General features: G+C 47.5%; 2 protein-coding genes and 1 long non-coding RNA gene across 6 annotated transcripts in view; 2 read left to right on the top strand and 1 right to left on the bottom strand.

The window, feature by feature from the left end:
* LOC129785186 (uncharacterized) overlaps window positions 1-3,683 on the top strand; it is a 15,423-nt gene extending 11,740 nt beyond the window's left edge. For both annotated transcript variants that reach the window (XR_008748836.1, XR_008748835.1), the window contains one exon: window positions 1-3,683. This exon is cut by the window's left edge and continues 4,210 nt beyond it. This is a non-coding gene — a long non-coding RNA (uncharacterized LOC129785186).
* Window positions 3,684-34,101: 30,418 nt separating this feature from the next.
* On the top strand, window positions 34,102-45,551 carry EIF2S2 (eukaryotic translation initiation factor 2 subunit beta). Its single transcript, XM_055814335.1, has 9 exons — window positions 34,102-34,255; window positions 38,883-39,063; window positions 39,992-40,095; window positions 41,140-41,275; window positions 41,582-41,682; window positions 42,118-42,266; window positions 43,159-43,215; window positions 44,259-44,344; window positions 45,079-45,551. The coding sequence occupies exons 1-9, from the start codon at window positions 34,241-34,243 to the stop codon at window positions 45,252-45,254; spliced, it is 1,005 nt and encodes a 334-aa protein (XP_055670310.1). The 5' UTR covers window positions 34,102-34,240; the 3' UTR covers window positions 45,255-45,551.
* A 10,515-nt stretch (window positions 45,552-56,066) lies between these two features.
* On the bottom strand, window positions 56,067-180,365 carry RALY (RALY heterogeneous nuclear ribonucleoprotein). 3 transcript variants are annotated; one of them, XM_055814522.1, is made up of 10 exons: window positions 180,191-180,365; window positions 135,072-135,162; window positions 73,491-73,755; window positions 70,133-70,205; window positions 63,489-63,536; window positions 63,069-63,229; window positions 62,354-62,467; window positions 61,673-61,818; window positions 56,537-56,585; window positions 56,067-56,281 (listed from the first exon to the last, which is right to left on the bottom strand). In XM_055814522.1, exons 3-9 carry the CDS (start codon window positions 73,744-73,746, stop codon window positions 56,541-56,543), a joined length of 843 nt encoding a protein of 280 aa, XP_055670497.1. In that variant the 5' UTR covers window positions 73,747-73,755; window positions 135,072-135,162; window positions 180,191-180,365; the 3' UTR covers window positions 56,067-56,281; window positions 56,537-56,540. The 3 variants fall into 3 exon arrangements, with proteins under 3 accessions (XP_055670497.1, XP_055670496.1, XP_005229340.1); XM_055814521.1 differs by lacking the exon at window positions 180,191-180,365 and adding an exon at window positions 179,488-179,617; XM_005229283.4 differs by lacking the exon at window positions 180,191-180,365 and adding an exon at window positions 178,560-178,693.
* Between the last annotated feature and the right edge of the window lie 95,260 nt (window positions 180,366-275,625).

Here is a 275,625-nt window from a genome sequence, read left to right as displayed (position 1 = left end):
CATGATAGGCTCCAGACTTCTTGTGAGTGTAATATCCTCCATGAGGCTGTAGCTGCTAGCAGCCGCTGAAATGTTACAGGCTCAGAAATCTGTAAAATATATTAGCTGGCAATATGTCCTTGATATCCTCAGAAGTACTTGCCAGAAGCTTATTTCAGATCTAAGTCTGTTTCAAGCATTTTAAAAGCTAATTCACCTTTTGAGCATAGGCTACATGTAAATTTCCACTACGAACCTGCAATGCCGAAGAGCCAATTTCGTATCGATTCAGATACATGTGGCAGTTCAAGCCTTCCAATTTAATTCTCATTTTATTGGTGTTTTATTCCTCATTCATTCCTGAGTTACCTTACCACAGAAGTTTTATTTGTGTTTGTTCAAGTAGGTTTTTTCCCGTGCCAGAAGTCTAAGATGGATAGGTATGCCACTTTGTTTTCTTTAGGAAAATATCTGGAGCTTCCGCACTTGTACTCGGCACGTTTAGCAGTCAGTGTTTGGATCAACGCTTGGATTGCATCCCTGACTCTTGTCTTGGACAACCAAGCAAGCTATTGATGTCCTTTGATTTTCACTACTAAGCAATTTTGTCCAGTGGGTGACATAACTTCTGTGGTATTTCTGGAAAGAAGCTTTCTTCAGAAATCACTCTTTTTAAAGGAATTACTTTGTCCTTTCCTAAATATTTCTTGTGTTATACTTCCATTAATCAGCTAACAATCTTCAAATTCAGAATACAAAGCAATCTCTATTTTCTCTCATCTGTTGTGAGGCCATATTATGGCATAAATAGCATCCAATTACATTAGTGCTGGGAAACACGTTATAGCTTAATTACAAAAATAACATGGGAATCATGTCATTGATAAGGCATATGGAAATGGAATTGTTAAATGTCATCTTGGGAGGTTTTCTAGGAACAGTGGAAATAGCTGGCTTTATTAACTGGCATACAGAAAAAGAAGAACTAGCCCGCTTAAAACCATAAGGATGCAGTTATCCATCCTCCCCTCCCTCCGTCACTGCTTCCTAGCAAAATGGATCCCATTTTATACAAAAGCACACAAAACACTGCCGACTGGGATTTATTTAGGAATTGCTGATTCATATTCACTTACTGAGGTGTGGGATCTAATACTTGAAAAAAGCCACCCATCCTCCAGTTTTGTTATGTGCAGTAAGGATTTTACTTTTCTCACGTAACTTGCTTTGCTAAGGGCGATGCACAACGCCTGTTTATGCAATGCAGTCTCAGATAATTTGTACATTTGTGAGGAGCTCATTTTGGCTTAAGACAAACAACCTCTTCCATGGATGTCAACAGCAAGAAGCAACAAGTGATGGGGAGCTCAGGGTAAGGAACTGTCATGGGAAGGCTGTAACTGGAGGACTTGTAGGTTATACTGGTGTCACCACCAGCATCCTCACCTAAGAAGTTACCTGCTCCTATGCTAGGCAAGCTATTAAAATGGAGAGCATATATTTCAGCTCTGAAATGTTAGAGTGAGCTAAACACAAGCCAAACAGAGCACTTGGAACCAAAGCAAGGAATGTGCATAGGACAGCAACTGTTTTCAGCAGGAGACCAGCAGGCACTGGCACCCTGTAAAGTAGGATTGCTGGAGCTCTGTGAGGTCGTGCTCAAACTTTGAATTTCACCCTAAGTAGCATTTAAATATTTCTTCCTGTGCCTCCCACCCCCTCCTCATTGCACGCCAATAGGTCTCAAAATTCTCTCCTGGAGTGCTATTGTCAGCACCTTTTTTTTTTTTCCTGTTTCTCTCCCTCTCTTGCTTTTCTTTATTTTTAAATAAAAATTCATCAATGTTTTCTGTGGACCCTGTGCCCTCTTCTTCCTTGCTTCCCCAAGAAAGCAAACAACCCCCCAAAATGCTAGTCTCAGCTATGCCTGCAGAGTCTACCTGGGAACTGGATTACAGCCAGTCTCATCACTGGTCCCCCCGCTGGAGGAGGGGGATCCTGGGCTGTCCTCTTACAGCAGCTGTATGTTCCTGTTGTGTACGCTATGAGCAAAGGGAGTAGGGGAGTCTGCAGGTCTAGCGCTAATCATGTGAATTTGACCATGGCCCAGCAATCCTCTCTCACTACTCTTTCGGTAGCTCTGGAGCCAGGTGGTCCCACAGCCCCAGCTAACCCAAGTTAGCCTGGAGGACCCCTGAGCACGTGCCTGGGCTGAGAGAATCTGCAGCAGTGAGCTGCCAGCAGTGGGCATGGCTCAGTGACATTAGTGCCCCCGAGCGCACTAATAGGGCTTAATGGCCCTGACCAGGCTCACCTGGGACTCCCACCCCCAGGTCCCATTTCAGCTTCAGCCTGGTGGTTCGGTCCTTCCTTGAGCTGTTCCGGAGCAGTACCCGTCTCCTGCATTGACCCTGGACATGTGCTACAGGCAGCTGGTCTCCTTGACACCTCCCCTTGAAGGTGGGTTCCCATCTCCTGGATGAGCTTTAGGTGCATGTTACAGTCCTTCCTTCTGCTCCCTGCTGGGCTCCCTGGGTGGAGCCTGGGCCTGGGTCATTGCTCTCCTTCTCCTGGGCTGTTGATGGATCCCGTCAGCAGCCCCTGGTTCTGGCTGCGCCGCTGAGACCCCGTGGGACCGTGCTTTGCTGCTGAAGGCATGGTGTGCACTGGGGTCACCGCTGGCTTCTAGCTTGTCCACCTCCTGCAGAAACCCCAGTTTTGCTGTTTCCTGATGCATCCTGTGGCAAAGTCCTGATTTTGGAGTTCCATTTAATCATGGCTGGCTTTGCATTCCCATGGTGTTACAAGCTGCCTTCTGGCTTGTGTTTGAATGGAGCATGAGCCTGGAACAGCTGTTTTGGGATGGGAAACAGAAAACCAAGGATAAAATAGATGTTTTCTAAACATTCACTCTAGCCTTGGCAGTGAGTTGTGACATGGAACTAAATTGCAGGATGGCAGCCATAGCAGAAGACATCTCAGATGTTTTGTATTTCAGTTGTTTTGAAGTTCATTCTCTCTAAAGCACGCTTGGTTTATCTCCAGTTCATGCTGCTACTGTAAATGGAGCAAGGGTTCAAACAACATGCCTCCTCAGCTACAACGGCAGAGCTCAGAAGCAGCAGCTGGTCAGACTGTTGCTGCAGCAGCAGCTGTAGCGAGGTCAGGTGCTGTGGGCTCTGAGCTCCCTGACCCTCTGCTAGATAGTACCCGTGGAGCTGAGCTTGCAGGATGTAGCGCTTGATTGCTAACAAGTTGGCTGAGTTAGTCCAAACCATCTCCCCCAGTGGTTTCAAGCAATGCGATTACCTGGTGTAGCTGAGGAGTGCTGGCAGGGTCACGCAGCCTGCCCCAGCTGCCGTGGGGAGGAAGGAGGGGATGCCTGAGGTAAAGAGGCATCGCACCTCAAGCTCTACATGTCTGTATGCAGTGTGTAGCTGCAGCACTTGACTAAAGTTGATGAAGTAAAACATATTAAAAATGTTTTTCCAAATGATGAAAGATCAGTCGATTATGTAAACTGGAAGAGGTGAAGGAAGGAAAGCAATGGTATTAAAGAAATACAGAAGGTAACTTGGATGTGCCCTGAGAACTGAACTGATACTTGCAGTTTTCAGTGTTGTTGATAAGCAAAGGCAGGTATGATAAAGGGATTGAAGTATGGAAAAGGCTTAAACCCCCCCCAACAATAATAATAATAATAATAATAATAATAATAATAATAATAAATAAACCCAACAAAACCAAATGAAGGAAGAAAGCAAAACTGAATGGCAAGAGGAGCAATGCTCAGACACAGAGTATAGAGTAGAATTGCAACCCAGGCAGATAGCGTCCTAAATAAGGAGGCATTAAGTTGTCTGGGCAGATAATGGTCAATTGGTCTAGCTTAAAATTTATGAAGGGAAATGGTTGTGATAATTAGAGACCAGTAGGGTAAAATGCAGTCTAAATCTGAAAAAGACAGTCTTTTCATAAAATAACTCTTTTGACTGTGAAATGATTAAGCTCAGCTCTACCCAGTTACATTTCTAGTCTTAAAACATTCTTCTGTTATGATATTTAGTTGTTTGCTATGTAATTAAGAATGCACATGTTTTTCTACTCAGCTTTTTAAAATGAGTATTTTATAGCACATTCTGTATGTTTTCAGCTAGAATATAATATAAATATCAGTGTGTTCTACAACTCGAACCAAGTTTGTAGGAAATCAATGTAATACTTATTCAAATTAAGACAGTATTCAATGTATTGCCTGTCTGCTAGCGATAGAAGCAGCAGATGCCCCAGTTTAATTCTTAGTGACTAGGAAAGAAATATTCATAGTGCAGAATAGCATGCTGTGGGAAAGTTAAAACAGAGACAGTCATTGCTTCCTGATGCTATGAATGTGACTTAGCAGCCTCAGCGTCTCTCTGACATTCACCCCTGCTGCAGTGCCCCTCGAAGGGCATGTGATGTTTGGAATTCACTAATATCTTCTACCCTGCGTGCCAGTAACTCAAACCCAGATGAAACCTTGTGTTCTTACAACAATGTAAGGGAGGGCAATATAAAGTCTCTTTGTTAGGCTTATTATTTTCCTCAGTTTGGTATATTTTAAAAGCAGTGGAGATTTTTCTGGGAGAAAACTAATGAGAATCTGTTTCCTCTTAACTCATTGCAAGTGTTATTTAAAATAACCTTGACTGTACACAAACCATTCCTTTGTGTGCAATGCAAATCCCAGAATCGCAGTTCTCATCTCTGGCTTTTCAGTGCCATAGTTAAAAAGAAGCAGCCAATTTAGAGGACTCATCTGAAAGACTCTAAGTCTCCTTTACTGGGAAGACTTGTGAAAATAAGACACTTTTCCAGAATGTTATTTTAACCTTCTGCATTTTGGAGAGCGTGAGCATGTCAAAACAGCAGCACTGCCTTTCTTTTCAAAGCTCATTTGGGCATACTAGTTCACCTGGTGCTATTTTGTTTTGCTTATACTGTGGGGTATGTAAGAGGAATTCAGAAATTTGGTTGAGGAAGAGGACTTGAATGACATGAAGTTGCTTTTGGATGCTTGTAACTGATGTAGGAATGAGGACTGAGGACTTAAGATATATCTGGGCAATCTGCAACAGTTTGTCTGGTGCCTGATACCCATCTGAGCTCGCCGTGGGTGCGCATCCCTGCTCTGCATGATGCACACGGCTCTGTGCTGCGTTCCACCAAGGATGGGGCTGCAGTGCCCTCCGCTCTGTGGAAGGCTGGTGTTGGAGCAGGGTCCAGCAAAGTCAAAATTCTTCCTTGGTGGCTGCTGCAAAAAAACTTGTCAAGGGACTTGCTGAGACTAGACCATAAAGAAAACAATATCTGCAGCTATACAAAAAGAGGGAGGGAAAGACAAATTTATTAACATAGGAATGTGATTCTGTCCAGAACACAAGTGTCAAGCTAATTTTAAGAAATTACAGACTTTCCAAGATTACATGCCCAAATCTTAGTCTAAAATTATTGAGAAGAGACTATGACTACTGGAAAACTTGTGTTTTGACTTCTAGCTGCTCTAGAATGAGCTAAACCTCTCAATACTGAGGAAGAATGGTGAAAGAAATATAAAAGCATTTAATAAAAGTTCAGTTTAATTCCTATTTAGTATCCATTCCTGCTGATTTGCTTTTGTGAATCAGAGCATTGATGAAGGAAAAAGTACACACCAGAAAGTGTTACCTACTGGTATTTTATAGAATTGGTAACGGCAAAAATTACAAGTACAATCTATATTCTCGATGGGAATCTGTTTTTACCTTTTCAAGTAAGATAAGGATAAACTATTATCCTTTCCTCTGGAGTAAAAGTTCTTAATATGTGGTTTGAAGGTCCAAACTTTTGATCAGTCCTACGTAATGGCAGGATCTCCACTGAGTAAAATTCAACCTTTTCCAGAGGGAAGGGATAAAGCTGCTTATCATGCCAAATGCTGCCAAATAAATTTATTCCATAAATATTCAGTATTCCATGGAGAAGTTTTGAGACTTTTCAGCTCTGTGTTGTTAATATTTTGCTACTAGCCCAGATGGTTTTCTGCTGTCCATTTCAAAGGAAAATGTGAGTATTGATGGTGGTAGGTAACTGTTCTGAGACATTTGTACCAGATAATGTAGTTAAAGGAGCATAAAGAAAGATGAAATAGAGTTATTTTGGGCCAGGGATAAAACCCCAAAACTTTTTAAAGTAACTTTTGATACATTTAGTTGGAAGGAGCCTATTTTTTTGGTAACGAGATTTGTCTGAAGTCCAAAGCTTTCAGGTCTGATTAGATGCAGCTTAGACACGTCTAAATAGAAAGTAGATGTCTTGAAATGTCCATTTTCCTGAACAATGTTTAAAAAACAAAATCTGTTTTTTACTTCAGCATGAGAAGAAACATTCTAAAGTTGTTTAAAAAATTATTATTTTTTATTTTATTTCCTGGCTGTTGCTCTTGGAGCATTCTAACCAATGCTCTTGGCAGCATGATGAGGGGCAATGCAATCAGTGTGCCTACAAGGAGGGAGGGGAGCAGCCCTAATTTAGTACTAACATCATTTTTCTTGGTTCTAATTTTAAATATAACTGGAGCAAAATGCCAGTTCTTATGACAAAGTATTAACTGCATGTGCAGTAGTGGATGCATTGGCAAGGTGCACAAGTTTCCAGAGTGCTTCATGACTGAAGCTGTGTCTGTATTAGGCAAACAGAAAATGGGATAAATTGTACAGAAAGCATCCTTTGGAAAAGATGGCAAGTCTCACTTTGGTAGGGCTAGGATTCTGTTCTGAGCCTGCCTTTGTATTTAATTGCCTTTTGCTGTAGCATGAAGGATGGCAACCTTAAAAAAAATATATTGCATAATTCAGGACTTGTGCTTTCACTCTGTTCTTCCAAGCAACGGAAGAGCAGCTCTCTGGGCTGCAGAGAAGCAGCGCATTCTCCAAGGGTTCAAGACTCCACAAGCAGTGCAAGGATATGGGAACCAGCTGGCCCCCAAGCACAGCCCTTCGCTGTGGCACTGCCTGCTCTAGCCATGATACTCGGTTACTCTCAGCTGCACAGCTGCCTGGGCTCCAGCTGGATAGCATTATAGCTTTTTATATATGTCTCTTTCCATATGTCATAATGCCATAAGTCTTTTGGTATTGTCTCGCAGCTTGATGAGCTACAGCCCCTTGTGCTCCTGAGGGACAGCTCTGAGCAATGTGCAAGCAGGAATGTATCCCTAATTTCTGCTCAGAGAAGGCAAGATTATGCCTTTTTTCTTCTGGCAGGAAAAGGCTTTAGATGTACCTCCTTTTTTACTAAAGCCAAACACAAAATAGCTTCAGGGCTCAATTCCATGTACTGTGTTCAAAAGATTTCTTCTTCACTGGCTAGATACAGTCCTTGATCACACAGCTTGACTTGACTAATTCAAAGAACAGGAACGGGGGGGTCAGCTTTTGGACCAAGACCATTAGCCATGTGAACCGAAGTTAACAGTTGAGAGAAACCATCTTGGCATCCTGACAAGGATGATTCTTTGGCTTGAGCGCTGGAATAGCGATCCTGCACTTAGGTCACAACTTTGCATCAAGGCTACAAAAAAGATGAGCCAGTCTCCCAGCACACAGGGGGAGTGAGACAGTAGAGGGGAAATGAAGTTGAGAGAAACCAATGTGTTTCACCCATCGTTGTATAGCTTTCTCCAGGGACTGTTAAATATTCGGGGAATGTGTTCCTACTGGGGATTGGCAGGAGTGCAAGAGGCAACTTGAATTGACGTGGTAAAGTAACGCTTAGATCTGACAGTAGAGTCCAGCATGGCAGCCTGGGGCTTCTTGGCAGGGTGTTGTATTTTCTGCTCAAACTGGGTGTTCTTCAGTAGTGAACGATCTGAAGTGTCCCTTGGGTTATGCTGACATTTCCCCGGGCACTGGGCTTTACTCTGCCCACAAGCTCCGTGCAGCTCACCAGGCCCTCCTGCAAAGGCAAACGCTGAAGGAAACAGAAGTGTGTCACAAATCAGGCTTGCCTGGTAATCTCTGCCCCTTCAGCTAATAAGTCTGACTTATAAAAAAACCAAACACAAACCTGCACATCTGAAAAGAAAGCATGCAGGCCATACCTAGAGCAGGCAACGGGGAAGCAGCAGCCGTACCTAGGGTCTAGCACCTGAGCAGGAGCGGGTGAGCAGTGCCCCAAGGTCTCCAGTTCAGGTAGCGCAGGTAACTTCATTTGATGTTTGTGAATGCTCTTTAGAATTGCATCAGAGACAAAAGTTGTATTAGGTTTGATAAAGAGAATGCTTTTCCTTGCACGGCTTTGATTTCTAGAGGCAGCAGAAGCCTGGGTTGCCCAGACCAGCAGAGCAGCAGCTACACACGGAGGTGGTGCTGCTGGAGGCTGGCCAGGGTGCCTAGAGCCACCCCTGCCCGCAGCAGTGCCGTGTCTGGGGGCCTCAGCACCTGCGTCCTCCACCAGCCCCTGCACTGGTGACTGTTTGCTCTTCCCACACACCTGCATTGAGCAACAAGTTTGACTCCTCAGGGGTCTGCAATTGCTCTGCATTACTACAGTTCCTGCAGTTTACCACGTCTAGATGTAGCTGTTCACCATGGCTTACTTGCTGGTCTCCAAAGTACTGAGGTATTTTCATCTTCTATCTGTAGGTGGGTTGTCTGCAGTCCTTAAAGTGGAAAACATCTCATCCTTGCTTTTAAGCACAGGGCTTTCCCCAGTGCTACTATTCAGGAGAATTTAAATGCTCTTGAGCCCACATTTCCTTCCAGGATCAAGGGTATATAGATTGGGCAAATATCCTTGCAGTCAGCAAGGCTGATATTTGGTTTTTACAATTAAAGCAATGAGAACCAGAAAACTAGGAGGTATGATTGGAAGGGAGGTAACAGGAGATGTGTTCAGTCCAGGCCTCTCTGTGAAGCAACCAGCGCCTGCATTTGTCATTAACAAGGCTCCTAATTGAGCTCTGAAACTCTCCCTGGAGAAGCTGCTCTCAGCTGACTGCACAGGGAGCCTGGTCTTGGAATAATGGAAGCATCTAAGGTGGAATGCTGGTGTTGGGTCTACGCTAGTGACTGTTAGATAGGCTGAATTACAGTGACTTGTTACCTTCTTTGACTCCTTTTGATGGCTTTAAAAAAATCCCCAACAAACTCACAGGGTGCAGCTGTTCTCTTAGGACAGCACAGCACAGCCCTGGTACATGTATGTGCAGACAACCAGTCCTACTGATCACCTTACAGATCCATACAGGTCAGTTAGTGCTGACACAGTCTGCCCTGCTTTGCTGTTCTTCTGAGAATGAAGCTGTTTCAAATAAAAGGTGCAAATGGCACTTCTGTAAGGCTGACTTTGAACTAGGGAGAAGCAAGAGCTCTAGCTGTAGGTGCAGATGCAGCTCTGTCCAGCTGTGCAGCAGATGTGGACAAGAGGATACCAGAGGTTGAACTGCCATCTTGAGGTTATTGGCACCAACTGTATTCACCACTTGTGGATTTAGGTGTCCCTGCTTGGGACTTGTTTCCACCACAGAAGAAAAAGGTGGCTTTCCAAGTCTGAGTGGATATAGCCCTCCCTGGGCTGGAACTGGTATGAAATCAAGCTCTGGTTTTGTTCGAATTCATGCCGTACTTGCTTGTTCTTGGTTGATCCAGACATTCGGCCCCAGTGTATTGTGGAAGAGCTTGGCTGTCCCTTCTCAGCTTCTGTGGGAACGTACCTGTAACCCCCATCTTGGCTAAAGCAGTTGCCAGCAGCGTGGCCTGCTGGCTGTTATGCAGACCACGTTATGGAGCAAGGGGACAGATCCAGGTCATCAGGCGGAGTGGAAGCAGTGCCGACAGCAGGGAGCTTTGTCAGTGAGACAAGGCTGAATGCCTGCATGGCAGAGGACACCATTCGGAATGGAATAGTTGGGTGCTGGTGCTGGAGCAGTCCTGCAGCACCAGGTGCAGGGACTGCATTAGCATGTAACTGTGGCACAACCAGCACGTAGTCTGTCCTGGTTTCAGAATTCCTGTCAGAAAAGGCAACCTGCCCTCAGATCTGCATTAGATCTCCAACATCAGGGCTGTGGAGGTCAAGGTCAGCCAGTGGCTGAGCCTGGAACTGGCAGACCCCTTGCTGGGGCCAGGGTGGTGGTGCAGTTAGATGGTGATGCTCAAGCACACTGTGGTATTTAGGTGCGGAAGGTTGCTGCTATTCTGGGGACCTGTCAGTGGACCCCTGAAATGTGTGGGGGTTGTCAGTGGCTCATCTGGGCTGAGGACTGCCATCCCCTGCTGATGCACATGAGTGTGTACAACAGAGTTCGATATTAAAACGTGCCTGCATTTCTAAATGTTGTTGACTAGTCAAGAGTCCTTTCCAGCTGCTCATGTTTCGTGAGTTTTAATCGCTGTTTTGATACTGTTCCCCACTTCTCTGGTCCAGGAAGCCTTCCCTAGAGCTGGAAACGGGGCAGGGAAAGGTTTGTGTTGCGCTGGATGAGCACAGAGTGGCAGTGGAACAGGCATTTGGCTGTCATAAGGCCCTGTGTGCATGCCTTACTATATATATACACTATATATATATACGCTATGTGTAGGGCTACAGCTTGATACATCCTCACTACATAAAGAGGAGGGGGGAATTCATGATCCTTGGAATGGATAGTGGAAGAACAGGGAGAGGGGGAAAAACACATAATAAACCTCCAAGAACTCAAGGAACTGAGAGCCTCAGAAGGCAAAGGGAAGAACATGCAACATGGATTTACCATTTCTTAATGAAGCAATATTAAAGACAGCAATTAAAATTAGTTCAATGCTCAGGAAAGTATAGTAAGGGGTCAGCTTGTCAGATTTGTGGTCTCTTAGCTCAGATGGAGGGGATATTATGACAACTTACAAAACATAATATGAAAGAATAGCATGAATGTGCACAGAGAAAATTGGAAAGGCTAAAGTGGGATATAGCTAATAAGGGACAAAAAGAAAGGATCTCAAAGAACGTTATTATAAAGACCAAGTCCAAGGACAACGCTGATCTCCTACTTAAAACTGTTAAATTGAAGAATTTAGTGACTATTGCTTCAGTTCTCATGACAATACCTAGCTGTAATTAGGCCGCTTACAATATAATGATGGCTGATATCTTGGGCTAGGATATGAACAGGCCAGAGAAAAGTTAACCCAACTCAAGACTTCCACATCAGGTGGGCTTTTGATGTATTTCATCTCAATGTAAATTTGAGGAGATGGAGAAGGCTGAGTGTGACCAGCCAGTAACCAGCCCTAACCATCAAGGAGTGGAGGGAGAGATCAGCAGGGGAGTCACGTTTCTACCAGTGTTCCCCAAGATGTCACCAAACAAGCTGCTGGCAGATAAAAAGCCCTTGTGGCTCTGGATAAGCAGCACTGTCGCATGTCCTGGCTTTGTAAGACTTCAGATACGTGACACTTTTGTAAGCATGGAGAAACTTGTTCTGAATGAAACTTCTAAGACAGCTTAAAACTGCTGGAAAAACATGGAAGGTCTGTCAACAGCTCCCTGTCAAAGAGGAAAGATGCATGGAGTGTACTTAATGTGGAACAGGAATAATCTATTTCTCAAATATGGATCAGAGAACCAATGGACATGTAATAGTTCTGCAGGAAAAATCTGGCAGCAGAGTCGGCAGATGCTGTGGGTTCAGATCCAGCTTGCGAACCATTGCAGTGACTGTTCACAAGCTGTCTCTGAGCCCACTGCATCATGCTAGAGTGGAAAGGCAGGCGTTGCACCAGAAAGTGTGAGCAGCTGGATGGTGTAAACCAAATGTGGAATAGACCTTCCCCTCCATACAGTGCTCAGGCCTTTGCTGCAGTGACATACCCAGTGCTGGGCAGTGAAAGACGAAAAGCAGGGTGCATGAAAGAGTGCAGGAAAGTTTAGTAAGTGTTCTTTACAAACAAGGAACTGGGACCTAAAGAGCTGCATTCCTGTCTTTGGGGAGCCGAAAGCATTTGAATGAATGAATCCTGGAACACTGGTTATTATTGAGCTACTGCAAAAGCAGAAAGGGGATGAACAAGCAGAAATGTGAAACCTATAGTATTTTCCTATATGTTGAAATGTCAGATTGTCAGACTTTGAGAAAACAGACAAGCTGCTGCTGAGCTGATCCCAAAACAATGAAAAGCTTTGCCTCAGCAGTTAACTCCTTTAAGCAAAAACACATGCTTTTTTTCTATAACAAAAACTCCGTTAGGTGAGGAAGGCAGCCTAACTGTGAGTGACCCAGAGCGCCCTGCCAAGGTGATGTTACCGCTTCTGACCTAGCGGCTGTAAAAACCAAATTAAATGCAGTTCCTCCAGTAGCAAATGTTCAGTGTACTATGTGAGTTTCAAAAGGAAGGGAAGAAATAGAAGAAGAAAGAACAACAACAACAAAATCATCTAGAGTAGCACGAGTCCTGTGAGAGCACAAATATATTTGAGGTTGAAAACTTCTGCCTGTGGTCTTTTAAAAAAAGAGCTAGACAGGCTCAAATTATAACCAGGTGGCATTTAAAACAACTTTACTAGATGGCCTGACCCCAGGAATGTGTCCATGTGTCTAGCCTTAGGGTATGTAGATGTGGGAACAGCATGGGATGTGTTAGAAGCTTCAAGGCAGACAGGAATAGGCTGTGAAATAAATACAGCTGAAAAAAATGTAACTGTAGTGAAAAGGAATGGCCTTTGCTACTAGAACTCCCTGACACCTTTCCTTGGGGAAGGACAGGCAAGGAAGGTGACTGGGTAAGAAGGAGGGACAGAATAATGTAACTCTTTAGGGAGCTTTAGATAAATACTGCAGCAATGGATCTGCAACAGGAGCAAATGAGCTCATGTATGGAAATGGCCTCAGGGGTTTGGGGAGGATATTAGACAAGTTTTCAGGATGTGTCCTACTCGATCCTTTGACAGAAATCAGGATGAAAAAACAGGGAAGGTGAGCCCAGGGACTCCATCATACCAGTTCTGGAGTAGGGATGCCCATCACCTGCTTTACCAGTGCCTGTGGACTAGCGAGAGTGCCCTGCAGGTGCAGTGAATTCAGAAGGTGACGGGACAATAAAGAGCCCAGGATGCTGCTGGTGTGCCCATCAGCATCATTCTGGGCACCTGACTACCAACCTCCATTAAGTGGGGCTACAAGAAGAACTATTAAGCTTGAATCTGTTACCGAGTGCACAGCAAAATCCAAAGAAATCGAACCTATGGAAGTACATACTGGCTTTGGGCAAGGAACCAGAACATTTTGTGCACAGCCTAATGCTAACAGCCTGCCAGAAGAGTAAGAGCAAGACCTTCTGCCTCTAGCCTTTTTGTGGGAAGATGAATTAATAGTGGATTTAGCAACTCAACATCCTGATCCTCTGTCACAGAGAAAGTCAGAATGTCCTGGGCCCCAGTGGAAAGCTGGGAGCCCACCCACAGAGGCATATTAGAGCAAGGAGTGCAATGCCACATGCCTGCAGGGATCCCGTCTGGCATGTCCTGAATGCAGATGGCAAGGCTCACCAGCTAACATCTTTTTGTTTGTTTATCAATAACTCTAATTTAATTTCTAATGTAGAAATTTATATCAACAACAGTTTTATTAGTTATTTTTAGGATTATATGCTATTATGCACCAAACAACACGTGTTGTAGCAAAAAAAAAAAAAAAAAAGCTAGTAGCCCTAAACGTCATAGCAGCTGGGTCGAAGTTGTTCAGTGTAATAAAGTTAACAAATGCATGACTTGCTCTACTACTAAGCAGTGCTCATACAAGCTTTTTCGCAATCACAGGTTCACCAAGGAGTTCAAAGTACCCAGCTATGTTATCCTTGCATCATCTGAAGGAAAAATTATCATAAGCTGATAAAGCCCTTGTTTCATATGTAGATGTAATATTTCATGGTCACTCAAATAGAAGTTAAAAATGTGAATTAAACAAATGTTAGCTAGAGTTATGGAAACAGGATTCAAAGTAAGTAGGGAAAAGACCTGCCTGGTACAGAACAAAGTAAAATGCCTGGGAACAGATTTGGATGGGAAGGGTGTCTTTGTAGGGGCTCTTCTAGAAACATGCTTGCAACTTCAGCCCAGCAATGGTGCGTGAGCCCTACTGGAACCAGGATGGTCTGTCCTGCACAAACCCTTGAACCCCCAAACTTGGAATTCTTTGCAGAAACATCCCCACTGGTATTTCAGCAATGACTGGTGCTGACTCCCACCCAAGAGGCAGTGCTGGCCATGCCAGCGTGGACAGTGCCTATGCTAACGTGGTAAATGGGGGTAAAGGTCTTGTGTCGGCAAGAAGGCTGTGGGTGAGGTTGGTTACTGGGGTGCTATTGTCCAGCTCTCCAGCTGTACTCATGGGGAAGAGCAGCATTCAGGGGAAGGGCATAAGCAGAAAGAAATTATTGTGGATGTGCTTTGCTTAGATAACCCAAACCCCTCATGGAAGGATGAAATCCAAGACTGTTGCCCTGGCCCTTGCAACATGAATAAGAAGGATGGGGGTGTATGTATGTGTAGTTTGTGCCATACCTTAAGTTTATGATGTTTGTTTCTCCTTTAAAAAAAAACAACAACAACTCCAAACCGCCACAAAACTATAGTCCCAAGCTGGCAAATAGTAAAATCTGACCTGTTCCCAGGCATAGTCCAAGCTATTGTCATTAACTCCTGCCCCAGAAGGCTCCCCTGGGGAACTGATCCTTGTTTTGTTTCTGTTGGCTGCAAAACTAAGTAGAATTACATCGATGCAAAAGACATTGAGAATATGAAATTAAAGCCTTCAGTTTTAGAACTGCACAATAAGGTCCTTGAAAGAGCAAATAGTCCTGCCAGTCTCAGGAGTCACCTGAGAAAGAACTAAAGTTGTCATTTTAAACAGGGTAGCTAGACTGCCTTAGACCCTGCATAGATCTGAAATTAAATGGGTTAAAATCAGTTTAGCTTGATGAATTCTCACAGGCTGAACTATAAAGCTATGTACATAACTTTCCTCCCTCTTCTCAAATACATATAATTAAAGGCACATTTGCTAGATTTAAATTTTTTGTTGTAGTTCCTCTCCTGCACCTCAGGCAAGAAATCCTTCTTAGATAAAATCTCAGCAAAGGCGGGCAAAAATTTTACCCAGCTAGTATTTTGTTTTCAGTCTAATCAAAACTATTAAAGGTAGACCACACAAGCCATACCAGTCAGGACTGCAACCGACAGAGCCGCAATGCCTGAACAGCCTCAGCCCTGGCTGAGCCCTCGAGCAGCTGCGGGGGGTCCCCTCCTGCCGCCCACCAGCAGCACCCCAGTGCCATGCTGCGTGTCAAGGTGTGCTCTTGCCCTAGATCTACGTTGAAGCATGGTGAGGAAGTTGGTTATTTGTACTGCAGCCCTTTGCGGAGAGTGGGCAATTGTTTATGAGATTCGAATCTCCCCTGGCTCTGTCCTGGATGAAGCACGTGGGGAGCAGGACCAGCACCGCTGAACCATGGTGCCAAGATGCGTCTATTAAACTTTAATGAGCTAAGAGTGCACGGGTCCAATTTTAGATGTTGCTTTTCAGTTTTGTAACACGACCACAATTAGGTGGGAATTAATGTAAATTGGAAACAAATGTCATATTCATTCACCTCTCTCACATATGAAGGGGCTGAAGCAGAAAAGGGACCAGATGGCAGGCTTTGAAAATTAGTGTAGAGGTGGGTAAATCAGTAGGGGCTCAAGGGAGAAGAGAAATCTTTGCAGCTGGATTCCCTTTCCCCCTGTCTTTGTTTCTGAGGTTCCAGAAATTTTCTCTCTTCCCCTTCCTGGCTAACAATTCATTAGAATACCTAATCTGCTATGCTTTACATCCATTACAGAAAAATGTGTCGGGTCTTTCCTTGTTCTTTCTTTTTCTTTCTTTCTCTTTTTCACTCTCCATTTCTTTCTTCATTTCCGCTTCCATTCCTTCTCGCTAGTTTTCTTCTCTTTTTTTCTGTACAGATCTGGGTTTCAAAAACCTGTACTGCTGTAACATGGCAATATAGCTGTGCACAGATCATCTATCCATACAGCTTGTAGGCTCCTTGTCTTCCCCAGAGGGTCTCATGGTGGGGAGACAACAGTCTGAGTAACTGGAGTCGTTTGCACTAGATCACTTACCAAGATTAGTTATTTTTCGGATATGATTGTTGTGATTACTGAAACTTTTGCTGTAGACCCATTCCACGCTGCAGCCAGCAAATGAGAATGAACTGTATTGCAGATTTATTGCTGGTCAGTTAATATTGATGTTTTCATCGCCTCCTGTGTTTTCCCCCCATACATGGCAAGAATAAAAATGCAAGCATTTTTGGCTCAAACTTATTCAAGCTCTGTAAATTGCATTTAAAAAATCAAGAAGGAGGAGTATTGCATCATAAAATATTTTATAAACACAGATAAGGTTGCTACATTCTTTGTAAAAAACGTGTAAGGTATATAATATGCTTAATTTCCTTGCTTAAGCTAGAAAACCCACGCCCCCCCCCCCATCTGTTGAAATGCAAGATTTAAAGGTCACTGTGTGGAGAAACATGACATGTTTAAGAATGAGTGGGCAGTTAACAGCAAAGGACTCCCATGTAATGTTTGGGGTAACCTTCGGTGGTGCACGGGTCTTTTTTTATGTAGGTGTGTGGTATTTTTCTTACATGCTTCTGTTCTCAATTCTCTCATCTCTGCATCAGGAACAGAAAATTCACTCTTTTCTCTGCAATACCTAGAACAAATTTACAGGAGTCAGTTTTATATATCACCCATTTTGCTTTGAATAACTTGACTGGACCTGAGTGCACCCAATGAAGCACGCAACTACAGCATCTCTTGAAAATTCCAGACTGTACCTTAATACTTCTGCAACTGCAAAATCAGTCATGCAGGAGATACTACAGACAGTGAGGCAATGCTGTTCCCTTATCCAAAGAAACGGAAAAATACGTCTGGGTCAGCAGGCACATCATTTGTGCATACCTCAGCTAGGCTGCCCTGCCCGGCTGTGCCTGCCCCAGCTGAGGCGCTCGCTGGGGCAGAGAAGCTTCGTGCTGATGCCCTGGGAGGGCTCAGCTGGGGGGGCCAGAGCAGCTCAGCCTCGTCTGGAGTCCTGTCCTCTTTCTGGTGAATATAAATATTCTTGTTAGTCTTGTGAGTCTCTAGCCCTTCTCTGGATCCTGTTAAGCTCTTGGCTACAATTTTATTTCATGAATATGAATTTCAGATTTATTTCATCAAGGTAATGAAACGTTCTTTACTCGTTTCAAACCTGTTGCCTTTCACTTTCTTGCATCCTCCCTCACTCTTCCATCAAACAGACACTCTGCCTTTCTCAACAATAGGCCCAATCATCTGTAAGCCTGTCATATTTACACCTGTTCTCTTACTTAATTTCTTACTGGAATTCACTAATTGATTAGCATAGCTGTACCTTTACAATTTATGTAACAAATGTGAAAGGCATTTCAGTACTAAGAACTTCAGGAAATTGCTGTTTTCGTCTTTTTCATGATATGTTAGGCTCAACATTTACATTTTCTTTGAAAACAAAGAAAGTATTTCCAGTCAGAATTATTTTTTTTGCAGATGGCTCTATTTCCATGACATCTTAATAAATCAGGCTTTGTTTAGGATTACATTGAAGGAAACAGCATGGTTGAAATTGCAGAGAATAGAATGCAGTTAAAGGAGGAATGAAAATTGAAGCTGTTTAGCTTTGGCTCAACTTGAAAATTAAGTCTCGGATTTGGGACCATTCTGTCAATAAATCAGAATTCTTTCATTGTTATAGAAACCTCATGCAGACTTTTTCATATCCTTATAAAGTCTGTCCATTAGAAGAAAAGATTTCACTGTCTGAAGAACCATTTTGAAATCTTTCATTACAAGGAAATGAAATGTTTCTTCAAATCCAAAAGAACGATGTGAGCATACTTTTGATCACAAAAGAGAAACTGTCCAGAAACTCAACAGTTTCCTATGATTTTTACAGAGAAGAAACCCAACGTCTAGAGTTTCTAACACCATATGAAACGGTGGGATGTGCAGATGCTTTTTGTTAGAACCGTATCATTGGTCACAAATACTACATTTGCACACAAAAATATTGGGAGGAAATGTATATTGCCCAGTTGATTCATATTTGTTTCTTTCCTCCTTGATAGAAAATCAGAAACTTTTTGAGTTTCCTGAATGTAAAAGCCTCAAGGTTGTGAACTTGTTTTCAGCCTGGAGTGTCAGACAGTGTTTTCTCAGCCCTTTGCTTTGGAGAGCTGTTGAGAAGCATTTGAAAAACAGCACAAGGCAATTAACAGGACAAAACTTCACAAGAAATAACAAGGTAATCCCAAGAAAAGCATTTTGCACGAGTGCTTATTTTCAAAATGTTCCCATTTTCCCTAGTACCCAACCAACTGCAAGATTTCTACTCTGTTGGGGGATAAAGAAGAGATCTCTTAGAGCTAGGGCAAAATACGTGATTCTCACAGGCAGATGACCGTTGCTGAATATTCTTCTAATGAACTGTAGTGGTCCTGTTTATGAAGATACAGACTTTATTGGGCTATAATAGAATGATATAAATGAGTAATTTCTAAAAGTTGAGTTCAGTTTTGCTACCTTAAATGCTCGCGACAGCAGAGATCCTATGATAAGTAAGATGTTTGTTCTTGCAGGGGTCACATTCTTCCTGGGAGAGGTTCCACATCAACCTGAGAAATATTTGCCAAAGAGCTAAAGCTCACGAGGAAAAAGGGACTGTTTTGGCTCCCTCCTTTTGAGCTTTAGATTATCCCAGCCCCCCGAAAGCAGAGCAGTTCCATCTGTTTTCCTTTGGGAAGCACAAATGCTGCAGCCGCGCTCAGCCGTTGCAGCAGGCTGCTGGGGTGGGATGCTTTCTGGGTCTGCTGCTCTGCAGCCAGGCGAGGGACCAGCTCGGCAGCCTCTGTGGAGGAGATGGCTTAAGATGATTAACTCAGCTGTGAACTATTGTGACTAATGTGCAAGGCTCTGACTGCTCGTAGCTCACTTATAAAGCGGGTAAACCACAACATCCCTTTAAAACTCAAAAAGCTGCTCTGTGTGTGTGTGTCCCTCCATGTGTCCCTTTTCTGTCCCACAGTCCAGGGGCCTGCTGGGGAGGGAGAGATTGAGAAATCAGGCCCTCTTGAGTTTTAGTTTTGATTTGCTTTGAGGTTAAGGTTAAAGCTGACACCCTGTGACAGTCCCTTTGTTTAGTGGGTGTTGAAAGGTATTGTTCTGCACTCGGGTGAGTTTTTGGGAAAAATATTACTAGTGTTTGTTTTGCTGTCTTAACTGCCCCTTGGTAAAAGTTGAAGCAGATAAAATTGGTGTCAAGGATTGTATTGGGTTGGTGTGGGAAGGTTTTGGTAGTGGGGAGGGCTACTGGGGGTGGCTGCTGTGAGAAGCTGGTCCAAGATGGACCCGCCACTGCCCAAGGCTGAGCCCATCAGTGATGGTGGCAGCACCCCGGGATAGCACATTTAAGAAGGGGAAAAAACTGCTACGTGACAGCAGCCAGAGGAGATGAATGGGAATATGTGAGAGCAAGAGCCCTGCAGACCCCCAGGTCAGTGCAGAAGGAGGCAGCAGGTTCTCCAGGCGCCGGACAGAGATTCCCTGGCAGCCCGTGGTGAAGACCACGGTGAGGCAGGCTGTGCCCCTCGGCCCGTGGAGGCCCACGGTGGAGCAGATCTCCACCTGCAGCCCAGGGAGGACCCCACGCCAGAGCAGAGGGATGCACCTGAAGGATGCTGTGACCCCGTGGAAAGCTCCTGCTGGAGCAGTCCGTTCCTGAAGGACTGCACCCCATGGAAAGGATCCATGTTGGAGCAGTTAGTGAAGAACTGCAGCCCATGGGAAGGACTAACATCAGAGAAATTCATGGAGGACTGTCTCCTGTGGGAGGCATCACATGCCAGATCAGGGGAAGAGTGTGATGAGGAAGGAGTGGCAGAAACAATGTGTGATGAACTCTCTGCAACCCCCAGTCCCCATTCCCCTGTGCTACTTGGGGCTGGGGGAGGGACACACGTAGAGAAATTAGGAGTGAAGTTGAACCTGGGAAGAAGGTAGGCATGGGGAGAAGGTATTTTAAGATTTGGCTTTATTTTTCAATACCCTACACTCATTTGATCGGTAATAAATTAATTTCCATGAGTCAAATCTGTTTTGCCTGTGATGGTAATTGCTGAGTGACCTCCCTGTCCTTGTCTCAAGCCATAAGCCTTGTGTCATATGCTTTCTCCCCCTGTCCAGTTGAGGAGGGGAATAGTAAAGTGTCTTGGTGGGCACCGGTGTCCAGCCAGAGTCAATGCACCACAAAGATAGAAATATAAAATGAGAAAAGAGATTAAATGGCTATATGTGGCAATATGTATGGTTTCCAGCAAAGAGATTTGGCAATATATACTGAAGGTTGACTGTTGTTCCTGCACAACTTCCACAGAAGATACATCTCTGCAGTGGTCTGTATTTCTGTAACTGCCTGGGAAAAAAGTGTCATTTCCGTGCTTAACATCTTGATCTTTTCACAAGGATCTGGTGAAGTACAATATAAAAACACAGCAGAGCTTCTGAAAATGTTTAGTTGCTCCCGCAGCATCAGAGGAATACAACATGAGTTTCATCTCAAAACAAACTTGAAGAAAGTGAGTTTAAAGCAGCAGCTTCTTGCTGGTGTTCTCTTTTTTTTCTCAATTTGTGAAAGTGCCGTTTGGTTTTGAGTGGAATTCTTAGCGAAAAGCTGTTGGATAGTCTGTAAATCTGCCAGCTTGAAGGGGATCAGCTCCTGAGTAAACAGAAATATAGATGAAACCGTCAAAGAGAATGGTGTTTCCCAAACTATATTTCTTCCAAAATAACTTCCTGAAATGACAAGCTGCCTATTTAGATTTAAAATATTATGATTTGTGGTATTTAGAAGGGACCTGGATCTAATGCTGCAGGGAATGAAAGCACTTGCCATATCTAATAACTCAGTAACACGCTAATAAGTGAGAGAAAGTCTTAAAAACAACAAAAAAACCCCCAACACAGAAATTTAAATAGTTTGGAAAGACTCTCTTAACAACAGTAAGCATCCGTTTTTTATTTTTCCCCTCTCAGAACTTATTTTCCCTGAAGCATTAGTTTAAGCAATTAAGTCTGGCAAGCAGGCTACCTCAAACTGTGCATCACCAGGTCGCAGTGACTCATGTGCATGCTCTTTACACCTGACAGGTGATGATTTTCTTCATCCCTCATTGAAGAGTGTTCAGCTGAAGCGCATCACTTTTGCACCTGCTGTTGGCTAAACTTTTAAATACCGTTACTGCTGTTTAGTGGATGTCGTCTAGTGAACAGTAGCTTAGCAGATGTGGGAGCTTGCTACCATACCCTAAATTACTTGTGTGCCTTATTTCCCAGTTTAAGTGTATGTCTTTGTTATTCACAAAAGCACCCTCTGAAATGTCTATATATTGCAATACATAAATGATAAAGCAGGCAAAAAGATAAAATTTTGAGACAGAAGTAGGCAATGCTCCATTAGTGGCCAAGGACTGCACGGATGGTTATTGATCTTTGTGGATCCCTAGTGTAATAGTTGTTATGGATCTTCAAAAGAACGTGTTATTGCAGGTACCTTGTTTGAATTGACCTGTTTATAAGAAAACATACAACAGGGAATATTGTGCTGATGTGATCTTATTACTGACAGAAATACTGCTCTGGAAATAGGCCAAGCCTCTGCCCCTCAGAGTGTTAGCAGTTCCAGAATATGGAAAGTGTACCGGCTGAGATCAAAGTGTCTCCAATTTTCCTTGAACAGTTATGGCTTTCTTTTTTCTGTAAGGACTCAGAGCTGCACATAAATCTCATTAAAATTGCACAATATAAGTATTAAAGATATAGCAAGAAGTTATCTTGTGAGGCCAAAGATGATAACAAAAGGAGTGAAAAATATTCCTTTGAAAAAGCTTTGGGTATCAATTTCATTACCAGGTGATGAGTACCACTTGCTGGGAATTCTCAGATCTCCTGTAAAACTGCATTGAGCTGCAGTTTTTCATACTGAGGTTTAAAAATTAATATTGCTGGCAAGTGTGTGGGAAGGAGCGAAATTTTTAAGAAAACCTGCTATCCGTTTAAATTGTAGAAAGTCTTTGTTTCCTGCCTGCAAGTTAAAGTTCTCCAGGGAAGCATGTGATCACAATGTTATTTCTGCTTTCATTTCAGGTTCAAGTTTCTTGCAACAAGATGGCTTCAATTATACCCGTACAAGAGGATTCTTATTTTCTGATGTCAGAAGGCTTTGTTCTAGGTGCTCCGGGAAGAATCTCTCTGTTGTTGCCTGTTCAGAAAGTATATAACTCTCGATCTGCAGTTTCTTAACTTCACCATATAAAACACAGCCAGCATCTGAACTCTTTTCCTTTTCACGCCACTTCAGGCAGAGCAGACAGATTGCAGGACAGTACCTGGACTGAACAGAGACTGAATGAGCTGCGCTCAGAGCCTTGGGGACCGTGAGGGCTGCGTTAGCGGAACGACTGTCCTGGTTTCTGAGAAGCTGTGCTGATGTGAGCTCTGGCCAAAGCCCTGCGGTACACCCGTCGCCACAGGTTCAAAGCAACTGCCACGCTCCAGGATTTATGCCTGCGGATCAGACCTGAATGCAACACGTGTCTGAAAGCACAGAATGCATCCCCAAAGAGAAGATTGTTGGAATGACTCTACAGCTTTGTTCCTGCATCTCTCAGGGCAGGAATCACTTCCTACATGTTTGCAGCAGCCATGCTGTGAAAAAGCCATGAACATGAGGGAATCAAGCTAATGCATGACCCTATGGGTCGCTGCACATGGATACAGCCTTGGGGCACTTCCAAGCAGCTTGGTGGGCATCTGGTGTCCAAGCCACCACATGCTTGTTCATCTCTGCAGGTGGGGCAAAGGTCCAGATTGTGTTCAAAAGAGAGAGATGTGCAAGGGAAAGGCAAGAGTCAGAGACAAAAGAAATATACTTCTCAGAAGTTACCAGTGATCTGATGAGCTAAACATGACTTTTGTATGTGGGCTGTATTTATCTTTGTCATTGGTTACTAATCCTTACCGTTTGCTGTGGTTTGGTTTATTCACTGCTGCAGCAATAATAGAAGTCGTAAATTGGGTCATGAAGCAGAGTACTATTTCTTCTAGAAAGAGGGAGTAATAACAATAGACAGTAAACTGAATTTTCTCCGCTCCTGGCAACAAACTTAAGCAACTTTGGGATGCCAGACTGCTTACAGCAAGAGACTCAAGTCAATTTATGGTAAAATTTTTCAACAAATGAAGGATTCCCAGCTTCTCCTGTACAGAATGGACACCAGGAGCTTCTGTCCCTCTCAGATACCTCTTTCAAAATGGCTCCCTGCTGTGCACTTGCTCTGCTGTGTTGTCTGTTATCTTCTGCCCAGTGTTCTGTTAACCTCATCCACTTGGACTGCGGTAGCCACTGCTCCCAAGAGAAAATCATCCACGTTGTCTCTGGAAGCACGGCAGGATTCACTGCGTGTTGGAGGCTCAAAGGGACTGTGGGCAAGCAGCAGGGAAACACTGAACATCAGGATCCCTGGGCTCTCCAGCCTGTGGTTTGGGAGCAATGTGTAATCAAGAGCAGAACATAGCCACAAAAACAGTGTCAGTGGGGGCAAAGCTGTGGAACATATGTGCTGAAAGGTAATGGAATCAAAGGGAAATGGCCCAAGATGCTTTAGAGCATGGGGTTCCCAACTCTTGGTAAGCTTTTCAGGGGAAATAGGTATGTGGAAAGGGATTTTATTCCTTCTCCAGTGCTGCTGGCAAAGATGTGCTGCTGACAAAGAGGTGCTGCTTGCAGTTCAGGGAGAAAATGGCTAAAATGGTAATATGGACACACCTGCTGGAATTCCTGAAAGCCAGGCTGTCCACTAAGGGGTTTCTCTGTGGAGAAAAGGTTTCATCACAGACAGCTGCTCCACTAAGCCAAAAACTGTCCCTTCACCAGGGGATGATTCAAACCAGCCACCTGGACCAAATAATTTCAGAGTGGTTCAAATAAACACCCGCTTTCTGCAGAGCTTTGCTCCAGCCTTGGTTGTGACTGCTGCACCATAACCTGGGAACCCAGCAAACATGAAACATGCTCCCAAGGGTGTTTAAAGAGTCAGGTGGCTGCAAAGCACCCTGCCTTCTAGCAGTACAAACCTCATAGCCTCTTAGAGCAGATTTTATTAGCTAAAAAGCTTCATCATTTTGAAGATACAGATGGGGATGGATAAGTTTTCCTGATACTCAAATTTTTACACTAACATGCAACCGAAAGTCAACATCTATTGTGTGGAGTAGAAAATACAGCACTATGAGGCTGCTAGTGCAGCTGGGTGTGAGTCAGAGCTTTGTAAATCTCCAGGACCGTCTCAGCTGCTTTGTCTACATCTTCAGATGACTATGGATCAGGATCAGGGTGTTCAGAGGAAAAAATATGTTTTTCTCTCCTGAAACTTGGGCTCCTGATTTGTTTTCTTTTTCACTTGGCTCAATATAAACAAAAGTATTCAATACTAAGGCAGAAGCTTACTTGTTAAGAATTTAGTGGCTTTTTTTACCATGAAAGAAACACTTGTGGGAAACCTCAACCTATTTGTGGGGAGTCCACGGTTTTCCAGATGGGTTCACTGTGAAGATTGTGGTGCTGCTGGCAGATGCAGAAAAATTTCCACCTAATGTGTTTCTTTTCTGGACCGGCATCCCTATGTTCAAACCCAGAGAGAGCTGGGAACTAACTTGTATTTAGTTTTGTGCTTGTAGTTCAAACACAAAAATCATTAGATGGCTGGTCAGAAAGCCTGGGCTATCTAAAGGCTTAGCCTTTCCCTTTGCAGAGTACCCCATAGCCACTAATGAGACTATTTCCTCCTCTGGTCAAGTCCCCACAAGGATGTTGCTCATTTCTTTCTTTCTTTTGTTTTAGAGTGGTGTCATTTGTGCCTTTCTTAATTTTTTTCTTTGTGACTGGTAATCTGTTTTCTGTTTGGCTTATTGATGTAATACAGAGTATTTTGTCAGCAACTGTATTAGGCACATGTCCATCATCTGCAGAGACTGAAGAGAGAAGCAGTGACCAGAGCCACACTTACTTGTCGTGTCCCTTGCTGAAAGGGGAGGTCAGCTTCTGCAGTTAAATAGGGTGAGTTCTGGACTTACACACATACTACAGGTGAGGGAAAGGGAGCACTGATACTTCCTTTACATGGATTTGGGTTCCCTTTGAACACTGAGCGGGGCAATAGTTTCCCTTCTGTAAAACCACCAGGCACTGAGCTGGCTGCACAGAACCTGCTGCTGAGAGAGCATGTCAAGATGAGGGAGGAGACATGAGGTTGCCTTTGGTGTTCCCTCTTCCACCAAGCTGCAGCCGGTCACACCTACAGTCAGTGCTACCTGGATGCCATGATTACAGCTGTAGGAGCAGCCCACCACATGGTGGGTTGGAGGTCCCTTGCCCCCCCGGGTCAAGCCGAACGTACGTGTGCTTACACAGCTGGAACACTCCATGAGAGAAAGCTCAGCCAAGCTCACCTACTTCCCAGGTGTGTTAGGTGCTGAAATTTTGTTCTGCCAAATGTAGGCTTCGCAAAGTAAACACAGCCGTGATTGGCCTTACGGAGAGTGTTCTGGGAAATCATTCTTTGCTGTCATGCAAAAGTATAGGCTTGTGTATAAATCCCAAGATTTTTAGCTCCTGCAGACTTTTGTCTCTCTGGTGATAATAGGCAATGAAATCGCTGTCAGTTCCCAAAGATTAGTATGTTGTTAAAGCACTAGGTTTAGCAATTTGGCTGTGCCTGGATCAAATCAAGTGTTATTTCTCTTATGTCAGATTATAACCATAGCTATGCCCTGTGTACTCAGGCTGTAAACAGTCTTCTTTGTGCATTTCTTTTCATGCTGCTTCTAAGAAACAGAAGCCACATTCTGGGACCAACATATCTTTTTAATTTTTTGAGCATCTTGAAGACAGGTTGGCCTGAAATTAGGGTTCGTAAGGCAATTTTGTGCAGCTAACAATCTAAACATACTATTGTTTGTAAAGAAAGCCATGCCTGATCTTCATCTGAGACACATTTATCCTGTTTCACTGTATCTGGCTGTTCTACAAAGCTATTTTTCATATTTTCAGCACCTTCCACCCCTCAGATCCATCTGAATTCTTGGATAACTAAAAACATGATTACTTCCATTTTTTTTTAAACAACTGCCCATTTGTCAGAGTTTATTCTCAAGGAAGGCTGACCATTTTGGTGTATCTGCTGCAGGGGCTGTACACAATGTCAGGTCCTGCAGTGATAAGTGCAACCTACACATGTGCTTAGGAACAGGCTCTCTTCCAACACCTTCATAACTCCTACAGACAGAAAAGGTGATAAAGAAAAAGCACAGAAGCAAAGGTCTGAGTTACCAATGATATCTGAATATCTGAAATTAATGGGAATTGGGCACTTCATACCTTTTTATAGCTTGGGGCAAAATGAAATGTCAGCAGTCCTGAGATCCTTCAAACCTTGCTTAAGCCCTGCCCAAGTTTCCACTAGTGAACTTCCCCATACCACCTGTATTTCTGCAGCAGGTGCAAGCACAGCCACAGGGGGTCTGTGCACTTGCTGAGCCAGAGGGAATGAGAGAAATGGCCTCCGGTAAAAGCATTTTCCTTGGAGATCTGAGAACAACCACCTCTGCTTGGATGGTTTCAGTGTTTTATGCAACATAGAGCAGCTTTGAAGGAAGCCACTGAAGACCCTGCTGTCCACTTGCCCCGTTACTAGGGTGTGCACTGAGGAAATGGGTGTTGAGATCAGCCCAGTGCTCTGGAGGAAGAAAGGAATCAGAGACCATTTGCTTTCCCCCAGCCTGAGTGCCCTGGTTCTACGTCTGTGGGCAGCAGAGCTGCTGCCTTCTGGTCATATCATGTTGGCTGGGTTGCAAGGATCCTGCTCTTCTTGTGCACTGTGATGGGAGACTGGGAACCTAACTGGGGGCTGAGGATCCCACCAGGTCCAGCCCAAGGCCATTTCCATTGTACTGTACAGAAAGGCAAGGCCAAGTTGGGATACAAAACCCAGAAAGCAATGTGCTGCTTCCTCTTCTGCAAGGTTTCTGAAGGCTTTTCCTTCTGGCTCCATGTTTCTGCAGGCCAAAAAGCAAGGCAAGGAAGGATTTAGACCCAGGAACTGTCACAACAGTTGTGCAGCCCCATCCTCACACACTGATAGAATCTTTCCTTGACTTTCCATAGGCATCAGAGCCTCACAGTGGCAGCATTACTTGCTCCCAGGACCAGTTAAGTTATTGCGTGAAGCAACGGGTCTGTACCACTGTCTGTCTGCAGCAGCATGATGCTATGTGCAGTCACACAGGCAGTCTTGAACGGCTTTTTTTGATCACCCATGACAGTGACTGCCAAAGCACTGGAGTCTATCAAAACGTGTGACTAATGAACCCATTCCCACGTTACCCACATCAGCTCCTTTCTAATTTACTGAATGGCTCTGATCCTCACTGTGGATTTGCTGTCATCATTAAGGCATTTGATTTTAAAGGAATGCCTGTCCAGGTATACTGATCTTTATTGATTGAACAGTCTTTCTCACCTTGTGAAGGAAGGGTATTTGCAGCTTGCTTCTGTTATATCAGCATTTGAAAATAAGTTCAAGGAATGAAGTACTATTTTGCACTTTTTGATTCTTAAATAATTCACAGACTGATGAAAAATAACTTCAGGCCAGCAACGGGACTTCAGCCTGTTGGTGGCAACAGCAACTTTGTAACTTCTCTGTAACAAACACCATGATATGTTTAGAATAGCACTTCTGTTTGTTTTTTTTTCCCAGGGTGGTTGTTTTGGGTTTTTTTTGTTACTGTGTAGCAAATCAGAAAACTATGAAAAACAAAACCACTGGGCCTGCATTTTTCAACCATGCTGGTACAGAAACCCTATTTCAGAATGTGACGATGAGCTGCACAGTGTAACTTAACCCAGCTGACCGCTCCAGTGTTTGAAAACCTCTACTAGCTTGTACAATGTGCTAATTAAAAAACAGGCTGAACAGCACTTTTACTAATCCCTCTGATTTTTCTACTACAGCCTACTGCACGCTTCTGTTTGTAGAGCTTATGCTGATATTAGTTACCTTCTGTAACTGGTGCATTTGTCCCTGCAGAGCTGCTATTGCAGGTGCAGTTACGCTGGCAAGCCTGCACATCCAACGGAGGACCTTTGGGCTGTGTGAGATGGTGGATTGCTTGAAATGGGTTTTTAAAGCCCACTCAACATTTGTCTTTTCCTTTATGAGAGATTTATTTTGACTGGGCTCAAGTCAATCATTTATAAATGTAGGTAGTAGAGAGATGAGCTTCAGTGAAAGATACGCACACACAAGATCTACGCCTATGTGACCGTTTAGAAGTGGATCTAGTTGCTTTCTGTTTTTTCCTGGGACTTTCTTTGAATTCCAGAACTGAGATGCAATTCGGTTCTGTCAACACTTATAAAACTGTGTTGATTATTCTTGTCAATTATCACTGATAGGTATGTGTCAACTACCAGTTAAGAGGCTATGATGATAACCTAAAACATACGCTCATATCAATTTTCTTCCTGTATTTGCCTGATCAAAACTTGTGACAGAAGGTGGCATTTCCATCAAAGCTGGAAAAGGTTGTTTATGGACTTGTATCGTTTCTAGACATATCTTTGACATTTTTATCCACATACAACTTTTTGAAAATAGACATGAAACAGTGTTTTCTGGCAATTAAGTTAGGACTTATTCCTTGTTTAAATGGATGCAATTAAAATCTTGCATACACATGGTGGTGTTGTTGACCAAACCTACTGACGATTTTTCCTGAGTGAGATGCTACTCAAGAATAGCAATGGTGCTTTAAATGCCTTTAATCTCAATTAACCCTCAAGTGCAGGAAAGTCTTAAGTGAAAAATGTGACACCTCTGCAAATGTGACGGTCTTGTGGGTGGTTTCTGCACCTCTGTAAAAGAAAAAAAGGCTGATGGACACAGGTACTATTGATGCAATTTTGCTTATGTACAAACAAAGGCACAAGGTCTGCTGTTCCTATGTATTCAGGAGGAATTGAACTTGAGCAGTGGTCTTGGCTTTGAGGACCAAGCCTTGCTTCACCTGCTCTTTCTCAACCATTAAGAACTTGTCCAGGCTGTGCATTCAGTTTTCTGACTTTTTTAATGACAAAAGGTGTTTCTGCTCTTTCTCCTCCTGTTTTCCATCTGTATTGAAAACAGTACCTAGCAAAACCTCTGCCTGCATATTACTTCATTCCCAAATGGATTTGTCTGTAATTTTTGTCATGCAAAGCAATAGAAGGGACAGCAACAGCATGTGCTTTAGATTTCCAGGAGCTCCTAGACAGGCTCTGGGCTACGGCTACCAAAGCTACCAAATCAGGTAAGCAAAAATCTGACAACAAAAGCTACGTTATGGGGCTATGGCTCCCAACCTGGGAATTTCTCACATGCTGAACAAAATGTTTATTTTAAAGGAGACACCGTGCAGTTATCCAAGCAGAAAGTTTAGAAAACTGAGCTGTGACACAGGAGTTAGGCTCTCCACGGTTTTCGGTGGGTTTTGAGTATCTGAATTGTTTCGCACGCGTTGAAGATGCCTGCAAATGCCATGCTCAAAACAGCGGAGAGTCGGGGACAGGAGAGCAAGACGCTGCTTGGCCCCTTCCCGTAGCGGCGTTTGAACCTCCCCCTCGCAGGCAAGCAGCAAGCACACACCTGGCTGTTTCTGGCAGGTGAGCCCCGAGAGCTGGCTGACCTCCAGCGCCCGGAGAAGGGCTGCGAGCTCCCTGCGCGCTCCCCGCGGCGAGGGGCAGCCGTGCCCCGCCCGGCCCCCGCCCGGCCCCCGCCCGCCGCTCGCCACCCCACGGCGGCGGCCCCCGCCCGAGCAGCCCGGCCGCGGCCTCCACCCCGGGGCCGCTCCCGCCGCCCGGCCGCCTTCTGCCTTTCGGAGTGTTTCGGTAAACCCTGCCGGCACTGCCGCCGCCAGCCCTTCCACCCGCGCGGGGCCTGCTGCCCCGCTGCTCCGCGGGGCTCTGCGCAGGGCGCGGGCAGCGCCGCCGGGGCACCCTCAGGCCCAGGGCCCGCCCGCCGCGCGCCCGGACGCCTTTGCAACGGCGCCCCCTGGCGGCCGCCGCGGGGCTCCCCTCCTCCCGCGCGGCCCCGGGCTGAAGGGGAGGGAACGGGGAGCAGCGGCACGGCCGGGGCGTCTGGTGCGCTGGGCCCGCGGTGTGCCCCGGTCGTGCTGTGCTCAGGCCTCGCTCGGCACAGGTTGCGAAGGTGATGAGGGGACCAGAGCGTCTCCCCTGTGAGGAAAGGCTGAGACAGCTGGGCCTGTCCAGCCTGGAGAAGACATCACTGAAAGGAGACCTTATCAATGCCTACAGATCCCTTCAGGGCGAGTGCCAAGAGGACGGGGCCAGGCTCTTCTCAGCGGTGCCCAGCGACAGGACACGGGGCAACGGGCACAAGCTGCAGGACAGGAGGTTCCATCCGAATACGAGGAAAAACGTCTTGATGTGCGGGTGCCAGAGCGCTGGGACAGGCTGCCCGGAGGGGCTGCGGAGTCTCCTTCCCTGGGACATTCCAAACGCGCCTGGACGCGCCTGTGCAGCCAGCCCGAGGTGACCCTGCTTCAGCAGGGCTTGGGCTGGGTGCTCTCCAGGGGTCCCTTCCCACCCCGACCCCTCTGGGGTTTTGTCAGTGAGTTAAAGCCCAGCTGCTAACACCACTTATTCCACAGCAACCTTTAGACTAGATATGTAAAAATGAAATTAGTCACTGAGAGCAAAATTCAGTGCTATATAAAGACAGTAAAAACTGACTTACATAAAACTTCAAGCAAAATCCACTTTAAAACTCAGTGCTTGTGTAAGCTTTTAATTGTGCCTAGACTTACACCAACACCACGGAAGAGTGACCCTCACTCTGTATAGAAAGAGGTGTTTGGCCATCACCCAGCAGTGGCCAGGAAATCATACAAACACAGCTAAGACAGAAACAGTCATGCACAATTCTATAATCTCAGTTTATGTGCGTAATACCTGCTTAAAAGAGGTATCTGATGTCTTCAGTTTTTGGCACTGTGTGAAAATATGGCACCAGCATCACAGGCAGCTCTAGAATTCAGTAGGCAAATTCACAAACTCCCCCTCTTTTTCTGGAGGGCTGGGTAATGCCCAGACAGAAGACATACTCACAGCTCCACAAGCGTATTTCACATGATAGTAATTTTTCATTGTGTGATCCCTCCAATTCAGGATTGCATCTGAAGTTTATTCATCCCAGACTGTGATTGCTCATCGCTTTCAGACTGTAACTTGCGTAATTGCATAATATGTCCAGTGCACCCAATTTCTGAGCTTTGAGTATCTGAATTTTAGTTAAAATTCTACTTGCTGCATCAGATGCCTCTTTCTAAATATGTCATGACTGTTGTTCATCAACAAAATAAGGAAAAAGAAACAACAACAAATCCTTTTTATCTGTGTGTGTCTGCAAACTCTTTAACCCAGACTGCTTTCCTTACCAAAACTCATGTAGGATTTTTTCCCCCCCAAGTATCAGATCAAAGATACTAGTTCCAGCTGTTCTTCACCAACAGCTGTAATTGGTAACAACTAATTAACAACTAATGTAGAAGCACTCTGGTGCTGCTAGTTTCTGGAACTTATTTAATTCACAAGGAAAGCAAAGAAGAAAACAGAACAGCAAAATCCTGCATCCTGCATAGTCTGGCAGCAGAGGAGGGGAAAAAATCAATATAAGGTGGTCTCCCAGGCATGCCTTTGGTGTTGCAGTGCCTGCAGCCAAGAGCTTCAAAGAGTGTTTTGGTTTCTATCTGAAGATCTGGTCATAACTCCAGCATAGCACTTCCAGCAGCTCCTGCTAGCTTTTCCTCTGACGTTTTCCAAATATTGTGTATTACATATGTGCACAACATTATGTTATGTATTATTCATTAGGCAGACAACTGGAGGGAGCAAATCTCAGGATTTTTGATCACCAAGCATCTTGGGGTGTTTGTCACTAATAATACTTGGTCCCCAAGTATTACTGACAAAGATTAACAGATATGTTACAGGTGAGACACTGGGGGGAATTATGCTGCTCTATATGGTACTGCCAAGGCATCTGATGAAAGTACTATGCCCTTTATTGGGCACTGCACTTAAGAAATATGTACGTAAGTAAGTGAGGTGCAGAAGAGAGTAGTGGAAATAAGAACAAAAAGTTACGATGTTGTGAAAAAGGTTGGAGGGGCTGGATTTGCATCTTTTGAAAAAGAAGGTTATGGGGTCAAGACAAGGAAGGGCACAGTGATATTCCAAAGGCCCATGGGTTTTGTGGTGAACTTGTGTCCTCAAGGGGACACTACAACTGGCATTGGATTAAGTCACAGCAAGGAAGATGACAAAATTTTTTGTCAGGCACTTGAACCAGCTGCAGAGAGAATCTCTGTCCATGGTGATATTTAAGAACAGCTTAGACATGTAATTTGTGATATGGTGATATAAAAATACAGTTATCGCATCCCAGGACAGGAGGTTGGTCTAGGTGAGCTCTGGGAAGTGAGGTGGGGTGTTGCTCTGTGGGTAGGCCAGTGCAGGCATAGTCATTTGCAATCCGTGTGCCCTAGTTTCATGCCAGTGAAAAGTGATTCAGTGTGAACAGTCTCATATGAAAGTGATGTTGAAGCAAACGCTTGCAGCAAAAGAAAGAAGAGGAATTTTGGGGAGACCATCTCCAGTGTTACAGCAACACCGAATCTGTCTACTCAGTTTATCAATGGCATTAAATAACAGCTGCCTGCGGTAGCAGAAAATCCATGGTATCCCTGTGGCTTAATGGCAAGTGACAAAGACACAAATGCTGCAAATAACCAGGGAAATGTGGCGGTATTGAAGCAAGAAAGAAAAATCTTTTGAAGTTGGGTTTCAGAGATTTAAGAGAAAACATCGTGGTCCTACTGAGAAAAGCTAAAACTGATCCTGTCCTGGTGCCTACTATGCATCCAAACTGATGGCTTTGCAGACAGAGTGTGCTGGATGTCCTCGTCCGTGACTGAGGCAAGCAAGAAGGGTAGATGAAAGGAAGACCAAGGGTAATGAGATGGACAGTCTTTTCTTGTAGGTGATTAAAAAAACTTAAATGATGAAGTGTCCATAGTCTCCCATTAGTGTAAAAAGAATAGTACAGGTTTACACCATATAATGGGAAGTTATGGGACTCCAAGAAAGCAAATGGTCTGGAAATGAAATGTAAAACACCCTGTAACAATGTTTGGGCTGATGCCTCTGTTTGCTTTAACACTAAGTCTTGCATTTAATTTCAGAGTTGGTTGGGAAGCAGAATTTTAACACATACTTCATGGTAAGTAATTCTGTTGTGTATTGGTGCCATATTATTTTATTAGCTAGCATTAGGGAAATGGAATGAGGAAGAAGGACTAAGGGATTGGAGCATCTGACATATGAGGAGAAGCCAAGAGATTCCAAATTGTTGAGCTTGTAAAAGAGAAGGTTTGGGGGGACCTTGTCAGTGTCTGTAGAGGGGGTAAATGGGGCAGAGCCAGACCCTTCTGGGTGACAAGTGGCAGCAGGTGCAGTCTGGAATACAGGATATTCTACTTAAAAAATAGAAAAATCGTTTTTGCCGTGCGGGTGGTGAAGCAGGCTGCCCAGAGCGGTGCCGGTGTTCCCATCCTCGGGGATACCCCGAGCCCAGCAGGCTGCGCTAGGCCCGGCCCGGGCCTGCCCTGCCCATGGCGGACACAGCGCTGTGGCGCCCCGCGAGCGGCCAGCCCCCGCCGAGCACACCGCCCCGGGGCGCCCGGGTCCCGCCGCCGGCCCTCGCACCGGCAGTGGCGCCCCGCGGCCCCTCAGGGCACCGACCCAGGCAGGGCCCGCGGCACGGCCAGCCCCGCGCTCCGCTCCGCGCAGGCGCGGCCGGGGAACGACAACTCCCGGCAGGCGGCGGGGCGGCGCAGGCGCGGGCGGCGCGGCGGGGGAGGGGAACGCTGATGCAAGAGGCGAGCGCGGCGGTCGTGGGCATCGGCTGGCCGCGTCCCTGAGCGCCCGCCGCTCCGCCCGTCTCCCGCACCGCGTCCGGCCGCAGCCATGTCGGGCGATGAGGTGAGACCCGGCGGCCGCCACCCTCCGGGGGGCCGCGCCCGAGGCCTGTGCTGCGGCCGGGGCTGCCGCCATGTGAGCGGCTGGGCCTGAGGCCTGCGGCGGGCGGCGAGCGCGGCCTCCGCCCCGGGCCGCAGCCGGCGCCTCGCTGCTGGGGCGGGCGGCGCGGCGTGGCTCCCGCCGCCCCGGTCCCGCTCGCCGCCGTCCCGGAGCTGCCGGTGCGGCGGGCGGAGGCCGGTCTAAGGGCCGGGAGCTTCCCCGGTCTCCGCGCGCCGCCGGGGCCCACCGGGCCGGTGTGCGGCCTGGCTCCCGGTACCGTGGGCAGGCAGCGGCCGCCGGGCCGGTGTGCGGCCTGGCTCCCGGTACCGTGGGCAGGCAGCGTCCCCCGTGCTGCCACCGCCCGCTCCGCCGAGGGAGGGCCGGCCGAGGGGCAGGTCTCCCCGCCGCCGCCCCTCCATCGCCATTCGAGCCTCTCCGGCGGTGCGAAGGGTTCAGCCGCTGCCCGAGCCCGAGCCCGAGCGGCAGGCTTCCCGCAGCCGGCGGCGGCTGCTTAGGCACACTTTCCGGAAAGTACATACGTCTGTCTCTGAGACATTTTTGAAGTGTTATAGGTGTGTGGCGTCTTTACTAACCTCATTGCAGCTGTTCTCGCGGGGAGAAGGAAAGCTTTACACGTAGGAGGCTGTATGCACCCTGATGCATGACTGCATCGCCTGTGGGAAACTGCCCTGGCTGAGTCCGTGAGGTGGCTGCTTTTGGTCTTGTATCTTCTTTCTGCTGATGTTTAAAATACCAGTGTGGCTTGTTTCCTTCTGAGCAAAGTGATCAATCTGGCCTTGGAGACAGGCAAGTCATAATTTGGCCTATGTAATAAAGGAGAGCCAGTATAATTACTAACTATTTTAATGGAGGCTGAGACTGACTTATTTAGCTGCTTTAACATCTTAGAATGAATGTACTGCATTTTTATGCCTAATCGTGTCCTTGGAACTGCAGTTCTAATGTCTAGGTTTTACTCTGGTTCCAGAAATTTGGACATGGGAATCCTTGCATTAGATGCTTTCTGTCCCAGGTGATCGTAAGACCATGGAGTGTTCATCTGGATTTTCCTGGTTCAGGTTTAGCTGAAGTGTCAGTAAAATTGTTTTTTTTTTTGCCTAATGTGTTTTTGGTTTTTTTTCTGACATTGAGGCAGATACCAGGAATATCTAGTTCAGTAAAGTTACACCTCTGGATTGCTTTATGTAGCAGACTGACTGAGAATGAAAATGGTAGCAGATATCACAACTAAACTGTTAACTAAACTGTTGCTGTTAGATCTTCTGGCTAGTGTGTCTGTGAGAGTGGGTGAGTGTGCATGCCTGCCAGAATTTCTGTATATCTGGTTGTTAGGAGCCAAGTAGTTCGTTATTGACGTTAAGTTGGTGAAACTTTTTAAAGCCAGTGATCCTCTAAGGTTGAGGGGAGTGAAGACGCATGAAGACAAATGTGCACTTTAAACTGGTGTAGATGTTGGAAAACTGTTTTCTGGTATTGGACTGTAGCTTCAATTTTTTTAGGGCTGTATACAAAACAAAATGCCCCGGTAGAAACATCTATTGTCCAAGTGCTGCCCAGAAGTGTGGCACGGCAGAGGCAACACAGGCCCTATTTGCAAGAAGCAGCAGTCTGTTAACATCTATTCGGTTTATTTAAAATCCTACTATAGATATCAAATCCTACTAGATACCCAAGAGTTATTCCGGCCCTGTAGTTTTATGAAGCTCCAGGAAATAATAATAGAGGATGCTATATTTTGAGCTGCCTGAGGGTTTAGGTGCAGATTGGTCTTAATAATTTTGCACTCTATCAGAGGCTTCAGCTCAGTGTAGTATAAGGATATCTGAACTAACTTTTATCAGTGCAGAGTTGCTATCTGCTTTGTAGACATGCCTGCATTTATTCAAGCTAATGAAATGGGATTTATTTGCAACTTCTATTTGAATCCCCAGCATTTGTCACTGTCACAGCACTTTAATGCTGGCTTCTGTCTGGAGAATTGCGTTTGGACTACGAAGCATTGATGCTTTCTGTTTTTTTTCCCCTCTGTTCTTTCACTTGCTAATTTTCTGTAAGTTGGGATTTTGACTGGCTAGGCATTTGAAATAAGGAGTAGGTATATGGAACTGGATGTGAGAAGGAACTGTGTGGCCTACAGAAGAGGAAACCCCATAAGGGAATTTGGCTCTGAGAGCAGAAACAGAATGGAAATCTATAACTGTTTCTACACAGGGAAGGCATGGGATTTGGTATATTTGGGCTGGGGCCTCTAATCTCTTCCGTAGAGGGTCTGCAACTTTGTACGGTTTTTCAGTGCTTAAATGGTATGATAATGCTTTGACTAATCAAATGTGCTGAATACAGAAAAGGAACAAAAACTTCTGAAACATCTAGCTCAGAAAGTCAAAACACAGAATAGCCTAGTTATGAGGCTGGTCAGTTTACATCATGACTTGTTGAAGCATGTGTGACCTTGACTCCTTAGTTTTCATTGAAGCCCTTAATGAAAAAAAATATTTCAGGCATAGATCTTCTGAGGTTGTGGAACTCTTCCATTAGTTTCCTGAGAGCACTTAGCATGTTATGACTAGGTCTTAGGTTTGCAAAAGCTTGGTTTGACTGGACTGGATGGAGCCGACCTTCAGAGCAGTGCTGTGTTCCAGGCCAGCTACATAGTTTTAATGCTGAAAAAACAATCTCCTGGATCCAGAAGTTGTCCTTGTGTGTTAACTGCAGTTTAATGTGGTGCTACCTTCAGACACGTTCTGTCTCTGGTAGACACAAGATGTGCTTTATGGTGGTCCAGGATGAAAGATGTATTTTTCTTCACAAAGAGAAGAGTGCTTTGGAGTGGGTGGGCTGGTTCCTTCTTAGAAATTACTATGCCCCATCTAAGCATAACCTTATGTTTGCTTAATCGTGTGAGAAGATACAAGACTCTTTGGAGTCTTGTGAAGCTTGTTCATTGAAGTGAGTCATGATTTTGAAAAGGTGTTCATGTGCTTGTTCCCAAAGCTGTGAACTCCTGCTAGTGCAGGCAGCTTTCCTGCTGTTTCACCAGACTGTAGAAGTTACAAGAGGAAGCCAGCAGATAGCGTAACAGGTGCATATTCTTTGATTACTGTGCATTACAAAAGCATGAGTCATACATGTGTCTAAGCATTAGAGCAAAGCCCTCTAGGAGAACTTTTTTGAAAATATAGTGCATTGTGTACAACTAAAGACACGCTTCAGCAGTTTGGAAGCTGCAAGCTTAAGTGTCCCATATATGTGGACACTTTGGGATACTCTGCTGCGAACACCCATATGTGGAGTTCACTGCCTTCAATAGAGCCTTTATGAAGCATAAGTTTCAGAAAAATGGAAGAATATCACATGAATATTGTGTGTAGGAGAATGAGAAGTGTGAGGAAAAGGTTGCGTTGTGGAGAGAGGGAAACCGCCAAACTTGCAGGGTGTAACAAATCGAGAAGTTGGAGAAGTGCTGCTTTGATGAAGTGTTATTTTCATAAGTAAGGGAGTTTCAGATGGTGAATTTTAACTATCTGTGAGAACACTCTTCAATCACTGCATAAGAAAAACTGGAGAGTCTCATTGGCGTTTAAAATTTTGATGTATTAGAGATATACTACTGTGTGAAAATACGGCCAGATGGATGTAACAAAACTGACCAGAAGCTATGATGTCAAACTTGCATCTTAAGTGAAAAAAGTACAAAGCATTCCTGTGTTGGAAAACTGAAGAGCTTGTGTGTTAAATATCTCAGATCTGCAGATGATGAATAGGTTAAAAATTAGTCTTGGGGTAGTGCCTTCTTCAGTCAGATCAGGTGAATTAAGCTTCTTTGTTGGTTAAAAAAGTCATTAACAGCTTTTTACCACTTGGTCTCTGAGGTTCAGTTTCCCACCTGCTGGGGAAAAGGATGAGACCTGTGCTACTTCATAGTGTTGAGAGCTGATACAGATCTTGCTGTATCACCAGCCCCCTTCTAGGTTTTTCCCTAGTCCAGAGCATTCTTGTCAAGAGTGCTGGTAAATCTTGCCTTTTAATAAATTTGGAAATTAATGTGTCTTGGACATGGAAGTACAAAGTGTAGCTGATATGTGGTATAAGCTGTATGGTATAGGTGTGCTTAATTTTTTTTTCTGTTGCTGAGTGGTTCAGTGATAGTTTCACATGGTCTTACTGACATTATGGACTCAAGTTCTGAAGTAAAATGGAGAAGCAGCTGGTAGCTAGTCTGTCTAAGATTCACAGCTTTAATGTATTTTCAGCTAATAAATAGTTGGCAGGAAGCTTGGACTATTATAGGCCAAGTAGCAGAAGCTAAGTGTCAAGCAATATTCTCTTGTAATTGGTCACATGGGTTTTTCCTTGGGACAAGATCCCTGTTTAAAGAAGCCTGTGTTATCACTGTTTTGAGTCAGCTAATTTGTATTACATTGTTACAGATCTAGAAAAATCCCTAATTGAGATTGAAACAGAAGAACAGTTTGGGTAACTGAGGGAATGTTGAGAGAAGCTTGAAGGTGTTACAAATATTAAATGTTAGGTGATTATTATGCTGCTAAGGAACTCTTGGCTTTTACAGATGATTTTCGATCCCACTATGAGCAAGAAGAAGAAGAAGAAAAAGAAGCCCTTTATGTTGGATGAGGAAGGGGGAGATACACAAGCGGAAGAGACTCAACAATCTGAAACAAAAGAAGTTGAACCAGAGCCAACAGAAGACAAAGATGTTGAAGCAGATGAAGAAGACAGCAGGAAGAAAGGTAAAGTGAATCAGCAGATAGGCTCCTAAAAGTAGTCCTTCTGTATCTTGAAACTACAAGCCCCGTTTCAAGAATTTCGCATCGCAGTGTATAATGCTGTGGCCCTAGTCTGTTTAGAGGCTTGAGACTAATACTCTACTTACTTGAAGGGCATATTTGCCTCCTGCTTGAAATCACATTCACAAACATTCAGCAAGCTACCGGTGGCTTATGTAATTCCACTTTCCTGACTCAGAGTCTTTTGTGTGAGGCAGTGAAAAGAGAATCCCTAAAATAGTTAGCAAGAACTTTTAAATCTTCACATGCAGTTATTGCAGTAATTCCACAACTATAGCTGTTTTTCATTCGAACAATTAAACAATAGTGTGAATAACAGAAATATGTTTAAAAGGTTTTCTAGTTTTTGGAGAGCTGTGAATGTGAGAACTGGAGTGTTCTTCAGAATCTTTCAGGAAATAAGCTTGTGATTGTGTATATAACCTTGCTTTTTAAATTGAGGCCAGTGTCATTTCAAGATGACCTGATTTGGGAATGCTGTTAACTTAAATCAGTTTTTTTGACTGCTATAAATTGGCTGCTGCAGTAGACCAGAGAAACTACACCTTTGTCCTACAGTTTTAGTTTTTTTCAAGCATCTCTACTGTAATGACAAAAGTAGCTAGTTTCTCTTGCACAGCAGAAAGAAAGATTAAGCACTTAAAAAAATTATAAAATGCATTTAGAAGATGCAGAAACTGTAAAATGGTACTGCGGTATTTGGGGGTAGGAGGGGAATGACCTCTTTAAAACCTGAAGGATATCTGTAGGGGCTACAGATCGTTGATTATGTCTTACTGTAATGTTTTGAAGATTTGGATGTAAATTAGAAACCTTAATGTCTAAACTGTTTCTACAGTTATGCTTCTTTTGGCAATCCTTTGTTTTTTAGATGCAACAGATGACCTGGATGACTTAAACTTCTTCAATCAAAAAAAAAAGAAGAAAAAACCAAAAAAGATATTCGATATAGATGAAGCAGAAGAAGGTGTAAAGGTTTGTTTACGTAACTAGGCTATCTTGCTATGGCTGAAAATTTTTTTGCTTTCATTTTCTTGGGATTGGCAGCACAGGAGTTGTTTTGAGTCTGTCATTGTGTCTTTGTGCAGATAATAATGAAAGTTATGTTTCACTGTGTTTTTCATACATAGTAGGTTCTGCTGAACATTTGCTCCTGCAGGGCTTTTTGCCCAGAAGTGAAAAAATTGTAACAGATTTGCACAATGAGCAAGTAATTCTGCAGTCTGTAGTAAGGGTTGACTAGCATCAAGACTAATTGTCTTTTGCGGTGAAACAACTAAATGGATGTCAGAAGTCATGCACAGAGTAGTCCTCAAAAGGCCAGCCCTTCAAATAAAGAAATCTTGTTTTACTCTGGTATTTTCTTTAGAAATGATTGGCTACTGTTCTGTGTTCCAGAAGGTGTGTGAGGTATTTCTACTGTTCTCAAGTTTTATACCAAGTTGTGGTTTTGTATCACGTCAGCGTAGCTGGCAAGCTCAGAGACCTAGAGAACTGAGAAATAAATTATGTGTAAACCATCATCTTTCGATTTTGCCTTTTGGGGAAGAAAATGTCCTTCTGATCTGCTGCAGATAGGTGGAATACTTGATCTGTGTTCTCTGCATGTGCAGGGTTGTGATAGTTTGGACTAGCTGCAGGTAGCATGGCTTTTCCCTTACCTTATGGCCTGGCATGGGGAGTGTTTTGTTCCCTTATGCTGTAAAGTGGGTGAGGCCTTTAGGTCAATGTAGTGTGACCTTGTTCTTGACAAGCCAGAAGTTAGACCAGAAGATAAAAATCTAGCTCTGCTTCATGGTAGTAGTGCAGTGCTCTCTTCAGTGTGCTTTAGTTCCGTTCTTATCTGTTACGTTTCAAGACTGTGGTATATATCATCTAGTATTACTAGTACGAGTAATATATATACTATATATACTAGTATTCATCTAGTATAGTGTGCTACAAGTATTATTTCTCATGCTGTGCAATGGAGATTTGTGTTCAATACTGTAAACTATAGTCTTTTTTATTTCTTTTCAGGACTTGAAAATTGAAGGAGATGTGCCAGAGGCAGTAGAACCTGAAGATGACCTTGATATCATGCTGGGCAATAAAAAGAAGAAAAAGAAGAATGTGAAGTTTCCAGATGAAGATGAGATAATGGAGAAGGATGAAGGTAAAACTATAACCTAGCTCAGTGAGGTGTTGAAAGTGAAATGTTGTAGGTGAATAAGTTCTGTTCAGGTGCCTTTTTTGTTTCAAAATTGATGTTGTTACCTTTACTACTAATTATTTATCAGAAAAATGTTCTAAAAAAGCACTGTATAAATTTTCCGTAAGTGCTGATACCCTTGTAGGCAGGCAAGCAGAGACTTGTGTCCACATTGGAACCTTCTTCGATGTACTTTTAGAAATGGTGTAAGCATGAGGTTAAATAACGTTTCTTTTCTTCTTAATGAATCCAAAACAACTTTCTTTGCAGCTTTTGAGGATGAAGACAGCAAAAAAGACGATGGAATTTCTTTTAGCCTTCAGTCAGGACCTGCGTGGGCAGGCTCAGAAAGGGACTACACATATGATGAGGTACTGTTTAAAATACTTTAAAAATATTTTCCGTATTGACATGCATCAGTAGAGCAGGGCCTTATGCTCCTGTGTCCTGTTTCCAACTTAAAATTAAGACTTGTAGTCAGAAGCTCATGAACAGAAAAATAACAAAGCGCATCTTCTATCACAGTTAATTTTCATATAGGGCAATATTAGTGATAGTTAAAAGACCTCTGCAAATAGGCTGAGGTGCTTGTAGATGATGAAGTAAACCCTTGGGGAAACAGCTTTTATATTTTGCATTTATCAGAATGATTTTTTTTAAGGGTGTGTTCAAAAACATATGGGGAAATGCTAAAGGGCAAAGACAATCTACAATTCACTGTGAACGGTATTTGAAGGTGTTTTAGAATTGATGTACTTTATTTGAGAAATGCAAGATATGTTGATGTGAATTCTTGTTTTTTGTAGCTGCTCAATAGAGTATTTAACATCATGCGGGAAAAAAACCCAGATATGGTAGCTGGAGAAAAACGAAAATTTGTCATGAAGCCTCCGCAGGTTGTAAGAGTAGGGACCAAGAAAACATCTTTTGTCAACTTTACAGATATCTGCAAATTGTAAGTTTCCTCTTTAGATTTCCCAGGAATAGCAGATGAATGTGCTTACCTGTGCTGTTAGCTGTTGTGTTGAATGCATGTTTCTGGCAAAGGGCTATAGCAAACCAGAAGTAAACTGAAAGCTGTTTCAGTCATACCGCTCACTTCCTCTACATTTCTCTGAGAAGGTATTTATGAAGATGACTTATTGAGATAATTCCTTATTTTATACTTAAATTATGAAAATGATAGGCTTGCTATCTCGCCTTCATGGACTGAAACTAAACTATTGTTTTTGTGAGTTCACTGGCTTCTGTCAAGTCTGTAGCTTGGTCACCAGTGTGATTTATTTGCAGGTCTTGGGTAGGGAAAGTTCTTTCTAATTTGAACTGACTAGAAATACTATTCTCTTGGTAAACGATGTGGAGTTCAGTAATTTTTTTCCCACGGTTTTCTGCAGTGCTTTCTATGTCTTAATTATTTCTTGTCAGGGCAGTTCTTTGTGGGTGATTCTGGGAATGTATATCTGATTTGTTTCAAAAGTGTGCCAGAAAACAGTTATGATGAAATCATGCTGAGGATCTGGGTAGTATACTAAAGTGAATTTTTAATGGTCACTAGTAACACTTTTCAGGAAATGGCAGAGGGATGGGAGAGTATGAATGGAAAATCTCAATAAACAACTTATTTTTAATAGTTACTGTAATTGTGAGTTTGGGGGGGGCAGATGTGGTGCAGGGTTTTTTTGTGGACTGCTCAGCTTTCTGGTGTCCTCAGTCATTGTCTGTGCTCTTTGGTGCAGATACTATGGCACTGCCCCCTTTTAAATGTGGTAATTTAAGATCATTTTAGCTTGCCAGTCCTGTATAAATATACTGGGGGAAGGTTAAACATATCCTTACTTTATTTTTAGATTACATCGTCAGCCAAAACATCTTCTGGCATTTTTGTTGGCAGAATTGGGTACAAGGTAAGGCTATTGGGCTGTGTATATGCTTATGCATGTAAGACGCAACGCCAACGTAGTTGACGTTATCTGACAAAAAATAGAACTCTTGGGTTTAGATCTGTGTGTATGTGCGCGAACATCGGCCTTTTCTTCCCTGGACTTGGGTGCTGTGCTGGGTGGTTGGAGAGATACCATCTTAGGGAAGAGGTACAGAGGCAAACTATAACTCCCAGAGAACAGTCTGGATAAGGATTTCAGTTCCCTATTTGGGACCTTTCTCAAAGATGCTCTGATAGCAGAGCCATTTGTCGCAGTTGGTGAGGGTGGCTCTGTGGCTCATATCAGCCTAAGGCAGATGATAAATAGCTAGGGAAGAGAGAATGCCTCTGTGCCTAATGGCAGGTCTTGTGGGCCTGTAGCTAGTTATTCTGTCTAATGCTGCAGTTAAACCCACCTGTCAGCATAAAAAAGTGTTGATTTCATATGCCTTTTATTGAAGATCTCGTGCTGTGGTAGTGTACTACTTGTTGTCTGTTCATTTCTCTGTTCTAGACTGCAGTGTTGTTATATGTAGGCAGAGAATCAAGGAGCCTAATTGCAATGTTTGTGCAACAGATGCCCGTTTGATTGGGCTTTGGAGTCCCTTCAGCTCCAGACAACTTAAACAAGAACTTGGAAATCATAATGTGAAAAAACATTCAACATGCTACATTAGAATGGTTAGAAGAGGATCGTATCACTCATTGCATCTTACTAGGGAGTTGTTTGGTCACTTCTATGAGATAAGCAGGTGTCAATTCTCAATTCTGTAAAGTTCTTCTGACTGGGAAGCTTGACTGTGAGGCTGATCTCTGCTGGAGTTTGCTTTTACTGCAGTGAGGGCTATACTTGGGCAAATCTTCCTGTAGGTTTTTTAAGTGCCTTCAGAATTTTGTATTTTTATCCACAAAGTAATGCTGGCTTACTCCTGAAGCATGCATCGTTATCTTGCTTCATGTTCCTGAGTAGTTTTAATGCTTGACATCTTCTGCAAACCAAATAATTATTTTTTTCTTTTAAATTAGTGGCTCAATAGATGGTAACAACCAACTTGTAATCAAAGGAAGATTCCAGCAAAAACAGATAGAAAATGTCTTGAGAAGATATATCAGTAAGTATAACTGCCTTTGCGCTCCAGATTTCTCTCAGGCCCCTTTTGATGACCAGTGACCCATGTATGGCCCATATGTATGTGCATGCTGTGGAGAGTCTGCTAAGACGCTACAACTTTGCTGCAGCTTTATAATGAAATAATGCAAGTAACAGGTGGTTCTGCCACGTTTATAAGCACAGAGGTCGTACTCTGTCCTGCACTAAAACATACCAAGGAAAACAGTAAGAGCGTTTGAGAATTGCTTGTTTTCATCTGACTTTCATTTCTTGGCTTTGAGGGCTATAGAAAATAACAGTAATTGTTAATTTTAGTCTTTTGTACACATTAACACATATGGTGTGTGTGTCACTGCTGGTCAAAGCACTCTGAGATTATATGTAACAAAAAAGTCCTGCTTTAGTGCTGTGCTGTACAATGACATAGGGGAATGCTGTTTCAGCAGAGGAAGTTGCGGAACACCAGCGGGAAGTCTTAACTGGTGGTTGCTGTTTTTAAAATGGCAGTGTCGGTGCATAATGTACCATGTGAAACCTAGTCTTTATGAACCTGGGAACTAGGAGGAATTGTTAGGTTGCCTCAGCCTCTGTGTTTTTCTTAGTAAGCCACTTCTAAGTCAGTAGATGCATTTGAGCACCCTTTCAAGACAACTGTTAAATTAAGGCTGAAGAAGTGGTGACTTGTCCGCTGATCATGCGTTATCGTTTAACTGCAACTTAATTCCTTTTCTGCAGAGGAGTATGTCACCTGTCATACATGTCGGTCACCAGACACAATCCTACAGAAGGACACCAGATTATATTTCTTGCAGTGTGAGACCTGCCACTCTCGCTGCTCCGTCGCCAGCATCAAAACTGGTTTCCAGGCTGTCACAGGCAAGAGAGCACAGCTCCGTGCCAAAGCTAACTAGTTTGCTAATCAACACTGGATTTTGCAAAGTGTTCTGGGGAGATATGACTGGACAGGTTTACAGTTGGAGTGGATTTACCATTGTATTAAAACAAGATTGTAAAACTACAAGAAATTTGGCTTTTGATTGATTGGTCTGTGAAATCCTTGCAAGATGCAGATCCTCAAGCTGTTCACATACATTTGCTCATTGAATATATTTTACCAACTGTAAGGAACGTGATGGGAAAGGAGGTGCTTTTTAATCCATTCAGACTTCTGTAAAACACAAGATAAATTAAAGATATTGTAACAGTGAGTGTCTTCGATTTTGGATTTTTCCTTCAGTTTTCCTTTAGACAGCTCATGGGAATGGTTGATGTGGTGTTGTGCTGATTATGACACTGAACTATGTCCAAGACCCAGAATAAAGTTCAAGATAATGGTTGTTTTGCTTTTACATTACAAGCTTACTTTTGGTTAGGCTGTCATTAAACAGAGAAAGCAGTCACAGAAAGACGGGGGGGATGATATATCAACATGAGACCTGCTCATGCTTTTATAGCCACATTTGTATGGGAATGCACTTTGCACAGAAAGTGACATCAGGACATTTTGATACTGCTTAATTTGGCAGAATGTAGCTCTGAGATAGATCAGACAGCATATTGATGCTGAATCTTAACATAGAATTGATAAACTGTATTGTAAGTTTTCATAGTGTCATAGTACTAAATTTTGCAATTTCTAATAGAGAAATGTTTATATTTCTTAAGTCCTGCACTCTTCATCACTTTAAAAATAATCTAACTAAATGCAGAAAAAAATGGATATAGTAACATCATTATATGATGGCTGCAATACATGTCTTTACATAAATCTTGAATTTACAGAAGATACTGCCAAGTAGTTTTGAGTTCCAAATTAACACATTATGCTTCTTGATCATAGTGTGCACTTCTGTCCACTAGCAGTCAGTATCAGTAATCTCTGGGGGACATGCATAGTGCTGTCCTAACTAGTGTTTCTAGTGCTGTAGAAATTTTGTTACAGCTGCCAAGTACAAAGATGCAAACGGGGAGTGAAGTCCCTGTTGAGTACTGTAAGGGGGGACAATTTTCATTTGATGCCAAAATGGCATAGGGTCAGGATAAGATGCAGTAGCTCAGGACCCCGGGCACCCATCCCTGCAGGTAAGCAGAGTAGCCACCTCCTCAGGGAAAACGGTGGTCATTCTGAATGCAATTCATCAATATAAGAAACTGAAGGGTTTCTACCAAGTTTTAATCTTTGTATGTATGTTAATACAGAACACAGTCTTGCTGGGAAGTCACTTGCTATTTGAAAACCTGACAGCACTCACTGTAAGGCAAAAATCAAGGTTTTATGGTTGGTTTCTTAAAAGCATTTTGAATTTCAAGTGAGCTATAACAATGTTGGATGTGTCTTTAAGTGAATAAAGCCAGGATCAGTGCCTCTTGTAACATTGTTGTATTCTTGGTTTTTTCTCTAGCAAATAGGCATTCTGTTGGAGGTAAAACTTTCTGGAGAAGTGCTTGTTGTCTTTTTGTTTCAGACACTGAAGTAGCTAAACAATGATACTTTCTATTTTTAAATGCTTGCTTTGTCCTGGGTCACATACCTTTAACGTACTTAAAATACAGTATGGCCTTGAATTGGTGCTGTTGTTATAGTGTATTAAATACAAAGTTTTACTTCAGCATATTTGGGTCAAAAAGGCCAAACTAATAAAGGAATAAATGATTGTTTGAATCAATCACCTGTGAGCTCTCCTGGCTCACAGGTGAGCTTTATATTTCATAGATGTATTCTGGGTCTGTACGTGAAATCCTGAAGGCATTGGTTTTGATGACTAGTATTTGAGTGAAACATCTTGAGCTGTACTCTTGGCTGTGGAACAACCTCATTGATGCATGAAGTCTTCTGTGTCTACAAGCAGATACTGCTTGATTCTTATTTAAAAAAAAACCCAACGCCTTCCAGTGTACATTCAAAAAGGAGTATGGTTACTAGAAGTGTATGAACACAAATGCCTCTTGCTTCTGGTAAGATTGATGTAAGTTTGAAGTGCAGTTGTGTTCAGAGGCAAAAAAAGTTTTGTACTTAAGCTGAATCTAAGTAAGCAGCTTAAGGATGGAGTTTGTAACAGACTGCGGTGGTAGCTTGGCCTTGGGTCTGCGTGCAGGCATGTGTTTGGAGGCAGACAGAACTCTTTCTCCATGCTTTTTTCTCTGAGCTGAACGTTGGCTGCATAGTGCCGTGGAGATGTGGGAGCCAGATTTGTTTAGGTACTGGAAGACTGCAGAGCGGCTCGGGATCCCTGTTTGAGTGGGCTGGGGAGGAGCCTGGGAGGTGACAAAAAGCACAGTGATGCAGCTGCGTTGCTTCTCTCCGAGGCTCCTGCCATGCCTGGAGTTCTCATACACCTTATCTCAGTAATCTGAGCTGTTGCAGATCTGTTCCTTTCTGGCAGTAAAGATGCAATACATCTTTCAGCCCAGAGTGTGCAAATGAAAATCTCCTGAGACTTGTCACTGGAGGTCCTGGGGGAGCTTTACAGAAGAAGCCGTGTTGCGGTCAGTCCATTTGGAATTTACCGATACCCTTGTAAGAAGAATACTCTCTTTATAACCCACTTTTGCCAGGAAAGTGCTTTCGTTTCTGTTGCCTAGTGAGGGGTGGAACTCTAAGGGTTAGGTGACCTTGCATGGGTCACCAAAGTAACCAGCAACATGAAAACAGATCTAGTTCCCTGGTCAGTGCAGATGCAGCGGGATCAGCTGCCTTCGGGGTGGGGTGGTTGTGTTGTGCTGAAATAACCGGTTACTATTACGAAAATAAGTGAGACCAAACTTCACAGAAGCTTCTAGCCAAGGCAAGGATTGAATCAAAGCAGTGATATTTTTATAACCAGAAATGGTATAAAGGAGGAGAAGTGTGTATTACAAGTTCCCACTGAGAGTGGGGGATGTCTGGTTAGTGCTGTGCACGGTCGTAGTGCATTGTGTCCTCCAGACGGGTACACCACATCCTGAGGTCCCTGGCTTGTGTCAGCTGTGGGCCTGCAAACTTGGTCACCTAAGATTGTAAGCGAGGAGAAGAAAAAGCACATTTTCAAAGCTGCTGCTGAAAACAGGACAAGGTTTGTAACAATTTGCATGGGATGTTCTGCTGCAGTCAGGTGGAAGTGCGTATGATGGTATTTAGTGGAGGAGGTACAGAAATAGAAACAGCAGGAAAGCTCTGAAAGTCAAGCGAATGTGAAGTTGAGTGTGGTGCTGACAGCTAAGATTCATTAGAACTTCTCTGTTAATATTTTAAATAATGTTTCTCCAGCTATCTCTTCTGCCCCTCTGCTCAGTTTTTTCCTAGAGTTTTATTCCAGATTACCAGACTAACAGAAGAGTATCCAAGCAAGTGAGATGCCAAGCTTTGGAAAGAGTTGAAGGCAGATACTTAGCAGAAAACCAGAGCTGCACAAGAATTGCCAGTTCTGCTTCAGCCTGTATGGGCAACAAACTGCAAAGCCACACCGGCTTCCAGAATAATTGCTTGGGTTTCTGTTTTCAAGTTGGTTTTGCCATAGTAAAGGTTAGTCCTACATTGCCTGAGTAGCAGAATGTCATTTTCTGTAGCTTTCCATTTGACAAGTGGTTGCCCTCACAATACGTGGGTTTGAACCCTGGCTGCTCCAGTGCAAGCTCTTCCCTGAGCATCCTGTTCCTGGCCCCTGCCGGAGACAGGACATCAGGCTGGATGTGCTGGGCTGTGACCCCGGGTGGTAAGTCTGGGTTGACTTATCCTGCTTCTGAACTGTCTTGTTAACTGGTGTTTTTTTTCAGCCACTAACCTCACTCTTCCCCAGAAACATGAAGGACTCAAATGATGGGAAAACAGGCAGTTTGGTGTCCCTGGAGGGAAACAGCCAGAAACGCTGAGGTTAGTGGTGGTGGTCGGCGTACCAGGACAAGCCTGTCCTGATGAAAGCCTCTCCTGGTCTTTTTCAGCAGTGCAAAGGGGACCTGCAGCTCAGCTCTGCAGGTGTTGGATTCCCTCAGTGTTCGTGGGGATCGGCCAGGGGTAGGTTGGACCTACGTGGCTCTGCCTCGCGTTCTGCTTTCTGCGTGTATAGGGCATTTTGGCAGTTAGCCCAAGTCATGGATATGACTTCTTGCTATTACGGTTCTGAAGAATCTGACTTTTGGTGTTGGTTTGGCAGTGTCGGCACCGTTCATCTCAGCTGTGGTGGGGCCAGTGGTGCTGGTGTCCCCGCAAGGGCAGCACTGCCCCGATCCCCACGCTCCTGTGCCAGCCAGCGCTGAGCCCCGCAGCCTGCGGGACGCTCCCGGTGCTGCAGGGAAGGAAGAGAAACGTGTGGTGGCCTTGTTGGGAGAACTGTGTCACCCGTGCAGGTATGTGACAGGTAAGCGGCGAGGCTGGAGCAAGGGCGTGTTGCTCAATCAACCACTTGTTTTTGGGACAGGAGGGGAAACATCAGATGAAAGACCAGCCACTGTGTGCCCCAGGGATGGAGCTGCTGCCTGGCAGGAGATGCTGCCCAGCCTGGGCTTCCCACTGGCATGGCGGGCACGGCCCCGGGAGCTGCGTCCCCTCGCCAGGGCGCTGAGCTTTGCCCCCTGCCAGGGGCGCCCAGGCCACGGCGCTGGGTACCAGCTGCTGGGTACCAGCCGCTGGGCTGCCCCGGCGTCAGGTGAGCAGATCGCTGTGGTGGGGTTTAAGGCCAGGCTCGTTAGCAATAGATGGAGGGCAAATGACTACAAGTAAAAGCGATATGAATTACATTTTTACTTCACCATAACCCCTGGATACCTTTCAAGTTGCTGTGCTGCTTTTTTCCTAGGATGCCCTGCGTGTCCAAGCTGTGAGAACGGGAAGACTTCCTGATGACACCTGTCTGCCGGGTGGCACTTCGGGCTGTAGGTATCCTGGAGGGCCGAGTGCCTGTGCTGTTACTTCTCTTAATTTCTTCCTGCTTTTTTTTTTCCTTTCCTTTTAGTTTAAATCCACCTTCCCACATTGCTCTTAATGCATCTTTGTTTCTCCTTTTATCTCTAGTGTTTCTTGAACTTTAAGCTTTTGAATGCAAATGCACGTCCCAGGAGGCTGTATCAGCCAGAAGTGCTCTGGGTGCGTGAGAATGATTTCTGATTCCTCTTCATACCCAATATCCAGGTGTACGTAAATTACTTTAGAAGAGCTTTTAGGTATAGTTCATTATGGTATGTTTAAGATTACTCTTCTTTTGCCCCTGTTCCTCCTGCTGGCTGCCTGCTGCCTGCCGAGCCTCCCTTCCTTTCACATGAAGCTCTTTGACTGAAATTCACTTTTATTTTTGAATTTACTGAAATATTATATTAGATGCTGATATACAAACAAGTTACTAATTGCTTGTGTTTACAGCATGCGCACGCACTCTCTCCCTCAGTGACACAGGATGAATAGCCAGCTCTGGTGGCACTTGCCCATCGCCGCTTTGGCCTCTGGCGTTGTGGTGCTGCCGCACTCCGGCTGCTCCTGCAGCTCTGCGGACCCGTGGCTGGGGCTGGACCTGCCTGTGAGGGTGAGTCTGCTGTGCTGCCGGGCTCCCGCAGTGTGATGGGGCAGGATGCTGCATCCCTAGGCCCCGCAGCCAGGCTGGTCTTCGAGCAGTTTAAATGGATATATGTAAAGTGTCACCACCCTGTGGCACCCACAGCAGTTTTATTGAAGGAGATATGCAGATTAAATTTGCCAAAGCCTCCCAGGTCTCAGGTGTGGTCCGAATGCAGGTGGGTTTCACCTGGGCGTCAAGGGGCTGCTTACGCTGTGCTGGCTGTGGTCTGAAAGCATCCCCGGCCGGCTGCTCGTGCCCACCCACAGCCAAGCGGGGCCGTCGCTGGCTGCCCGGCGCAGTGAATGCAGCTGCGGGGGCTGAGGAGGAGCTGCAGGAGCTGCCCACCGGCGGGGCAGGAGGGGTGAAGAAGTGGTCGGTGAGCAGATGGGGCAGGCTGCAGCGTCAGTCCATGCTTCACCCCCGGTGATATCTGCTTGCAAATGGAGTAAAGGCAGCAGCAAGGAGGCTCATGTGCTGGGGGCCCTCATTCCCGCCCCTGCCTGTATCTCTCACCCTTATCCTTCCCTTTTCCCCCTCTTGCATCTTGTCTATCTCAGTCATGCTTTTTGTGGGTCGTCTTTGCAACTAGTTTGGGCTACTCCCTGGGGCTGTGAGTCCAGGGAAGGGGTGACAGCTGGGGCCTGTAGGAAATTGGGTTTGAGGAGCCCTCTCAAACCTGTCAGAGCAAATAATCCACCAGCTAGGAAGTCTGGGCAATGAGAGGGTGCTGAACTTGAGGATTTTCTTGCTAAATTGATACAGTGTGTCTGTTCTGAGGCTGTGTGGCCACACGCCGTTGCGATGGGTCTGTGAGCAGTGCTGGTGCGTGGGGCTCAGTGCAGGCAGGAACGGCTGCTCCAGCCACTGCCGGGCGCGCACAGCGGGTCTGGAGGTGGCCGGCTCCTTTGGCATCGCGCTGTCCCTGGCCAAGGCTTGAGAGGCTTTTCCTGGCAGAGGATGGAAAGACTCCACCAGGAGCCCTTGGGGTTCTCGACCACATCTCCAAATGTTTCCACAACTTTCTTGAGAAGAGTCAAAATATGGAATTAAATCTTCTGCGGATATTGGGAAGACAGTGCAGGAGGGATATGACAACTCTCACAGAGGCAGTCACTAGCTTTTACAAATTTGCCAAAGAACGGGCCCTATTACAGCTGCAATAACTGAAGTATTTCCAAAGTGCTGCGTGGATTTTAACTGTGATGCTCGTTAAAGTTAATAGGATTTATTAAAGCCTGGGGGGGCTTTTGTTGCATCTCCTGACTCAAACTGAATGCAAGATTACAGGTGTTTTGGGCCAACAGATTGTCTTTCCATGCCCAGAAGCACAATAAAAGGAGGATTTGGGACTGGGGTAACCCTGCTCTATTGCTCTAATGACTACCGAGGCACATGAAAAAGCAGAGCACCAAAAGTTCCTATACATCTGCTATTCCCACCCAGAGCAGCACACCAGTGTGTTGGCAACCTCATACATTTCATGTTTCCTTTGCAGGGGAGCAGGCAAGGCAGTGGGGATTGAGACCTTCGGTTTTGTTTCCAACAAAGACCATGCTGCTGTTGCCTCCAAGCGCAGATGGGATGGCAACAAGCAGAGCAGCAAATGTGACAAGCCAGGTGAGGTCCAGGACACTTGGTAATGAGAACTTGTCTTTGTGGGTGGTGGGGAAAGCCTTTAACAAAAGCATTTTTTTTTTTTCAATTCACAAGACGGAAACTGTTTATGTTCAGATGAGTTGCTCCGTTTATGTTGGTCCTTTTTCTTCAGAATGTGCAGATGTTGCCCTGGGGGAAATGCTGGGGAGAATGGACTGACCCAGCCCTTGTCTTCCCACATCCCAGCAGGGCAGGGACAATTACAGGAAATGACTCTGGAGGGACTCTGGACCATGGAAAAGGAGGTTGGGTGCACATAGGGTGGGACCCCTTTATATTCATTCAAGAGCTAATGAGGTCTGACAGATTTGTGTCACGGATGTTTAAAATGCCTTGGAGAGGACCACACATCTTTCTGTTAAGCTGGACAAGCTCAGTAATAGGGCTTCTGCTCTTCACTGTGGTCTGCTTCCCTGTGACAGCAGAGTGTGGTTTGGGCTGGGATTGAGGATGAGGATGGATGGGCTGTGGTTAAAGCACTCCGTTGTGCTCTGAGCATGCAGCACCCCACACAGTAGCTCACGTGTGTGTTAGTGTCTGGAAAGGTGGGATGGGGAAGCTGGGGAACAGGAGCTCAGGTGCACACTTAAATAGCGCTGGTGGCTTTGCCTGCACTCTGCACGTTCACTATGAAATGGTGAGCGGTTTATGCTCTGTGCCCCTGCAGTGGGCATCTGCCCTTCCCCCTGCCCTCCCTCTCTGTCCCTGGGAAAGCAGTGCTCGGAGGGAGGGGGTGACACCTCCTCTCCTGGTGGACCCAGCAAAGTCAGCAGGAAACTTGGCAGCTGCTTTGTGGCCTTAAGGGGTGAGAGGGGCGGTGTGCAGCCCCTTGCCCACCCCACTGCTGTGCCCTCGCCTCTTCATGCGCAGGTTTTCTGGATGGTCCCGTACAGAACTTGGTAAGCTCAAACCCCCAGAACTCACTTTGTTGAAGCCCCATCTACAGCCAAGAGCAAAGTTAATGACTGTACGGGGGCCTGTGTAAGAGCTCACAAAGTCCCTCACTCTCTCCCCCAAATAACCAAATCAAACCAGTTGTTTGCTAGGAGACCCGCAAATAACCAAATCAAACCATTGTTTGCTAGAGACCTTGACTGTGCTCTGGTGGCCTGAGGCTGATGAGCTGCATGGTCCAGCCCAGCCAGGCTGACGTGTGGCCGGTGAGGCAGGGGCTCGGGGTGGGACGGAGCCAGGGTGCGCTCTGCCCTCTCCGAGGCACCGAGCCATGGCTGGTCTTGCAGCCCAGGCACCTGGCTCAACAGACCTAAGGGTGGGCTGATTTTGATAGCTAATCTTTTTTACTTGCTTTTTTTCTTCCCTCCCTCCCCTCCATCTTTCCTTCTCTTTCCCAGCTGCAGACGCCCAGCCATCAGCCTGACGGTGCTGCTCTCCTCACCTTGGAGTGATCTGGTGACTGATGGCAGGATGGATGGACACAGCTCAGGTGCCACACGTGCCAGGGTTTGGATGATTACTCCAGTGAACACGTGCACAGCTGGCAACTTGGTATGAGCTTTGCTGGGGAAGGGGCTGGGGAGATGGCCAGAAGACATTGTGCCTAAGGAGCATCTGTGAGCACCAGTGGCTTCTGCAAACTGGCACAGCAGCCTCATTTTTCCAGTCCGTTATACAGAGCTGGACCAGTGCAAAGTCCAGAGATTAAAAGGCCTGGATTTGTCCCCTGCTCTCCTGCATCAGATGAGTTTCGAGGCCTCCAGAGGAGAAGTCTTAGAACCCCAGAGATTTTGCTCAGCCTGCTGGGATATACCTTGTGTAAGGGAAAGCAAATCCCCTGGGCAGAGCTGAAGCTTAGAAAGGAAAAGAAGACTTACTTGTCTGAAATGGAGGAAAAAATGTGTGTGTGTACGTATGACAGAGAGAGAAGAGAGCAAAAGCAAATTAATTAATTTCTTTCTTTTATTATACAGGATTGTATGTACAAGGTTACCTTTCTCCCAAACATCAGCAACACAGTCATAGCAAAAACTGCAGCTCATCTCTCAAAGCCTAGAAAACAGCTCTACAACGGCTCAGTACAACACAAAGGGTAAATTGTACAGGAACCGGAAAAAGGTAGGGGAAAGCACGGTTATCCCTTTAATCCCTCATGAATTATTTGAAAATAAGAGATGCAAACAAAACATTGTGCTTCAAGAGCCATGCTTGCTCCAGGACGGCCCTTGGGGAGGGAAGTGTTGCCCCCAGGACCTGTTTTCCCCTTCACCCTTCAAGGACAGATACCGTAGATGAGGTCTGGCTTTGAGTGCTCGAGCGCTCTGCTCGACCTGGGAGGCCGCGCATTTTGTGGGAGGGTTTGACCAAGGAGAAGGTGTGGACACTGTTCTGGAGTCAAAACACTGATGTGTGTGTGTGTGTGTGTGTTTTGGAAGGGAAGAGGGAAGACGGGCAGGATGCATCTGATCTGAATAAAGTGCTGCATGAGTATCAGTCCCATTTACCCCTGAACTCAGAAAAACTGGCTAAGCCCACAAAGGAGGAACAAACAGGAAGAGAAAGGCTGAGAGATCTCTTGGGTGTTGTGGCGTGAGGGAGTTCCCACAACGAGCCGCATGCTGGCTGCTGCAGCCCTCTGCTCGCAGGACGTGGCACGGGCCAAAAGCAGCCTGCGTCTGGGTGGGTGGGGAGGTGCCTGCACGCCCACATGCATCGTGCTCGGGGTGTTCGCCATTACCAGTCTCGCTGTGCTCAGGCCAGTCGTCACGCTGCGCAGGCCTGTCGGACTGGTGATGGAGCAGAGCCTAGCCTCGGCAGTCGGGAGCAGGAGCTGTGGCGCCACTCTCCTGGCATGCCAGGTCAGTGTGAAGAGCCAGCGAGGCTGGGGCAGGAGATGTGAGCACCCCTGGGGATGGGCTGATGCCTCTGGCACTGGGCTGGAGAAGTGGGTGGATCACATCCCTTCCAGGGAGTAGCTGGTCCAAGAAAAGGGTCTCATCCATACGTGCTTGCACCCCCTCCCTCTGCAGAGACTTGCTCAGCCTTTATGTAGTGATTTACCAGTGGAGAACAAGGAGACCAAGCCACTGAAGATGAAGTATGCTTTGTTTGTCCTGCTTGAGATCATTTGCTTTCCTGTGGGCAGCTTTCTTTCCCTTTCCCTCTCTTTAAGCAGCTGCACAGAGCACAGCACATGCACCAGCACCAACTCCTTTCCACCCGGAAGTGATGGTGTACCCACGGCAGCTCACGGGGCAAGAGAGACATGACAGGAGGTGACCATTCTGGGAGGACAACTCACCCCACACCCTCTTCCTCAACATGACCTTTAGCGTGAGAACACAAATTGTCCAAACTGAGACAGTACTTTTCCCCAGTTAGCAAATGCTCTGGCTCTCACCCAGCATGGGGAAAACAAAAATAAAAGTCTTTATTGGGTTAGGCTTAGTTCTCCCTCCTCCCCTACAAAAAGCTCTATAACATCTCTGACTCATTTGGTGACACAACTGCTCTCCCGTTATCCAGTCAGTGATAGTTATGGACTGAGCAGGGTCTGGTTCCTGCCTCTGCCGGCTGCAGAGCTCTGAATCCATTGCACAGGGCAGTGGGGGTTCACTGGGATGATGAGTTTTCTTTGTCTTTGCTTTACAGATGGATGGAAGATGTCAGGCCGTGTTTCTCCTTTTGAATGCCAGGTAGAGATGACAGCAGCACTTCGATTCAGCTTGCCTTGCTCAGCGTGCCAGGACAGGGTTTAGCCTCGTGCTTTCCTCACGCTGTTGCTCACTGCTGTTCTGAATGGGCTGCAAGGAGAGCGGAGAGAGGGGCGCACAGGGAAAAGGTAAATACTTTTCCTTGGACCTCAAAGATTTGTGATTTTGGGAAGGGAGTGAGGGGCTGATCAGTGACCCAGCTGAGCAGCCAGGTTCAGTGCTAGGAAAACACAGAGGATCAGCAGAAAAGACACCTTCTGAAGCAGCAGCTCCCCTGCCCCAGCATGCACGGAACCAAAGCTTTTGCTCAGAACCAGTCTCTAAAAAGCAGTGTGTGAGCTGTACCTGGTTACTGTAGTCTGGCATCCTCCACATCTGTGTAATGGCTGTTCTCCTGGAGGGAAAAGGGAACCAGAAACAGTAAATCACCACGTGTCCCTCCTGCCCTGCCTGGAACACTGTGACACCTCACATGTGGTGGCCAGCTGGTACCACGGCTGATGTGGACACCGGGAGCCGTTGCTGTGGTTTCTGGCAGACACAGTCCCAGGCAAACCCCAAAATTTCCTCTGGCTCCTTATTACGGAAGGGCTTTTCCAAACAGACCTGGGATGTGTGATTCCCTCTTGGATTTTGAAGTCTGGCTCCTGCTGAACCTCAAAGGGACTGGGATGAAATGAAATCCCACCTTCCCTTGTGTAAAGTCAGGTGTCTGATCTGGGCTACACCAGAGTCAGCACCTCCAGCAGGCATGTCCCCTGGAAGGTCTTGAGCCTGTGGCACGAGTTGCCATGTTACACTGGATGTGTAATTTCTGCATGGGCAGGTTAAGTCCATGCTCAGCACTTTCATCAAGTTTACCGTGTGTGCTTGCACAGCTCATGCCTTGTAGCACTGACAGAAGTTAATCTGGGACTTGGTCCACACCAGGGAACAGGCATTCCTGCATGACTGGAACTGCCCAAGGATGCTAAGGTGCAGTCAGTCTGCAGTGGCAAATCGTGCATGATGTAATGACTCTGCTGTTGAACATGGAAACTGGTCCCAGTTTGCAGCAGAACTCATCATCCAGAATGGTAAAAGCCATAATATTCATCACTCCAAAGGCCACAACGATAGTGCTGGTGTGCTGAACCACTCCCCAAGCAACAGTGGTTTTGAAAGCACAGCATGGGAAAGTCTCCCTCCTAGAGCCATCCTGCAATGCAGTATCATTAAAAGAATTAGGTGCTCAGGGTAGTATTTTATTTCCTGCACAGGCCAAATCTTGCAATGACTAGTTTAGAGATGGAAATGGATCCAGGAGATGTCTGCAGGGATGCTAGGTAATCTGAAAGGAAGGGCAAGGTCCCAACCTTGTTAGCAGCCGGCTGGTTTACAGGGAACTGGGGGAGGTAAATAGATTTTTACAATCGGAGATCAACAGGGTCTTTGCAGAGACCCCACAGGGGAAAAGGCTCAGGAGTGCAATGCATGATGAAGGGACACCTGGAGACTATGCTCGAAGGATGTCTGTGCTTGGAGACTCCCAAGAGCGCCAAGTCTGGAGGCTTGTGACTTCTGGCAACAGAACAAAGGCTCTGTCTCTGCAATTGCTGGGCAGGTAGCACCCTGGAAACAGGCTCTTCAGGAAAGCCAGGTGAGGTGGCATGTGCTCTGGGCAAAGGAATAGCCCAGATGCACAGGGATTTGCCTTGGAACAGGTGATGAGTCAGCTGAGAGCTTGTGGGTGAGAATCAGGGGACAGACCAAGGTGGGTGACATGGCAGGCATCTGCTACAGACTGCCTGATATGAAGTCTCTCCTGGATGGCTGGTGGAAGCCTCCTGCTCGCAGGCCCGTGTACTGCTGAGGGACTTGGACCACCCTGGCGTCTGGCGGGTGGGCAGCAGAGCTGGGTGCCAGCAACCCAGGAGATTTCTGGGGTGCATCACAAATAACTTCTTGACACAACTGACCAACCAGCTGACTAGGGGAGACTTTCTTCTGGACTGTTACTGACGACCAAGGAGGAACTGGTTAAAGATGTGAAGATGGGATGGAGAGAGGTCTTGGCTGCAGTGACCATGAGACTGACGCTGATTATCCTGGGAGAAGGGACCAAGATAAAAGAGCAGAATAAAATCCCTGAACTTAAAGCAGATTTTGGGTTATGCAGGGATCTGCTTGGCAAAATCCCATGGGAGACTACTCCGGAGCGTCTGGGTCATCTTCAAGGACACCTGCCTTGACGCACAAGAATGGCCCGTTCTGATGACAGGGCAGGTATGGCAGGAGGCCAGCATGGATGAACAACAAGCTCCCAGCTGAGCTTCTTCCTACACCAAAAGGCAGAAACTAGAAGATGGAAAGCACAGCTGAGCCACCCACGAACAACAGAGAGCCACCCCTCCAGTGGACAGTGATGGAGTTAGAATAGCATCTGTCAGCACAGCAGCAGCAAAAGGAGGGTGAAGGCAAGTGTAAGCTCACTGCCCCCTGGGGCAGGGGACCAAGGGACCTGGTGACAAAGCACATTGAGTACCTTGGCCTTCTCCATGCTGCTTTTTTAGCTACTTTATCCTTCTTCTGCAGAGCTCCTTTCCTGCCCGCCCTCTATGGAAAGGGCACAAACTCACGCTGGGAGGGGGGGGCTCCCTTCATCCTTCTCCCTGTGGGCTGCAGCATCTGTTTTGAACTTGATTCCCCCAGGTGATGTTGGAAACTTCACCAAGGCCAAGCAGAGATTTGTGCACAAAACCAGGGCGGTCAACTTTGCACTGGGAGTGGGGCTGAAAGGAAGTATTTGCCCAGCTCCCACTGACACTCAGAGGAAACTGTGTGCCTGGCTGCCGTGGGGTCTAAAATGCTGCCCCTCGCCCAGCTGGGGCTAACACCACTGTGAAGCACCACTGTGCCAAGCTGTAGTATTTTCACGTGAGCTCTGGCTCAGTGAAGCCCCCTACAAAGAGGGATGCTCAGGCCTGCTGGTCCCCAGGAGACATCCTCCCCTTGTCTATAGGCGGACACAGACCCGAGTCTGGCTGGACTTTTCCCACTTGTCACCGTGGGGAAGGGGTTCACGGCAGGGACCTGGGTACTGCCCAGTGTGGGCAGGTCTGGTTCCTGCCTTGCACAAACTGTGTCTTACTTGTGCCAGATGCACTTCTCCTGTTTGAACTAAGTGGACGCTGGTCCAGGCAGATGCTCAGCCAGAAAGTCTAAACAAAGTTAATCCTGTGGTTGAGGTGATCAGTGAGAAGCCAGCACCAAACCCCCTCAAAACCAGTTTGGGTTGGAGATTGGGCTGATAAGCAACCGAAACCGCATGAACACATCAGAAAAGCTGGCGGTGCAGCAGGGACCTCCCCGTGAGGAGGGACCTCTCGAGGCCAAGAGATCCCTTACTTGACACACCAGCATTGATGGGTTGGTAAGTGATATTTTTTGCATGCATGTGACCTTTAAGATATGTAAAGTAAGCTTACATGGTAATCTTTGTACCCCATACTAGCTTTATGTGTAGTAAATAGTAGAGTACTGACTGCCAGTCCAACTGTACTTATTAAATATTTTACATACCTAATTTATTGATTAGAACTCAATAAACTAACTACTAGATCAGCCCTGTCCGAGTGACCTCTGACCCTTCTCCTGTGATGCCACTGCCCCCCCAGAGCCAAGGGTAGGTGCTGGTTTTCGGGACTGGTGCGGGCACCATGCCCACGGACAGACAGCAGGCTACACTGACCTGTGTAAGCCAGAGATGTGGGATAAAGGAGTCACTCCCCAGGAACTGGAAAGACCTCAAAACTGTGTAGTTCTGTAAGGTCAGGAGCAAAATATAAAGGATGACTTTTGTGAGTTGCCTTGCAGCGTTTAAGAGAACAACCCTGCAGACAAACTGCATGTGTTAACCTGCCCCATCCTAAGCACGCGTGGTCCTGTCTGATGTTGGCAGTTAAATGTTTCTGATCTCAATGCCACTTTAGGACCAGTTACAGAAAACAGAGATGGAAGGGAGCTGAAATAGTAATGTTGTTCATCTACTCTTAATGAAGCCCAGCTTTTCTTAAATTATTGCCAGCAGATGTCTGTCCGCTCTGTTTTCTTATCCCACTGTTGGCAGAAAATTCCACGTTTTTTTGTTGACAGGCTGTGTGCTGCTTTATCATCATTAGCATCAGCAAGTTTCCCCCTAATGTCTACCATCTGTTTCCCTTGATGTAATTCAAACCTGGCCTTCCTTATCCTAATTGACACAGAGATGGAGGCCAGATTTTGCCTTTCTTCTTCATAGCGCCTGTTACGATGTGTCCCCTCAGTCGGCTCTTCTTAGATTTAGCAGGAGTCACAGACTTCAGCTAGGAGGCCCCAGAAAGCGGAACAGCTGAAAGACCCTGTTCAGATCCCTCATCCATCACGACTGAGGTAGGGCAGAGTAGAAGAGTACGAGCAAGCTGGGAAGTGTTTCCAGTTAGAGGAGGTTTTTGGCCATAGGAGAGTGCAATGAGGTATGGTCACCCCAGGGTGAGGGGGTGAGGAAGAAGAAAGGGATGCTGAGCTTCATCCTCACTCTTCTCCCAACAGTGCCGGGGTGGGGAAGCAGCAGAGCTGTTGCAGGGGATGCTCGGCACAGGCTCTGAGGCTGCCCTGACGTGCCCCAGGTCTCTGCGGGAGAGCTGTGCCAGCCAGCCCAGCTTCCCAGGGCTCCTGTCCTGCGGAAGAGGCGGCAAGCAGGGCTGTCCTTCCACCCCAGCACCCTGCTGCCCTCTGCCTGGGTCTGGAGCTGATCCTGTTCTCAGAGGAGTCTTAATTTGGGATAAATGACAGTGCTGTCAGCGGTAACACGGTGCCCTGTATCACCCTGGCCATCCCAGTAGCCAAGAACAGGGCTCCCATCCAGATGCTTTTTAGGCACAAGATTTGGTCACTGGGGGTGTCCTTATTCCAGGCAGGGAATAAGGCACTAACTCCGGCGGGGCCGATGTGTGCATGCTGTCAGCGTGCTGCCCTTGCTGGGGATGTACAGCTTCATGCACAGTGGTTGTGGCTTGCTCAGAACTTACAACTAGGTTTATGCTGTTTGCTGTCAGTCCAGACAAAAGGGCATTGCAAATGCATGTTGTTCAGGAAGTGCCGTTCATACAACATGGCCTGTCTTTGCCGTATGTTTCAATCCATCTTAGAGTTATTTGGCAGCAGAGCAACTTGTCTTAACCATTAATTAATAGTTGTGAAATCAAGGATAAATGTGTGGTCTGAATTTCCAGAGCCAGACGTGTTTCTTCAGCATCTCCACATGCATTTGCTAGGTCAATGCTTTTGCAAGCAGCAGAACAGGTTGAAAGAACAAGCTGTGAACAATCAATGGGATTTAACGGCAACAATTTCTTTTGAGGAAGAAAACTGTTTTGGGGGGGATTTAGTAAGTTCCAGTGAAACAACAGTCTATTACTGAACTCCTCTGGCTGGAGGGATGTGAAGTACAAATTCTCTTACCAGTTCATCTTCACACTCATCCCGTGCGAGACCCTCTTCCTCACCCTCGTCCCCGTTCAGCGGCTCCTCCGTGTTGGCCTCTGCCTCTGATGCTGTGTCTTCCTGCGAGATTTCGCTTTTGCTGCTGTCTGCCTTCTTCCGTACCTCTGTGAGAGCAAGAGCCAAGCCATCGGGATCAGGGGCTGGGGGAGGCAATGTCTGGAGACTGATGACACTAATCCAGTGGCCCCCAAATTCACTTGGGAGGTAAATAATACATCTAGGTTTTTTTTTTTTCTGCAATGGTAAGTTTTGCTGATTTTGAAGCAGCTGCCTAAAGCAACCCTGGAGAGGGCAGAGCAGGTCATTGTTCTGCATCCCTCCGGAGTGAGTGTGGGAGGCAGACAGGATAGAATAAATAGAATAATGGGGAAAAAAAAAGCAAACTACCCCCCCCCCCCCAACCATATGACAAAAGAAAAAAAATCCCATCCCTTAAAACCCCAGTTCTGTAATTTGGGGGAATTTTGGCATGTAATTTTGGCCTGTGATTCTACCCTGGAACCTGGGGGTGACACCACCGTCAGAGCCTGGGGATGCTCTAAGCCGCCGAGGTTTTGGGGGTGGCTCGGCAGGGCGTGGGTCCCCGCACTCCGTGCTGCTCTGGCACCGGCCCCGAGGCACCACGCGCTCCCGGCTGACCTGTGGACAACTTCTGTTCCTCGGAGATCTGCTCCAGTCGGCCCAGGAGAGCATCAATGTTGGATTTGATCTGTGTCAGCTCAGTTTTGATTGTCTGCAGCTCACTGCACTTCACTTGGAGGAAGGAAGGAAAAAAGGCATTTACTGAGCGCCCTGCAGAGCACCCGAGGCGCCTGCCTCACCCCTCAGCCTGGCCCACGTCACCTCGCTGAGCAGGTTCAAAAAAGAACTAGAAACACCGCGCCAGGAGCAACCCCCTGGCAGCCTGGGGTGGCTGTGCGGTGATGCGACCGGCGTGCCTCTGCCTGTGCTGGCCGCAGCCGCCCGAGGGGTGTGCAGGCCCCTGTGCAGCTAACAGGGGCGAGGGGGCACGCGAGGGGGGGTGGCTTTGCAGGGAGCAGCAGCACCCCCTCCTCCATCGCCAGCCCTCACTGCCCTGCTGCCTGGTACAGCACCAGCAAGCAAACCTGGTGGGGGCTGCACCCGAGAGCCCATGGGTCCGTTGTCCAGGCACTTTGCAGGGGATGACCCCAGGCTCTGGCACCCTCAGCTTGCACTTGCACCTGCCCCTGCTGCATATGCAGCTGCAAGGCCCTCGCTTGTGCTGTTGTTTCCAGATGTTTTGGGTTTTTTAAGGTTGTCCGGCCCACCTTGCCCTGGGGATGGCAGTCCCAGGTGCACACCGGTCTCCGTGCCAGCCCATGCACATACTCACACTTCAACTTGGCCGAGCTGTTGGCGATGGCAGCCGACCTGGCGAAGAGCTTGACGGGCAGAGTCGCCTTCACGCGCCGGACGAGGGGGATGGTGACCCGCGGCCGCTTCACAGGAACCACCCTGGGCACCGGAGAGACTCGGCCCCGGTACTCAAAGAGCCTGGAGGGTGGGGGGAAGGATGGGGGGCACTGGAGCAGCCCTGCAGCACCCCCATTTCTGCCATGGCTACCAGCGGCTGCCACAACCGGAGCCCAAGCAGCGCTGGTGGTGAGCCGGGCACAGCCTGGCCATTGGACCCCACCGCGCTGGGCTGGGCTGGGCCACCCTGCACCCCACCTTGCTCCCCACAGCAGATGCTGGGCTGCAGGGAAGATCCTGCCTCATAGAAACCCCTTTGGCTGATGCCTCCCCTGCTCACCTGTCATAGAAGTCGTCTCTGTAATAGTCATAGTCGAAGTCATAGCCGCTGCAGAGACAGAGGCAGGATAGCACGAGTTAATTAGTGCTGGTGCTTTATTATTTTGACTCCCTCACTGCCCGCTGAGCCCCCCCGGTCCTTTATTTATCCCCCCTCCATAGGGCAGCCCCTGTCCTCCCACCTGGGAGGACGTGCGCACGCACCCGCCCGGCTGCGGGGGTCTGCAGGGGTGGGCTGAGCCGGGGGGGAGCTCCATGGCTGGACGCGCTGGACAGGGTGATGCTCATTCCAGGATGGAGCAAGAAGGTGTGCGGGTGGGCTCAAACCTGCAAACTGGGGTGGGAGAAATGCCCGGGGGGCTGTGTGCTGTGTGCTGAAGGGCAGGGTGGGGCATGGGGAGCAGCCCCTCCATCCCTGGCTGGCCGTGCACGGGCTGTGCCTAGAAAGGGCTGGTGAATTGTCACAGCATTGCTGGTGTCCCTCCGTCCTGCCTCCTGCGCAGCGTGCCCCTGGCACGAGGGCTTGGCCCTGCTGCCATCCGCGTATGGGTTTTTGTCATAGCCTATGTAATTGTTGGGGTAGAAGTCAGAAATAAGAGGATATTTATTAATTCAGCATCTTTGCTATCGAAGTTGTTTAAACTCTCTTCTCCCAGTGAGACACTGCCCACGCCTGTATTCTGGAGCTTGAGCTGCATTTTAACCCGAAGTTGGAACAATGCATTTCTCACTCCCTGCAGACCCGTAACTCACTTTCTCTCTTGCTGCAGCTGGTTTTGCATAAGGCAATGCATGCCAGGTGGCTGCAGCGGGCAGTCACAGGCCTTCAGAGGCAAGGCCAGCACTGGCGCTGCCCGATGTCCCAACACACTCCCAGCAGCAGGGAAGAGCAGCGCTGCCAGACGTGCCAGCTGCTCCCAGCAAAACACAGTGTCTGATTCCCTCGTGTGCTGCTGGCTGAGTTAATGCTGGTGAAATAAAAAGTTATGCTGATGTTGCCTCCTCTCTGCTCTGAACAAAGAGAATGGTTATTGCAGCACCTGAAAGCAAGAGTCCGTCCTGCATCGTCAAACTGTTTGAAGCAGCTTATAAAAACCCCAGAAAATCTAATGGGAAGAAAGATTGATGGGGAGAGGGAAGGATTCTGAGCCAGGAGAAAGTGGGGCGTGGGGAGAGGGAAGGATGAGCGCTCAAGTAAGTAGCTGAGAGTAAATCTGGTGTCTTGCACCTTAGGCAAGAAGCAACAACAAGAACATGTGGCTGGCCAGGACAGCCGGTGGGAAGTGTGGTTGGGACCAGAAATTCCAGGCTTGACCCAGGACACCTGTCCTGCCGCTGCCGGCACTGGGCTTTCCACCCAATGTTCAGTTTCAGTACCTAGCTGGTTTCTTACACAGGTCTTCTCCACGCTCCTTGGATGCTCCTTGGGCTCCCCAGAAGACTGTGGCAACATGCAGAGACAGCCTGCGCCTTGGGGGGGACCTGAAGTACACCGTGTGGTTGGAGACACCAGGGCTCCTTTGGGGCCAAAGGCTGCAAGGGGCTAAGGACAACCAGACAGCATTTGCAGCTACTGCCTCTTTTGGGGTTTGCTGCCACGTCACGTGGTGGCTTCAGGCGAGGAGGTATTTCCTAAAGCTGGGCTCAGGGCACGCCGGCTGGCCGGGACACCGAACGCAGGGTCTCGCTGCCGAGCCAGCAGTGCCAGCGGGGAGGGGTGGGCAGAGATGTGACTGTGGAGGTGTTATCACTGTAAGCCTTCCGAATTCAACTGCATGATGAAAAACAACCGTTTTGCTGAGTCTCAGCACAGATTAATTTCAACATCTTTTCAGCCTTTGCATCCTCCCCTTCTGACCTGACTTGTAGACAATGTTTCTGCTGGGCTCACAGAGGAGAAATGAATATCCCGGCAGCCTTCTGTCCCAGGCACAGAGCGATCTTGATTTATTCCCTTGTGTGCTTTTCTAAATTGAAAGGGAAACGTAATACCTACCACATCAGCTCTTGCTGGAACATAACCAGCCTGTTTGTATGGCTGAGGAGATGGGCAGTATGGAATGAGGAAATGTATTTTCATGGAGATTTTTGTGACTGGTAACTTGATTTTCATTCTAAGCTGGGATGAAACCTGGAAATACAGAAAATCTCAAAGAAAATAGCTTCCCTCAGCCTGCCAATCTATTTTGATCACCAAGGATGTTTGACTCCAGTTTTGTTTGAATCCAATAAACAGAGAATGCAAACAAAACAGGAAGCAATTTGAAAGGAAAATTGAACTAGGATGCTTCAACACTGTCAGACTCCCCCATTCTTCTTTATTTGGTGGTGGTTTTTTTTTTTTTTTTCCCTTAGATGCAACTTAAATGAAATTGCTGCAGTTTTGTAATATTTATCAATCCTGACAGGCTCTGGTGAACTGCTTCTGGCTAGCTCCAGCAGTGCCCTGGAGCTAATGTTCTCTGTAGCCACAGGCAAGAGAAGATAGTGGCATCGCCCTGTGGCTCAAGGACTCCCAAGTGGGATGAAGCAGTGTCTTTATTCATGGCAAAAACTCCCTCGGTGTGCTGTTGCTCTTGCTGGGAAGCTCACTGTGGCTTGGACACGGTAAGGCAGCTTTAGACCATTTGCTCACAAACAACACAAAGCTTGGGGGCATTTGGCAAAGTTTTGAAATACCTGCACTCCTTTCTTCTCACCCTATTCATGCCCCAGGTCTCAGCCAGCTTTTCTTCCAAGCCTTCGCTCCCTGGTGGGAGCCCCACTGCCAGAGCTGCAGACACGGTGGGCTCAGCACACAGCCGGCTCCCTGCAGAGATGGGGATGCAGCGGAGCTGCAGCTCCAGCCCCATCGCATGGGCATTGCTCTGCTGCTGTCAGCACTGTCCCGGGCGAAGCCTCGCATCCAGGAACAAGGAATGAAGCCCCAACCGGGGTGGGTACCCTCCACCTCCGTCACTGACCCTCACTCCTGGGCTTGGCTCCAGCACCCAAAGGATGAAGCCCAGCCTCAAGTACCTGTAGATCCAACCTGGTGTGGACTGGAGGACGGGGAAGCCTAAAAGCTCACTAACCCTCTTTCAAGACTAGTCAAAACAGCAGTTTGGTACAGAAAGTAGCTAACAAACACTGTAAATGTTACTGTGCTATTTGCAGGAGGGAATGTGCGAGCAAAGCTGGGCAGCCTTGTGTTTTCTGGTGGCATCTGCTGCTGGCTCTGTTTTGCAGCTTGTTGACAGAGGCAGTGGAGCTGGCTTACACGTGTCTGATCCACAGGGCAGGCAGTCCAAGAGCATCTACTAATATTTGTAGGTGAAAACCAAGGGGGTGGAAGGGGTACCCCTGCCCTGGCCCTGAATGCTCAGGGAACTGGAGACACTTCCACCCGTTTCAAAAGGAATTACGGGCAAAATTATCCTGGGGACCTGGTCTTGGCTTCCCCAAAACAGTGGGATTCATCTCACTTGGCATCAGACACTGGGAATGTAGAGAGCTAAATCCAAGCCAGGGGGTAAAGATGCAGTGCCAGGTCATGGCACAGCACATCTGAAATACTGTCAGGTGAGGAACTGGGGGTTTTATCCAGTAAGCACAAAGGGAGTCCAGACAACCAGAGCACATGCCTTGACAGCATGGAGGGCTGAACTCACATGAGACGAATCCACCTTTAGACTTGGGACAGCAAACACTCAGCCTCTGGCAGTGCCATTTTCAATACCTGCTAACCATCAGACAGCCCTCAAGGAAGGCAGCGGGCTGAAATAAGGGGTTTTTGGAAGTCTGTGACTGTATGACCCTGCAATAACATGGCTTAATAGATGATGCCAGGGAGGCAGTGGCTGGATGCTTTTGCCAGCATCCTTGGAAGTCAGGCACTGAGCAAAAGGCAGGTCTTCCACCACGAATGCAGAAAAAAAGCCAGTAGAAGTGAGTGCCTTGGCGTGGGTGTTATATCTGGACATTGCGTGCCTTAAAATTTCACTGCACGTACGATAAACCTTCCTGAGACTGATGGATCGTTCTTCAGTGACCTGGCAGGCCTTCCTTTGTGTACAGGAATAATTTTTGCCATTTTTCAATCAGTTGGTGACATTGCGCCCTTTAAAAATAAAGCAGAGACAATCAGAGTGAGAGGCAGCAGATGGCTGTACGGCTCTGTCAAGCAGTGTGATGCTCCCACTCCCTGATGCATTTCTTCTGCTTTGTTTTTCTTTAGTAATTAAATAACATTTATTAATGACTCACAAAGGTTCAAAATTCAAATAGTCATAATTGAAGGGCAATTGTATCTGCTGCCTTTACATTATGCTTGTGATGCTATTGCTGTGCATGGACCTGAATAGCAAATACACATTTGGGCGGCTGTGCTTTTAATTACTGGCTGACAGTCCTGAACCGATAATCACAAGTGATACCTTGTGCTCAACTCACATCCTTCTACTAATGGTTGCACAACCTTAATTATTGCAGCAGCAGAAGTAATACCCACTGGAAAGCTACTTGGAAAATCCAGCATTGATCCAATAGTGAGCTTCTACAATATTGTGTGTCTGGTGTGAGATTCCTTCCTCCTGCGAATAGCCAAGGTAGGGAGAAGCTGGGAGAGAAATGTGGGAGAGGAGCCTGGTATTTCCAAGATGCTGGGGCTGTAGCTGCAGGCTGGGACAGCATGCACATCCTTACTGGCGATGTTGGGTCTGCTGGGTTTGGGTATCATTGCTCGCCTCCTCCCCTGCCCCGTGGCTATTCCTCAGCCCTGTCTGTGTGGATTTGGCACCAAGGCTTGCCAGGGTGGCACCTGTCCCAGCATTGCTGCCGAGATGTGGGAGGAGTGGATCTGTTTGGAGATGCACTGACACCAGCTTTCTGCAGGGACTGAATGGGAGATATATATATACACATATAATATATATATATATGCACACAACTATACAGTATGTATATTGTATAACAAGGGATGCGAATGCCAGCTGAGCTGGAAGGGCATCATCCACTTGCAGCTGTAGCTGTGAAGGTAAGTCAGCAGTGCTTTCCGTCTGTCAGTTTTGGAGACAGTTCCTTGGGCCACCGAGCTACCAGACACTCGGTTGCTCGTGCAGGTCTTGCTTAGCTTGTTTTCACTGTTCCTTTTGGCTACAGAGCAACGTTAGCACCAGCTTTACAGGGAAAGGCAGAGATTCGTGCCTCCAAAGGTCAAGTGCAGCGGTGGCAGACCCCGCTGCCCCAAGGCAGAGCCACCTTCCCTTCCCAGCCCACCACCTCTCAGCACAGCAGCACCACCAGCCTGAACCTGGTCCAAAATGCCCCGGGAAATCCTGTCCAGACACTTGCTGTGCAGGCAAAAAAAGGTGTTGCCAGAGGGCAAAAGATGTTGAGAGACAGTATGTGAATACCTGGGAGACGTGGTCAAAATACAAGTTCATTTTCCAGCCATCCTCACTAACTCATCTGCAGCATCTCCAGCCACGCCCACGTTCAGCAGTAGCACCCAGGGGCCCTTCCATGTACAAAGGGATGCTGTGGCAAATGCCAGAGGCAGAGGGAGGGAGGTCCTGAAGATCCCGAGAGAGCAGGGGAAAGCAGTGATGACAGCAAGGTTTTATATTAACTGCAGGTCCCTCTTGTGGAAAGACCTGAGAAAATTTATGATGGCGTGAACCTGTGTGTATGTTGTACCTACTGGAGGTAGATGGGAGGCTACATCCTGAAGGATTTCTATTAACCACCCAGCTCACCCCTGGGCTGGTGGATCAAGTGACTGTGATCACTGTTGCTTCCTCTATGTCCAGAATGAGATCTCCCTTCCCCCTGACCCTCCAATCCAGACTTGGGAGTTAGGCACAGTAAAACCCAACCTCTGCAAAAATGATCTTACGTGTTTAACACAGCCTTTCTATAAATTATAGTGCTGTGATTTTTGAAGGCTAACATTTAAAAAAATTTATGATGCTCACTGCAAACCCAGATTCCCTGCTTTCCATGAGATACCGTAAGTTCTGCTAGTCCAGATGGCAAAGTTTAACTCTGACAGCCAATCTGGGATGAAGTATTGCTGGAGCTTGGAGCAGTGTAGTTCTCTGGCCCATATTTTAGCATATCTGTATTTGTGGGAGGAAGCAAACATCTCTCGTTTGCTCTCTCTTCATCTGCATGGCAGCCTGGAAGTCTGAAATATCGGTCATTTCAACAGAAATGGATTAGCGGTCAAGGCACGGATGAAGAGTAAATGAAATGCTCTTTATTGCAAGATGTATGGAATGAATTGATTTGCATTACGGCTACCAGCACCACGTAAGCAGTATACATGCAGCTGCATAGAAAGATTGGTGACATCTCTATTTCCATACATCAGCACAGGTAATGCAGTCTACCTCCCCTCAGCTGGCATCCCCTGGGAATCCAGAGGGCCAAGTCCCGGTGAAGGGGCAAGACGGGAGGAAAAATCTGCCTGGTGAAAGCCACAAGGGAAGACCTCAGCCGAGAGACTCATGGAAGGTCCCACCACATGCCTTGTGGGTGCTGGCGGGAGGGCTGCTGAAGTGCTGGTGGGTTTGCCTTTGCCCGAAGACCACTGAGCTCTGCCCCAGGTGAGGCAAACAGCAGCTGGGAGACCTGGCCACACGGGGCGGCGCGGCAGAGACCTACCTGTACAACGCGGAGGCTGCTCTCTTCAGCCCTTTAGGTCTGTTGGGTTTTGGTTCCCCGGCCATGTTGATGTCTGCAACGAACGGACACGCAGCTGTGACAGGGCACGTCCAGCCGGACCCACGCGCGGAGCCAGGGAGGCACAGCCCTGCCAGCGGCAGGAATGGGCTCCTCCACCCTCCCACCACATTTCCACCTGCTTCCAGCGCGTCTGGGGCCCTGCTGGACCTCCACAAGAAGGCACATACATCCTCACACTCGGCAAGCCTCTCCTCCTTTACAAAGCTACTGACCATTTGTTTTTGAAGTCAGTGCCCTGCACATGGTCTAACCCGCACGTACAAATTCAGAACAGGCTTCTCAGGAGGATCCGGTGCGGTTATGATAAGGCACAGACAATATATAAGCCCGCTGCATGCTGCTAACTGCCAACCATTTATTCCTTGCTCCTTCTAGAATAAAAATGAATGCTAGGCATGAGCCAGCGGGCATCACCGTGGACTGGGCCGTGTCAGAAGCTGCACGGGCTGTAGGCACACGCCTGCAGCCACCCTGGCTGATCTTGGAGGAGCATATTCTACCAGGGGAGGTGAGAACGAGCTCTTCTAATCCACTGAGGAAATTTCTCTCCTTGGCCTTGGTGCCAAACATGCTTTTCACACGACAGTCAAGTGATGCATCCGATTTTGCGGAGGCTGCCGAGAGCCTGGCAATCTAACTGCGAGAGGTGAGCTACTGGGAGCACGCCGCCTCACCTCCTCTTCGCTTCCTGGCCCAGGAGTAAGCAAATTCCCTGCCGGCTTCTCCAGCACAGACAGGCTGGTCCACTCCCCATCAAAATAAAGAGCTTGCAAAATGATCCCAATTGAACAGTTGGATGACTTCATTAATAACCAAGAAAACCACCTTTGGGAGCACGAGCTGCAGCACTGCGGAAGCAACCCGAGCAGGAGGAGCACAGGCTGCACACGTGGGACATGGCTCTGGAGGAGCACAGACCTGCTCCCACTGCCCAGGTGTCTTGTGCAGTTCCCTGGACTGCCAAGAGACATCATCCCTACTGAAGCTGGAGCTTGGCCTATTTATAAACTTGCATAGCAAGTGTGGTGTTAGGGTGTCGCTCAGCTATTGCACTGAATGCTCCTCTGGAGGCACATTCAGATCAGCGTGTGTGTTTTCTTTGCTGCCTCTCACCCTCCACCCTGCCATCCTCAAGTGTTAAGGGGCATGCAGACGAGCTGAATGCCACCGAGGACGTGCACGGTCACAGGACAGGTCCACGGGCAGCTGCTGCCCGCGTGAGCACTACGCATGCGGCTGCCTTAGGCTGTCCAGCAATGCAGTGCTTCTGGCCATGCTGTTTGCTGTAAAGGAAGAGAGGAATAAATTCTTCCTTGGTGCACCCCAGAACACACCCCTGCTCAGATCCAGTTCCCTTGTCGTGAACCCTTTTTGCTGTCACAATGTGTCTTGCCAGCTGCCAGTCACTTTTCTTGCAAAACAGAGAGCTAATGACAGCACCATGCTGATTAACACCCTTCAAGGGAGACGCAATGAAAGCCCAATGGTGGATAATGACAACAAGGAGCTCAATTTGCTGGTATGCACTGCTAGAAATAGCCCTGCAGAGCCTTTGTCAGGGCGTGCGGACAGACCAGGAGGTTTATACTTTCAACCTATAGTGGTGATGGGGCAGTCAGACTCCTCAGGGTTCCCGTGACAGTGAACAAGGAGAGACAAGAGTTCAGCATACACATCAGCCTGGACAGATATTGCATCTCATCCCCATTTTGGCTCCCTCCTCTGCATCACTGAATCCATCTGCCCACCACCCCAAGGCACCATCCATCCCTCCTGCTCATATCCAGGCATAACCTCCTCTCCTGTATGGGGGACCTTCTACCTTCATTTGTGCAAAGACATTCTCTAATCACCTTGTTCAGCTCTCCTCTGCTGGACCCTCCTGAAAGGGGAGCGTCCCTCTGTTTACAGAGGTCCATGAGCAGCCAAGGAAAGGCTGCTGAGCTCTTCTGTGGTAGGACTGGCCCATGAAGGGACGGCAGATGAAAGGGAGCTGAGCTTGCACTTTGTCCAGCACAGGTATGATTCCCAGCTCTAATACAGTCCTTTTGTCCTGCTGGCTTGCCAGACCTCTGGGACCAGCACTGAGGAGAGTTAACAAGTTCCTATCACGGTAAACCTTTAATCTCTTTCTTCAGCTAAGTGGGCAGGCATTGCCTGTCTCTTAGCTGTATCTTCAGTATCTGTCTGGAGCATCAAAACGAGCTCCTTTGCTCCCCAAGGCCCTCTTTGTCACATCCACATGCACACATGGGTGATGCCTGGGCTGGCACACTGCGCTTTGCCTCGGTCTGCAGCTCCGCTTTCTGGACCATAGGAGAAGTGAAAAGAAGTTTCTGGTATATGAATAACCCACGGATGGAAATAGCCTCAAAGATCAGACCAGCATGCAACTTTTTATTTCAGACTGCTGGGACAGAAGCAGGGTGGGAATGGGCTGCAAATCGCTTTCCCGGGTGCCCAATGACCACTGCCTACAGCAGGCTGGGAAGTAACAATTTTTCATTAAAATACTGCTTCCAGTTTCAATTCTCAGCTTAGAGCTGGTGACAAAAGCTTCTCAGCATGTGACACTTCAGAGCAATCTGCAAAATAAGATGCAGCTGGGAGCCGCTGAGATCTTTTTGTTTGTTATTTCTTATCACACAGCAGTGCGGACCAGAGACTTTCATGTGTCTAGGGGGGGAAGTTATCTCATTTAGTATCAGCCGGCTAAAGTTAGTCTGAGCTAGTCCGAGTTAGACTGTCACCTCTCCTGAAAGGCAAAGGGTAAGACCTGGTGTGGCAAGGGAACCAAGAAATGTCTTCTCCCACCCTTGCTCTTCCCCACCAGACCAAGGACAAGGACGTGGGGTGATTCAGAACTGTGTTTTAGCTTCTATAATCACACTCCATAACATCAGCTTTTGGGCCACAGTGTCACAGCCCTGAGGGGAGAACATGCCTGAATGGCCACGACCGCTTCTGACCCCCACCCATGTGTGACCCCAGAGCCTCCAGCCCTACTGAAGCTGTGCAGTGGGAGTGCTGGTCCCCCGCTCTGGCACAGCGGTGGCTGTGCCTGGCCACAGACCCTGCTGATCCCGACCCACTGCCTGACTTCCCAGCCTGGCCCCAGACCTGCCTTGTCACTATGGTCCTGCTCAGTCATCACTGGGTCCATCATGAGATCCATGTCTCAGTTGGACTTTGGACTGGCCACCCCTTGACCTTACCCTATAGAGCAACCAACTCATGTTGCACCCAGACACTCAAAATGTCTGAAGAAATTACTTACCCAGCGTCTGGCCAGCAAGCACCCGCCCGTTCTCGCCCAGGACAGCAGCACGTGCGTGCCTCTCGTTGGAGTACTGTACGAAGGCGTAGCCCTTGTGAACGGAGCAGCCCACCACTCGGCCGTACTTGGAGAAAATGGTCTCCACATCTGACTTCTTGACCACTGCTGTGTTGAGATTGCCAATGAAGACTCTGGAGTTGATGGACTTGGGGTCATTCTTGTTCGTGATGTTGCTTGTCTGCACCTTCAATGACATCTTGAACACCTGAATGAAGAAATCGGGAGTCAGGAAGGTGTGCAAGGGAACTGCCTGTCTTACAAAACGGAGTGGGGATTAAATCTCCCAGCAAGCCTGGAGTGAGGGAACCAGCTTCTCAACTCCAACGAGTCAAAGCTGAGGGGATCCCATCTCTGAGAGCCCCTCTGTGTCGGGGAGCAACTGTCACTGCCAGCGCAGAGCTCCTGCTGGAAAGCTGTTCATCAGGCTGACCCTCTGGGTGGCAGCTGGCTGCTTTTAGGGGACAAAACAAGATTTAAACGTATTTTACATCTAAGTAAAAGCTTTAATGCTATTATACAAAAGCATTTACCTCTCTATATTTAGTTGTAATTCAAAGGACTGCTCTTTTTAAAGCAGTCTGCGTTCAGTGCCTTGGTCCAAGCCCACCTTTCTGGGCCCTCCCCTGCCCAGCACCCCCCAGCTCTCACCGCGCACAGGGACAGCCTCATCCCCTCCGATCCGCAGCTGCAGCTGGAAGAGGACTTGAGTTTTCCGGATGCAAATGAAAAGATTTAAGAAACGAAGCAGCTCACGTGCTCCTATTTGATATCTGCACCCTGCTGCCTGTGAGCGCATTTACACGCTGGGCTCTGAGCTGAAATCTGTGCAAACAGGCGGTGTCACTGTTAGCCTGGAAATCAGGCAGCCATCAGCAGGGAAGCCACAAGCTTCCCATAGCTGCAAAGCCTGATCCTCCAAGTTTCTCGCCTGGGGTACTTCATAGGCAGTCCCTGGGAATGGGCGCCACCTCTGAGGACTAAGAGGACCAAAGGACAGGGCTGGAAACGGTGTGAAATTAAAGCTAGTCTGGCTGCCCACCAGGCTGCCCGTTCACATTTCTGCAGCAAAAACTACAGCTGCCCGAAGACATCAGTTCAATTTTCATCTTCCAGAAGCAGAGTGGATGCTTTGGGATCACTATGGTGTCCTGCCCACATAGACTGTGGTTTTTACCTGGGAAAAGCCAGCTCAGAGCTGTGGAAGGTATTTTGCGATGCACGCTGAGGTGCTGGTCTTCCCCAGCCCCTTCCAGCAGCGCCCACAGGTACTCCCAGCCCCCTGGGCAATGCCACCAGGGTGTTCACAACTCCAGGCAGTCCCTATGCCTGGCACAGGGGACGACACTGCTACCGCAGGGCCATGCTGTCCCCTCCCTGGTGGTCCCCAGTGTCTGCCCTGGCACTGGGAAGAGCTAAGGCACTGCCTGGCTTCGGGGTTTTGAGTCTCTGGGCTCAAAGCCCAGGTTTGTCTGAGCAGCTTGGTCTGAGTTGGGGACAGTGGCAGCTGTTCCCGACTGCATGGGTACAGCTCCTGTGGACCCAGCCACCCTGGTCCCCAAGCCCTGGCAGGCTCTGCCTGCCTGCAGCCCGAGACACTGACACTGGCAGTGTGTGATGCTCTGGCTTTGCCAAGCCCTGAAACACACAGTTAAGTATTTACTACACTCCTCGCTAGGCAGGCAGAGCCTGGGAAATGGTCACATTTCCCAACACGCTTTTTGGGGTTGCACCCAAGATTTTCAAAAACCCCAGGTCCTCCTTCTTCCTTGTCTTCTGCAAAGACCTTCCCCACAGAACATGAAATCTCTGGTTGTTTCCATCTCCTCTTAAACCTGTTTTGGGGGATAACTTCATTCCATCCATCTCACCCCTTTTCCAGGTGAACCCCATTTTGGCTCCTCAGGTGATGGATGTCCTTCTGAGCTGGTGTACCAGCCCCTTGGGATACCAGCAGGGGCTGCTCCTGCCTGTAGTCCCACCCTGCCCGAGGGTACTTCCACCCATGCAGACAAGCACCAAATGCAGTGCCCACAGCCACTGCCTCTGCAGCTCGAGGGTTTAGACCTTCAGACCAGCATGAGGTGAGGAGACACAGGGGAGATGCACCCAGCGCCGCAGGCAGATGGTGCATGCAGCCCAGCCCGGGCAGACATGGAGCCTTTGAACACCGACTGCAATCAAGCAGCTCTCAACAGACAAAGCTGCAACGTGCAGACCTCCACTTTTTTAATTTTGAGAACACAAAGGACTGAACATTTAAAGCCAGACCACAGAGAGTGTTGGAGATACCTGGCAAGGCTGATTCTCCACGTGGAGCAGGGGGAAGATGTCATGGCACAATAAATCCCATCCAGCTCTAACCTCTGTGACTCTATTAACCTACCACTGAGGCTGGAAACGATCTCCCTGCTAAATCCAATAAAAAAAAAGTTAGACTTGTCTGAGTTTGGCTCATTATATTTTCCCTTTCAACCTTACGGCTTAAAAGACCTGGAGACTTTGTTTTATTACTTTAAAAACAATTCCTGGCAGACAGTGTTACTAAAAACACAGAAAAAAATAACCAAAGGAGAGGACTTCTAAAGGTATCTAAGTGATTTAAATTCTCACATCTTTGGCAAGTGGTGCCCAACATCTTCAGGTTCTTCCAAGTTCCAACCTATATAACAACACTTGTTTAATGCTATCTATTTGAACATATTTTTGCAGTGCAGTCAAGAAGAGGTTCACAAACAGAACTGTCCCCTTTCCTGGTGGAGAAACAGTGGGAAAGCCCAGGCTGTTTTCAGCTGCTTGGTCACTTTGGGTACCCAGCTTGAGTCTCAAGGACTTGTTTTGCAGAAATCATAGAATCTTAGCATCATTTATGTTGGAAAAGACACCTAAGATCATTGGGACCAAGTGTTAACCCAGCACTGCCAAGTCCATCACTAACCCATGTCCCCAAGCACCACATCTACACATCTTTTAGAAACCTCCAGGGATGGGGACTCAACCCCCTCCTTGGGCAGCCTGTCCTAGTGCTTGACCACCCTTTTGGAGAAGAAATATTTCCTTAGATCCAATCAAACCTCCCTGGGGCAACCTGAGGCTGGTTCCTCTTGTGCTATTGCTTGTTTCTTTGGAGAAGGGAGCTGTAGGGAGCAATCAGGTCCCCCCTGAGCCCCCTCCTTTCCAGGCTGAATGCCCCCAGCTCCCCCAGCCACCCCCCGTCAGCCTTGTGCCCCAACCCCGCTGCCCATCCCTGGACATGCTCCAGCCCCTCCATGTCCCTCCTGGAGCGAGGGGCCCAATCCTGCACACAGGGTTTCAGATGCGGCCGCACCAGTGCGAGCACGGGCGGCCGGGCACTGCCCTGGCCCTGCTGGGATGCTGTTGGCCTCCCTGGCCACCTGGGCACACTGCTGGCTCATGTTCAGCTGTCTGCCAGCCAGCACCCCAGATCCTTTCTCACCAGGCAGCCTTCCATCCCTGGGGCCATCTCAGGACACGCAGGTCTGCGCGGGATACGTGCCTGTGGCTGCCGAGCGATGGTACGGGGCCACCAGATGGCAAACTCAAGGTCAGGCAAGGTGATGGCCATGCAGCTGGGAAAGACTTGGGAGGAAGCCAACGGGGACCAACGCCTCTGCAGACAGGATGCTCTCCCAGCACCATCTGCCCTCCGGCCGCTGCCCTGCCCAGGCAGGGAGCAGGGGTTTGGCAGGTAGCGTTGTCCAAGGCTGGGGGGCTGGGACTCTGGACTTCTAGCATGGCATTGCTCTGAGGTTTTGCGCACCATCACTGATGGCCTCCATTTAACAACTGGCCTGCACGGCTCTCATTTTGCAGCTTCTAACACTCAGCACTGTGTGTTCAATAACCCTGTGCAAAGTGCTCTACTAATGGCCATGCAAGCCCAGCACCCCCTGGAGAAAACAGCCTCCCTTGCCTTCCCTGTCCCCTTCATTTAGCGTTTCTTCTTACACACAATATTCATTTCGCATCACTTATTGGCCCCCTTACTGCAAGAACTGGAAAAGGATATTTTAATCATTTTATATTAATATTTCATACTCCACCTAACTGCATTCCAACAGAGCACTTTGCATTGTGCCCAGACTAAATCAGCACAGCAACCATGCATATCGGCACAGTGTCCCTTCCACTGGAACAACACAGCTCACCAGTGCAGGGCTACGGAGTACAGGGTCTTCTCAAGCCACTATCTCTTTGATACGCCATGTAAAACCCCCTGGGTATGAGCCAGAGCACAGTATCTTGGTGATATCTCTGATTAGAAAAATATACACAGCAGAGACATATTACTGGTTAATAAACCGATTAATGTTTTAGTAACTATCACTGTCTTAGCAGATGCATTTTCACAGCTATTATTTTACCTTTCATTCCTCAACCCACAACTGCCACAAGACAAACTTAAACTGGAAAAGAGAACAAGACAAAAAGCAACCAGTAATAATGCCTGGAGATAGATAAATGAATGTATAAAGGGGTCCTTCGTCAGTAGGACCCTAGGGAACACCAAGGAAATATTAGTATGACTATCCCTATTTTCTGCAAGGGAAACTGAGGCGCAGACAGGAGAGGTCTGGGGTGGAGGGGATTGTGCCACCAGCCTCACCAACACTTACAGAAACATCCTAATGATATCTCCCACTCCCAAACGACCCCGAAGGCTTAGGGAGAATTAAGGATGAGACTGTCAGAAGATCCATCCTTCTGTCCTGTGTGTCCTGTATCCCTCTACATGGCGAGGGACCCTGCAAGCTCTACAGGGGACAGCAGCCAAGCCACACCATGGTGACTCCAGAAACACATCCATCTGCACCTAGGCTGCAACGCCCCAGGGCTCTCCAACCACCCTTCGACCATCATCCCTGCACCCTGACCCTACCACAGACCCCAGGACCACAGCTCTCCATGGATTTACCACCCCACTATGCATGGCACAAAGAAACCTGTTTGCTACTGCCAGGCTGAGAAGGAAACACAACACAGGATTAACTGAGCTTCAGACCGCCAAAAGTCAAGGATACCCTGTGCCATTTCTTAGGGATGGTGAGGACGGCTCTGAGGTCCCACGAAGCTCCTGTGCTCGAGGAGAGGCTGAGCCTGCCCGTACGTGCCCCCGTCCGGGTGCTGCAGCGCTCGGAGGTACGCAGGCTCCCACCAACAAAGTTGTCTCCCTGCCAGCCCTTCTCCTCTCTTCCTAGGACAGCATGGTTGGAAAAAAATGCCACAGTCCCTGCTGCCACTAACATTCAGGAATCCCTTAAAAATATTGATATTCAATCAGGTAACAGCCCAAGGCCAGAGCTGGTTCACTTGATAAGCTATTTTTCCTCCCTGCTTTAAGTGCCTTGCTTCACAGATTAGCTGTTTAATTGAGAGCCAGGTGTCTGAAAACCCCAGGGGCCTCCGTTTTAGTGACGAACTGTCAAAGGCGGCATCGGCAAAGAAAAACAACCGAGCCCCACCACTCTGTCCTGCAGAAAGGTCTCTTTATTTCAGCGTGACGGCAACATGCAGCCAGGCTGTTATTCTCCTCTTATCACGCTTGTTCACAAAAGGGGAGATGCGGTTTATTCATCCTGTCCCCATCTCCATCCAGTAACAAGTTTTCCCAAGTTGGTGGCTTACCACTGGGAGTCAGATGACAAATGCAGATGCCCTGCAGGGACCTCTGGCATGGGGCAAAGGGCCAGATCTGCTCCCTGCCAGGTTTGGGGACAATTTGGCATTTGGGGTGCTGAAAAAAGCACCAGCAAACCAAGCAGATGTGATGGATGTCAGAGCCTGTGGTGCATCCGCTATGCTTCAGTGAGAGCTGGGTGGTCCCCAGCTCCGCTGCCAGGGCTGGTGCAACACAGCTCGCAGGCTGGAGTGACAGCTGAAGCTTGGTTTGGGTCTTCTTTAACCCTCTAGTTACTCTTGCACAGGACAAAACCCAATTCTGCACCACCTCACTGCTTTGTGGAGGTTATCCGCTGCTTTCATCCCTAACCTTTAATGTCCATACATCTTCCTTGCCACTTTCTTGCCAGTAGCCAGAAAGACAATTTTTAGGGAGGAACAGGGCAGTCAACATGCCCCAGCAAAAACCAATTGGCATGGCTGTCACATGGCCAGCATTTCGCTGCGGGCAGCGATCAACCCAGAACCTTGGCTCTGAGGGATTTCTGACTAAAACAGTCCTTCTTGTAGCAAAAAAAAAAAAAAAAAAGCAGTTTCAAACAGAAACATGGCCAGCTACAAGACAGAGGGACCCCACTGATTGCACTGCCACAGCACCACTGATAGCACAGAAACGCAAGCGCATGCATTTAAAAGCAAAGTCCCTACTACCCCAGGTGCCAATCATTCCTCCCCCAAGAGCTGTGAGTAATTTGCTAGTGAGTCCCCAAACACCAGAGCCAAGCTCCAAAGCATTAGTTTAATAACCAACACAAACCCTGCAATCTTTTTAATAACTTCTAAGTCCCCAACAAGTCCTGCTCAGAAACCCAGAGGGGCTCAGCCCTCCTCCCAGAGAACGGAAAGTCCCTGTTCACTGTTGTGTGGTTCAATAAATTGGATAAACTGGAAGGAAACGTGTCCCTGGGTTTTATGGGGAAAACAACTTCGATTCTCCCAAATGTGACTGTTAAGGCACCAGCAAGTTATTAAAGAAGGCGACAGAAAAAGATGTCACAATTATAAGACTAGTTCTGCAGGACCAGGTCTGCCTTTTGGGGAAATCTCCATTATGCTGAGTGAGCTGGAAGGGCCAGAAAGCTGGAGATGAGCTCCGCAGGAGCCAGACCAGCTTGTTGCGAAGCTGTGGGTTCCCTTTGCGAACCTTTTTCTCCCTGTAAAGTGCAACTGAGCACAGCCCAGTAAGGGATGATGCTTTTCCTGCAAGACAGGGAAGGTCCTTGGGTCCCTTAAGTGCAATTTTGGGGTGTCCCACCTCCCATCAGATAAGGGGCTCCTTGTACAGGGTATGTGAATTTTCCCAAACGCTTCCCAGGGCTCCACTTTGCAGGGGAGTCAGCCCAGACCTGTCCAGACTCAGGCTGTGCCAGCGGCAATGACCGACCCGATCGCAGAGGTGGCCACCTCTCACACCCCCCAGCCTGGGACTCCCCGCTGTCACACACTCCCCCCCCTCCACTCTCCATACCCAGCCACCCCATCAGGGCTGTGTGAGTGTGGCTGTAGCAGAGATGGAGAAGGCACTGATGCCACCCTGTGGCCCCCCGTGCACCCCCACAGCCCCCCGGGCATTCTTGCTGTGGGGACCACTTTCTGCCTGAGGACAGCGTTTCCTCCTCCCGAGCACGAGGCTCTGTGGGCTTAGGCGGCGAGCCCAGTTCAAGCCCAGCTTCCACCCTGCACATCTTGTTTTCCTTGGTAGAATGAAATTGTGTTAACTCCTGACACGACGGGAAACAGCGCTGTTGTAACAGCTCTGGACGGGGACTGCCTGTAACGACACACACAGCGATGCACCTGCAGCACCTGCACCACCCCGGGCCACAGCAAAGCACCCAGCAATTACTGCCTTGCTGGCAGTGGGGGTCACAGCCGTGTTCATAACCCGACCTCGCCGCCTGCCCTGCACTGAGCACTCCGCACTCCGTTTATAATTTATGGGGCGAGTAGCTGCTGCCCACCCACCCCCTGCGCCCACCCTGCCCACCTGGGCTGTATGGAGGAAAAAGCAAAGCTACTGAGTGGGAGGGAGAGAAAACAGCAGCCAAGTCGGGTTCATTACAGCACATTTGCTGCAGGACGTAAGCAAATAATCCAGATTGACACCATCAGCTTGTGGCAGATGCCAAGTTCTGCATTTTTCAGGGCTTTGGCAGGAGGGGCTGACTGTCCCCTTGATCCATCCTGCTTTATGCCGTGTCTGATGCACTGTGAATTTGTACATCGGCGCATCCTCCCCCAGAGCCGCTCCGGCCTCATGCAGCTGCAGCACACCATCACCACGACACGCTGGCTTATGCCACCTACTGCTGAAGCACCAGGACCTGCAAACGCGGGCGTGCTGGTGCCTCTGTGCCCGACGGTGGGGAGCGAGGCATGACTAGTTTCCTTCACCTCTCTGGTTTTGAGTGCTATCTCCACAAATTTGGGATTCACTCCTGTCTGATGCAGGGTGATGCTGCCCAGACAAATTGATGTTGAGCACACAGAAGCGTGAACAGAATTAGCTCCCTCATAATCTTCCTTCAACTATCTGTCTTGCTATGCAAATAGCCTCCTTGTTTAATTTTTAATTAAAACAACAAGTCATTGTGAACTGGAGAAATCCTGCCAATCCTTTGCAAACCTGGCTCTGATTTAAATTTCAGTGCAACTGGTAAGCCCTTCATAAAGGAGCAATAAATAATCAATAGCTGCTTTAACAAGCATTTAATCAAATTGTTAAAGGTACAATGGTTACAAAGTCTATCAGGTCAGCATATAGTTTATAGCTGTGGCTCATAACCATCTGTCCTACATATTATTCATGCCTATAGAAAGCTTAAAAATGTATTCATTAGAGCCTTAAATCCTTCCTAATGAGTGTGATAAAGGGATCACCTATGGCTGGAAACTCCTGAGATCCATCCAAGCAGCCCCTGCAGCAGCACTGCTCCTCACCCTGCCTGTCTCCACAACTGTGGGGCTCGCTCCAAAGGCTGCACAGCTCACTGCACACACGCCTGCAGCCATGCTGGAACTCCGAGGGCTCACTGTGGGGCAGGACACGGCTCCCGTAAGGCAGACACCAGAGGTATGTACATATACGTGCCCCTCACCGTGGGGTCACGATGCTCTGCCTTTCCGAGAGTGCTGCTGACCTGGTGATGCCTTCCCCCGTCTGCCTGATAAGCCGAAGTCCCTCCTTGGGCCAGAGAGACAAAAGCTGTCCCACCAGCAGTGCCGTGTGACAGCGCGGAGCATCCACAGTGCCTGGCCCCCCACCCTGCCCTTCGGTTCAGAGCCCAATTCCTTTGCAAACACAGGTGTCTGTCATGCACTGACCAGGATTTTCAGGCAGCTATCAATCTTGGCAGGTTAAATTTGGGGTTCCCATGCTAACAACACTGCATTTAAAACATGAGAGTCCTGATGGTTTACAAGGCCAAAAAAGAAATCCCACCATCAGTACTGCGCTAGAAGCAAGAACTGGGGCTTCTTCTGAAGCCTACATGGATCAACTCCCGGGGCTTCAACCTGCCAGGAGAGCTCCTCAGCAGCTCTTTGGCTGTCTACTTGAACATGGATACCTCATTCGCATGGAACTTTTCTGGACTCTGCTTATTCATGAAAATATATTTCAAATGAAGGCATTTTTCTCCTAAAAAAACCCTGCTAGGATCATCCTTTGATTGCAGAATATGCAACAAGTAGACTTTTCAGGAGTCTCTGCTTCTAATCGTCTTGGAAATCTCTCGTGAACAGACTAACATTCTTTTTGACAGCAGCAAAATAAATTTTAAAGGTCAATTGAATCAGATAAGCCCAGTCTGGCAGCACTTTCACATGCAGAATTCCATGGATAACATTTAGGTTATGTTCGAGAACAGAAACAGAATTCTTTGGAGGAAAGAATCTTTAAAAGCAAAAACAAAAGGAAAGAAAATGAAAAGGAAACAGCAATTAAATAGAATGTCATCTGTAATCCCACTGGTGCAAAACCTGATGATTACCTACTGGGGCTATGGACAATGCTACATGTATTAATCTAATTAAAGTCCTTTTTTACAGGCATCTGAAGCTAGCTCATTAGTGTGTTACCGAGATGCTCATTAATGGCTGGCCATGACTAATTTCTTGAGAATTATTCTTTAATTCTTTATTATTCACAGTGTAATAGGAAAACACAATGTTACCATCCCCCTCTCCCCTACTTGTACACAGTGGAGACAGGTTCTCATCAGCCACCTATTGACTTGATGCTCCTTAATGAACAACCCTCCCCCCCCCCCCCATCAGCCCAAATGTTGTTTTAACAGCAAATGATTTATTTATGAGGAAAAACAAGTGAACTTTCTGGGAACTTTCTTAGCTGTTAACGAACCGGCATCTTTGCCGCTGCTTTCTGCATCTCCTGCGTGCGGCAGGGGACCCGGAGCGGTGGGAGCGTGGGGCTCCCTGTCCGGCTGCCGAAGCGCTTCCTGCCCCGGTCTGTGAGCCCAGTGCTCAGCTCCCGGCACAGCACCCTCTGGCCCACTGACCCAATTCTCATTTAGCTCCACCGGTGTCTTCTAAGCAGAAGCCCTGCATCTTGGTGCCACGGCTTTTTTAACACGCAAATGCTGCTCTGGTCCCAGCCAATCTGGTCCTGCTCACCCCCCAGTTTCTGCTGTGCTCCTGTGGCCGCCCCTGCCTCTTCCAAGCCATGAGGGCTACGGCTGGTTTGTCTGAATGGCCTAGCAGAAGTCAGGGATTTCCACATCACCACGCGCTTCCCGCTGCTGGGCATTTTAGCAAAGCCCAAATGCCAGGAGATGGGACAAACCCATGAGCTGAGGACACCGCCAGCACAGTCACCACCCGCAGATCGAAGGGGTCCCTCTGGGACTCAGACCAGACTGGTCCTCCAAAATGCTTGTCCATGTTTTTCTACAGAGAAAACCAGCTGACTGTCGTCATGTCCCCCTCCCCCCCCTCATAGGACTCGATGTCATGGGTATCACCGAGGGCAGGCACCCGCTCCCCAGAGACTGTGCTGGTGGGGGAGGGAGGACAGGAGATGGGGAGCCTTGGGGAGCACAGAGCAGGAGCAAGTTGCTGGTTTTTGGCACACTAACCCTCAATTCTTTAACAGCTGAGGTTTTTGACATGCTCCTTTCCTCTCTCAGAGTTAATTATCAGCTGACTGCCTTTCAAAATTATTGCAGACACTTTAAATATGCAGAATGACATAAATGATTAAGATACATATGTCTGTAAATTCGCTGGGATGTGGGCTCCTACTTCACTTCCAGTGGGATTTGGTGAGGTTTGGTTGCCCTAAATGCCACCTCCAAGGCTCCAGAGAGACCAGGGGAAGCACCTTCACCCCAGGGAAAGCATCTCAGATGGGAGGGATGCAGCCTGCAGTGATGGCAGAGGGAGACCTGAAAAGCAGCTGAGCTGCTCGAGGTGACCGCTAGAGCAAGACCTATGTTGGCAGCCATTCCCTTCCTCCTGAAAAATCATAAATCCTGCTCCCCATTCGCTAGTATTTCCCTCTCCAGCTGCGTGGGTGCAAAGGCTAAAGGAAAGCCTGGGTTCGGAGAGGATACACCTGCTCCCACGAGCTGTGCTGCCCCCAGCACCGGCTTGCCCACAGCCCAGAGGTGACTGGTGGGTCTGGTAATTTTCCCACTGACATCGGTGGGCTTTGAGTCAAAGCCCGGGCTGAAAGTACATCATCTACTGCTCTCCTTCCCCATGAATATTGTCATGCCAGTCTTGCATAGTGTGACTATGTGTGATGGTTCAGGACCGTGTGGTCTCTCAGGGCTCCCCTTTGATGCAGTTTTCATCCCTTCATACTCTGCCAGCCTTTCTCTGGGACAGCATCACCCTTTCCTTCTCAATGTGAAGCTGCCATAGAAGGGGTAAAGACACATGCCCCTTTTTTAATAATACAGAAAGATTAGTAACCCATCATTGTTTGTTGATTATGGTCATTCTTTTCTGTAAATGAAGTTTAAAAGTCATTAAAAGATTTGTCAGCTGTGACTTATGAGCCCTTCTTGCCCTAGGGGAGTGAAGCAATGACAAATTCCCTCCACCACCGTATCATCTGTTATGTGTTAGAAGTTGCCACGTTCCAATTACCAGGGACCCACTGAATCCGTAAACGAAAAGCAACTCAAATATCCTACACAGCTGCTGGGACCATTAGTCAGAGCTGGCGGGTTTCACTGCCACAGCACCAGGCTGAGAGGGAGTCAGGAATAAATAACACTTTGCATGCGTGCAGGGCATCACTGGCTACTGCACGCGGCTTTATCAACGTTAATTGCGCCTTGGGCCCTCCTCTGGGGAGGTGGAGCAGCTCCTGGCTTCCCAAGCAGAAGGCACACTGAAGGGCTGCCCTAAATTAAAAATTCAGCTTGCCTTTTTTTTTTTTTTTTTTTTCCCTTTGCTTGCAGCACAGTGGCAAAGGACACAGTTAGTGCCAAGGGCTGTGCTGCCCTGGCTGCCACTGCCGGCGAAGCCTTTCACACTGGGGCAGCCACAAAGCCCTGAGGACACGGAAGGGCTCAGTGACCTGCCCCAGTTCGGCCAGCCCAGCAGGTGGGAGAGCCCAGCTCACCCAGCTGTGCCTCACCCCCCCCGCCCTGGGAGGCTCCTGATGGCACAAGGAGCAGGAACACGAAGCACGGAGAGCCTGGGCTTGCCAGCAGAGCAGCCAGCAGTGTACAGAGTACAAGAGAGCTGTCTGAGGTGCAGGACCCAGGGCCACCTTTCCTATCTCAGTGGCAAAGCCAGCAGAGCCTGGCATGGCCCGTTGTCTCAGCTCTGGGATGGGGCATCACATATCATCCCCATGGAGGTATCCAGTTAAAGCCAAATTTCCATGCCAGGCACCGAGCACTCACTGGCTCTGTGGGCACTCTGCAGCTTCCCACCAGCATGGGCTGCTCAACCTTGCCCTTCCCGTGGGATGCTGAACAGCTTGCCTTCACCAAACGGGCACTCCTGCTGCCTCCCACCCACACAGGGCTCCCAAATACCCCAGGAAAGTCAGGACCAAGCTCCTGGCCCCTGAGTCATGGCAGGAAGGTAGAAACTCCCCAGGTCTCTGCAGCATCCCTTCCCTAACCCTTGCCCTGGGGACCAGCCCCAGGTGGGTTACAGCCAGAGCTGATGACCACCAGCAACTCCCAGTGCTCGCCCACCACTGGGGAAGGGCACGCACCACATGTTACCTTACCGCCTGGGTGATGTCGGGGGAACACCGCAGAGCTTCTTGTTAACACAACAGCTAATAAAATCAATTAGATCACATTAAATGGCAATTTGGCCCTCATCACACTTAACTTCCTCTGTGAGACAGGTAATGGCCCATGGAAGTTTACTGCCTGTTTGGCTTTAATTTGTTGGGCATGGTGGAGGGAGCATTCACAATGGCAAATCTTGCTTTCCCAGGCCACAGAAGCTATCACTAAAATCTTTGGGACAAGCTTCTCCCCAAGCTTTTCTCTGTCAGAGCCCACTGGAGGTGCCCTGAAGGAGCCACACCAGAGCAGGGCCATGGCACTGCGGCCGTGACTCAGTGGTGGGGCTGGCCCGACGGACCAGTCTGCTGTGTCAGGAGCTCTGCATCTGCCAGCACCTAACCACTGCCCGTCATGCCAGCACGGGGCTAATGTGCCTGCTCGGCAGAAAGAACTGCCTTTGGTCCCCCGAAAACGTGTGGCTGACACCCCCACGCGCACCTTTCACTCACCCTGCCCGACCACCCACAGAAGTAAGCAGGCGTCTATCCTGTTAACCCTATTTTATCCTATTTAACCCTACCAAATCTGATCTTTTATCAGCAAAACTGGCTGCCACCATCATGCCACCACCACAATGGTGTGTCCACCGTCACTGATCTCCAGATCTCTGAAGAATTGCCTGAGTCAGCATGATTTTCAGTGGGTGTTTGCTTTCCTTGCTGCGTAGGACATCTTTGACTATCACCAAGAACTGTGAGCAGAAACAGATCTGTCTCAACACAACTGCTCCACAATTACTCATTTTAACAGTAGCAGTCATTGGAAAAGCAAAAGAAGAATGATTTCATTTTCATAACCTTGAGTTCCCCCTGCCCTGCCTGGATGAGAGCCTGCCTGCATTATTTTCATCCCCCCGGAACGCAGCCGCCGCATTGCTCCTGCCACAGAGCGCACTGTGCACCTTCCACACACGCTGAAGCACGTGGGTGCCCAGGGCTTGTTCCAGTCTGATGGATGACGAATGACGAACCCTCGCAGGGAACATGCTGTTGACTAACTGATAAACCTTGGGCAACCAACCCACACTTGCATCTCTGGTTAGTGCTCATCTGCAAATGCTAAACAAGCTGGGTGCGAATTGTGCTGCTCTGTTCCACTGGGCACCACGTCATAAATAACGAGGGAGTTCGTGCCATTGCTGTGCCGACAGTCCAGAGCCGAGCACAGGCTCTTTGATGAACTGAAGCTAATGAAGTTAAATGGGGAATTCAAGCTGGTTTACGAAACCTTCATGGTTCGCTGTGGTGGCGTTTCAGCCGTTCCCTCACGTTCCACTTTGCAAGGGTGTTGGTTGTGCATGCAGACACACACACTGATGCACCCACAGCCACGGCACAAATAAACCCATGCGATACATCAAATGATCTTGTGAGAGTCTGATTCTGGGAAAGGCAAGGAGGATGTTTTATGATGTTATGCATTTATATTTTATACAGGAGTCTGAAACATGCCAACACTTCTCCACAACACACAGTTATTGCTTAGGAACTCACTACTGCAGAACCAGCATTACAGACAGAGAAATCAAGAAAATTCCATTTTTAAGTGTTTTCCTAACCTCTATCCATCCACAAGACTTTAATTCTGTTAGGTCAAAGTGATAGCTGTTTTGTTCTTTGCAGGTGGACTACTGTAATGCAAAGGGGCAGCATTTGGCATTCACGCTTCATGCCTATACTGGGACGCCACTGGCAACCAGCACCTTCTCGTGGCACCAGGTGATACTGTGAAACCTGGTTTGATTTTGCAAAACACAACTCTCTCCCCCACCTTTGCAGTGGACAACAGCATATGTTTCCTAAAAACTTTGGCAGAAATAAAGAGGAAAAAAATCCCATCTTTTTAAAACCCAACTAGGGAAGAAGGTGAGGGAGGGAAAGACCAGCTGCTGAGTCCATGGGGATGGCAAGGACTCTTCATCAGCTGGTGCGAGGCAGGTGAACTCCAGGAGCCTGGAGAAACCTTCTGTGGGTTTCTCAAAGAGGCTGTGTGGGTTCAGGAGGCTCTTCATCAAGGGTCACCTACTGAATGTGTTGGCCCTCAGGGGTCTGCCTTGATCTGCCCCGAGGGAACAGGTGTCCGTCCGTTCCGTCCCCCCCCCCCCCCCCCCCCCCCCCCCCGAGAACCACCGGCTGAGGATGTCCCACCCGTGGGAATGTGCTGCAGCTCCCTGAGAGCAGTGCCCCACAGGAGCGTTTGGGACAGACCAGAGATGTGATGGGCAAAAAAGATGGCTTGCTTTCTGATACCTGCAGCTCATGGGGCATCAAGTCAGCTTTTACCACATCAGGCTATTTAAAACTTTTTTTTTTTTTCCAAAGGCAGAATTCATAAACAGTCATGTTTATCTTTCTGGCTTTGCAGAGGCATTTTTCCACAGCCCTGCCTGGCCAGCTGACCTCTCGCTCCTGAGCGGAGAGGAGTAAATATCACTGCAGTCACTTTCTCCAAAGTTAATTTCTTAACTTGTCTATATGGCTCACATACACTTTGTCTCTGCAGCTGACTGCCAGTTTGGGAGGACAGCTGAAATTGGGAGGGCACTGCATTAAGGGTGCTGATCATCCTTCATGTAAGGAGGTGAAAACCTCATCCTTCAAAGCATCCATGAGAACACCTTACACAGGAAAGCTGGGAGAAATCCTTTCTTTCACAGGATCTTTAACCTCCCTGTGCCATAGTCCACATCAGCATAAAGGGGTTGCTTTTTGGGTTCAATATGAAGTCATGAACATTTGTTCATGGCTGCAAATCACCCTGATGAAAAGCAACTTGTAAATGCAAATGATGACAGTGATAGTTGCTATATATAATGTCTGTAAGATCATTAATGCCAATCGGAATATGCACCTTGTCAAGTAAAGCGAGATCATTTTACAATAAGAACCCAAGTTGGGTTTACAGAGGTAATAATAGTATCAATGAACTTAGACTTCAAGATGTTTGACTTGGCGCACATGTTTTTCCCTCTTTCGGCAAGCAAAAACTCTGGAAAGTGCTCGAGCTTATTGCAGAAAACTACCTGGACCCAGAATGGCTCAGTAAGTCCTGGGGTGATCAGACCAGACAACGGTTTGAGGAGGCATCAGTAATTCTGCTTTTGGCTCTGGCAGAACGATTCCTGCTCAGAATCCAAGGAAAACACAGACAGTTTGGAGACAGCTCAGTCATAGGAATTATTCAAGGATTGGAAAACATACTTCTTACAAAATCTTTGTTGCTTGACAAAGAAGAATTTACCTGGTGGCTTGGCCAGGGGCTGTAAGTGCCATTATGGAAAGCACAAATGGAAAAGAGAGTTTATCAATCGGCTGGACCAAGGCATGGCAGCATCCAGCAGCTGGAAGATGAAGCTAGAGAAACTCAGATTATAAGCAAGGTACAAATGCTTAACACGGTGGGTAATCAGCCTGAGAGACTGCTTGTTTTGATAGATTCTCTATTGTTTTTAAAGGAAGGCAGATTATTTTCCTGAAAAACCTGCTACTGTTTACATGTTAGTTCAATACGGAATTCAGGGCAGTCCCAGGGCCTGATTTATATAGGTGGTCAGATTAAGGGATAATTTGACTTGATAAATTTATTCAGCACTTTATCATACACATGACTGCTCATGCACATGCTGCATTTGTTTCCCTCCTGTTTCACTGCCAGAGGAGTTCTCCTCCCTCCACCGACAACAGGATGTGCTGAAAGAAGCAGGAGGTGATCCAGTTGCCTTGCTAAAGCTCATGTCAGTTGTACCACTTTTATCTAGCCCCCTAACACCTTTAAGAATGTGCTTTTGGCTGTTAAATTACTAGTTCCCCCATTTACAGGACATCCACTTTCAACTCTCTTTGAAATTAAATCCACATTTTCATTCGTTTTTTGACAGTCGCTATTACCAGATGGATCCTAATTTCAGTCCAATGCCAGTGATGCTGTTGGCATCATTAAAACTGAGCAGGGAAGAGACACTGCGCTGTTTTGTTCACGGTTCAATTCTCATTCCATGTGAACAAAACCCTGTTAGTTTATACTTCAGGTAGCCAGCTATGCGAGTAGAGATGGGTGCTCTGAACCGCTCCTTTCCTGGCTCATGAGCCACTGCCCTCCTGCATGCCCACACAGAGGCGGATCCTGATGCAACTATCACTGCTCTGTTGAGATCACTAGCAAAAATATAGTAAGAACATGTGAATTAACAGCATGACTTCTTTTTTTTTTTCCTTTTTGCTGCCTGAAACCGTGCCTGATGCCATTTCTTTCTCTGCTCTACAGTCCTGCATTGAGATCAATTCAGCTGCGGCTTCTCCTGGCTCTGCTGCAGAGCAGAAGATGAAGTGCTGAGTATGCAGTGGTACCAAATGCATGGGATCGCAGCCACATTTTCAGGAGGCAGCATGTGGCGTGCGTGTACTCTGCAGAGGAATTTCTCTGGGACAGGAATGGGCTGCAATGAACGGCACGTGTCTCTTGTGCTATGCACAAGCAGGAGCTGACAGTGCCTCTTCTGCCTGCACATGTGTGTTATAGATCGGGTGTAGTGCCCTGCGAGCAGGTAAGGAGAAGCAAGATCCAGAGGAGAAGTTTGGGAGCCACAGATGCTAGATCAAGCGCTAGCATCAGAAGGAAGCTGTGGGTGAAAGTTCCTGGAGACAACTCCCTAGAGACAGGGGTACCCACTGGCCAACGTGACTTGATGTCTCCGCAGGTTAGCTGCTTGCCTAGGGGCCTGAGCCAGGGATGTTGCACAGACATTCATCTGGCAGAAAACAGAGATGTTCTGTTGGACCGGTTATTCATGGACAAGGAAGAACGGCACAGAGACAAGAAGGCTGAGAGAAGTCTTGGTTGCCGCAACCACTCATAATGGAGCTTTTTCTTATACAAAAAGGCAGAACCTAGAAGGTGGAAGCAGGGCTGCACCACCCTGGAGGATTATGGAAATGCCTTGCTGCTACCATGTCCCTCCACCTTTATTTCCCTTTGGTGGATCTTTATATGAGCAGAGTTAATGATGCTGCTGAAGGGCATCAAGCCGTGTGGGAAAAGAGACACTGCAGCACAGGGGCTTCACTCAGAGAGCAGGGGGGTAAGATGGGAGGAGTGCCTCTTGAGCTAGCATGGCTAACCTCAGGAGCTGACATATGTGGAATGAGATGTACCTAAGTGAGATGGTGAAAATGTGGTGCACCTTCCCACCGCCAGCATCCCCACTGCCACAGAAAGCACAAAGCTCCCACAGCTCCGGGGCTGCAAAGCCACTCTCAGCTGCTCGAGCTGGCTAATCCTTGGTGTAAGAGCTCCCTGCCTGGCTGCCCAACAAAGCTCCTACAGGAAAACGGGACCTTACAACTGGCCCTCTTGCACAGCCAACATGGCATAAAGGATGCCCCCAGCTCAAGGAGATATGAAAGGTGGGTGGGAACCTGTAACCTGCCCAGCAGCTTACTAAGAGATGGCCATGTCCCCATCGTGGGAACCATTCCCCATCCCCTCACTGTCACTCTTGTGCTTCCTTGTCATACTTGCATTTCTTTGACATGTCAACCTGCCAGAGCACGGCCAGTTGGGACTGGCTTGATGTGGGGGATCTCCCCAGCCAGCCTGCTTGGCAAACTCTCAGCAGCGCTGTTGGGAATCAGGCTGCCAAATTAGTCATCCTCGCTCAGGCAAAATGCCCTAGAATTTGGGACTGAGTTTTGCTAAAACAAAGATCTACCGCTGCCAAACCGAAGAGTTTGGTTTATTTCTGCAGAAGTTATGTTGCTAAGCCATGAACTAGAGAATTCGTGCCTTCATCACATTTCAGGTGTACTCTTTCGAGTTAGTTGTCCATTTGGGCAATAAAACACCTCTGGAAATTCCAGTATTCACTATTTAATTCACTGATTCCTCTGGAAACACAATGTAGCTGAACAAGGAGGAGATGGGCAAATAGAGGCATTAAATAGCTACAGACATAAAAATTACAGCCAAGCTCAAATCTGGCCACCCTGATGCTCTGCACAGATTGTGCCTGGAGCTCTCACGTGGAATTTGCTATCTACTACGGGCAGCGCAGCAATGCTGTCCCTGGCCCCTGCTGGTGCTTACAGTGAAGGAGATGGATGGTCCACCTCGAACAGGCTGTGAGGGAGACAGATAAAAGTCCCAGAAGGTGGGAAAGGGACTCGCAGCGGGTTTAGAAAGAGATCCCTTTCTTCTTAACTAGCTTTCACCTCATGACATCTCTGGCACGTTTGGCATTGCCCTTCCTCAACCTGCCTCCAGCAGCCTGGTAATGGGCCACCGCAGGGCTACCCTGAGCACAGAGCAGGAGGGCATTACACAGGAATCTGGTGAGATTTCCACACCTTTACAAAGCTCCCTGCTGCCTGGGCGTCTCCTGACTAGAAAGATTAAAGGGATTAGAAGCTTACAAATGATGAGCCAGGGAAGTGAAGGGCTTTAGAAAATACCAAGTTCTTAATTTACAAGGGATGTTTAAAAAATGAATGGAGTGAGGATTTTCTCCCACAGGAAAGTGGGAAAATTTATTCTGAAGCAAGGTTATTTGACCAGTAAAAGGGCTGGCTCATCCCATGTGAAAGTACTAATGTATATTTTATACGGTGCAGAGACAAAGGCATCTCTCATTTGCTCCTGTACAAATTAGGTGAAGAGAGAGAATGGGGGCAATAGGATGGGTAGAGAATATGGTTTTATGAACACAGTGAATAAAGCACTGCTAGAGTAAAGCTGGGAAGCACATTTCCAGATGAGTAGTTCATTGACTAAAAATTATATTTTGGAGTAGGCTGAACACTACTCCCAAAGCACGCAGAAAGTCCCACTGGAGCACTTGCAGACAGAATAAAGTCCAGATATCTTATTTTCCACAGCCATATGGGCAATGTTTTAGCTCAGCATCGGCTACACCCTGCCGAGCTCTCCCCTTTCTTTCACCCCCCATCCCTGCCTCTGGGAGGGCTGTGTTATTTCTCACGCTAACTGGTAGCTTGGGCCAGTTTAGTATCCTGGTTAAAACAAAATTTAACTGAGCCCATAAAAAGCAGGGGATGGGAAGAGCCCTTGAAGGTTTTCCAAAGTGGGGCTTACAAGTCAAGAATACATTTTTCCCTTTCCATTTTCCCCAGGCACGGATCTGGCAGAGAAGGAAAAGGCAGGATGGGTGGTGCTGAGCAGCCTGCAAAGGCTGGAGGGTCCCTGCCCTGGGTACAGGCGCCCAGAAGATGTCTTCCCCAGGCTTGTTTCTGCAGCTTTGTCCTTGGCCCTGAACACAGCTCCTGCAGAACGGGAAGCGATTCCCATCGCAGGTGTCTTTCCATGCTGACTCTTTCAAACATGGTTTTCTCCATCCTCAGTTCCCGCTGACTTGTGCACCCCAGATAATTTCTCATGAGAAATGTAACAAGGAAGACTCATCCTCATGGGTTTGCAGAGACCTGTCTCCAAACACCCACCAAGACTGTGCAGAGCTGCAGCACTTCTAGAAACCCTCTCAACACTTCAGACCCCAGCACCAAAAGGGACTCGCAGCCAGACCCCTGTCTTCAACACTGATGAGCCAGGCTGCCAGGGCCCCCGCCTCTGCAGGAATCTGCTCTGCTTGCGTATCCCTTACGCCCAGGGTCCCAAGGGTGCTCCTGACAGTCCTGCACCTCTTGGGGCGGAAGAGATGCTTGGAATTTGCTGTGTCCGCCGTCACGCGTGAGAATAACACCAAAGAGCACCCAGCCTCCCCTGCATTTGACATGAAAAACAAAGACAGTCAGAGGAAGATTAACATGCGCAGGGCTAAAGGTACTGTAATACAGGCGGCTCACTGTCCCTGTCAAGTCAGCAAGGCAGAGCGGTTGCGTGATTCTGACATATATCAGAAAGCAGAATCCATCCCTGAGATGCAAGGTGGATGGAAACCAGGCTTGGCTGGCTGAAGGGCTCTTGCCCTAATGCAGGCACTTCCCTCAGCCACAGACTGAGGTGCAGCTGAATCTGGGCTGAGCTGGTCTCTCCGCGCCACAGGGGAGCGGGCAGATGGTCCCAGGGCACAGCACTGCAGCGGTGGCTTTTTTACATTACTTCTGCTAGTAAAACCCAAGTCCAGAGATTTCAGTGCAGAGTAGACACTGAATATGACATCAGAAGAGAATTAGCAAGTGAGAAGTATTTGGCTCTCTACAATTAACCTCGTGACCCTTCTGAATGGCTCACAGTCTGAGATGCACAGAATTTTATTTTAACTGATTTAGGATTTTTGTTCTAATGCAGACGCAGCCAGATTTTCATCAGACAACCTCTACATCCTCAGCCTGGTGGAGCCTGTCTTCCGCTACCCATGTGGCTACCACAGCATTCAGTCTTCCCGGCACAAATCCCACGACTGTTATGTGCAATCCCACCGAGGAACGCACCCAGCCACTGATGGTCACAGACGGCAGCAACGCTAAAAGCAGCAGCAGAACTAAACATCCCTCAGCACTTCACAGGCCACGCTGGTGCCCTTGGCTCACAGCTGTGTACCAACATAACCAACCCGCTGCAAACAGATAACATAGGTTTTGGTTTAAAGTAGCAACAGGGGTGAAGAGAGGTATAAATTGTGATATACGTTTTTATGTAGTTCAGCCTCCCCTGCAGTGTCATAAACCATAATGAAAATAGGTCCATGCCAGAGGGTATGAACTAGAGTATTAAACCTGTTAACCTACTTATACTTCAAAAACCCTATGCAAAGTTAAAAGAAATTAAAACAGATTAGGGCTGTTAATGGAATTCAATGGTTTCAGGTGTTTCAGTTAAGTTACAAAATCCCTGCCATAAAGCCTAGAAGATGGGCAGCAAGGATGCTCCACTGGGTTTTCCAGTTCCCAGTAGCGTGACCACCGTCCTAAGGTCTTTGGAGTCAGACTGCCCCTGGTTCACTTGCGCTGTTCCTGGCTGAAAGGGGCTGCATGTCCCGCTCTGATCTGTCGTTCACTCCTGCACAAAAATCAGTCATCACTGTGATGATACCCTAGCAGTGCTCCTGGTCTGTCTGTCTCTCGTTACCCTAATTTTGGAGGTGGTGTAGCTTTGCTGCTTTCTGTGACTCCCAATTTACTTCCAGGGTTGCCACCTATCACCTTCCCAGCAGCCGTGCTGGTGGCTGGTGGGAGTGTGGCAGTGGTCCTCCCTGCCAGCTTCAGGGGGCAGCACCCTGCGCCCCATCGCACATGAGACAAACACAGTGTCCCCGTTTCAAGTGCCAGGTGGCACTGCCCATCACTGGCTGAGCGCAGAGTCCCCTTCTCCCTCGGGTGCAAGCCCTTGGGGGTGGCTCCCACACCCCTCGACTCTCCGTGTGCCCTGGGTGTGCGCACGGATGCTGCTCGCCGCCAGCGGTGCTCAGCCCTGCCCCATGCTGAGAGCCAGCCCCAGCCTCCGCAGGGGAATGCCGCTGATTCAGTGAGGAGGCTGAAATACTCCTGCGTTGGGCACGATCTCTGCTGGCTCTAATAGCAGCAGCAGTATGACTTGACAGAGCACTTTTAAAACTTTCCAGGCTTTGGGTGAGATTTACAGAGCACTGGGCACAGGGAAGTATTTATTGTGGAGCAGAGGCGACAGGGAGCCCGGAGAGTGGGGGATAGGGGAAGGCAAGCAGCATGATTCATCAGCGGGGAAGAGCAAGACAACTTATCTGTTTTCTGCAATTCCACTTACAGCCAAGAAAAATGAGCCATCGTAACAGAAATTACGTGTGACAGGGAAGGACAAACCGCTCTAATCAAAACAACAGCGCTTCAGATAACTCCTGGAAGAAACCTGTCACCGGCACCCAACTCCATTTGGTGGGTGATCTTGGGCCAGGAGGATGCTCCTGGCAGGACGATGAGGCACAGACACTGAACACCCTCACCCCCTCCGGGATGGATAAATAAGCACTCAAAAAGCAAGCAATGCACCTCCAGAATACTGATTCCCCAGTGCTAATATTTTCTGGCTCCCTGCTACAAAGCCAAGGTGATTTGATTTAAGCCAAAGCCTAATAAATAAATGAGAACTTCCCAACTGCAGGGTGAGGTGAGGCAGAAGAGGAGGTTGGGGAGGAAATATGGAAGCAATGAAAACAAAAGCTAATAATGCAAGTTGCTGAGAATGACTGGCTCCCAGCAATGCTTGAAATGGCTCTGGAAGGCAAGGCTTTCATCTGGGTCCCCAATGCGCTGTTCATTTTCCTCAAGGGAAATGTGACCCTTGGGGTCAACAGCATCACCTTGAGGGCCCTCTCAAGTTAGCTGAGTGCTGAGCAGAATGAACTCCTTTGTGCCACTGTGCGGGCAGGGATCGAGCCCCAGGCCCAGAAAGGTTTTTATCTTCTTGTGGAAGGAGCAGGTACGTTACCAGCCTGAACTACATTTGCAGTTAGGCAATAATCCCTACCTGGGGACCTGCTGGTAGCCCCTGTTAAAAACCTGACTGGGGGAACAGCTGCAGAGAAGATCCAGGGTCTAAGAGATGAGTATTTAACTAGAGATCCGGATCTCCATTCAGATCATACAGCAAAGACCAGGCACCACCCGAGTCTAAATCAGACCATTTGGAAAAGTCACAGTGATCTGCATGCTGAAATCTATCCTTATGTTTCGAGTCTGTTTAACTTCAGCTATTCCAGAAACCAGCTGGGTCTTAAGTCTGATTTCTTCTGGAGAAAGTGCATAACCAAGCAGACCACGCTTTGTGGGCAGAGAGGATTTTCCTCCTGCAAAGGCTCTCTGATGTTCTGCCTTTGCCTACGACAAGGTACAAAACCTGGAGTCGAGCAGGATGTTCTTTTGCCACGTTCACCTTAAGTGACTTGGCCAAGTCCACATGGTCTGGCTGTGGACGAGGAGTCGACAGTGCATGTCATGCTAACAGCAGGCTGAGCACTGGGCCATCCTCTGCAGAGCAAATCCAGCTGTGACACCCTCCGAGTCAGCCAGGAGGTGGGCATCGCTCCTCCCTGCCCCATGCTCACAGGTGACCATGCCAGTGTATGATGATTTCCTAATTTTATTTTATTTTTTTTCATTTCTGGGTCTTTCACTGGGGGCAGTGCTGGTCTCCAGCAGCCAGAGGAGCTCAGCTTTTTGGTCCAGCTGTGAGGTCCAGCCCTCTCACACTGGCAGCCTTCAGCCTTCACAGAGGCTAGCGGGGATGGACTGAAATCCAGCTGAGAGCCGCTGTGAACAGCTCTGTCTTAAAACGCAGATCCTATACCTGGGTCTGCCATGCAGCGTGACACAGTGCTGAACACCCTCTCCCATCCAGTTTGTGCAATGTGGAGGGTTTACCATCCCTGCCACCCCATGTCACCTCCCGGTTCCCTCTACAAGATCAATTTGGACTCCTGACAATCTGAAAAATATATCTTTGAGTGTTTCCATTAGCCATCTGCTTTTTTTAAGACTTAATTCAGGCTGAATTTTCAAGCTTTTCACCATGACAGGCCAGAAATACACTACTACTTTTTTGAAAGTGAAGATGTTGACAGCTGATATCCCTACAAGAACTGAAGTTTTAAGAAAATAAAGACTTGAGGCCCGTGGTAGAACCACAAGTCTGGCAAACCCACAGGAGACTGAGGCTGCAGCATAACACGTCTCTTCCCTTTGGGTAATTTATTCTAGAACTGAAATAATTTATTCATAAAACAAACATTTGTTCTAGCAGAACTCTATTATTAAAAAGTCTTCCTACCAAACACACAATTCTCATGACTATAACTCTAACAAACATATGAAAATACTAATGAAAATGCAAGAAATAAAAATCTGGCAATCCAAGCAGCTAGACCTGTGGATCAGATGCTTTGCTGATGCAAACTGAAGGACTACTGGTGACTTTAATTATTGTCGTACCGGTTTACACTGGCAGAAAAATTGGCCATGGCTGGTAAGTTCTATAATGTTAGGACTGGACTGGCAAGCAGATTTCCAGTGGTGCAAGCTGAAGTCAGCAGTGACATGCTGACTTTTATCAGTCGAGAAGCATATCAGATGCTTTCCAAAAACTGGAGTCTTAATGGTGGAGCTTTATCTTGGAAAATCCATTTAGGAAAAGAAAAAAAAAAAGGCAGGGGATCTTAGAGTTCACTGCAAAGGTGAGGCAAGCTGTGGGTCCTGCAACTGCACATCACAGAAGCCTCTGCATGTGGGCAGCGTGTTCAATCTCCTGGGCTTGCTGTGTGTGAGCGCACAGCCCGCGGCACGCACCGCACCGCCGCGCCCATGCAGCAGCAGCATCGGCACCCGCTGAGCACTGGCTGTTGGCTGCAGCAGGACCCCCCGGCTCTGCACCAGTGGCCAAGAGCCCAGACGGCATCTTCCTGCCATAAAAAGATGTTAAGTAGACAAGACGCAGGGAGTAACCCTTTTGTTGGGCAACAGCAGGGAACTCCGTGTCCTGAAGTTTTAGGGAACTGCTGTGGTCCTGTGCTGGTGATGAGGGAAAGAGCAGACAGAAGAGTCGCGCTGGGAAGAAGAAAGAAACTGTAGAACAGTAGAAAATAAAGAGTTCAAAGAGAGTTCATGTATGTAGTTTCTGCTCAGGAGTACCCATGTGGCATTTTGGAGCATCATCTCTGGAGAGATGGCGGAGAAAAACTGAAGTGAGAGGAGCCAGGGTAAAGGAGGAGGAAGGCTTTCGCTGCTCTGCTTTGGACGTGCTGGAAGAAAGGGGGTCAAAATGCGGCACTGCCAAGGTGTGGTGGTGCTTGGGTGTCTCAGGGTCCAGAGAACAGAAAACTCATTGTCCAGCATTAAAACAGGCTGCGGTCTCACTCCTCTCCTGGGGTGAAAGCCACGCTGCCCAGCTGGGAGCCCCGATGCCAGCCTGGGATGAGGCACAGCAGAGGGGAAGATGCTGCTTCACTGGAAGCTGAGCTAAAGCACCGTGGCCACTGTTCTCACAGAGCCATGTTCATTGTGCCACGCACTGCACTGCACCATGGCTGGTGACCCGACTTGGTGCAGTGTTTCTTTGCCTCTAAACGCAGTGTGTCCTCTTTTATACACAGATCCAGCACTCAGGAGAGCAAAGTCATGGCTTTGAGCTTTTGACTCCTCCTGGGCCCCCAGAAGAGGGTTGGCATCACTGTTCATCTGGAGAAGGACCTCAAGGACTTCAAACCTCAGCTCAAAGTCAGTTATGGCCAAATAACCCCCCCTGAAGTGACCTGAATGCCACTGGGGCCACTCCGGTTTGAAAGCATGGTGAAACACAGGAGCTATCTCCACTGAGCTCAGTGAGCATCCTGGCCCTCCAGAAGACCAGCAACCAACCCAGTGCCCTGCAGCAAACCAGTGCAGAAGAGGAGAGCTTGTGCCTCCCACCCCAGCATCTCCAAATCCTTGTACCCAAGTCCAAGCAGAACTTGGCACCAGGCACTGTGGTTGCTGCAAGCCCAGAAGGTTGGTTGTCTGCTGCTACTGCTGTGAGACACTGGACTGCTCACCGAATCCTCTCCTCTCTCTTTCTCTTTCTAACAGTTGGGTTTTGCTGCTTTCTGTTGTTTCAAGCCTTGTTCAAGGCTCACCCTTTGCTTGAAGTGTAAGGGGACAGCCGGTGACAAGCTGGCACTGGCTCTCAGCTGGCAGGGAAGATCTCCCTAACACGTGCTGCCCATGCAAGGGGATGTCTGAGCACCTTCCGGACAGAGAGCTCAGAAGTGACATACAGAACCAGAACCACGCAGGCAAAGGATAAAGGGGGAAAAGGAACACGCAAAAATGCATTCCTGAGCTGATGTCACGGGCCAGCAGGATCTAAAGGCAGTGACAGCAATTAAAGGCAACCCTCCTGTCTCTGGTCTGCACCATGGATCTCCTGCCTTCACCTGGCATTTACGAAATGCATCCTGAGGTCCCTGCCAAATGCTTTATGAAAGTAAGAAGCCCCATGGGGTGACAGCACATGCCGGTGGGGCAGAGCACACGCTGCTCGTGTGCCCCCATAAGCTCCTGCCCCTTGCACAGTGCAAGCCTGGCTGGCGCCCAGCAAAGCGAACCCACACCTCCTCCCTTCACACCGCACAGGGCCACGGGGGCTCCAAAGGCCTGAGCAAGCCCCTCATCGTCAGACCTTCCTATGGATGGCAGGTCCTGCCGAAGGGAGTAACAAGCCTTGCTTTTCCCATGGCTCCCCCGGGGGTTTGCCAGACCATCCCGTTCCCGAGCCAGACAGCTCTGGCTCTCCCTGTTCCCGGTGATGTATGACATCTGGGAACTCTCATATATCCAGTGGGCAGGCTCATTTATACAGGGTTTGAAAAATAGATGGTGTATGAAGTGCAATTTGGTATTGTAGCAAAGTTCTGTCCCCCTTGGGGTGTCAGGGCATTTGATTAAAACCCTTTTGTGGGAAATCAATATTTTACTCATTAAAACTTTCATTCTTAGACTTAAAAACTACTAAGATGGACTTGTAAGACGGTGCACTACATGCATGCACACACAGGTCTATTCATTAGGGGAGTAATCCCTTAGCATTTATTTTTCTTTCATAAGCACACACGGAGGTAAATAAGCAGTAAGAAGCGTGTCTTTCTAACAGATTAGCGACCTGCAGCAGATGCACCATTCACTGCTAGGTTAGAGACACTCAGAAATGCTGTCCCACATCATCCCAAGATCCTAGCCAAGGTGAGAAAAGGCAAGCATCCCGGACAAAACTCCAGGGCCAACAGAGCCTAAAGCTTTGAATTGCACCCAAGGGTAGTGGCTGACGCAAGAGACTAGAGGGACGCTCGGTTGAATGAAATTAATAGAGCACTGACTTGAGATTAGTGAGAGCAAGAGCTGGCTGCCCAGGGACCCCGGTGAGTCCCCTCACAGCTCTGTGCTTTGGTTTTCCCATCTGTACAATGGGCACACTGTCCTGCAGCATAACACCAGCAAAGAGACCCACCTGAGGTGCTGGAGGACTAGGACTGTCGCTGGGATTTTGGCACAGAGACTGTTATCAGCCAGTCCCAGGCTCTTCCCAGGAGCGGTTACAGGGGCCGCGGGCAGCACTGGAGGCAGCACAGCACAGCCTGCCTGTACAGCACACTGGGCTGCCGTTAATTACCACCCCTACAAACACCCAGCAGCTACAGAGATGAAACAAGCAGCAATAATGATAACAAAATAATATTTAATAATCCCTTCCCAAAGCAGCACTGATTTATTTCTCTAAGGTGTTGCTTTGCCTCCTACAAACCGATCTGTTAGTGCTGAAACCATAGCAACAGCCGGATTGCACCACTATACATAAGGATGCACAGCCATTGTTGTCCGGACCAGCACCACCAACCTGCCTTGATTTTACAAAGACAAAAAGATGTTCCTGTGCCACCCTACAGCTTGCGCCACATCTCACAGAGGGAGGGACGGCGGGTGCCCTGCGGCACGGGGTCCCCGGGCTGCTGGTCCCCAGGCTGGGGTGCTGCCTGGACGGGTTTGCCAGGACCGTCGTTCTGACACTGAATCCAGCAGGAAAAAGCAAAGCTGACAGTGACAGTATTTTCCAGTACAAACTGGGGCCAGATGAGAATGAGACACTCTCTTATGAGAGAATAGGAGCAGGTGTGAACCTAATTATGATAAAACCAATTTCCTTTCCGCTCAACACGGAGAAGGTGGCAGATGGACATGACAGCACTGTTTGTTTTTTTTTTTTTTTTAATTAAAAGTACCACGTTCCCATTTATTGTTGGTTACTGTTTATGGTGCTTTTGCTTTTGGGAGACAGAACAAAAGATGTGAGGGCATAGCAAATGATGCACAAGGAGCGGACAGGTCCTGTCTCCCAGGGCTGAGTGGTCCCCAGTCCAACCCCGACCTGTGCTCCTTACGCCATACCACTCCTCCCTCCTGCATCTCCACTACAGACTGACTGTCCTGCAAAGGCCCCAGTAAACTTCATTACCTTCTGTTCTAAACAGTTCAGCTACTTATCCCACCCACAGAAACAGCAACATGTGACAAAAGGACAAACCTTTCAACAAGATGAAAGAAACAAAGTGACCGGAGATGGCAGAATGAAGGAACAGAGTCACAGCATCACCTGGGGGATATTTTTCTCTTTGTTATTTTTTGCCCTTTCAAAATACAAAATTTCATTAACATTTGAAAGCACTGAATACTTCTGCTTGCTCCCTGGAGGTTTAGGAAGTGGCAAGGAAAAGTTTGCGAACATTTCACAACTATCCTATTGTTTATTCTTGGAAAAATGTCAGATGTTCACAATATGACTGAGGGTTTTGTGCACAAGCCACACATGGATAATTATGCTGCTCTGCAGTGGACAGAGTGTGTACAAGCAACGCCTCCATTTAGAGAAAATCTAAGTGGGTTGGGGTTTCTACAGGATGAGTGGATCAGACAAAGGGATTTTTGAAGGGGACCTAGCTGGTTATCTGGGGACAATCTCCTTTTCAGTGAAAGCAGGCTGGCAGAGCCCAGATTGGTATCGGCTGCTGTAGACAGTCAGCACCAGCCTGAATCTGATCTGATGCTCATCTGTGCCGCGCTATCTTCCATGGCTTCTTTGCTGAATCAGTCACACTCTTGCAAAGCCAAAAAATGAATTAATTTGTCTGGGTAAAGACATCCAGGCAAGAAATCAAAACAAAATCAGGCTTCACCGTTCCAGGGGAGAGCAAATGGCTCCCCCAAAGACATTCCTCAGGTCAATCCTATCTCTGTGTCCATGTCCAGGAAGAAAAATCTTTCTAACATTGGGATGCCAACGGAGCAGCCTACGCCAGCTGCCTTCCCCACGTTTCAGTGGGAGCTCAGCAGTGTGATGAGCCGGTTTAACCCACAGCGCAGCACCCACCGCCCACCTTGGTGGCCGTGCGGGGGGAAGGAGCCTGGGGCTCATCGGAGCCCAGCTCAGCAGCCCCCCAGATTTCCGTGACTGGGAGCACAGCAGTGCAAGAAGCCACTGTTTGCCACTGGCAGTGCTAGTGCTCCTCTATGGGGTGGGGGCTAAGGGACATGTACTACACTGGCCCATTTTGGGTGATGGGCATTTTATGGCCCACATGGCTAATGCTGGCCAATGACTTGTCCTCTTTCAGCGATGCTCAAGGTGCAGGTAGGTCCGTGTAGCTAATGCCCCCCTTGCTAGGCACAATAAACCCCCGGCACCTCTTGACTCTGCGTATGACAATACGAATCTGATCAGCCCTTTCACGCTCCTCCTGCCCCAAAAACTTCGGAATTTGCCACTGAGGGATTTTTTGTCATTTTGAGAAGCTTAGAAACCGGAGGGGAGCCCTGCTGCTTCCCAGCACAGGCAGGATTTACAGACAGAGGTAGGGGAAGGAAACCTTATGAGATTTATACATTTTTTTCCTTTAATAAGTGTCATTTTCTATTTACTGACCTGGTTTCCAGCCTCACATCTGCACGTGCACTCGCAGGCACCCAGCTTGAGGATTAATGGCCAGCAAGCAGCACGCTTTTTTAAAATTATTTTAAAGGTATTTATTAAGAGTAAAACCAGACCTCTCTCCTGTGCACCCCAGTGAAACATGCCCATGGGGTCCCCATGGCCTTTGGTGCCAGACACACCATGGTGACTTCTGCATGTGCACCGTGGAGCTGAAGGCATCTGTCACGACAGGGCAGCTCTCGCCAGCGACAGCGGGAGATGAGAGCAGTCACATGTAGGAAATCCGACGTATGGCTCGAAGCAAACGCACATGGAACAGGCTGCCCGGGGAGGTGGTGAAGTCCCATCCCTGGAGGTGTTTAAAACACACGCAGGTGCGGTGCCTGGGGACATGGTTGGTGCTGGGCCTGGCAGTGCTGGGGTAACCATTGGACTTGATGATCTTAAAGGTCTTTTCCAATCTAAATGATCCTGTAATTCTATGATGCTCTGACTAAGTCTGACATCACTTGTTCAAGAGACAACCTACCACCTAGAAGGCATTTAAGAACAAGGTCTTGTAAATCATTCGAGTAGGAGGTTTTTCCCCAAAACTGTATCTCCTTGAGGACCTTCCTAAGCAAAACCATCTTCTCTCTCACTGAAGTGTCTTGAGCTAAATGCCAGGAAAAATAAATGGGGAGTATGCCTTGCTTAAGGAATGGACCTCCAACACCAGCTCAACCAGCTGTTCCTACATTACTCGTTACTGACTTTGTGATTTTTGCTGAGAGTGAAAAAGCATCGATCAAAACCTGCTGAGCAGCAGAAGAGTATACACGCAGCAGCAGAGGCGCAGCACTGATGCCAAAGGCAGCCAGAAGGCAGAGCCGCTCAGTGCCTCGCACATGGCTGGCCCTGCCGGTCCGCTGGGATCACCAAGGACGGGGAGAAACAAACCTGCCCCTCGCCTGCTGCAAGCAGCGCCCAAGTCTGAACATCAGCAAGGTTCACCATGAGGAGAGAGGCAAGGATGCACTGGGGAAATGCAGCCCCTGGCTCTGCACGCCCACCCTGCCCCGGCAGGATGCCACCAAGCCCCAGCACGTGCTGGTTTTGGGGACAGGACCGATGTGCCCAGGGAGCCCAGGACCCCCGTGCTGGCTCTGACTAGTGCCTATCTCCCACTGGGGCAGGACACTACTGTTGTGCTACTTCAAGTCAACAAAACTGCAGCAGTTCTGTAAGATGAATTAATCCCCCGCTTTAAGTTGGCTACCCAAGAAAATCGTTTCTTGAATAGAGATGCTTTCCTACACGAGGGCTGTATTAGAACATTTGCTGGCTGAAGCCAAATCCTGCTGTGCTCTGAGTGTCCTGTAATTTAATGTATGTGCACTCAAAGTCTGAGTTAAAACTGTCCCTCAAAGTTCGATTTAAAAAAATCTCTTCTAAATATTTCCTAACCTGGGGTTTACTGCTATATGATATTTTTCATTTGTACAAAAGAAGGTTTTAAAGCTACGGAATTCCACAAAAGATGGAATTCCACAAATTCACAAGAATCTGTGATTAAAAGAAGATGCCAAAATGATTGTGCCTAATGATGGAAACTTCTGAAATTCCTGAGAGGTGCTTAGTAGCTGTGACAAACAGCTAATAAACAGCTTCCACTCCTACAATCAGTGCCATGTACTCTGGAGTAGATACATTCCCAGCAACATTGAATTACGTTCATTAGAAAGATCATTAAATTTCTTTTGATTAAGTGTCAGGAATAAACTGTAGATGAATGATGGAGTTTTTTAATGAGTTCAAAGTCCATGAAATAATTTTCTTCCCTGGGTCAATTATAATTTCAAAGCAAAATTCCTATGGGACCAATTTATTGGGAGTGCAAGGAGGCTTTTGTTCTGCAGCTCCCAGCTGCTCCATACGCTGCCTGACCCTGCCTGTGTTTGCTTAGCTGCGATTTTGCTTACTCAGATAAGATGCTGAATGCCCCAGCAAAAAGCTCTGGGGAGCAGCTTTCTCTTTCTGGCTTATAATACATATTTTGGTGTTATTACTTACAAAAGAAAAAAAGATAAATGTCCTCCACAATGAACACTTCCCACTGATTTCTGAAACTATCCAGGGATTTTTGCAGGCACGTTATGCAGACAGAGATGTTCAATACATTCTGGGTAAAAAGAGCTCCTCCTCAGGGAGCGAAGGCATGGGAACATTGCTGGAATACCTACAGAAGGAGGTCCTACCGACACAGGTTGCAAAATGTGCCCTTCACAGTGCGATTTGGTATCGTACTGCATGAAGCAAGCGCTGGAGCCAAAGCATAGAGAACATGCCCATGTTTTAGTCCCAGGTGTACCTGTGCAAACCAAATATTCACAGCAAGGATGTTCACAGAAGGCGGCCGCAGTGACAGGATCCATGTGCACACCCATTCCATTGGGTTTCAACAGGAACCTGAAGCTGCTGTTGGGTGTCTGTTGTGTCAGCCCCCCAAAATCCCAGCAGAAAGTCAGCCAGCTTCAAAACCATGTAGAGAAACATGACATACACCAGAACACAGAGTGCTGGCCTGGGTCAGACCAAAGATCCACCCAAGCTGCCCGTACAGGCGGCTCGACAAAGGGCGCAGGGGACAGCGTGTGCAGGGCAGCACTGAGCAGATCCATTAATTTAACAGAAAACATGGCAGAGAAGGCAGAATGGGTGACCGCAGCCCTACAGAGGTGGCAGCAGCTCTCACAGAGAAGGGGTGAAGCCATGCAAAATACAAATGAACTAAACCCTACCCTCTAATTTCTGTGTGAGCTACACTGGCACGAGTGAGCATACACAGCCCACGGTGGCACGGTCCCTTACCAGCGTGACCTGGGTGAGCTCTGCTGCTGCTAACTGAAGTGCCACCAATTTGTCCTTCCAAATCCGGGCACAGCATCTAACTGGCACAACCCTGGCACTGCAGTAACACTCTTGTCCCGTGAGAAGGTCCTGGGAAAGCAGAGTTATTGCAGACAGTTCGCTCTCGGGAAGGACTCCAGCCTGCCTCCCTCCTGTCCTCCACAGCAGAGTTTCTTGACACTTTATGTACTGCCAGCTCTTCATTTTCTCCCCTCTTTACCCACACTGCTGTCTGACATAAGCCTTGACCTCCTCACTCTGCTGTTCCTCCTGAACACGACTTAGACATTCATCCACAGAGAGGCAAGGAAAGCCTGAGAACCCATGGCACTAAGCACTCTGAGGGACGCACCAGGCTGCACAGTCATTACACCATGGACCCGGTCTTTGACATAACCATCTACAGGTCCAGGTGCCACTCTGGCATGTAACACACCAGATGCAAAATAACATGGCATCACTTCTGCTAAAACCATTCCTTGCTTAGTAGGATGCACTAAAAAGTAGGATATCCGTTCTTCCAAAGCTTCCTAGCGTGTTTGCTTCTGCAACTTCTGTAACAAAATACAGCACCAGACTCAACAATAAAATAACATGGGCTCAGGTGCTGCTTGGTCCAAACCTCTCCTCAGTGGAGTGAATTCCCAGATTTCTGATTCTCCATCTAAGGCAGCTTTATCTCTTCCCTCCACCAGCATGGCTCTGCCCTCCGTCTGAAGGCTGAAACCTCCACAGTGGAGAACAAAAGTAGCCGACACCTCCACAGCTGCCGTTCGCGCGCAGCCCAGAGCATTCAGTTAAATTGCCATCGATTTCCAGAGCCACTAGCACGGCAGGCTGGGCGCTGCTGCCAGACCAGGCTGCGTCTTAATTCTGGTCTCCGAATATTCTGTGATTAAGCATCTTCCCAGCTTCAAACACTACAACCCCTCTCAGCTCTTTCAGTGGAAACAGTAAATAGGATGGGATCTTAACTCTAAGTCTTTGCTATAAGCTGACCCTCGCTATCCTCAGGATAACCCTGGTGGTACTTCTGAATCCTGATGGATGTCCTGCCTCATCCACCCCATCCAGTGGCACCTCCCAAAGTTCCCCTGTACCCCACACATGCTCACTTTGTGTATAATTTCCCAGACTAACAGGCTTTTTCCAAGGCTTTGCACCGAGAAAATACACCGTCCAATTGGCTCATTACCCAAAGCACAGGCATTTTTGAAAATATGTCCACAAAGCTTTCACTAAAATCAAGACAACCTTCATTTACTCCACTTTTCATACCTCCCAAAGGGTGAAAAACTCATGAAACCCAGAAAGTGAGTATATTAATTAACTCAATTTTATAAATACGAGTCAACACACGTTCACAATTTTACCACAATGATGCTATTCGCTTAACAGGGGTCACTGAACATCTACCACATGGAAATGATGAAATTCAAGCCCCTCCAATCTGGGCTAGATGCAAACTGTGCCTCCCACTAGCGTGCGGTGCTGGGGACTGGATGGAGCCAAGTGGAGATCACGTTCTGTAGTCTAATAGCAGGAGCTGAGGAAGGAGCTGGCTGAGCAAAGCAGCACATTTAAACATGCCCTCTGAGCACGACTATGAACTTTTCCATGAATTCTCCTTCTCTGGGAGGTAGGACATCTGCAGAAGGGATGCACTCCCCGGTGCTCTGGCAGGCCCCAGCAGCAGAGCTTCTCCATTGGAGTACCCTGGTGCCGATCCAGGAAATCAGTTAATTATTTGCTTAGATCCAAGCACGTGAGCAACCTAATTACATGCAACAGGACACCCCTCCAGCTTTAAGTGTTTTGCTGGACCGGCTCCTTGATATAAAGTATAAAGCTAGGGGCTCTGTACAGAATACAGAGAGATTTTGATTAAATTCTTCTGACGGGGAAGGAGGGAGGAAGAAATGTAGCCTTTATTTAAAGCCCGCCTCGGTTTACAATTTATATTCCAAAAGGCTGTGAGCTATGGTCTTAAGGAAGGAAGGAAGGAGATCTGCCTTGCCCACGGTATCCCCCCCTCAGCCCACTGTGATGCGCTCACACGAAACCTAAAGCGGAATCAACCCTGTCTCATCTTTTCAGTCAAAAAGAAAAAACCTGAAGGATTGTGCTTCCTCAAAGGAGGGACAACGCTGTGTGACGGAGGCCTCCCGACGGACTGCGGATGCCCTGGAGGAGCAGCTCATGCCTGCAGAGCTGCTCCTTGAGCTGCTGCCTCCCAGGAGTAACCGGCCGTGCACAGGCTGCGCCAGCTGAGCAGAGCCACCCCCAGGTCCCCTGCGAACCCCCCCCGGAGCCACGCAAAGCGCACGGGGAAGCCGCTGCCTGTGTAAAGACAGGCTTTCTGCACGGTTCGGAGGCGCTGACCTTGCCCAGCAGGCAGGATGGGAAAGGGGAACTACCTCAATCTACCAGCAACCACCCACCTCTCTCCCCCCAATCCTCCCCATATGAATCAACACCCCAAAATCTTCGACAGTCAGACCTGACCTGCCAGCTACACGCTTGCAATGACCAAACCAACTACCCATCTTTCCCTCAGCCTGCAGAGCAGCAAAGACTTCAGCCATGGTAGCGACCCAGTGATCATCAGACATCAGCAGGACTGCGGACACGGCGCAAACCCAGCAGGCACAGCCCCAGAAACGTGGGCTTTGCTGACAGCCCCAACAAACCTCGCGTCACAAATCCCCCCCACTTCCCAAAGATCAACCTATGGAGACCAGTACTTGAAAGCATCGCAAGCCAGCAGAGCACAAGGCATCCCGAAGCCAGCGAGGGCGGCGGGTGCCGACGGCCCCTCCTGCATGGCTGGGCAGGGATGTGCCGTGTCCAGCCCTCGCCACTGGTGTGGGCTCTCCGCTGGGACGGGCACTACCAGCGTTTCGGCTTCCACAAGACAACAACTTCCTCCTGTGTGTTTCCACCAGTACGTTCACAGGTTTTTTAACACGCAGCCTGTTTAGGGAGGTTTACGCTGCTGCCTGCTTTGAACGCACTGTGAGTGGTCAGCGCTAAACTGGAAACCGAGCTCTGAACATAAATACTACCATGTTTCACCAAATTTACTACTCTGAATGCATCTGCCTCCCAGTTTTTCATTCATCTCAAGCCACTTTCACCAGCCCATCCCTTCCTGAGCGCTGGACCGGTGTGAGTCCCCACAATGCTGCAGCACAGGGGCTCCTGCCCCGCTGCCCCGCAAGCCGGGACCAGCAGCCCAGTAGCAGAGCAGGCCCCTGGGGACATGCAGAGGAGAATGTGGGGATGTGCATTCAGGTCCTTATTCTGCCGCCGGCCTCATGTGCCACCCTAGGGCAGCTATTCAACCTTCGCTGGGCCTCCCTCCCATCTATAAATGGAGCTAATGCAGCCACGGCTCGCATGCCCACTGCTAATTCATCAACCGTTTATGACCACACGCCACCGCCACCCCTTTGCAGGGAGACCAGCTCCTACCCTGAAATTATTTTTGCAAAGGTCAACAAGTGAACAGCAAACCCACACCATGTGCTGCTCAGTTCTTCGTACTTTTTTTTCCACTTTGGACACAGTTCTGTGCAGACTTTCTAACACATTCACATCACTGCCCCTTCTAACGTGTTTTAAAATCTGGAGCCGGGTAGAGAAGAGCAGAAAAAGCCTACTACCTTCAGAGAAGAAAAATGCTACATTTGCACGGAGTAGTAACATTCCCCCCCCCCCCCCCAGGTCCATTTCTGAGTCCTTCTGCCTATGCACACACACGCCAGGGTCGCTCAGAGTGGGCTGTGCAGTCTTAGCAATCCTCTGCCTACAAACAGGTCAAAAATATTTATCAGGAGCAAAGACGGTAAATAATGAGAGATGCTGATTAGACCAAGAAACCAATAAAACCAGAATTTCACAAGTGACCAAGGCCAACAGGCGTGACTCAGAGGCAAGACGAAGCTCTAGGATTATCCCACTTAAAGTGTGAGAAGTAAATTAAATTTCATTACAGTCTACCTTGATTGCCACCTTTGCTGGGACAAAACGGGAATGCCGAGGGAGTCCCGCCTGGGCCAGCTAATGGAAACAAGCTGGTATGAGTGGGGGGGGGGACAAGAAGAATGGGAAGAAAAAGGCTATGTATCAAGGGATCAGAGCCAAGAGATGTATAACGTACAGCAGATACGGGAGTAGCTGGAACATACCAGCTGCAGAAGACAATTTAAAGAAAGGGATGAGATAGACAAGGAGAGCCTAGAACAACATAACCCAGAAAGTCATTCCTTTCAAAACTGAGAGACACGCTTAGCAGCAAGCGGTCCCCAGCAAGGTGAGCAGTACCGCCTGACCTGGCAATCTGCAGGGAGGTTACAGCTTGATTTGAGCAGCACTGGGAAGCAGCAAGCTGGAGAGTTAGTGGCTACAGCTGCCCCTGAAACACCACTTGCAATTCACACTTCACACATAAGGAGTTGGCCACCGATACCAAAGCTGGGTGATATCTTGGCCTGCTAACGGCATGTGGCTGATAGAAACGGGGGGAGCACACACATACCCAAATGAATGTCCCACCTGCAAACATCTCACTGAGATTCATCACCCTGGAGGTCTCCCGTTACACAGCCTTGCTCTCTCCTGGTGCTCTGCACCACCCACTTCCAACCCAGCACCTCTTTCTCTCCAGTCCAAGCCATGCAGCCAGGAAAGCTCATTTTGGGAGTATTCCTCTGCCTGCTCCTCACAGCCTGGAAGTGCAGGCTCAGCATAAAGCATGGACCTCTCAGACCTCCTGTCCTTTGCTCTCCTCCATCTGCTCTCCTGGCTTGGCTGGTGTCTCCCCATGGCTGATGCGAAAGCAATGCAGGGTGGAGGAGCAGCATATGCCTGCAAGCCAGTCGGTTTGCTTTCGGCTGCCCGGAGTCCTTGCTACGCACTCCATAACTGCTTGGACAAAGGGGCGCTGGTGGGTGATCCACAGGGTCAGGTCCACCATGTCATACACTACCTGACTCCCACCTAGAAACCTGCGTATCTGTGGGGAGAGCGGCTCTAAACACCTCCATGGCAGGCAGAGGGAAACACTAAATAAAAAGCATGTTGGCACCTGACAGTGGGTTCCTTGTTTATTATGCAAATACATGAAATATTCTACTCTTCTTAAAAAAAGAAAAATAAACAAAAACCCAACTGGCTACTTGAGCATTCAAGACAAAATTCTTGCTGGTCATTAACTGCTGTCTGCTAAAGGGTGAGGCAGTCATTATTAACAACAACTGCAGCAGCAAACTCAAGCGACAACGGAGTTCAAGAGCTAAAATAAATCTTAGAGACTCTCTCCAGCCAATGCAGTAGAAACACAAGGGTTTTCCAGCATTCTGTGATGCCTGTTTAATAGCAGGGTGAAGGATGTTAAAAAAAGAAATTGGCTGGGCAAGCTTTAACTACACTGAACAGATCACCTCAGGTTAACAAAGCTGTAGTCAATACCCAAGCCTTCAGATTTAGACTTTCAATCAAGTGCCTAATTAACAGAGCCTAGGAAAGCAGGGTTCTGAAATTTAATGAGACACTCAACACCGAGCTAAGCACTCCAGATAGCTAAGCTTTCAAAAATCAGGAGTGTGATAAAAAAAGTGAAGGCTATGCAAATATAACCCTTCTTTGGGTCCACTGTAAGGTTTGTGGAAAAGAAACGAGGATGCACCATTGCTGGAATGCTGCTGAGACAATGATGGGAGTATTTATTAAGGGGCTTGATCCTCAATGGCTGCAGAGTGCCACAGCTGCTTTGATTTCAAGAGGACACCCCAGATTTCCATCTGCTAAAATGACTGTGCTACCGGAGTGCCGCCTCTTGCAGCCCACCTTCCCTGGGTCTCTTCCCCAGCAGGAAAAGGGTCCTCTCAGGTGATCCAGGTTGGAAGAGCCGGGAAGTGACCAACAGCTGTTGTGGCAACTTTGAGAAAGTTTCAGAGAAGTTTGAGTCACTTCGGGTCTCTCCTTTTCTCCCCTGAATATTCTGATAAGAGGATCAGGAAGCAAAATGCCCAGATAGAGCTGGAGGTGTCCTCAGTAATGGTGGCCTTGGGTGCATCGCTCTGCACGGGGAGTTTGGTGGTTCCAGCCTGGTAGCTGCTCAGCGAGGGTCTGGGCAAGCCCCTCCTCAGCAGCACTGCCCGTCTGAACCCACCCTTGCGAGCACAGCACGTCCCCAGCACAGCCAAGGGGAAGAAGTAATGTCACAAAAGCACCAGGGAGCAAGGCTAGGAGAAATGAACGTCACATCCACACAAATGCCTGCATGCGCTTGCCTTTAGCCAGATCCTGAGCTGGCCTTTCCCAGAGGGGTTAGAGAGACATGCCTGGGAAGTTTAGTGGGGCACCAGATAAGAAAAGAGATGTCTCTGTCCTGGCTTTGTTATGTGAAAGAAGCTCTTATATCAACTGGTAACTCACACTGATTCAATTTAAGATCTCAGTTCAGAATAATAATGCCAAAACTGAGCCAGGTGTTGACCTACAATCTTCTCCAGGGGCTTATTTGCAAAGGCAATAATAACTGGGTTGACTTTAAACTGAAATTCATTCTACATCTTCAATGGGAGGAACACAGACTGGGATTTTACAGCTGGCATTAGTGGAGCAGAGTCAGCGCTGAGCTGTTAATCCAGACTCAGGCTGCCCGCTGTGAAGCTCTGCTCTGTGCAGTGCCTCACACTTCTCATCCGAAAGGGTGACAGGTGTGATTGTGTGATAAATGACCATGCTGATGGGTCAGCGCAGGCCAGGGGGGCCAGACACTGATCTCAGCAAGAGAGAGAGCAACACGGACCTCAGCGGCACTTGCTGTGGCTCTACAGATGGACAAGGATTGCCTTTGCTCACGGGCAGACTGGAGAGCAGCAAGGCTTTGAATGACCACCCGGCAAAGCCAAGACCAGACCTCTTCCAACATCCTGTGTTCCCACCACACGAGGTGGTGGTCAGCAAGAGACGGGTTTGGTGCTCGCAGCCTGCAGGGTGCAAGGGCACCTGTCAGTGCAAAAACCACAGCGGGAGGCTGCAGCCTGGAGGTGAGCTTCTAGCAAGGCTGGTTTGAAGACATGGACCCTGCTCAGACCTGTGCTGCATCCTCCTGCCAGCCCTTGGGATCCTAAATCCCTGGCATTTGGGGGCTTCCCGCTCAACAAGCATCACAGGAGGGTCTCAGAGGCCAGAGGTCTGCGTGGCAGAGACTCAGATCCAGGCCATGGGATGGGCAAGTCTCCATGCGCAGGACTCTTGCACTTCTGATTTGAAAACATAAATACTCAATTCAACATCCAAATTTTACGGACTAAAAAGAAAGGGAGGAAGTGCAGAATACAGCCATGAAAATGATTCAAGGGTTTAAGAACATGCTTGACAAAGCAAAAATTAAAGACTTCGTTCTGTTTAGCTTATCAAAAAGGAGATGGGAAGGTGACGTGATTACTTTGTGTAAGAACTTTCATCTGCAGACAATACCAGATACGAAAGGGCTCTTTAATCACAAGGGTAAAAACAGAACAGGAATAAATGGCTGCAAGCCCAAGCCTGACCAATTCAAATGAGATAAAGGGCACAAATTTTAACAAGGAGATGATTAACCACAGGCACATGTGACAAGGGGGGCAAGGGAGTCTTTGACTGTTAACATCTTAACCGCATTTCTTTTTGAAAGATACTTTAATCATGCACAGGTTCCCAGGCTCAGTCCTGACTTAGGCTGTGAGTGAACACCAGGAGGCAGGAGCAATGGTGGCGTGATGGTGATGGGCTGATGCCAACACCCTAGAGATCCCTCCAGGCTTCTTTTTAAGGAAATCCATCCCCAGGGATCCCTGCCCACTGCCCAGGGGCAAGCAGGTTAACACTGCACCCGTGGGAGATGCCAGCCTGCTGCAGGGTGCTGGCTGAGGACCCCAGATTCGGTAACGCCAGCTCAGATGCAGTCTGTCTCCTCTGCCACTGGGCTCTAACACGTGCTTCACAGAAGAAGCTGTAAGATTGTCCGTGTAAAACTGCAGCACCAGGTGAAATGTTTTATTTGCATCCTTAAATCACAGCCCTGCTTTTTTTACACTGCTCTAAACACGAATGTCTAGCCCTCGGCTCCATTATATCCAGCATTTCACACCCAGAGAATATATTCTGGCAATTTCTCCTGGTTCTGGTTTTTAAGTACAGCGAACAATTACATTCAACTGCATTCATAAGCCAACGTTAATGAGGCTCATCGACACACTTTACTGATAGCAGCTGCTGCACATCATATTATTGATCTGCGTGCTACAGAGATATTGCAAACCCTCTCACTAAAATCCAAGTTTCCTCCTCTAATGCAAGCCCTTCCCTGCTGCTGCTCCCTTCACCGCCACCGAACAAGCTGCCTGGTCCTCCCCAGCCAGAGGCCCAAGCAGGCACAGGCTTCCCACTGAGGTCAGTGATGGTCACCACCGCCTCTCTGCACCCACCACCCAGCATCCCACCCTGGCTATGCCACCGCATGTGGGTGCCACCCTCCGTCCCAGTGATGTACTGGGAAAACCACGGACCAACACAGCTGAGTGGCTGTGTACGCTGGGAGCCCCCGCTGAAATCAACGGGGTATCTGCTTCTGTGGGTTACCTCCTCTACAGACCATTTCCAAGGACAGCACAGACCCAGTGTGGTTATTTCTCCAGGGGCTGAAGAAACAAGGAAGATAGATTTTCTTTGTCCCCCAAGGACACACATCACCCACCAAGGGACTGCACGTGGCTCTGTGGGGGAGCTGGGGAGTCCGACCCTCAGCTGGTGTGGGCACAGGCTGCTTTGCTCAGCCCAGGACTCATTCACACCAGCGGAGGACGCGCCCGTACCTCTGGGACTGCATTAATAGAGTCACTGACACTCACTGCTCTAATAATATTTACCCTCAGGCCGCCAAGTGCTTCTTGACAGAGCAAATATTTGTGTGTTACACCCCGACTGTCCCACTAACAGCGAACAGCAGCATCAGGAGATGGATCAATAGGTAGTTGCATGTCTGAGGCTGCTCCTCAACAGCCAGAGCGCCAGCAGAGGCCAACAGGTCTTTTTCCACAGGGGTGACATGCCTGGGAACCTTCAGGGTACCCTCATGGGGGGATTCTGAGGCTGTTCCTTGCTGCCACAGGGCTGGTTTTGAATGAAAGGATGCTGCAGGGATTGCCCCAAATCCAGCCCTCAGCAGAGAGGACACAACTAATGTCTAATAACTCCCTTCTGGAAAAGCCCAGCTCAAAGCGAGAGGCTTAAAAAGTCTTTCTGTAGACATAATCCATGAGACCTCCCGGGCAAGGCTCCTCTTGGCTCTCTGAGCCAGAAGACGGTGGGCTTTGGAGCGGTCTCCGCTGAAGCCAGCTGTTCCCACCCCTGCGGAACGCCAGCGGTCAGTAATGGGATCTGTCCCCCGGCCCCACGGCCGGAGTGCTCCTGCCCACTCCTGCCAATCCGCCCGCACAGTGGGAGCTGCCAGAGATGCCGGATTCGGGCCCGCATCAGGCTCCTGCCTGCGCTGCGGGGGCATGAGAGCCCCTGTTTGCACCCAGAGAGGACTCCAGCCCAGCCACCCCAGAGACCAAGCAATTACTGTTAATTAGGGAGGCCAGATAGGAACCAGGTGAGAAGAAAGGCGGCAGGGGCACAGACTGGCACTAAGGATGGAAGGGACAGAGTGAACCACCTTGTTATGGAAACAAGGTGAATGTTTTCAGCATCTTAAGGGGGGCATTTAATAACCTGTGATCTGCGAACATGCTGTGCCCCGTCCGAGGAAAGGCTGGGCACGGCGGTGGTGTTCAAGGACCCGAGTTGATTCCCCATGTGCCAATTTGTCACTCTTATCTTCGGCAGCCCAAGCTGTTCTGGTGGGGCTTGAAAGCAAATTTTGCCCTTGAAGAATAAGCGTGTGCTGTGAAAAGAGATTCTCCCAAATGAGATGCACGCATGTTCGCTGGAATGAAAGCGGCCGTCCCCAGGGAGCGAGGCATGCCATCCTGCACCAGGACCAGCGGCCGCCCCAGGGAGCTGGGTCTTGCAAAGGAGCCCTCCCAAACCTGTTAGAAATCACCCCCTGACAGTGCGGGAGCGCAGCTGGCTGGGAAGTGGAAAGGGTTTCCCGTGAAGTATGCGAAATGAAATCACAAAGCCTGTAGAAAAACATTTCCACTATGACTTTTTTCTTAGATTAAAACTCCAAGTCACAATTTACTATTTCTCAGTAAATGCCACAGCTTTCATTCTTATTATTACAAACATGACAGCTTTGAAATAAAATACTTTCTATGACGATTCACACTCAAAAAGTCACTTTTAACCTAAAAAACCTGAATTAAAACTCACCCTTTTTATTTTTGTTCTGTAGAACAAGCCCCACAGTGTTACCACTATGGAGAGCTATGAAATCTATGAGAGGTGGACTTCCCACCAAATCCTATGAGCACTGCATCATCAATGTGTCACACACTCCAGGACTTCCCTGCACAGTGACTGAAAAGCACTGATTATCTGTAGCGCTGGTTAGCAAACTGCAAAGTGATAGACTGTTTGCTGTGCTGCTCCCATGATAAATAAACAAAACTGCCGCTTTGCCCTTTACAGCATTGATTAGATCTGGTTAAAACAAATAGGAAAAAAAAAATATCACAGGAGGAACTTACAGTTGCTCATCAACTAAATCTCAGCCTGGGGCAGGGGGTATTACTATTAATTATACTGTTTCAAAGGCAGTTGCAGTGGGATGGTAAATATTTAAGACTCTCCAGCTGCAGCTCGATACCACACACACACCGAAGTCAATGGCACAGCCCTCTGGCTTCAGGGCGCAGGACCAGAGGTTAAATGCTTCCGCGGAGCCTGGCGCTGGGTGCAGCGGTACACAGGCGATGCTGCCCCAGCACCCAAACAGATGCAGAGGTGGCCCGAAGGATCAGGGAAAGAGAGTCTAAAGAGGCAAACTATTCCGCAAGCTTGCAAAGCCAATGGGAGAGCAAAAGGACTGCAGGAACGCAGCGCCCTGGCGCCCACCACGGGAGTAACCCCTCCTTCCATCACAGGTGCCACCTCTCTGGGGAGTGCCTGGTGGCCTCTGCCAGCGCTGGCCACGGCGCAGTACCGTATGGAGGGCTGGAGCTTTGACCTTCCCTGCCTGGCTCCACCACCACCACTCGTTCTGCAATCACAAGCCCTTAAAACCGCCGCAGCCTCGGAGGGCAGGGGGCACCCCTCCAGACCCCCGCGGAGCCGCAGGGGTTTAGGCAGGGGGGGTCTGTCTTGCCTGCGCTGTGAGACCGACAGCACCTGACAGCAGCTGAAGGTGAGGGTCTCTTGCCTCAGCATCACCTTAATTTTCACCAAGACAGGAGATGGCTTGGTGATGAGAAGGCGGCCTCCCGACCTCCTGCCGCATTCAGCAGACCACAGGTATGGTTTGAGGAGAGAGCACCCGCACCGCGGTGAGCTGCAGCGTGGCAGCGCCCTGGCCGTACCCGCCCGGCACGTGCAGGCACAGCACAGAGACCCCAGGAGGACACACGCTGTCAGGGGGAAAGCAGTCGCAAGACCCAAGTTTCTATTCACATATGCCTTCTCCTCAGCTCCCCCTGCTCGCTTCCCCACATCCCCCCTGACTTACTGCCACGCTCTTACACCCGTCCCCTCAGCACCCCCCTCCTCCTCCTAACAGAAAACGATGACACCAGGCAGCCCTGATTTCCTTCTCCACAAATAAATCCTGTGCCAAATATTGTGATTCATCAAATGAGTAAGAGCAGGGCCCCTTCTTAGTCTGAACGTTGATCTTTAATCTCCAGAGGCTTCTGCCACCTGGAGTACAAGCTTCAACTCTAATTAACGGTGTTAACGAATCTTTCCGCACTAGCAAGCTTTCAGTGGTGTTTTTCCAAGGGCTTTGTCAGAAGACGCCCGCATCACGTTACACTCCTGGGGGAAGCTATTTCGGAGAGCAGAGCCCCCGCTCTGTGCTGGGACACACACCGCTTTGTCCCCGGGGCTGGGGACCTGGCCCAGGGCAGCTCTGCTCCGCAGCCCCCACCTGCCTCCGCCGTCAGCGCGGCACGGCTTTGCTCCCTGGGCTGGCTCTCGCTTCCCTCCGCAGGAACACGAGCTGCTTTAGGCAAAGACGGTTCAGATTTTCCTTTCCTTGGGAAATCCATGCAAGGTGGGAGGAATGACTGCTTCTGCCATCAGACCAAGGAGGCACGCTGGATAAGCCGGTCAGCCTCTGACATCCATTTTTTAGGAGAGATGAGCCCCAAATTCCTCTTTGCAGCCAGAAACAACTTCTGATCCCAGGGGGCTCACCCCACGTTCCAGAAGGTAATGTAAAGCAAGGTGAGGCCACCCTAGCTAGGGGATACTCTGCTTTTTCTTTTTGAGTTTGAAACCCCAAACGTTCCCTCTCCCTCTCTCTGCCCACCCGAGTCAGCACATCTCTCACTCTGCCAAGAGCAAGCTCTCGGACAGAGCTACTTGTTAGTTTGAAGTTTTATAGAATATAGATCTGTTTCCTTCCCGGCTCTGAACTTTGCTGACTCAAAGGAAAGTGATCTTTAATGATCCCCTAGATAGCTGTATTTTTCTTACCTAAGTGCACACAAATTGCAACCTACAACCAATTAAACAGACGGTTTCTCATTTTTTCACAACAAACAATTTTAATTCCAAAATGTCAATAAAGAGTCCTGCACTTTTATATTCCATAGCATTTGCAACTCAGCTCAGTAATTCTGGAGTCAATAATTAAAAGAAAAGGCAATTAGAGTATTAATTGAGAATCACCAAGTTACTTCACGTAACATATTGCATATTTACTCACTTGCACGCTTTGCCCTAACCGTTCATACCACACAATGCTGGAGTTCTTAGAGCAACGCATCTCTGCCTCCCCAGCCCTTCATCCCAGCCGTGCTCCTGTCTTTAAACACTGAGACAAGTGATGGATCTGGTACAGGGTGAGGGAATGATGAATCATGGAGGGATGAGCAGGATTTACGCTGAACTAAGCTGTGTTTGCTGATTGGAACAAGGTGAGGAAAAACCAGCCTGTTCGCTATGGAGAATTTTTATGAGAAAAAAAGACTTTTCTAAAAATGTTATCGTCCACAATAACCACAACAGTTTCATTGTATAAATTATACATTTTGTTTCCTGCCTACTGTTCTGGGTTATTTTTAGAACCGAAAAATGGAAATGGCCCAACAGAAAGCAGGTTTTTGGTACTAAAACAATGGCAGTCTAGCTACCAGCCCAAATCCCACTGCAGACATCCATGCATCCCTTCCACTGTCTGCCCTGGAAGAGGGTCTGGGTACAAGACCCCCGAGCCAGGAGGGTCCTCAGCCTCCGGGGAGGCTCAGGACCCCAGAGTGCCTATGGCCACATTTGCCCATGGTCTCATCTCGCACCAGAGAAGGGAGAAGGTGAGTATGGAAGAAGAATATGGAGGACAGTAGAGGAAAAACAAGTGAACATCATCTCAGGTGGGGCTGTCAGTTACTGAGAGCCCCCAGTTCTGCAGACAAAGCCCAACAGGGACAGCTGCGAATGGCCACCTTGGCCGCAGCCCCTCCTCGTGCCTCGGCAGCTGTCCTGCAGCCTGGCAGTTTCAGAAATGGGATGTTACTCTTTTTTTTATTTTTTTTTTTTCTTCACACTAATATCCAGATTCATAGGAGGCATCATTGATGTGATGGATTCTTTGCAAATTCAAACATGAAGCCAGAAAAGCAGCGTGCATACACATGCCCAGACATAAAGGTGATGTACTCTACTTTCCAAAGCTCTCCACTGGAGGGATATTTTTGATATCCAGGAGGGATATTTCTGATATCAGAGTGCTAATACAGTTCAGCTTTAGATGGATTGGCAGCACACCACCTGCAGCATTAAGACTTCCATCAGCTGTCTCATCACACAAAGAGCAGCGTCTCTAAAAAAAACTAATAGAGAAACAGTTTTGCAAGTTTGATATTAATACCAAGGCTTAAGAAGAAAATACAAGTCAGCTGAATACAGGCACACGTTCTTCCAGTTTGGCGATGCTGTGGCCCAAGAATGAGTTTCACAGCACCAGTAAAGCAGCTCTGGCACTGCTGCAGTGGACACAGATGCTACAAAAGGTGAAGGTAAAGAAGCCCAAAACATGCCCTAGGGACTGACACGCTATTGCAGGCACTACAGAAATACTTGTGTCAGTGCATTAGGTTAGGCAGACCGTAGGACTGAGGAACAGAGGAAGGCAGGCACACGCGAGGTCTCACCGACCAGATCAAAGCTGGTTTGTGGTGCAGTAGGAAGGATCCTACTTCTGCAGCGTGAGGCAGCACCAGGTCCCGGTGATGAACCTCATGCACTTCTTCAGCCCTGCTGCTGTCCATACTGCTGCAGCATCAGTCCCGCAGGGGCTTTCAACATGGCACAGTGTTGGGATTAGCCATCAGGGCGCTCCCTGCTCCCCTGCAGCTCCGCGGGGGCGGCCACGGGAAGGGCCAGAGGCAGGAGCTCCAGCTCTACTCCCTGTCCTGCCTTCATGAAAGATTTCCAGCACAGACGCCATGACACTGGCCGCCAGATCTTGCACTTGAGGTGTGGTGCCCGGTCTGCTGTGCTCCCAAGCAGGTTTTGGAGACGCTTTACCAGGCTGCACAGAGCTGACGTCAGCCAGGTCCCTGCCTGCAAAGCGTGTGACACCTCTCTGGATGCCACTATTAGGACTTTTAAAGGCAGGACTGAAAGGACAGAAAAAGGGCAAACAGGAGAGCAGCGAGCGGCTGGCAAAGCCCCTCCTGTGGCTTTGTTTTCTCTTGCAATTGAGTTAGATGCTGATAAGAGATGGTGAAGGATTTTTGTGCCACATGCGGCTCTGTGACGGAGTTTCTGATCTACGGATTACAGTTTACCAAGGAGACAGCTCTGTGGAAAAATGCTTATGAGGAAGAAATGCCACCACTGTAAAGAAAAGCTCAGGAAACCATTTTCTGGGGTCATTTCTCTTAGAAAAACAGCCCTATGAAGTCACAGACAGACTCTTAACCAAGCACCAGTGACTTTGCAGCTGGCTCCGAGCAGGACAATTCCGACATACTCATCTGGCCAGGTCCATGTCCTGACCCAACTCACAGCACCTTCACCAGAACTTGCTCTGAGGCAAACAGGGCTCAGCTTGCTTTCAATTACTTACGCAAAGAAACAAAGACAAAGCCGCATGGTTTTACTTCTGAGGTCCACTACAGCTTGGCAGATGGTCGCAATATTTGGGCTTGTGCCACAAATTAATCCAGGACGTTTTGAACAGCCAGGCATGGCTCTGACCTTCAGCTTTTGAACTAAGGCTCATCTGAATAAAACCCCACTTGCCAGACACAGAGCCTGACACAACACAAGCCTCCCTCTCTGATTAAAGCATTTACCAATGACTTATCCACAGCCACAAGCGTCTCGTATGCATCTGTGACTGTAGCGCAAAACGAGTAACACTCCCAAAAAGTCAAGCAGGTCATCGCAAAGTAGCCAGCAACATTGTCTGAGGCTGGTTTGCAAAACCCCAGTGGAACAGCTGTAGGTTAATTTTTAAATCAGAATATTTTTATGCAAAATTAGGCACTTTTCATAACCCATTGGTCAGGAAATCCTTCTAAAGGCAACAGGAACTGCCACACTAGTGTTTACAAGCCCTGCGTGCTGCCCCAGTGGCCCCAGTAAGGTGCATGGGCTGGGTGGTGAGCCACGAAACCACCCTCCCGTGCCAGGGGTGCCCACAAGCTGCACCTGCAGGGTGAGGATGCCTGCAGGAATTCCCTCATTCCAGAGTCCTAAAGCCAAACATCAGAGAAGAACCCAAATTTTACATTGCTCATCAGACTTTCCAGCAGTTCCAATTAATGCTGCTATGTTATGTGCAATCCTTAATTCCTCTCTGTATCATCACACACGGTACATAGGAGGCATTACCCAGGCTTTCACCTTAGCTCCCAGCACCAAAGCCCTACGACAACAAGCTTTTGCCCCCCATCTCCCCGCAGACAGGCGTCAGTGGGCTCTCCACAGCCAGTAAAGGCAAGTGCAGCTTCCCCTAGCCCCCCGGGCCAGCTACCAGCAGAGGCTTTCAGCTCCACTCGCTGCATCGCTTTCACCAGTCCATCAAGCCTCGAACCTCCAGGACCACAAATGCCATCATTTATACTCTGTTTTGGCTATGAGAAAGAAAAAGCTCACTGAAAGGCTCGGCTGTTCCCTATCATAAACTCTCCATGCACATATATGATTTTCTCAAACTACAAAACAGTATCACATGCTTTTATAATCCTATAGGTTTCATGTGCCACAAGCCGCGTCTGTGTGCATTCCTGATTTCTGCACAGCTACAGTATCCCTTAATCACCATTTTTGTTTATAATGTACAAAGGAAAAGCTCCAGTGCAACTTTTGACCCCCTGCAAATACAGATGATGTTGTTTATTTATAGCTCCTTATTTGCAGAAAGCCTATGGAGACGAGAAGAGATGTCATTCACAAGGGAAGACACGTACTGAATCCATCACCATGGGGAGGGGGCTGGGGTATTTCAGAAAAAAGCAACAATTCACAACAGAAGAAAATTTATCCAAACAGTTATGCATCCTTGTCTGTCAGTTACTGTCTTGATGGAAACTTCACAAAAAATAAAGCAAAAGCTCCTTTTTCTAGGTCTAACAGTAAATGGCGGTGCTCTTCCCCAGTTTGTAAGCTTGCCTACATTCTTGCACAAACTTCTCCCCTTGATCAGTGCTGAAACCCGGTGCAGCCCGACCCAGTAGTGAGTCCACCCCTGCCCCTGGGAGCGACTGCCTGTCCGCAGGCAACTCGGCAGAGAAGCTACACCAGGTCGCAGCCATCGAACCTCTTGGACGGGGAGGCGGGTCACTGGAAAGGGCTGTTCCGTCAGCACAGCAGCCTGGTGGGAATTACCAAGATTTAGTTTTGAGACACTTGTAGACTGGGGTGAAGGCAAGCACCAGCAAGGTGGGGACCCAACCAACAGCAGCCTCAGCCCTGTTGGGCCAGGAGTTACAAGGCAGCAAGGTGACTAACGGGGGGAGAAATTCACCCAAGCAATTTTGAGGGGGAAGGGAGGGGAGGAGACCATGCTGTGGCAAGCACAGGGTGAAATCAAACTGGAGAAATCAATAAAGAGAAAGGACAGAGGGGATGACGGGACGCAGGAAGAGATAAATTAAAGGCTTGCCCAGGTGTTATGATGGCTAGTGAGCAATAAATTAAATAAAAGAGGGCATCAGGGACAAGCAAGGTAGTGTGAAAAATTAATTAAAAGGAAGGGAGGCATAACCAAGGCATAAAACATGGTTGCTGGCAGAAAGATTAGAGGACCGAGGCAATGAAAAGGTTTTGGAAAGTGTAATAGGAGCCAAGGCAGAGGCTGTAAAGGCTGTGATTGTGTGTGAGGGTCAGATAAACAATGTAGATGCATTTTCAAGACTATGAGAAGCAGGAGACCACTGAAGAAGAACGGAAGCATCTCGCAGGAGGCAGTGTTGCTAGTGTGGAGGCACTGGTATACCACGCTCCATTCCTTGGCTTTTGCAGCCAAAATGCGGTGGGGGTATTGACGCCCCCCATCTGCCTGCAAAAGGTCTCCTTCCACTGACCCCTCTGCCCCTGACGGAGAGGGCACGGGTGCTGCCTGCAGGATGAGGCATTGCAAGGTGGCGTATCTTAGCTGGGTATCTAAAATGCATGTCTGCTGAGACACGAGGAAAGGGGTGAGCAGGTCAGGCTCGAGCTGGCTGCAACTGGGACTCCCCTCTGGCGCTCCAAAATGAAACCACGGGCTCCCTGCAGCCCCCGTGCAAAATTCACCAACATTTCGGACACTGCAGTTCAGTCTAGCCCATGACCTGACGTGGATGCACCCTGTGCCTTCTTCAGGCTCATGGGACTGGCAGCCTTTGGGTGATGGGCAGAGGACTCAGGGGAGTTCTGTGCCAAGCGCAGACTTACATCCAGGCCCCTGTGGGGTCTGTTTGCCATCAGGGACTTGAATTTGTCAGGTCTGAGACTGCACAGGGGAACACCCTCTTCCCTCAAGGGTTATCCTGGGAGAAGCCCCCTTCACCCGTGTAGGCTGAAGCTGTTCCACTTTGAACAAATTAATGACATGCACTGGGGGAACTGGAGATGGAGAAGGGGGTGGATGGAGAGAGTACGACTCAGCAGCCTGGCAGTCGCGCATCTCACCTGAGCACCGGGAACGCAGGCTCCCCTGAAGTCCTGTATCTGCCCACCTTTGTGAGTCAGGAGCGAGGCAGCTCCCCAGTGGCTCCCTGCTCAGCAGCCTGGCTGCGCTGAGCCCTGTCTTAAGGCACCAGATCTCTGTGCGGTCAGGGCCCAGGGCTGCTGTGCTGGGCACGGTGCTGCTGAGAGCTGTGTGGGGTCAGCCCAAAACCCTGCAGTCCATCGCCTGCTTCCCAGCCTCAGGTGTGTCACCGGGAAGGCAGCAGTTAGTCATGGGCTGGGGGCATGGCAATTTTCAAAAGATTTACTGTTGTGTGCCAGAGAGGGTAAGCAGCAGCTCATCAGCTCTGCGCAGAGCAGGATGGAGCGTCCCAACACCGCTGGTTTTGCACTGACAGATTTTCTGTTTGTAATTCAGGTCCTGCTGTCAGCTCTGCAGCGGTGGGATGGGACCCACTGTTCAGCCCAGACAGGCAGTCCCGCCTCTGGCCTCACGCGTCTGTCTCTTTAGCCCAGGACGCTGGTGCACTCACAGGCTGCCCAAGAGCACAGGAGCCTCCTCCAGTTATCACATCAGCATGAGCAATGAGCTTTGTGAGCTGCTGGTGCCCATCACTGCCAAGCTCCCTGTGTCAGTATTTCATTACAGGACCGTTAATTGCACTGTAGCGCATGTGGGACTTTGCCTTTGGAGGATGTCTCATGAGGAGTAGGGATGCAAGAAGAAGAGCCAAAGAGTATTTGGGGGCATGTGTGGGGGAAATGATTACATGAATATTTTCAAGCCCTTCAAATCACAGGGGAAAATAAAGAATTGGACAAGTCTGGATCACACCTGCCTTTAAAGCAGCATTCTTTGAAATGAACAGGCTGCCTCGGTGCTCAGAGACGGCTAAGAAGATTATAAGCAGAAGGGATCTATGCCAGAGGAGGGAAGAAGAAATAATAAAGGCATTCAAAGCTATGACAAGCAAATGAAAAAAAGAAAAAAAAAAAAAGCAAAGCAGACTTTTTAGATATTCCAGGAGGGGTACAAACAAGATCAGTACACTGACAATGCAGCCAAATTTGGACAAGGAACAGGTTCAGAGCATCACGATGGCACAAGCACTTTCACGGGTCTCAGTGGCCACCGACCAAGCACTCCAGTGAATGCTTGCAAGGCAGGTTGGAGAAGAAGTAATGGATAATTAACAACATCAGAGAAGGCAAAATGGGCTCCCTAACCTCTCTCCCTGCCTTAACAAACCTCTCTGGCTTCTCTTTGAACCGGACTACAGAGAGCAAAGTGATAGTTCATTGTACCCTACACATAATAGGAAGCAGGTAAGGTCTCAGGGAAGCTGTAGCATAAATAGAGGAGGAAAAGTGTGTATTTCCACTCCTTAACATACCAGAGCAAAGACACAGGGGGTATTAGGACTCTGTCCAACCAAACCTCAGTCTGGGTTCAGCGCAGTGCGGAGCTGGGCACCGCAGGGCTCCGGCCACAGGCTGCCTGCGCTGGAACCACAGCTGAGCGTGCTGCTCCCACCACCCCACTCCGCGTCTCACCGTCACGCTGCCGGTCCTTATTTTGTGAGCACGTCTTATGATTAATGAACTCTGTCTCCACAGATCCTGGAGTCATTTCCCACACCTCTGCTAGTTTTGCTAGTGAGATTCAGTGGGAATTTTGGCACACAGCAAAACCAAAAGCTGCCTTGTTCTTCCATACGAAGGCACAACAAGCAAGTGACCGAGAGCCTCTGGGTCACTGCGAGGTGACGGGGGTGTCACTTATAGCCCAGCAGTTGGCAACTAGCTTCCCAGTGGTTTAAATTAACACCAGGGAGCGCACAGGTGGAGCAGGCTGAGTGTCAGAGCACGGTCAGGCTGTGCAGCTTACCTGGGCAGGCTGCTGGGGACAGACCCTTCCACCTGCGCGCGTGGACTCTGTCACCGACGTTTGCCCTGGACCTGTATTGCACTAAGCTGCGTGTCCCCAGAGTCACGGGGCAGGCAGAACTGCTGAGCAGGTTGACGTTCCTTTCCCAAGTTATTTTTCCAAATATAACCACATTTGAAGCTTTTGCTCTTTAAAACACTAATTCCTATAATTACTAACCCTCCTAACTACAAAGAGTCATTGTTCAAAGGCATGGTGTTAACAACACCCTCAGCTCACCCAGCTTCAGAGTGCCCTGAGACTGCCCTGCACACAGCACCTTCAAAGCAGAAATCTGTTATTCAAGAGGATTCAGTTCAGAAGCTTTGCTATTTCCTGGGTTTGTGCGTGTTGGAAGAAATTGAGGTATAATGCACACATCCACCCCGTGGCCAGGCACACTGAGGTGGGCACTGCAGACCCACCACCACCTCTCCAGGCTGAGCTTGCCGACACCGCTGCTCCAAGCCATGACGCTGCTGCTGGGGGAACCCCAGAGACACCCCAGGTTCTGTTTTGTGCTCGTTGCAACCCAGGCACATGTTCAATCTGTAACTGCAGCCAGCAGGCGAGATGGGGCACAACAACCCACGGGAGGCGAGCAGGGCGCAGGTGCCACATTCTCGTTCCCAGACAGCATGGCAAAACCAGGCTTTTAGGGAAAGATGCAGAGGAATGAAACTGGGTTTGATTATGGGGCTTTCCCCCCGCATACAGGAGAGAACAGGCAAGAGACCAAGCTGCCAGGGTCCCCGCTTGTCCCTCCTGTGAAGGGGGTAAGAAGAGCCCATGACCAAGAGCTTGCCTACCAGAGGAAAGCTGGGGACCCAGATCAGTCCTCCAAGGTTACCCAGCACATCCCAAGGTCACCCTTACTGATCCACAGACCCTGGGTTTTTCGGTTGAACCTCCACTCTCAGGAAGAAAACAAGAGAGGATTTTAGCACACAAAAAAAGCCCTGCACAAAACCTACCTCACATCATAAACACAGGGTGCATGGTACCATCCAGCATCCTCTGGATGTCACAGCACACAGGGAAAGGAATCCAGCCTAACGTCTCCAGGCAGCACAAGGTCCCTTACATTAGCACCATGTCTGTGTGTCACACCACTGCTTGCAAAGGTCAGTTCCTCACAGAAGAAGCACATACAATAATGAAATGCTACAGAAGGGGGAGAGTAAAATAAGCAATTTTTTGGCTCATTTCCTGAAACCTCCAATTTAAGCCAAGCTGGAAACAAATCTCAGGCCTGGATTTCTACTGATGAAGGAACGTGGCCATCTGCCTGTTTGTCTTTTCTGCATTTCTTGCTAACCCTTATTTCTCTCCTTAAAAAAACAGAAAAAAATCCATGCTCACGTGTCATATTTGATGCATCTGACAAGGTCAGAGCCATCATATCCCATCAAGCACGCGCCAACACAGCCTTGCAAAGGGAAGCTGAGAAAAGATGTGCAAAGAAAGATCTATTTTTGTATTTTCATTTTAAGGCACCCCCTGAACTTCTGCTTTCTGATTTACCTTCCAGCTCTGGTACTGAGAGATGCAGCCAGAAAGCTGCATCTGGTTAGGCGAGGAGAGTGAATGAGCAGCACTGGGGATCTCGTCTCCTGTCCCCAGTGTCTGAGCACCTCATGGAGCAACGTTTTCATGGTCAGAACACCAGTTCAAACTGGAGCAGAAAGACTGTTCCCCCTTTGGAGGCTGAGAATTGAGAAATTCAGGCCCAGCTCCTCAACGCTGACTCCGACAGCTGAAGCCCAGCCCACTGGCCAGGGAATCGGGGAAAATTACAGTGGAGAACTTGAACCCTGAGGCAGGCACTTAAACCTGTCTCCATCTAGTATTAAATCCTGTCCTCTGGCCTTTCTCTCCATAATGTGCAATACTGCTTGAGTGGACAGCACGTGGTTCTTGGCAGGAGAGGCAGAAAACACCTCGTAGGTGATGTGGAAAACAAGCCAAGCTGGTAGGACCTGGTGGTTCGGAAAGAGGTGAGACGAACCCATTCTCATCCTTCCGTCCACCAGCTAGTTTCTCTAAGAGGGATTTAAGGTGTCAGTAAATACAACCCACCTCACTCCAAGCCTGTAAGCACTCCCTTGAGCTCTTCACACATTCATTCCAGCTGGGGTCCCACTCAGCGAACACATACACACAGCCGGGGGATGCACCTGTGATGGACCACCAACACCCAGGGCAGCTCCAGCCTTCTCTCTGGAGCAATTTGGAAACTTCTAAGGTTTCATTCTGCAAACATTATCACCTGAGGCATTATCCTCAGCCATGCAGAAGAAATGACTTGTGTGATCATCTGTCAGCTGGTGCTTACACCAGCATTTATTTGGGAAAAGATTTTACACTTTCTGTTCATGCACTACCTTAATCTGAATTAACCTTCAAATCTTGATAAGCTCTGAGAAACAGATAGTTTCAAAAAGCAAATCCAGATAAGAAAAAAAAAAACCAAATCCCCAAATCAGATAATTTAATTTGACATGTTATTTTGATAAGATCAAGATTTGCAGAAAACTTAATTCTCAGATACAGTATTCATTATGAATCACTTGCTCAGCTCTTAAAAGAATCAAACATTTTGGTTGATCGCAGGAAACCAGCTCAGCTCTAGAAATTAATCGTTGATCCAGGAAGGTACTATTAACCAATGGCTTTCTTTGAGCAAAAGAGTTTTGGCCAAATTCATAGGTTTAAAATTAGACACATGCTTGAGGTTTTTTGGTTTACCAAGGTTTTAAATGCCAAACCAGGTACAGTACCATACTGGATCATGTGAAGACATTTCTGATTTTCTGTCCAGCCTTGGGGTCCTTTGATAACACCAAGTGCTCTGCTCTTCTCACATACCGAGAGATGACTGAGCTACAGAACTTCCCACTCGGACACCATCAGCTGGAAGGCCCAGAGCCGGAGGATGGCCCAGGTGGAGCTGCTGGCCATGGCCTCCGATGTGATCATCACTTGGCATGTGGAAACGCCACAGCTTTCCTGCTGTCTCAGCAGCATGATTGAGACCTTCATGCAACTGACTGCCTTATTTAAAAGCAACCACGGGGGCAGAGCAATGAGGCTGTTTATAAAGGGTTAATTACCATCTCATCTTCCACCGACTCAGCCCCAGCAGAGCTCTGCAAGCCTGGTACGGGCAGAAGTGAGGAAACAGCTTCTCAGGGAAGGTCAGCGCCTGGCATTCCCCTCTGAAGGCTCCAGCACGAAGAATGGCAGTTCAGCATGTCAGGGCTTGGCTCCTACTGTAAAACCTGATCCTTTATTGGAACTCCTTGGGTTCCCACTCAAAGCCAGCTAAGCCCAGCTCCGCATAGGCAGAATGCATGTGGAGGCAAAGGGAGGGGACCGCTCCATCACGGAGAACTTCAGAGCTGGCTCACACCAGGATCTGAGCCTGCAGACCACACTCCTGGTGCCTGCAACTGCTAAATGACTCCAAATCATCTTCAATCCAAACAAGCCTCGACACGCTCTGCTTTCACGACAAGCTTTAGTGCTGAGTTTAGTGCATGAACACGGTTTTTCCAGACCCAAACTCATCTACTTCCCTGCAGAGAGAGGTCACGGACTGGGATCTCTGTGTGAGGAGAGTGCTCCTCTCACCTTGGATTTGTTGGGCCCTGCAGCCTGCTCTCACCAGGTGAGCATGAACCTACTCAAGACAAAACCTGTCCCAGATGAACCAGCTGCCTGGGAACATCCTCCAGCCAGCCGCTTGCAAATATCGCACATGCCATTAGATTATTTCCAGCACAGACACGTGGGCAATCCTTCCCGACTTTGAAATTATTTTTAAGTGGGTCTCTGCATTTATTTACCGGAGATGAGGAGTGGTTAGTGTTAGCTTTGGAGGGAATTTCTGTTCTTGTCCTCCACAGCCCAGACCACCATTCTCCCCATCCATGTCTCGCAGCCCCCGTGTCAGCTCTGCCTTGAGACAAGAATTCTGGCCCTATCTCATAGGGGACCTCACCACGCTAAGTCCATAGCAAAGCAAAACCTCTTCAGACACACCAGGATTCCCAGAACTTTGGCAGAAATCATCAAGACAGATCTATCCTCTCTTGGGTCTCAATGCTCCCATTGCTGCAGCATGCTGGGTGTGTGCATGCTTGAACCTGCTTATCCCCACAGTTCCCATTCATTTTCTGGGACAGCCTGGGGACCCTACTGGGTCTACAGAGAGCCAGTATGGGTGTGACAGACTCTGGGCTCACCTTCCAGGCAGATTTTTAACCGGTTCTCCCTGCCTTACCTCTCAGTTTGTCCAGAAGGGACCTCCTTCTTGCTGCCTTTTACACAGCCCTATTCTGACCCAGCGGTTTGCATTGTACCCGTGGCCAAAGCAGGCTGCAGGTGACAGCACGCATGTCCAGCACTCCATCTGCAGAAGCAATGGTACGAATGGGCATTGTATCCCAATTTCTGCACCTCCACGTCAGCTGCCAGCAATGGCTCCCCCTGCTAGGAGCATGCTCTGGGCTCTGCGGCAGGCAGCAGTGACAGGTATGACGCCTCTTCTACCTTTTATCACTGAACAAACCACATACTTTGTTTTATCTGCTGGGAACTGTCTGAGGGTAGTTTCAATTATCTGGGCTTCTTCTCCCTTCCTTCGAGGTTTTCAAGAACACACAAGCCACTGAGGATGGCTGAATTTTACTGCATCCTTGCAAACATTTGCATTTCACGAAGCCTGTCCATGCTCAGAAACACACGGGGCTGGGGACAGGGCTCCAAAAGCCAAGCGCACTGCACCCTGCTCTGAGCTACCCAGTGCTTCAGCTTCACCTGCTCCTCCACCGTAACCCCTGCGCTGGGAAGGGGTGCTGCTGATGAAATTGCGTTCAATAACCTTCACAGCGCATGCTTGCAGAAGTATGCAAAAAATAAAAAACTTGCGCATGCACATATCGGAACCCACACCATCTAACTGCCCGCAGAGGAATTAACGATTAAAAAACCCAGAGAAAACACGCCACAACGGGCAAAGCCGCTCGCCGCCACTTGCCCACCCTGCTGAAACGTTAGAGCTGCAAAGTGAGCGCTGCAAAGAGCGGAGCCAGCAGCTGCCAGGCTGCCCCTCTCTCCTGGCTGTGCACACTGCTGCCGCTCCTGCAGGGCTGAGCTTGGGTGCCGAGGGTTCGGGACACCTGTGGAGCCTCTGGGAAGAATTACAACTCCATGGTCAGACACCCCAGTTACACCACTGCCCATCATTTCCTTGACAAAGGCACCCTGGACACAGAGGGGAGCTGGGTGCCACTGCCAGGCTGTGTCAGCCCTTAGCTGAGCCTGCGCCCACCAGCACCCGCACTGGGCACCGACACCTGCGACCTCCTCCTGACCCGCACTGCCCCTTCTAAATTAAGAAACCTGTTACATCGCTTCCTTCCTTGGCCCACGGGGTGCTAAGAAGGTCATTACCAGATCATAGCTTAAAGGGCTACCGAGTGCCATCCTAATCCTGGAAGGACAGGAACTGCCGGAGCTGTTAAATGACCTGAACAAGTGATTACAGTCTGGATTTATTTGTGATTAGACACTGTGATGGCCCGCTCCAACACTGCAATTTTTCGAAGGTAGACAGAAAATTTCAACTATCGAGTTTTTGCTGAGCTACCTAAGGATGCTTTGTGTCCTCTCACTATGGGACACTTCCAACCCCGTATAGGAGGGCTCAATAACAGGTATTTCTGTGACTTTCCCTGCATTGCCAAAATAATGGGCACTTTCATCAGCCCTCCTAGCTCTCCAGAGTTACTCTCGATGCTCTTCTCCAATTGCCTGAATAACAGATATTTTCACAGCTTTTTCTGCATCCCCCAAGAAACAGGTAGTTTCACAGCTCCCTCTGGAATCAACCTTTATTCTGTGCACTGCCAATAATTGGAGGGAGAAGTGAAAAATGAAAAAGCAAATAATCAACCAGCAGTGTTCAAGAATTCAGAAGTCCTGTGAAAGGGAAGAACCCACAGATTGAAGAAGGTGCTGCAATTCAAGCCCTGCAGGCTGTGCACACAGGATAAAAGACACTTCCCTCCACTTACAGTAAATACCTTGTACAAGAAGACTCCTCCACAGTTGAAAAGCACTGTTTAAAATGCCAACAGCCAAACCAAAACTTTGAAAAACTTTTGGCAGTGTTCCTTTTTAAAATGTCTTGAAAATTAAAAAAAATAAGGTATTTCTTCAATGCTGCCGAAGCCTGTAATTTCATTTGCTGAGTTAAATCCTGGTCTACGGAATTAGGGCACAGTAGTTCTCTTATTCATGCAGAAAAGGGTTTTTAGCCAGCTCATTTGTTTAACATATCTGTATGTCAGAATTTTTTGGTCCTACTTTGTGTCAAAATATTCTCAGTACTACTAAAGAAGGTATATTAAACTAGAAGCAGAAAATGGTTTTAGACAAATCATAAGCAAACTCGAATTGCCTTTCTGCTTCAACTGCCTGATTATGGTTTGAGAGAAAGTTAAGGTGAATCTTTACCTCTCTGCTACTTGGCATTTCCTGATTCCATTTCCAAATGAGGCAAGAAGCGTAAAACTCTGGGATTCTTATTTACCGCACATGGTACCTCATGGGGTCCACCAAGGAACAGCAGAGCTCCTACCTGCACAATAAGAAGTTTTACCTGATCGCATTTATTTTTGCTCCCTCCTATGCAAGTTCCCAAGGAAAAACCCAACCACAATACCATTTAAAAACAAATGTGTTACATCAGGATGGGAAAACCTGCAGAACTGGAAACGGAGGACCTGCTTTTATCCATCTGTCTGGGAACGGGAGGGGAAAGTCCACGTCCACTGCTGAAAACGTTACACTGCTCCACCTTCACGTCACGAATTGCGCATGGCACGATCACACCCTGAAATCCTCACTCACCCTCTGCTGAGGCAAACTCCAGGTTTCATTCACCTCGAGTCCCGTTACTCCAGTCTTACCAAAACAAAACTCACACAAAACCAGGAAGAGATCTCCCAGCTCAGGTCTTCATTGACTTCGTGTCTCGGGAAGGACAGTGAGCTTCTAACAGCCACAGTGATTCCTGGGCCAGCATTTCCCAATACTTAGGTCATTACATCACTGGACCTGATCCCGAAACCCTCTCCTATCCCTCCACAAAACCTCTTCCCAGAGGTGCTTTCAGCTCAGCCTACCTGGCCAAGCCAGGTCTGGGGGATGTCAAAGCTCATGTCCTGATAGTGCCATGTCTGCTGTCACTCTGGAGTTGATTATCTTCCTTAACTGCAGCCTGAGGACACTGCTGTACCTTTTGGGGATGGGGAAACTCCTCTGTCCCGATCAAAGCGCTAAGAAACACGGCCCTGATTTGCTGGCGTTCAAGGAAATACCAAGAGCGTGCTTTCTCCCAGCCCCTTTTCAAGGTGCCCCACTCTCCCCGTGCAGAGGCAGTACCACGGTTCAATCAGACTCTGGGCACCTCCACCACCACCACACCAGCTCTGCACGGCACGTGCCCGCCCCGAGCACAAGGTCCCACGGGTGCAGCACCCTGCCCAGCTGCACCCTCCTGCGCAGGGGGTGCACCAGAACAGTCAGGTGCAGAGCCCACCTCTGCGTTACCCAGAAGCCACGCTCGTATTCACTCACAACAAACTGCAAATATAACTTGTAGAAGAAATATAAGCAATAAATCAGAAATGAAAACATGCCAAAATGTGCCATGTCCAGAACAATCACAATCTGCCCGTCAGGGTATAATTAAAGCAATTTTGTTTCTATTGCCAATAGCACACAAGGGAGTGGCAGACTCTCCGCACATCCACGAACCTTTCGCTCCTGGAACACTTAGGCCAGACCAGGATAAGGCCACTTTCAACAGGCTCAAAGAGAGAAAACCTTCACCCTGAACCCAGCACAAAGCCCACGCACACAATTCAGCATCTCCAGTGAGGCTGCCCCAAATCCCACCTCGCGCAGACCAACAGCAGCAGCTGGGGATCGCAGGGATCTCTCCCACCACGCCTGAAGGTACCTCGAGACACGGTTACTTACCGGGACTGGTGTGGGCACTTGGGGTTTGTAAGTCCTTCCCGTCACCGGTTCGGGAGCAGGCGCAGCACCTCTCTACGGTCTCAGCTTCACCCTGCAAGAATCAGGACACAGAGGGGTTTTTGCCAGTCGTGGTAAGCAGATAATCCAGTACTTTCTAACCCTCGGCAGAGAAGGGTGTGCTGTATTGGAAAGAAAAGCTGATGGCTGGTTGTCTGCAAGGATCAGACTCAGGACTTTCTGAGCTAAGACTCTGAGCTGCTTAGCAAGGAGCTCAAACCAGGGCAGACAGAGTCAGTTGTGTCCGCAGGGCTCAGCACTCAGGAGAGCTGCTGGGGAGGTGGTTCAGACTGGCTCGGGCACGAGAAATCCCACAAGAACTGCTACATCATGTTAATGCTTGCAGAGAACAAGGTAACCAACAGAGAGAGGCAGGCAAGAATTTCTGGTCATGATGGCTGAGATTTGTTCAGGGAAAAGAGAGCTTCTTCAAACTGAAATATCCCACAGTAAAGCAGAAATTTTCTTTTTTGTTTGTTTTTCTTCTGTTTTGTTTCTGTTTTGGAAATGTGTTTTGAAACTGAACATTTTGCTTTGGGTCAGGCAAATTTGAACTGCAACATTATGTTGATGAAATGGAAATGTTCTGCTTTAGAGTCTGTTCCTCTGCATCCCCTGAGCTGCCAGGATTCCTCCTGAGACTTTAAAATAAGGTGCTTTCCCTTCCCTGCCAGGGGCTGAGATACCTGGCTGGACTGCACACAGTGCACCGATGTGTCACCTCGAGAGACCTGCCAGGCAGCAACACAACCAGGACATCACAGCTCAGAAGTGGGAGCTGCAGGACTTTTTATGGCATTTTTATGCTGGGCAACACACAAGCGCCCACTGAACAGGCTCCTGGTGCAGCAGTGCCGGCACAGCCAGACCGGCAGGTGATGCTCCTTGCAGGGAAGGCTGCAGGGCACGGCTGCTGGTGCAGTCGGAACTGGGCTAACTGCTTTGGACATGGGATCTAGGTCTCATCAGCTCCTCACTTCCCCACAACCAAACGCACACCGACTCCTCCCCTGGTCCCAGCACTCCAGGCAAGAAGCTGGGAGCTGTAGTTGAATAGGTGGGAGGTAGCAAAACCTCCTCCATGCTTTGTGCTCTCCGGCCCTGGGTTCTGCGGACAAGGACTGTCCCTTGGAGCTCACAGCCTGCACGGTCCAGAGCTGATGGGAACTGGAGCCAGGTCTCCATACTCCCACTCCAACGCCTAAGCATTAACAAGGTCCAGTGACTCAAACCCATTCCCTCAAATCAGCCTTCTTGGGCTAGTGATGACGTACAACACAGGCAATAAATCACTGTGAGATTCCTGCCCTGCTTTCTCCATCCTCATCACACTGGTGATGCTCTCCACCTCGTGCCTTCCAAACAATGTCTCCCGAGTAACCATGGCTTTTATTGAAAGAACAACACTTTTCCCACCCTGCTCTGTGAAACACCCAGATGCGCGGGCTGCCCGATCCCACCGGGAGGGCAGGAGGGGCAGCCAGGGCTCCTGCTACTCATCAGCAGCGTTAGGGCCAGTGGTTATAGCTCGTCTGCTCAGCCTGCCAGGAGAGACCCTCCATCCTTAGAAGCTCAATTCAGCCTCAGTTATGCCACAGCATTGCAAAAGGTCAAACAGGAATGAAGCTTTTAATTAAAACAGAGGAAGCACTAAAGAGACAGAGAAACGAAGCACTGGGCTTCAACCAACAACGAGGTCGCACATATCTAACGAGCTGATCAGGGGTGACATGCTGGCTTTCACAGCAGAAGCCTCTGCACACTCTGGCAGTGCACTGAAGGATAATCCCTCCTGCCCTGGGGTTCAAAGCTCTGCATGAAAAAGCCACCACACTGACAAAGGCTAAAAGTAGGGGATGCTGCCACGTGGCCACGTTTCCCATCATCCAAGAACCCAACAAAACAGTCATGATGAACTCGCCAGTGCTGTTTCCTCAGTTCCCCTCCATTTCAATGGACCCATCATTCAAGTTTATTGACTCTCTCCAGAGATCTGGTATCATCTCTCAGATGTTCAGCTGAACGCGTGAAGTGCTGGAAGCAACGATGCATGCAGCGATGCCAGGAGAACTGGCCTTCGTGCAGGAGAGGTGCAGGAGAGGGGACAGAGTAAGAGAAACTTGAGGCCAAACCAGGTCTGAGCAGGGCCCTGAACATCAAAACTCCCAGAGATGCTGGGGAAGCAGGGAAGCAAGCGGCTCACAGCCAGCTCTGATGACACCTGCAGAGCCCTGCAGGACCCTCCTTCGCCGCTGCTTGGACAGAATGGGGCAGATGGAGAATTACAGAAGCAAAACCCAGCAAGGAAGGAGGAACACAGATTTTACCTGAGATCCGGATGAAGTGCTGAATGCCTTCCCCATCCCCCTCCCAAACTCACCTAAATACCTCAAATGAGGTAAAAGTGCTTGTCTCACTCCTAAGCCTCCTCCTGCTGGCAATACCAACCCCAGAGGCGTGAAGGGGAAGGGAAGTATGGGGGGCAGAGGGACACGGTGCATCAAAGCACATCAGAAGCTCTGACTTCTGCTCTTGGCTCCACTGTACACCTCCTTGAGACCAAGGGCCAAATTACTGCATCTCTTTGTGTCCCTGAGGATGTTGTTAAGAGCCAGATGAGGCTTACAAAGTTGACCAATAACCTGAAGTGGAAGCTGCACAGGAGGTGGCACAAAAACACCTTGGCACTAACAAGGTCAAGGCAGCTAAGAAAAAGTCATTCGCCTCTGCTGCTGCATAATCCCCTCTTTTCCCAAACGTACAGCTACATGAAACACCAAACTGTCCTGCCCTTACACAGAGTTTCTCGTTAGTGCACGAGCCCAAATGAATTGGGGCAGCAGGAGCGGCAGACTGCAGCCCTTGGAAGGGCTGGAGTCATTCAGCCGAGGGCACCGCCCTGGGATTCTTCCAGAATCACTTCAACCCACTGTGCTGGTTTTGGCTGGGGTAGAGTTAATTTTCTTCGTGGCAGCCGGGATGGGCTGTGATTTGGAATTGTGCTGAGAACAGCGCTGATAGCAGGGGGGCGTTTTCCTCAGGGCTGAGCAGAGCTCGCACAGGGCCAAGGGCTTTGCTGCTCCTCGCCCACCCCACAGCCAGCAGGCTGGGGGCACCAGGAGCTGGGAGGGGGCACGGCCGGGACAGCTGACCCCCACTGACCCCAGGGACACCCCAACCATGTGGCATCACGCAGCGCATAAACTGGGGTGACACTCGGAGTGACGCTGTTGGTCCCCCAGGTCCCCGTTACACAGGATGGAGCCCGGCTGTCCCGGGGGTGGCTGAGCACCGCCCCGCGACGGGCAGTGCAGAATGAACGCCTTGCCGGTGGCTTTTGCTTTCCCTGTTAAACTGCCTTTAGCTCAGCCCACAAGCTGTCTCACTTCTACACACACCCCCCCCACCCCGACCCTCTCCCACCTACCGGGAGCAAGGAGCGGCCGCGGGGGGCTGAGCTACCGGCCAGGGTTAAACCACAAAACCCATGATGCAAAAGTAAAGGAGCTAAGTACCCTGCCGAAGTACAACAACATCTTTCAAACAAAGTAACTGCACTAAAATGTGCTGGTTTATTTTCACTCTGGGCTCCCAAAGCATTTCCCTTCTCTCCCTGAATGATAACGGGCATAAAAATTAAATATAAATTCTCCAACAAAAAGCAAAATGCACTGAAGGGTAATAAATCATGGGGGCTGGATGGCATTCAGAGGAAGTTGGAGGAAAGAATAAAGGATGAAATAGTGTAGATACTGACTAAGAAATATCATAGACCCTTAAAAACCCAAGACTTGTCCTCAGGGCAGGGGACTCAACACAACAGGCTGAATTTTGATGAGGCAGCAAAGGGAACTTGCCCAGCGAGGCGGTGGGGCTGGTACGAGGTGCTTGCAGCCCTGCAGGGCTCAGAGCACGGCACATGGCCCATCAGCACCACACCTCATGCAGGGATGGCAACCCCAACAAAAACACCTTCCAGTTTCCCCAAAGCCACAAGTCTGCACCAGTTGCTAACTGCTGAGATCCAGAAGTCCTGCAAACAAAGTCCGTGCTGAAGGTTTGAATGTATTTCATACAGAAGAGGAGACAAGCCCTCCTTGCTCGCCCAGGGGGCTCGCGGGGATGTACCCGCCGGGCTGGTGCTGCCCACCTGCTCCCAGGGCCACGTGCCAAACCTGCGCTGGCACCGGCAGTGGGATCGATCGAGAAATCCAGAAAAAGTAAACAGGAACCAGCCCAGTGCTGCAGCAGGGATATAACATTCCCAAACAGCAGATATCAGAGACTGGATGCTCCCTCCTCTGATGACCTGAGATTCTTACATCGGCATTTCCAGTAACCTGAAACGCTCCCCAGGGCATCACACAGAAGCACAATATTCTGGAAACACCATACACCAGCACCAACTTTCTTCTAATAAACAAGATCACCTTTAATTTTGCAGGTACCTCCTATTTCATTAAACTTAAATATCTTGCTCTCTAGGGGTTCCTCCTCAACGGGGGCAGGAAATGAAAAGACAGAAAATGCAATTTAATTGGGGATGAAGCTTCATCTTTACACTGCCTATCATCATTATGTATCATTTAAAAACAAGCATGGAGCAGGTGTGAAATGGTAACAGCTCTGGATGCACATAAAAAAGGCTGACACCAGCAGCACGCCTCAGCAAGAACCACACGGTGTAAGTGAAAACTCCTTTTCTCTTTGGTTTCTTTCTCCTTGTTTCCTCAAACTTTTCAGAAAAATTTCCTTTCCAAATGGGAGAGAAGAAACAGCATCTTTGCCAAGCGAAGTGGTTTGAAAGGAAGGGAAGGTAACTTCAGCATCACGTGCTGGGGCACATCAAGAGCCCCTGCAAAGCATGGGCAAGGGCGGGTGGTGCTGGAGAGGCTGGGCAAAGGGAGGGACATCAGCACATCACGTGCCTTCGTGTGACACTGGGACGGGAGTGCTAAATCTGCTCCTCCTGCTTCTCCCTCTCTGGGTATCACTTTGTCTCCCGTTGCCATCCTGGAGGTTTTGTGCCTGCAGGTGAGACTGGAGCGCACCACCATGGAAGCCACCTCAAGGTGCTGAGGTTTGCCCTGTGAGCCAAGTTGGGTGGGAGACAGTTTCTGGCTTCCCTCAGGTCACCCAGCCCCTTTCTCCATGCTCCAGCACCAGGAGGAACAAAGTGATCACACACTTTTGCCTAGTTACTACTGAGGGGTTCGGTCGACCTTCTGTAGAGAGCAGAACCAAGGAATAGCAAGGAGAGCCCTGCGGATGGGTTGTGCTGCTCATTACGAGGGAAAGGAGACCTGGAGGGCATCTTTTGAGCTGCTAGAGAGACTCCACAGGATTTAGGGCAGCTCAGTTGGCTCAAGCCTTCCCAAAACAGCTTCCACCAGTGAGGCTTTTTCATCTGAGGAAGCCCAAAATCAGACTCATCACACGTGCCCCTCCATGCTGAGATCTCCTCTGGCGTGGGCTCTCCATGCAGGCTGGGAGCTTGGACCCCCACGTGCCCCAGCCCCTCCGTGGCACAACAGCGGACCTGGTACTTGCCTGCCCTCCCGGGCCCTTCCAACAGCTGTGGGTGGGTGCCACCCAAGTGTGGGGACAGACTGGCAGGAATCATGGAGAAACCCAACCATCTGACCTCCAGACGCACACGGAGCGGTCAGCTCAGAGCACAAGCGTTCCTGACAGGACCTACCTTCCTCCTGGGAGAGACGCCTGCGAGCCAGAGCAGAGATCTCTGCTTTGTGCACCTTTTGTGCCTTTCTGGATGTTATCAGTAACATCCTGGATTTAAACAACGCCTATTTTTCTAACAAGTGCCTTTTCTATACTTCTGACTACGGGATATAAAATAGGGAGGAACTGACGCACTTTAATTAGTTGCCTGTTGTTGTCAAAGCCCTGCTCTCATATTCTGATGCAAATTCATGGCCTTTCATTTTAAGCAATACGTCAGTTTGGCTTTAGCCTTCCAGCGATCCTTTAATGTCATATTTTCTCCCCAGTGATCAATATTTAGATCCTCTAATTGGAACTTGTCTGCTCATCCAGCCCTGGGCTAGGTTTGTTTAGCAGCCGAGCGCATCAGACACTTCCAGTGACGGAGCCAGGGGAGCCAAACCTCACACAGCAGCTCCGGGCCAGAGGAGATGCTCATGGAGCAGCTCTACTCCCCGCTCCCATGCCGTCCTGCCCCAGCAGCCACCCAGTGCCCAGCAGCAGGTGGCTGGTGGCAAGACGTGCCTTGCCGGAGGCAAGCAGAGCAGAGCGTTTCTGGAATGGAGATAGGGAACCCTGAACCACATCCCAGCCCAGGATGGGATCAGGGACAGGTCAGTTTTCCTGTTCCACTTCAAGGGGCAAAGATACAGCTCCCCATCGTTTCTAATTTTAAATCACAACGTCTCCATCTTCTGCCTGTAAATTCTCTCCCACTGTCAACAGGGCACCAGGCCAGTTGGAAAGCTATTTTTCACAGCCTCGCTAATCTGGAGGCACCTCACTGCCTCCTCCCACCAGGAAAATGCTGACAACAAAACTGGTGAGCAGCCAGCAGTGCAGACAGGACTGGCCTTTAAGGCACCTGCCAGAAATTCAGGAGGTTCAGGAGCAGTTCCCGGCTCTCCCCCCGCTCCCCTCCTGACCTGGGGCTCCAGCCCTGTGTCTCAAGCTCACCTCTACTAACTGAGGCTAATGACACTTCCCACAGGTGGCCATGCAGATAGATTATTTCCTAAACATAAATTAATGTATCACAATGGGCACAAGGGCCCTTTTAGAATAAACCCAGGTATTTTCTCCTTTGGATCACCACTGGCTTTAGGGAATGAAGCCAAGAATAACATTAACCCACTCTACCTAGGGCTGGGCTTTTTACTAGATTTGTAAATTTGCTGAATAACCTCCCAAAGTCTGCTGAGCGAATTACACTGACGGTTCGTGCTGAAGTTTAAGAGGGAGTACGAGGCTCAGAGGGACACTTGGGTGTCTCTGGGCTGGCAGGTGGCAGCACAGCCTGCTTCAGTCAAGGAGGGCAGATCGCACCTTGATGAGTTCAGCATCCGTGGCCATCAATACAGAAAGCGCAGCAAGGTGATGAGCCCACGCTCAGCTCCAGGACTCCCTCCCATCACCTGCTGCCAGTTGTCGGCAATAAATATTTCTAAGGAACAGCAGCTGCCCAGCACCCTCTCTGACCCAACCAAGGCTTTGCCAGGTTGCCAGGCTTGGCCCACAGGGGTTCCACTTGCAGGAAAGGGGCTCACCAGGGACTGCTCAAGCATCACCCAGGATTCTACCAGGCTGCGAACCAAATTGCTTGATGAAAAGTCTTCAAGCCACCACACTGCTCCCACATGCCTGGACTGCTAACAGCATCAGGCACACACATTTCCCAAGCCCTGGCGTGGCTTGGGCAGGCAGTTACTCCAGGGCAGCAGGGTGCCAACTGCTCCAACAAACGTCCGCCCCATGCCTGAAAGCTGCAGGGCCAGGGGAAGCTCCACAGCAGGAGGCAGGTTAGGAGGGGGTTAACTCCTCCTCACTCAGCTTATTTTGTCATCTGGACTGATGAAATCCATCCTGGTGAACAGACACTGACAGACCATCATTCTTTTATAAATTAAATTAGGGATTGCAAGCTGCCCCCTGCGACATGAACACAGGCATCCCCTGGAGCCTGAGCTGCCTTGCTCTCCATCACTTGCCCAGCACTGACACTGCCTGTGGCAGCAGCTGGAGCAAGCAGAGAGCCATGCCAGCCTCCAGACAGCCCCAGAGCATCCCAGCTCAGCTGCCCTCCAAACAACCCCTGGGAAGCTTGGGCAACCCCATCTTGGAAACAGAGTGAAAAACACTTCAGCATCCCTGGCCAGCGCTGGTTCCTCCCATGTACAAAACAGAGAGAGGGCTCAGCTCCCAGGGAAAGAGGTGTCTGCTGAAGCAGAGAGCGCCGGGACCCCCCCTCCCTGAGACAGGAGGGGAGGGAAAGGGAAACCCCAAGCTGCCTGTCAAAACTTCAGCCCTGGCGATAATTGGTTTATACAATTTATCCCCACACCCAATTATCAGCTCAGTTTACTGTTTGATTTTACACAACTCTGGTCCAGCAGACCTGCTGCTGTTCTGCTTGATTCTGCCTCTTTCTCTCATTTATGTATACATCATCCAGTCACTAAATCATTTTTAATAGCTTCTTTACGTGCATGCCCTCCTGTCTAATTCCAGTACCACCAGCACAAGGCAGGTTGCAGATATGAAGAAGCTGACATTTCTCTTTTGAGTAATTTGCAGCGGATTTCTTGCCTGTTTGATGTAGTCATTTTGTTCTCTCTGCTGATGTGACATTAATTATTGTTAAATATTCTTATCTGTTACATACAGTTCTGTTTAGATAAAGGTCAGTGCATGAACCCCTGACAGTGCTTGCTGCTACCATGCTCTAAAGCCAATTTGTCACTCTCTCCCTTCAACACTCTCATCATAGTTTCAGTCCATTTTTTCCATTAATGCAGGCACGGAAGAGCACCATTAAAAATGCAAAATATCTCAGCTGTTCAGACTGGCATTCAGATAGGAAATTATTAGCTTGGGTAGCACCGGTTGCACAGGGAGGTCAGGTAATATTGCCCACACAAATGCAGTGGCCTCTCACTGAGGAGCTGCATCGCTGCCCCCCAGAATATGTGCATATTTCTGCTTTAATTGAAAATCAGCTAAGCCTTGCCTTCTCCCAGCCTGGTTTGCTGTGGGATAACAGCATAAACCCACACCACCCTCTCTTGGTAGAGGACAAGAAGGGCAAGCTCAAGCTGTCCCCAAATTTGCCAGACCAGAAGCAGGGGCAGCATGACCAGCCCTGGGACTTGGGGAGCAGCTGCACTCGCATGAGCCTGATCCTGCCAAGTAACACACCTGCATCTGCTCAGCCTTGCCTCTGATCTCTCTGTCCAGATAAATCCCCCCGCCACCCCTGCGTGTTGCTTCCCACTGGCACCTGTAACATGGGGATGGAGATGCAGGGGCACCCTGGCTGGGACTCCCCCCCAGCACCTCTGCATCCCGCCCGGCTCGGGACAGCATCCCTGTGGCACGTTCCGAGCGCGGGTCCTGCAGGCTCGCTAGCTGTCGGAAAGCACCGTGACCTTGAGTGGCTCTCCCAGGAGAGACGGCGGTCATACAATCTTACAGGGACACACGTCAGTGCGGCGCAAACAACAGACCTCAGGACGTTTGGTCTGCCACGGCAGAGGGCCGGGAGCCGTCGTAATTCCCGGGTCATCTTACAGGAGCAGCCACCGGGACAAGGAGCGGGGCTGGCAGCCCCCAGTGCCTTATAAAACCTATTTACTGCTCGGTTGAAGCTCCTGCGCTTTTATGCCTCCATCCAGCAAAGTGCTTCAGCACGTACTTAACTCCAAGCACACAAATAGCCTTAATTACATCAAGGGAGCCATTCAGACACTTAAATTGAAGTCCATGCCTAAGCGAGTGTCTGAGTGAGGACTTTGGTGCAGAAAGCTGAAGCAAAGAGGATGGAAAGGAGCTGAGCCTGCAGCCCCACCAAGCCGGTGGTGAGGACCAGGGTGGAGATGCTTGGATGGGGCAGGGTGCTCCAAAAGCAGGACTAGGCAAATGCAAAGGCTCGGCTGGCTGGATGGCGGATTCTGCTGCTTGAGTAGAGAAGGACGCAAACGTGGATTCGGCGTGACTGAAACTACCGCACAATAAAACACATGCTTGTTTCAGCACTTGCCAAATGGAAGAACATTTGATCATTTATTCAAAGTGACATTTAATTTTGCATTGTGCTAAATCATTTTGTACTTTTAAATAAAAGAGAATAAACTCCCAAACTCATCTGCTCTCAGTAAATGAAATACAAAGGAATACTACATTTTGCTGAACATAATGAAGTGTGGGTTTTTTTCCTCCACTTCTTTGTATATAAACGAGATAAAAGATAGAAGGGGAAAATCACATTGGGCCCCCTGAGTTCTAGCTCAAGGAGAAAAGCGAGGCTCATGCTGTGCTGAACCTGCCCCAGCCCAAGAGTATCAGACTTCTGGTGCAACCAGCACCTGCACGTGCAGCCCTGGACGAGCACACACCCCGCAGACCTACAGATATCCAGAGACGTATAACCACCAGCCACGCTGATGGAGGCACACAGAGGGAGGAAGCCCCTGCACTGAGCAGTTTCAGTCTATGCCTGACACTTTGGTCCCTGCCTTGAAACCACGGACCAGCCTCCACACAAGGGCTCGTCGCTGCATCTCAGAGATGCCTTCCTCATCCTTTCTTGAAGACTTATTCAGCACAACCATCAAACTCCCAGGCAAACAGCTGTTCACACCTCAGGCCCTCAGCTTAACTGCATCGGTACAAGTGAGAAGAAACTGCACTGCTGCCCTCCCCTTTTCTTGACTGGAACACAGAGAAGGGCGAGAGCTAGCCTCACACACTTAGAAAGGTATGAAAAAACTCAGGTCCTCTCCGAGTTTGGGGACACGGTGTCCTGCAGCTAAAAATACAGGCACAAACCAAACAGTCAAGGCTAGCAAGAGGCATTAGTAGGGTGACCAAACACAAAAACCAGAGCCTGTTTGTTTATCCAGCCAGCGACTATCCAGCAAGAGAGATGGAAACCTCCGCGCACATGCTGCCTGCGTGACAGACAGGCTCCTGCCAGCTGTAGGAGTCCAATTTCTCATGCAGACATAGGGGTTCCCTCTCCTCTTCCCTCATTGCAGGCTCACACCTTTCTTTCAATTTTTTTTAGCTGCCGCACAAAGCAGGATAACATGCAGGAACAGAGGGAAATGGCAAGGGATGGAAATCACTGCTCTGGTAAAGGCTCTCCCCCTTGCCACCACAAAGGGAGCTCAGTATCTGAGCCTCATCAGGGTCCATGCTTAAACCTGGCTGAAGTTTGTGGGATCCAAGATGCAAATCTCTCCCAGAGGCCCCACCAGCATGTGAGCTGGGTGGGAGTGTCCTACACCTGGTGCAGGAAGGATTGGGCTGTTCAGTGCTGCCCAAAGTACTCCCGCCACATCTCCCGCAGGGATCCTGCCCTGCACTAGCCCTGGGCATCTGCTGCATTTGGTTCTTCATCAGCCCGGAGGGCCAGAGCTCCTGGCTCCATCACCAAAAGCAGCAGGATACAACTTAAAGGTGGCATGGCTAGCAGGTGGCAGTCCTCAGGCACAGGGACAGTCCCGAGCCCACTCCAGAACAGCCACGTCCCAGGCAGCTCAACCAGCCTGCGGGTGGCCGGCCACGGTTGGTAGGACACAGGCATCGGCCGCGCAGGAACGCGGGGTGCCCCAAGACCTGGGCAAGGAGAACAGCCGGGCTGTTTGGGTAAGTAGCCTTGCCCTGGGCAGGTGCCTTCTCTGCCATGAGAATTTTGTCTTTGCCGAAGTCCTTCACTACAAAAGGGCAGGAAGATGCAAATATGCCCAAAGGAATCTCTTCCTGCATTTCAGGCAGCACCTCTCACTGACCAATTTCTCTGCAGAACCTGCTGCACGTGTAACACTGTATACCAGTGCATCCCAGTTCATACTGGGAGAACCAGGGCTGACCTTACTTGAAGTTTAACTGGGATGGAAGTTGTGGTCTGAAAAGCTTTCTTCTGTTCTTCCCAAAGGTCTCCAAGCTTGAGAAAAATGTTGCAAAACGCCACGGTAAGCTTAAGGTTTTCTTAGCCTGATCTTGCTCCTGTGTTGCTCTTAGAGGCGTCTGGGTAAGCACAAGGAAAGCCCAGGAACAGAAGCATGGATGAGACCCTGGGGAGAGCTGCTCGGCAGAGTCCTTTTCTCCAGTAACACCTGCGAAGTTTCGTTTATCAAGGTTAAACAGTGCCGTGCCTGAGCCCGGCGGGTGTCGGGAAGCAGCAGCTGGGGGGCTGCGGGGAAGACAGAGGCATCCTGCTCGCTGTCAGCATAATTTAGAACAGCGAATCTTGAGCTAAGTGGACTCCAGAAGCTTTCAGAAGTCTGGCCACGAGCAGCAAAAGGTCCTGCTGAATTAGCTGTACGGAGCAATGCATCAACAGCCAGGGAATGGAACGGGTATGATCTATTACCTGTGACAGACACAATTTGACAACAGCCAGGCATAAGTGGTGCAAAGGACAGGTGACCTTCTGCTGGTGACTGAACCCTCAGACCTGCTTCTGTGATGAGACACATGTCCTTCCCACAAGATTTGAGGCCAGCAGGAGAGAAAACTCTATGGTCTGAGGAGACATAACGTCAGCCCCTTCTCTTGGGCTGCCTCTGTTGGAAACCCAGGCACAATCAACATGTTGTACCTCCAGAGTGAAGCATCCTCTGCAGAAGGCTGCGGGCATTACAGTACGCAGCGAGGCCAGTCCGGCTGGGGCAATGCTTGGCCAGGATGCAAGGGGTGCAAGAGTGGGGGCCAAGAGAGCTCTGGCCCAGAGGTCACAGCTTGTGTTGGTGCCATCTCCAAGAGCTGGGACTCCTCCCTGCCTGGAGCAAGAGGCATGGCACGACACGATCCCAGCGCTGTGAGCTGGGGCATCAGCCCTTCTGGCAGGGAGAGCATCTCCTCTGCTGCCAAAGCTATGGCTGGATCCTCCAAGCAAACCCACCTTGTACCCGCCTGTGTATCACCTCCCACCCAAATCCCGATGGGCTTCTCAATCCAGAGCCTGCCAGGCATCCCTTCTCATCCCATCCCACCCAAGCTGCGTGGCTGCCATCAGCACGCATCCACAACCCACCTGCTCAGGCTGGAAAGTCCAACACCCCCACCAGGTCAGCTCAGGGGAGGGCTGGCAGGATACAACAATCCTCTAACAGAATTTAATCCGGGTTCCAGAGCTAACACTTGCCAAAATGCCACGCGTGCTTCTGTGACAAATATTTGACACCTCAGCCAAAAGATCCTACTGACCACGATGCCCTGGAAGGCTTCCCAGGGAACTGCACAAACCCAGCCCCAGTGCAGCAGGCTCAGGGCTGTGCCGCCTCCAGCCAGGAGGGGCTTTGCAACACCACCAGGGCAAGCGACCCAGAGGTCCATGTAACTGCAGGTCACCACAAACAAACCCCAGTGAACACACATATCCATGGTATTGAAGTAAAGAAAAAAGATAGGAAGTTTGCTTTCTTGGTTGCAAGCTAAGATGGTTGCAGCCATCAGAGTTCAGCTCCTCTCAGTTGGTGTAAAGGAGCAAAATGCTGACACCAAGATGCAGCATTAAAAACACCGAGAGGAGCCTCTGAAGCCAGCTATATACCAGGCTAAGCTTCCACACAGGGCACTTGCCTTACTCCGTTAACCTCAATGGTTTTACACCCAAGACCAGCACCGACAAAAAATATCAGTTATGTCTCTATCTGACCTCACTGCCCTGGTAATTATTCCCTCTGTCCTGTATTTGGCTCCCCTCCGGTATCTCAATTCTTGCAGGCTTACCCGACATTTGGGCGCAGTGTCCATGCTGCAGGATGAACTCCCCCTGCATTCACCAAGGCAAGGCAAGGATAACGCTACGGTTCCTATTGCGAGAGTGATCTCAGCTATAAGCTACTGCAAAAATACTAATAGAAAACTCCAGACCTGTAAGTGTGACCATTCCCTCTGCAACTTGCACTCGATTGCATGGATTAAGGTCTGTACCTTGCTGTAAGACACCATCTCCTCCTGATAGGAATGCTGCTGGAGCTGCTGCAAATGCAGGCCCTGCATTGGAGCTGAAAGGACGGATCGATAGACCAGCACACCAGTTTGCAGAGCCCTGACAAGCTGCATGGCACTCAGACACACAGCTGGTTTGGTTTTCTGCCCGCTGCAGTGGTTATGCACTTTTATCTCGCTGCTGACAGCAGATGCACCTCACAGCAAAAGCAAGTCTGAGACATTTCACAAAACAGGCTTCCCTCAGACTGGTGCCGCCTGTCCCAGGCTTTGGTGCAGCGCAGTGAAAACCACAGAAGGAAAGATCTCCAATGTGGGATAAACAATTTTTTGTGCAGCTCTGGTCTCTGCGAGCAGACCAAACGATAGAGTAGAGCTGACATGAGAATGAAGCAAAGGCATCTCTGCTGCTCTACCACCGTGGAGCTTCAGACACAGAATCCACTAAACCCGGACACTTGGTCACGGCGCACAGAACACAGTCCCTGCAAGCTCTGGCCAGCCAGGAGGGTCCTTTCTCACCCGCATCTTACACAGACCCCTCTTGAAAACCTACTTACAAAAGAGCAACGTTTCCAATGCAGCCGCCCAAGACCCAGCGTGGCCACACGGACCTCCCAGGGATGCCCACACAAGCCAGTGCCTGCACAGCTATAGCCGGAGAGGCTGATTATTAATTCTGTACTAAATTAGGTGGTTTGTTGTACACAAGCAATTTCTTTTTTTTAATGAAATGGGTGTATCATTATGATTAGGCATAGTCATTACATTCAGCCCTTAATTAGATCTGTGTAATTAGAAATTCACTGAGTTATTTCATGCAGTGGAAAAAATATTGCTTGGATGGGGTTATGTAAGGCATCGACAGATTTCTCTGGAGCTCCCAGAGCTGACTGATATTCCAAAAGAAATGACATCTTTGATTTTAAGACCTTCACCAGGTGCGCATAACACCTAACCTCTGGCAGATTTTGGGTGGCTAAGAGGTAGAAATTAGGCAAAAGCAAGTGGCAAATACCACAATCAGTTCCTACTGGTAATTTCTTCTCCTGCCAAGAAATTCACCCACCCAAACCAGGGTAACCAGGAGGTTGATGCTGCAGCCCCTCGTGCTGCACCAGAGGCTCCAGCCCCAAATACCTGGCTGGGTCCACTGTGATGGATGGGGCCAGGAGGAGGGAATGTCCCTAAGTAACCACTGCGACATTTATATAGAAATGCAGAGAAAGTAATTTTGAAAAAGCCTAGTGGATCAGAAGGCTTTTGAAAAGACCAGACAGGCAGATGGAGGTGCAGACCCATGCAACTCAGATCCAGCTCCACTGCTGCACCAGCTGGGAAGCATGAAACAAGTCGGTTCCCCATTTTTGGCTTGTTTATCCTAGCAAACGAAAGCTGAGAGGCAATACAGCTGCCTTCCACAGAGTCAAGCATCAGGCCAGATGGAAAATCACTTGAGCTAAAGGACAGACTGCCACATGGGGAGATGGCCACAAGCTGGCTGCGAACAGACTTGAGCAATAAAGCCCTAAGCTACAGCACAGAGGGGCCATGCCAGCTCCCCATCTCTTCTCCCAAGACAAAGCCACTTGTAAGAAAAAAGCCCAGTTTTTTTATGTTTGGGGTTATTCACGAGCAGTTATGAGTCAGAACAAAAAAAAGGCTCCCCAGGCTGGGTGCTCCCTTGCAGTCTTTAAGCCAGAGTCCAGTGTGCACCAGCGCAAGGGGCTGGCCCTGCCACGCTTGCTTTGGTTAGTGGCTTTAGTCTTCAGAGGTAGCTTTTACCTTCTCCTGACTGTCATGATGAACTTCCAGCTGGAAGACAAACATCTTGGAGTTTAAGTGTCACCACACTTGTCCTGACCACGGGATGCAACAGGCACGAGGCTGCCATATAAGAAGAAATACTTTTGACTCACTTCAGACCAACATTCAGGTGCCCTGAAATGGATCGAGCTTAAAACAAGCAGCTGCAGCCATTGGCATTGCTACTGCTACACAAGTAAGTTAGCCTGACCAGCCAGAGGTTTCAGACAGATGGAAAAAAAAAAAATTATGGGGGTTTTGGGTTTTTGTTTTTTACTGTCATGGCAATAGTAATCAAAACAAAAAAAATTCTCTGAGGTCATTTGCACCTTCTGTCCTTCCATCAAATCCTATCACCAAGATGGAAGAAAGAGGACTTTTTCCCCGATATTTTTTTCCAACAAATATGGTATTTGCTTAGGGTCCAGTTATATTTATATACATAAATATAGCTGTTCTCTCTGTATCTTGGAGCCTGGGTGTGTGTGCACACACAAGAGAGAGTTCCCCCATGACCTCCTGTCAGAAACATTTCACTACACTTCATCTCAGCACTGTCCTTTCAGAAACAACCACTTCTTCATAGCAATATCCTCCTCTGTCTCATATGGATCCCCAGATAACTGCAGGCTTTGTAGGAGATGAGTTTATTAATTCAAGATGCTGCCCCTCCCCACCTCACAAAGAAGCTGTTAACAGCTCACAGTAAACTGTAAAACTTTTTATGTTATGAAGTTTATCTGATCATTCTTCTTCGGACATACCTGAATATAGAGCATTTCCCTAAATCCACTCTTTCTTGAAGGTATATTTTTAAATTTGGAAAAGACTTCACCTAGCCTTGTACCAACAGCAAAGCTGTGTAACTCAAATATATCTTGCCCCCACATCTACTCACACACAGATGTGGGTGAGTGCCCCTGCAGAAGAGCTGGGTGATGCTACAAGTCACCCTCTGAATGACCGCCAAGAGCTTTGATCTCCTGCCACCACTGAAACGGTGTTTCACTGCAAACACCGCTGTGCTTGGCCAAAAACACGGAGGGAAGACCAAGGCAGTACCCCCTGCTTCTTTGCTCATCCCCTGTCAATCTGTTTGGTGAGCAAATGCAGGGACCTTTGGTGGCCATCCTTCACACCCACCCTCGAAAAATACCCCACTGACTCTCAAACAGGCTTAACTGGGTCACCAATGGTACACTGCACGAGCTAAGGAGAAAAGGGTGAAGTAGCAGGGGAAGCATCAGCTGAAGATGCAGGAAAGCGTAAATTCAACATTCCCCCCCCCCCTCTGTTTTAATGTGCATCATGTAACAGCACTATAGTGAGCAACACTAGCCTCAAACACACTTGAAAAGGACCTGACCCCATGTTTACTGGTGACTCAAAAACATTCACCAAGGCTTCAGCTGCCTTCAGTCTCATGCCCCCAACCCCTGAAACATGTGACATCTCTAAGCCAGGTGCTCACCCCCTCCTACTGAAACAGCCACAGGTCTTCTGCCCACCTGAGCATCAACTGCTCCTTCCCGGCAGGGGCAGGAGTACCCCAAATCCAAGTATGCGCATTGTCCATAATGAGGGGCAGCAGCCAGGACATACCAGCGGGACACCACGCGGCAGCCCTGCCCAGCAAACCTGGTAGCTCTATCAGGCACCTGGGTACCACCTCTCCAGTTCACTCCTGGAGAGGAGTGCCACATCACCAGTCCATTTTTCAGAGCCAGCACATGGTCTTCCTAGACCTTGCCCACAAGTTCTGTAACACAGATGCAGTTAGCGCTCCAGCCAGGTGGGGACACAAACCCGAAGTCATTGTAATTCACCCCACGGCAGAAAAGCATCTTGTGGCACAACCAGGAGCAGAATCCGGACACATCCCATCACTGCTTAGAAAAGCTCCCCGAGCTCCTTCCGCCACGATAGCTGTTGGCACACCTGCACCAGGCACCTGTAATGGGCTGAGTGCTCTCTGCACCCTAGAGGAAAACATCAAAAGCACAAAGCATTCGGGAAAGCAACAGGAAAACGCTCTCCTGTGAGACTTGAGCCTGAGGTTTTCCCATTAGACTATTTTTACAGCTGGGGAAATGAAGCAGAGACAAGAAATGGCTCCCAGCCATGGAGTTAGTTACTGGCAAGAGAACAGCCAGCTTTACTATCATATTTACACACGGCTGCCTTACTACTCAAGCAATATTTGCTCCTTAAGTAACTTCTCCCACTTCAGCAGGGATAGCATAGCATGGCCAGCATGGCAAGGCCAGCCCGAGGGGACAGCCCACCCCTTCTCCTGTTGGGCTGCGGATGGCCAAACAGCCCAGAGCCGCTGAGAAGAGAACATGTATACTCTGGCTTGGCTCCAGCTGCCACAAGTTATGGCAGAATTTGAAAAAAAGCTGGAAGAGATAGCAAAAGGCAGCTCTAACCAGCGGAGATGACAAAGCTCCTAAAATCGTAGCCTTCTCCTTCGGAGTTTTTCCATTAAACTGCTTCTCAAGCAGCAGTGCTGGCAGGTGGGAAAAGGGGGAACCAATTATGCAAACAACTCGCAATGAGAGTATTTGATTAAGGAACACTTTAAAGAAAGTCCTTCACAAACATTTGAAGGACCACTAATATATGTTTGCTGTCATGTCTGGAGCTAATTTAAACAAAATGTTTATTTGCACAACCAGGTGAGAGTCAAATTACGAAGCAAAACCTTGTTTTCCTCCTCTTTCACAGCTTTCCCTTAGACACACAGTCCCTGCTACTCAGATCTCTCCCGGTCCTATTTGTGGGAATGAAACTTTTCCCTCCCACTTGCAGGCTGCCAGGGTAGAAGTGCTTGTTTGCTTATTGCAATCACAGCCCTGAGTGACTCTCTCACTTCTCAGTCCAATCTCAAATAAGCGGCGCAGCTTGAATTTCAAACACTTTCTGGAGCTGAACAACTCTGAGAGCTCTTCATCAAAGCCACTTGAACAAGTTTGGGAGAAGCCTCACACCTGGAGCGGTGGAGGAAGCTGCATCCCCCAGGAGCGACGGCTTCGAAGTATGCACAGCAGCTGCTCTGCGCATCACATCTCCCTCCTGAGAACCGACCTTCAAGGCAGCACCAAAACCCTTGTCAGCCATCAACGAGTCGAGCTGTTTCAAGTCAGTCTTCTTCCAAATAACACCACCTACACCATCCTCAGGATGCTCCACAAAGTGAATCTCCCGAGAGGCGATGAGAAGCCAGGTGCCCTAGCTGAGCCTGGGACAGCAACTCCCCCCGGCACCCGCTGCTGGGAGAGGACCCCATTGCCTGGGGTGGGCAGGATGGGACCGCCGACCTTCAGAGCTACGAGGACAAGCAGCAGCAGCCGAGTTGGAGATGTGAAGGGGACAAGCTCCCACTCACGGCAGGGACAGCACCTGCCTCGCTGCGTTGAACCCCAGGCGAGGGGCACCCAACACATGCGGCGGGAGGAAGGAATTCGGCCAGCAAAGTACAGGGGCAAACTGGCTTAGCGTGGAAGGTCATCTTCACTTCACTTAAAAGCAGAACTGCTTTAGTAGTAGTCCAAAACTATGCATCAAACCAGTCTCTACAAAATGCGAGGTGACTAGTTTTGAAAGGAAGAAAATAGAAATTTGGAAAAAACCCCAAATCACTGCTGAGTAATCAATCCCAGCAGAAATCTGACCTGTGCAGCTGAGAGACCTTGAACTTAATGTATCTGTTACACCCAGGAATGCATATTGATTATTCAGATGCTCAAACTTCCCAAACTGTCTCTCTGGTGTTCAGCTTATCTTCTGCTTTTCCTCTGGTACAAAGTATGGGTTTTTTACTGACCAGGACTGAAATAAGGGTGACTTTCATACATTTCTTGGATTCACCATGATGTCCTAATAATAGGAAGAAACATTAAGAAAAGACTTCATCACAAGCTGAAGTTTGAGACAAAGGAGTTTCAAAGACTTTTGAATGGAACATTTCTCCTGGCACATCTATATTTTTCCAAACATTTTAAGTTTGATGAAAAAAAAATTTATGAAAAAGATCTCCTTGTTCAGGATTTCTTCTTGACTGATTGCGCAAAACGATCCTACAGTGATGAGTAAGTATTGATTTACCTAACAGTGCTAAGTGGGTGGTGATTAGAAGAGGACAGCTTTTGACACACTCTGGGAGAAATGCATGCTCCCCACAGCACATCCCACATGGCATATGATGACAGGGCCACAGGGCCACCAGAATAGGTCTCTCCCTGTCTGTTTCCCTGCCCAGTAAAGTGATCTTATTTATTGTTTCAATGCACTCAGATTTTTTTTTTTGTTTCTTCATTTTTTGATTTTTCCTTTTTCTTCTTTTTGTTGCTAACTGCTGGAAACATACCATCCCATCCCCAGCAATTCCCATGGCTGCTGGGAGAGCGCTCGCTGCTCTGAGGTGACACAGAACAGCTTCATCCCTCAGATTTGTGTCTTTTTTCCAGTTGCAAGACCCAGCTTGTGTGCAAGCCTTACCCTGCACTTGGCCAAAGGCAGCCCGTGGCACAGACAGGGTGTGCTGGCACAGCTCCAGAGCAATGGAGCTGCTGAACAATGGGACGAGCAAACCCAGTGCTGCTTTCCGAAGGTACATACAGCGCAGTGACAAAAAGCCTTGGAGCTCTGGACGTTCACTGCCCGCAGGGATGTGTGGTGGGGAGGTTACTACACTCTAAAGGATGAAAAGGGGAGAAGAGATCAGAGGGAGGGTAGATCCTTGGAAAGCGACCATCGAGACAGAGAGGCTTGATAAGGAGGAACCCCGCGGATCAAGCACGAGGCAGCCCTCTGCTAGCATGCTGTGAAACCCCAGTCCTTCCAAGCTGGGAAGCCTGACAGAGACCACCATTCCCAGATCTCGGCTGAGTCCAGACACATCTCCTTCAGCTTCTGCCGCAACTCAGACCTCCCAAAGGTCCCTTCCTACCTAAACTGCTCCATTGCAGAGATTTGGGGAACTGTATCAGGACGTCAGCACTTCCCTCTTGGCCACAGGAGATGCCTGAAGGACAGCAGTCCTGGGGCTGCAGGAGAACCAGCAAACCAGCGGGGAACTGTAACTGTTTGGCAATAAGTGTGAATGGCTTTTCTGAAGGACAACAAGGTGTCCCCTGCCACCTGAATATCCTGCTGGAAGCAGTGGGAATGCCAGAGCTCTGGAGGAAGCCTCAGCCCCTCTCTCAGCCCACCATGTGTGTTCCGTGTAACACAAGCCCTGCTGCAGGAACCGCTGCCCGCTGCCCCCCACCCCCCTCCCAGTTCTGCATGGTGCACTGCCCACAGAGCAACTCAGAACGTTCACAAAATCCAAAATACGAGCTGCTTACAAAGCCTGCTAACTACGTGGCAGATTGTGCAGATGGTTAACATTCAGGGAGCCGGCACGAACCCCCATCGCGCGGCAGCAGCGGCTCCGTGGCTCCAAACTGGGCTCCGCACCGGGACAGTGCTGCAGGTGAAGGTGCTCTGCTGCGCACCAGCCATGTGCGAGGGGGCTGGATGGTTCAGCTGGGGTCAGCAAAGCCATCAGGCAACTAACGCTGTCCCCTGCTTGCTCAGCAGCTCTCAGCTGGGTTCTTCTCCTGGCTCACTTTACTGACATACACACACGGCTTCTCCTTGCCAAGACAGATAGAGGCAGCTGGGTGGACAGAGGGCACAGTGTCAGTCACGCACCCAAATGTTCTGGAGAGGGTCCTGCTCAGGCAGCACCCAACACGAGCTTCTCTCCTCTGTGAAGTACCTACCTACCACCACTTTGAAAGACTTAACTCGGGTCCTGAGCTCTTCCCTTTGCCAAAGCAGCTCCTAACACCAGCCCAGCTAGCAGAACAGCCCCAGCACTTCCCTCCTCAGCGGGGCTGCAGCTGCCTGGTGAGACACACTGAGGATTTCCACTTGCCCAGAGCGATGCCAGGACAGAGGCAGGGGACACAGAGGGATGTGCTGGCCTCACACTAACACACAGTCTGTCCCAAGGGCTCATTAGCAGAAGCTCAGTTCTAGCAAAATTGTACTACCTTGTGCCTGGCTGTACCTAGAAAAACACAGCTGAGCCCACCCAGACGCTGCTAGAGACCCCTACCAAAGGGTCAATGCCTCCCTGCTGGCCTGCCCAGGCAGCGAGTATGCTCCAGGGACAGGAGCCGACAGGCACTGGCAGCACAGGCAGCGTGCTGTTCCTAAGCATCCTCTTGCAAAGTACCTCATGATGGTCCTGGCAATTTTACACAAGTCCTCAGCCACCTGGTTTAAATCAGCAATTCCCTGATTTCAAAGAGCATCATCCCTGGTTTGATTTAGCCCAATTTGTCCTAAATTGATTTCCCATTCCCACCGGCTTAAGAGAAGAGGACAACAGATTGGAAGAGTATTTCCAATTCATGCAGCTAAGCAGATCCATGCCATTTAAAAAACCTAATGGTCTTGTTGAGGCAGCAACCCGGGACTCCTACTTCTGTGCACGGGGAAGGAATTTTTCCTCTAGTGCCCCCCATGCTTTCAAGAGGAAGGCAGGACCACGGCCAGTTTTAACCGTGAGTTACCATGCCTGCTCCCAGCCAGGAGAGGACTGCACGACTCAGCAAAGGGCAGGTTCTTGCTATGTTTGCCTTTCTGCCTGCTTCCCAGAATCCAATTTAAAACAGACTTTCTTGGTACTAAAGCTACATCATATGAAACATACTGCAGAATACATTAGAGGAGAGAGAGAGCCACCTATCTTTATATGATAAATATCTCTATATAGGGCTCAGCACCTATATTTACTGCTGGCATTACACATTGCTTATGCTTCTGCGTTCCCTCCTGCTGTTAGGCTTGGCTTTTCAAAAACACCTAGGGAAGGCAGGTGATCAAATACCCTTGGAATTCATTAAGAGGCAAGTGAGATGCAAGCCAGCGAGATACTTGGGCTCCACTGCAATACCTACCATTAAACATAGCATATTAAACACAATCTTACCTTCCTATTGTGCCTCTCCTTTCAAGGGAGCCCAAAGCACTTTGCAAGCATGATGTACGTTGCCCATCTGTACCTGCAGAGGCATACCTGGACTAAGAATGGCTGTTATTCAGCACCTCCCCGCCACAGTTCAGCACTGACCTTCCCCAGAATCACACAAGAGGTGCCACCATGACAGCATCCCTGTCACCCACCTGGTGCCCTACTTCTCTGCTGCCCCCCTCTTGAAAAAAAAGCATTATCTTTCAACAAGAAAAAGTTTCTGAGACATCACACTCAACCAATTTTCTCGACTCATCCCTTCACTAGGCACAGAGTCTTTTTTCACATACAACCACCACAGCAGTTCAAGGCTGGCTTCCCTCCCGGGGTGTATGGACAGAAGGAATAACAACTATTGACACGCAGCTATTTCCTACTCTAATAAAACCCACATAAAATCCAAAACCTGCAGTATTTCTAGTGCATGTGGGTGTTAAGTTTCATTTAGTTTAAAGATGAAGCACTGGGACAATGGAAATATTTTAAATCACTAGAAGTGCTTCCCCCTTTTCTGGTTTAAATGCCATGTTACTGGCCATGCTCAAGTCACGTCATATAAAACATGATAGTTCTTCGGCATCAGTACCCACCCTTGCATGTGGACCTGCAAGATTTTTATCTTTCTGATACCACAAATCAACTTTTAGTCTTTATAAACCATGGTGCCAGTTCAAATTGGATGAACCCCCAAAGTGCATTAAACATTCATCTGTGCTGGGCTGCTACGTGGATTAGACAGTGTCAGACAGCGAAGACTATGAATGGATTGGTACTGCTGTGCACAGCCAAGCTCCCAAAGGCCAGGCATGGAGTCACAGGGCTCACAGAAGCAGAAAAAAAAAAATCAGATAAAATACTCGATGCATTCTCTGGCTGCTGTACCATGCCTCCTCTGCAACCCAGGGAGATCCACAGCAACCCTAACAGCTTGCTGACACCTGAAAATTTTCCCTATTTCTTCCCATTCATAGGAAAGATGCTTTCCACCTTACCTCTTTACAATAAGGAAGATGTAGCTAAATTCGCCCTGGATCCTAAAGATCATCCAACATGAAGCTTTCTTTTCACCCAAACTGTGGCTGTAACGTCTCCTTAATATCTGCAGCAGAGCAGCATGCTTCCTGAGGATTTTTGTGCCAGTCTAGTTCAAACCTTCCTGTGATCTTCTGCCTGTCTCATCAGTGATGCAGAAGTGCTGCAGAGATGCCAGACATATCTGTATCATTGTCACTCCAGTCTATTAGCTCAGCAGTCTCCAACGTGTATTTTTCCACCATGCCAGAAATAGAGTTGCGCAGATGAGCAATTCCCTTACACCAGGAGCCTGCAAGTCCTCTGTGACACCAGAAAAAGGCTTCTGAGGGGCTCAGACCGATCCCTGCCAGGTAATGGGGCAACAACTTGCTGAGCCATGGGTACATTCGTACCCACGTTTTAAGTCAGAGATCCCTGTGACTAGCAAAGCCACCTCCCTGGCTGCAAACATAAAAGTGCCCATCATAAAGCAAGAAGAGTGCTCAAGAAGCAGAAGGTTTCTGGGGGGCAGAAAAGCTGGCAGGCAGAGGCAACAGAGAAGAGCATGCAGAAAAGGCAGAGCAGACGCAAGTGCTCCCTCGCCGCAGCCATCTCCGCTCCCTGCCCTGCAGAGGCAGAGCACGTCCGGCACCCCAAGAGGCTGCTGCTTTTATAAGCAACCCTCTAAAGCAACCACTTCCCAAGGTCACAGTGAATTGTGACTGAGTTTTGTCCAAGTGATCCAGACTGGTCCAAGGGGAGAGATCTGCACGCAGAAGGGAGGCGATTGAGACTTTCCCTTCCCCTTATCAGAGGGCAGGCAGCAGCTGAGATCTACAGGCTCTACCTCCTCCTCTCCCAACCCAGTGCTTGTGACAAGCAGAGACCTGAGCATCCCTGTGAGGTCCTCAAGCTGCTGCTCTTAACCCACCCCAAGCTCTGTAAGCTCAGCTGCCTCACACCCAGCCAGAGGCGGATCCAGCCCCTAAACCTACAAACTTTCAATTCTCCTTGTCTTTAAACAATTTTCTTCAGATCACTTAACATAACCACGCTGTGCCTTACCAAGGGGTCAAAGCAAGGCAAGCATGTCAGTAAAGCCAGGAACTTCTGCTCCCCCGAGAAGCTGGGTGCAGGGCATTCACCTGGGGATCTCTCCATAAACACGCTGCCCTCTAATTTTACCAAATGGCGCAGGAATGAAATTCAAACCTTGCCCCCAGCAGCACGATATCTCATTTTGATTCAGCACCCCCCAGCACACACAGAGCAGGAAGCAAAGCTTGTGAACACAACAGCAAAGGGCATATTCCCACCAGCTTACCCGCTGGTCGGCGCAGTGGGGCGCACACAAGGGGTGCCGGGGGAAAGGGTCTGGGGGCACGTGGCTTGCAGGGCTTGAGGCGGCACTGGAAAGGATCTGCACACACACAGCTCGACTGGGATTCAGCTGCGGTATTCAAGGCACACGGTGGTGCCCCAAAGCAAGGGGCTGCACCCGCGCACCTGCGTTTCCAAGAGCGCTCTGGGGGCTCCCACTTAGGAACACTGGTTCTCGTAAACAAGAGCCCCTCCGCAGTCTCAGAACCATTCTGCTGCACAATGACTGTTTCTTTTCCCAGCAACTTTATAGGCTGAAAAATCTGGAATAGCTTAAGACAGTATTTGGGGCAGTTCTGTGCTTATCCCATTTCCAGTTTGGGGAGGGTCCAGTCTTGAGTTAACAGCTGATGAGAGTGCCAAGATCCAAGCCTCTGAGCAAACAGCCACCACTACTTTCCCTTCCATGCAACAGCATGTTTGATGTAGTTACTTTGCAGCCCCAGGCAGCTATATGTATAAAGGCCATCACTCATTTTGGTCCCAAAGTCCTTGCCAAACGTCTGGCTGCTTTTCCACAGTCAAATGCTGGGCTGTGCCCTACACCAGAGAACAGAAAAGCACAGTCCTCCCACAGGTTTCTTCAGAGCACGGCCTATTAATTGAGGTATTGAATTAGTGAGGTTAGATCTAATTAGCTCAATTTGACCCAGATGCTTTAAGCAACATTCTTCTAAAATGTTGGAGCATGTTATCATACAAGTTCATCGCGGCACTGGGTAAAAAAAATAATCTATCTTGGAGCAGCTTTTCCAGGTGTGCCTCCGTGACCCTTCAGGATGTATTTTCATCCTTTCTGTGGGTGACAACATGCACAGCTATAGACAGCTGAAGAGGAGAGACCAGCCTTGCGTTTACAGCTCAGGAGTCAGGAGATCCTCCAGCCAGGAACAGCCTCTGGCTCTCCACTGCTGGTTGATGGAAAAGCATACAGACCCTCACCACTCCTTTCTGTCCTGACCACTCCAGTATAATGGGTCAGGACACAACCTGAGTTTAATAATGTCCTTTACATGCTGAGAGCCCAACCCTAGCAAGGGCAGCCACGAAGCTGCCGCTGCCCAGACAGGTTAAAACCGACAGCATAATTGGGATTTGAGCAAAATTCCTTTTCTGGACACAAACTTCACCTGCAGAAAGAAATGGTCCTACTCTGCCCATTTTCACTGGAAGAACAGAAGGAAGAGAAACAGGGAAGGCTACGGCAAAAAGTGTGCAAAAATGCCAAAGCTGAAATAGTTTTTCATTATCAAGGGGCAACTGCTCAGCAGCAGTAACATCTACAGCGCGAGCAGACGACCTCACACCACGCATTCAGATCCCAACAACTCCAATATGAGTCACCAGGAACAATCAAAATATTTAGGCATGTAAGGTACAGATGTTAGCTGTATCATGTTAACCTCTTCTCTTTAAAAGCAGGAAGCTCTTAAAAGAGTAAGCTTATCCCAGAAGTGAGAAAAGATTAGTAGTTGAGGAAGAAACTGCGGGAACAGGAAAGCGGTTTCCCGGGAGAGAGCAGACAGAGCAAAGCCAGGGATGATGCAGGTTCTGCCAAACAAGTCACAAATGCAGCTGAACGACACAGGTCGGAGAGGGACCAAGAAACCCCACCCAGGTGTGCAGCAACCCCCAACAACTGGGGTTTTTACAAAAATGACAGACTCTTCAATAAAACCGTTTCCATTTTCCTGAAAGAAAAATGTACAAACACATTATTTTCCAGTGAGCTATGTGAAAGCAAAAAAGGTTTGCTTTTTCTGAACCATTATTTCAAGACATCAAAATAAGCCCATGTTTAGGTGTTATTTTATTGACATTCCCAGCAACATGTTCCAGAATGGTACTGCAACACCCAATACAGAAGCGGAAAACATCAAATTCTCCAAACTTGGTTTTATTCTGTGACTACAACATTCAGTATGACAGATGTTCTTGTCAAAGTGTCAGATACTGAAGTGTTACTTACTCTTACAGCTGAACTCGAACCTGCAGCCAGCCAGCAGTGGGGTGCTGCCCGTCAGACCCCACAGGGCAGCACGCTGCTCTGCACTACAGCCCGTGGCGTGCAGGGGAAGGAGACTCCTTCAAAGGGATCCAGAAGAGATGAAGAAAAAAGTCCACCTCTACACCAGAGGGCATTCAGCCTTCGAATCCCTTGCTGCAGCTCCAGCTGGTTTGGTTTCTTTGCGAGTGGGGCACTGCACTTCTGACTCATGGAGAGGCAGCCCCCAGCCCTGCTGCTGGACCCCAGCAAGGTCCCACACAAGGGGGGCCCACGGGCCGTCACGTCACCTCTCCACATTCACCTGCTACCTGGGAGCAGCAACATCCCCTAATCACAGGGCTTGGGTGCTTGAAATCCTCTCTCAGGGCTTCCCACACCACCCCAAGACTGGAAGCATCTTCTTCACTCCTGGGAATCGCACTGGGGGAGCACCCAGCAGAGCGGGGCACCCCCCAGCTCCCTACATCAACAGCACCCACCACGTGGGACCTAACCGGGATATCACCTCTGTGCTGCCCTGGCAGAGAGCTGGAAGGTACAGTGCCTGCAGGGCTGCGACTGCTTTTCCCCCTCACTAAATGCAGAGGTAAGATCAAAATAAATGCACTAATTGAATAAGTGCTCGCCATGGTGAAGAAGCGTTACTTAAACTGACCATGAACCCCTCCTGCCTACCTGTGATTGAAATCATGGATTTTTTTATTCATCTTCCCCTGACATTCCTTTTAGGATCACCACCAAGCCTAACAAATGCAATTAAAGCTAGAAGTCTCTTAATTTCTTTCCCTACTTCTGCACAGGTTCCTTTTTTTTTTTTAAAACAAAAACAAAGCACCCTTAAATGGAACAGTGACCGAAGTCACAACTTTAACAAATACAATATGATATACAGGAACAAAACCCCAGCCCGAATTACTGTTCCACCGGGATTCCCAAACACACAGCCTCAGAGATCAGGGAAATGGAGGGTGTTTGTGCACAAAGCTGCAAAAAAAATTAAATGTTGTGTTGGGCCAAGAAGAAAGCAAATTAACAAGGGGATTTTTCTTTCTGCCTGTACTAGTTTCAGCTGGCTGCGTTACTTCCCACAAGCCGCTAATGCAGTCTAATTGGGAGGGGAGGCATGTAGCACAGCAGTTGCTTAGCAAACTTTATCATTATTTTTCATGAGGTCCCAATTTTCCCTGCTACATTGGATTCACTGTGCCTCGGTGTATTTTGCTGTCCTCTGCTTTATTTTCTTTCCTCTCTTCCTCCTCATCTCTCTCTACTCATTTTATCACAACACTCAGGTCTGGCTACCATTAAAAAAAAAAAAAAAGCCTTTGCAAGCCCGTGACTACTGGGAGCAGCAAGCAGGTTGCTCTGCTTGGGGTGCAGCAGCAGGACAGCACGGCTGCTCCAGGGCACGCGGGACGGCAGACTGGGCAGCCCCCTCTGCCACAGCCTCCGCCAAGCCACGGGGCTGATGGCTTTGCACATCTGGAAAGAGGCACCCTACACATGCCTGTTTTACGGCAAGAGCAGATGATCTAAAGATGGTCAAGGTCCAAGTCCAGCAGAGGATTAAGGCATAAGATACACGCACTAGCTACCCGATCAGACTATATGTGCACCAGTGCATATGGCAGGCACACCCCACCGTGGGAGCATGCTGTGAGTGGCACAGCCACCAGTGCGTCACCACTTGGCACTCCAGCATGGTCTGTGTAACACTAATTCCCGGCATGGCTTCTCTTGTTCCGTCGTGCACATCTCTGGCACTGAGCTGCTTGGGACAGTCTGCCAGGGCTGCAGCAGACTGTCACCGACAGAACTCCCTCCTCTTGTGCCTGAAAATACCAGGCACTTCCACCTTAGCAGTCCTGTGACGAGCCACGTGGAAGCAGGAGACCAGCAGTCCCTCCAAGCACACCTAAAGGGGCTTTGGGCACTGAGCCTCCAGCAAGGAGGCAGGGCACGTAGTGGACCTCCCGGGAAGGGCAGCAGGGCATGCCTGTCCCACCCAGGCACCAGCTGGAGGCAGCCAGCAGGGAATTTCTGCTAAACACAGTGAAGAAGCACCTTGAAGGGCAAGGGGAAGCCAGGCTGAATCAGTGGTCCAGCTCTGGAGGAGCTGAAGATCCACCTTGTGCATGAGTAGAGCTAAGCCGGCATCACCGGGGCAAGCCATCCTGCTTTAGCACCCACAGACAAGGTGATGCCCAAAGCAGCCAGCAGGCTGGGAGACACCAAGTTTTGCTCAGCGATAGACCAGCCTGATGAACCACCTTCCAGCATCCCACCACGCGCTGTGGAGCAGACGGCCAGAGACTACCCCGATAACTCCCCAGCAAGGCCAAAGGGAGCTGACCCCAGCACAGCCGCCCCCCACCGCAACCCATCCGGACACGAGCCGACACCAGCCCCTCCCGAGCTCAGCACCAAGGGGCCCAGCTCCCCAGCCGGGCCCGCCGAGGAAGCCCACACTCTCCAGAGCAAGCCCTCACTGGCCGGGCGCCAGCCTGCGCACGTGCTGGCAGACAGCGCGAAGGATTTATACACTTCATCTTCTGTCATTTTCTACCCTGGAGGAGGCAAGCCTCTAAATTGAATTATCACAAAGAAATCAATTCCAGATCAAACCTCTGTGAAATTATAATTGTTTTAATGATCTGCAGGCTGGAATAGACAGGGCCCAGGGAAAGAGTCATATACATTTCCTCTTCAATTCATAAGGCTCCTACAGGAATCAGCCTTTGTTCACAGGGAGCATTAGTGTTTTCTAATTATGTATTAATTTAATCTACTATTAATTTTCAATTATTGTTATTACACAGGCACTTTCTTTTTCCCCAATGTAGCTGCTGTGTAAGATGCTGAATTCCAAACAGCTCTGTGGTGAGCTGACAGGCAGCAGCTTAGCCTTCAAAAAGGAAAAAAAAAAAAGCCTCAACAACCAATTTTGATGAAGACATTCCAACCAAACAAAAATATAACAGAAAACCCACACACACATCCTTCTGACTCATCTGAAAACACTATCAGCAGCCTGCTTAGCCTAAAGGCTTAAATCATTTAGGTACAGCATGTCTGTGGAGACTTTCATTAGAATTGACACTCTGACAACTGCAAAAAACTACAACTACCCAACTCGCCACATGATGGGCAGTTTAAAAATCATTATCAACCACAGGACAAAGACACCCAGGGAAATGACGTTTCACTAAACCTTCTCCTCCCTAAAGATGTGGGGGAATACTGGATTAAAAAATAATCAAGTATTCTTCCTTGATTAATTGTAGTTGCAAAAATAGCTCAGAATTTTCAGCATTACACATTAGCAAGAGCAGAAGCTTTGACCAGAGCTGGCCTGGATGGACAGCAGAAGCATCTGCGAAGTGGATGTAGAGGGATTTAATTCTTGAATTTCACATTCCAGAGATTCTGCTCATCAGAAAGCTGCTGGCGCTAAGGGTAGCCCATCCAAGATAAAGAGAAGAGGAAGCACCTGGAGAACACAGCACATTTCAGACCCCATTGGTACGGTTTGTCCTGCCTTTTTCATGGATGCTGCAGAGAGGCTTACAACATCTGGTTACAGACTTCAGGCCAACGTGCACTGGCTTGGCAGGCTATCCTCGAATTTTCCATATACAGCTAGAATCACATCCAAGAACAGCGAGACTTTCCAAAGGCTTCGATAGCTTTGGTTCGGAGAGGCTCACACACTTCCAGTGCATTCACAACAAGCAATTAAGTAATCCTGCAAACTAAAGGCTTGGGAAGTGCCATTGCCACTGCTGGTGCAACATCACGCAGGATGGGTCCCTCCGAGCAGAGACCAGGCAGCATTACAACAACAAACAACGCTCTCGCAGCGGCACGTGCGCGCACCCTGCCAAGCTGCGGGGTGCTGAGCCTGCAGAAGCGCCTGCCTGCAGGGCTCGGTGCATCGGCCCTGGGAGTCACCAACCTGTCACCCAGCTGGGATCAGCCTCTCCATTCAAATCCAGGTAACAAAGCTCATCTCCCCACAAACTTGGGACACAGAGGTCACCCCAGTCGCTTGCGGCTACATGGGCAGGAGACACCTTGTTCTGAACATTATCTCCAGGATGGCCAGGGCTACAAGTTGCCCACAGAGGAACTGGCTGGTTTTCGCAGGGTCATGTTTTATACATGAACCAGCGCTGCAGCTTCTGGAGCACACTGCTTTGAAGAGTTCTTGTTTATGAATATGTTATTTTAATAAACTGCAGCAAGCAGGGGATGCAGGATTCCCAGCTCTTGTGGCATTCCCATATGATTTAAGATCAAAATAATCTGTGTGTGCACAGAGGCAAATCAAAGTAAGCCCTTGTCACTTCTTTGTGCACCAGCAGAAGGGCTGGCAGCAGGACAATGCTGGCAGCCAGGACTCCCCCAGCCCAGCACAACACTGCAACCTTTACTTCCTTTTAATGCTACCCGCTAGTGGGGACAACCTCAGTGAAGTGTGGGAGCCACAAAACGCCTCCTGAACTCTGACCGTGATGGTTTGCTCCTGGATCAGCCACAGGGACACATGGAGCTCCAATGGAGAGGCTGCCCATGCAAAGGCTCTGTAGCTAGGCAGGGTGCGGAGCCCAGCCCCAAAGAGACCCCGAGGGCAGGGGCAGCCTCACCCCCATTCCTACACAGCCTTGCACTGCCTTGGCTACTTTGGACAGGGAGCAGCTGGACAGAAAATAGCTGCAAAAGGTTAATAGATTCCTCTCACAATGAAGGGCTGGAGATGCATAGCATGGCTGGTGGGATCAGGAACAGTGTGGTAGACTTCTGACAGTCCTAGGACCTCCACAGCCCTTGTTGCTCTACCTGAGATGCAATAATTTCCCTGAAAACCAAATATGACATCTCAAGTGCAGGACTTACTTCCTTCTAGTTATAAGGATGGAGAGAACGAATGGGCTGCTTGAAAAGCACCCTCGTTCTGGAGGCCACCCCACCCAGTAACTGCAAGTACACTGGATGCAGGGCCATTTGCCTCCACGTGTGCCACACAAACACAGCTTTCCTGTCACTGCAGGACCGGCTGCCTAGACCAGCCATGCCCAGTCTCTGAGCTGGGAGAGGCTCTCTGGTTACTGGGCTCCTCTAGGCACAACCGTGCCCACCACCCCAAGGGCACCCACAGCTTGCATGCATCACCACAGAACTGGTGACAGCACGGGGCTGAGCCTCACTCACTCTGCTGGATCCAGAGCGGTGCCAAAGCAGCAGCCACAACCACAGTAAGGGACAGATGTGTTGAAAGTGCCTGTAGACCAGAGGCTGTGTTCCCCACACCGGAGCTTTAGCACATTTGGCAAGTGGGACCTTCAAGGCAAATGACTTTGCTAAGAGAAAACAGCCCCAACATTTGAGAAGCGAGTCAATTCTTTACAAGCTAGGTAAAGCAACAGTCACTTATCCATGTCTAGAGGTCCTAATGAATGCATGAGCCTACCAAAATCCTTTTCTCCTCCAAACTGTGAGGCTCTCAGCAGCGTCTGAGCCCAGCCTTATCCCATCCTCTCCCATCTAACTCTACACAAAAGTAATAAAGGCTTTGCCAAGCTGCTGCAAGGCTCAGCTGGGCTCACTCCCCTCAAAGCACAAACTTCATCCAAACCTTTCTCAGAACAACTTACTGCCACAAAAATGCTCAACATCACTTTTTTTGACCAAAACAGTCATTTCACTTACGTGAGTGGAGGGCAAGAAACAGCATTCTTCCTCCCTCCCTCTTTTATCCTCTGAAAATAAGGAGTTCACACCCTGGTTTTAAAATCATGTCAGAACAAAACTGCCAAACACTTCAGCTTCTGTTTGTTTCATAACCGGAATAGCTGAGAGACACCTGACAGCTCCAGGGACTCCACTTCTGTGCTCATGCATAAACCAGCGACAACAGCACGGTAGATTCATACACAGCTCTAATCTCTGCATTTAAACCACCACAGTCACCGCCGCATCTGAGCTCACCTTCTGCCCAAAACAAGCTGAACAGATTTCCCAGTGGGTCTCCTGACTCACCAGCACATTCTCCTTTTAAAAGGTCAACAATGTATGTTGTGACAATGGGGATTTCATTAGTTTCCTCTTGGTTTCAGTTGGTCAGCAGGGATGTAAGAGATTGGTTGCACTCAGGAGCTTCCCGAACAATGTGCTGTTCATCTTCGTTAAGAAGAAGAGCAGTCATCAGAAACATCTCGTCCCTTGGTTTCCCGCTGAGCACAGCAACGGAGCTATTACCAAGGTGGTCTGTCCAGAGAGACGTCTGTTCCAAGATGTCCTCACACACTCACTTCATCTATTTACACACCCAGAACCAGGATTCCAGCTAGAAATCTTGCAGAATAGGACAGACAAAAGCTTTACTCCAACTTCCCTTCAAGTGCTCCAATACTGCTCTTTTCTGAGCAGCTCTGAGCAATTCCCATGAAAAGTAGAGTCCACTCCCCCACACGGGAGGCCTTCTACAACCCCCACCCAGTTTCCAAGATCAACGCTCCTAAATCCATGTATCCATCACAGACAATGCAGCTTTGGGTGGACCACCTACTGCTCTCTACTGTCCAGGTGACCCTGCCACAAGGTCACGAAGTACTAGCTACTCATCCAGCTGCCTGAGAGTACAGAACTTCACATCCCATTTTAAGTCTCCCAGGAGGCTGGCGGTGCTTGTAGATGATCATTCATTTGCCAAAAGGAAGAGCTACAGATAATCATTTGCTTGCAGATCCTAGTGGTTTGCTGGAGGAGGAGGTGACAGGTGCAGCCCTTCTTTTATTTCAAACATTTCTTGATAGACTTGCAGAGCAGGCAGATCAGCTTTAACACTAGAAATATCTTCCACGCTGCACTGGGTGGCATAAGGACATCCATATATCCATCTGCATCTACTCCAGTCCTCCTCTGCCACCATTTCAATCGTGGTCACTTGCAAGGTCATCTCAGCTGAGGAAAAATAATTTGGGTAGCAGACTAAGTTCCCTCTGCAGCTTTAAAATACACTTCTATCCATTTTTACTGGATGCTTAGGGGCCCATGGTGTCACATTTTCAAGTTTTTCTTCCACAAAGCTGGCAGCTTCCTTCTGTGAGAAGCAAAGTTCCTACATCATCACACAGCTTCAGGACTGAAAACAAACTCCAACCTGTAGAAACCAGCCAGATGGGTTTAGGTCCCCTACTCCATGGACTGGAGGAGGACATCAGAGGACTGTGCTCCAGTAGCTACATTAGTAGGGGCCATATCCTTGGTCCCTACCACTTTGACCCTTGCAGTGAATCTTCCACACAACCAAACACTTCTGGATCTGAGGCTGTGTTCATACAGCAAAGGGAGACTCTCAGCCGTTTGAAAGGGTGCTAGATCCGATTCCTAACATGCTTCCGGGCAAGACAGGCTGTCTGCTTCCAACTCACTTTATCCTTCACCACAGCCAGAGTCAGAACAGGGTTGGCCGGGGGGAAGGAGGAGAGCAAGTGAGCGGCATTTTAAGCAATACAGCAATGAAACACAGGCTTCAGAGATCAGGAGACAGGCTTTTTAGTCAGAGCAAAGCAAAAGGCATCTGCTGGAAGCACGGCATAGAAGCATTTAGTATTGTGAGCTGTAAGGCTAATCTGATATGACGCTCCATCAACGCTGGATACACAGCTTAGATAAGTCTTTCATCTATAAAGCTCATTGTCACAAACCTGAAGCACATGGTAACACTAACATACTTCACCTGCACACGCATCCCCTTTGGGATCTTCCCTTAAGGACATTCCTTACAGAGCTGGCATGCGAATTTTGTGATTCTCCCTCCCTGGCTGCCAAAAGGAAAGGCTGTCAAGTTTAGTCTTCATAAAGAAGTGAACACACATCTGACCTACATAGAGTGCACAGATGTGAGTAGCCTCACATAGCACTCCATAGATTATTTTTTTTTAATGCAAAAAAATTAAACACCACCTGCTTTGCCTGGAAGTGTGCAGGAACAAAAGCCAGCTGTACACCAGTGTGTTGCACCAGGCTTCAGACTGGAACTCTGTATCACCACGTCCGCTTTTTTTTACATACACTTTTCAACAGATCATTAGGTGTCTGTTGTCACAGGAGATCCCAGAGTTTACTCTTGAGACAAAAGAGTGGTAAAATAAGTAGATGCAGCAATATGAAACAAAATTGAGGCACTCCAGCCAGATCTGCCAGGCTCCCAGCAAGGAAGGAGCCTAGCAGCGGTTTACCTCCTTGCAAGCCAACATTAAGCCTTGCAAAAATGACTGCTATGCTCCTGCACCGAGCTAAACACCGCACGGCATGTATTTCCCAAAGCCCGGTCCCCTCTGCGAGGAAATCAGCTGTGACAGGGTAAAGCCCCTAGGAATGGGGATCACAGGGAGAGGCAGCAGGCTTGGCTCAGGCACGCAAGACCCTGTCGACTCCTTCAGCTGCGAGTGAGGATTTTGCAGGCAGGTTTTGGGGGAGGAGAGACAACAGAGCAGTGTAAGTAACTTTGAAGAGTGTGAACTGGGAGCAAAGAGACCTGGCTTCCTTCCCAGCTCTGCTACCACCCAAGGTCAGGCCAAGTCACATGCCCTCCTACCTTTTATATATTTAGAGCATAAACGCCAGAGCCACGACTGCTTCTCACTAGCTATATGCACAGAGCTTCAGATACTACCTTACTGTAAGGAAAGATGTCAAAGATTGCCTGGGGTTTTTTTTCCAGGCAAGGAACAAGAACCAGGATGGTGGCAATTCTAGAAGGTGGGAAGCCTTCTCAATACTTCCTACTCTCTTTTATTCTTACTAGAAAACTTCAAACAAACAGAATTCAAGGAATCAACAAGAATAAAGCAAATTAATTGGTTTACATCTATTTTATCAGCTAGTCTTCAGCCTACTTGCTAGAAACTCCCCTTGCTCATGACTTGAGGAGCTGAAAGTGAAATAAAAAGTTGACAAACTTCAGAGTAAGAAAATAATTCCAAACATACTGCCCAGTCTTAGCTGAAAATTTTAAAGCCAGTCACTAGGAGAAGTCCCCAGGTCTCTATAATCACGTGCACCTCGTCAGCATCAGCCTGTTTCTCAGAGACAAGGACAGCAGAGTCCAGTGTGGCAGAGGGCACCAGCTTCCAAAAGCACTTTCTTTTCTCAAAGCGTAACGCAGGGTTCTAAAGGCAGTTTTCCATTGTTGCACGAAGTCTTCTCACTCAAATCACTGTCACGTCATTGCAAGTTGAGGAGATGCTTGGTAACGCTCCCCTTCTGTTACAGCCAAGAGAAGAAAGAAAAAAGTTTCTATATAATATAGACATTGCTGGGCTGTATTGTCTAACTGTGCTCTGCCCCAAGACACGGCAACTTTTCAGCCTGAGCAGCCTGTTGAAGCACAGAGTTCATCCTCCTCTGTGGGACTTCCAGAGAAAAGGCTTTGTGTAAACACACACTATTTACTCCCCACACATGCTACAGCTTGGCAACCCAGCTGTGAAGACTTGGGGCTAGCCATAAATCACTCACACGGCTTAACGGGTAAAAGCCTATGACCTGCCAAGCTGGAATCCATGCACCAATACCTCCCAACCCACTATAAAATATAGATGTTTATGCTACATATAAGGCTAAAAATTTATTAATTCTGAGGTCACAAGCACTGTGTTTTTCCTCCTCTTGCAAATCAGTATTTGAACAGGCATACATCATCAGCTAGAAGCACACAAAATAGGATGGTGATACAGCATCTGCAAATTGAACTGCAGAAGGAAACGATAATAAAAGGAACGAACACAGCCCAAGTACGCGCATCGCCTCTTCCCCCGCGGCTCAGGCTGCTGGGCCACCTGTTTGCTCAGCACCCTGCTGCTGGGCAAACCCCTCCACAGCCTGAGCCCCTCCCCGCCCCCCCCCCCCCCCCCCCCGCAGCTCCTCTCACCATCGTTTTGGAACACGCACAGGAACAAGGTTATCATGCCTCTAAAGGCAGTGGTGCACTCCCTTGCAGGCTAACACCAGGAAAGAGGCGGGTATAAGCTGTTACCGTTCCAGTGCTAACAAAAAACCTCAAAGTATCTGCATACATAAAGTAGCCATCAGAAACATGCTACTAAATGGTTTAGCAAATCTTGCTTCCTGTTCAACTGTAGCTCCTGGGCTTTTCCACACTGAACTAGTGACCTCTACTCTCTCCTGCCCGTTTTATACGGAATAAATGTTTTGCTGTTGTGGGATATTTTTTCCCAGCCCTGACAGGTCTCAGTGCTCAAACGGGAAAGGAAGAGATCCAAAGTTTCTTCCCCATACTACCCTGCCAGCAGCTACCAGTGCCAGGCATCATCTCACTGCTGCATCCCACCAGCTGCACAGCATCACCCTGCAGGGCCTTCCCATCCCTTCTTCAGGGTGCAGCAAGAAAAGAAAAGATCCCACCGTTGTAATAAGAGCAAGTCATGTTTCAACAGGATCTTGCTCACCCAACAGAACACTGGTAGCTTTTGCCTCAAAATTAAGTAGCACTGGCATTTTTTCTCTCCTGGGATCCTTGCTGCTTTCCAGGCTAGGCTGGGCTGGGCAGCGAGTTCAGAAGAACTAGGAGCAAACATGGGAGCTGAGACATCAGCTGATTTATACTTGAGCTGAAAGAGCTTTATTCTCCTGGACCACATACACAGCCCATTCACTTGCAGAAGAGATAACTTAAAATACCTTTTGTAATATCTGCTGGCAGAACAAAGATGAAGGACTGTAAGAAATGATCAATGTTTAAGCCCATCTTCAAAGTGATTTGGGGAGCTGCTGAAGATAAACAAGCAATCAGGGCCCAGGAGCCAGGGTAAAAGCTGACAAAGAAATTACTTTTTTTCCTAGGCAAACCGAAGGCAGCTAATAGCTCAGTTCAGAGATGCTGAGCTCTCTCCCCTTGTAATACGAGCAGGGCAAGAGACCAAATTTAATTTCTTCCTCACAACAACTTTAATTAAAATCATCTAAGCCCTTCCTGCCTCTCTCCTGCCACGAGGTGTGGTTCTGCTCACAGGAGGTATTAGCAAACTCTGTCTTATTAACATGCCCTCCCTGAAAATGCTGTTTATACTGCGATCAAATGGCTGGGGAACCCATCTGCAGGAAAGCACTCCACTCCTAATTAAGAGGAAAAAACCCACAAAGCCCACCTTTGATGTGTATCAGTGGCAGCAGTCATTCCCCATGTGCTCGTGAAGCTGTTCAACACCATTAGCTTCACAGGGCATCCTTCCAGTGGAGTTTACCAAGACATGTTTCTCTCCACCATCACCTGTGCTCTGAGTGCCAGGATGCTAGTGGAGGTAAAGAACCAACACTGGCTGCCTGAGATTAGCTGTACCAAGGATTTTTCAACAGTTTTATAAACACTGAAATTTCAAAGCTAGTTCCATGGTCTAGGTCCCCATCCCCGGGACATGATCTACAGCAACCCATGCCTGTGTCTGCACGGATGCACTGCCTGCAGCGATGCGAGGAGGTCTGCCCCGGGCTTGGGTACCAGCCTGGGTGAGAATGTACGGGACCTCTCAAATCCATCACAGATGTGGGCAGTACACATGCAAGGCAAAGTTTTACTGGCCTGTTGAAACGCAGGAGCACAAAAAAAGAGCTGTACTCTAAACTTAAAAAAATTAAGCCCGAGTTACTAGAGGAGCTTAAGAGGATTTTTGCAGCGCTTACAGTTCTTACCAACTCCCAGAAGAGTTTTGGGGGCTAGTAGAGCTCTAAGCATTGCACATTGCTGCAGAATCAACAGTCACAGGCAATACCTGTTTTACAAGCAGATACAGCTCCAGGGACAGACACCAGGAGCTGTCAAACCACCAAATCATCACAACACTGCCCTCCCAGCAGGAACACGCTCAGTCAGGCCACACAGCACCATCAGCTCTGCAACATCATGTCCCACAGTGACCACAGAGCTTCTCAAATCTATCAAAAAAAAAACCCAACCAAAAACGTTTGAGCACCATCTTCTACACAGGGGCCATATCTCAGACCAGGAGAGTCACCTTGAAGTCCTGGCAAATCCAAGATGCGACTGAGAGCAAAGGCCAGGCAAAAGGTGACATGAACGCCAGCAGCACTGCCTGCCAGTTGACTGTCACACGATATCCACAGCAGCAGTTGCTTCCATGCAGCCCCATGTTGTCAAGGTCCAAACCTCTTCATTGGAGCACCAGATTGTTCTTGTTTCTTCAAGACAGCAAGCTTCATCTACACATTCAGTTCAAACAAGCCTCCCACCTCCAAGCAGAGGTACCTTCTCCCTGTGCTACACAGAACCAGTGGTCCCCATGTCCTTCTTTTAGAAGGATTTTTCTCGCAAACTCTCCCAAGACTGTTTTCAAAAAAAAAAAACTGCTAAAGGCAGAAGAAAGGCATGAGATTTCAACTAATAAAGACATCAAGAGCCCACGTGGGAAAGGAAGCTCTGCAACCACCTCCTCCGTCCATCCTGTGTCCTTCGCCAGCCTAGTCCTGAACACAGGAATTCATACATTAAAATTAGTAATAGCATTGATCTACTCCCAGCTTCCAGAACAAGCGTCCATTGCCACCATTTCCACAATACTTTCTCTGGCAGAAACTGTCAGCCCTATTTCCATGTTTAGGTATTCTCACTAGCAGGCAGACACCCTACGTGGAAGGACATTCCCCCTCCAAGGATGGTGGGACCCAGCAGAAGCTACCTAATCCTGACACAGGAGGATCTGGAGCTGCACTGCCTCACTGACGGATCTTGCTCATACATTTAGCCAGTCCATTCTTATTCTGCTTGTAGTATCAATCAGAAGATGAGTTCACATTCATTTCCACTGTGGCTGTATTTGTCGAAATATAAGCTGCTTACAAAAGCATCAGATAAAGCTACAGCACTTTTCAGTGCCTATTGTTCAGTACCATCACACACCACATTCAGATGATGCTGCAGACTTCACCTGGGAATCACTGATTTCACACGGACATAGCCCAGAGGTGCTCATGCTATTTACCTCATTTTCTTAAAGGGGGAAAGAAAAAACTGGCATTATGTTCTCTATTCTAAAAACTCACTTATTTTGTTACCCCAAAAAATAATTGACAGCTATGCAACTTTACTGGCAGTGTACAAATGAGTGTTCAGTAAAGGAAATACTCTGCTGCAGGTGCAGAAATGCTACGGAAACAGAGCTCAGCATCCTGCCATTCAGCTCCAGTGTCAGGGTAGAAGCAAAATCTCAAAAGCCCTTATATCAGTTGGGGGACCTTCCCTGCACAGGCAAGGCCACCTCTTGCCTTGGGAACTGCTCCCCAGCACATCTTGCTCTATGTCGGTATTTGGTTTCATATTCTCAAGGCTTGCTCTTAAAAAAAAATATCATTATTAGGTGCCCAAGTGCCAGATGCAGGATCCACCCGCTGCAACAACAGCAGCGGCAGCTCAGCAGGTCCCCCCTGAAGGGGGGTACATCCACCTCTAGGTCCGCTCAGGTTGGACGCACAAGAGACCTCAGTAAGCAGAACAAACAGGATTGTTTGCGTTAAACAGCGTTAAAGAGCCAAAAAGATGACTCACGCTGCCCTTATAGCCTTTCCCTGGATATCCAGAACAGAGCCAGGCACAGCTACAGAAAGCAGTTGTCTCTCAGGGTGAGGCTAACTCCAGGGATACCTCCTCCTGCCCTGGCGGCACCGCTTCAGACACTGTTAGTAAGGCCAAAGCTGCTTGAAGATGGTTGTATTTTAAGACAGAAACTGTTCTCATTTTATTTAAGGAAAGGAACTCATTACAATACTCCCCGTTATTTCCCCTTTCTTAAAGAAGAAAGGGCCTCACTGGGAGCTTACAAACCCACAGATAGCAGGCGACGTACTTTTCCACGTATACACTTCAGCATCATTTCTTATGTCGTGCACACTATCCCCCATCTCAGGCACCACAGCAGCAGCTCCTCTTGTTTGCTTACAGCCTGGCAACAACAGGATACTATTTCTGATTGTTTTAAGCTGCAAGAAACAAGAGAAGTCATAAGAAAAACCTTTAGATTCACTATTTGCATGCATACTCGTCTCCACGCAAGCTGAGGATTTCCTATGACATGTAAAAGAAGAGTCTTTGGTCATTGTTACAAGCCTTCGCTTTGACATTTACAGCATCTTAAATGCAAAACTAGATATAAGCAGATGTTAATTCTGCAGAACATGGTTCAGAGTCAATCTCTGCCCTGGCATCACCTCAGTTCTGCCTTCTGTAAAGCACATACAATTAATTTTATATTGGAGATGGAGCCAGCAGACATCTGACCTTCTAATTAAATATACACTTTAAGGTGAGAACCACCATGTATTATTACTCACTTGAATTACACAGGTACACTAGGACTCATGGTAAAAATAAAAATAGACACTGTTCACATCACACCAAGGAAGGCAGCCGCATTCTTGTGCACAACAGCAAATTCAACTTAATCACAAATGACAACTTCTGAAAGCCTTTACTTTGGATTCATCCTTGGCATTTTTCTAGGCCAGCTTGAAAACAAAAGCTTTGTCTTCTTAAAATGCAGTTGCCTGAGGCACCTCTAAAAAAAGTGACATAACTCAGGTCTGAAAAATGCCTCCTGGGTTTCAGATTCTCTTAAGAGCCTCTTTACCATTCAGCTTGATTCAGATTACCCAGATCAGCACCAACTCTGCAGATTTAGCCTCGGCTACCAACACAGTTATAAAAAGCACACATTTAGAATTTATTTTTTTTAAACTATATAATGAAAGCTCTACAGTTACATAAAAAAAAAAGACCTTGTTATTGATCTGAATGGTTCCTCCCTCCCTTTTCTCAGTAGGTTTATGACCACCCCAATGACAGTCCGGGCAGTTCCACTCTGTTTCACTTATTTCAGATTATTTTTTTTCCTAGGATGTTTTTCTCTCTGGGTGTTTTCAACCTTTCCCTTACAAACCACAAGCTGTGAAAAGAACAAGCAACCCATTTTGGAATGAAAACTTGGGCCGAAAAATTTGATCCTTGGTTCTTCTCCCCTCCACAACCCCTCCCCACCTCGGTAATCCCGCAGGCGATGCCTTTGTGCTTCTACCAGCACAGGAGCACAGCACTGCGCCAGCAAGACAGCAACTTCGTGGGAGGGGGCAAGGAAGGAAAAGCTGCAGCTCTCTTCAAGACAGACACTGCTATTTCTAATACCTGTAATTAACATACTTGAGAACTCTACAGTACCTTTAGCATACCAAGGATTTAATATCCATAAACCATTTTCTTTGAATAGATGCAAGTTTACTTCTAGGTCTGAAAACTACTTACGCAGCCATCAATAAAGAACTCCAATCAAAGTAAGTTCTGTTGCTTTTATTGAATGATTTGGGACAAGGAACAGCTGAAAGCTCTCTTGGTGATATGAACGTGTTAAAGTCTTATTTTTCTGAATGATCAAGTCCCATCACTTATTCCACATAAACAGTTCTCTGTCAAGAGCTTTAATCCTCTCTTTACAATCCCTAAATAAAACATCCTTCCAAAACTCATCGCTTATTATCTGCCTTTTCTAAAGAAAGTGGTTCTTAAGAAACCCATGTTCTGCTTTGCCATTCCCCTGAAATCCATCTACAACATGAACTTGAGAGAAGTAAAATACCAGCAGTCCTTCACGGGCACGGCATGGTAAAACATCCACACCTCCTGAAGACAAGTATCACACACAGCCAAGGGGAATGCCGCTCACCAAAAACAGGAGTCAGGAAAAGGCTTCCAGGAATGTGAGCGATAAACCTCGTCACAAATCGTCACTGAGGGTAAGCAGCCCATGAAGGATGCTACAGAGCCACAGTGCTGGGCTTAATTGGTGACAGAGGCTCCCCACCTCCGCGGTCACCCGTGAGGGTGAGGAGAGAGCAGCCCTTCCCTGCACACCGAGTCAGCACAGGCTGCTCACCCAGGGGCTCTGCCGCTGGCCTTGCCTAGAAAACAAACTCCTTCCCTACTCTTAACGTCAGATGAAAATAATGCAAAGAGCCCGAATCAGAACAAAGGACAGGGCAAGTGGAAATGCCACCTGTCCCTCCTCGGCTGAGGAAGCGGAGCCGGAGTGGGAGCACCTGTAGAAGAGTGCAGGCACGCTCCCCCCAGCAGGGATAACCCCGCGGTCCTGCGACACTGCCTGCACACGCCACCGCTCACCTGAAGTGACAGCCAGCGATGCCCAGAGCCAGGTGACAGGCTCAGCCTGGACACCAGGGTCCACCGCAAGCACCGGCCCGAGAGCTCGCCCAGCTCAGGGAGCGGGACCCGCAGCCGCTGTCCACACCAGCTCCCGCGGCAGCCCTGCGGGCGCTGGCACCAGCTATCCATCACCTCACGGCTTTCATTTCCAGCAGAAAGCCAACAATCCCTTCTTCCTATGAAATAAGAGCGTTACTTCGTTGTTTGGTTTTTTTTTTCTCCTAGCCGCGAAAGTAGTAAGCTAAAGTCACCCGCGATGCTACTAACCTCAGTCCTTGCCAGAGCCCGAGCAGCAGAGGCAGCGGGGCGCAGAGCGGCGCTGGGATGCGGGGAAGCCCCGGTTGCCCGCAGCCCAGCCCCGGTTGCCCGCAGCCCAGCCCAGCTCGCTGCCCTCGCCCCCCGCCCGCCCAGGGCTGCCCCCTGCCACAAAGCGAACTGCAGAATCACGCGCTGAATCACAGGCGGGGAAACGAAGCTGCGCACCCGCACCGCTCTCCATGCAGGCGGCTATCCCAGCCCCCCCGGCTCTACAGCCCCCCCCCCCGGCCAGAGGCGCAGCCGAACGCGCCGCGGGGGGCAGGGGCAGCCGCGCGTCCCGGCCGGGGCGCAACCGGGAGCCCACGCATCGCCTCGACCCCGCAGGGGACCCGCCACCCCGCGGCTGCCGGCACCGACCGCGCTCAGAACGCCACCGAGCTGCCCTGCGGCGCTGGGGCGCCGCGCTGATGCGGGGGGTGCGGAACGGCTCCGCGGCTGGTGGGGGCGGGGGGCTCCCACCGCCCGCTCCTGCCAGGGGCCAAGGAACCGGGCACAGCCCCGGGCGGTCCGCGGGCACGGCCCCGCCCAGCCCCACGCCGGACCAGCGCCACGGGCGTCCCGGAGCCGCCGGTTCAAACGCCGGAGTTCCCCATCCCGCGGGTGCCGGCACCTGCGCGCTTCCCTCCCGTTAAACAGGAGAGACGGGGGGGGGGGGAAGCAAACCACGAAACCCCGCAAAACACAGGAGAAACAGTGAGGCGCAGGGAAAGGAGAAAAGTAAAGGGAAAAAAAATAAAGGCGGCAATAACTCGTTGGCAGCCAGCCGCCAGCGCAGCCCCCGGGACAGCACCTCCGGCCCGGGGGGCAGCCGGGGCGGATGGGGGGGGGGCACCCCGCCGCGGGGCAGCGGCCTGGAAGGAGCGGCGGCAGCACTCACCGAGCGGGACGGCGCCAAGGAGGACGGGGAGGGACGAGGCGCGGAGCAGCCCGCCCTCGCCCCGCGGGAGCCGCCGGCACAGTGCTGCGCGCCGCCCCGCCGCCCCGGCTCCTTCCCGCCGACCGTACCACGGCACCGCGCCGGGGGGGGGGGGCGGGGGGGGGTACCGGGAGTGCTGAGGGTCGCTGCCCACCCCGGCGGGGCCGCCGCCCGTCCCCGGTGCCGCCGCGGCGGGCCCTGCCCGGCGGGGCTGCGCTGCGCTGAGCCGCGCCACCGGGCCTGGCCCGCAGGGAGCGCCGCCGCCCCGCGCCGCCCCGCACCCCCCCGACAGCCGGCGCGGTGGAAGAGTCCGCGGGAGCCGGGGGACCGGGGCCGGTGCGGGCGGCGGGTCCCGGCCCCGCGGCTCGACCTCCGGCGCAGCCCGGGCCGCGCTCCCCCGGCGCCGCTCGCTCTTCGCCCCTGAGGCCGGGTGCCCGCAGCGGCGGCCGAGGCTGGGAGCCGCAGACCGCGTGTGTCCGCCCGCCCGCGCACCGGCCCCGGGCAGCCCGCGGGCACGCCGGGAGCTGGGCTGCGGCCCCGCCGCGCTTCCCCGGCGCCCGCCGTGCAGACCGACCCTCAGCCCGGCTTCTCCGCCCGGTGTTCGCTTGCTCCTCGCGCTCCCCAGCAAGACAAACCCGATTCCCGCGGGACCAGTTGTGCTTACCGGAACGGATGTCCCCGTGTCATCCCCGGGGCGCGCGGGAGCAGCGACGCGCCGGCGGCACCGTGGGGGCGCGTGGCCCCGGCCCGCGGGAAGCGGCTCCCGCTCGGTGGGACGCCCCGCGGGTCGCCCCCGGCACAGCCCCCCCCGGCGCTGCCGGAGGGCCAGGGCCCGCCTGCAGGCGCGACCCACCTCTCTGGCCCGGCGCCGCGGCACGGGTGTTAATTGGCAATCCAGGCGCAGACACGTCCCCCCTGAAGTATTTGCCACCGATGCCAGCGTAACTACGGCGGCACTTCCGTAACTCGCTCACACAAAACGACCCAGCACGATGCTTGCTGCTGCTGAGGCTGGTGGGAGTGATGAGGTGCCCAGGAGACACCTCCGAAGGCTGGGTTCTTCGGTGGTGGAAGACCCCTTCACAAGGTGAATGCTCTTGCCAGCACCAAGACCTGTCTGCCTGTGGGCTGGAGGTGAGTTCTCTGGGCACCTACCAACCCAAACGTGAAGATTTAACTGTCCTTTCAGCTTAATTTTTCTCGGGCAACTCACACATCTCTTCCAAGCTTCAGTTTTTCACCTGCAGAGTGGGCTTCCTATAGAAGGGTTGAAAGGCAAAAGTACGTCAGCTTCTCAGTGGAATTCATTGGATTTTCCACTGGAATCCAAATACCCTAGTCTGTCATGGGACATTGCGCTCCCTCTCTCCTCGGAAAACAGTCTCCTCACGTTTTGCTTCCCATGACGAGTCACCCCCTGAGAGCGAGGGGAGGCAGAGAATCAGGGCGGTCCTGCGTTCAGAGTGCGTGTCTGGGGCAAGGCAGTCTCCTGTTCCTTCCAGAAGGAGGATCAAGGGGTATGACATTATAATTCCTATGGAGCTATGCAATAGCATTTCAGAATAATTTAGTGATATTTTTCCAGTGTTGAGGCATTCGGCTTTTTGACCAAAATTCTCAACCCATAAAAGCCCCAGTGACATCTGTAAACTTCTGCAAAAGTAGGTGTGTCTCCTATTAGTCCAGAATTAAGGTTTCATCAAAACCTGATTTTCTTTAAGGTCCTATTTGTAACTGCTTAACAAGCACGTTAAGATCTATGGGTGAGAAGCAATAGAGTACAAAAGCGTTTTTCATTATTCATTAAGGACAAGTGATGCAGGGCTTGTGGAAGGGAATAGAAAGTACACATACTTTTCTGCACTTAAAACAATTATTTCTTATTAATAACCCTGCAGAAAGGTGCCCCATGGAGACCTACAGTTTGGGTGTTTTGAAGTTAAGTCTCTTGATCACAAAAAGAATTATTCTTTCCCTGTGAAATTCCTAAGCAGGGATCCTGGGAAATGTTTTGTCATTTTTATTTTTAAAAAATATTTACATAATTGGGTTTTGGGATGTCACTTTCGTCGGATGGAAAAGTAACATAGTGATAATCATGGAGACTGAGACCTGTCATGAGAATAAAAAGCTGCAGCTACAGAGCAGACCTGCAGCACGTTTGGGAAGAGGACTGAGGTGCTACAAAATTCCAGGAGAGCTCAGGTTGGAAGGGACCTTGGCGATCTCACCTGATCTCCTGGGATTCTGCAGGACTTACTCCAGTTTAGCACCACATTTCTTGTCCTGGAGGTGGCCCAACTGCATGTGCTGTTCCAGATGTGATTGGTGCGTGCGGAGGAGAGGGAGCAGGCATCACCCGCTGTAAACTGACCATTCCTCACTGCTGGGTGCGCTGCTCCTCAAGCTTCACTTGCTGCCCAGTGGCGCCCCAGGGCCTTTGCAGCAGAGCTGCTCTCCTGCCAGTCAGTTCCCAACCCAAGGCAAGGGGACAGTCCATCCTGCGTCCAGGGCTTCACACTTGTCCTCGCTGGGTTTTGTAAGATCCCCGTAGGCCCGTTCCACCAGCCCATGCAGCCCTTGCCCGGTGGCAGCCCTGCCCTCACACGTTGACTGCATATTTGGTGCCATCTGCAAACTTGAGGGTGCATTTTGTCCCTCTGCAGGCCATTGCTAGGGCTATTAGAATAGGTCCCAGGAAAGACCACTGAGGGGTCTTTCCCTTTGTAAGAGGTGGTCTTGCCCCTTGTAACTGATCTCCAGGCAGAGTACAACCCACCCCAAACCTCCCTGGAGCCTGGCTATTCAGCCAGCCTTTTGCTGCTTTACAAAGCCACCGTCTGGACTGTGATGTCCTGACTTGGGTACCAGGATGCTCTGGGAGACTCTGCCAAAATCCTTACCAGCACCAAGGTAAATGGCGTTTTGTGAGATCCCGTGTAAGGAATCACAACACTTCTTGTTCACCTCTGTCACTAGGACAATGCTCCTTGTCCACCTCGCCCCAGGAAAGGGTGGATGGGGGAACTCTGATCTTCAGAGCTGAGGATCTGCTGTTCCAAGCCTGTTGGTCAGTCTGCCCTGAACAGAGGCCATGTGCTGGTCCTAAGGCTGAAGGACTAACACAGAGCAATTTTGCTGTGGTCCCACTGGTGAGGAAGTTCTCCAGGGAATGGCACAGCTCTTCTGGCTGTGCCTAGCAATAGGTTCTGTACCGCTGATATCCCTTAAAATGTGTCCTGGAGAATGCAGACTCTGAAATTCAGTCAGGCCCTAGAAGTCAACACAGGGCTGTGGGCAGCTGGCTGCAGAGTCTCCCAGTTACCAGCGCTGTTGCTGGAAAATGAGGTGCTGGGAGCCCATCAACAGCATCTGTGTGGTGGGGGAGCTGGTCCTTGGGTCTCACTGCTGGCAGAACCTGTCCATGCCTGTTTCCCACACCTCCTCGGCTAGGGGCAGGCCAGAGAAAAAGTGATGTCCTTGGGAACTTGAGACCACGTGGGGACCGTGGGGACCAGCCCTGCTGGAAAGGAGAGCGCATGGGGACCTGCCAGGCTTGGAGAGAGGGGCCAAAAGCAGAGCACACTGCTTGGGGAGCTCCGTGTGGCCAAAGCACAGCTCCTGGAGCTCCTTCGAGGGGTTCCTGTCTGCTGAAACATCCTGAAGAAAGCAAGTCCTCCTGTGAGGTCCTTCTCTGGCTCCTAATGTGATAGCATACGCTGTAAAGGAAGTGACAGGTCCTTTTTATTACATGTTTGTCCAGGACACTGCTGTGTGGCTATGAATCCTTCAGACATTTAACCCTCTCACCCCTCTCTCCCCTATCACTCTGCTGGGAGATAGAGAAATGTTGCTGGTTTTCTCTCTTTCCCTTTTTTCCTCTGTTTTTAATGAATTTTTCATTTTGTTCCACCGATACAGAAAGAATAACAATGAAGCAACAGTGTCAACACAGAAAGAATTTTCTCCAAAGTCACACCGTGGCCAATCTGCAGCAACAACAATAGATTTTATGAATCCCACTCAAGAGAATCATTAGTGGAGGGGACACGGGTGTGCATCTCAAAGGCTGCTCACTCATTTGTGCGTTCCACACCACGCAGCCCCATTATAAGTAGCTGTTTAAAGAACAAGTGGGAAAAAAAGGTCATTCTGCAAAAGTAGATTTCTAATAGCAGAGTAACAAAAAATATATAGGTGCTTTATGATGTTTAAAGAAACCAAGCTGGCTAAAAAGGCAGCTTTTTCCTGCTTGCACTGGGAGATGGGCAGGATGCTGCCAGGGGCTGGGCACCATAGCTGGACTGAACAGCGCTGAACAGCCTTTGGATTTTGTCTGCACTTGCAGTCCTGTTGGACTCACGCTCCGCAGTGGCTGCCCCAGTAATGGGTATGCTTCCAAGTGTGAGCAAGGTTCTCTTTTTATATTTGTTGTTTTTTCCAGGAGGTATTAACACCAATTTATGAGCTCAGCGGGATGACAGAGACGGGTGAGCAGCTCTGACCTTGGATCTTACCTCTGTCAATTCTCTTTTTCCACCCCATGTCAAAGTCAGTCTAAAAACAATAAAAGGATGTTGGAGTGGGCGAGCTGGGGTTCTTCCAACTTCATGTGGAAGGAGAAAAACTCAGTGAACACGATCTCAAAACCCAGATGCCTCTAATGTGGCTGTGCTGTATCCATACAACTGCTGTCCCACAACTGGGGAAGGGTGGCACATTTCATGCCAGTCTCCTGCACGCTGCTGCTGCCACGAGTGCAGGAACTCCTGCACAATGCAAAATTAATACTGGCATTGTTTTTTGTTCCTGTGTGTATGCTGTGTGTATCCAAGTACCTTTTCTTCCAGGAACTGCACACTACATGCAGCTGAAGATGGTCTGAAAACAAAACCTGTGCTTATTTTCATGTTTTCTTACTGCTGTCAAAGTAAGAAAACCAAAGATATGTTCTTAAGCACTCACTCTACCTCACCCAGGATACGAAGCAGCTCATAAGCTGTGAATGTGAGAGAGCACAAACAGGATTCTCTCTAAAAAGAAATAGAAGTGATTAACATGATAGGGAGGGGGAAGCAAATAAAGAGTATTACTTCCAAGGATCATTCAAAATGAACCTCTTTGTCTGAATTTTGGAGGTTAAACCATCAAGCTGACAACATTTTCTTCCTGAAAACAATACATTGTCTGTCAAGATGCTTTTTGGCCCAGAAATGCTGCCCAGCTCCAATAGCGGTACTGTTTCTGAGCTATCAAGTCAAGGTGACTGCTTTAAATGATTGTCCCGAGGGAAGGGGGCAGAAATGCTAGTGACATGTGGCAGCACGTGCCCAGGTAGCACTCCTCCCCCCTTGGGTGGTGCCTGGGCACAAACACCAATAAATCTGCTACCATATGGGTATGAGCAGTGTTTCCCAGATTGACATTTCCTTTGTTTGGTTCAAGTGCCTGACAAATCGTGAAAGCACAAGAACAATAAAGGCTAAATCTTATTTTAATAGTCTTTCATTATTAACTGTCTCCAGATTTATTTGTCACTTAAGGAGGGAGATAGTGAGCCAGACACTACTGGTGTGAACCCAGGGGAAGTTCCTGACTTTAATAGAGCTGTCAGATTTCCATCAGTGAGATCTGATCCTACAGTTTGTTTCTCTTCCAAGGTGTACACTGACTATGGAGAAACACTGGCCACATGCTGCTCTCACTACCTGCTGGCTCTTGGCCTTCAGATCCTTCTCCTGCCCTTAGATCCACCTGGGACGGTGGCCACACGGCGAAGTAGAGGCAGGGACCAGCTTCTTCGCTCTGTGGTGCCCCAAGCTGCTTCTGGGGGAAAGGGAGAAGCAGGGGCAGTGGTGCTGTCCAGGCAGTAGCTGGAAAAGAAGAGCACTGAGGGGCTGGATAATCCACTTCCCCATCAGTGTGCTTCCCTCTGCCATTTCTGTGCTCTAGGAAAGGAATGTGAACGTGCTTGAATGATGCTTTATTCCCCAGTACTTTATGTACCGCCCTCCTGTAACCACCAGACACTTGTCCAGCAGCCCTTGCCCAAATCATCGGGCATCTCGAAGGACTTCTTTCCCGAGAAAGGTAACAAGGTCCTTTGCACTTGCAGTTGTGGGTGTGACTGGCACATGGATCCAGCATCGTGGGAGCTGGCCGGGGAGATGGGGGAAGGATGAAACTTTTACCTGAATAGAAATGAGAAATCTGGGGTCAGTGGGTGGGGGAGAGGAGGAATCTGGCAGTAGAGGCAGGGTGCTAAAGCCTGTGGCCAGCAATCCTGCTTAGCTGCTAGAGCCTACGCTGATGACTTACAAACCAGTACAGCAGCAAAAAGAGAAAAGTTCATAGAGGCTCAGGGAAAAGCAGATCATCACCTTTGCAAAACCTAACACCCCCAGCCAGCATCTCCCAAACCATGCAGTATTTCTGCCCACTGTAAGCATGAGATCATTTTTCTAGACAGATCTTAATTTGTGTTTCCTTTAACACTTTTCCCTAAAAAGCCAAAAAAGGACAGCTTCTGCTGAAGTTCCCACCCTGGAATTCCCCTTCTTAGTTGGACCACATCCACTTCTCAGAGATTTGCTGTCATTAGGTGCCCAGCTGAAATCCCATTGAAATGCTTTAATTAAAATGGACATTAAGAGCTCACTTGTTCAAGCCAAAGAACATTAGGAGGAATTTAAATGAAGAGGTTTTTAATTCTGTGACATTTGTTCTAATGAGAAAACACTTTCTAATCCTGAGTGTCTCCTAATTCAAAACAGATTGGAAAGACTGCAAGTGAAAACAATTTTTTTTTTTCTCCAAAAACCACATCCTGTAATTAGCAGACCAAACTGACAAATAACATTCATCTTTTCCCCACAGCTCCCACATCAGCTTGGAAGCAGGCAGTGAAAAATAGTGTGTGGATGTACGCACACATGTATGCATTTTGTGTTAGGACAGGTAACAGAACTCACAGAAATTGCCATCACATCAGTCCCAGCATCTGAGGAGGAACCATTATGGAGGATGCAGAGTGCTCCTGGTTCACCTGAATGCTGAGGAAGAGCAGAGAAACTATGTGTTTGCCACAGAGAGAAACCACGCTTCCAGTCATCTGTTGGAGTAGGACTATTTTCATCTGAAAACACTGGAGTAATGAAATGTAAAATAACAGCAGAAAGAAAAGTGTGAACCTCATGTTAGAGTGACTTGGGGACCAAGCAAACCATTTCAGGGGTGTTTCAGACAGATGCTAGAAAGAGGAAATACGTTCCCTCTCTTCCTGGCCTTTCTTTTTAACCATGGCCATTGGAAGAGAAGACAAGCAAGCAACCTACTTGCAAAAACTGTAGGCTCCTTAATTTTCTATGTATTTCACAGTGAAACTCTGTGCAATGGAAGATGACACGTGACCTGCCTCTCCCTTGGTTGTCTTTTATTTGGGAATATTAACCTGACCATAAACCAGTAAGGCAGAAAACTTACTGGGTGCTGCTACTACTTACTGGGAATCCTGGTCATCCATGGTCCTTAAGGACTTTACTCGTTTCCCTAGGAAAAAAGGACTTGACTGTATCAACAGAAATCCTTAAAATATCAGCAGTTCATCAGTTGTCCCTGTCCCTTCCATGATGGGACAGTGACCTGCTGCTATGACAGCTTATGCTGTGCTCTCTTCTCTAATAAACACAGCAATGGTGACCAGCCTCTGCTGGGCCATGAGCAGCACCCTGCTCTGTTCCTCTGGGCTCTCATTTTAATGTTTTATTGTCCTGTGACCAAAGGCAATGCAGGACTGTTTCACAAGCAGAGCATTTTCTTTCAGCTATAGTCTAGGGATTTCTGAATGAGGGCAGTGTTCTGGTGTGTTCAGCAAAGTAGACAGAATCCAGCTTCCCACCTCCTTCAGATTTTGCAGAAGTTGGCTCCAGAACTAAAATTCACTGGCAGTCATATTTCTCTAATGGAACAAACAAACAAACAAACAAACAAACAAACAAAAAATATTTGGATACGAAGACCCAGATTCTGAAGTCTGGATCAGGATGTTTGTGGCATCCATCTATCTTTAGGTCAATGTGCAACTTTACCTTTTTTAACAAAGAAAGTGGTTGCATATGACATTATCTTTTTTAAGCATCCAGATCTGCCTGGTTGCTATTATTGAATGGATGCTAGTACCAGTGGTTCCAGATGGACTGCATTTGCATTGCTTCTTGCTGGCTTGCTGTAAATACACTAGCGTAAATGACAGCAGTATTCCCAGAAACACCTACTTCTAAGCACGTATTGGTAACTTTGTGAAAGTGTCTTTGAATTCATCCTATTGAGTATTCACTTTGGAAACATGAAACACTTTACCTATGAGTCCAATTAAAACAACTTAGGCTTTAAAGCTTGGACTCATAGCTACCTTCTTGAAAGAATAATCCTGCGTTGGCATAAATGGATATAAATCAATGAAGATCAAGGGACTGACACCCGTTTATGCTCACTGACAACCCAACTTAGATCTTACTCAGTAAATCACCTCAAAATCTGTGGAAAAACTCAGAAATATTCTGAAACATCTGCAAATAGAGAGACAGAAAATGCATCCCTTATTTCAGTGGGAATTAATCAACTGGAAATATAGGGCTCCTTAGCTTCTGGATGCAGAATCTGTAAACATAAATCATCCACAGTCATTTACCAGTTTTGAAAATGGGTCTTTTAATCCTGACTGTCCCCTCTGAGACCCCATCTACATCTCCAGGCAGCTTTGCTGCAGTTCTAATTTTTCCTCCTCCTTTGACTCTTTGTCCCCCTGGATGACCCACCATGAACAGAAGAGAAGACGAGAATGTACTACATTCAAACACAGCCTTTGCTTCTGGAGTTGACACTTTAACTCCTGAGCTGTTGGACAGGAAGACTGCGGAACCTGAAGGGTTCAGCTCAGGTGTCCATCACATAGGTGCACCTCCAGTCACCTCCTGGTCCACGTTGAGAAGATAATGTTTCATCTATGAGACCTAATGGGGCCAAGGCAATGCTGTGAAGGCTGTCAATTTTAGGCCTGTTCACCAACAGATAACACGGTACGTCACCAGCAGACCCATAGGAGGATGGATTAGGTGAAGGCTTAAATGGTGGCCAGAGGAAAAAAGTAAGGACCTAAACTTTGGTTTTCTGCCCAGCATTTCTTGGCCCAGTCTGCTCCAGCCCTCACTTGAATGCAAGGAAGGGGCTGGTTTGTGCTGGAGTGGTGCTGGGCTGGGGGACACAGCCCTGACCTTGTCTCCTGAAGTTTGTCCAGCACTAGTTTGCAGCCATGGGGCATGAAGCAAGGTTGGACTTGAGCAGGGACCCAAGGCTGTGCTGGCGATGCGGTGAGGGCTGTGCGCAAGAAGTGAGCAGGGCCCCAGAGCAGATCAGAGAAGAGAGCTGGAGCGTTTGGTTTCTTCCTACCGTCGACTTGGTGGAGAACCTGCCCTCATAGAGTGACCTGACTTACTGAGACTGAAAGCCAGAAGCTTAGACATTTTGGAAGTAGAAGAGGCCATAGATTATCTCATTTGATGTCTGGTACATGAAATGAGCTTTTATTCTTTTATTCTTTTGTTTCTGTATTATGAATTTGTATAGGGCTAAAACTGATTAAACTCCAAGTGGGGCAGCAGCGGGGAAGGTGCTGATCTCCTCTCTGGTGACAGGACACAAGGAAATGGAATGAAGATGCATCAGGGGAAGTTCAGATTGGACATTAGGAACAGGTTCTTCACTGAGAGGGTGGCCAGTTCCTGGAACAGGCTCCCCAGGGAAGTGGTCACGACACAAGTCTGACAGAATTCAAGGCTCATCTGGATGACACTCTCGGTCATGGTTTAGTTCTGGGTAATCCTGCAAGGAGCAGGGAGTTGGACTTCATGATCCTTATCAGATGATCCTTATTGGATTATACTTATTGGTCCCTTCCAACATAAGGTATTCTGTGATTCTATGAAACTTACGTCCCTGAAAAGCACCCGACTTAGAAATTTGCCTTGAGGAACAGGTATCAAGACAAAGTCTTCAGGCTGCCATTTTGATCAACCCTCCTGATGGTTATGCTCACTTTTAACACACGTGTCTTGTTTCCTCCAGGGATTGCTCAGCTTACCTCTGCAAAGCTGAAGTGACCTTCAAGACCCACTGCTTTGTCCCCCTGAGAGCACTCACCACAATCAGATGCCTCCTGAGCCTTGGCACAACCCAAACTGATAGGCCATTACAGCCCCCACCTCACAGCACTCCTCCGATCTTCAAGTCATTTCAGCAGCTCTTCTCCACGCACTCTCTCACCTTCAAATGCCTTTTAAAACCCCAGGCTTGGTGCTGTGCTTAGGGTTCCTGAGAGCTGTACACAAACTTAAACCAGCCTGACTGTTCCCCCTTGACTCCCTGTTGGAACACCCAGTGATCACATTGTGAGTAAATAAGAACTGATTTTGAATAAACTGATTTCTTGTCACTTTGAGGTTCAATTCAACACCCATGCTGTTGGCTGATACTTTTCTGTGGAAGCAGCCTTACAGAAACTACCAGGACAGCTTACGGGCTGTGGTGGCACTCAAACCAAACAAGGATGGCAGAACTAGGTCTGCTGAAAGGAAGACGTAAATGAAATTCACCTTCCAGCATTCACTGCAAGTGAAGCTGATCTGCATTTCTTATACCAAGCAAAGGCTACAGCTCAGATGCTAATTTTATCTTGCTGGCTTTGTAGCGTCCTTGATCTTCAAGAGAATTCAAAATAACATGTAGCAAATGTATAACTAAGTAGTTTTAAAGAAATAACTGCAAAGCGCATAACACTGCTCAAGGGGAAACGGCTTCTCTGCTAAAGACAGAGTATGAGATCAGATCATACTGGCAGACTGAACAAATGGGCTCTTTACGCCTTGTCCTCACAACTGGGATGTTAGGGGAGACCAGGGCAGCTTGGTCTCCGTCTGCCCTACAAACCCATCCCTGATAGCGGCCTACAGGAAGGCCAAGCCCATCTTCAACTCCTAACAGCTTGAGAAAACATGATCCCTTTGCTGAGCAGACATGGGGTGATTGCCTGTCAGGGACATCGGGACCAGTTTGTGTGAAGTGTCCAACACAGCTATTGCAAGAGACCCTCTCCACCCTGAGTGTAAATACCCAGCGCCAAGTGCTGGGGCAGGGAAAGGCTGCTCTGCTCTGAAGATGGGCAGTCACCCCTGTGATGGTCCCAGCAAACCCAGGAGAAGATGAGTGGGGAAGCAGACAGTCCCACCACTGCTGTGTGCTTGCCTGGCTGGGGTCATTTGCACTAGAAGGGGAAGCACAAGCTCAAAAGAGATACATCTGGAGAGCTTTCAGCCCTGCCAACAGCTTGTCAGTGCAACTCCCATGATCAAGGTTTGGGCTTCTCCACCCCTGCAGAGCTCCAGCTGAGGCAGGAGTTTAGCATGAGCTTCAGGGTTTGATGCTCTGGTCCCAAGAGCAGGATCAAACCTGGGCTGAACTGACTATATAGATACATCTGCTCCAACAATCTTCAAGGCTTTTTGGAAACAGCATGGGCTAGTACAGCTGAACTCGGCCAGAAAGCAGGCAGAGGCTAACAAAGGACATGGGACTTCCTTGTCCCCCAGTGCACAAAGAAATGAGGGGTCAGACGACAGCCCCTCACTCAGATATTGCCTCCCAGCGCAATGCCTGCCACCAGTGGTTACTGAATTGTGCCCCATGGAAAGCAAATGCTTGCTTCGGGGCTGCTATCCAGGTATGGGGCCTGATTATCCTCACCCCAAATGTTAGGTTATAGATGGATTGGTGGGAAGTCCGGTTTGCCAACTGGCAGTTTCCAACCCTTTTCCAGTAGCATCCACAGCTCTCCCAGGAGTCACAGCTGAATTATCTCCTTAGTCTGTATCAGGCAGAGCTCACTGGCAGGGAGGAAAAAGGAGATTTCTCAATGTAACAGGGAAAAATACTTGTCTTCCATTGGTACTGAACTCAAGAGAAGCCCCCCTTTTCCAGATGACAGGAATAGGGGTGCTAAGAGCAGTGCTGCAGAGCTATCACACACCCCGACAGCAAGTGGCAGAGAGCACCTGGGCGGATGGCACGCTGGCTCCCACAGCAAGGATGGCATCATGCTACCAGGACAATTTCTAGATGTTTTTTCCAACTCCTACTAAGCAAAAGAGGAGAAAAATGAATAGCAGCTCTGTCTGGGAAGGAGAAAGATAGATGACTAGCATTAGCTCTGGCAAAGCACACCTTGGAGGTGATTAAACCAGCTCTACCACACTGAGTAATGCCTCTTGCAATTCCTCCTTGCTTTGGTAAGACAGACCTGCGCTGGGAAAACGCCTTCTTTGCATTTGTGCAGCCATGTGCGCCATGGTGCTGCTCAGCAGGGTCCAGGCCAAGCGAACTGGGGTCCATCTCAGCCTCAAAGAGACACCCATCATGACAGGAGTAGGCAGGCTCCAGAGATCTCTTCTGGAGGGAGGTCAGAGGAGACAGCCAGCCATTCCTTCTTGCTGCCCTCCACACTCACCTCCACAGTTATTTTTGAGGTTGTTTGACCATCTTCCTTCCTTCTTAGCCAGCATTGAGGTCTCACAACCTTATCAAATGTATCTGGCTCTGTAAAGAGGTGTCATGGGCATGGCCGAAGAGCTGGGTCCTCACGAAGATGAAGACAAGGAAGGATTTAATCTGACAGCACCACAACCTAATTCCCTACATCTGCAGACCTGAGGTGTGGCTGGGAACGTCTGCTCCACAAGTGGAACCAGGATATTCACCAGGAAGTTCAGACTTTGCTCCCTGCCTGCATTTTTTCTCTAGTTGTAGATAAGTAAAATGAAAAGAAGGAGCTGGAGAAGCTACTGAATGGAAAATGAGAAATGAGCTGAGGTGGGGGGTTTTGCTTGGGCTTCATAGTGTTTGGAATAAAGTCCTGAGAAACAGCTGCCCAGCACTGGGGCTGGCTTTCCCACGGGCCTCTGCTGTGGGGCAGCTACGCTGCAGAGAAATGCTGAAGGTGAGCAATGAAAGGTGCTGAACTTCTGTCTTTCTTGAGCACGCTTGTACTCCAATCACTTTCTCCAGTCTCTCAGTGCTTTAATTAAGTATTTTCCTTATTTTCAGAGCAGGTGCTTGTTCCCATTCTTAATGAATTGCTCTGCTCACTTGTAAACAAGACCTTTATTAGCTCCACAAGCATGCGTTTGTTTCTATTTATACCTTTTCCATATCAATATTTGAAAGCACGCTACCCTATGCTGAATTCTTTCTACATGTCCTTTTCCATCCCTGCTGCCTCTTTCCCACCTCTTCTTTCTCTTCCCTGTCTGTTCACAGTTTGCAGTCTCCCAGTTTTATCCATGCTGATAAAAATCCACCCTAGATTTTATATTTCCTTTGTTGGTCTGAATTAAATAGTTGGGAGTTTCCTTTCTGAATTATGTTCATTTAAGGGAGATCTTCATATAGTTCCTTACATGCTTTAGAAATTGGTGGGAACTGAACACGTAAATCCTCCAGGCAGACTTCTGAATGTCTACTGTCCACCTCACTTTGGAGAAAGCTAAACACCTACTTACTTACGGGATGCTTTTGCACCTTGTATTTTAAATTCTTGTCTTATTAGTATTGGGAATTAATGTTTTGGGGTTTAAACACGTGAAAACAGGGTGCTGCTTTCCCTCTCCCACCAGCTGTATCCAGGGACCAGACTTCAGTTTCCTTTACCACAAGTGCTAGGAATAGCTTTGTAATGTAAATAGGCATTTATGGTATTTTTAACAAGCACCTGCTTTATCACACTGCCTAATGAGAGCCCAGACAGAAATGCAGTGAAAGCAAAGGAAGGTAAGGCTACTGTTTAAGCTAATTAACAGCAAATTAAATTAAAATGACACACACATGTATTTTGGGCTTCTGCATCTAAGGGGAGAGAGTGCTGCAGAGATTTCATTATTCACATTTCCCATCATCTGTTTTTTCTCCAGCACATACCTGCCCAATTACCCGGGGAAGGAAGAGGGAGAAAGATACTAAAGCCAATAAGATAATTCTAATTTACATAATAATTTTTCTGCATTGTGTTTAATAGTCTGCAAGTAACTGTAGAAGAATATATAGTCCATTCTTTAAAAAGCTCCAATGCACTAATTGAAATTAAATTACATGGAACTCAGTGTCTGTCTTCTGCTCATTGGGAGATAATATGCAAGGCACAGTTTTATGTGTTATTATTAATATTGATAGATGAACCACTGTACTCACCACAGAACCACTTCCCAGATGTGGTTCCCCTTCCTTTAGCTGTAGGTGAACCTCAAATGATGTTTTTTTCCCCATTAAAATGCCTCATTTGCTGCACCCAGGACTGCAATCCGTTAGCATTCAAGACAGTCAGCACTGCAGGTAGCAGTGCCTATTTGCGGCATTAACACTGGGTAATGCAACTGCATTTTTTTTTTCCCCATTACTTTGCATACGTTATAGCTCAGTTAATCTGTCAGGGTGACACTTCCATCACAAACAAAACATAAGAGAATTTAATGCTATGTTGGCAGGCCTAGAAAGCGGAGTCTAATGTTATGTTCCTGGGAAGAGGCAAAACATCAGGACCTACTTCCCAGCCCATCACACAAAGTGCTGGGGTGGGAGCACAGGTCTTGCTGGTGCTTGCAGGAGATGCAGGCTACTTGGCAGTTTGCTCCTTGCCTTCTCTCCGAGGCTGCTAACAAGGGAGCCAATTAGTGCCAGTTGTGATGTGAGCACTTTTCCACCAGGAGCTGGATTGGAAACTTTGCTTCATTTTGCACAGGCAGAAGCACATGAAATGTTCAAGCATGGAGAAAATCCACAAATTCTGAGGGTTTAGCGTATCCCCATGGATTTTATTCTTTGTTTCAGAGTTATGCCTTTCATTTTAAAAAAAAAAAAAAAAGAGAAAAGAAAAAAAGAGGTTTCTTGCCCTTCTGATGGCAAACCTAATTTTCTTCATCTAAAGTAGTACCAAGCCTTCCCGAGCTACTTGTGCTGAAATGGGCTGTCTTTCCTTGGTGACTGGGACCTTGGAATAACAAGTTGTCAAGATTGGACATCAGTCCTTGCTGCTGTTCACACCAGAGACAGCCTGCCAACACTCCAGGTGCCTCATGACGTTTGCTAGCACAAAGCAGAATAACTTAGGAGCTCTGTGCTATTGTCTTTCAGCTTTTTATGATCTGGAGCGAACACAACAGGGATGAACAGCTCCTCCATCACTGCCTCTGTCCCAGGTGGCCCAATTGCACCCCGAACTCTCAGCAGGTTCAGCTGAGCAGTGCATGGTCCTCACTTCCATCACATTCCAATGTGTGAAGGATATTGATCTGCTTCTCTGCATCAATGCTGCCTTCTGCTTGGACTTCTGCAGGGTTAAAGATAAAATTAATGTCTCTTCTCCCATAGATCTCCTCCAGGACCTGCCTTCTCTCCTTCTGCAGACAGATTTTTGCTCTTAGAGGATGCAGAAGGAGGTCCTCTGAGACTGTGCAGAACTGTCCCAGAGGATGGTTTACACCAGGCAGCTGTCTCACCCATGACTGAGGAGTCCTGCCAGCGGTCCAGCAGCATGGAGCAGCTCAGCGGAGGGCGCAGTGTGCCAAGCACAAGGTGACAAGGGCTGGCATTTTACAAATACATGAGGTGCCATGCCCAGCTCCCATCAGCAGGGCTTGGGAACATCGCCACTGACTTGAAGAAGGCTAGACCTAGATTAGATCAGTAAGTCCTGCCCTAGAGACTTAAAATCTTCTAAAGGGATGAAATTTCTTTTCAAAGAAAGTGATCAAACACTGCTCACACACTAACAGGAGGGTATCATTCTCCACCAAGGTAAATGGAAATGCAGGCTCCCCTCTGTGCTTTAGATGAGTCATCAGGCAAACGTTCCTGAAAACCTCCTGTCAAATAGACTTTACATTAAAGGCGGCATCAGAAAGCAGAAAGTGTTTTTCTCATGACACATGTTAAGTCCTGTAGCTAATTAATCTATGCATTTACAAAAGAAATACTTGACAGTACACGCAGTTCAACTGAGTTCAAGATACGGAAGAAAATATCAGACAGGAAACATACACAACTCTTTTGGTCTGTAATATATCACCTTAGCAGCAAATCCCAGAAAGAAACTTCCTCACCCCCAAGTAAGATTCTCTGTGCCAAACCCTGTTTTTTTACTCATCCCACTGAACTTGTGAGTGTGAAAACCCTGTGTAAGGACTCTGGGTTCAGCACCACTGACTTTAACGGGAATGCACTTGGGAAAGACTGTCACCCCAGTGCAGTTCATGGTGGAGATGCAGAATATTTGAGTGCAGAGGAGGCAATGCAGAAATTCTTCCTCAAACACACAGCAGATGTGCTTGCCTACCTGGCTGACACAAGCACAAGGAGGATTCAGCTGGTGAACAGTAGAGATGTAGCGCTGAGGTCTGGCTCTGCTTGGGTGTTCACACCAGCATCTCATGTGTGGCAATAGTGCAAGATTTTGCGCAGGGCTGAGTCCCTTATGCTAGGGAGGAACTCCTGGAAAAATGGGTAAGTTGGAGAGACTTTGTAGTCACTGGGGATTATAGCTTTTCCAAGGGACAATAGATCATATGGAAGTGGCTCCGGTAACTACCCCAGTCTCCAAGAAAAAGCAGACCTACAACAAATGGAGAGGGTTGGAAGCTACGGTGTGAAATAAAACTTGCTACAGCAGGTGCTATAGCTGCAAGACATCTCTAACAGCATGACCACGAGAGCTGTGTCAGTTAAGGCAACGCTCACTGTAAATATTGATGATCTCTACATTCGGTAAAGACTTCCACTGTACAGGCGTCTCTAGCAAGAGGTGGAAAGGCTTGAGCTCTTGTGATATGAGACAGACTAAGTAAGGATAACAAAATAGCAGGAGTGCATTGACACTTGGCTTGGAGAAGAAAGAAGAAAGAGAGGCTGTAACAGGTTGGAGATTTAGGAAGCGGCAGCAGTCACAAGAGTAATCCCAGAGCTTGGACTCCATGGGATGAACAGTGCTGGCCCTGCTTTCTGTACCAAGCAGGATTGTGCCCTGCCTAATTCTTTTCTGGAGCGGAATTGGGAGTCAATTGATATTAACTGCTAGTTCACTGGTTTTATGGGGCTTCTGTAGGTTCAATAATTCATTTTATAGCTGTGTAGTGCAATTGTATTGCTCATTCCTTTTGCCAACAAATGAGGCCATTTACAGGGTTCTGGTTTGATGGTGTGGGGTTTAAAACCTGACCAGACAAAAGGACAGTGGGAAGGATTACACAGACCCCCTCCACCAGTGGCAGCGTGGCTCCCTTCTTCACCATCAGTAAATGAGTTCCCTGAGTTTCATCTCGAGCACTCACATCTGAGAGACGGAAAGCACAGCCCCAGGCTCAGTCCTGATGGGACACAGAGGGAAATGAAGTGCCTGGCATCAAGCAGCCTGTGAAAGGGCACCCACTGTCTCAGGGCTGGAAGCCGCCCCTGTGGCACATGTGCCAGAGCTGGCTGGGACCATGGGCTGGCTAAGGGGCATAACTCTGACCCTGCCTCATCCTCCTCCTTGCGAGCCAGGGTTTCATTGCGGGAAACACATCAGATAGCCACTGGGAGTAAAAAGATCCCATATGTTGCTGTGCAGACAGCTACGTTCATGCTTATAAATCCCAGCTCTCTGGGCAGCATTCCTATATGGGGGCACAGCTCTTGCATCGCTGCCTGCAGCCACTTGCACCTCACGGGCACGCAGCACCGATGGAGCTGCTCTGGACCAGCCTGTGCCTCTCCAGGGAGACATGACAGTGGGTCTCCATGGAGCACGCGGTAAGGGGGAAGGAAAAAGGAAAGACTTACTCTACATACCTCAAATTCAACACTGACACCGTTGTGGGTTTTCAAGCTACTAAATATTTCTTTCTTAGCTTCCCAGAAACACACAATCACACATAACATTTGCTTGAGAAAACACTGGCTTCTAGTTCTCAGCAGCAGAGTAAATGTGGAAAGGACGAATAGGAGAAGGCATCAATCAACTAGTGAATGGATTAATCCAGTCTTGTAATTTCTCTGTTCAGCAATCCTCAGTCTACACAAAGCCCCCTGGAGAACTTGCGTGCTCCCGATGTTGTGTGTGCAGTGTGACTAACTGGTGCAAGGGAAAGCAGCCCTGATGCATCCTGAGGTCATAGAGCACTGGCTTCTGACCTCAGGATATCAGGGCTTTGGCTATGCAGGCTTGTACCTTAGGATGATGCTATTAACACACAACGCTCATTTCACCTTTCCTGTCCAGTTTAGGCAGGCCAGTGTGTACTGCAGACAGTTGGTACAGGGCAGCAGGGAGCAAGGACCATACAAATGGTCTGAAGGCTGCGAAGACCTGGTACATTGCCTCTGCATAAATACCTCAACAGATGGAGGCGCAGGGGACAGAGTGGATCTCAAGTTATTCCATGTAGCTTAATTATTTCATAATAACATCTTTAATGCATCTTAGAAGCTTGGAAAGACTCCTTTCATGCTAATTGCAAGGCTTTCTGAGAAAGCAATCACTGCTCAGGGGCATTTTCCAAAGATTTTTCTGTCTTTTGCCTTTGTAGCATCAGTCAAGCAAACCACTATTCAGCAGTCTCTGTAGTCTGGCTCCGTTTTTAACCTCTCCTGTAAAACCTTTGGATATTATTATCCTTTCCCTATTTGTTCCTGTCTTATGAGTGCAGATGCTTATTTGGAGCTTGCATTAGCGTGCTTGGCAAACAAAGAGAAGACATGAAAGGAGCGAAGAGAGCAGTTAAGTTGAAAGTCTCTTGGATGCGCTTGAAAGTTATTTGTTGCCAAACGAGAAGCAATCTTTCATCTGCTTTTACCTGGCACCACTTCACTGTGATGGGGAGTGGAGGAGGAAGGCAGGCATCCAGCCACAGGTGAGGAGCCTCTGCAAATGACTTCAGCTTATGTCAGCTGGGAGAAGGCTCCCTTTGGGGTGTATGTTTGAACACTTTATCCCTGGGCTGCAGCACTACAAAGACTCATGCTGAGCAGAGGCATTTTCACCATGTCAGTCACTCCTCCTGGCTTACAGGAACAGTAAAGCCAAGTCTAATACCCCCGCTGTGCGCGGGTGCACACACACACACCCTGCCAGCAGCAGCTGCCTGCCTGGCTGCCCAGGATGGTTGGCGTGCTGAGCAGCTACAGCACCAACAGGAGCACTACCCACCATGGCCACTCACCACAGAACAGCCGAGCCATGGGAAGAACAGAGCTTCCCTTCATGCTCTGGTCACCCTGGCACAAGGCTGGAGGTGGATGAGGAAACACAGCAAGATGAGCCCCGTGCAGGCTGTGGGAGCCCATTCCCCCCAGTGAGCAAGGACGTGGTATTCTCCATCTCTCATACCAGAGTGGCTCCGCGGACCTCCTGGGAGTAAACACACAGCAACTGTGACCTTTTGAAGCTATCTTCCACTGAGTAATAGTTCTCTCTAATCATACAACCATTAATTGTTTCATAATGAACACATTCCCTCAGTAGTCAGTGGGAGTTGGACACAATGGCTCCACTGCTCATGAGGATTGCTTTGCTCCAGCTGTTCCTGTGGTACTGATCCTGGAGACACCCTTTGTGTGGGGTCCAGGCCCACTTTAAATAGAAAGACTAAAGGGGACAGGGCTATGAGATCTCGTGTTGCTGGTGTCCCAAGGGACATTAATTCCCCCCCAACCAGCCTAACCTGCCTGCATTTTGTCTGGAAGGCCAGCTGGTAGCTCCTCAAAGTATTTCACAATTACATCTCGAAGTATTTCAGAGTGTTTGACTCCTTAAAGTATTTCAAGAGCCACTGTTTCAGCTGAATCAGAAATACTCAAAGAGCTTCTTTCAGCACCTGACCTGTTTGCTCACACCTCTCATCTTTGCAGAGTAACCTGGAGACTATGTTCAGTTATGGTACCATCAGGTATGGCACTTCTTGCTATAAACTGCATGCCCCATCACACGAACTGTAGGTCCATACTGGGTTCTCAGCTAGAAGGAGGTGAACAGAGAGTCAGTGCATCCCAGCAAGTACCACATCCATGGAGCATGATGGCTTTTACTTTGGTCCATGCATGGGGACCTGGAGAAGCAGAGAGGCACTTGATGGTTGTGCCCAGGCCTGTGTTTTCCTGCTCTGGAGAAGTGGTGATGGTGGGGATTTCCTTCTGATGAGGTGGGGAAGAAGCATCTGGAATCATGGCCACGCTTTGATGCCCTGTGTTGTACATTTAAAATCCAACTTTACAGTAAAGAGTCAGGCATTTTTTTTCTAGCTACATTTTGTTCTGTGAGTTCTGGAAAGATAAGCAGCAAAGCAAAAGACAGGAATCATAAGAATGGAATGGTCCTTGCATAAAACCCAGGGAAGTTTGATCTCTTATCAGACAGCACCAGCCTACCATGCTGCTACAGGACACAGAGCTAGTCAGCCTGTTTAGATTTCCTTTTGATCTGGTAAATGGATACCCGATCTGCTGCACAAGGTGTCTGTGTACACGACTGTCACACAAAAACCACAGCTGGCACCTGCAATACCTCTGCTGAAACTGCACACAGAAGATACGTTGCTAGCAGTTAGGCTGTTATAAATAGGAGCTCAGGAAGCCAAGCCCTCTGAGAAGTATTCTTACAAGAATAAACCCAGGTCCATGAGTATTACTGCTTTAGATTTGGTGAGGATCTGTCAATGCTCTTTCCATTCCCCATCACCACCTAACTAGGTTTCCTGACCATAAGATCACAAACCATGTCCAGAAGGAACATCCCTGGAGACAGTCACTGCCATCAGACTGCTGCTTCTCCAAGCTGCTCGCTAACTGGGCTTGCTGAGTGCTGCTGGTCTGCCTGGCTGCTGCTTTAAAACCCAAAGGGAAGGTTTTTTTCTGCTCAAGATTTTTCATTTCTTGTTTACCTGTGTATTTTAGTTTAGGAGGGAGACAGATTCTTTTCATTTGTACTGTGAATAGAAAGAAACCCAAGGTTTCCCCAGGCCTGCATCTCATGAGGAATGGTGTCAGTGCCACCCTCCCAGCTCCATCAGCACTGTGGAAGGCAAGAGCACTCAAACATACCATGAATGCTAACTCTATACCTCCTGTGGGACACCAGCAGCACACCAGCCCACTGGCCATAATGCAGGAGGGAGGAGTTGTTTCCATACTTTGAGCTTTTAGCCAAGGCCAGACCTCAAGACCTCAGTTGTTCAGAAGCTTCCCACATTTGCAATGAAAACTCATCTGGTATGCTTTTGTTGGCTTTGTCAGTCACCCTGACACTCACACATTGTAGATCCTGTCCAGAAGTTGAAATAACACTAGGCAGCAAAATTAGACATAAGGGAAAGAACAGGGTACTATCAAGTGATAAATCAAAGCATCCAGTCATGAGACCAGAAACATTTGCATTAGAGGGAGCTGAGAATAGAAGTGGAGCATCAAAAAATTTGGCCACTGGACTACCACAAAGATCTAACAACCCTACTGTTTTCACAGCTGATTTTAATAGCCAGGTCTTAGTATCTTTGTTGTAACTCTGTAGTCAAAGCACATGTTGCAGACTCTTTTGCTACAAGCCCATCAACGGCTTCTCCTGGCCTAGCTCCAGAAGACAAGACCCACTAGACCTGGCATAGCTGGTTTTGGAGAATACATAGTTGAGCAAGATCTGCAGGAAGCTCTCCACTTATATTAGTGTCATCCTTCACCTTGATGATAACTAAAAATAAAGTGCTGCAATAATCAACTAGATTGACTAAGACAGATGCTGCTTTTAACATGTGTACTGTAATTAACTTACACAAGGCTAGAAAGCTCCATCTCAGCCTCTTCCCACAGTGGAGGAAGTTTGGCTTTCTAATAATAGGAGCTGGTAACACATGTTGAATTATAAAGTAATCAAAGTTGGTTTTGGCAGGAACAAGCCAGATTTTTCGTGCTTCCATTTAATCTCCAAATCTGACAGGCATTCATTTCCCAATGGACTGGCTGCTTTTCTCGTAGCTCCTTCTGAATTTCTTTCCTCTGGCATAAGGTAGGGTGCAAATTCTTCACAGTGGGAGGGGAGGATTGCTTTCTCTGACTGTCCTCTTGACAATGCATACACTGACTTGCTCGCATTTGCCATATGGTTTGCACACACTAGTTAGCAACCACACACATGTGCATCACAGCTAATCTGGATGCATGTTATGTGTGCACACCCACACAAAACCTGGCACAGCTATAAACTATATGCTTCATTCAGAGTGGCCTCACCCTAAACTGTCACATATGGGATTACACAGCACTGTTTGAGCAGCAGATAAAAGATGCTTCGCTGCCCTCTTCCATTTTCCATCCTGCATGCATGCAATATTGTGCAATGTCCTTTCACGGCCTTTTGTTGCTGTTGACGTAGACATCCATTATTCTGGGACACAGTCTTGACAGCAAATGTTAGTTAGCACTTTCTAGATTATTAACTTTCATCACAAAATCTCTTTTAGCCCCAGTTTTCAGATTCTGATTCCAATCAGTCTTAGCACCCTTCCTGGCACGCCAGCTGTCTTGAGATCATCACTGGCATCACCAGTTCCCTCCTGCACACTTGACCTTCTCCCTTCCTCTACAGCTCCTCAGCTGCACTCTCTTATTTGCTGAGCCCTTGCTTGGCCAAATGACATCTTTGGGTAACGATCTAGCAGGAATGCAGTTTCGGCAGTCAGTCCCTTGCTAGCTTTGATCTCATCAGCTCAGCTAACATCCACAGTAATGAGGTGACTTCTGTGTACTCTAAAAACTGAGAATCCATACTGAACTGTTAATTTGAGTTGCTAGACCATGTCCTGTGGCTTTTTGTAGTGTTTTTTGCCAGGTTAAAAAGCCCATAATGTCCTCACATCTCTAGCTTGCCTTGTCAAGATGCCCTCCTTCACACATCCCAGTGCATGCTGAGCATCCTGGTGGTAATACAGAAGCTATCTCTCTTCATCTCACCCACTTCAGATTAGCTTGACGAACAATAACTGACCCTCATTCGACTTTTACATTTGCTGCCTGCATTTCCCTGTGCTTTTAGATTTGCAGAACAATTTTTCCTAGTCTGACTCCTACTTCCACATATAAACACCCCTCACCCCCCAATAATACTTGTGCACTGTTTGTGTATGTGTGCAGACACATGCAACAAATCCTCATGCTTGAAGGGACATCTCCAAGGCAGAAAAGCATGGCTGTAATGGGCCAGGAATGCACTCATGCAAACAGTCCTTGGCTGCAAAGACTGCACCTCCCAAAGCCCACACTTGACGAACACTGCATGCAAAGACTTCAGCACACTCCGGGCATTATGCACAGAAATGAATGTCCCCCCAGCTGCTGCACCTCCACAGTTTTCTAGCTTTTCTAGCTTTTCTAGCTTTGCAGACCCGCTGGGGACAACCCGCATGTGAAACCCTCACCTTAGCATCCTCAAATATTAAGTGGAAGTGAGCAATGGGGAGTTTATTCAGATGCAGTTAAAGAGTGATTTTATTCCCCCCCCCCCAAGTTTTTATCTCATTAGGTTGCCAGAGAAAAAGATTTTGGCCATGTCCCCATTACATAGCATTGGCCTGGCTTCCACAAGCACCATCTGCCTCCTCTGACTTCAAGACTCACCAGTCATACAATGCCCTGGGTAGACAAAGATAGAAACAATATTTCCTGACTGCCTACTCCAATGCAGACTCAAAAAATTCAGCCTTGAATTTACTTTGGTGTAAGACCTAGCCTATCTCTTGCCACACACTTGTTATTTATTTGTTACGTTTGGCTATTATGCAAAGCAGTGGTCATTCACAGCACAGGTATGATGCTGAGAGGAGTCAGTCTAAGAGGATTAGACGTGGTAAACCAGTGTAGCTTTCCTTCTGATGTACTAAACAAGGAAAGGGCATAAAGCAGGAAAGCATTCTTGTAATGGGAGAGAAGGAAATGCACAAAGAAGATGGAGAGGCTGGCTATAACCATATTACCTGAACAAGCCCTGCAGCATTTACTGTCCCTTATGACTTTCATCCCTGTCTGTTGAGCTTCCTAATGAGAACATGTGACTTCACTTTGCTCTCACGTCACTTCAGCTGATGCAAATCAGGTTTGCTCCTGTCTGCTTGGTATGTTAACATCAGCAACAGGGAGGTCATGTCCCTCATGCCCTCATTAGAGACAGCGTTGGTAGCTCTGGGCTATCTGTGTGCCTGCTTCACTGCACTCGGGCACATCTGAGAAGAAGGGTTTAGTGACAGGTCCAGTGCAAGCCTAAACTGTGGAGTACGAGAGCACCATGAGCAGGTGCAAGTTTTTTCAGCTTGCCCTGAAACTTGATAGCTTCCTTTGGTGCAGAGCCTGCATGCTGGGGTAGCATCTCAGAGGTAGCCTGCTGTGTCAGAGGTGCTCTGCACCGTGTCCATGCCACAGCTGCCTCTTCTCTATAGGAGAAGGCATCATGTGGAGCACATCAAAGAGGCCCCTCTGTTTTGTGATCCAGTCTGCTGCCATGCTTCCCCAGGGCTTTATTTACACCTCTGCTCTCCAGCAAAGAAGAGTGCTGTGAGCTGTGCCATAATGCACTGCTGCTTTAACTGAGACAAGAAGCAACTGCCTGGTGGGATGGGCTGGTCAAACAATTGGAGAAAAATGTAGAGAAGGAAGCAGTGTCCTCACAGAACTATCAGTACCAGAGAGGTACCATTTCACATTTGAAAAAAATGCTGCTGTTCAAAGTACGATACTTTGATTCAAGCTAAGTACACTCATAATTAAAATAAAGCACTAGTACTTTGCTTGTGGAGGATAAGGAAATCTTGATGAAGGTCAAGTTTCATGACATAGAAGTTACATATTACAGAAAGTACAATGTACTGGACATTTCTGCATCCCTTGCAGCACTCCCAGCAGCACTTACCCCAGGCAGCAAGGTACCATCATTTGCTGTATTGCAGTTACACACATGATTTTCCAAGGCTTATATTTTGGTTGAATCAGAAGTTTGCATCTAAACAGGCAAAGGCCTCTCAAGTAGACATATGTAATGGAAATGTAACTCTCCCAGCTCTCTTCCAAACCAGAGGAGAATAGTAACATCTCAGTTTCCTCAGGTTTGTGCCTTTGGACCGAGGGTTAAGCAAAACCAAGCTCCAGCTTTTCCAAAGGGAACCGAGTTCCATTAAGTTAAAAAGGTGAAATAAAAACGTGTAGCAGAGGCTCTGGCTGCTCTGACTTCTGAAGGTCTGCAAATGGTTCTAGGTAGGAAACACTGTTCAGAATATTTCAGTGATTTACAGAAGAGAACACAGACTTGCAAATACATACACAGGGAATGCCGGTGCAAATGGCAAATTTAGCATTTATCCATCTGTTCTGCCCCTTTACTATAAGTCACTGCTTTTCCCCTTATGCTTCTCACTGCTAGTTAGCAAGGGTAGCAAGAGAGCAGAGTTTAAGCAGTAGTTTTAGCACCATTTAGGCAATGCTGTAGTTGGATCATTTTGTGCTCAGTTAGAGATCCCCTCCTCCCTGCCAGTGATAAAGGGGAACAGGGAAAACCCAGTCTGCCTGGAAAAGACTGTTTCTGGGATGAGCAGAGTCAAGGGCAGCCCTGGCTGCCAATCTGTGAAGGAACCTCACTGACAGAGAGAGAGCACAGTCCTGAACAAGCAGCAGCAGGTCACAGCTCACAGGCCAGAGGGTGCCTGCAGCAGGCAGGGAGAGGAGGCACAAAAATTAGTAATGAGGCAAGAGAGCAGGGAGTGGGTGATGCTTTGGGGGACCAAGCCGTTAGGGATGATAAAGATGCTGCTAGGGACTGAAAGTCAGGACAAGGATGCTTAGACTCCATGGAGTCCTGTGCTTCCAGAAGCTGGGACCTCACTAAGGGTTCTGATGGAAGGTTAGGGGCAGCCCCCCAGGTTGATCTAGGACAAGGTACTTATCAGCACTGAGAAATGCCAAGCCCAGCTGCTGCTGTGGGATATCTAACCCGGAGGGAACAAGAGCAGAGGACAGCCATACCACTATTCTCTGCCACCTTCTCATCCAGGTACAACCACAAACCCTGAATACTGGTTCTCAGCAGAATTACTCTTTACGGCAAGATTACAGCATGCAGCAGCTGTAAGCACAACAAAATTCAGCTGCCTGTTCTTTCTGTGACTCAAAATGCAGTCAAAGCCACTTTCAGCTAGTTTCACTAAAAAAAAAAAAAAAAAAAAGTCTAGCAAACCTGCGAGTTTCACACAAAATGCAAGCCATAAACCATCAAAGGTTCTGTTAAAGGGTTGGTGAACTTTAGCAATGCCTTTGATGAAAATGGTCTGAGTTTCAAGTGTGTAATGAAACCCCAAATCATTCAAGTTTCACATGGTTGCAAATATTCCTCACAGTTCTGATCAAAGGTGTATTCAGCAGGGAAGGAGCTTTGATTCTGCAGTACAGGGGACGTGCTGAAATTTTCAAAGCCAGGCCCTGGGATTTAGATGAGCAGTTCTTCTCAGGAGCGATGCAGCTAAACTTAGTAACGCTTAGGGGGAAGTAATGTGAAGACGGCATATTTGGATTACTCCTGTTACCCCAGCCCCCTTCCCAGGGGGCAGATGTAATCCCCCACTTTGACGTTCAGGAGGCTGTATGCCCCCCCAACACGTTTGGGTTCAACAGCTGCCCTCTCTACAGATCCATTTCCAATGTTGTTCCCTGACTTCATTCTGTGGGCTGCTGACATTGCTGCTTTATAACACAGCACTTCAGAGGAAAAGCTCAAGTGTGTTTTGAGGAGGAGGCGTTAATGCTGCAGGACTGGTCGCTGACCCACATTCCAGCAGACAGATGCAAGAGGCACACAGCACGACTGGGGAGGTCTGCCTGGCTGCCTGTGCAGGGTCCCTCCAACAGCCTGTCTCTCGCTGGCCAGCACCACCTTAGGTGGAACAGGAAAGCAGCTGCATCTTTCACTGCACTTCATGAGAGCCAAATCCCTCTGGAGCCAGAGGCATATGTAAATGTCTAGTTTTAATACCACCGCCTTGCTGTGAAGTCTTCATTTGTGACAAAGATTTCCATAGCAACAGACTGATCTCCCTAGCAGGACTGTGGTCCCCTTGGAAGAGCAGGTGGAAGGAGGGAGTAGCAAAAACACAACACCGCACAAAATGCTATGGAGAAGCAAACACGGGTATTTCTGTAATCAGAGCACCAGGCTTCAGCTGGTCAAAGGTCCCGAAGAAAGGGGATTCACCAGGAAGCCTGTGCAGAGGATGCTGTGAATGCAGTAGGCTGGGGCTAGGGAGACACAAACTCTGCAGAAATCACACCTCTGCATCTTGATTTGCCTGTGCACAGCGCAGGGATCCTGACTCTGCTCTCCTTTGCTGTGACACCTTGCCTATCTAAAGGGACATGTTACAGGTACCTCAGAGGCAGAGGAGCCCCTTCAGGGGCTGCAGCCCTCCAGCTAGAGGTGAGCAGAGCAGAGGACAGTTTACATACCACGCATCAGCAGGTGTAAGCTCTTATCACAGCCCTGCCAGATATTTGCTCTATCCCCATATCACCTCACTAGCCTATTTCTGTCCTCCAAAGGCAGCAGCTAGTAACACTGACCTACCAGACTGCTCCATAATTAGCCACAGACTAATCAATATTTAGACACTGCCTTTAAATCCTTAGTTACTAAGCACTACAGAAATGCAAAGCTTTGTCATGCTGATAGATACAACTCTCTTACTCTAAAGGTATGTTGCAGATGCTGTTTGTCCTAAGAACAACACATTTTACCGGTAGCCTGGCATGATACTATGATTCATTCCCACATCCAGTTTCCAATCAGTACAAATAATATACACGTGCATTACAGAGCCATCAACTACACAGCATTTGGTCAGAAAGTGCTGGGGCAGCCAAGGTCTTTTTTAGGCAGCAGCAAGTTTTTCTTTCTAATAAGTTTTGCTTCTTGATAATTTTGTTATTTTCACTGAGATGTTACAGTAAGTGGCTTCATAGAACCTTGTGTTTCTGACAGATAAATCACATCACGGCAATTTAACTGCGAAGGTAGCACCTTTGGCTGGTATATTTCACTTTAATGTGTCTAGAGGCATTTACGCAGAAAGCCCTGCAAAGGCAAAGCAGTTTTTTTTTTCCCCCCTCCAGTCTATGTAACTCCCTATGTAGTTGTTTTTATTGTTCAAATAAGAGGCTACAGTTACCACAGGTTCAAAGACTAGAAGCTTCAAGGTGGAGAGAACAAGATCCAGCATCACAGAAAACATTAGTAGCTTTAGCATTAACTGACTTAACACTTCACGCAACAACACCAAAACTCATCATTCCTGAAATTCAAGCCTAATAAAGGTCTTGGTGCTTTTTGAAATACTGACAAATACATTGGGGAGCTTTTCTTACACAGATTTCTCTGAAGCCCTGAACGCTTTTGTTGCCAAATGCACCACCACTGTGAGAATTATAACTAATTCATTTTCTAAAGCCAGCGACAGATGCCCCCAAAAGGCACATTTGAGTTCGTTGGTTTTAGGATGGTTATGCAGGTTCATATATTTGTTAGTAATACCTACATACATTGTTTTGTTCTTAATACCACTAGCTTCCACTTACCAGAACCATCGCCTTGCTGGCCATGTCTCCTACCCCATCATTCCCAAAGCAGAAAGTTGAGCTAAAGGGTGGCAGAAAAACAAACAAAAAAAGCTTTATGATCAACCCCTTGCAAATCTTAAATATAAAGGAGACTTACTAGCTAGTTTGAAACACACTAGATTCCCCATCTCAAACTGACACTTTGAGTGAAAAACCACCTCTTTTCTCACACCAGCAAACCCACAAGAATTTTAGGAGCCAACTCTTCATTTCTTATGAGGATAAACAATCAGCTTCCTGCCTGATTTGCTGAATTGGGTATTTTCTCCCCCTCCATGCAAACGAGCAGTTAATTATTTACAAGCCTGTCTGTAATGCTCTAGTTTACATGCTGGAATTTACATGATTTATTAAACAAAATAGCATTTAAAAAGAAATCCTGTCAGAGATGTGTCATCCTTATAGGAGACTGAACATCTTTTTCTTAAGAAGTAAATAAATTAAGGAATTGCTGAAGATGCCTTCTTTTGTTTGCAGCCATCTACCCACTTAAATAAATCATCTCCCTCCTCCCTGTCATTCACAGGTTTTGTGATGAAGTCTCATTAGTTGACTAACCTTTGTGAGTATGTTGGTGTTGCAGCAGGAACTGCTTCATGAACAGGATTATGCATTAATCATGAATTCCTAAAGGATTGTCTTAAAAATCTGGGAAGGTCAGCTGGTAACTGTGTTGATTAGTGGCCCAGAGGGCACAGCAGTGAGACATTAAAAGGGTATTTAACCCTTGCTGGGTGATTTTTTTTTTGTTTTAACCCAAGCCTGTTTTTTCTGTCGTGAAAAATCATATTTGATCTGACAAAACATTTGATAGTGATTGTGGTGGATTGCTCAGATAAAAAGTCTTACAAATGTAGAAAACAAGATTTCATTTTCCTATTTCAATTTTTCCTTGAAACAATATCCCATTTAGAAGGAAACTGCTGCTGCATGTTCCTGAACATTATTCATTACAGAAACAGACTGTGATGCTATAGAGCCTGACTAATTTCTTACTGGGAAGTACTCCATCCTTCTTGGAGCTGGAACTTCTCTAAATTCAGAGTCAGAACCTACAGCCTCCAAATGCAATTAGCTGAGCAGTGTCTCCCTTAAGTGGAAAAAAAGCCTAACGCATTTAAGGCTGAGTCAAAACGGTTGAAACTGAACTTCAAATAATAAACATATCAATCATTTTTCCTTCATTGGATTACACCTGTATCAATCATGATCTTCACAACAACCACAGAAGCACTGCTCCTACACTTTCCACTGCTTTAAGTACCAATGTCCTTGCACTTGGCATGGATGACCTGCATTCTCTAACTCATCTTTTGTCAGGTGAAATGCCTTCTAATTTCCTTTTTTGACAAGCAGGTATGATCCATAACTGCTAAAGCAGTAGGTTCATTTGTTATTGCAGGAAATTATCTAACTTAATAGAAGTTACTCTGTAAAATCTGTAAACAACAGGAATTTGGCTGTAGGTAAAAGCCAGATATATCCAAATAGAAATAAAAGTTTGCATTTGGGCAGTGGCAGTACTTAAATCACTGAGTCAGGTTACTGAAAGATGGATATGGAGCCTTTTGAACTGAGGTCCAGCGTCCTTTTCAAACAGCCAGTTCTGCTGCCAGTAACTGCCTTTGATGTAGAAATCCTGGTGTGAACTTTGCTTGCCTGGGTTATTAGGAAGATCAGGCTAGATAATCATGATGGTCCATTCTGGCCTTAAAATCGCTGGCAAGCTAAAGCAGTGAATCTGGGTATGAATTTTTCAACAGTGACACTAATATCTCTCTTCTTTTGCAGAGCTGAGCTATGGAAATACTTGACAGCAGCTGAGTCGGCACAGCAGCTCACACCAGAATGTCTGTGGAAAACACTCTGAGCAAGATTATTGCAAAATATTGCCTTGCATCATGTTAGAGATGTAATCAGTGAAGTGGATTATTTTCTTTCTTTCTTTCCCACTGTTGACAGCAGAGGTATGCTCCTAGCCCACTTGGTGCGTGGCTCCCCTCTGATTTTAGGCAGGCTGGAATTACTCTAGCTAATGGAGTGACTCTAGGCTTTTGTGAGTGTGAATGAAGTGAGACTCTAGCCTCAGGGGATGCAAAAAATGGGCCATGTTTTCCTCTAGTCTCACAGTACAGGAGAAATATGTGTGCATAATCACAGACAGGGACATCCATCTCATGTGAGATCTGAGCACTCCCCAGATTAATGAGATAAAGCTGTGACTAAACATACTCTTAGCTGTCTGTTGAACCCAGTTAGTGATGGGCCCAAGAGCCCCTACAGCATTAAAGGACGAAGGGACACAGTGCAACAGATATGACTTGGGAAAGACAAACCTTACCGAGCAAAGACATGAATCCCTTCTGGATTGCAGCATGTATCAAACTAGAGTACTGCCACCTGCTTCTGTTCCCTATTAATGAATATTCTCTGAACAAAAGAAAAGGATGAGCAAATCATTATTAGATGAGGCAGAAAAAATATCTCAAGACACAGTCACCTGCTTCCCCTGCCCATGAGGCTGGAGTTACACTTTTTGGTTAATAAGATAACAGCAGCAGCATTATGAGCCTCTCCTCTGACTGCTTCTGTGTGCCTGAGCTGTTACCTAAATGCACCATTTCCTCAACAAAATGGGAGTTTGGCATCTTGGGCCTAATTAGTTTTTAACCTGGACATCAGGGATGTCAGGCAGATCATGATACTCATTTGTCATGTAAGGAATACTAAGAGCACCGCTCTATGTTGGTGACTTCAGTGCATGCCTGTTGAGCAGCCAGCAAGTGATCTGGGCTTGTGGTCAGGGAACACTCTGCAGAGTCACTGGAAGCTTTTCCACTAACCCCAGTAGACACTGGATCAGATTTTGGGGGTCTTAACTCAGACAGATGCATTCTGTAACACTTCAGTATGACCTGTGGGCCCCGAGCAGTGCTCAGGGGGTACTCTGCAGGCTCAGACCCTTGCTGACCCAGGCGAGAACTGAGCAGAGGTGGAAAAGCTGAAAAGTTCCTTTCTCAGTCTTAGTTCTCTGAGCCCAGTAACTACTAATAGTTTAGTCATTTTCTGAACGTGTAATTTGTGTTATTAATACAGTAGCATCTCTCATTTGCAGCCATTTATCCTCTTCCTTGATTGGTTGATTGATTGATCTCAGACAGGTTTTATATGGGCTTTTCTTGTCAGACTCTGCTGGTAGCACCCTGGAAGGAAAATTTTCTGAGTGGTGAGGATGCAAGTGCTACCTCACACAAGGAGCTTTGAGAGACCAGCACAATCCCTGAGACATGCAGCGCCAGGTAGGCAGTTCTATGAGAAGCTTGTCTAGAGCATGTATTCTTCTAGTATGTTGTTCTGAGATATGCTCATAAAACAGGGCTGTCCTCCTGCGTTGTACATCTGACTGGAGCAGCTCTCACTTTAGAGAGCACTGAGCTGGCAAAGGAGGACATAAAATGTAGAAGTTGCTTTGGGCTCCAGCTTCTAAGACTGCTTTTGGAGCTGAATCCTCCTTGCCCATGCAGTCTTCGCTTGATTTTCCATAGGGTGTTCTGAATCTCCCTTTCATCTGCTTCAAACATGGGATTAGGCAAAGTATTCAGAATCGGGAACAACCACCAGCAAACTGCTTAGCCATTGAATAAACAAACACAGACCTTCACAGGGTGAAATCAATTCCTGTTAGTATTGTATGCAATGCAATGGAAGGATTTCTACTTAGCTCTGCCTTAAATGCCACTGTATGTCACATTTTGCAGAAACTGATAGTTCCATTTTCAGTACATTGATCTCCAGCTAAATCAATGGCTTTAAGCAAGTTCACCTGTACAATCCACAGAGCAGACTTGAGATAACCAATCTACAGTAGGTGTGTATAGAGAAGTCTGAAAATGTAATTGGAGTTGTAGGAGATTGTGTTATGCTGTGCATGCATGCAGCATCACCGAGCTCCAGGACAAAAGGGATGTTTCACTTTGTTCATTAAGAGCTCATTTCTGTAGGAGCACCCAAAGGTCCTGTTTAGCAGGAGCTTAGACATAAGCAAGGAAATCTGTTTGGTTACAAATGTATATGCAGGATGTGGCCAGCCACTGCCTGGCAGCATTTTGAACAATGGATGAAGGCCAAAGAAGTAAAAGAGCTATTGAAGTGCAAGGGAAAATATGGCAAACACAAAACAATTCAGGACTTCTTTCCAAGAAGATTTCACCATAACCACTGTAGTAGCAAATGGTACTTGGTGCATCAGGAGGGAACAGTGAGGAAATCATGCATGCTCTCTACATCTCTGCAAAGTTCATGCAGAAGGAACCAAAACCCTTTCTTTCACCTCTGGCATCACCATGACCAAGTGAATGTATATGGTATGAATGGCCTTATTTACATAGTCTGGAAGTACATACCAATTTTGGCATCGATGTACAAAATTATGAGAACAGTTCCTTCTTTACTCTGTCAGTAGTCAAAATACTAAATCCTAAAGGAAATAGAGATTTTCCAGTGTTTTAGATAAGATCTGAACATCTTACCACAAATTGAGGTAGGCAAACAACTCTTGGAAAGGTTGTCACAAATGGACTCTGAAAGTTTTACCCCATGACTGAAGCACGCTTTGTATCATGTATAAACATGGTCAGCTGCACAGCTTGGTTTCAGTGGGAAAAGAGGGTGTGATGGCAATAGCAGCGATAGGCTATTTCTGCAGTTTGGAAGAGTCTTGGGGGCTTACAGAGACTTTCAGGGGAGTGTGCTTAGATGTGCTGGTGTGGCACATGAGGTATGCTGGGAAGCCGGCAGCCCAGAGCAGGGAATGTCTCTTTTCCTAGTTGTGGAACAGGTATGTGCTCAGGGATTCAGGACTGGTCCAGCACTGTGCCAAGAACAAAGCAGGGAAGGAATGGTGGGCTTCCAACACCCATGCAAAGCTACGCAGACCAGACTGCAGCCCATAAGAACTTGTTGGAGTAGCTGCAGTGTAAAAGTGCCTGTGCTGTTGATGTGGTCTGAATCAATAATGTTGTGAAGGTGTAGCATGCCAACCTACCAAGCCCTTCCAGAACCCTGATGACTTTGCATTGTACCAGCTCTGTCAGTGCTGCTTCCTTGGCACAGTTTTGCTCCATAGACATCTTCTTATCTCTGCATCCTGCCCTCTGAGCCCTCCATATGCTAACATTGCTTGCATGACAGTAAAGAATGGGCTGAGAAGTGCAGGGATTTTTTGACCAAATATATATAGAAAATATTTCTGATACATTTGTCATGTTCCTACATACCTGCCTTCAGCAGAGTCCCACCTTGACAAACCCAGTTTCATTCTGTATTTTGAGAAACTGCAGTGCAATCAGCATATTTCCTAGCAAATAAAGAAGTCCAACTTGCTCAGTGGGGACTAGACCTAAGAACTTCAATTTTTCTACTCAGCTTCTTAGGCCCATGGCAGGTACAGGTCTGTCGTACTCAGTGGCTGCTTTCTTGTCTTTCTCACCATGCTGTTGGATACTCTAGGGAAGTTTTCTCTGAAGGCAGGTTTGAGCTCTCTGTCTTGGCACCGGTGCAGCTGACAAGCCCAAGCAGCCCTGAGCAGCTGAGAAGCTGAGTCAAAGGTTGAAAGCCCAGAGGGTATTCAGAGTGACAAAAATATTATGGAACAGGAGCTGGAAGTTATTTCCTCCTTTTCTGACCTATTGTTAGTGCAGTTGTAGGGGAAATGGCAAACTCTGCTGCCCTGATCTTTGCTTGTAACAAGCCCTCCAGCACCCCTGCAAGGAATTTTATTTTAGCTTGATGGGGTTTAGAATTTAATTTTCAGTGGTTCAGAGTTTGTGACCCTCCAGCACACCTGAGCTCACGGAGTACAAAAGCATTTGCTGCTTCTCCTCACCACGCAGAAAGATACTTGGCTGAATTCCACTTGTAAGTTTTAGACCCGGGTATCTGAGGTATAAAGAAACTACTCACAAATATTCTTTTGAACCAGCTCTGCATATTCCTAGAGCTGGGCTTCAGAGCTTGTCCAGCTCCTTTCAATCATTTGTGGAAGATTGGTTTTTTTGTCTGTAACAAAGGTTGGCCAACTCAAAAGTGTCCTGAATGAAGAGTCCAGCTGCACCCCTGTGGTCGCAGGCTCACGGTGCTGGATCCCACTGCAAGCCACAGCTGCTCTTGTCAACCCAGCCAGAAGCAAGTTGCTTCCATCTTCTTGTTGACAGTCTGCAGACAGAAATGACCGTGTAGGTTTTTTGCAGGGTACGGTGGGCTCCCAGCTTAAGCACAAAATGGCCTGGAGGTGAGGGTTGTTACCTCTGGTTTTACTGGTTTTAGAAGAGGCTGCTTTCCTGGCCCACAGTGCACTTGCCAGGGTGTGGGCCAGTCTGGGCAGCCTAAGCTTGCTCTCCAGTCTCCCAGAAATATCAAATACAGGTTATTGCAGTGGAGACACAGGGACGAGGGACCCTGTTTGCTGGGCCAGTGACACTGTGAACAGCACCTGGCCACTGCCCATTCCCCTTTGGAAAGGTACAGTGTGGGCGCCCCAGCCCCTGCGGCCCTGGGCAGCCTCCCCAGGGCTCCCCCCAGGCCTCCATGCTGGCTCTGGCCCCAGCACCGTGGTGGGCTCGGGCCTGTGCCGGGGGCACATGGGGTGGAGGAGCTGCACAGCCAGGGGAGCCGCCTGGCAGAGCCACCTGCCACCACCGCACCGTGTTTCCTTTCCATCTCCTGAGCCTCGCCCGCTCCATGGATCCCAGCTGCTTTGGAATGGAAGGTGGCTCCGATGCTGACAAAGCGCTCGGTGGGCTGGGGGAGCAGGCAGTGTGTGGAGTCCCCAGCCCCGGGGCTGTGTGGGCACAAGCACAGAGAAGCAGCTGCTTTAAATGACAGGATCCCCACCATGCCGTCCTCATTAACATGAAACTGGTTTTATAAATGGTGCTTGAAGCTTTTAGGTATTTGCTGGCCAAGTTTGAACCTTGCTTCTAATCCTCTGAAGTCATTGCCTGAGATCTGAAGGAGCTACCGGGTGCTGTTCCTAGAGCAGGACGTTACCCCTGTTCTCGTCCAGCCCAGGCGAGGCAAGAGGCAGCACTGAGAACAAAGGTCACCGGGCCTGCCGTTAAAGCTCTTCTGTTTGCCTCACAAATAAACAGGATGGACCTGAAAGCGGTGACAAAACCGCAACTGCATTGGCATTGAGGAGATGTGGTGGGATACGCCACAGGATGGGCCATTAGCGTTTGGCTGAAGCAATGCTAATCTGACCCTGAAAATATGCAGCCCAATTACTGCCACTACACCACCAAAGTAATGGGGAGCTTGGGAGTGGGACTGATGAGCAGCTTCATAACGGGCTAATGAGCAGTCTGGCTGCTCTCCATCAAAGGCCTAGTGGATGTTGGTACAAGACCCCTGGGGTGGTACAGGAGGAGAATGTGCAGACTGGGAAATGTCCAAATACAGCATTAAAATGCAGCATGAACTGTGTGGAAGCTTGTGCTTAGCACAAGGATAAAGCAACTTAAATGTGACAGGTGCGTGAGAACAAATACGTTCTCAAAAGGGGCTATATTTGCATTATAGAAAGCACAAGGAATAGATTAAATGTATATTTAGGAAAACCATTTTAGACTTAGAGCTTCTGGGTGGCTGGAAACACCTTTGTTCCAGATATTGGAGGAAGCTGCCAAAAAAAAATCTGTGTCTTGGGGTTTGATTGGTGAGGAAGAGTAGAGAAAAAGAGAGAATAGGTAAGAACTGTGGGTGAAAAAGCAGGTATTGGAGGTGGGAGGTAGCCTGGGAAGGAGCTGATAAGTGACAGAAGAGATGGGCAGGACCTGAAGAGGACTTTAGAGAGAGGCTGGAGATGGCAAAATGTATCAGATGCATGAGGAGCTGGAGCCATTAATCAGGCATTTATATCTGCTGTCTCATAAACAGCTGATAATCACCATCTCCATCCCTCTGTACTGGAGGTCCATGAGAGCTTTAACAGGTTTCTACTGCTCCTCATTATAGGTTAACTGAAGGACTTGCTGTGGATCTGAACATCTAAATCCTGCTTATTAAATAGATGAGAGATCAGTACTGCTGGACTATAGGATGTTTTTTCTTCTCAGCTTTTAATTTTTTTAAGAATCCATGAGCTGAGAGCATCAGTAAGTTGGCAAAATCAAGATCTCAAAAGTTAGGCACTGCCTATACATCCTAAATTCACCTCTCCGATGATGCATGATGCAATTAATTTTAATGAACTGTTCATGTGCATGCAAGAGCTGACCTGTACCTGCTTTTGCTGCCTCCTTGTGCTCCTGCCAGCATAGCCCCTGCAGGTGTTTGGTTACCTACTTTCTTCATAGCTGGGAAATAGGAGATTACACGGCTGATTAACTGGGATTCAAGATACCTGTCCTTGACTGGCAACTATCCCAGCATGTGCTGAAATGTTTTTGGAATCATGTCCCAGGTTAGGTCAGAATTGGATGTAAGTAACTTAACAATCTCCAGTGTGAGTAAAATAGTTGATATAAATCACATTTATTCAAGATATGATCGAAAAGCATCTGTCACAACAGCACATGTAATGTAAGCCTGCCCAGCACACAGGTTAGGTCTCTGCCCACAAGTGCTGATGACTTTCCTAATCAGCCTCTAATTTCTTCCTTCCAGTTTCTTGCGATGTAATGATACTGCTGCACAGGTTCTTTTATTCCTGCATGATCTCTCAGAGGCTTTTGATGGTGTGTTAGCAACCTGAGAGGAGTGACTTGCTTTGGCGTGGCTGGGTGATGATCTCAGAGGGATGTAAAACAGGTTAAGATATTTTGCAGTGTATCTGTATCATCAGTTGCTGCTAAAGTGCCAACACGAATCCCTTGCCAGTCAGGCTGCAAGCAGCAATCAGATCCTGCCTGTTATGCTTTTGATGAGGGAAGTTGCAGTGTCTTGGATGTAAAACTATCTGTGACTGACGTATTTTGCTTCAGCTGCCAGAGTAATAAGTTATTTCTGTGCAGAAACTGAGATGTAATTATTCCTGATGGTGTCATGTTGACTTGCTTCTTGTACTGCTAGGTAAAAAGGTAGTTTCTGTAAATACAGGAAACTAAACCCAATTAATAATAAAAAAGGATGACTTCTGCAAGTGTATGCCTGAATGAAGAAAGAGAAGAAATGTGTGTGAACACTCATTCCAATCAAAATAACAAATTTTCTGGCAAGTTATTTTTGATCCTTTCTGTCCATTCCTCATCAACATTCACAGAAGGAGATATTGTTTGTGAGAACTTCTCCGAGAAAAGGAGCATATGAATATTAATGGGAATTACAAGAAATGACATGCAACTGTGTGTGCAAAATCTGTATGGGTGCCCATTGTGTGATCTTGATTGATTTTGCACAGTTTTGCAACATCTCTAGTAACAAGTATGGGTGCAAATATAGCATCACATGTCTGATCAAACCCTACAGGCAGTGAATAGCTAAATATTCAAACTGAATGAACTCTGGAGAAATCTCGGCTTAGATCTCTTTTGCCTACCACATTTAGTTCAGAAATAAATATACATATATTTTACTAGGCTGTTAGGGCAGGCAGTGGGGAAAACACATACTGACTTCAACAATGTCAGGTTTTCACCTTAAACCGTTCAAGCACAACTCGTGAACAAACCAGCTGAATTTAGAAGTTAATCCTGTGACTGAACAACTGCGCAGAATTTCATACTTGGGCCTGGGACTGCTGCTTCTGCTGCTTTCAAGTAAAGAATTAACTGACAATGAATGGGGCAAAGCAATGAGTCTCCAAATGGGGAGAGAGAGATACTAATGTAGGTACAAAAATCAAATATTTAGAATTCAGAATTGTTTTCCTGTTTTGCATGAATACATGTAATCTCAGGTGGCCTGACCAAGATGTTGTGATTTCTGTTTCATCCCCCCTCCTTCTCCCCCATCATCAGTGGGGTGATCATCCTGATGCTGAGGTGCTGTTAGTGCATGTACTATTAAACTGTGTGGTATTTAATCCTTTTATCCTAAGTTTTGGTATTGCACATGGTTGCTCTTGAGTTTCCAACTAAATCTGAATTAGAGATGAATTTTTAGCAAGATTTCTGCTTAACCAGCTTGGGCTGCTCTAGTTTTGGTTTGGTGTATGTTCCATTGGAGTGTATTTTTCAAAATAAGGTGTGGTTGGTTGTTGTTTTTTTTTTTTAAATGATGTTTGCCCTTCACCTCTTTTTCATACTGAATGACAAAGTGCTTGAAACTGTTTCATTTAATTTCACTTTGAAAGAGTGCTAATAGTTTATCTGTATTACTGCTTCTGTTCCTTCATTGAATGGCCCACCCTTCTTGTATTCTCTGAACCTACAGGCTCCAAATTCGCTGTGGGTGTGATGTAACATCTGGTTGAACAAAGTTGCTTGTAAAGTGCTCCTAAATAATAACAACAACAACAATAAAACTCCCAACAAACCTATGAAAGGGGAGAAGTTAATTTAATGGGGTGTAAATTTATGGGAACATTTGGAAATATTTGCTTGACTCCAAAAGCTGTGTTCATAGGTCATTCCCTCTACAGTGCCCTGGGAAATAGAAACAGGAACAGAAACAATGAAATTAAAGGTGGTTAGAGTGCTGCCACCTTTTGGTACAAAATTAGGGAGAGCTGCCAATATTGACTTGGGGAGAAAAGTCTTGTCAACAAATAAATGGCAGTGAAAAGGCATTACTTGGATGTAACCTGCTTGACAAGAATGTTATGCCATGTAGCTGCTTTTCTTTCTTCCTCCTTTGTGCGATCCTTCCTTCTGTCAGTTCTTTATTTGCCCGTTGTTTTCACTAACAGTTTTCATACCGTTGTTTGTCATGTTTGTATCTATGATGAATGCAACATGAAACTGCTTACAGCATCCCACAGCCTTGAGAAAGGATGCTCTGATGCTTCTTTGAGGAGGAGCAGTGGCTTAAATCAAAGACGTGTTAGCAGCTGAGCAGGTTGTAGAAAATTGCTTGACATAGAAAAATGACTTGTGTCTAAGTGTTGCTTGTCTTCTGGCACTCTAGAGTGAGGATGTATATTGAGCTGGTTTATCAGTCTCGCTAAGAGTCAGTGGTAATACACAATTAGACTTGAAACGCTGCTTCTTCTTCCATGCAACATTCAGGTACAGAAAGAGATAAAGGGAACAGTGTGTCCCGTTTGCGTGCAGTTTTACCTCCTGCCACTATGTGTTTAAGTGCTTCTGATGAAAAATTTATGCATTAACCCACAGGAGAAGGGTGAGGCTATATAGACAGGTCATAGGAAATTGTTTTCAGTGCGGCTTCTTGCACAATTGAAAGCACATGGGACCGAGACAGAAATCTTAATGTCTTTCAGAAGTAGGTTTCTTGGGGGACATAAAAGATGCCACCTAGAGAGACTCCAGTGCCACTTCTGAGACTTTGGGATGGGAGGTTGGCATGCAAATATCTGTAGGACTCTCTAATCCCTAATCACTGGATCTTGTAGGAATGGAGACAGTACCTTAATCAGGAAGTGGCTGATGTCTCCACAAAGCATCTGTGCAGTGCCGGACACTGATTTGTGCTGGGATTAATCCTTCACGGAAGAGTGCACAGCAGGGTATCAGGGTGTGCTAGGTTACTGACTCTCCCTGTGTGTGGAGGTGCTGTGAGCAGCAGGCTGCAGGCAGCTAGCAGGTGCGTAAGGTTTTTAATAACAGTTTTCAGGGTTGGTAATGACAGTAATATTTTATTAGGTGAGAAAGCTACCCATTTCTTTACTCTGTAGGTTCCAGTTTATAAATGATAGTTAAATAGTACTATAATTTTACTTTACAACATATTCAAGTCCTGGAGTAGTACTTTCTCACAGGAGTAGGTTCCTTGACTTTAAAGACAGTCACATGAACAAAGATGCAGAATCATGTCTTGCATCTGTATTGCACATGCAGCATGTAAGTTATCGGATGGATGCTCTAGTTATTATTCCTGATCATGTTATGAAGTCAGTGTGATTGCTTCTATCCAGGGTGGGGACTGATAGTGAGTAACTGAGAGGAAGCTGCAAAGGGAACTTAGTTGATACACAAAATACAAGATGTCAAGATCTGACATTCTTCATCACTTATAAGAAGACATCTAATAACTCATAAGTGAATGTAAATGTCATATCACTCCTAAAACATTATGCATTCTCTATCAACCAGAATAATGAATGATTTACAAATGTTCCAGTGCACAAAATACCAACAAAACAAAAGTGAAGCATGAAATTAAATTGAAGAAATAAAGTGGAAAATAATGATAATGCTACCGTACCTTCTTCATTATTACTTATCTGGAAGGATCTCAAAGCTCAGTGGGCAGGATGGCTGCTTGCTGGCTCCAGACAAATCTGACCACATATATATAAATACTCATTCATCATTTATATATACCTGTTGGCACAGAACAGGTTTTTTTCTAATTCTTTGTGGACTTGCAATGAGGCAGACATAGTATTCTGGAAAAAAAATGAAATTATTTTTGAAGGTTTCTTTGCAGTTGCAAGTACTAGAAAATCAGTGTTGGCAGCAATAACATTTGTAATCACATGACTCCAGGAGCTGAATCCTGTAACACTTCCCTCAGAGTGACCAAATGGGGGATATTCCATTTTCCAAACATCCTACAGGTTTTCTGCAAGGGTCAATGAAAAAGGAACATCATAACTTCTTAGTTTTTCTTATTTCTGTGTTTGTATATTCTGTGGCCAATCTTCATTAAACATTTTGGTCTCTGCTGTGCCTGAAATATATCAGACATATTCTGTGCCTCAAATGTCCATGTTATCATTTTCACCCTTCCTTTTTCTGTCCATTTCTAGTTTCCTTTGGGGATTTTGGTAGAAGACACAGTTGTTGTTGTTTGTCATATTTGGGATTTTTTTACTCAATAAGTTGTTGGGTTTTGAGGTTTTTTCTCTAGTAATTTTGCAAAAGTTCATCTGCAAAATGTCTTCTGAAAATCTGAAATGTATGAAAAAAGGTGCCTTTAAAAATTGTTCTTCAGAAGCTTAAAGTACAGAAAATACTGGGACTATTTCCTTTCCTATATTCTTGGTGAGCTCTGCTCCTTTTAAAAAGTAACAAAGCCAAGTGGTAATTAGGAAAGAGTATATGTTTTTTAAATCACATAAAGGCAAATTCAGAGACTACACAGAGGCATCATAAGCGCATCTCCTACTGACATGTTGTGGGATTCTGGTACCTAACTGTAGGTTGCCTGTAAAAATCTTCTCCCTTGCTGTACATTTTAAAATTAATATTTCTTTCAGGGCAGGAACAACTGGGCTAAGCTGGCTTCTGGGACAGAGGAAGGCTATCATTATACACATGTTTCAGCAAAAAACACCTAACGCTTTACACTGACCATATGCTTCTGAAGCCTTGCTGCTAAGGGTGCTTTATTTAGAATAAGCACTCCTGGGCAGATATCCTCATAAAAAATGAACAAAGCGGTTATCTCACATCAGCACTTACTGCAGCGGCTGTTACTATGTTTTCACATGCGCTTGTATAATGCAGTTTCCATACAATGAGTCAGAGACTGGAAAGGGCAAAACTGTCCCCAGGTGGGTTCACAGCAGATCCCAGGCTGAGTGGCAGTTCAGCTGCACATGGTACGTTTACTGGTGGGGTGTGACTGGAGTGGGCTGTGCAAGCATGGCTCAGCTCATGCCTGTTCCCTGATGCTGTCATGCCATAGGAAATGGCAAGGAAACTACACAGGGCATAAATAAACCTGGTTCTTGTACTAGCTTCTAGAGTAACATTTGCTTCCAGGTCTGTAAGTTACTCTTTTTTTCATGACCAATATACCCCTTCCTCTAGCTGTCTTTGCTGCCAATATTCTTCCTCTCCAATGCTCTTCTACCATTTCTGTGATTGTCACTATCAGAAGACATTTCCTTCTGTCTTGCTCCTGCCTTGCGGTGGTCTCCTGGCTCACCTCTTCACTCCTGGCTCTTTCCTTGCTCCAGATACACCAAACCTGCTGTCCTACATCCCTTCCGCTTCAAGCGAGGAGGCTGCATTCTTCCTGGCACTTTCATAATGCCCATTGGCTATAATTTCTTGCTTGTCACAAAGACAAGGAGTATTCAGTAGGAGCTGGCTGTGCCAAGCTCTTTGCCCTCTTGTCCCAGAGCAGGAAGAGGAGAGACACAGCTGGTAGTGGAAGAGGGAATGTATTGCAAAATTCCTGGTGGCAAGCCAGAATCCAGAGGAGTAGAAGTAAAAGGAAAGGGCTGAAGACAAGAGCAGACATCAGAAGCCTAGGGCTTTGACTTGCAAGTGTTCTGTGATCATGAGAATTTGTATTTTAGGATCCTGACCTGAACTTTCTTAAAGAAACAATGACTAATTGTAATATGATGTTGTATAGACCTAAAAAAAAAAAGTGTAAAATCTATTTACAAGCATCAGCTGTTGTATTCTGTGCCCCTGTAAAGTCCATGCCCTGACCACCCAGGTTCTCTGAGCAGTGCTGGGAGCAAGGCATTATTTGTGATCTGTGGAAATCTGTGCCCAGAAAAGGGGTTTCTTTAGCAGCGGTGTCCTGGGAAAGGGCCAATTTCTAGGATCTCAGAAAACCCATATGGAAATACCCTTTCATCTACCAAGAAATCAACCCATAAACTTTCAGAATCTTTCCCCAGAATTATATTACTGTGTTTTGTTAAATTATGCTGGATTTTAACAGGATTTGTGTAGAACTTTACTAGTTTATCTGTTAATTTCTTGTATCTTTCTCTGCCATGAGATGAGGACCCCAGTGATTAAAGCCAGTGCATCTGAATGACTTGCATCCTCCCCCCCCCCCAGTTCATTAATTTTCCTATTGTAGTTTTTCTTTTCAGATGTTTACTCGATGGATTGATCGCAGGCAATAGGGACAATTTGTGTCATAGTTTCTTGCAGTGACCTGATGAGTCACATGATTCATGCTGTTCTCTTGCTTAGAGAACACATTATCAACAAAAATATTTGCAGGGCAAGATTTTCCACATCTGCTCCCAAAGTGGCTGGAACTGCTCTAATGCTGATGTGCACAAATGTTTGTGTGTGCAGTATTGAATTCATGGCAAGGGGCATTTTATTTTTACTCAAGAGCTGTGTGTCTGAAGAGCTGTGCTGATATAAGTTCACAGCATGGCTTATGACTTTAATAAACCAGCATAATTTTTCCAAAAGAAGCCCTACAACAGCATCTTGACCTTGTTCCCTCTCCTTGCCTCACACAGGGAGCATTTTCAGAATTCCCTGTTTATACCCACTGATGACATTATAACTAATGAGCAAACCCTTTGTGGAAACTCCTAGGCAGACAATAGTGTTTATAAACAGAAATTACAATATATACTAAATCACTAAAAATGAAATAGTTAGTACACCAAATAAAGTAAATGCATTTTAGTGTTGTCTCATTATAAATGCTTAATCGCTTCCAGCAAAGTACTGTATATGCAGATATAAATATTAGATGCCTATTTAAAAAGCCTTACGGGAAAATGGACAAACCTGCAAATTAAGTATATGCTGTAAATTCTATAGTAGTTCAGCAGAGGTTGCCAGAGCAGTCACTGTAGACTAATATTTATTGAAGATGATGCCTTTCTGTTATAGATAGTGAACTTAGTGATCTGACCTCAGTTTCTCATTGTGATGTTGGTCAAGTCTTTTTGAAAGGAACAGAAAATTGTATTGATTATGCAAAATGTTCATAAAGCACTTTTTTATGAGGGAGAACTGGGTGCACTAGCAGAGCAGGCTGCGGGCATTTAGTTGAAAACTGAAGTGTGAGGAAGGATGTGGGAATGATTTAGAACCATCCCAGATCCAAACAATGTGTCTCCTGGGAGCTGTAGTTCAGGTGTCCCGTGTCCTCCTTTTCTCCTGCAGGTCAATGTTCTCAGCTAGCTGGTGACCATCAGTGGCTGACCTAGGGCAGGGACCCTCCTGATGTGCTGTGATGGTAACATGGCAAATGGCTTGCACTGGGCTGTGGGAATGGCTGTCCTCTCCAGAGAAGCAGTGCAGCAAAATGCAGGAGGTGGCATTCAAAAAGTGAAAGTTTTATTTTCAAGAAACAGCTTCTGTTTTTTCCCCTCTGGAAAACAGATTGTGCATGAAAGCATATGTGTGCAAGTGCCCATGAACAAGCAGAAGTGCCAGTCCAAGTTCTCTTAGTCTGGAGGAAAAAGGAAGAGGTCTGTACTTTGGCTTTGCTCTCCCCATCGAAGGGGCTTCCATCAGGAGCTGGGGAGCACAGAAATACTTGCTGATGGTGTGTGTAAATGGGTGGGAACGGAAAGACCTGTCTCCTGGACTGACACACCTGCATCGTGCTGGTTTGGTGACTGTGGCAAGCCCCATCCTTGACCAGTTTATAGAAGTTTATGCCTGTAGTCTGTATGCTGCTTCCCTTCAGTCAGGACCAAATTTTTGTGGGGAACTGGAGCAGATTTCCTCCAGCTTTCCTCAAGGTAAACACTGACTTCTAGTTACCAGTAGGGAAACTGAGGCATGTAGAAGTGACATGAATTGCTCAGGGGTATTCAGTGACGTAAACATAGCTCCCACGTGTTGACTATCCTCCTAATCCATGCTCAATTTCTCCTGTAGAGTGTTTAGCAAATAACTGGGGCATGCTCACAAGCTATTAGCTGTTACAGTACACGAATGGGCAGTCCTTAAGGACTAAATAATAAAACAACCTGTTATCTAATGTGTATCTGTGTTTTGATTTTTGGAGGGGAATTTGATGGCTAGACTGCCAGTCTTTCAAGTCAAAGTCTACCTGACACTCCCCCCACCCCACCCCCTTATGTGCCTTGTGCCCTTTGATGAAGAGAGCACTTGTAAAGGTTAATTTCAGTGCTGTTAAACTGATAGCTCTTCCCCTGAAGCTGATGCAAGGCAGACCACTGCATTAAAAAAAACTTTTTTTAAAAGCCCAAAAGGAGGAGAACAAGTGCAGATAAGCAAATACATTAGGCCTAGGCAGTGCTTGTCATTTGTCTTGGTGAGCCCTGTGATACCTGATGTTTCACAGGTCCTGGAGGCAATGTGACTCTATAAAACTTTCAGTTTATTGAAGAGAGGCCATACCACAGGACAGTAGAAACACTGGAGCTTATCAAGCCTGTGTTTTCTTGAGTCTCCACACAATTCTGCTGGCACTGTGTCCCTTTACAGTCTTATCCTCCTGACACCTCCAGCACTGTCCTTCATCCTGCAGCTATTAGCAAAGCAAGAGGCTGCACACTGCTTTTGAGCAAGCCTTTCCTGGCCAACTGGTGTAATAAAAAGGGTAATGAGGAGTTCAATGGTTTTTCCAGTAAGTGCTAGATTAGGTCTCTTTCCTCAGTCCTGCTTGTGATTTTCAGGAGACTGAGGACAAAATAACATACCTACAAAACACCTACTCCTTTGTCAAACTTCGTTAAGGCTTAGCCAGCTGTTTGGAAAACTCTTTGGAAAATTGGGCTGGGAGGACTCACGTAGGCAGTATAGCTATAAAGATCCAGTTTCCTTAGGAAACTAGGCTAAAAATGTCTCAGGAACGGCTCTAACAGTTCATCAGTGCAACATCTGCACTGATGGACAGTGATTAGCTATCTTTTATTAAAAAACATCTGAAGAGGATTTCACTGTGTACTTTGGCAAAAGCTGCGTTGACAAAGTCTCTCTTGAAGTGTCACAGATTTAGGGAATACTATTGACACTGGCGTGTTTTCTTTCTATTCCCACCTCCCAGTCTATAGTTCCTCTGATTCGCATGCTGCCAAGGCAGCTTTTCAAGCTTTAGCTGTCCAGTTGGACACATAAACCAAGTTTTTGAGCAGACAGGTTTTAAGTAAAATCTATACTGAGAGCTCCTCTTCGCTTGACTACTAGATGAAACGTTCAGAACAAAATCAAAAAGTAGCTTTAAAAATTAAAGAATTCTAAGTCCTTTTTTAAGGATAAAGTGGAAAGTATTTCATTGGTTACTTCAGGGAAAAATGAAAATCTACCATGAGATCATTCTCAGCCATGAAGGATGAAGAAATCTGTAAAATCCTGGTTGTGAATCTCAAGATGATGCTAAACCCACCTTTGAACTAAATGGGAAGAGTCCAGGCTTTGCCTGAAAGGCACCAGGACTCAGGTTTTTGGCTTTTTCCTTCTCCTTGATCCAGGAGAATTGTGACTCTCAGTGGAAAACTGTGTGAGTTGAGAAGTACAGCATAGTAAGAGCTGTGCTAAAGGTTAATACAGAAGTGTTAAGCTTTCTGTGCTTGGACTCCAGCCTGGAAATCGCCTCCTGGCTATATGGATCATTACCAAAGGGAGGTACATTATGGAGACCTTCATGATTCTGTGGGGTAAAGAGATAAGCAAGTTCTGATAAGATTTTTCTCTGCCTTATGCAGAGGTTTCCTTGCAAAGTTGCTCTCACATGGTGTAACAGCAGGCAAAACTAGATTAAAATTAAAACAGAAGACAATTTAATTTTAAAAATTAAAAAATAAAGCACATGGTTAGCTTTCTGACTAATTCTAGTAAGCAGAATGCCATACCATGCGATCATCCTGGATATAGTCTTTTTCAATAGCACTTATTGAGAATCTCATGGCAGATTTTGTGACTATAGCATACCCCACAAGCCAGCACTCGTGTAGGGTTGTTGAGCACACACCTAGGCTGTGCCCGAAAATGTGCAAACCTCTTGTGTTCCTGTCGGCTCTGCAGTTGCTGAAAGAACTCCAGGCCTTCCAAAATAAAAGGTTTCTATTTTTGGAAAAGTGAGTCTGCAACAGCTAATCTGAGATTGAAGGTTCGTGCAGTATGTTATGGAGAGGGGATCTCCATCACTTACTTTCCACAGAACTCTCCTGTTTTTTTCTGTGTGCTGGCCTGCACATGAGGCAGGTTCCGAGCCTTGGATAGGCACCGTACAGGAATCTGGTGTAGGGGATACTTATTCTGTTTCTCTCACCTGTTTGCAATTCTGAGAATGTAACTATAGTTGGGAGGATATATTTTTAATTGTGTTCTTGTGAAACCCTATTTTGCCTGGGTCAGCTGGAAGAAGTCCCCTTAAATAACTAGCATGAAGAAACGGATGATGGGGGCTAGTAATGCTTCCAACATCAAAGGGGTAGAAACACAATAAATCCTCAACACAAGCTTAGGGTAAAGACAGATTTCCGAATATTGAGGTGAGGGGGGACTGGCTTACTGGGTGAGACCAAACCTCAGTGCAAAAGCTGAAATGATAATAGCAAAATCAATTACTCTTGATAATTGTTTGTGTATACTGTTTTTTCTATGAGACAACACAAAGTAATTCTAAAATATCTTTATTGTGGACAGGTAGATTGTCCTTTCCTGACACTCTGTGTATGGCCATTAATGGTTGTATCCTCACCTACCTGGCCTGCCTGAGGACAGACAGGCTGCTTGTTTGTCTGTGTGATCAGGTCCTTCTCCTTGGTCATTTCAGTTCTCTTTCCTCTTTCTGGTATCAGTGCCCATAAATTGGCCCAGCAAAGTGCATGTGTTCATGTGTGTTAACTAACGCTCCTGGTTGCTAGAAGATGAATGGAACTGAGGCAAATGTCTTGGCTCATGGCAAATACACAGCTCAGTTTAAGGAGTACTGAGAGGATGCCTGTGTGTTTGCATAGCAGATGTCTAAATAAATTAATGGTACACATCAAGACATGAAGTAGGATATGGAAAAAGCAAGTTCTTTTTCTGAGCTACTTGAGATTGTACAATTTGGATTGGCAATCTTGCAAGAGCTGGAGATTTGTAAAGACTTTTAAAAGTATTTCAAGAAGTGGCCCCTTAAAAGGCTTTTCATTTTTTAGCATGCCTGGATGTAAGCAAAGCCTGTTCTCACTGGCATGCTACCATCATTATCTTTCCAAGCAGAATTAAATCAGATGAGATTTTCTTATGAAATGGAAATGTATACAAGGGAAACAGTCATCAGGCAGTGGTCATGGACAAATTTTTAAAGAGATCAGATGAAATTTAGGTCTTTAATAAATTTTCTTTAGCCTTGGTTTTACTTGACCAAGACTAAGAGCTTCTTTCTACACACCTCAGCATCAAAGAATAATTTTTTCAGGAAAATGCCTCTAATTAGCAAAGAAGGGTGTTTCATGGTGGGAGATGGTCTTATATGTAGACTGTATATTGGCTACACAGATAAAAATATTTTAAGGCTAAGAATATTTTGTTGTAGTTGAGAAATGCCTGCTTAGTGATTTCATGTAGGATGTTACTATATAGCAATTTCTGTAAAATAGCAGTGAAAGCATGTTTGTGAAAGACTTGGCTCCTATTCAGATCTCAAATGAGCCCAAGATCAGTGAAGCAGGAGACACTATTTGTGCCAGCTTGGTGCGCTCAGCCCTGTTAGCAGGTATGTGGTCCAGTTCATATCCATTTAATTAAGTTACTTAGGTTACACTAGGGGAAAAAAAAGTTGTTTGCAGGACAGAAATAACTGATTAAGAGTAAGAAAAGCAAGGTACCAAGTAAGATGGGCTAAATCAAAAGTTTTTTATTGAAGCCTCTGTACCTCACAATTGGGGATATTAATGAACACAGATTTTAACCATCTCCTGGCTTTGTATTTGCAGAAGCTAACGAGGTTTTACTATAATAGCTAGAAAGTGCAGGCACTTAGGATCACATTATAGGTGAACTGATTCCAACTGGGGACATGGATCTTACTTGAAAAAGTTGAATTCAGCATTACAGAAATTGAATACCCTGGGAGGAGTTGTCAGTTATCACATAGGTGTCTAGGTCGGTTGCTGTAGTGATTTGCTCAGCAAGGACAAAGGACATTACCATGGGCATGTGCCTAAAAACACCAGACAAGTAACTCAGTGTGCCATTCTTCTGGAGAACCACCTCAGCATTTAAGCTTTGCTTGTTGTAAACCTCGAACCAATTAAGCTAACATCAGGTTTTTAATTGCCTTGGTTAAGCTTGTGTGGACCTCAGTGTGTGTACTCATAAATCAATTTAAATGCAAGTTGTACCATGTTAGTGAAATCTGCATTAAAGCAGCACAATTCTTGCCCCTCCCAGCCAAAAAAACCCACAAACAAAAAAAAACCCCAACAACCACTTAACCAGACTTCCTTCTACACAAAAACAAAACCCAAGAGGAAAGAATTCTTAGTGACCCAGATTCCCTGGCATGTGGCACATTGCTCCAGCACTGGCCTCTTTGTTGTGCTGTAGCTGCTGATATGGTTACCCAATGTGGAATCATGAGCGGAGATGGGTCTTGCAAGGGAGGGGAGCTGTGTGCAGTGGGAGCTGGAAGGGCAAGCCCAGGCACTGGGCTATGCAAGGGCTGGCACTGCCACTGAAACCTAGAGGAGCAGAGGTGAGCCCTGGACGGCTGCGGAAACCTCATGGAGAGGAACTGTTTGCAGCAGGTAGTTAAGGGGTCCTGCCTTCCTCAGCAGAGAAACGGAGCTGCTGCTGCTGCAGGTCTCCTCTTGGTCAGTGCCCCAAAGCATCCCACTGTGTCCCACCTTGTTTTAACACACCACAAGCTGCAATAAGGTGTTAATCCCTTCTTGCCAGGTGTGACCATGTCAGCTTTGCCTTGAGCGGAGCCAGCTGCAGATTACCTTTCTTCCCCAAATCTTAGTGCTTTCACCTCAAGCCTCTTGTAAATCCAGCTTTGATTCAGCGATTTTATCCTCATGAGTTTTTCTGAATGGGAAGGGAGAAAACAAGCCTTTCTTCTCTCTGCCGCGCTTCATTAACTTAAACCTTCATGAGTGGAGTTTCCTTCTCAGTTGCCTCAGCCCACCTACTCTGCAGGCTGCATGACTTCTTATGGCTCCTTGGGGAGAGAAGCAAATGCTTCAAAACTCAGAAGAAATCTGTGATCAGTCATGGAAAGAAGGAAAAAAGGACACTTGTTTGCTCCTGCTCCCACCTGCAGAGACTCTACTTGGCCGACGAATGCAATGAGTATGCTGGGTGAAAGCCTACCCCAAACCCTTTGGTTCTCACTTTTACTTCAATTCTTGTTTTTCTTCGGGTTTTTTTTTTTTGTGTTCTTAATCAGACAAAGCAGTCTGGGTATAATAAACACAGCCACAGCAAATTATTAAACCTTTAAACTGTGATTTGCAGTGCCACATTGCTCTTGCTGCTTACTTCTCTGCCTGTGTCTGAGAGCCTGGCAGTCCCTGGGGTGCAGCACTGCTGAAAGTTTGCAGGTGCAGGGATAAAACAAAATCAAGAGGACCACGTGAAAGGTGGCATCACTGTGCATCCCTTGCTCAAATAGGAAAGAAGTATGGGAAGAGGAAATTTTCTTCTGAAAAGCTATGGAAATTTCTTAGGGCCAGATCCTGTATAAGTAAGTGCTCAGCAGTGAGGAATCCTAGTGTCTTAGAGCACTACGGTTTATTATTTTACAGGTATATTATTTGTCAAGAGCTTTTTGGTTTCTCTATTAATCCTAGTTACATGAATGATCAGTGTGGAAAAGGACATCATGTACACAGCAATCTTGCATTCACTGAGGCCTCTAGGTCTGGAATTCCTACAGCTGTGAAGCAGCTGCAGTGTCTCCTGAGCTCTTGTGATGCTCAGTCATGGGATAAGATAAGGATCATTTACTAATGTACATAAGCCCTTAATGCCTGGTTACGATGGTATGAAAAATTGTGTCCATCTGTGCTAAAGAGGACATCCTGGATTTGTGTAGCTCACATACAAAGCACAAATGACTTACCATTAATGAACTGAGCTGTTTTAAGAACCCATGTGTTAGCTAAGAGTACATGTGGATGGTTGTAGTAGCACAGTCTATGCACCATTACTTGTAACTTGCTGGTGTAAGTGATTCTGGAGCAAGCTTCCTTGAGACACCCATGCTAGAAAGGACAGACAAGATAACCAAAGTAAATATAGTTCTGTGTGTCAGATGTTTTGATTGAGAGAGACTGCCTTGAGGACTGATTTGGGTTTTGGAACATGCTGAGTATCCTGGAGGTGGTAGATGAGTTGTTAAAGGATTTATCGGATTTTCTCAATTGGATGTTGGATGGGAGCTGGTGAGTAAGGATGCGCTGGAGGAGGGTGCCAGCTTCATCAGCTGTGTTAGCCAACAGTATCAAGAATGGGCAGATAGACTTCTTATAGAAAATGCAGAGGACTAAGGATGCGTTTATTACTGCCTTCTGACTGAGTTTTAAACTTCTCTGAGATGTCACTTCACTCTTCACCTATAGTTCCCCTTCTGAATCTTCCACCAGCTGTTTTCAGACAGTTATTTTAGGCCTGGAGCTGGGGCTGTACCTGCACTTAGCGAAGGGGGAAATCTCCATTCATGTGAGGACAACAAATGTTTGCCAGAACTAGGCTGGAGTTTGGCTTGTGCTGGTCCAGAAGGAAGAAGAGTCATTTTCAAGAAAACCAAGTCCTTGAATTGCAGGAGGTCCTTCTTGTATACACAAAACCTGTGTGAAAATCCTGCAGATGAAAGTGGACACTGTTGTGCAGAATTGTAACATAGGGACTTTATCACAAAGCCATCAAGCATCTTTTATATTGATAACATATTTGTATATTTTTTTCTTTCCTTCTGCCTCCTTTTTCTTAACTGGATGTCAGCCACATGGCAAGGTTATTCTGTTAGACAAGCTGGGAAATGACAATGACAGGATTATAATTAAGTGCCAGGACATGCAGCCAACACAATTACCATGCTGTTATTACACTGGATGATGTGCTAAAGAAGCTCATAAAAATGCTGTAAAGAACATAAATCATAGGACATGTATACAGTTGGGGAAGAAAATGTTTCCCCCTTTGTTAATGCCCAACCAGTGCTAGATAACTCCAATGAAAGAGATGTTTTCTTGCATTGACAGCTTCCCTGCTTTCAAATGAGTCTAGTAGCAAACTGCTTTTTTTTTTTTTTTTTAAGCTTCACGCGTGGTGCTGCAAATCATCAATTTTAAGTTAGTGTTTTTCCCTCTGTTTTCAGCCATTCCTTTCCTTCGTACCAGGACCGTTGGCATGTCTGGCCACATCTTACCAGTTGTCAGGCTTCTTTGTCTTGGCTTTGTGCAGGCATCTGTCACTGCCAGCAATACTGTTCTGTTCTCCTGATTTTCTTGGATGTTGTCTTGTTAAAATAACTAAACTGAAGCAAGTCTGAATCTTCTCACTGAAGGTAGAAGACCCAGGGAATTTCTGTGAAAGATGTCAATTACACAAAACACTGATTAATAGCATTGGCCTCCAAGCCCTGTTTTTAGTCTTCATGCTTGTCAGCATCTACCTTGAGTCAGAAATTTTTGACGTTCAGTTCAAAAGGGAAGCTGCTCTGTTAGTCAGATCTTTGCCCTTGCAGACCTTGGGTCTGGAGTTGAACTCCTCTAAAAAAGCAAACTTCCCAAAGCAGCGCTGGCCAGGATGAGCTCTGATGCTTTCTGTAGCCAAAGGTAGTTCTGCTGAAATTGTAATGCTTCGCCACATTGCTGTTTTGATGATATTTTTGTTTCGGATCATCTTCCCCTTAAAAAGCTGCCATTCTGATATCTTCAGAAAAATGACAAAAATCTTTTTCATCTTTTAATTGGCATGGCTTTCTGCTGTACTGCATAAAGCTAAAATTTCAAATGGTCAAATTTTATCAGTTTGAAAACCCCAGCACTTTGAAATGAAGTGTAAAAGAAGTTAAATTTTCTCCACTGTCTGTTTTGATTTTTGATCTAAACCTTCTGGTAATTTAAATGATTTGAGGATATTTAGGGCTTTGAATTCTAGACTAATGTGCTAAATCTGCAGCCCTTGAAGTGCTCATGGTACCTCAGATCTGCTCCCAGCACCTTCAATGCCTTAATTCCTTTTTCAAGGTTAATTGAGGACAGCTTCAGTCTGAATGAATAGGTGTCCAAACCACAGACTGTTCCCTCACTCTACAAAACACCCCATGCTCCTGTTGAGCAACATCACAGGATCAGGCCCCCTCTGGCTGGACTTTCATCTCATTAAACTGAAATAAAAGCAAAGAAAAGGGGCTTCTGCCAAGCCTGTATTGGTACAAATTTTGAAATATGGAGCTGGTGAACTTGATTTACTGTCCCAATAGTTGGTAATTAGCATGGCTATTTGTAAATGTTGTGCTGCCTAATCTCTACTCCTGGGAGTTTCACCAGTCTAATCTTGCCCAGACATTAGCAGTTCCTCTTGCTCTGATGTTACCTGATGTGTTTTGGGAGCACGGTCTGGGCTTGCTGGCGGAGGCAGAGCGGTCTGTGGGACTTGAACAAAACCTCCAGGCCCCCATCTGAGCTGGCCCCAGGGGTGCAGCTGTGATTCTCTGCAAACTGCCCTTCTGCAAGGGGTAGCTGAAGGGTACTGGTAGGTCCCTCTGGGATGAAAGGTTTGCCAAAGGCCATTGGTAAGGCCGTGCTGTCTCTGGCTGGATTTTTCTTTCTGTAAATTCTTCTCACATCCAGTCATACATAATGGAGAGAACTGCAGAGATGACAGGGCTTTATTATTACTTATTATTATTTTAAACTTACTCTTTTATGAAAGGCAGGACAAGGGGCTGCTGCCTGACATTTCAGTCAGTTCCTTTTTTTCATATTTTAAAACATAATGAAGAGCCTGATGTACTGACAGGCAGCTGCAGACAAGCATCTTGCTCATCAAAAGACTTAAACGTAAGGGGAGTTGCTCATTCAGCACTGTTCTGCTGGGACACAGGAGTCTATAAGGGACACAATGCATCCGTACGTGCCCAGCAGGATCTGCAGGTCTCTTGTGGGTGCAGAGATTCAGGCATGAAGGGGGAGCGCAGGGGTCAGTCATGTAAAAGTTGCTTCCTCAGTACCATGGCTGGCTGGTGCGTGTGAGCGCAGTGGCAAGGGGTGTTCTCTTGTGTGTAAGTGCTCCTGTGGGTGACAGCGGCTGTGGTGCCGTTGTGGATCCAGTGCTAGCTATGTCTGTGCTGCTGCCCGACGGGCTGACTCAGGAGCTTGTGCCTACATGCCGAAATCAGAAAAGACTGTCCTCATGTAGTGGTCACGGGGTCCCTTCCCAGCCTGGAGGAGTTTGCTTCTGCCTCCGCCGCTCGGTATGACCCAAGTGCCCCCAGCAACGCCAATACAGCCGTGGGAGTTTTTTAAGTTTCTGTACTGCCCTCCATAAGTGGAAGGGAATGGATGGGACAGAGAAGCTGGGGATTTTCTGAGCACAGCACTGCTTGGCTGCAGTTGGAGATGTAGCAAGCAGGCAAACAGTGCCTGCAAACTGCTCTGCCCACGCAGCTGCCGCGGTGGCCCCTCTGCACGCCCCGCTCAGCAGCTGCTATCTTTGGATCTCGGTGGCTTTGCTACCCTGCGGCTGCTGCTTATTCCCAGCACTGCTCCTCTTGCAGGGGCCTGTTTCTGCTGATCCTGTTCTTTTTGTTCCTGGTGTATTTTTGTCATCGACTGAGCGAGTGGGCGAGCTACTCTGTTTGTTGCATTAGCGCTCTCTGTACCATGCTCACGCAGGAGGGGAGTGGGAAGCTGCCGGGCTGAGCCACGCAGTGGTACAGGTGCTCCTATGGGCTTGCCTTGACCGATGCTCCTGCTCTGTGGCTTTCTCGGCTCCTGAAACAAACAGGTTAGCATCCGGTCTTCCCTTCTGTGCTGAGGCAAGAATAGTGGAGTTGCATTTCTGGGGTGCTCGGTAATGCAGTTTACTGCAGGCCGTGCTGCAGGAGTACTGGAGACCAAAATGTACCGGGGTCCACACGACATATTCCAAAAGATACGTGAAATACAACCTTTGTAGGAGTGTCATTGTCCCTGTTCATCTCTTTACAGAACTTGTTCTTCTCTTTTCACATTGCATCTCTTGGAAGTGTGATTAAGTATGAATTCCAGTTTTTCCTCTTCATTTTCTCTTTCCTCCAAGTCACTTTCTAGTCCTCTTGGTTGCACTTTGGTTTGAGATTTGAACTTGCAAACTCTACATTACTCCCTGCACGCCCCCCCCCCCCCCACACCCCCCCCGGGTGACTTTTTAAAGATTTCTGGGCACTGAGGGTAGGTAGATGTCACGCAGGATAGATTGCTCACTCAGGTGATGCCTCTTGGTCTGTGAGCATCAAGGTGCTCAGCTCACCCTTCTGCCTGCTGTCTATGCCACGCAGCAAGGAACAAAGTGGGCAATGATAAAAGCAAGAAAGATCATTGTGTTTTATTCACACAGGCTGTTTGAAAGCTTGCCTTAAATATTTTCTGTTGGGGTAAGGGTGGGAAATGTCTGGAGGTGAGTGGCAGGGACTTGGCATACATGGCACCTGACCCTTCTTTTCAACATGTCGCTGACCCTGGAAAATTTTAGCATGAAAGACAAGTGAGACAAAGTAAAGGCTTGCGGTGTCCAAGGAGCAGACTCTGCCTCAGGAAGGTTCAGGGAGGTTTTCTCCCTTTCACATCTCCTGCCATCAGCCGAGTCTGAAAACATTTGTGTTCCCCTAATTGTTGTGTCAACTAATATAGAAATAATAGTGAGACAAGAGGCATCAGTGGCATTCAATGCTTGTGTTTGCCAACCAAAAGGGACTCAGGGTGTCAACATTCAGACCTGAGTCATTTTAGAGGGGAGGAAACAGCAGAGTAAGATGGAGAACTGATCCTCAGTATGGCTTGAGTTTTACATCCATGCCACTGTTCTGGTTTCAGTGTTGAATCAGAAAGCCATAGTTAGATCTGGGCCTCTTTCTTTCTTTCTTCCACAAAGATTCAGAAAGACAGCACCAAATGCACCTCATTACCTACACTAATAAGCTGCAAAACAGAATTCAGGAGACTGAGAGATCAGCAGAAATAACTCCCTTGACACACAGGGGGCTGCCCCAGCATGCGTCCTGGGGTTCCTGCTGCACAGGGGGCAGTGGGGGACCCCTCCGCATTCTGGCCCTGGCACAACTGCATAGGAGGAGGCAGGAACCCTGGGATGCAGGGGTGTCTTGCTGAGATGGGGGTACCTCTTAGACTGTCCATGAGAATTTCAGAGGGGATGGGAAGGGCTTGGAGAGGAGAAGATGTGTTTGAGAGAGGAAATGGTAAGGGGTGGATGGGAATTTTCTTTTGTGGACTGGAACCCAGGGAGATAGTGCATGGTGGTATATGGGGGTATTCAGACAAAAGAGACCACCACAGTGCTATCCTCAAAAGGGAGAGGCAGCTGGAGTGCTGTATAAATAACAGGCAGGATAGTTACTGGTGGCATTCAAATGGGAAACTGGGGCAAATCTGTTATGTATCGTCAAAGGGTGCTGGCAGGGGAGGTCTACTTTGCAGTTGCTTAAATAGCATGATTACAGACAAGGGTGTGCTGGCCATAGTGGTGCTCAAGTTGTGCCCAGCTTGGCTTTGTTCAGAGCTGCCCAGGGTACAGCTGCAGCATGGGGATTTGTCTCTGTGCCATACTCTGTGAGCCTTCAAAGGGTCCTGTGGTTGGTGTCCTCCATGGACCAGCACTGCAGATGCTGAGGTTTGGACTTTCTCGAGCAAGAAGCAGTTGTGACCAGCTGGTGTAACTTGCAGCATGTGCAGAGCTGCAGATGGTGTACGTGGTACATAGCTTAGCAACAGCAGCAGAGTCGGGAGGACTCCAGAGAGTGGGCACAGCCCTTTGTGCCCCTGGTTTTGTACACCATGTAAATTTGTCAAAACAGGAATGATTTACGTACAGAGCTAGGTTGGATCCTCCTCCAAGACACAGTGCAGAATATTTACAAGTCTGCCATTTTGCTCTAGTTGAAGAGTCATACTGGGGAAAAAACAACTCTAAGCTAAATCAGCAGTGGATTTTGGGTCAGGCATTGTAACTGATGTACTATCTTTCTGCTAATATGCAGACGGTCCCTGCTGCTTTCCTTATCTTTCCTCAACAGATGCAATGCCAGCATAGATGCAACATGTTGTCAGTGGCCATGCAAAACTCATGTGAAGGTGTGGAGGGTAGTGGATCAAAATGGCATGATCGCAGTGAGCTCTGTGGTATCAGTGAGACCTGGAAGGCTGATTCCCTTTGCCTTGCTCATGTTTCTCCATTCCCCTAAGAGCTTTTTGATCAGAAATTCAGTGAACAGCAAACAGCCCAATTTGCCCAGTTGACTAGGAAACAGATATTCCCAGAGCCTGCTCTCAAATAAATGACCTACTAAAAATAACTATGGTTAAAAGCAGGTGAACAATACTGTTGCAAAACCCGTCTAGCTGTTAAAGTTACTGTGGCTTGCTGATCTTGGAGGCCAGAGTATTTGGGTGTGCTACCTCTGTCGGGGACCAGTGAGAGGCAGGTATGGTGCAGACTTCCAGTCTTAGGGCCTGCTTCTCTCTAGCTTTTATTTGAATACATTTTATTTGAATAACCCTCTTTGCAACTTTGCTACCCTCTCTCACAACTGAGCAGGCCAAGCAGGGGTCTCTGTGATCTGATGGGAGCTCCTGAAGGACCTCAGAATTGTCTGTGCTGTATCCAGCAGCAGAGGAGATGTCAGACTGAGGGGAAGGGGGCAGCATTCTGAGGCGTTCCTGTCGCTTTATGTTCGTAATTCTGGGCTTTGTTGGCAACAGACAAGATAAAGCTGGTGTCTGATAGAAAATGGGGAGTCTTGGCTTGAAACCTCAGGCAACTGGATTTGTTTGGCTTTTCCTTATCAAGTTCTGCAACTGAAATGACTTCTGTTGTGTCACCAGAGAAAATGTTTCTCTAGACTGTAGTTCTTGTGCTTTTAGGAATGGAAACTTCTGTGGCAGTCTCTGACTGTTCAAAAGAAGCGACCCTGCAGAGAGATCTTTTTTCATGTCTCTGCTCAGCACTTTCTCCTTCATCTCTTGATAGCAGATGTGCTGAGGAAAGGCCAGGAAATGCTGCACTTGAATCCTTCCCCGGCCACCATCTCTCTCTCTCGTTCGCTCTCCACAGGTAATGTGCTCATGTATGTGATGGGACAGATGTCACTTTGTGACTAGCTCTTGCACTGCTCTCCTCTGGGGAAGTTATGCCTGATCTGACTGTGATGTATGCAACAGAAGAATAATATTGGATTTTTTTGCATTTAGGGAACCCATGGCATGTTCAGGACTTACCTTCTTTCAACAGTTTTCATTGTTGAGCTCTGCTGTAGGTGCTGAGATAATTCTGACTACTCCCTTGAATGTTTTCCCACTTTACATTGGCTCCTTTATGTGCTTTCCCCTACTTAGGATGTCTTTTGGCACCTCTGTTCCCCTCATTTGCAGTCATGAGAAGATGCTGTGAGGGTGTCTGTGAAGATGCCTGGATGTCAATAAGCTGCCACGGTGATGGAGTACAGAACTAGCTTGGGTGTGCGCAGCAAATCAACAGTGCTCGTGGAGGCTCTGCAGAGCAGATCAGTCACCTCTCTCCTCTGCCGTGCCTGACATCTGTCCTGGGTTTTCAAACCAGCCCTTTTCTAAATGACTTGCAGGTCACCACAGAAGGATAACTGCTTTCACATAAAAAAAAGGCAAGCAGGGTAGAAAGTCCTCTGTACATCCCATTTTAGACTTCCCTTTTCTTAAAAACAAACTAGATGGCAATACTGAAATCAAATGTTTATTAATGGAAGTGCACAGAGTGCAATGTAACTAAGCAACTCTGAAGACTGACTTCCTCACAGAGTGCTAGCCACAGATAATTCGCTTAATGGTTGTATCTAAAGGAGCTGTCCTGGGATAAGGATGCAACTTTAGAATGTGAATCACAGTGAAGGAACATAAGAATTGCCAGGCTGGGTCAGACCATTCTTGCTTATGTTTATATTGTCATTTAAAACTAAAAGTAGCTGCTTCAAAGCAAAGCATGAGAACTAGATGGAAGCAGGTATGAGAGAACTCGCCTACACAACGCATCTTCCCTATCTGTAATGATTAAGAATTCTTTTCAGGCCTGATGAACAAAGCTGAATAGCCCTGCCACAATAGTGATGTTGTAATTGATACCTCTGAGTCTTCTCCATTAATTTAAATGTCAAGACTGCTCTCAGATCTTAAGGTTTCTCCTGTCTTGGTGAGTGCTGATTGTGCTCAAACTCACTTGGGACAAGATATGGGGCCAGAGTCTTTGGGTTCCTTTTGCATCCTTCGGCATTCCTGCCTTTGACTTGCTGAACTGTTTTCTTTTGTGGATAATAATCAGCAGAACGCCTTAATTTTCCTAATATACTGGCACCCACTAGTTCCTTGCTTTAAATAAAAATACTTACAATTAAATAATTTCTGTCTTTTTAAGCAATGATCCTGTCCTTTTAAGCTTACCTTTATGAGTGTTTTCTAGCTCTTCTATTGTTCTCTGAATTCTTGCAGTCTCTGCTGTCCCTGTTTTGAGCCAGGATGACTACTACAGTGGTAGTATTAAATTAGACATCTGTGTGTCCAAAGATATGGTAGCTTCCTTGAGAGAGTCAGCTGATTTTGCTCTCTTGTCTGTTCTTCTCTGACTCCTGAAATTTTCAGCCTCCTTCCTCTGCTCTGGGGCATTCACATTATTTCATTTTCTCCTATATAGTCTGTCTTTATTCTAAATATTGAAAAGTCTTTGTTTTCCCCTACTTCAGAAACTGAATTAGAGAACCTTCAACACTGTTCTCTCATGGTGAAGCAGAGCTATAAGAGCACTGAAAGAGGGAAAAGCAAATGAGTGCTATTGAATGAAGAACTCCCCATTCCTCCATGTGAAGTGGACACGTGTATCTGCACAAGAGAAAACACATGTCCTCAGCCTGGAACAATCAGGAAAAGGTAGAGGGGAACAAAGGCAAAGAGCACAGCGTGATTCCTGACAAAGCCTGGTGAAAAGGCGGAGCTCATTGCTGCACGAATGCAAGAAGCATTTGTTTAATTCTGTATTTCACACTCAACCCCCTCCCAGCATGTAGACAGTGACCCTGGAGAGCCTGCCCTCCTGGGCTGTGCTTGGCACATGGGAGCTGGTGGCTGAAGGAGCATGGCAAGAATGTGGCGAGGCTCACAGGTGCATGCCCTGAGCGTGCCTGATATTGCTGCCCTGCTCCAGGAGTGAAGGTGGTCTCCGAGTCCGCAGGGTTACCTTCACTGCTCCTCTTGCTGTGAGATTCTGCTCTGGCTCCTTCCTGCTATGCTTCTGATTTATGTGCCTTATTAAACCAGTCCCTGTTTTCTCTTTACCCTGAGAAGGCACCTTGCTCTTCTCATCTCTGGGAATAAACTTTCTTTTCTGGATTTCATGTAGATTTCATGTAGATTGATTTCTTTCACCATCACATTCCCATTTCTGCATTGAGCTCTAATTTCTGTTCATTATCCAGCTGTGAACTAGCAGGAGAGGAGCGAAAGAGGACCAGCAGCAGGTTCATTTTGAAGTCCCAATCCAACCTGCAGAACTGGAAGATATGAATCATTTAAGTTGTGCTTCATCAGCTTTTTAAAAGTTTGCTACTTTGAAAGTAGCCTGTTTGAAAGTCAAGGGAAAGTTTCAGCCTTTTGCAGGAGCTGGTGAGTCATGATGTTTCCTGTCAAACTGTGCTCTGGAGAGCCTCAGGACTGAGCTGCAAAGGTGCGTTTCAGAGGCACAAGGATGGCTGGGCTTGTTCTGGTGTACAGAACAACTTTTGCCTCTGCCTTCTAATGTACCTTTCTATGACCTACAGCAAGACCCACACTCATGGTGGTTTGGCTTTCCTCTGCCCTGTTAAAACACATGCAATTCTGTCTGTCACGCAGGGAGAAAATGGGAGAGCCAGAAGGATTAAGCACCATTTTTCCGCCATGCTCAGTCATGTTGAGTAGTGTGAATTGGTATGGGAAGTTGGCTGGCGGTGCTTTTGGAGGAATGTGGTATTCTCTAGTTTCCAAATTCGTGTCTGAGACATAACCAAGGTTGTAGAGAAGTGTGAGGCAGACTCACAGAGGAATTCTGCTTTTTTACAGTGCTTCTGTTGCTCAGTTTTTGAATAAAAACTACACAGTCACGTGAAAGGCACAGCCTATTCCTCAAGGTCTTTTGAGTGCAAGGATAATTGAGGCATATGAACATCACTGAATAAGAACGTGTGTGCATGGAGGCTGGTTTTGCCATATCACTTTATGGATAATCTGGGTGACTCTCAGTGATACTGATGGTCAGCTCTCCAAGGGAATATTAGGAAAGGGTAATGCCAGTGTTAAACTCTTCTGAAAATTCTTCCTGACCATCTGTGAAGATGCTGGCATTTTAACCCTGTGGTCCAAAACCTGAGTGTTTTAAATGGAGGCAAACAGAATCTATTCCTCGCTTGCCTTACTGACAGCATACATTTCAAATTGGAGCAGGCACAGTACTTTTTTTCAGACACTGTCTGTCAAATGTAAGAACATTTTTTGAACCACTTTAGAAAAATCAAAATGTTTAATCTAGAAAAACTTGAAATGTAACATCAACCCATCCATCTCCCTTCTCTTTTTCTTACAGGGCTTGCTGCTGATGCAGTGGAAGCCCATGCGGGTTTGATTATTCTAAAACAGCAAGTTTGGGGAGAAAATTATTTCTTCCCAAACACTAACCCTTCTTCTTTGTTTGCATCTCTTGGTGACAAGCTCACACTGACTCATACATTACTGGCTATCACATTTTCTTCATTGAGATACTTTATTAGACTGATTTACTCCCCATGAAACAAAACACATTTAAAAGAGGTCATGTGCTGATGCCAAGCAGCCATGTAATCATGGTGCTGCACCAATCTTGATTCTGCTCAGCGGCTTCACATCTTATTTCCTTATCTGGCTCTTGCCTGGTTTTGCCAGAAATGGGTTTGGCCCTATCTGGTAACTCCTGAGGCATCTTCAGCTTCATCTTTTTCTTATGTAAAAGAGCAAAGTTGAAGGATCCCTCACAGAACGTGTGAGGGTCTAAACCAAGTCCTCAACCCTCCGTTTTAATAGCTGAGCCCAGCCATGCTTTTACCCAGCACAGAGCACACCCACCCCAGCCATGAGCAGCCTGTTTCTCCAGGGAATGCTGTGGGAGATGGTGTCAAAGGCTTCACCAAGGTCCACACCATCCACAGCCATTCCCTCATCCGCTGAGCAGGTCGCCTTGTCATAGAAGGAGCTCAGGTTCCTCAGGCAGGACGTGCCTTCCATGAGCCCATGCTGGCCGGCCGATCCCTGGGCTGTCCCGCACATGCTGCGGTGGCACTGAGGTGAGCTGCTCCATCATCCTCCCCGTACCCAGCTCAGGCTGAATCCATCATTTGGGGGGGACAGTTTCCTCCTGAGTTTGACACTTAGTATTTTGCTGATTTTTTGAATTGGTTCCTGTGTTGGGAAACAGAAAGGCAAGTTTTTTCTCTCCATTTCCTAGCTTTTCCAGGACTCAGATTAACCTGCTGCTTGTTCCCTTTCTAAGGTAAATTCATGGTTTTGTTCTGCCTCTGTAGGAGAAGAGAAAAAGTCACTCCCATTACTGCTCTGTGAATCTCTGCCAAGCCTGTGCTAGCTGTTCTGTGGGGCTTGGTGGTCAGCAGGCCGTTCCTGACGAGGTTAAGATGCTGGTTTTTGTAGGAGCATTGTACTGCTTAGTAATCTTTGCCATTCATTACATATGCTAAATTCCTGCTGGCCATAGAGCCAAAAATATGAAATTTTAAAATAAATCATGTAATATAGGATTGGACTCTGTAGAAAAAAACACATATATGGTACACACCATACAAATGACTGATTTTAAAGCCATGTCTTAAATATAACTCTCCATTGGGCTGCCACATTCAAACAAAAATATTGACAACCCTAGAGCTTGGCACGGCAGGGCTCTGAGCAGTGGTTGAAACCTATAAGGTGGCCCAGATATTTATAAAATCAGGATTTAAGACCCATAATGATGAAGCAGGGCTGGGATTCTGAAGCATTTACTGTTTCGGAATCTCAACATGCACTCCACAAATACATGCCCTTTCTCAAGTTCTCCCATTGATCCCTTGCATCCTCCATACGAGGCAGGGCTGGGGGGAGGTGGGGGGGAGATACCACCACATTCAGCAGATGCCTGAGCTTTCTGCTTTGTTAAAATCTGTTAAACTTGCATCCATTATTATAACATGCAAATTCCTTGGCTAAGAGGAGAAGGAAATGCACATTTCTTTTCTTTTTCATAATCATCTTTGCTAGTCATGGGGCAGTTGGAATAATGTGTTCCCTTTCAAATGAAAACAAAGGCATAAAAATAGATATTCAGAGCCTAGAAGAGTGGCAAGATCTTTAAATAAAACCCCTCACAATACCCTGTTTTCAAATTTGCTGTTTCAAATAGATTCAGCACCTTGCCTTCTCTCCAGAAGATGCTTTTATCAGATCCAAAACTAAAGGACATTTAGTAAGAAAACCTTTGGTGATGCTTTTCTAACAACTGACGGTTATACCTTAGGCAAAATCAAACCTCTGTATGCACATATGTATATACAGTTTTCTTTGCCGTTTTCACTGGGTGCAGTTGTCTTCATTCCTGGCCACTGCTGTTAAATTGCTGCTGCATTTCCCTGCAGAGAAGGCTGCACTTTGTTGATATATGAAGTGATTCCAAATAATCCATTGTCCACAGCAGTAACTATTTTTCTTTATGGGAAGCCCCTTAGCTAGAATGTGGAGCTTAACGAACAAACAAAACAGTGCCAAACTCACTTGTAGATGAAAGAGGAGGAAAATCTTGGGGCTTAGTTCGTTTGATGAATTTAATATATTTTCTGGGCGATGTCCATAAACTTATTCTCTCACGCTGTGGGTGGGGATGTGAGTGACCAGAGCGGGCAGAGTGGCCTCTGACCACTTAAGACTAGGTATCCCTGTGGCTGTCAAGCCCAAAAGCAAACATCCTCGGGATGCAGCCTTCAGGAAGGCAAAACCATCACAGAGCTCGCAGCCCAGGAAGCTGGATACCTGACCTGCATAAAGCTGCATCCTTGGTTCATCAGTAAGCACCCTGGTGACCCAAATGTATGCCTCGATTCCCGAAAATTAGTTTCTTTACTTTTTCCTCTGTGTCTAATGAATTACCATGGACATGTTAGTGCCTGTCCAGTGATGATGCCAGCCTTCTCTGTATTTCTTTTCTGCTCAAGTAAAATCCTGGATCTGAGCAATGGAATAGGTCAGAGAAATAAAAGCATTGCCAGGTTGGCAGCCAGAATTTCACACTTGAGCAGATTGTTGTTGCCATTCCAGCACCTCCAGCAGCAGGCTGGCTTGAGCACGAATGCTGGAGCTGGGCAAATCTAGCTTTTGGGTTCTGGCTTTTCTACAGACACTGTGTGAGTTTTGGCAACTCGCTTAATTTCCCTAAGCATGGTCCAAAATCTGGGGAAGTCAAGGAGAGTCTTTCCTGGAGCTTAAATATGCTTTAAATAGGCTCTTACGATCTCTGATTCCAGTCTATAAAACGGTAAATGCACTCTTTCTCACATACTAGTTGTAAACTCTGCATGATAAAATTTGTTTCTTACTATTGGCATGACAAAGCTCTGATTTTGGTTGGCGTTCTGTAATTTGAGGGTGCACATGACTCCTGACCACCCCACAGATACAGGAACTCAGCTGGGTGGCAAGCATCATCCTTCAAATTTTATGCTGCTCATGCATGTGACAAAGTAAAGCTGATTCCCACTGTCTGGAAAAACAATTCAAACAATTAAAACCAAGAAGAGAAAGTGGTCAGGCGCTTCTGTTCTTCATAGCTATGGTTTGGCTTCTGCTCACAGATGCTACCAACCTGCAGGAATGATCATGCTCACGCAAACATTTCCCTTTACCTGTTTTCTGTATATTTTGTGGAAACAAAAGTGCTATCAGGGCCCTCCTTGTGTTCCCCAGGCCTTGACCTGCGCTAGGGTGGCTGGCCCGTGCTCTCCTTGGGACCCCGGGAGCACAGCCCGGTGGTGTAAAATCGCTGCCTGCCAGGAGGTCAGGTGGCTGCAACAGCCCAAACCTCTGCTCTGCCAGGCAGTGTTTACTAATCACTGAGCAGATCACGCATCCTGAATAGAAGGGCTTGGATGGCTTATATTTACCCACTACAGAAAAAAACCCAAAACCAAAAAAACCTAAACACCCAAAGAGGGTTGTAGTTAGTCTGGTTGTAGGGGGTTGTACTGGCAGGGAAAAACCAAAGATATTAGTATGACTTAGAAAGAAGGATTCCTGCAGGCGTCCCCTGGTCTGTAAATGGCTTTTGCTTACATAGGCAGCATGACAGAGCTTAGCGCAGCATCCTTCATGTCAGGGCTGGATTCCTTTTCTGCTCCACAGTGCTTGTCATCAGGTAAAGCCAAAGCTGTGACCACATTTGCACCGCTGCCTAGGAACTGGGCAGGAACTCTTGTCTCTCCCTGCTTTCCTCCCTTCCCTTCCATATTCTGCAGGAATCCATAATCAGAAACATCTTCTCACACCTCCTGCCCAGCCTGATGAGTGTAGCTGAACCCAGAGGTCTGCCATGCATTCCTGCAGTGCTCAATAAATGTCATGGTAGGGGAAAGCCAAGTGATACTCATTCTCAGCAAGCCACAGGGCTGGAGACATTAGTTGCAAGCCAAGTACGCTAAAATTCAAGTCCCTTCTTATACAGGCTGTCCTTATGGCCTAACATAAAGGAGACCATGACCATTCTGCTCCTAAGAGGAGGATGTAGCTGTGATGCTGAGCCGGTGCTGGTGTCTCAGGCTGGGTGGCTGGAGCTTCATTTGCTTGGTCATGTGTGTATTTGGGTCTAGATGCTGGAAACAGTGGTGTTATCTGGGATAGAGTGGAAGGACAGGAGTAGCTCTGGGATGGATCTGTGGTGGTTTGGATAATTTGAGTGACAGATTCTGGAGTTTTTAGTGGCCAAGGAGAGGATTATGTGAGAGTGGAGGATGTGGGAGCTGAGGGCTCCACAGTCTTGAATCTCTGAGATGGAGGTTTCTGGAGGAACTGGGATGGAGAGGCATGGGGCTGTGGGGACAATTCTGTGTCTCAGTACCAAACCAGGATTCAGTATGCAGGTAAGGACTGCTTCTCCTGTGCTGTGTGCCTCTATTTTGCTTCTGCAAATTCCGTTGCTCTGAGCATTCTGGCACAGGGCTCCAGGTGTGCCTGGGTAGGTACATGCTTTGCAATGGCGAGAGAGACACAGAAAGGATATTAAGCCTTGTGATTTCATGCCTTTAACTACAAAAGTCTTCAGGTCACCACGTGGTCCAGCCAAGAACAAGCAGATTTCTCCAAACTTGTCAGCTGTTGCAGCAATTTATGGCTCCCATGAACCTGAGTCATTTAAAAAAGCATTGTTTATGAAAAACGTATGAAAGCATTTATTGAGAAAAGTCTTTCTGGCATATTTTAATGGTGAATGTATTTAACTTGCGCACTAGAAATCTGCTCCATGCTTGGTGGGCAATTGTTGCCCGCCACTGTGATGCAGAAGAAAGGAAATGCACTTTTCATTGGGAACTCTATTACACAGTAGAAGACAAAGCTGTGCCCAGGAACACCCACTGCACTCAGCATGATTTTGGGGCTCTCCAGAGAAGCTTATAGGCCAGATGGCTTTTGCAACTCTGTTCCTGAGGTCACATCTAGGGTTGTACAACTTTCACCAGCTTCTGAAAAATATAGATTTAGGATTCTTTCTGTCCACTGGCAATTTTCATTCTTTCAGTGCTACCATAAGTTCCATTAACCTAGAGTTAAGCTAAGGTTATGCTGTTAGAAGAGCATAATAAAATGCAGTACCTTGACTATGGAAAGTATTTCTTTCATGGTGCTTTAAGAGGTCTATAAAGCTGTGGTTAAATGGTATCTAAGTTTAGCTCTTCTGCAGTGTTTTGCTGAGAGCAGAATCAAAACCTTGTTGGGACATTTTCTTTAATGTGCCACTGTCGCAGCAAGATGCAGAACCATCAGACCTAGCAACTCTGCTTATTTTAAGCCAGCAACAGCTGAGGTGCCAGTAGTCCCATCGCAAATGCTTGTAACATGATGCTCACGTAAGTAACAGCCCAATTCTTCCTGCGGTTCTGGGGAATGTGTTGGTCTGTGTACAGGGAGCAGCTGGCAACGGAGGGAGGGCTGAGAAATGCCACCAAAGAGCAAGCTGGGCTGAGCTGGGTGCTTTGAAAGGCACAAGCTGTGCAGAGTTTTTTAAGTGAAACAGCTGCATGCACGAGAAACAAAAAGAAGAAAGAAAAAAATGAAGAAAAGAAAGCGAGGAGATCTTTTGTTCAACGCAGTGGATACTCGTGGCTGTTTTGTGTGGAGACTGCATTGTTTTTGTGGAAGAGCAGCGAGATGAATCTTGCTTCTTTCTTAGTGTGTTATTTTTTTTGTGAAGCATTTCAGCTTCCCTGTGGTTTACTGGGAGGAAAGCGTTCCCCTTGGACCGAGCCTGTGCCTGATGTGCTGCACGGCTAAGGCAGCACAATGCCCGTGGCAGCTCAGTGTGCTGCTCATGGCTGCCGCACTGGGACCACTCTGCAGCGGCACACTCATGTGAAGAAGTCGGCTCATGTCCCAGTCAGTGCAACATACTTTTTCAGGGAACTTGAGCACAGCAGTTGAGTGGTCATGAAAAATCACTGCTGCTTTACTGTGCAAACTGCCAGGCATAGCAAGGAGCTGGAATCCATGATTGGAGAGGGCTGGTGATTAAAACCAGGGACTCAGGCTCATGCAGCCAGAAAACTCAAGGAAGACTTTCTCCTGGAAGTGAACAGAGTGGTTATCTTTGAGACTGAAAAAGTAGAACCTTGTTGCTGTGTTATTTTAATACAGGTTGTGTGACGTCACCTTGGTTTGAACTCAAAAATCTTTCTGGCTGGCAACAGGAACGCTGCCATAGCACGAGTCTAGAAGCAAGGAGCCTTGGAAACCTCCCAGGAAGGCTGGTGAATCAAAGACGTGCAGCTTAATATAGAGACAAAGTTTAAATGGAGAGCAAAACAGTTAGGTCTCAGATGCGGAGTCCATATGAATTTACAGCATTACTTACTTTTGCGGTTTCCTCTCCCTCAAAAGAGGCAGCTGTATAAGGATCTGGCAAAGAGAGGGGCCGTCAAGTGATTCCCATTGGAATTATTTGCCTGTGTGCAGCCAAGGACTATACCTCATAAGTCTAAGTCCCCATGGCTGTGTATTTGAGCCAGTCCTTGCTCAGTGAGTGAACAGTCTATATGGCGCATACGATGGGAAAGGGGATCTGAAGGCACAGGAAAGGACAGTGGCCCTGGCATGGTCAACACAGGAGAGTGGCAGAACAAGGCAAGAAACTAGAGAAGACTCCACTCCCATCGGTCTGTCCCAAAAGCAATGAGCCAGCAGGCTGCTTCCAATTGCAAGGACAGGGAGGGGAAGGGTGAACAGGGGAAGTCCCTGTCTCCTGCCTCATCTATACCTATGTCCTTGCTACTTATATCTGTGCTACCTTATCTGTATAAGGTGAACAGTTCTGTCCACCTTAGTCCCATCACGGTGCCTGGAGCAAAGTCTTCTGGTCTCCCAGGCATTTCCAGTGGAGACATGTTTCATGGAACACATCCAGCCATGTGCTCTAAATCTTTCTCCTTTCAGCAGGGCTAAGAAATTATTTCCAAGTAACTTCTAGTCCCAGAAGTGATTCCCTCCAGTCTCTGTGACAGCCCTAAGTGTTTTAAACTGAGCAGTAGGTGTTATCTACATGAGGATCTTGAAATCACAGTTATTGGGCAGGATGTGAGAGGGACCTGCCAGCCACAGGTCATGGTCGTGCCCTGCCAGAACTGTTTGAACTCAGGACCTTGTTACCAAACACATGCTTGTTGGGGCAGGTCATTCTTTTCACTACATTTGCTGCTTTCATATGGCTTAAGATGGGAGGCTTGAAAGAAATGTTTCTTTCTTTCAAGCAAACCTCCTCCTGGAATACCTGGCTCAGCTTAAATAGATACAAAACTCACTTGATTGCAAAGGACTTTGTGTTGCCCACGTAAAGCTTTCATCTAATGCCCTCCAAGTGCACCAGGAGAAATATCAAGGTGCAAAAAATTAGGATCCCCAAGCATATTTCCTAATTTTCATCTTTTGAGGTAGGTTAAACTGTGGCTTAGGAGATCATATTTTGATCTTAGCATTAATGCACTTCAGAAAAGACAGTTCCTATTCAGCATGAGTGAATTATCCTATTGCCCCACTGTTGAATCTTGAGGACTACCACTGTCCAGCACATTTTTATTCAGTAATGTCACTTTGTGGCTAGAAAGTCTCAATTGCAAGTCACACATGTAAACATTTGACTAGTCATTTATCTAGTTTACAGTTTGTAAAGATGACATGTAATTTAAATAGTGTATGTAACATAAAAATCCTAGTACTGATTTAGTAGCCTTATTATTACCCTGTCAGCAAAATTAATGTTCTATTTGCACAAAGCATCAGTTCAGTCTTCCTATCTGCAGAAACAGAGAGGTTGGGGTATGGGCTGTGGTGTCTTGACAACTGAGAAGTATGTTGTACGCCAGCAGCCGTTGCTGCTGCAAGCAGAACAGGCGTTTTCCAAGACTGCCTTGCATTAGAAATAGCACGTCCCAATTACCAAGTTAGACGGACAACAACAGTGACAGACAGACTTAAGTGTGAATCTGCAGGCACGATTCACCCAGCAGTTGGCTCCTTGCCAATAAAATGGATGAAATTTTTGGATTAAATAGAAGAGCCTAAGGGAAAAGCACAGGAAGTAAAATATTAGCAGCAAGCCCTGCAAACCCAGAAAGAACTCTCCTCTGCTTTGTAATGAGAGGAGGGGACACCCTCTCCCACGTTTCTCCCCTGTTCTGCATCGTGCTTTCCAACCCGTACAGTCAGCTCTAGATTGCAGGAGCAGCAGCAGTGGGCTGCCCATGGTTGGGGGGGCAGGCCAGGAAGGAAGCGTGACAAGAAGGCAGGCGTGGGGCAGCGTCCCCCAGGACCTGGCCAAGAAGAGTGGGTCTGGCAGCAGCCACGAGGGGACGGCCAGTCATTTCCAGAGAGGTTCTCAGTGACAGACCCTTGGCCCAGACAGGAAGCCCGGTCAGGATCAGCAAGATGGGAGGCCAGGTGCAGGCTCGCCTGTAGCTTAGCCCAAGCAGGGACCGAAGGCGAGGGCTTGAGCAAAGTGGGTGGCTCCACCAAGGGCCCTCACAGCTCGTTCCTGCCAGCCTGATGCCAGCACAGCTGGCTGTTGACTAAAGCAGCCAGACACCTTGTGGGGTGCTTTTCTAAATAACAGCTTTTGAACTCTGTTAATGTGGGATCTCTCTTTTCAATACACTTGGAGAGGTTGGGACCAAATTAAGGGAACCATAAGGAGACTGCACCCTGGTAGTCTCATCCTCAATTCAAATTACATTTCTCTGCCTCACCTTTCAGTGAGAGCGCATATCCCCTGAGCCAGCTGCCTGGCAGAATGCATGGGCACAGCGTATAGACGGCTGTAAATATTCTCTTGTGCAACGGCAGGAACCTGTAGGAGGGAAAATGAACTGTCAGCTTGAGAAGTGAAAGAACAAAGTCATTAATAAGAGCATCAAAAAAGACTTTGGAGTTGGAGCGTGGCATTGCAGTATGGAATGGCTGCCAGCAAGATGATATCTAGTGCAGCTTTCTCAGAGATCTCTCAGGCCAGTAGAGCCTTTCAGCAGATACCTTTTGTCTTTGGATGGGACTGCCCTGTGGTGATGGATAGACACATAAAGACCTCTCAGAATAAAGCTGCACCCTCGTACCGTTCTCTGTGCTTCTTCAAATGTGAGGGTATGTTTGAGGGTATTCAAAAGGCATTCATGGCAAGGTGTCCACTTAAACATGTAGTGATGAGATGGGCTGAAAAGAAAATGAAACACTGTAGAAAGCCAATCATTAAAGCACATTAATTGGTGAGGTAACCAGGTATTTATCTTTTTGGAGCCATTTGTGGCAGGCTATAAATAGAGGAAAACTGAACCAGTTTGAACTGGCTCGCCATCTCTCTTTACACTTGATGAAGGCTCCCTTAATCGTAGGGTTGTTGTAAAGCAATTTATTCTGCAATTTCTGTTTGGTTACCTGCAGGTTTCTGAACCTGTTATATAGTCGTGGATGAAGCTGTTCAACCCCTAGCGCTGTGGAGCTCCAGAACAGGTTGACCATGGGGGTTGTGTGTACATTCTTAGAGGTCTTCAGAACACAGCTGGACAAGGTGCTGAATGGCCTGATCTAACCTTGAAGTTGACTGCTTTGAATTTTTCTCTGCTTCCAAATTCTCTGTGCTACCATAAGACTAGAAAAGAAATGTTTTATGAAAAGTAGAAATGTTTATTCAGTCTTTCAAACCTGCACACCTGAGAAAGGAGAAATGATTTCTTTTTATTTATAATACAATTCTGAGATTTCAGGACTAATCTGATGAAGACTTTGATGTCTTCTCTGCCTTCCACTTTTTCAGTCCCCAAATGTTACGATAAGGGCTTCGCAAATGAAAAAGCCAGATATTATTTGTAAAAAAAGCAAGGAAAGTCCGCTCCTAGTGACCTTTCCTTTTGGTCCTCAGAGGCATGTGTTGAAATTCCAAGCTGTCCTGGAAGCTGACTAGAAAGAGACATCCCAGGAGCTCAGTTCTCCTGGAAATGCTCTTTGTGTGGGAGAGGAGAGAGGAAGGCATTTAAGGACAAGAAAAGTGAGTCGGGCTTCCTCATCAGTCAAATCGTGTTTAGGGCACCGTTCATTTCTGTCAGCTTTGTATCTACCACTGGGGTTTACCTGCGCCAGTTACATTAAAGGGAAAACCGGAGTGGCTTCTCTGCACCGCCTCTCTGGAGCCGGCTCTGTTTGCATCAGCTCCCCTTTCCCAGGGGATGCCAGATGTAGGCGACAAAGTGCTTTTAGGCAAGACTGAGACCCACTAAAATGATCGAGTGGTGCAGCTGTGCAGGTTGTGGTATCTATTTAGCTCTCCCCGACCTGATAGTGATCTCTCTCCTTGAGAGGTGAGAGGTGTGTATGCCCTCTGAAAAAGGAGCTGAGATGTGTAAATAACTGCTGGAGACGGAGGAGCGTTGGATGGGGGAGAAAGGCACGTGCAGTGTAAACTGTTGGAAAGAGGAGGTTTATGGTCTGATGCATCAGACGGGCATTTGCACAGTGAAGATGGACCAGGATATGTCTGAGTATGGTGTCTGGAATGATACAGTCTACGTGCGATGGTGATATGATTAATTGCACAGTTAGTATAACATATGAATGGGGTTTCCTCTTACACTTAGCATGAAAATAGAGCAAATAAACAGTTAAAAAGAAGTGTGATGCATAAAATAATAAAAAACCCCAAACAACCAGCTAAAAAGAAGTGTGATGCATAAAATAATAAAAAACCCCAAACAACTGGAGAATCCATAGCTTAGCACATAATTGATACATTGAAATGTTACACAACGGAAGAGAGGAATGTGATTTCTGGACTCCCTGTTTCCAGATAGTCTAACCCAAGGGTCCTCAAACTACAGCCCGCAGGCTGGATACAGCCCCCCAGGGTCCTCAGTTCGGCCCCTGGTATTTACTGAACCCCCCCGCTCCCCTCCACCACCACCCCCCACCCCCCGCCAGGGGTTGGGGGGGGGAAACCAAGCAGCCGCAGATGGCTGCCTGCCACTTCATCTGTGCACCGGCCCCCTGTTTAAAAAGTTTGAGGACCCCTGGTCTAACCTCTCTGCCTGGAGGGTTCTTTGCAGCTGTACTTGTTGCCGTGATTTCAAGGAACCTGACAGATGAAGTCCCATCTTGTATCAGCTCTGTGGCACTGGTGGGAGTGTGGAAAGTTGGCAGTTGGAAGAGGGCACCCTGGAATAAACTGTTATTCTGCTTAATTAACAAATGCAGATTACAGAAAAGCTGAAATGATCAAGATCCTTGACTGTGAGCCAGATGACAATGGAAGGAATACAGGAAAAATTTATAGGAAGAGCCTGGATGATCTTTTAGTGAAATGGTGGGAACGGGTCAAGAAGGCTTGAGACAGGAAGATTCAAAATAAAACCTGCCATGTGGAAGTAACTTAAAAGGTCAATCTTGCAACTCTTTTTCTGAAAATGCAGTGTTTTAGCAGGGCTTTTAGTTTCTTCATATGAGTTTCTTTTATTTTAAACTATATCCAAGTTTAAGCTTCTGCCACTGTTTCTTTGATTCAGCCCCCGAAGTGTGTAGAGCTTAATGTCCGTGTGGACACTTTCTCTAAGAATTCCCATTACAGCCAGCACAAGCTCCTGCCAGGTAGAACCTTTTATTCTTTTGTGCAATATTTGTACCTATTGAAGAAGTTTTAATACAACAGACCAAGAAGCTACCAGAGAGCCTGGCACTCTGGGTCCTTGAAGGACAGAGACAGGTTTATAAATTATACATGTTAAATATAACAGCTATACAGGGATAAGTGAGGAGAAATTATCTAACTCCACATAAGGCATCTTGGCTTTCCAAACACTGCAACTCACTTGCTGTGTTGTTTGGTTACTGTGCTGCACAACAAGGACTCCTGAAATACATGGCAACACAGAAGAGAACATTTCAAAAGGTTCTCACTCTGCACAGCACTTGTCTCCATCCCTCTTTAGGCCATGATGCCAGTAATAGTAAATGTACCTGTTTTCATCCTCTGTCTTGTCAAATTCATGCTTATCTCTGCTGCTGCATATAGATACTGACTTAGCACTGGAGCTCCTCGTAAAGCTGGAGAGCTGGACACGGAGGAAAGCAAAGAGGTTAAGAGGTTGGTGGGGAGGCATTCAGCAACTGAGGCAGAAAAAATGTAGCTTTATAAATCCTTCACCCACTACATCTTCCCAGAAATGTTTCTCAGCAACTTTCTTATGGAAAGTTAAACTCTACCTTGGCAAGAAAAAAGCTCATGTAACTTCTGTGCCTCAAGACAGTCTAGTTCTGTCATTTATGGGGAACAGGAGAGCTTACCTTGGCTTCTTTTCTTGGTTTGCCTTGTCTCGGGGCAAACTTAAACTATGTAAAGCATATTTTATCTTATCTGAAGATGTAGCCTGCAGGGTACAAGCGTGGAGCAGCATCAGAAAATTCGTTAGGAGCTTCTGGGACCATCATCTCGCATTAGGAAGAGTGCTGCTGACTGCTGCTCTGCCTTGTGAGGCTGGCTAAGATTACCATTCGTGGGCTGTCATCTGGGTTTCTGCCAGGTTCACTGCATCCACCATCCTTGTCCATGTGTTTCCTGGTGGGGACCTGATCATCTCCATGTTTGAAATGCTCAGAGGAGACCACAGATGACTACTCCTCATGTTTCATCCAGCTGAAGCCCTTCTGGAGTTTCTGCCAGTACCAACAGCGCATGTTTGTCTGCCTGAGAGCCCTAGCTACCTGCCCTTGCACCCCCTGCCCTCCCCCAGGTAGCTGGGGCTATAGCCGTCTGGCAGCAGTGATGCATTAGTCATTCAGGTAGAAAGGCCAGAGCTGGTACAAGCACTTTGTAACCCTGTATCAAAAGCTCTCACGGGATTTACCAGGTATACAGAGTCTTCTGGCAGGGACCGTTGAGCTGGAAGGTTTGATCATGGGTCACTGGTGCACTGGTATAAAATGATGTTCAGTGGACATCAGAATTACAATCCTTCTTAACGAGGAAGTGGTTCTGGAGAGCCACTTTGAGGCCATATACATAGCAGCCTTTTTCTGGACAGCTAACTAAGAGCATCACTGATGGCATGCGTTCATTAAAGCATCCACAATTCAAGTATATGAGCATGGCTGCAAGTGATATGATGCATAAAGAAAAATGAACTGAGGAACATTTGTTCAGGGCAGTTGCATGATAATGTCACTGAATAGGCCTCCATCCAGCTCAAATGAAGAGCTAGGACTCAGAGTCACAGAAAGAAGATAATAGGACACAAAGAGAACAGAAATGCAAGGTTTGGGCAGACTTGGCCTTTGACAGAGCCTGGGGTTAAGCAGAGCTGTGCTGTGCATCTGTGGAGAAAAGCATCCATGGAGAAAATCACAATCTCAACTCTGCGATGAGCAAATATTGTCAGCTTCCTGCTTGGTTTTAATCACAAGAGCTCAAGCGTAAAAAGGGCAATCAGCCACAGCATATTTCAGGATCATTTTATAGCCCACACTTTGGGCTGTACAAGGAATCCTTACTGGAATTATTTTATATCCAACAAATGCTGTAGACCCTCACCTTTCTGGGCTTGAGATGAGCAATAACTTGGTACAGAGCTGGAGCGCAACACCTGAAAACCCAGTGTGGCTCCACATCCATTCTCACCCTCGATGGGCTGATCACCTTGATTTGCTGTGACTTGCCACTGACTCTTCATATATTTTGGAGAAAAGTGAGTGACATGGGATATGGGAGAGCATCATTTCCCTTCTTACTTTACAGAATAGGCTTTATTCTTTCAATCAGCTTTGTTTAAGGAGCTCAAGGTGAAGGGAAAGCCGTTTCCATAGGCTGCATTTTCGTTTCCAAGTGACAGCACCCTCAGCTGATTTCCTGCCATTGGGTGGTGTAGCGCAATTTAGAAAATATCTGCTCTTATTCCCACTTATGGGAGCTTTGCTCATGCACCTAACTGCAGACGCAGCGTTTAGAGTGAAATTCTCTCTGGTTCTACCGTGTTGCTGTCTGCATATTTCAGGGAATGGAGCTGCAGCAAACTTGACCTATAAGTTAAATGTTTTCACTTGCTCTTACCAAGTGCTGAACATTGGAGGGCAAGTCTTTCACTGCTGGGGAGCGTCCAGCTTCCCTTGGCCTAAGTGAAACCATGAGAATTTATAGAAATGTGTGGTCCCCTTCCAGGGTTCTGAGAGCCCAGGCAGGAGGGTGATCTAGGCCCCTTCTGTCTTATAAAGTGACATTGTCACAGTATTTATCTGTTACTAAGGTTGTTTTGCTGATGACATTGCTACTGAAAAGAGCTCTTGTCACTTGAAAAATTTTCAGTGTGTTTGCAGTGACTAGAGGAATAAGCTTCCACGTATACTCACGGGAATTGACTGGAGTACCACGGAGCTGATAAAATACAACCCCTGCTTGGCCAGGCACCCGCAGCCTCTACATTTGTTGACTGTGAGAAGAATTGATGGGTGTAACTGCTTCACCAGCTTCCCTAAACAGGCAGGGAAGCTGCAATGGTATTGTCTGTGCAATGGACGTTGTCTCTTGGTTCATCCTTCTGCCCCCTGCCCCATCACTGCTCCTGCTGAGCCTCGTTCCTTATGGACTATGTGGCTGCACACAAAAATCAGACATTGCCAGGTTCAGCCTTCATTTTTCCTATTGCATCTTCTCTGAAATAATATAACATCATTACACGCCCCCGCCCCAAATTCATCCACCTCTCAGTCTTTCAATCATCATGGTACAGTGTGGTTGCTTTTCATTGATTATCTAACAATTAAAATGTGCGCCTACCTCTAAAAGTTCCTTAATTATAACACCATATAAGTCTTTTTAAAAAAGGAAATTAATTGAGCATATGCACTTCTTGGTAACAGAATTCTGCAACAAGCCATATCCTCCTTGTTCTTTTTTTTTGAAAAAATGAATATTTTACAGTCTTCCTCATGTAGGGCAGTTCATGTTCTACAAGTTCCTGTTTTTCTAAATGCTCTTTTTGGTTATATTTTCCTCCAGAAAAAAAATGAAAGGACATTTACACCCCTATACAAATTAATTCAAAGGATAACAAAAGAACATTCCTCCGATGCAATTTGTTTAACACTCTACAAGTAAGGTGAACAGGAAAGGGAGGCAATCTAGTACATGAGAACTATCTGTAGGTTTGGGTGATTATTTTAGAGGGGGAAAAAAAAGGAAAGAAAAGATGTGTTTCTCAGTTTTGTAATTCAGAGGCTGGGAGAAACAGCAGCAATCCTCTGCTTGCTCCTGCCTGAATCCCCCAGCTCCCACATCCCTGCTGGGCTCTGGCCGGTGGCTGTGGGGAAGGGGATGGTGGCTGCACTCTGCAGCACGTCTTCCCTCTGCTCCCAGGTTGTCATTCCCCCTCAATGAAACCTTTCACGGAGCGCAGGACGCAAAAATACTTGGAGGAGAAAAAAGTCCTCCAGGTGGCGGTGAAGTAGGAGTAGATAGAACAGGAGTTGCTTTCTTTTCTGTTTCCTTTTAGTTGTTCTATTCACTTGTTTTTCTTTCCCCCCAGCTCCACCCCCCCCCCCCCCCCCAGTGGATAATGGGAAAAGAAAATGGAATTTTTTAATTTAAAGATTTATTTCAGTGGTAAGTCATTTAGCATGACCAAGAAAATGGCTCTGCGATTCAGAATGTTATCTTTAGATGGAGAGAGATGTATTTCCCACAAGAATATTTTTCACATATAGCCCTACACAGAAAATATATTTGTATGGAGAATATGCATTGCAGAGCATCTGCTTATGCATCAGTGTGACTGTGTTATTATCACTGAAGGAGAAATTCAAAGATCCTGTACAGCCTGAAATGTCCTGATTCCGAGCGCATCGGGGAGCTGAACACATTCTCTGCTTTTTTTCTCTGGTGTTTCCAGCTTAGCCTTGCTGTTCAGATATTAATGGTAAAACACGTTCTGCTGTGGAAAAGTGTTGTCCCTCAAATGACCCTTTGGATGAGCTAGTGAAATATCGACACCTGATTAAGTTTGCCCTGTAAGCAGACGAGCTATGGTGGTGGGAATGGAGGGGGAACGGAGGAGCAGGGGAAGGAAAGCTCCACTGGGGTTGGGGTTGAAGGGACTCAAGGGTTTGCACAGCTGTGGATGTCTGCAGTGGTGTCGTGCTGGTGTGACCGTCTCTACCAGCCTCCAGCCTGATTCTCCTGCACTTAGCCAGGTCTGGTCAAGTATCCCCCTGTCTGCTCCCAGCGCATTCCCGGACCAGCCACAACTGAGCCAGTGTGTTCACCTGGGCTTAAAAACCTGCGAGATGGCTGACTGATGGGGCTCGATAAAAACTGAGATCTTTGCAATGAGTCATGAATCATTCCTCTTCACCTGTCCCTACAAGCCACGTGGGTTCTTTAAAAAACAGCACAAATTGAGCAATAACAACTAATAAAGAATGGATTCTTTAAGAAAAATAGTTTCTAAAAATGAATTCACAGGACACATCTGTTGAATCTAAATGAGAAGTAAATATAGACCCTGCTGTCTGCGTTCTGTCCTCAGATAAAATGAAGCAAAAGGAGTTTTCTTTTATTGCCATTCTTTGCAGTTTTAGTCTAAAATGCAAGCAAACACGCACACCAAATTGTGCTTCTGTTCCTTTCATCCTTGTGCACTTCAAGGAAGAGCTCTTAGATATTTTCATTTCAGCAGATCAAATAGCAGAGATTTCCCCTTTATCTTTTCCCTTCCTTCTTCCTCCTCCTGTTCCGATATTACAAACCTGATCCAAACCCTTTTCGCCTGAAACACGGGCAAGCTGGAAGCAGTTGAGCTGTGTGAGGCAGGGTGGGCTTAGAGCCTCTGCAGCGGTGGAGGCTCAGCCAGCACAGTGGGACGGCAAAGGCTCCGCGTGTGGAGGGCATGGGTCTGCTGTCTTACAACAATCGTACAAGATGTTGTAACAACATTTACCTGCAAACACACTGTTATGGAAATTAGATCTCCTGGAAGCAGAGCTTTGCAGATCTGGGAGTCACTTTTACCTGCTTTTCAGACAGCTTTGTCCTGGGAAGGGTTCCCAGGGACAGTGTAAATTAGCTGAGTTTTGGAGTGAGTTTGCTCAGGATCTGTAAAAACAATACAGTGTCTTAAAAAGAACTTCATTCTCAGGCTTACAATGACTTGGCAATGCCTATGAGTAAATTGGTGAGTTGGGAGCATGATCTGAAGCAGAAATTACACAAAATATTATTTCCAAACACTGAGACCTACACAAGCAAGAAATTTTGCAATGGTCATCAGTCCAGTGCTAAAACACAGGGAGATCTGGGTTAAGGTCACTGCCTTTACTATAACCCCCTTTTTCCTGAAACATCCATTCAGTTTCTCTCACAACTAGAATATACTTCAGATATTCTTGTCGGATGCCCAGAGGCGTAGGGCAGCCTTAACCCAGGGTTTGGCAGCAGTAACTCAGGTGGCACTGGAAGGAATAAAGAAACCTCAGCTGGAATAAGAAAGAATAATTAGCCAGAATGGGAGTTAAATCTGTGTTTTATATGTCTACTAGGGCCAGTCTTGCTCCAGTTTTGATCAGAAATTTCATCCTGGGTTTCAGAAGCTGTTCAGCATGGGCGTCCCATGGAAGCTAACCTATTCTGTGCAAAGTCTGGGGTTAAGCAGCTCAGGACCTGCTGATGACACAATGTCTGCTGTAGAATTAGCAGCCAGATGTACATATAGAGGTACATCAGGTGTCCTATGGTGGATCTGTCCTCAGAGGATATGAGTCCCGGTTTGCATCTGCCAGGGGATTTCAGCCAACAGAATGTCATGTGTTGGGAACTGTCAAAACTGGGTTCTTGTCCATGCATTTTGCATGTGGGGGATTGGGGTTTATGGAGTTATTCGGTTGCTTGCGGCAGCAGTTTCTCTCCAGGGGCAGTTTACTCTCAGCTTGGAGCCCTTTTTCTCCCCAAGGTGTGGGAGAAAGCCCGGGATACTGCGCATGCCAGGTAGAGGAACAGTATCTCTCTAACAGCGTCCAGTGGGGACGAGTGAAAGCCCTGCTGCAGGGTTGTCACAAGTCAAGGCTCTATTCAGCTTTGCTGGGAGTCTGCAGAGTGCTTTTGTTTGCTGTTGTTATCAAACTATCAACAATCACTGTTGTTATTTGATGGAGTCAGTTCAATATTCTTTTATTTGGGAATTTCACCAGCACTTGCATTAAAATTACTCCAAGTGCAGACCATGATGGGCTCTATTTTTCTTCCACATCTCTTGATGCTTAGGGCCCACAGGAGAGTTGTTGGCTGAATTCAAGGACTTGGTACACAAGGCACAATACTGACATGACCAAGGGCTACAGAACCACAGCATACACAGTATCAGGAGTCCAAGAGACATGCGCACAGTCACCTTAAAAGCAGGATTGGTCTCACCAAGCTTTAATCACCCTCACATCTAAAGGAGACTGCTCAGCTCCTTTTAGCAAATAATTCATCTCACCTGAGACATCTCTGCCATAGTCCCTGGACGGGAAAGCTTCTCCAGTGAGTCACAGAAAGTCCACCCAAAATCTGCAGTGCCTGCTGAAGGCACTTCCTCTTCCTCATGGATTGAGCAAAGTCCCTGAGAGCCATCCCTGACATATCTAGCGTACCTTCTGTGAGAGCAGGACATGATGCCTAGCAATGGACCTTGTGCTTTTGAGCATAGGAAACAATTCTAATTATGTATCTATTGTTGCAAGGAAAAATAAATTACTTGGATAGAAGAAAAACCTTTAAGAAGTTTTGAATACAATCTCAGCCTTTCCGATATTTTGTTTGGTATTATCACCACAAACACAGCTTTTGTGCCATCTAATTTTAAAGTTCCAGTATTTGTCAAGCCTTGCTTAAGTACTAATTCTAGATTGCACCCCAACCCCAAGTTGAGCAAAAGTCAGAGAAGTTTAGGGATAGACTGAATCGTTGTAAGGTTTATATAGGAAAATTTATATATAAAGTACAGTTATAGTGAAGGGATATATTAACTATGTATTTACCACAGTGTCAAACAGCCGTGCAAATAGGTGGTGTTTCAAATTCCAGACAAAGAGGTGGCAGCTTATGTAGGTCCCTGCTGGAACTCATGTGGCTTTATGTGCTCCATGGATGTTGCTCCTATTACCGTGACTATTTTATGCAGCAACAGGCTCTGCAGGACCTTTTAGCTTGTTGTTGGACTCATTTTGCTAAATCTCACAGCGAAACTCCTGACGCTCTGTGTCCCACACAGAAGCCTCCACCAGAGCCTGGATGGGCAATTGGGGTTTTGATGGTATCCGAGATCAAAACAAGCCTGGAGTATTTATACGTGATGGGAAAAAACCCTGTCTTGAGTCGGAGCTGGACTGGATGCACTCTCATGGCTTTGCTGCCACATCTGTGTTTCTGCCGGGTAGGAGTCCATTTCTTAAAGGTGTGAATCACAGTTGCTATCTTCTCAGGAGGCTATTGAGTGCTTAGAAAGCTGTTCATGAAGTTCATGGGGACTTTCTCTCTGGGAATATAACCACTTCTGCACTGTAAAGCGAAGTGCTATAAAGCAGAGCGCTCCAGATAAGGAAATATGACTGTCCTTTCTTATCTCCACTCGTCCTAACAGGTGTTCTTGGGGTTGTAAATTTATGTGAGGGGAAGGCAAGAACAGTCTGAGGTATCTTTAACCTTATCGCAAATCCTTCCCAGGGCAGGAGGACTGACATTACCATCAATAAAGGCTGAATTGTGGTCCCGGTCCCTTTTCCCACTGTGTCGATTGCTCTTGACAACGTGGCTGCTCTCACTTGGTTTGTGTGTGCTGCCTGGCAAGCGGCTGGCTGACCTGTACCGCACGCAGTGCCCCGAAACCCAGCCCCGGCAGAGATATGCAGGGAAGTGCCTAATTCCTCAGAGGTTTGTAATTCCACGAAAGATAATTTGTGTGCCCATGCTATTACAATTGTTACAGTTTTATTGCAGCCAGGCCAAAAAGTCATCTCAGAAATGAGGTGGAATTATCCTTATTTGTCACTTTTGTGGGAGGAATGAATTGTTCCATGCACTTGCCATAGCACCCTCATTCATTCCAGTGCTTTCCACTGGTGGATATATGGTCTAATTATGTTTCTGCAAAGGAGGTGCTCAGGCTCAGGATGTGAATGGCTGTGTGGTGGTGGGGAAGCAATTGCTGAGTTTCCCAATCTCTGCTCCTTCTGAAAGAGGTATTTCTGTTTCAATAGGGGCTTTCTTATCATAATATCTTAATGGTTTTTTTCCCCACCATTCTCCATGAAAATAAGGATTTCCTCTCTTATCATATCATGTTGTCATGGAAATTGCTTTGCCTTTTTTTTAAAATTATTTTATTTTATTATTAGGAATCCTGTGGCAAAACGTGCTCTGCCTTGCTTCTTGCAGCTTGTAGCCAAAACTTTTCTGTGGAGCTGATGAAAGCTGGGACATGTCCCACCTCTGCTTCTGGCATTACATTTAATATCTGCAGCTTCTTCAGGAGAAAGGACCTTTCCTGCTCACTGCCTTCCCAGAGGGAAAGCCCAAACACTTTTCCCACATGTGAGAACCCTGGTTCTGTTGGTTACTGCCCAGCCACACTCCAGAGCCATTCAGAGGGACATTGCCATTTTCTAGGGCTGGGGTCTGCCCTTGCTGCCACCTGTGAGTAGCACTCCTTCACCTGGGGGACATGTCAGATGTGGGCCAGGTGGACTTCACCGATGGGACAAAGACTATAGGGAGCCCTGGTGGGATGATCAAGATAATACCTACCTGTGAGATGGAAGAAATGCTGCTGCCAGAGAGGAGCGGCCATAAAACTACTCATGCTGTGAGCAGGGCTCTGTCTAGTCTCTGGAGGTACCTTTCACAGCCCTTCTGCAGCAGGATTCAGGCGCTCTTTCTCAAAGAGGAACCAGATAAAAACATCAGTGGTTTTTCTGGAGGTAGCCCTGTGACTGGTGCTAGGAGCCCATGCCACCTCCCGATTCCTCTGGAGAGCAGTCTTCCTCCTCAGACGGTGAAGGCCTTGAATAACATGAGCATGAAGGTGCAAACCCCTGTTCGGGAAGGCTTTGGTGCCCTCCATGGGCTGTAGCATCCATGTGACCTGGCAGATGGGCTGGCAGAAGTGATAGACTCATACTCGCTTTAGCTTTAAGTGGTCCTTGAGGCTGTAGTTTACACAGCTGAAGGGAAGAGGTCTTCTGCCACACAAGAAGGATGCTCCATTGCTATGGGATGCCATATCCTATCACCTGAGTTGGTTGCTCCCAGCTTTTTTTTCCCCAGGGGCTGTGTCACCATCATCTCCCTCCAAGCAGTAGCTGGAATAAGAGCAATGAGTGGTCAGGGACTTCCTTCTGTTATCACAGGGCTTTAAGGATGTCCAGCTGACCTTGTTTTGGGGTTACACAACCAGCAGGGTACCAAAATTCCCCAGTGTGAGAGCAAAAGATTATCCAAAGCTTTGATTACTTGGTACGTGCAAGGGGACAAGGTTATCTTTCAGACTGAAGCAAACAGCTTCTCACATGCTGGGTATCAGCAACCTCAAAATGCTTAAGCAAAGGCTGATATTGTCCGTCACCCACTTTGGACTGCAGCTGTGGAGCATGCATTTGGCCACAGGAGTCCACAACCATCCAAGGGAGGCCTCTCTGAAAATGCCAAATAAGTTCCCATTTTACCACTTTGGACAATTCTTCCATTTGCAGGTGAATAGGGGGGGGGAAAAAGTACAATTCTGAAGTCTGTCCTTACCTTTGGATATTGTGTGTAGTCCAAGTCTCCTTCTCCAGGGCTGTGGGAGCAATTCTTCTGATTCCAGGGAAAGAAATTTATGTACTTCTCCTCACGCAGTATTTCAGGTGTGAGAAAACAATGAGATGAAACACGGGCTGAGTAGGGAAGTCAATGACAAGCCTGGGCTGCAGATGCTCCTTGTGAGATTTTTTCTTTCGGACATGATTGCTGTTAATGAGGACTAAGTTCCCATGCACCCACCCTGAAACCTGGCAAAAGTGTGCCTAATTTTCCTGTGGTCACTGAATGTGTTTTCCTCTTTTGCCAAAAAAGAACCAAATGACTAAACAAACATATTTCTATTAAAGGGAGAAAAGTCCAGAAGGAAGGTATAAAGGATAACAATCCCCAGCATCTGAATTTGAGCAAAGCAGTCTATAGTCTTCTCTCCCAGAGAGCTGGTTGCTGAGCTGGACTGTGCTTTTGCCCTCCTGCAGTGACCTTCACTTCCAGCTTAAGAGAATTAAGTCCTGCAGGACAGCAAGGTCCCGTTGGGCTGAACAACACAGCAGTGATGTGTTTCTTAGCTGTTCCTCACTCATGAGGTGTTTCCACCTACGAGCAGCTCCTGCAAGCCGCCCCTCACTCCCCGCTTCACTCCCTTCACCAATTCTGGCAGCCTTGCTAATAGTTTCTTATTTTAGCTGTTGGAAGAATATGTGTGACATTGAGAATTAAACATACTCTCAGCTCACATGGTTCTTTTCAGCACTTTTTTCTGCATGCATAAGACACATATTCCACGTCCTTTGTCTTCCCCTGCTTTTCAGGCTCTGACCTTCACACCCTAATACTGGAAACTCTTGTGCTGCTTGTGAAGAGGGTCCGTGTCCTCATGTGGACCCTCCGCACCCCAGAAACTGCTGCTGGGGTGGTGGGGAGGTGTAGGGTTTAATCTAATTTTGATGCTGTCTCTTTTCTCTGTTATGTGTATAAACCCTCCTTAGAATGAGTCAGTAGGTGTTGAATTAGGAAACATTATCCATGGTTACAAGGAAGTTTCCATTTTTTCAGCCATAAGGACCCTAACAGGATAAGTTCTTGTGGTTTTCTTTGCAGTAATTCTGGCACAGTGTCTCAGTGTAATAAGATGGGTTCACATTTCTGTGGTTCCAAAAGCCATGATGCTGAGAAGGACCATAATGGTGCAGGACATTCTCACCATTTTACCAAAATTGCGTTACTCCCCATCATCTCGTCAGCACAGGTACCTGCCATAAAAAAAATTGCATGCAGCACTTCTAGAGGGAAAGGAAATTTCAGGCAAGAAGTCAATTTTTCTGAACTGAATACTGTAACTCCTCTGCAGGAGGCTTTAGTTCTCCCTAAACCTACATCACATACCAATCAAGGCTTTCCTGGGAAATGACCACAGATAGAGACTGAAGGAGACAGGCAGAGGGGCCCCATCCCAGGGGGGTTACATGTGCAGATGTCCTTTAATTCAGTGCATGCAATTATTGTAATTGTGCAGGAAAGTGCCCCGACTGCTCTGCACAAACCCCTACTTGGGTGTGTAACTTGTTATTTGTGTTTGCAGTTACTAGGCGAGTTCACACAGCTTCCTCCTGCACTTCACCAGGTAAGAGAAACCCCAGCGAATCTAGGAAAGGGCACAGATTTATAGGGACAGTCAAGGAAAACAGGAGTTGTAGGTTGAGGATAAAACTCTCTCTTTAGGAACTGCTTTTCTGCAGCTTTGCTGTTGAATAAACTGAAATAAAGTAATTAAATCAAAGGGACTGGAAATAAGTAAAGAGTATCCTGGAGCTTGAACTTGTGTAATAAAGATCTGCCTTTTGTTTGCAGCAGTCAGATCAGCGCAGTCTATTAGCAAATGAGTGCATGAAAATCCATATTTCCAAGCATTTTATTTCTCTTGCAGTCATTTAAATAATGCCAAATTGAGCATGAAGCTGACTGGATGCAATTGCTGCCATCAGAAAATAAGAGTGAGTGGTCTGGAGAAGGCTATTTTCCCTCCCAGCAGTTGCCCCACTACGAAAACTGCTCAAAGGCAGAGTGAGGACACGAAGATGCTATTGCTCGTGTGGTGCTAACACTCACCTTCAGTCGCTACCCATCAATGTCTGTCTGCACATTGTTTAACTTCTGTAAGTCGAGCAGAATGTGTTAGCCAGGAAGGGGAGCTCCTGTTGCAAATGGGCATAGATAGCTCCTCCTTGCCCCACACCCATTCCTCATTTCCTAACACCACGGATACTAATGGTATCATATTTAATAAGTAGCCAAGAGAAGCAGGGTCAAGCCTGTGTTTTGCAGGAAACAGTCAGATGAAGAGAACAGAGGAGAGAAGGAGGATGTTCTTTCTCCTTTTGAAATTTTGAAATTATCTGAACATCAGCTCCTCAACTCGTGTGAAACACTGTGAATCACCACCAGCATGTGTGCTCCCCTTGGGCTCCACCAGCAGAGCAGCTCACCTGGGCTGTCACAGCTGAAAGAAGTTTAACAAGATCAGGAAAAACAGAAAGATGTGAAGGGAACTCCACACTGATCAATATTTCTCATTTATCACCACATAAATAGTCCTGTTGAGCTGGCTAATTCCTGTTCCACCTGACAAATACCTCTTGCAGTAAATTAAATCTGTTTGTTAATAGCATATGCAGGTGGCTGACAGATCAGCTAAATCTGTCTGTGGAAAGTGGATGTTTCCATCTACACCTGGTTTTTGTGAAGAAAGGTCACCTTTGCTACCGGGTAACAATAAAAGGCAGGTTAAATGCCAAGGTACTGATTCAACTTGTGCTGAGAACAGTGTGAAGAATAGTGGGGCAGTGCACAGTTGAGGTAATTTCTTATTTAAGCGTATAAATGGAATTCAAGGGGCTGGTTGGGGTAAATCTCAGTCTTTGTGAACGACCTGCTTGCACCACAGGATTTGTCAGAACAAGAGCTTTAAAAAAAAAAACCCAGTGTTTTGGGGTTTTTTTGTACATGATGCAATAGCAAAAAAAATGGCTGAATTCTGAACAAATAGAACTGTTTTCTTGATGGTCTTTTGGCATGGAGCTGTGCAAAAGCAGTTCAGGGTTTTTCTTACTTTGTTGTTTCCTGGGGTGAAGTTAAGTTTATCTGCAAGTCCAGAATCCTGACTGTTAATTTACCCTTTAATTATATTTACTCAGAATTTTATCTTGGAAATTTTACTTATTGGTTTGTTTGTTGTTCTGTCTTTCAAAAATAATGGCCTCTTGATCCTAATACTTGGTTACTAGTATATTTTTAATCAGAAATGTACTAACTAAAGGAATACAGACAGACAGACAGCACTGGAAATCAGAAAAGATCTTGGCCTGAGTGAGCCTCAGACTTTTTTATATGAAATAATAGCATAGTCAGTAGTTTCTTGTATTTAAAAAAAATTAGGAAAATGTTTTCTCCATTTTGAAAATGTACACATTGTTCAAAGCAGTGTGCTGCTCATAACAATGAAGGATGGAGTTCTGCTTTGCCTTATCTTGATTCTGTTGCCTGGCTATTCCAATTGCATTTAAAACATAGTGTGAAACAGCAACACTAGTGAAACAAACATGAAAGCAGCTTTTGTCTGCTGAATTTAATGGGCCAGAATTTAATGGTGTTCTGACAAAAAGGGGCTCTTCCCTACCCTACCTCATCGAGGGGCTCAGTGCAGGTTCAGGGATGCTTTCACTTCCCAGCCACTACAAGCGCCTTCAAGGGGAAGGACAGGATGGATGGAGGATTACAGATCTCTGTAACCTTTGTCGCTTCACTGTTCTTGCTCAGATGAAGTCTGTCTGCACAGTAGACGTTGATTTCAATGTATGAAGTTGTCTGAAGATTTAATTAACATTGTGATCAAGCTACTTTATTTATTGCTGCCATTGGCTTGAAATCGCTCCTGGCTCCCTACACTTGTGTTTGAGGGGTCAGTGTAAGAATATCGTATCTGTTCAGTCTGCAATACTGCAGCCATCGTGCTCCTCAGCCCTGCGTCTCCTCCAGCATGTTTTCTGAAGTTATTTTAGCAGTAAGCACTGAGTTTTGTACGGAGTTTGTTCCAGGAACTCCATTTTCAAGTCTCCTTCTATGTGTTGTATGTCGTGTAGAGGGAAATAGATACATTTTCTATATGAACTTTCTATCTGTATTTGCGTTGCTTTATTTATTTATCATGCCCTTAAAATTATTTTTTTTCTTTTCCACTCTGCCCATATATTTTGGATCTGAATCATTCAACACCATAAAGGAGATTTATGGTGAATTGGGTGTGTAGTGGTAATTTTCCATCTTTCCTGTTAGGACTTGGGGGGAAAAAGCAGAATTCAAAGTAGATTCTAATTTTGGCGGCAAAACCTTTCCTGGCAAAAAGAATCAACTTCCATTACTTAGGATGTTTTGCTAATTTGAGTTAGCAAACAGCAAAAATGGAGGACAAAAATACGGATTTGATTTGACATTTCAAAATAAGACACCAATGATTTCAGTTTGACGCTCTTTTTTTTTTTTTTTCTAGAAATAGCTTTCAGTTTCTTCTAGAAATACTTTAAAAAGCCAGCCCCAAACGCATCTTGCAGGTCTAAAAGGAAGCTTGTGGCTCCCTGATCCTGGCACCCTAGCACAGCTTTGCCATTATCTGAGCCTGTTCACATTCCCAGATGCCACGTGTTCCTTACTGCGTGCCTTTCTTAAGAGAAGGAGAATGATAGTACCTTTGTTTGGTGCAAAACGTCCCTAAAGGGAGAGCATGAAGATTTCTGTACACTTTCTGCAGGCTGACCTTGTGAAATGGTGCAGTTTCATGACTGAAAGAATAACTGAACGCTGTGCTGTTCAGCCCACGCTTTTGAGTGTTGAAACTATTGAAAAACAGTCGAAAAGATTTTTGGAAGAGAAAAGGGAGGGTATTTTGGGTAGGTTATTTCCCCCAACAACAAAATCCCACCTAACAAACCCAGCCTGGAAATGCTGCTCCAGAAATAACCAGTTGTGCTATGCCCCCAGGTAGGCTCAGCTCACAAAAGCCTGGCCCCGAAATGCTTTATGTAAAATCGGTGCTGGTCCCCAGGTGGTACCATTTGCAGATGGTCTCGTGCTCGACTTGCTTCCAAATGGCTAGTACACTATTCACTTGTGCTTTTGCCTGCCCCCAAACCTTGTGCGGCTTTTACCTGTAGGGGAAAAAAAGAATAAGTGGCAGTGGAAGTGGTGGGTTCAGAAGGGAAGAGCTGCCTGCCCAGGTACCCACGAGCCAGCTGCTCTGCTGACGTGGGAGGTAGGAGAGGAAAAGATCCAGGTTGCTCCACTGTCGCTTTTGGCATCTGGGGAAGATGTTTGCACTGGTGCTCCTGGCTGGGGCAATAGCCTCCCCTGCAGTGCTCTGGAAGGGCCTCCATGAGGGGGTGGGCACGCTCCATCACAGGCCTCCATCCCTGGGGTAAGGCTGGGGGCAAACCAGAGTGGAGGAAACTGCTTGAAAGAGTTCAGAAAAAATGTGTGAGAACCAGAAAAACAGCATGGCGCTTCACTGGGAACAGGATGGGATCTCGGTTTGGGTGCTGGCATCAGAGTCAGGCTGGCGTGCTGTGGCAGCACCAGCGCGCTGCGCCGCAATGCAAGGAGCAGCAGACGTGGGGTGTGCAGGGCTGAAGCACAGTCCAAACCCTCTCCCTTGACCCCACCAGTTTTTCTACATCCTTCTGGCTGCTTTTCTACTGTCTTGAAGTTTGATACACTGCCAGCTACCTAAATATAATGAATGTGTTTTGCAGGGGCGATGGGGAGAGTAGCACAGCCTCATAGGAAATGGGGTTTTATCACACATCTGTCAACAGGGAGAGCTGGGACCACCCAGCACTAAAATCTCCATGCTTTTTTGTTTCCCCTTCAGCAGTTAGATCCTATAAGCAAATGATACTTCCAAAAGGCTTATTGAAGGAAAATATTAAATGCCCTGAAATGGATTTTAGGTTAGTATCAAGAGAGCACTGTAAACCGGCTGTTTAGTAGAGGTGACTCTGTACCTAAAAGCCTTCCACAACTCTAAGAGCAACAACCTTCAGCACCTGATTCTTGAGGCTGGGACGTTTTTCCCCTGTCTCAAGGACCCTCCCGCTTCTGTCCCACCTGCAGAGAGCACTGCGGGACCTGTTCAGATCCCCATATCAGCCTGTAACGGCATCCCAGAGGGGGGAAAAAAAAAAGAAATTAAAAAAACACACAACCCACAGAGCCAAGCAGCTTCATGGAAGGATGAAACTTATGCAAACAGAGATCTACAAAAAAACAGAATTAATAAAAGATATCCTGCCCATGCATTATGAAACACATCTGCCTGCAGAGTGACATGCCAACTTTAATTTTTACTTTGGCTTGGGAGAACTGGTTGGGATGAAAATGAGTGCATGCATTGGTGAGCAGCCACCTGCAAATGTTTGCGCATACCTTCTTTTCCCCCTCTTTCTCTTTTTTTGGGTGCTTGACTCCAGCAGAGAGATTGTGGAAAGGGCTGGGAGTGCGCAGTTAATTTATTATTTTTTTTTTAATGCTTTGGAGATTTGGATTAAACAGTCTGTAATCCAGAAAGAGACGCCGAGGAATAAATGCAGCAGCTGAGGCTGGTGCTCCATCTAGTCGGGACATACTTGTTGGGTAGGGTTGTAGGAGCGATGCTCTCTTCTCCCTCTCTCCTTCCCATTAATGGTGCAGTATGTCTTGCCAATGCTGTGTGTTTGAAAAGCAGCTGTGAGACTTCACAGCCCACCTCTGCAACCCAAGAAGCTATTTCCAGGCCAGTGCTTTGCCTCAAGTGTTTCCAGAGGAAAACTGCACATGGGTCAGAAATGGGATAACTGCTCCATACAGGAAGGTTCTTCTTGGTCCCTGACAGCGTCTGCCTTGCAGACAGAGGTGGGATCCTTTCTAGCCCTGCCAGTTTCTGGTGGTCTTAATATACCTCCACATCATCTATATCTGCATCTGTTACTGACGCCTCTCCTTTAACAATTTGATGTGGCTGTGGGTTCTACAGATCAGCTCCTTGCTGTATAGAGACATACATCATTTCCTTGGTTTGTGTTTGCTGGTTTTTCTTTCCACTGAGTCTGCAAAACCTAAGAGAGAAAAGTCTATTGCCAAGGTTAGAAAGCTTCTCTGGATATATTGCATATCAAACTTTTAAATCAGACCAGGCAAGTGCAGTGAAGTGCATGTGGTACCCACCAGCTGCAGAATTACAGCTCTCCAGTGAATCATCTCCCTGTGCCTCCTGCCCCGGCTCTCCATCTATAATGGAGAAGAGGTTAAATATTCAGGACACCAAACAGCAGGAGGAAAATCGGGAAGATTAGAAATGAATGCTCCCACAGTCCCCCCCTGCAGGTAGGTGTTGCTGCCGCTGGGGCTGCTTCTGTTGCAGCAAACGCAGGGCAGCTCCTTACCAGAGAACCTTCTGCTCCATGTTACGCTGGATTTTGTACTTTCAAAGTCAGTCTTCAAAACTGCATCAATGAACAAGGAACAGAACTTTCCTGCTATAAATATTTGAACAGCAGTTTGTTAATTTTTGTTACTCTCAACGTGGATTAATTGCTATTTTATTATCAACTTCATCTTCTATTAGTTTAGGATTTACATCTTAAATGATAATATCAGACTTTGTCTTGAATAAAACATTTTGTAACGTAGACGAGTTCATTAAATTCTTCAAGGTGAACTGACAGATTAAAGGCAGCACAAAGATCCTGATGTGTTTTACAATTGCAAGAACACTCATCTGGAGTCTTATAAAACAACATTGCACATTTCAGATAGTTCAGCTTCAAATAGATTGTGATAAATACTGCTGCCTTCCGAAATGCTGTTGCTCCTTGTTATCTCCCATTAATAGTTAGACATCTGCACCTATTCTTTCCCTCCTCAAAAGCTAATGAGCTATCATTTTACATTATTAACTACGTAAACAACTAAAGATGTAATGAGGCAACCCTCTGCATGTTGCTCTTTCACCTAATTAACCCTGACTGGTGTGGGGTTTTCCCCGCGGCCCCAGTGTGGCACACCAGCACTCCGAGCTGCAAGGGCAGAGTGGGGGGTAAGGCACGGCGGTGCTGCCAGCTCAGTGCCAGTAAGAAATACAGGAGATCTATCCAAAGGTGAGTAGAAGCTTGTGGAGAACCTGCTTGTTTCTTGCATTGGGAAGACTAGGATTATGTCTGGAGTAGCGTTGTGAATGGCAGTATAGCTGCTATGATGTAGGGGAGGCATAGCCAGACCTTGAGAGTATGCATGCTTATCTGCCAGGAGACATGCAATTAGTTATTCTTAATTATTCATACCTGGTGTGATTATCATGCACACACAGACTGATGAGTGTACAGCTGAGCTCGGGTCTAAAGCCTTGCTCCCTTCTGCCTGTGCTGCGCCGGCCCCGGTACCAAGCAGCCGCCCTGGGTGACGGGCGCTAGCAGGAGGCGGTGGGGAGGTAACGTGGGGAATGCAGGTTTTGGGGTTCCCAGTGCTCCATGTGGAAGAAGAGAAATTCTGGCATCGGAACAGACCACTGGGAGCTGTTTCTTGGCTTTATCAGGAAATATGGCACCCTGGGCGCAGGAGCTGTTTTTTGTTAAACACTTGCTTTTACCGCAGCAGTCAGCTGTAGGTGGGGGATGGAGCCTAGGGAGAGCTTCTGGCTCTGTTCCTCTGCAGGACGTTGTCATCGTGGCCGTGTCCCAGGGATGGGGACAGAGCGGATGGGCCAAGGCAGAGTCTGTGTTCTGAATTTAGAGGACTAAATGAATCAACACATGTGAGAAAATAGCACAGAGCTTAATCCAGAGGCAGGGCACTCCGAAGTATTACCAGAGAGGCTCATTAATCCCGAAGAGATTCAAAGGGATAGTGGCACAGGAGTGGCTCTCCAGACCTCCTTGCCCTTCCCTGCTGGAGGTTACGTGGGTTTTTTGGTGATTGATTCATTTGCAGAGCTGGGGGGAATTGGATGATCCAGATGACTAACAATGAGACTTAAGGTTGAATTTATTTCACTGGAGGTAGTTAAAGCTGATGCTTTTGTCTCCTGGGTTTTCTGTCTGAACTTAATCCAAGTCAGTGACGAGCCCAGTTTTTTCCTGTGAGGGAATGTTTAGCGACCTCACATGAAGTGGTCTTGGCAAGCAGGCGGTCTGAATCAAAACAATGCCTGATATAACGGGGAGCGCTGGGGTCAGCTGTTCCCGCACAGGGGGATGTGCTGTTGGAAAAGCTTTTACTGCTGCTGTTAGTGTTACACTGGCTCAACGGCTGTACAGCAAAATGTCCCTCAAGGGTACAGTCAAATCAGCATTTTGCATTTGTTTTTACTCCTTGCTTTTGCCTTCAAAAAGGAGGGTCTGAGTAATGCTACCTGCTCTGAGGTTAAATGTGTGCTATCGTTGCAGGAGCAGGCAGCCTAACTCTGGGGTTTCTCCCAGCACACAGGGGTTGGCATGCTTCTCCCATCTCAACTCTGCATTCTCTGACCTGGAGAATCTCTCCTTCTTTAAAGAAATGCAGAGTATTTTTTTGCCCAAGATTTCTCGGAAAAATCTTGAACCTTCCCTTCACATATGCTACAGATGCAGAAATTGGAGGCATCTGTAAGTCATCCCCATTTAAAAAGAGATCACTTGAGCTCTAAGCCAGTGATCTGGTGATTATTTTTTTCCCCCAGGATTTTGGTGCTTCAAAGCCCTGGGGAGCAGCCCCGAATTCTTACCAAGGAGGCCAGGAACAGGCAATCACCAGCTCCTGGTTCAGGAGGAGGCAACATGGGGGCAAGGAGTGGGGAACTGGAAGGGCAGCAGCCAGCGGGAGTGGGAGCAGCAGATGCACCCCTGCCTGAGCCCTGCCTGCTTGTTTCCCTGGCAGAGCAGAAGAGCCACCAGTGTGGTAATCCCCCACCGGCAGCCCGGGGCTGCTGCCACCACTGAGCCATCCCTCAAAAACTGTCACAGGAGGATTGAACTGTGCTTATACCGGGGGGGCTTTGGGCCCGGGGGGGCTGCGGTGTGCCACTGTGTACACTCTGGAATTGATATTTAATTACATTAATTAGGTGGGCATGCTTTACGTTGCAGTTGTTTTCATGGCTATTTAAAGTCTGTTTAAATGTTTGCAGAGCTTTTATGACTGTTAATTAACAACTGGATGCAAATATGTAGAAGGGGGGAACGCACATGCTGTGGGTGCACACTCATACCCTCCTCCCCGTGCCATCCTACAGGACCCGGTGATGTCCCTCTGACAAAGGGTGATGGCTGTGCCTGCCCCAAGGGGCTCGTTCCCATGGGCTGCTGGTGGCAGCGGGGTCCTGCTGCTGGGGAACGTGCTGTCATCCACAGAGATACCCAGGGAAATCTGGACCCAAGCAAACTTCTGGCCAGGATCCCTGAAATGGGCTGGACATCGAGGCACAGCAGTGGAGTTTGTGGGAAGCTGAGGGGTTGATTAATCAGGAGAGCATTTTTATTTGATAAAGCAAGGGCCAAACCCTATTCCTGGCACAGGAACCAAGCTAAGCCAAATTCAGAGTGGTTCACACTGAGGTTTGGTCCCAATTCAGAAATACCCTTTAGAGAGGGATTGTAAAGTCAGCATTGCCTTGGATGGCACCATTTCTGCCTCCCTGGCATGGTTTGGGGATCCTTCAGTGTATTGTTTTGAGACTTTACAAGAAAAAAATATACAACTGTGGAAATAAAATGTCTGTGACACCCTTGGGATGTTTCATCAAAACAGAAAATGCTGCTGGGTTTTACAGAGGGGACCACGGATGCTCTCTGAGTCGGGTGAACCCAGCAGCCCTCCTAGAAGGGGTGGGTGCCAGCTGCCAGCACCGCTTGGTGCTTCTTTCACTTTTAAAGTTAACCTGTATGGGAAAACTAACACAAAACATATTCTGGCTATAGCAATTAATTTTAGGGTTTACCACCCAATTAAATCAATGACCAATGTAGTCTTCCACTTACTTGTTTCAGCTGGACTCACCAGAATTCAATAACGTGTTTCCATAAAACTAGCCCCTTTTCCACTTACTTGGATCACTTGTGGCTGCTTTGACCTCACATTTGGATGTTCTGTCAGATGGTTGCAGAAAGTTGCCTTTTTTTTTTTTTTTTTTTTTTTTTTTATAATGCATCAGGATACTGAAATAGGCAGTGGTAGATGTAGCTCTGCACTGATGCTGTGAGGTTACGAACAGGACAGGGAAATCAATGCAGAGGTTTTTCATGACAGAACATTTCCCGGTTGTTGTTAACTTGTAACTCAGTGGTGCAGGGCATGTTGTGTGGGCAGGGAGCAGGGCCATGTGGGGGCACGTGGTATGTGCTCTTTGCTCCCTAAGAATATTATTCTGCGAGCAACTTTGGGCAAAGGGCACCTCGAGGTTGGCGGTGAATTCCCAGGTGTGCCAAAAGCTAGATAAATACTGCTTGTTTTTTCTCCTTCATCCAAACTGAAACATTAGAGAAAAAAAAAATTCAGGACAAAAAAACCAAAAAATGATCCTGTTTATTTCAGTAATTAAAAACTAAGCAGCTGCCACTGAATTCTGAAAAGCTGTTGGTTTGGGGTGGGTTTTTTTGTCACCCTTAAGTGTTCTGTGTCTCCTTGATAAGAACTTTTGTCTTATTTTGTAGTGTTCCTCTTTTTAATTTGAAAATATCAACCCAAAACAACCAGGAAGAAGTTTCCACTAGAAAAAATTGGCCTGAAAAGTTTTACTTTC

The sequence above is a fragment of the Falco peregrinus genome, chromosome 9 (assembly GCF_023634155.1).
Source record: "Falco peregrinus isolate bFalPer1 chromosome 9, bFalPer1.pri, whole genome shotgun sequence".
NCBI lineage: Eukaryota > Metazoa > Chordata > Aves > Falconiformes > Falconidae > Falco > Falco peregrinus.
Note: the sequence above shows the minus strand (reverse complement) of the source record. Positions and strands in the feature narration are given on the sequence as shown.

Excerpts from the sequence above, each read along its gene's own strand:
- RALY (XM_055814522.1), bottom strand. The coding sequence starts at position 73,746 with ATGTCATTGAAGGTGCAGACAAGCAACATCACGAACAAGAATGACCCC. Across the intron at positions 63,537-70,132 it reads GCAGCCTCCGCGTTGTACAG|CGGCTATGACTTCGACTATG; the intron begins GTAGGTCTCTGC and ends CTGTCTCTGCAG. Across the intron at positions 56,586-61,672 it reads ATGAGTGTGAAGATGAACTG|GAGAACAGCCATTACACAGA; the intron begins GTAAGAGAATTT and ends TTTTCCCTCCAG.
- EIF2S2 (XM_055814335.1), top strand. Across the intron at positions 40,096-41,139 it reads AAGCAGAAGAAGGTGTAAAG|GACTTGAAAATTGAAGGAGA; the intron begins GTTTGTTTACGT and ends ATTTCTTTTCAG. Across the intron at positions 43,216-44,258 it reads TTGGCAGAATTGGGTACAAG|TGGCTCAATAGATGGTAACA; the intron begins GTAAGGCTATTG and ends CTTTTAAATTAG.